The sequence below is a fragment of the Balaenoptera musculus genome, chromosome 10 (genome assembly GCF_009873245.2).
Source record: "Balaenoptera musculus isolate JJ_BM4_2016_0621 chromosome 10, mBalMus1.pri.v3, whole genome shotgun sequence".
Taxonomy (NCBI): domain Eukaryota; kingdom Metazoa; phylum Chordata; class Mammalia; order Artiodactyla; family Balaenopteridae; genus Balaenoptera; species Balaenoptera musculus.
Window position 1 is genome coordinate 18,189,454 of NC_045794.1, and position 288,358 is coordinate 18,477,811.

The 288,358-nt window shown below is 38.6% G+C and overlaps 1 protein-coding gene across 1 annotated transcript; it reads right to left on the minus strand.

Annotated features, from left to right (window-relative positions):
* Nucleotides 1–71,068: 71,068 nt before the first annotated feature.
* On the minus strand, nucleotides 71,069–224,866 carry ST8SIA1 (ST8 alpha-N-acetyl-neuraminide alpha-2,8-sialyltransferase 1). The gene is made up of 5 exons (XM_036867210.1): nucleotides 224,108–224,866; nucleotides 167,450–167,594; nucleotides 131,754–131,863; nucleotides 125,659–125,751; nucleotides 71,069–71,956 (listed from the first exon to the last, which is right to left on the minus strand). Exons 1-5 carry the CDS (start codon nucleotides 224,341–224,343, stop codon nucleotides 71,470–71,472), a joined length of 1,071 nt encoding a protein of 356 aa, XP_036723105.1. The 5' UTR covers nucleotides 224,344–224,866; the 3' UTR covers nucleotides 71,069–71,469.
* Nucleotides 224,867–288,358: the final 63,492 nt, after the last annotated feature.

Here is a 288,358-nt window from a genome sequence, read left to right on the forward strand (position 1 = left end):
CTGCATCAACCCTGCAGGTCTGCCCTTCTCACCTCCATAACGCACACTATGTCAAACCCCAATCCTTGACCTGGCCCGCCATGGTCCTTTACCACTTCTGGCCCCAGGCTTCATCCCTGGAGTCTAGTCTAGTGGAACTGGAGTCGATAATATTGGGCTGTAATATCAATACACCATTTTATCCCTCCATACAGACTGTCTTACCTTGTTCTCTATTATCTTTTCTTTCCAATTAGCTATAAACTCTTTCAAGTTAAGGACACTGATGTATTGTTCATGTGTAATCCAGTAGTACTGAATCAGGTACTGACCATATAGTGGGTGCTCAAAACCCATGACAATGTCACCTACAGCAAAGGAGTAGGCTACAACCTAAGAAATTTTGGTGTTGTTGATTCCTGGTTCAAAAGATTGAGTTTAAGAAGTAAAGTGGAGGAGCTTCAAGATGGAGGAAGAGTAAGAAGTGGAGATCACCTTCCTCCCCACAAATACAGCAGGAGTACATCTACATGTGGAACAACTCCTACAGAACACCTACTGAACGCTGGCAGAAGATCTCAGATCTCCCAAAAGGCAAGAAACTCCCCACGTACCTGGGTAGGGCAAAAGAAAAAAGAAAAAACAGAGACAAAAGAATAGGGAGGGGACCTGCACCAGTGGGAGGGAGCTGTGAAGGAGGAAAGGTGTCCACACACTAGGAAGCCCCTTCACGGGAGGAGACTGCGGGTGGCAGAGGTGGGGAGCTTCGGAGCCACGGAGGAGAGCGCAGCAACAGGGGTGCGGAGGGCAAAGCAGAGAGATTCCCACACAGAGGAGTGGTGCCGACCAGCACTCACCAGCCCGAGAGGCTTGTCTGCTCACCCGCTGGGGCGGGCAGGGGCTGGGAGCTGAGGCTCGGGCTTCGGAGGTCAGACCCCAGGGAGAGGACTGGGGTTGGCTGCGTGAACACAGCCTGAAGGGGTTAGCGCACCACAGCTAGCCAGGAGGGAGTCCTGGAAAAAGTCTGGAACTGCCGAAGAAGCAAGAGACTTTCTCTTGCCTCTTTGTTTCCTGGTGCGCGAGGAGAAGGGATTAAGAGCGCCGCTTAAAGGAGCTCCAGAGATGGGCGCAAGCCGCGGCTATCAGCGCGGGCCCCAGAGACGGGCATGAGACGCTAAGGCTGCTGCTGCCGCCACCAAGAAGCCTGCGTGCAAGCACAGGTCACTAGCCACACTGCCCCTCCCAGTAGCCTGTGCAGCCCGCCACTGCCAGGGTCCTGTGATCCAGGGACAACTTCCCCGGGAGAACGCACGGCGCGCCTCAGGCTGGTGCAATGTCACGCTGGCCTCTGCCGCCGCAGGCTCGCCCCGCATCCGTACCCCTCCCTTCCCCTGGCCTGAGTGAGCCAGAGCCCCCAGATCAGCTGCTACTTTAACCCCATCCTGTCTGGGCAGAGACAGACGCCCTCAGGTGACCTACATGCAGAGGCAGGTCCAAATCCAAAGCTGAACCCCGGGAGCTGTGCGAACAAAAAAGAGAAAGGGAAATCTCTCCCAGCAGCCTCAGGAGCAGCGGATTAAATCTCCACAATCAACTTGATGTGCCTGCATCTGTGGAATACCTGAATAGACAATGAATCATCCCAAATTGAGGCAGTGGACTTTGGGAGCAATGATATATATATATTTTTTCCTTTTTCTCTTTTTGTGAGTGTGTATGTGTATGCTTCTGTGTGTGATTTTGTCTGTATAGCTTTGCTTTTACCATTTGCCCTAGGGTTCAGTCTGTCCGTTTTTCTGTTTTTTTTTTTTTGGTTTTTTGTTTTTAGTATAGTTTTTAGTGCTTGTTATCATTGGTGGATTTGTTTTTTGGTTTGGTTGCTCTCTTCTTTCTTTCTTTTTTTTTTATTAACTTAAAAAGTTTTTTTTATTTTTAATAATTATTTTTTATTCTCTTAACTTTTATTTTTTCTTTCATTCTTTCTTTTTTTCTCCCTTTTATTCTCAGCTGTGTGGATGACAGGGTCTTGGTGCTCCAGCGGGTGTCAGGCCTGTGCCTCTGAGGTGGGAGAACCGAGTTCAGGACATTGGTCCGCCAGAGATCTCCCAGATCCACGTAATATCAAATGGCGAAAATCTCCCAGAGATCTCCATCTCAACGCCAAGACCCAGCTCCACCCAATGACCAGCAAGCTACAGGGCTGGAAACCCTATGCTAAACAACTGGCAAGACAGGAACACAACCCCACCCATTAGCAGAGAGGCTGCCTAAAATCATAATAAGGTCACAGACACCCCAGAAAATACCACTGGACGCGGACCTGCCCACCAGAAAGACAAGATTCAGCTTCATCCACCAGAATACAGGCACTAGTCCACTCCACCAGGAAGCCTACACAACCCACTGAACCAACCTAAGTCACTGGGGGCAGACACCAAGACAACGGGAACTATGAACCTGCAGCCTGTAAAAAGGAGACCCCAAACACTGTAAGTTAAGCAAAATGAGAAGACAGAGAAACACACAGCAGATGAAGGAGCAAGGTAAAAACCCACTAGACCAAACAAATGAAGAGGAAATAGGCAGTCTACCTGAAAAAGAATTCAGAATAATGATGGTAAAGATGATCGAAAATCTTGGAAATAGAATGGAGAAAATACAAGAAACGTTTAACAAGGACCTAGAACTAATGAGCAAACAAACAATGATGAACAACACAATAAATGAAATTAAAAATTCTCTAGAAGGAATCAATAGCAGAATAACTGAGGCAGAAGAACGGATAAGTGATGGGGAAGATAAAATACTGGAAATAACTACTGCAGAGCAGAATAAAGAAAAAAGAATGAAAAGAATTGATGACAGTCTCAGAGACCTTTGGGACAACATTAAACACACCAACATTCGAATTATAGGGGTCCCAGAAGAAGAAGAGGAAAAGAAAGGGACTGAGAAAATTTTTGAAGAGATTATAGTTGAAAATTTCCCTAATATGGGAAACGAAATAGTCAAGTCCAGGAAGCGCAGAGAGTTCCACACAGGATAAATCCAAAGAGAAACATGCCAAAACACATACTAATCAAACTATCTAAAATTAAATACAAAGAAAAAATATTAAAAGCAGCAAGGGAAAAACAATAAATAACACACAAGGGAATCCCCATAAGGTTAACAGCTGATCTTTCAGCAGAAACTCTGCAAGCTAGAAGGGAGTGCCAGGACATATTTAAAGTGATGAAAAGGAAAAACCTACAACCAAGATTCTTTATCCAGCAAGGATCTCATTCTGATTTGATGGAGAAATTAAAACCTTTACAGGCAAGCAAAAGCTAAGAGAATTCAGCACCACCAAACCAGCTTTACAACAAATGTTAAAGGAACTTCCCTAGGCAGAAAACACAAGAGAAGGAAAAGACCTACAATAACAAACCCAAAACAATTAAGAAAATGGGAATAGGAACATACATATCGATAACTACCATAAATGTAAATGGATTAAATGCTCCAACTAGAAGACATAGACTGGCTGAATAGATATAAAAACAAGACCTGTATATATGCAGTCTACAAGAGACCCACTTCAGACCTAGGGACACATACAGACTGAAAGTGAGGGGATAGAAAAGATATTCCATGCAAATGGAAATCAAAAGAAAGCTGGAGTAGCAATTCTCATATCAGACAAAATAGACTTTAAAACAAAGACTATTACAAGAGACAAAGAAGGACACTACATAATGATCAAGGGATCAATCCAAGAAGAAGATATAACGACTGTAAATATTTATGCACCCAACATAGAAGCACCTCAATACATAAGGCAAATACTAACAGCCATAAAAGGGGAAATTGGCAGTAACACAATCATAGTAGGGGACTTTCACACCCCACTTTCACCAATGGACAGATCATCCAAAATGAAAATAAATAAGGAAACACAAGCTTTAAATGATACATTAAACAAGATGGACTTAATTGATATTTATAAGACATTCCATCCAAAATCAACAAAATTCACTTTTTCTCAAGTGCTCATGGAACATTCTCCAGGATAGATCATATCTTGGGTCACAAATCAAGCCCTGGTAAAGTTAAGAAAATTGAAATCATATCAAGTATCTTTTCTGACTACAACGCTATGAGACTAGATATCAATTACAGGAAAAAATCTGTAAAAAATACAAACACATGGAAGTTAAACAATACACTACTTAATAACCAAGAGATCACTGAAGAGATCAAAAAGGAAATCAAAAAATACCTAAAAACAAATGACAATGAAAACACGATGACCCAAAACCTATGGGATGCAGCAAAAGCAGTTCTAAGAGGAAAGTTTATAGCAATAAAATCCTACCTCAAGAAACAAGAATCATCTCAAATAAACAACCTAACCTTACATCTAAAGCAATGAGAGAAAGAAGAACAAAAAAACCCCAAAGTTAGCAGAAGGAAAGAAATCATAAACATCCGATCAGAAATAAATGAAAAAGAAATGAAGGAAACAATAGCAAAGATCAATAAAAGTAAAAGCTGGTATTCTGAGAAGATAAACAAAATTGATAAACCATTAGCCAGACTTATCAAGAAAGAAAGGGAGAAGACTCAAATTAATAGAATTAGAAATGAAAAAGGAGAAGTAACAACTGGCACTGCAGAAATACAAAGGATCATGAGAGATTACTACAAGCAACTATATGCCAATACAATAGACAACCTGGAAGAAATGGACAAATTCTTAGAAAAGCACAACCTTCCGAGACTGAACCAGGAAGAAACAGACAATATAAACAGACCAATCACAAGCACTGAAATTGAAACTGTGATTAAAAACCTTCCAACAAACAAAAGCCCAGGACCAGATGGCTTCACAGGCAAATTCTATCAAACATTTAAGGAAGACATCTATCCTTCTCAAACTCTTCCAAAATATGGCAGAGGGAGGAAAACTCCCAAACTCATTTTACAAGGCCACCATCACCCTGATACCAAAACCAGACAAAGATGTCACAAAGAAAGAAAACTACAGGCCAGTATCACTGATGAACATAGATGCAAAAATCCTCAACGAAATACTAGCAAACAGAATCCAACAGCACGTTAAAAGGATCATACATCATGATCAAGTGGGGTTTATCCCAGGAAAGCAAGGATTCTTCAATATACGCAAATCAATCAATGTGATACACCATATTAAGAAATTGAAAAATGAAAACCATATGATCATCTCAATAGATGCAGAAAAAGCTTTCGACAAAATTCAACACCCATTTATGATAAAAACCCTCCAAATTAGGCATAGAGGGAACTTACCTCAACATAATAAAGGCCATATATAACAAACCCACAGCCAACATCATCCTCAATGGTGAAAGTCTGAAACCATTTCCACTAAGATCAGGAACAAGACAAGGTTGCCCACTCTCACCACTATTATTCAACATTGTTTTGGAAGTTTTAGCCACAGCAATCAGAGAAGAAAAAGAAATAAAAGGAATCCAAATCAGAAAAGAAGAAGTAAAACTGTCACTGTTTGCAGATGACATGATACAATGTATAGAGAATCCTAAAGATGCTACCAGGAAACTACTAGGGCTAATCAATGAATTTGGTAAAGTTGCAGGATACAAAACTAATGCACAGAAATCTCTTGCATTCCTATACACTAATGATGAAAAATCTGAAAGAGAAATTAAGGAAACACTCCCATTTACCATTGCAACAAAAAGAATAAAATACATAGGCATAAACCTACCTAAGGAGAAAAAACACCTGTATGCAGAAAACTCTAAGACACTGATGAAAGAAATTAAAAATGATACAAACAGATGGAGAGATATACCATGTTCTTGGATTGGAAGAATCAACATTGTGAAAATGACTCTACTACCCAAAGCAATCTACAGATTCAATGCAATCCCTATCAAATTACCATTGGCATTTTTCACAGAACTAGAACAAAAAATTTCACAATTTGTATGGAAACACAAAAGACCCCGAATAGCCAAAGCAATCTTGAGAAAGAAAAACGGAACTGGAGGAATCAGGCTCCCTGACTTCAGACTATGGTACAAAGCTACAGTAATCAAGATAGTATGGTACTGGCACAAAAACAGAAATATAGATCAATGGAACAGGATAGAAAGCCCAGAGATAAGCCCATGCATGTACGGTCACCTTATTTTTGATAAAGGAGGCAAGAATATACAATGGAGAAAAGACAGCCTGTTCAATAAGTGGTGCTGGGAAAACTGGACAGCTACATGTAAAAGAATGAAATTAGAACACTCCCTAACACCATACACAAAAATAAACTCAAAATGGATTAAAGACCTAAATGTAAGGCCAGACACTATCAAACTCTTAGAGGAAAACATAGGCAGAGCACTCTATGACATAAGTCACAACAAGATCCCTATTGACCCATGACCTAGAGAAATGGAAATAAAAAGAAAAATAAACAAATGGGACCTAATGAAACTTAAAAGCTTTTGCACAGCAAAGGAAACCATAAACAAGACGGCAAGACCACCCTCAGAATGGGAGAAAATATTTGCAAATGAAGCAACTGACAATGGATTAAGCTCCAAAATTTACAAGCAGCCCATGCAGCTCAATTTCAAAAAAACAAACAACCCAATCCAAAAATGGGCAGAAGACCTAAATAGACATTTCTCCAAAGAAGATATACAGATTGCCACAAACACATGAAAGAATGCTCAATATCATTAATCATTACAGAAATGCAAATCAAAACTACAATGAGATATCATCTCACACCGGTCAGAATGGCCATCATCAAAAAATCTACAAACAATAAATGCTGGAAAAGGTGTGGAGAAAAGGGAACCCTCTTGCACTGTTGGTGGGAATGTAAATTGATACAGCCACTATGGAGAACAGTATGGAAGTTCCTTAAAAAACTAAAAATAGAACTACCATGTGACCCAGCAATCCCACTACTGGGCATATACCCTGAGAAAACCATACTTCAAAAAGAGTCATTTACCACAATGTTCATTGCAGCTCTATTTACAGTAGCCAGGACATGGAAGCAACCTAAGTGTCCATCGACAGATGAATGGATAAAGAAGATGTGGCACATATATACAGTGGAATATTACTCAGCCATAAAAAGAAATGAAATTGAGTTATTTGTAGTGAGGTGGATGGACCTAGAGTCTGTCATACAGAGTGAAGTGAGTCAGAAAGAGAAAAACTAATACCATATGCTAACACATATATATGGAATCTAAAAAAAAAAAAAAAAAAAAAAGGTCATGAAGAACCTAGGGGCAGGATGGGAATAAAGATGCAGACCTACTAGAGAATGGACTTGAGGACACGGGGAGTTTTTTTGTTTTTGTTTTTTACAAAGCAAACTGTGATTTTATTGTGAAATTCTCATAGATGGAAAATTAAATTGAATATTTATTCTGTCCATTTCATTTTACAATAATCTTACCACTTTTTTTTGTACCGTGCATTTCAATTGCCTGTTTAGTGAAAATAAAGAAACCTATAGTTTTTGGCTTGTTTTAGCTTAAATTTTACCATTGAATTAAAGACCCCACCATGAAATGCATTGCCAACAGCCACATCCCAAGCCCCTAAGTAAAGAATGTTTTGGCTGCTAGTTCAACCCCAAGGAAATGATCTTTGTCTTCTATCACCTTAAAATGCCAGTGTTATTAGCAAAAGATTTTTGTTCCCCACAATAAAAACCAACCCTAGGATCTTTAAGGTCCTAGTTAACAAAATTTTCACGTGTGCAAAGCTCGACTGAAATAAATATGTTTCTCTCATTTATCATTCCCACCCAGCATTCCTGTTTTCAGCTAATTTTAAGGGATATAATTTCTAAAATTAGGGCAAAGAGTAAATTTCCTGCTTTCTACTTCAATGCTTTAACTCTCCTCCAACCTACACAGTTGTGGAGGATAAAAGAGCTGACATCTGACTCCAAGCATGGAAGAAACAATATTAGCACACGTTAGTCTAACCATCTGCCAATTAGGGAAGCGTAAGCTGGGACAAAGTGAGAGAGTGGCATGGACATATTTACACTACCAAATGTAAAACGGATAGCTAGTGGGAAGCAGCCGCATAGCACAGGGAGATCAGCTTGGTGCTTTGTGACCACCTAGAGGGGTGGGAGGGAGGGAGATGCAAAAGGGAAGAGATATGGGGATATATGTATATGTATAGCTGATTCACTTTGTTATAAAGCAGAAACCTACACACCATTGTAAAGCAATTATCCTCCAATAAAGATGTTTAATAAATAAATAAATAAAAAGAAGAAGTAAAGTGGAATTCTTCCACTTGGGGGAGAAGAAAAAGGAAAGAAAATAGTATCAGAGGGAAGATCCCAGAATCAGGAAATGGCATTGCTTCTAAAACACACCAACTGGGGCACAAGGTCAATTTCATGAGGTCAAAATGCCTGGCCCTTAGAAGGGCAATGTTAATGTTATTAATTTACTTAATATTTTTCCGTCCTTCTTAGTTCTCCCTTCCGGCCTCTTATATCAATTCGCCTGAACCACTGTTGTCTTCTTCCATTTGACCTGACTTTTGTTTGCTTGGCTTCTGATTTATTCTTTCACTCTAACTTTCTTTTACTTTTTTTAAGAAAAAAATATTTTAAAAATTATAGAGTATTTATATATGTAGGTTACAGAAAATACATACATAGATGCAAAAGAAGATAAAAATCAAGGAAATGTACCCAGCTCACATGGCTAATAAATTGGTTAGCATGCATTCTTCTAGATGTTCTTCTTTGTAAACATATATAAGCATATAAACTGCATTTAAAAGTCACACAATTATAACCTACTTTTTTCACTTTTTATACTTTGATCATCTTTCCATATTACTATTTATACATCTACAATGAAAATTACACTGAGTAAGATTGTTTGGATTCAAATCTTGACTATACCAGCTACTAGCTGTGTGATATTAGACAAGTTATTGCTTGGTGTCTCAGTAAAACCACATAAATAGCATCCTCAAAAGTCTGTTGCCAAGTTTTAGATAAATCAAGTAATGTGCCTGGCACAGAGTAAGCACTCAGTAAATGCTAGCTATTCTTCATCTATAGTTTTCATGACTCCATAGTAAACCCCTGTATGGATGTAACTTAATATGTTTAAATTTCTGATTAGTAGCCATTTAAGTGCATCTGAGGTTTTCATTGTTATAAGCAGTATTGCAACATGCATCTTGCCCATACATCTTTCCATACTCCTGTAATATTTCCCATAAATTTTAGCTTGTATGGGCCCTTGGACTTCTGACACGTACGTGGACTACTCTCTATCCTCCCTTGTCACCGTATCTCCATGGCCACCATAGTCACTTTCTAGAATATCAGCTCCATTTATGACTTTAAAGTAAGGACAACTGCAGGCACAAATTCTCTGAAAAGTGAGGAATAGCTCCGTGTGCCAAGGAGTCTGAATCACCAACTTCAGTCGTTTATTTGAAATGATTATTTTCAGAGGATGGATTCCCCACTCCCACTCCATCCAGCCAATGGAAGGAATGAAGTAAGTGGTCTCTATTGACCCTCCTTGTGTATAATTCCTCATACAGTCCTAATTTACCAACTGGCACTCATAGGAACTAGTATCAGAGAGGCTATTTCCACTGTTAACCTGTGTTTTGTTAGATCTAATATAAGGAAATCACTTTTAGGTAGAATTTAAATGCATTAGAATTAAGGTTGGTGGCTACAATTATGTTGACATGATTTCACCTGGTGCTATTTGCTAGGGCCACTAGTTGGCAGGTCAGAGATTAACTCTTCTCATTAGAGTGAAATTTCTCAAGTTTGTAGAATAAGCTGTATGAATACTGAGTATTGCTAATCATAACTCAAAGAGAGGTGGTAAAAGACATCAACAGAAGTATGGGACTCCACTAAGGATTAGAACTTCCTCATTTCTCAGCATCCTTTTTACCATGGTCCCTCCCAATATCTTCCTGTTTCTCTCCTCTTTGCTCATTTCTTTTCTTCATGCATCCTTTTCCACATTCTGTCTTCCCTTTATCATCCCTCCCCCACCCCTTCTAACCTTTCTCTTCACCCTGCCTTTCTCTAGCTCCCATACTGTTTCAATACTGCCCTCCATTCTCATGCTTCTTAAGAGTGGTCCTTCATTTCTACTCCTCTCCTTAACCTCTTATCTCTTTAACCCCCTCCTGCATGTGGCTTCCATCCCCAATACTATAGAAACTGCATTCCCAGAATTCACAAATGGTAAATAAATGGTCGTGTTTGACCCTAGTTTTCTTCCTAATTCTGGCTGATTTCTTTTCTTGGCTTGTCTTGGGCTGTTGATGTCAGGGTCCCGAGGGCTCTCCCTTCTATTCCTTTCTTCACTAGCCCTTCCCACTCACCCTGAACAATTTCACCTAATTCCACAGTCTGCTGATGCCTCCTAAGCTGACCTCTCAGCCGAGCTGCACCCAACAGTGGCTTGCTGCCCCTGCCCGAATTATGACCCTCAGTGTTCTTTACCTGTACTATTACAGCAACATTTTAACTGCACTTTTTGCCTCTGTTTTCACCCTCTTCTAATCAATTTTCCACTCTGCCCCTATTATTTTCTAGCACACAGGTCTGACCATGTCAGGTCCCTTCTTAAAACAGCAAACAGACCTCATGCTGTCCATCAAAGCTTTTGCTCTCTGTCCACAGTCTTTCTCTCTCTCATTCTGCTTCACATATCATATGAGAAGACCTGCTCCTTCTAGAAAATACCTCCTAATTCCATGGTGGTTCTGAGATTTTCTCCTTGCTGTAACATATTTCTTCCTTGTCATTTTCCTAGTAAAATGCTGCTCAGGTTTCCAGTCCCAGATCTGATCTCCTCACCTACTTTGCTCGGCAAATATTTTCTCTCCCTTATTCATGCTGCTATTCACATTTGCTCATCCTATTAGTATAGTTGTTATGACCTTGTATTACCATCTAGATTATGATCTTCTGAATGACAGGTCTATATTTTATTCAATTTTTGAAACTTAGTTTTTAGAAAATAGTTTATTAGTAAACATTTGGTAAATTGAATTCTCTCCTCTCTCTTAGCCCTGGGTTTCCAACTATAAGGAAATAAAAAATGAACCACAAAAAAGGACAAAAGTAATTGGCAAAGTTAAAATAATATCTGATTTACATGAGTTGGCCAGTATTTGCTTTGGGAGTAATTATATTCAGTTGAGGCAAAGAACGGAAATAAATGTGTGTTTTTAGTAAGAAACCTCAGTACATAAGTACAAAGAATTTTGTCTTTGTAAGTTACAAAAAATTTGAAAAATGTTAAAACATTTTCTCCCCAGACGTGGATTAAAATTCACATGGATTTCAAAACAATTCTATATCCAGATGTACCCAACCTGCTTCTAAGTAAAACGTCAGGAATTAGTGGAGAAGATTTATTTTCTTCTCTCTGTGTTTCCATGCAGAGGAACATCCTTAGATAACAATCCCAGGTCCTCTCTCCACCCCTTCCTTACTTCTGCAGGGTGAGTTATTTGACTGGTGAGGTTAGGAAAATGCACTGGTCACACTCATCAGCTCTTTTCTCTCTCCTGGAGAACACATGAGTCATGCACCACTCTGTGCCATGCTCTAAGTGTCCTGCCCCAGCGGGGGTCAGGACTGCATTTGAGCGGCTGTGACTAAGTGAGTATGTTTGTAAAATTCAGGGTTAGTTATGAGCAATCACACTAGGCTGCAGACCTGAGGCACATTCTTCACGTAGCTTTATCATTTCCATCTGTTTGACACCTGTGTCTATCTTTCAGTTGGTTCCTAACTGGGCCTGGGAATGTCAATGTCTGGAAAGAATGTAATTCAAAAATTTCACTTAATAAACTTAATAAACATTCACTGAGGGATGCCAATGTGCAATCCACTGTGCAAGGTATGGGGTGTACAAAGGTGAAGTGAGAGATTAAAAATGGTGAAATGCAACTACTTCCAGATGTAAGCCCAGACAAAGCATCACATCTCTCACTTACCTTTCCTAAATACCAGGTTCCTATTAGATGTGAGGGCACAGATGGTATGATTTGGATCACAGTTTTCTTTGGCTGTATTATTTTTCATTTCAGTGAATGATGTTTTCCAAGAAATCTGATTAATTTCACCATCACTCACGCTTAAACTAAGGAAAGCAGTTATTTTCTTTATGGTTTTAGAAAGATCCTGAGCAAAAAGCAAATATATATATATATATATATATATATATATAAAGTATATCTCATCAAAACACTAAAGTCATTCTCTGAAACCTGAAAATGGAATTCATTGATTGATTTCCTGTTTTAACTTAATTCTACTTAAATTTTCATTGTTGAAATGGTAGAAAGGACTTACTTTCTTCATTTCTTCATAGGATATAATTAGAATGTTCTTAGCATTTTTGTGTTCTTCCCAGCTTAAAACGTGATCAAACCAGGATCCATATACAACTAGAAGAAAAGTGAATTGTTGTGCTAATATTAAATGTTATAAAAAAGCTTTCATTAAACATTATCGCTTTGCATCCTTGGGTTCTTCCTACTTCAGTGAAGTAGTCAAAGTAAGGCACACACGCATTAGACTCTGGAGGGAAAGAGTTTTCCTTCAGAGAGCTCAATTTCACTATTTCAAGTAAATATAATATTGTGAAATGAAGCTGGATGGCCCCCTCTTTTAATTAGGCTGAGGTGTTTTTTCTTATTTTAAGTAAATATTCTTTTATCATCAGAAGTGACAGCAGAGGGGCTTCCCTGGTGGTCCGGTGGTTAGAACTCTGTGCTTCCACTGCAGGGGCACGGGTTCCATCTCTGGTCAGGGAACAAAGATCCCGCAAGACACGAGGCCAAAAAAAAAAAACAGTGATGGCAGAACTACAAAGATACATATTTTCCCAAGAATTGTGTTTTGATATCTACCTTGGATCTTGGGAGAAATAGGGCAACAATAAGAATTTATCATTTTCTTCCTGTAAAAGGACATGCTTTTCATAATGATAAGTTCTTAGTACAAAAAGTTTATAAACATCCTCAAAACAAATTCTGTTCACTCATCTTAGTTCAAGGCTGAAAAATACAGTCTTAGAGATTTCTCTGTAGTTGATATTATCCCTTTATTGTTTCATTAAATTGACAGCCTTAAAAATCTCCAGGGTTTAAAAGTAAAATATTAAAAACGGGACTTCCCTGGTGGTGCATTGGTTAGGAATCCACCTGCCAATGCAGGGGACACGGGTTCAATACCTGGTCCGGGAAGATCCCACATGCTGCAGAGCAACTAAGCCCGTGTGCCACAACTACTGAGCCTGCACTCTAGAGCCCGCGAGCCACAACCACTGACCCCACGCACTGCAACTAGTGAAGCCCAAGCGCCTACAGTCCGTGCTCCACAAGAGAAGCCACCACAGTGAGAAGTCCGCGCGTCACAACAAAGAGTAGTCCCAGCTCGCCACAATTAGAGAAAGCCCACTCACAACAACAAAGACCCAACACAGCCAAAAAAAAAAAAAAAAAAAAATGTTGCATGCCACAGCAATAACCAAGTTTCTTTGTCAATTGCATTGTAATCAGATCTTTAACCATGGCTTCTTAAATCTTTTGTCATTTACAGACAGTTATTGTTTGTACTCTGATGCTTTTGCAAAAATGCTTCATCTTCAAGATTCATCGGAGGAACTTTTTGACAAGTACAGGTCTCTGATAGCTTTCAGATTACACTGCTGAACTGGAGAAATTAAAGAAATCTAATGGAAAATCTGATAGCTTAATAAAACTGTTAACAGAAGATTAAGATCAAGGATTAGTCACATAGGACTGAACAAATTGATGAATATGGTTATAATTTTTTAGTTTTTGTCTGAAATATTACTGGTTTTTAATCTGTGTTTTGAGCTATAAGGAAACCCTTCCCTTCAAGCTAATTATGACTTACAGCAATTTGGTAAGTTGTACCTTTGTAAGTAGAGTTGAAGTATTTATCTTTTCTCTCTACATGACCCCTCCAGAAATTGGAAACTCTTAGGTTCCCAGCAGCTTTATCAGGTGAATGTGAAAGGCTGCCTCCTGGCAGGTGCAGGAATCTTGGGATATTTGGGGGACTTAGAGAAGAGAGGAGTCCATCCAAATCTATAGATATCATAGGTGGAATCTGACGTCAAGCCCTTGGTGTGGCTTTCCTGGCCTTGAGAGGCCTTTTGAAAGTTCAATTTGAGATTCTTTATAAAAAGTTCCAGCAGAGCCACCTTAAAAGAACCTGTATGATCAATTACACTTATGTAAATAATCAAGCCGAGTTTATTAAAACCAGACTTATTTTGCAAATAAATTAGTCTTAATTTGGCTACATTTGGTAGAAATGAGGGTAATTTTAGTAGACATAAAAAAAAATCATGTTGGGTTTCCCTGGTGGCACAGTGGTTAAGAATCTGCCTGCCAATGCAGGGGACACAGTTTCGAGGCCTGGTCCGGGAAGATCCCACATGCCGCGGAGCAACTAAGCCTGTGCGCTACAACTACTGAGCCTGCGCTCTAGAGATTGTGCGCCACAACTACTGAAGCCCGCATGCCTAGGGCCTGTGCTCTGCAACAAGAGAAGCCACCACAGTGAGAAGCCCACTCTCTGCAACTAGAGAAAGCCCGCTTGCAACAAACAAGACACAACACAGCCAAAAATAAAATAAATTTATTTAAAAAAAAAATCATGTTTTAGTGGACCATTAAGTTCTACGGTTGTTGTCTTTGAGGTTTTTTGTATTTACCACCTAAGACTCACTTCTCAGATGGCTCCTTCTTGCTATGTTACATTACCAGAAAGATTTTTTTCTGAAACTTACTATCACAGTAATCTATCTTTGGAAGAAGAATAGATGCCCCATGACCTGCAACCAGGACATTGTGCACACTGGAAAAGACGTCAGTTAAAGGAATCTTTACAGCCACGTTGGAAAGACCCTATCAGGCCTCCTCTCCTGAATGAACTGCAAATCCTGTTTCTAACACCTGACTAAGACCATCACTACCAGACCAGGATGAGAAGACAACATCTGAAGTAGACAGCTGACGCAAGATGCTGGACAAGGCTCATATAGCAATTACTTTGATAGCCATTCATACTTTTACTTATGAACCAAATGTACTTCTTCCCTGGACTCAGTATTTTCCAGTTTGAAAAAGTCAATCCAATTGCTGTGTTTGTGGCCAACTGCCTATGTCCAATACTCCTAGTTTACCTTGGTAGATGTCTCTTCTCCAGCATTCTAACTGGATGGCTCTTAGAAATTTTATTTTAGAAGAAAGAAATTCTAGTATCATGCAAGCTAATGCTACCACCAGTATCAATAAGTGAGACCCTCTTACCTGACCAACTAATGACACTTGTTCTGAACCTGGCCATAAATACTCCTTTACACTAAATGTTAAATATTGGGTAGCAGTGGACTTATGGAACAAGTTTATGGCCTTGGATTTCCCCAGGTTGGTTAGGAAGATGCACAGTTGATTTCCTTTGGGCTCAAGGTCACTTACAGGAAGGCTTGGAAACAGCCCCTGCCAATCTGCCTTTAATGCGAGCATGCTGGGTTTCGATGAGTTTTCCAATGGTATGACCATTTGGCTGTGACACTCTTTCCTTCACTAGGGATAGAAGATATCATTAATCCCATGTAGGCTTTAACAAAATTTACTCAGCAAGCTTTGAAGGATAATAATCAAGCCATTAGCTTGCTCAATTTGGAAGTCTCCATGATGAGAAAAGTGGTCCTACAGGATTGCATGGCCCTGGATATTCTAACGGCTTCTTGGGGGGGAACTTGTGCTATAATACATATTGAATGTTGGGTTTTTATACCTGATGGGTCTTCTAATGTGATCTGTATTATGACACATGAAGAATCAAATTTCCCCTATGAAAGATCCTCTTCCCAATCTAAGGGAAATACTAGGAAAATTGTTTGGTTTAGGAAGATCTTGGCGTCAGTCTTTACTAATGACATTGTTACTCCTATTGGCAATTTTGACTACAGTTTGTGTAATTTATAAAGTGATAGTTTCTTGCCTCTCAAGCTGTGCATCAACTTCTACTAAGATAATGATATCTAAACTTGAAACTATTTATCATATCTATAGTTCTCTATAAATTAATGAATGTGCACAATGCACATGCAAGGTAAAATTGGCATCAGTCCTACTGGACAACTTGGAATTGACTGTTAGTCTTTGCCATATATCTTACTAGTACAACCCCCTAAAAGGAAAGAAAGAACCGGGCTATTAAGACCTGACATCAAGGGACATGGTGGACTCAGGCTAGGTAAGCAACCACCCTGGCATCAAGGGACCAAATATATGATCACCTAATGCTTTCTATTAAAAGATTAATGATCAAAAGCAGGAAATTGATGAATTAAAATTCATATTTTATGGCAAGATGAGAAAAATTTAAACATAAAAGTTTTCTCTGCCTGTTTGGACCTCCTCCCTCCCCTTTAGAGTGTCTGCATTAACCAGACATCCTTAGGAGAAAACATTCCTTCTTAATCTTGTAAGAAGTCATGATGACTCATGACTCACTTTGTACATGTAGATCTGGATCGTGTAAACTATCAAATAATACGTCATTTGACATATAACCCCTTGTCTCAAAACTTATATAACTGTGCTTTGACCTCTAATGGATGGAACTGTCCTCAGAGCTTTCTGAAAGACTGTCTCCTGGGTTTTAATCCTCAGATTGGCTTAAACAAAATTTTCAATTTTTTCTTAGGCTATTGATTAATTTTTTGTAGACATCTCCTTATCATCCAAAGATTTAATACTAGCTAATGCTCACTCATAAAAGAGCTACTCTACTAGTGATTTCCTGAAGATCTGCTGACTGCTGATTCATTTTAATAAACATTTATTAAGCCATTAGTGTCTGCCAGACATTGTGCTATACATTTAGGACAGTAAATCTTTGAATAAATTGAAGTATAATTAACTCCAAACTAACAGCAGTTTTTCATGACTTCAGCTCCTGAGGAAGCAAAGGGCAAAAAAATAATGTATTTTTTTGGGCCGTATCATATGGTATGCAGGATCTTACTTCCCTGACCAGGGATTGAACATTTGTCCCTTGCACTTGGAGCACAGAGTCTTAACCACTGGACCACCAGGGAAGTCCCATAATGTATTTTTAAAACAAGAATTTCCAGGACTACAGTGGTATCATTATAGTGTTAACCCAATTTTCTGCTCCATGGGCCCAGAAGACTATGGAATAAGAATTGGTGCCAATAAGAGCTGCCCTGATACAATCTTCAGTTACTAGCAACCTCACTGCTATTTCAATGACTTACATAATACTTTATCTTAGAATTACCCAAATTACCATATCAGTGATAAGAAGTTTATCTTCTAAGAATGGCCAACCTTTTCCAAAGCACAAAACACATGGTAGGAGGAAGATTGATTTTCTCTCAAATTTAGGAAGTCTCTAGAACCCCAGACTATGCTCATAGTCTCAACCCGCCTCTCCACCTCCCCTCAGCAGCTACAGCCCAGCCCTGGTGATTAATGTCACTGCCTAGAGTTGCTGATGCTATGGAAGCTCCCAATACTGTCAGGGGAGCCCATGCTTCTATAGCCAGGAGGCTGAGGAGGGATAGAGACCCAGTGCCATACCCAGTGATTAGATGTAATTGACCTTGTCCATTATGGTTTTTCAGTAGGAAATATATTCCAACATACCCGAAATAGATTGAAGAATAAACTTTGCATAATAGCCTGATCATAATTTGAGACCCAGCTATTCTATTATTGACTAATTAATTCATTCTCCACCTTGTTCCAAAAGGACTTAAGCCAGCCAAAAGAATCTAAAGAAATTTGCTGCCTGTGGCTTCCTTACTAATATAGGAAATTACAGTTTTGGTTCATTTTTTAATCAGAATCCTCATTGTCTAGGTCATGAGTAGATCTATGGCTTTAAAGAAAATACAGCTTCCAAAACAGATTTGAAATATTCCTTTAATGGAAAATGTTTTTCTGCACATTCTTCACGAAATTATAGAATTATTCCACCACCTCCTGGCCTTAACAAATGCCTGGATGGCCCTTCTTCTGCTATCCAAAATTACTCATTCCTCTGAAATGCCCCTAAATAGAAGTTGCTCTTTCTCAACCAACCCGTGTGTCTTAGGGTCTGGAGAGTGAGTCAGAGATCTCACTGCTTCCTACCCACTTCTAGAATGCCTCCCTCCTAGAGAGTCCAGCCTCCTTTGGGAGTCATGTTTTTGAATATACTACTCTTTCCATCCTTGTCTCAGTCAGAAATCAACCTTGGGATCTCTCTCCCACAGTCACTGAAGATTCTGATTTTCGACCAAAATCTTAATGGGTAGCTTCTACAATCTCCTATTCTGACCATTTTTTTCACATTCTTCCTTTTATTCATCCCCTCAACAACTGACTTGCCAATACCTTCTTTTTTGCCCTCTAATTGTTTATTTCAATCACCAAAAAGCACCCAGTGTTAAACTAAAGCATTTCCTCGTCTCTTCCTCTCTCTCCTTGCTGCTGAGTTCTGCTGAAGAAATTTACACAACTCTATGTATTTATACCACTGCAAATTCATTTTTCCAACTTTAAGGGCTCCAGAGCTGCCTGGCAAACCTAGTTGTCCTGCATGAACACATTCTCTTATTCTTCACATCAGCTATTTCAAATCTCCCACATTTCCTGCAAACCCTCTGCCCTACTCTTATATCCAGTTATAATGAAGATCTTAGTTTCTAGTTTCTAGAAAGCACTCTGATGATAGATAACTGTGCAGAAAACAAAACTCGCCGGGATGAAGTGGCCTAGGAAATATAAAGTTCTAAAGTTGTCTCCAGTTCTAATATAAAACTGGACAGGGGGCTGTAGGGAAAAAAGTAAAATGCTAATATTGCATTGAGAGATTAATCTGTCAGGATATTGCCAGAATGCAATTTATAGTTATTATATAATTTGAAAACCTAAAGTGTATTTGTAAACTGAAAGAGAAAATTAAATGATTAGACAAATGTGTAGTTATGTATATCTTTACTGTCCTGCCTTGTCATATCATGTGTATTTATGTTTATGGTCTGGAATTGGGTACAGGGTATCATGATGCCTCAGCCATAAATTAATCTTTCTGGATAAATATCTACTTGTAACATTTCCACCCTAATGTGAAACTATGTAAGTCTGTGAGTGTTTAAATGTCTATGTTTAATAGAATAAGTGAGTAGATTTCTACAGGAAACTTTAGCCATCACGTAATTATAACCTCTAAATAATTCTACAAAATAGTTTTGTTAGTCCTATTCTACATTAGGAATGCGAACCTCAGAACAGCTAAGCTTCTTGTCCAAAGCCATACAGGGAATAAAGTAGAGTCAGGACTTCATCCCAGTTCTTCTGTCTCCGTAGCCTGTTCTTTCTAATAAATCATGTCATTTGCACATAATCCTCCCCTCAAAAAGTCACTGAAGAACACACCTGACACGCAGTCACATACATACAAACATCCCCTACCCCGCACACACAGGAAAACAAATACCCTATCTTATAAATAGTAAAAAGGGAAGCTACCACTCAAATAAATTTAACTAAAGCTTTAGCGGTTCAGTGACTATTTGTGTTGTGACACGGTTTGCCTAGGCTGGATTACTCGACTGTAGAATAATTACAAGTCAAATCCCTATGAATTCAGCTAAGAAGGTGTGAAAGAATCATCTGAAATATTTTTTCTGACTACACTCTGCCCTTCCCAGATATTCTGCCAGGACTCCTGACAATGGTAGCAAAGGTAGACGCTCCATGGTAGCTAGTTTGCTTCCCTGCCTGCGGCCTGGGTTGTGGCTGCCCTCATAGACAAACAATCTCTAGAACAGGAGCAGGCCCTAGTCAGACCATACCCAGAGGAGGCTTTGCCTTCCGGCACCACAAAATAATAGAGATATCGCCAAAGGAGAGCTCATGCAGTGCTGAGAGAGGGGTGGTGAACCACAGTCTGTAATAGTTGCAGATGAACACAGCTTTTCTTTTTTTGCGGAAAAGCAGACTCAAGATCTGTGTTTTAAAAAATAATTTAAGTACTTAAACTCTGCTTATTCCAAAAATGGAATTGAGGCAGAGTGAGGCATGCTAACTATCTTCAAATATTTAGAAGGCGATCAGGTGGAAGATGAATTAATGATCGGGGGACAGTTTTTTTTGCTGGACGAGTTAAGGCAGTGGTCAGAGCAAAGATTTTGGAGCTCACACTTGAATTAACTCTTGGCTCTCCTCCTTATTAGTTATGCATCTGTGGGTAAGATATTTGGCCTCCCAAGGCCTGCATTCCCCTCATCTGTAAAGTGAGGATAATAAGATCTACCTCATTTGTTCTAGTGAGGATGAAATGAGATCGTGTTTGCAGAGCACTTAGCTGAATGGCTGTATCACATGGTACGTGCACAATCTATATCACATGGTAAGATTTTTTAAAACATCTTAGCAGTACCAATATTGAATGTGTTGCTTTGGGGCAAGAGGGAGGGGTGTGAACTTGTTGTCAAGGGTAAGAAGTTCAAGCTTAGCATCTACAATTCCTGGGGATGTTGTAAAGGTGATTCAAACATCAGGTGGGTGTTTTAACCAGATGACCTTTAATATACCTGTCATTTCTGAAATTTGATGATTCTACCAAATATGTGCCATTAGATAGGGAGCAAAATAGAAAGAGGAGTTGAAACAGTGTGAGCATAGTATATTCTTCCTTAGGGATTACAGCAAAACAAAATATTAAACCCTGTTGCTGGGACTTCCCTGGTGGCGCAGTGGTTAAGAATCCGCCTGCCAATGCAGGCGACGGGTTTGAGCCCTGGTCCGGGAGGATCCCACATGCCACAGAGCAACTAAAGCCCGTGCGCCACAACTACTGAGCCTGCGCTCTAGAGCCCGCGAGCCACAACTACTGAGCCCACGTGCTGCAACTACTGACGCCCATGCACCTGGAGCTCGTGCTCCGCAACAAGAGAAGCCACTGCAATGAGAAGCCCGCGCACGGCAATGAAGAATAGCCCCTGCTCATCACAACTAAAGAAAGCCTGCACAGCAACAAAGACCGAACGCAGCCAAAAATAAAAACAAACAACAACAACAACAAAAAACCCTGTTGCTGGTGAGTTTCCAAGGTCCTCATGTTAAGGTTACGCTTGCTGTGGCCTCTCTTAAATTAACAAGTAAAAGCTTAACAATTTGCAAGTAAAATAGTGAAAGTAGCAATTAAGTCCAGTGAGAGATAAGATCCTCAGGGAACACACCATTTCTAAATCATGTCTCTTCTAGATTCTGCATCATCTTGGTATATTATTTTTGTTTAATGAAAGCCTTGGGAATTCAGAAGAGTTTTTGTTTTGTTTTGTTTTGTTTTCTTTAAGTGCTCCAGACACCACTGAGTCAGGGAAAAAAGAATAAATCCAAAGGTCACACATGGTGGCAGGCCCAGCATGTGCTGTGCAGCTCAATAAATGATGTATCATTGTGGTGTTTTCAGAATAAATTACTTTCTGCCAAGTGTCAAGATGGCAAATTCTTTGTTATAATTGGGGAATTGGGGGTTTGTGTGTGTGTGTGTGCACTGTTTGACTTGTTTTATTTTCTGTGCAGGTATATATAAGGCATGTTTCAAGCTTCCTGTCTAGCTTTCAGCTGTATCTCACTGTACTCTAATCAGTGAATAATTACTTCACTGAAAAGACTGATGGTATATGAAAAAAAGAAATGCTTGATCAGAATTAATCTGTTCTGAAGACATTAAAACCAGCTAATAAGTCATTGCTCTTATGTACTACCCATTGGTGATAAGAAAAACTGTGAGGAAGCAAAGTGAGAAAGAATTTGCTTAGAAGAAGCAAAAGAATAGTCTATTCAAATGTATTTCTGAAAGTAGGCAGTTAGGATTCATTTGAACTTTTGGAAAATGCTTTCATTTTGAGCAGAAATATTCCCCATATATTATGAATAAAAATCATTGCTGTATTTAGCATCTCCTCTTAGGAACAGCTCAAACAATTCATGCCAGGTTTCAATGCCAGGGAGATTAGGGTTCTCTCTGTAGTAGTGGAAGAGTGAAACAGCTGTATCTTTTGGATTCCTAATGATGTAGATAATCTGTTAAAAAAAAATCCATTTATTTTTGGAGGGAAGTAGCCCCAACACAAAACATTTCCTAAAAGAAAGTAGCAGCCAAACTTACCTGTGCAAGTCACAATTTTTTGGTAGCTTCAGCTGATTATTAAACACAGACTTAGACCAGCGTTTCTCAAAACTTAAGGTGCATAAGGTGCATAAAAATCATCAGGGGATCTTGTTAAAATGCAGATTCTCATTCAGAAGTTCCAGGATGGGGCCGGGCATTGTGCATTTCTAACAAGCTCCCAGGCGATGTTGATGCTGCCAGCCCACTGACCACACTTTTTGAATTTATGTGATAAAATTTGGTCGTAATATTTTAGGGGCAGACTTGAGAGACCCTACTCATTTGAAGGACAAGATTAATTTTTTAATATCCATGTATTATAAAACATGATTTCCATACAAGAAGATTTCTTACAAATTGTTCATACTTATAGGAAGAAGAATGCTTTGGAATTCCTTTTTGTACAATTTGATCCTCCAAAGAGCAGGGAATCTGAGATACCCTCCCACTTTATACAAATACTGCAACTGCAATTTAATTTGATTCAATAAATATTAATTTAGTACCTATTGTATACCAGGTAGTGTGCAATGTTCCAGAGCCAAGGAATAGAATAATGAGCAAGACAGAAATGATTCCAGCCCTCTCAAAACTTGCAGTCAAGTGAGGGAAGCAGACAATTAAACACACACTTGACAGTGCAGTGTTACGAAGGTTATAACAGCGAAGTACAGAGAGCTTTAGGAGCGTGTAAGAAACCTCTGGAAACCAGTGTGAGAAGTCTGGATGTAATAGGACTGTCCTCAGTCATGGTCAGCATTGCATGAGTACCAGATATTCTACTTGCTTTTTAATTGAAAATCAAGGTGGACACATGTTACTTAGATAAGGAAGTTTTTACTGAGTCATTTTTAATACAGAACTCTCTTTCCCTACTGTGTTCATGGCCCAGGTTGTGACCCTCATGCACAGCACCTGCTGCGCTTTACTTGAAAGATACACAAAGACCATGACACGCAGGAATGAAGAGCCACCTTTGCCCCCACCATTATCTTCTCTTCATCCCAAGAGATAATTGTGGAGTAACCCAGCACCTCAGGCTTCCTCTAAAGGCCCTAGGCCTCCTGAGCAGATTCACAAAACCCCAAGGCCCAGAGATGACAGTTTAAAAATCCACTGCCTTAACAAAAAATGAATAAATGGCCAAATTTTAAACCTTAGACATCCAGATGGAGACTTTTTTTTTTTTTGGTAGAGAGAAGAATTTTTTAGGGCCTTTGGAGAACCCTCCCTCAAAGTTGCATGTCAGTACGATCTAGTGGGAAGGGCAGTGCAACCCATTGACACATATTTTACCAAAAGAGGTTAAAAGAATGTGTTCTGTAACTATGCATGGTGACGAATGTTAAGTAGACAGTGTGGTGATACTTTCGCAATACACACGAATATGGAATCACTATGTCATACATCTGAAACTAATATACTGTTATATGCAATTACACTCAATAAACACACACAGATGTAGAGAACAACGTATGGACACCAAGGGATGGGGGGAAAGCGGTGGGGGGGGGTGATGGGATGAATTGAGAGATTGGGATTGACATATATACACTAATATGTATAAAATAGATAACTAATAAGAACCTGCTGTATAAAAAAATAAATTAAATTAAATTTTAAAAAAAACCACACACACACATTAAGGATGTATTCTAAGAAACTACAAGAAACATTAGGGGGAGGTTGAGGGATATGAAGGGAAGGCAGAATAGTACTTTGGAGAAAAAATTAAATATTAACTAAATATTTAAAAAATTAAATTTTTTAAAAATTAAAATGCTATTTAAAAAATTAAATATTAACTAAATATCATGAAATGAGCTGAAAACATAAATTTCACGTAAGAAAGTTGGGAAACATTATAAAAGGAGAGACAAAGGTTAGGAATAAAATATAGGAGGCCAAGTAGGGTGGAGAGCTGATAGGGAAAGATCAGAGGAGGAACTTAACTCTCTGACTGGCCCTCCTGGGGCATTTAAGGCTTGTCCATCCTCCAAGCTCTCAGGGCTCGGCCATCAGCAAGAGGGGACAGGTCATCCTCTAGGGAGACCACGGGCAACCAGACAGTCTCAGTCCCCATTAAGGGTCACACTGAAATGATTGTACCTTCAGGCTGTACTGTTAGTGTGGTGGTTTTAAGACGCACCCTAACCTATCCGAGTTTCAGTTTCTTTACTTATAAGAGGAAAAATACCTACTCTTGTCATTGTTGTAATGTTTATAAAGCACAGCTTAATCTCTGGTAGCATTTGTTATCAGTTTCACTGTATTGCCCTGAGTAAGGGTTATTGAGCTTACCAGACTCCTTTCCTCCCCAAATCTCTCTCTCCCTGTCTTACAGACAGTCTGTTTCAAATGAAGATGCTTGGTTGAGTCAAAATGTACTCAGGTTAGTATACTTTCACCTGTTCTGATCGATTTGCTTGGGATAAAAACAAAACTTCACGGCATTTGCCTCTCGTTGTGTTTACTTTTATTTGGGTGGAAGAGTAGATGATGTACGTGGAAACACTGTGGTCGCAGAGTTACAATCATTGGAATATCTGCTTCGATTTATGCACATTTGGTAGGTTTTTTAAGAATATGGCTGACATTGTTTAAAGAGGCTTCATTACTGGGAAATTGTTTACAGTGGACACATGTATCTTGCCTTTGCTTTACAAATATTATTCTTTTTTCTGATTATGCATTTCTCCATGAAAACAAATTTGAATAAGAAGTATATGAAGATAGAAGATATTCTTTAAAATTAGAAGTAACTTCTTCTTTTTTTTTTTTTTTGGCTCTGTTGGGTCTTCGTTGCTGCACGCAGGCTTTCTCTAGTTGCGGCGAGCGGGGGCTACTCTTCCTTGTGGTGCCTGGGCTTCTCATTGCAGTGGCTTCTCTTGTTGTGGAGCACAGGCTCTAGGCGCACGGGCTTCAGTAGTTGTAACACGTGGGCTCAGTAGTTGTGGTGCACTGGCTTAGCTGCTCCACGGCATGTGGGATCTTCCCGGACCAGGGATCGAACCCGTGTCCCCTGCAATGGCAGGCAGATTCTTAACCTCTGCACCACCAGGGAAGTCCCAGAAGTAACTTAAAATAATAATGTGGGGACTTTAAAAATGGCTTGAGGTAAATATTCTTCAGTGTTTTATATCATAATTTTTAATTCTTTTCCTATATAATCTTTTGCAAAAATTATAGATAAAATAATTAAAATAAAATTATTAAGGCAGTTTTTCTTTCTCTAGACATCAATATTTAAAGTAAAAAGACTCAAACCAGATTCAGAATAGAATAAGACATTGCCTAGCATAATTACAGCTGACATACTGATTCAGATTTCTTTCATTACTGAAAGATAATAATTTTTATGAGCCAGATACTGTGGTAACACCTATAAACTTATTATCTTGTTTCATCTTCATCACACTATATGAGATGAATATTATTATCCCTGTATTAAATGAGGAAACCAAAGCTCAGAGAGCATGAGCAATTTTCAAAGGTCACATAGCTTGAAAGTGACACAGCAAGAATCCAAGTCCAGGTTTGTGTACCTCCGAGCCCCTGCCCTTAACCATTGAACTTACCTTGCATTGTTTTTGTTTAATATTCATTGGTAGCATGTTGTAGTTCAAATGCGTTGGGATAACTCCTCTCACAGTACATTTTTAGCCGTTCAAATTTAGAAACGTCTCCCAATTCAATAGAGGTGTTAGGGTAAAATTCTAGCATTGGGAATGTTCTCAATGATTTTTGCAATCCAGTCAGTGCGTTCATAAGAAAATAAAATGAAATGCATTTTATAATTAAGTGATACTTGAAATGAATAGAGAAAATTAGTATGAGGTTATAAAAGCAATGAATGCATTAATTTTCTTATAAATAGGTATCACCTCTTGACACCAACTGAAACCTGTTGAAACCTTTGAGATGTTAATTCACTTTACAGGAGGAATCACATTTTAAAGAGCGTGAAGAGTTATGAAAATTGTATATGCTGTTTCCTCAGCTTGAAATACTCTTCTATGTTACCACTCACTTCTAGTACCTTCTCTAATTCACAAACACACAGATCTTTTCATTCACGATTCCTACTGGTCCTGCAAGCTCATGCATCTTGCTGTACTAAAAACTGTCTTCTGAGTCCCCACTCCCCTCTCATAATTGCTCTCCTCTTTCTGTCCCTCGGAAGCACACACACCAGAATAGAGTTGCCACTGCTTGCATTCATGTCTGTCTCCCTATTTCCCCTTGAATATAGACACAGAATCTTATTTTTGTTTGTATGCAAATACAGAGTAGTGTGCAAACAAAGCATTTGAACAATGAACGAATGCCATATTCAAATGTCATGGAGATGCAAACCTACTACCGGTGAAGTTCTGGAAGAAATACCACTTTATGTTTACCTAAAGCAAGTGAAGATTGCTCAAGTGCTGTAGACTACAGTAAATTGGAGCAAAGAGGTAGAAGTTTGGGTGCGGAGGGTGTTTCCCTAATTTGAAAGCAATGCCCATAAAGGGTTTAAATGAGGTCTAGTTTCCATTTATCTCATTGTAATTCCAATTAGATACAATATCAACAAATTTACAATTGACTAAATATTTAAAACAGTGCTCTCGTTACACTATATGTTTTAAATTTAAGACAATTTTAGATTATAATGTTAATAAGTCTTAAATATGTATAATTATAATGTCATATAAATGTGACGCGTAGAGTAGTGATATTGCATTATTTTAATTAAACATACTGATTTATTCTGATGAAGAAGAGAGAATACACAGCTTTGTGTTGCTGAAAGGGACCTCCTGGCAACTAGTGGAAGATGTCAATTTATAGGCACCAATATGTCCAGTGGAAGCCTTAAATATGGTTGTTTGTATATGGTATAAATTAGCCACCTGTTCTTATCAGCCCAGAAGAAAACAATTTTTTATTTATAAATTAATCATTAACTACAAATTGAACAAAAACTATTCATTTATCACTATGCCTGGCTCAAAGTATGAAGGGAATTCATAATGTTATAGATATTATGCTTATTATATATATTAACATCTGTATGCCTTCATGAATAAAATAGAAACGAAATTTCTAATTTCTCCAGTTGAATTTTCTCAAAGCACATCTTTTGGCTTTCTAAGGTCAAGCTTTTTCATTAAAATAAGCATTTAACGTACTCTAATTTCCTGTGGAAAAATTCTGAAAAATAAATGTTTGATAAAATTTACTATTATATGTATTATTATTATCGTATTTCTACATTATAAAATACATTAAAATAAACTTTACTAGATTTTAGATAGGAAACCAGAAACACATCATCTTCTCTTGCCTCAGAAGAATCCAGGGAATTTAAAAGTTCTTCTGAAGACTTAGTAGAAAAGAGGATTCCCTTGAATTTATGAAGAACACTCGATTGGCTCTCGGATGACATGTTTCATCAAATCAATCAAAAAGTATTTACTAAACACTAACTTTAAACAAGGCACAGAGCAAGTGTTGTCCTTGATTTTAATCCTAGCTCACTGGCAATGTAATCACTGAGCTGACATTCCAATCAGAGGAACATATATATACCTTTTGCAATTCTTCACAACAGTAATTTTTAAATGATAACTGAGCCAAAGGCTACTGTGAAAATGATGTTATCTGAATTATGCTGACAGCACATGTTACAAAATATTCCCTCCAACTTGACTCAGATAGTTTACATACACAGCTATCAAGTTATCAGAGTGTAATCATTATATTAAGGGACTAAGGTTCCTTAAATCCTTTGTCTTAAATAAGGAGTGACTTTTAGTGGCTATAATGGATTATATCATTGTGGAAGTGACTGGAAAAACTGAGCTTCTTCTGGTCAATATTAACACACAGTAGAGGAAGCAGCTAGTATTGCATTTCAGGAAGAAAAGAGGAATGGAGTAAGAAAATACAAATTTTTCTAGGAATTGGCAGATAAATCTGTGACTAAACATAAACCCCACAGGAAATACTTTAAATAAAAAGTACAAAAGATAACATGGGAATCAGGAAACCCAAGCAAAAAAAAAAAAAAACAAATCTTGAGCTTTGATGTACACAGGAAGTTTTTTGGTTGAACTAATAAACTCTTGTTTGAGTCATTCTTAGCTTCTGTCACCAATATTGTTATATTCTGGATTGAATTAGATATGGCAATGAAGTGCCCAGTTACTTCAATGAACCACATTTGAATCTTTTTTGTTTGCTCGTCTAAACATTAAAAAGAAATGTACACCAACAAGGAAATAATCAGCATTTTAGTTGAGCACAAAAAAGTAGAGGTCAATTGTCGAAGAACTAATTGAAGACGATACAAATGATGGTAGCAGAAATAAAATTTTAAACGATTATACACCAAAAAACCCCTCAAAGAATCTACAATTAAAATGAATATGTAAATTGATCATGGTTGCTGGATTATGAGGGCAATACACGGAAGTAAATTGTATTTATGTATTCTAGCAACAACCAATTGAAAATTAAAATTTGAAAAACAATACTATTTATAAAAATATGAAAAAATTAAATCTCTAGAAATAAATCTAATAAAATATGTGAAAGACACTGAAAACTACAAAGCATGAATGAGATGGGTTAAAGAAGACCTAAGTAAATAAAGAACAATATCATGTCCATGGACTGGATGACTCAATATTATTAAAATGTCAAGGGACTTCCATGGCAGCCCAGTGGTTAAAGCTCTGTGCTTCCAATACAAGGGGCACCAGTTCAATCCCTGGTCAGGGAACTAAGATCCCACATGCCGTGGGATGAAGCCAAATAAAAACCCCCAAAACACCAAAAAATAATCAAACAAAAAAATAAAATGTCAAAATTCTCCTTATTGGTCTATGAAGTCCATTTAGTTAGGTCAAAATCCTAACAGGCGTGTGTATGTGTGTTTGTGTCTGTGTGTGTATGCATGTGTATAGATTGACAAGCATTTGTATGGAAGTGCAAAGGTCCCAGAATGGTCTCTTAGAGAAGAACAAAGCTATAAGACTTAGATGATCAGATTTCAAGATTTACCATAAAACAGCACTAATTAAGATACTGTGGTCTGAGCCCAATGCTGCACATGTAGATCAATGGAACAAAGTAAAGAGTACAGAAAAAGATCCACACATAAATGTTCACTTGATTCATGACAAAGGTGCAATTCAGTAAGGGGAAAAAAACATGGTCTTTTTTAGTGAATGGTGCTTATTCAATGGGATCCATATTGGGCAAAAGAACGAATCTTAGCTCTTATTATACACAAAGAAAAATTCAAGATGGATCATAGAATTAAACTAAAAAAAAAGTTTCTAGAAGAAAATGTAGGAGAATATCTTCATGATCTTTGGGAAGGCAAAGATTTCTTAAATATGATTCACAAAAGAACTATCCATTAAAGAAAAAAATTATACCTTGACTTCATTAAATTAAGAACCTTTGTTGATTAAAAGTCGCCATTAAGTGAGTAAAAAAGGCAAGCCACAGACGGGAAGAAAGTGTTGTGATACATATATTCAACACTGTACTCAGTTTTAGACACTTTAAAGAACTCCTACTAATCAATTTTTTAAAAAATCAAACAACTCAACAACAAAACAAAGAGCAAAAGACCTGAATAAGCCTTTGAAAAATTTTCAACATCATTAGTTGTTGAGGAAATGCTAATTAAAATGAACCTCGTGGGACTTCCCTGGTGGTCCAATGGTTAAGAATCCGCCTTCCAATGCAGGGGACATGGGTTCAATCCCTAGTCGGGGAACTAAGATCCCACATGCTGTGGGGCAAACTAAGCCCAGGCACCGCAACTACTGAGCCCGTGCACTCTACAGCCCGCACACCACAGCTAGAGAGAAGCTCGCACGCTGCAATAAAAGATGCTGCATGCTGCAGCGAAGATCCTGTGTGCCAAAACTAAGACTCAACGCAGCCAAATAAATAAATAAATAAATAAATAAATAAATATTTTTTAAAAAAATGAACCTCGTAAGGGGATCCACTTCCAGAATGTTGGCATGAGGAGCTCTGTGGATCCACTCCCTGAAAAAACAACCATGAATGGTGACAGTTATTTTTAAAATAAAATAAATAGGGACTTCCCTGGCGGTCCAGTGGTTAAGACTCCGAGCTTCCAACGCAGGGGGCGTCAGTTCGATCCCTGGTTGGGTAACTAAGACCCCACATGCCATGCAATGTGGCCAAAAAATAAATAAATAAATAAATAAATATTTAAAATCTCTAGAAATTGTCCTAAAAGCACACAGCAAATGAAGAAAGAGTTATTCAAGAAAAATGCACTGAATATTTATAAGAACGGCCAGACTCTATCACACTTGAGCAACAGTTGGTTCCCTACCTCCATTGCCCCTGCCAGCTAAGCATCAAAGCTCCACTCCAAGAAATTATGGTCAAGAAGATGGGGCTTCTTCTTCCCCTGGCTTCCAGGCAATAATCTGAAAAAAATAAAATCCCTAAAAATACCTCCCCAGTACTTCCCTGGGAGGAGCAAGCCACCAACATTTCTCATCCCTTCCCACTCTGTCTAAATTCCAGGTGACTGCAGGCAAGAGGTTTAGGGCTTCCTTCCTCCATCCAGTTCCCACTCATAGGGTGGAGGCTCTACTGCTGGTGTGTCAGGCTGAAAACACTGGGGACCTGATTGCCTTTGGCCCAGCTTGTTTATAGGTCAGAGGTTCCATATCAGGAGAGGAAAGCCAAGAAGACCAGGGGCTTTCATCATTTACCAAATCCCTGCACAAAAAAAAGGTGTGTCACTCCAAGAGAAATGGACCACTGTCCTCACACCCAACTCCACAGTAAATGGTTCAGAGATTTTTTTTCCCCAGAGCATGAAGCTGGGCATAAGAACAAAGAGCTCTGAAGCTCTTCCTAAAGAAACTGACTTTATTTAGAAAAGAATGAGGGGGAATTCAAGGATAAAAATGCTCTAGAAAACAACGGAGATTTTTGTAGTAAGCAATTAGCTCCACGAAAGCAATAAAATAAATTGTACACTAACTTGTTTATCATAGAGAACCGTGGAAAGAGGTTAAAAAAAAAAAAAATCTCCTGGGATAGAAAAACTACCTGCACAAGTGGCCCAAATTTAATTGGGTTAGACTGTGGATCAATTTATATACTGAGGCATTGCTGAAAACAATAGAGCAATCAGCCAGCAGTTATTGGAGTCAAATAGCTGGGTGTGATGCCAACAGAGGTAGACAGCTTAACAGAAAGATCAAGGAAAGAGACAGTCAAAAAGAGCCCTGCTAAAACCATTGTCATCCCAGAGTGACTGTGTACATGCCCAAGGATGCACCCTCTGAGGAGTGACATCATAGAAGGTTTGAACAACACTATATACCAACTAGACTTAATGCACATCTATACAACACTTTACCCAATAACAGCAGAATACACATTCTTCTCAAGTACACCTGGAACACTCTTCAGTATAGACCATATGCTATGCTATACAACAAGTATTGTTGTAAAATAAATTTTTAAATTTTCAAGTATTAAATTCATACATAAATTTTCAAGTATTAAAATCATACAAAGTATGTTCTCTGACCACAGTGGTATTAAATTAAAAATCAGTAATAGTAGGAAAGCTGGAAAATTAACACATATTGGAAATTAAACAACACACTCCTAAATAAGCAATGGGGCAAAGAAAGTTGGGTCAAAAAAGAAATTAAAAGAACATTAGAAAATAATTTTTTTAAATACCAAATTTATGGGACTCAGTTAAGGCAGTGCTTACAGGGAAATTTATTGCCATAAATTCATATTGATAAAAGAAACAAGATCTCAAATCAGTAGTCTAAACTTCTACCTTAAGGTGCTAAATAAAAGAAGGCAAACTAAACCTAAAAGAAGCAGAAGGAAAAAATTGTAAAGATTAGAGTGAAAATTAATGAAATAGAGAATAACAAAAAAATGCAGAAAATCAATAAAAACAAAACTTGCATCTTTTAGCTGAACTGATGGGGGGAGGGGTGGGCAATGGCAGGAACAGAACGTTACAACTGACTTTAAAGGAATACAAAGGATTCTAGGGAAATACTATGAAATTGTTTTCAATCAAATTAGTTAACTTAGATAAAATGGACCAATTCCTAGAAAGACATAAACTACCAAAACTGACTCAAGAAGAAATAGAAAATCTGAGTAGACTATAAGTTTATAGATTGAATTTGTTTTCAAAAATTTTCTACCAATAAAATTCCAGATGGCTGCAGTAATAAACTCTACCAAACATTTAAAGAAGACTTAACACCAATTCTTCACAAACTCTTCCAAAGAATAGAAGAGGAGGGAATACTTCCCAACTATTCTATGAGACCAGCATCACCCTGATACCAAAATCAGATAAAGATCACAAGAAAACTACATACCAATGCCCCTTAGTAAAAGTTCTCAATGGAATATTATCAAATCAAATCCAGCAAAAGAATTGTACACTGTGACAAAATTCTTGGTAGCTATCCCAAGAATGCAAAATTGATTTAACAACTGAAAATCAATTAGCTTAATACCCCATTTAAATAGAATAAAAACAAAAACTACACGATCCTCTCAACAGATGCAGAGATACATTTGACAAAATCCAACATCCCTTTATGATAAAAAAAGAAAAAAAAAAAAAACCTAGGAATAGAAGGGAACTTAATCTGGCAAAGGTCATCTACAAGAAAATGAGCAGCTAACATCATGTATAGTAGTGAAAGACTTAATGCTTTCCCACAGAAACAAGAAAAAGATGTCTGCTCTTATCACTTCTATTCAATATTGTACTGAGGTTTTTGCCAGGGCAATTAGGCAAGAAAATTGAAAAAAAAAAAAACTTTCCAGATGGAAAGGAAAGAACTAAAACTATCTCTATTTAGAGATGGCATGATCCTGTATCTAGAAAATCCTAAGGATGTGAGAGCCAATGCAATCTGGAAATATTGATCATGTCCTAAGATTCTCGAGTGTTGCTAGTGAGTCTGTGTCCAAGGACTATAGATTAAGTATAAATATTGAACATATTTATACATTTAATATAGATGAATATTAAAATAGCCCTGCTGGTTTCAGCTTACAGAGGCAGTTCATCAGCTGAGTGGGAATAGATCTCTTCAGAGTTTTGGTAATTGGGTTCTAAGAATGAAATCCCAGGGAAAACTACAGTGATTAGATATCATTAGAGCTATGCAAAGTTTTCCTTATTGTAATGACAACAAAGCAGAGTTTTCAAGTGGTCTTTTACATTTGGCGGTAGACTGGGTAAATGACTATTGAAGAAAATCTAGATGGTAGAACAGTTTGTAATTCTGATGGTTTTTTGTTGTTTTCTCTCTGGACTGATGGGATATATCTGAGACCAGAATTTCTTTGTGCACTTGAGTTTAGATTTCAGTTTTATATTTGTTGGGACTATCATGCTTTGAAAATATGAAGAATTTGGGAACCTAGTTATACACAGAGGGCAAATTTTTAATTACTTAGAGAAATATTTTTAAAGAAAGCTAACATAGGAAAAATCTATTTTTAATTTTATAATGCATCCTACATGTTTAAAAACACAGAATATGCTTGAAAGAAAAACAACCCTTTTCTTTTCTAAATACAAGTAATATGTGTTTATCAGAGAAATTAAAAAATGCTAAAAAAAAAACCCAGAAAATTATCTCATAATTTTATCATCCAAAGGTAACAGCTACAAGTTGATATACACCTTTGAGACTTTTTTCCCTATGGATATTTGTAATATGTGTGTGTTTACAAAAATGTTACCATTCTTTTTTGCAACTTGTTTGACAAAACTATAAATATAATTATATCACTATAAATATGGAAATACAAGTAACACACTATAAATATGGTAAGCACAATCTTTAGTGGAGCCTTAGTATTCTGTTGTATTTAATTAACGTATTTAATCAATTCTCACTGTAGAAACTTTGTTTCTAATTTTTTGTCATAATAAATTAAAAAACTCTGAATAGACATTTCACCAAAGATATACAGATGAATAATAACTACGTGAAAATTTGCTCAACATCATTAACCATCAGTGAAATACAAATCAAAACCACAGTAAGATGACTGACTACACACCACCAGGATGGCTATAATAAACAAGGCAGATAATAACAAATGTTGACAATTTTGGAGAGCATGAAACCCTCAGTCACTGCTGGCGGGAATATAAAATGCTACAAAGCTTCGGGAAACAGTCTGGCAGTTTCTTAAAATGGTAAACATAGAGTTATCATATAATGCAACAATTCCACTCCTAACTATATACCCCCAAATGAAAACATGTCCAAACAAAAATTTGTAAACAAATGTTCACAGCAGCATTATTCACAGTAGCCATAAAGTGAAAACTACTCAGATGTCCATCAACTAATGAATATATATATATATGAATATAAACGTGTGTGTATAGAGATAGATGTATACATGCACATATATGTATGATGTTGTATATCTGTATGTATTAATTTCCTGTTGCTGCTGTAACACTGTAAACTTAGTGTCTTAAAGCAACACAAGTTTATTATATTTTAATTCTGGAGGTCAGAGGTCCTAAAATGATGTTCGCAAGGCTGTACTCCTTTTCGGGGCTGTGGGGAGGAATTCCATTTCCTTGTCTTTCCAACTTCTAAAGACTTCCCTTGTTCCTTAGCTCATGGCCTTGCATCTCAAACCTTTTCGCCCTCTGCTTCTATAGTCACATCACTTACTCTCTAACTTTGACCCTGTAGCCTCCCTCTTACAATGTCCCTGTGATTCTAGCGGGTGCACCCAGATACTTCAGGATAATTTCCTCATCTCAAGATCCATAACTTAATTATTTCTTCAAACTCTCTTGTGCCACATAAGGCAACATATGCATAGGTTCTGGGGATTAGGATATGGACATCTTTGGGGGGCCATTATTCCATCTATCACACTATAAAATTGAATATTATTCAGCAATGAAAGGGAATTAAATACTGACACATGCTTCACCGTGGCTAAATGTTGAAAACATGTTAACTGAAAGAAAGCATTTGCAAAAGACTACATATTTTATGATTCCATTTATATGAAATGCCCAGAACATGCAAATCTACAAAGACAAAAGTAGGTTAGTGGTTGCCTTCAGCTGGAGAAGCTGGAGGGAAATGGGGCGTGACTACTAATACATATGGGATTTCTTTTTTTGAAATGATAAAAATGTTCCAAATTTGACTGTGATATGCTTGCACAACTCTGTGAATATACTATAAACCACTGAATTGTGCACTTTAAATGGGTGGATTCTGGGGTATGTGATTTTATATAAATAAATCTGTCATATTACGAAAAACAACTAGGACTATACATCCCCTAGAATCTCTTGCCAGCAAAGTATAAGAATCCTAGTTGATTCATATCCTTGCCAGCCTGTGATATTGTCACACTTTATTGGCAGGAGTATATAAATTGGCTACAAACATATTGGAAAAGTGTTTGGTAGTATTCTATTTGCCTATTTCTGGTAACAAACCACTATGAATTGTAATGAGTTAAAAGCAACAATTTGTTCTTTACTAGTTTTGTTGGTTGACCATGTTCAGCTGGGTAGTTCTTGCTTCAGGCCTCTGGTGTAGTCGCTGTCAGATGGTAGTAAGCACTGGATTTTTCTGAAGACTTAACGGGGCTTGACATAGAAGACAGCTTGCTCGCATGGCTGGCAGTTGATTCTGGCTGTTTGCTGTAGTTTAGCTGGGGCTCTCTATCAGAGTGCTTATATGTGCTTTTCGATGTGGTTCAGGCTTTTTACAGCATGGCAGCTGGATTATAAGAGAGAGCATTCCAAGAATGAGTGTTCCAAGAGACCAAAGCAGAAACTACAAGGCTTCTTATGACAGACTCTTGGGGGTCATGTGGCATCACTTCACCTACATTCTATGAGCTACATAGGGCCAGCCCAGATTCAGTGGGGAGAGAACTACACAGAACTTGAATACTGGGAAGTGTAGTTCACGGGGGCCGTCATGGGAAACTGGTTCTTACCGTCTTCCTCTAACCTCCATGATTCATTTCCCATCTAGCAACAAAATGCTCTCACAACCTTCCTAAGACCTCCAAATCCTCACTCTATTAAGTCATCAGGGTGAGGCTTGAAGTCTGTGATCTCATTACCTAAATCAGGTCTAAATATAAATGGAACTCCTTGGGGACAGCTCCCTCTACTGAAGGTCCTCGGGTGCAGCTCCTAGAGCATGATTCTCTTAATGTGAAGACCCGTGAATTAAAGAGACAGGTTATCTTCTGATACACACCCAGTGTACAATGCTAAGACAGGGAGAAGATAACTGTAGGAGACATTTCTACGTGAAAAGGAGAAGAATAGGAAGCACATAAGTGTTAGTGAGCTAGAGAAATTTTGTTGTGTCCAATCTTCCTCCTCCCTATAAGTGATTCTCTGAAGTTCTAGGCTCTGCCTTCTGGGCTCTCGGTTCTGCACTCTGAGTCATCTTTCCTCCCTAAGAAATAGCACTCTTCACAGCTGAGCATATTTCTCAGACTGACTCGTGCCTGTAGAAGGTCAGGGGTTATAAGGGCTCTTTTACTTTTGAACTGTCTCTGTCCCTGAAGTCTGAGTAGGTGGTTGTTTTTGTTTGGTTTTGATTTTTTTTTTGCCAACGTAATGCTCTTAAAAAATGGTGTAAGCTTTCTGTGATTATTATTTTTTTTTTTTTCTGTGATTATTATTGTTGCTCCGTCTATGTGACAAAAAGCCACACCCCCAAATATCTCCGGGATAGGCCCCATTCTTCTTTGGAATGAGGAACAGGGTGCTTTGAGATGATGTCTTTGAGATTCTTAGAAGCCTTTTTGTCTAGCAGATAAGAGAGTCATGCCCTTAAGATTCTTAAAAGCGTATTGTCTACCTATGAGGTCTATGGGGCACATACACATTTTATCTTCCTGAGGTATCAAGAAAAGATCTTACAACTAAGTCCTTGACTTCATCTTTACCCTGAGACCGTGTTTTGTTCGTAGTGCCAAGGATGTGATCTTGTTCTGAGGTCATTTCTTACTGCGAGAACCTTTTGCTAGCTAGAAACATTGTCATGGATCTTATTTCATACATTCTAGTAAAAAACTGGACTGTTTCTTCTTTAATTCAACTTTCTCTTCTTATGCTTTTATTACAGGCACTAGAAGAACCCAGTTATCGCTTTCAACGTTCTGCCTGAAAGTCTCCTGAGCAAAGTCACAAGTTTGTTAAGACTCAGGGGATAGTGTTGCTAATTGTTCTGCCATAATCCTCTCTCATCCAGACTCCAATAGTAACTTCCTCACGGTCCTTCAAAAGTTTGGTAACAGTTTCCTCATGCCCTGTCAAGCTTCTTCTCACTATCTAGTCCCAAAATCAATGTTACATGTTTTAGGTTTTTGTTACAAAAACACCTCATATGCAAGTATCAATCTCTGTTTCCTTATATATTTGCTGAATAACAAACAATTCCCCAAATGTAGCATTTTAAAGTAACAGTATATTATCTCTCATGGTTTTATGATTTTTCTGGGCTCAGCTGGGCAATTTTGATCTGGAGTCTTTCACAGCAGCTGGGACTAGAGTTATGTGAAGACTGAGCTGGTCATCCAAGATGGCTCCCTTACATGGATAAGAATTGATGCTGGCTGTTGGCTGGGAACTAGTCTCGGGCTGTCTACCAGATAAATTTTCATCCTCTCCCCCTTTGCCTTCCTTCCTACTCTTGCCTCTCTTTTTTTTTCTTCTCTCCCTTTCTTTCTCTCTTTCCTTCCTTCTCCTGCCTCTCTTTTCTTTCTCTCTCTCCTTCTTCTTTTAAATTTAATTTTATTTATTTATTTTTTATACAGCAGGTTCTTATTAGTTATCCATTTTATCCACATCAGTGTATACATGTCAATCCCAATCTCCCAATTCATCCCACCACCACCCCCCACCCCTCATCCCCGCTTTCCCCCCTTGGTGTCCATATATTTATTCTCTACATCTGTGTCTCTATTTCTGCCTTGCAAACCAGTTCATCTGTACCATTTTTCTAGATTCCATATATATGTGTTAATATACAATATTTGTTTTTCTCTTTCTGACTTACTTCACTCTGTATGACAGTCTCTACGTCCATCCCCGTCGCTACAAATGACCCAATTTCGTTCCTTTTTATAGCTGAGTAATATTCCATTGTATATATGTACCACATCTTCTTTATCCATTTGTCTGTTGATGGGCATTTAGGTTGATTCCATGACCTGGCTATTGTAAATAGTGCTGCAATGAACATTGGGGTTCATGTGTCTTTTTGAATTATGGTTTTCTCTGGGTATATCCTCAGTAGTGGGATTGCTGGGTTTGCCTTCCTTTCATTTCTTTCTTTCTTCCTCCTTCCCTCCCTCCCTCCTTCCTTCCTTCCTTTCTTTCCCTTCCTTTCCTTTCTTTCTTTCTTTCCTTCTTTCTTCTCTTTCTTTCTTTCCTTCCTTCCTTCCTTTTCTCCCTTCCACCTTCTTTCCTTTCTTTCTCTCTCTTTGATACTTTGAGACTTTAGTCTTTGCAGTGAGGAAACTTGGGAGGAGAGAAGCCTCATCCTGGTGTCTTGATCAGATGTTGACAATTTGTCAGCAGGTGTGTTTCTGGCCCACAGGAGCAGAGCATGCTGCATCTCCCACCACTGGTAGGTTTATGCGACATGGGGTCCCTAAAGCTTGGTTTGAGCCCTAAGGCTATAAAACCATGAATAAGTGATGGATAATTACAATCCATCAGCCAGCAGCCAGAAAGAAGAATAACAAACAGAACTCCCAGACTTGGAAGAATTTCATGGATTAGAATTGCTGGTAGAGGTAAGTGACAACTTAAATTTAGAAAATAAATAATAAGAGCATTTAGGAAGATTCTATTAAAACCTTTTTAAAAAGACCTTTAGGGGCTTCCCTGGTGGCGCAGTGGCTGAGAGTCTGCCTGCCAATGCAGGGGACACGGGTTCGAGCCCTGGTCTGGGAAGATCCCACATGCCGCGGAGCGACTGGGCCCATGAGCCACAATTACTGAGCCTGCGCGTCTGGAGCCTGTGCTCCCAACAAGAGAGGCCGCGATAGTGAGAGGCCCGCGCACCGCGATGAAGAGTGGCCCCCGCTCGCCACAACTGGAGAGGGCCCTCGCACAGAAACGAAGACCCAACACAGCCAAAAATAAATAAATAAATAAATAAATAAAATTATTTTTTAAAAAAAGACCTTTAAAAATGATTTACAATTACAAAGTCAGCAAGTGAATCAAAGGAGAGATTGGTTCCTGATGAATACCCAATAGGTGACCTATAAGAGCCACTCAAAGAAAAATCACAAAATGCAGAGCAAAAATTAAAAGAAATAAAACATTAATAATAAAAATGGAGGGCAGATCCAGGAGGCTTAATAGTTTACTATAAGATGTGAAAGAAAAAGTAGACATATTTGACTAGATAGAAAATGTTTAATGGGAAAAGACATTATAAATTACAAGATAAATTAAGATAGTGAAAAATATTTCCAAACACTATGGCAGATAGCATTTTTATCTATAATAAAAAGATTTTAAATTGATTTTAAAAGAAGAAAAATTGACAGAAAGCATGAGACAAACTACAGATCCAAATCAAAGTAAATATATAATAGAAGCCTTACTTCCATCAAAAAGGAAATGGTTGTATAAATTTGGATACAGTCATACTGTGAAATATGATGTTACCTTAAAAAGATACATTAAAGGCATAAGCAGCATAAAAAGAAATGTACATATTATGATCCCATTTTTATAAAGCAAGCAATTTCCCCAAAGCCTTACATTTCTACACATGTATGTATGGGTACACATATGTATTTGTCTGTATATGATAATATGAGCCAGAGACAGATATGAAAATGTATGACACATGGATGTTATGACTGCATAAGAAGAAAGAGGGAGGAAGAAGTAATTAAAAAAAACAAGAAGATTGTTTCTGAGAAAAACAGCAAACATGACATGATATAAATTATGTAAAATTATATAGACATATAATATATGTGTGTCTATATGCAGAAAGAGATATATGAAAGGAGAAGCATTAAATTTCAATTGTAGTTATCTCAGTCTGGAGGAATTTCAAGTATCAGTTTCTTACTTACATACATGTTAATGATTGCTTGAATTTTCTTTTTTTTTACAGACAACATCCTCATATCCCCAAAATTGAGGAGATGAAGGCTAAATTTTGAAAGAACACATCTTGAGATAGAAAAGGTCTGAAAGGTTGCCTGGTTGACCATCAGCAAGAAATGTGCTTGGATGCAGTACTGAGTGGTCCTGCAAGAGAGCCTTGATAGCTCAAGAACTGGAAGTTGGCCAAAATAGCTCTAATTGTATGGGAAGGAAAACCCCTTCCAGCATTGTACTACAGGAATGCTTTCCTCTTGCCTGAGAGAGGGTTGGGAACCCTTGTGGGTGTGATGGCTGAGCCAATAGCAGTATTGGAATGAGGGGAGGGAGAGTATCAGTGTGTGTGACAGTGATGACTGAGAAATGACAACTGCCAACAGCAACACATGTCAAACCCTGAACTCCTCCCTCACTCCCTCTCCTTCCTCCCATAACCCCTTGGGGCCAGAAAGGGGCAGACCCTCTTCCTTAGTCTTCTTGTCTAGATCCCCTTAAGGAAGACCCTAACCTGGAAGGCTTGGTTAGGAAGATAAAGAAGCTAGCCTTGGGAATTCCCTGGCGGTCCAGTGGTTAGGACTCTGCGCTTTCACTGCCGAGGGCATGGGGTTCGATCCCTGGTTGGGGAACTGAGACACCGCAAGCTGCATGGCGCAGCTGAAAAAAAGTGGGGAGGGAAGAATATTAAGGAAACGTTTAAGCCTTCTTTCAAAATGATAATCTGGTTCCCTAGGTTATGTCTTAATGCATAATTCTATTTTCAATGTCGAATGTGGAAAATGATCTTTTATTTGCTTTCTTTTGTAACATTGCATAATTCTCTTTTCCTACCTCTGAGAGTACTGCGGTAAAGTTCATGTGCGTGGAAAGTCAAAAGAGGAAAGTATAGAAATTATTTTTTAAAATGTCACCCCTGTCACAACAAGTACCATTTACAGTGTACTTATTACATGCCAGGCACAGTACTGCATTCTATGTGCACACCCTTACAACAACACTATAAAAGAACTATTATTAAATTCATTTATTTTAGTGAAAAGAAACAGACTCAATGGGATTAAGTAAGAATACACTTAGTTAGAATAGCACTGTCAGTGGTAAATATGATTAACTTGAAAGCACATGTTCTGAATCATTGTGTGATAGTCCTCCTAGTCGTATCCATGGGAGAGAGAGAGAGAGAGAGTGTGTGTGTGTGTGTGTGCACGTGTGTGCTCACATATGAGTAAAATGTCCTCAGTAGTCTGTAAATATCAGAACTTTGATCTGCTATTTAATGTACTAAGAAGTAAATTCTCTTCATTCCCTCCATTTCTAAAAGCAAGATTTGCATCTTTGGGGCCTTCCAGAAGCCTAGACATAATCCCCAGTGGGGAACTAAAACCAAGAGCAGATCCAGGCTCCAGAAGTGAGGGAGAAACACGGTGCTCTGTCAGCTGAGTTAAGGGAGGGCACATCTGAGGAACAGTCAGTAATGGCTCCTGGAGAGGTTGGCCTTTGACCAGGGACTCGAAGATTTTCACAGACAAAGGGTAGGTGGACCAGGATTTTGGAAAGGAGGTGGGGTGGGGGGTACCAGGGACCATAAGAGGGAGATTTAGGCCTAGAGGACAGCGGCTGAGAAGTGCAGCTACAACAACTTGGGCTGGAGATAGAATAGGAGCAGCAGAAGATGAGGTTAAAAGTCAGACTGTCCGGGTCTCTGCCCTGGACAGTCCTGGATGCCCAAGTGAGCAGTCTGTTCTCAATCTGAAATATAACAGGAAAGGGTCACAAGTTCTCACCCTCACAGAGGCCAGGTAAGTAAAGTATGTGGGCAAAGAGGGCCAAGTATAAGACACAGACATATGCTTAATTTATACTAAACACTTAGAAATTATCTTCACTTCCCTAAGCAAATACGTTGCCTTTCAATTATAATTTAAACATGTAGCTTCTCAGATTATCTTTCATTTTCTTATGTTTGAAATAGAGATGAGGAAGGAGAAGTATTTCTCCACTCTAAGAAAAACAACAGCACAAACACAACCATACATAACAAACTACACTTGGTCCCAGCATCAGGAATAGACAGGGAGAGCTGAGGACTCAGACAAACTGGAGTGGATTTGCTTTGTCTCTGGAGGTACTCAACACTCAGCTCTTTATTGCCTCATGAGAGACTGGGCCCAGTACTTGCGGATCTTTTAGGTTTTCATGAAAAATTAGAAATTCTGATTTTGATATAAAATCCTTCGATTATTTAACAATGGCTAAAAAATGTGTTTTAAAAACTGAGTAAGCCAAACAAACAAAACATACATCCCATCTAAATTAGAACCGTAAGCTCCTAATTTGCACCCTTGCTTAGGAAATAATTAATGTTTTTTGAATAGAAGGATAACACATTTAGAATTTACTTTAGGAACACTATCTGGGGGTCATATATGAAATGAACTAAAGCAAAAGGAGAACTCGAAGCAGATAGACCAATTAAGGCATCTTCAAAAAGCTTGGCTTGAACTGAGCAGGAAGCTGAGGAAATGGAAAGGTGTTTTCAGGTATGGGACTGTGAAAGAGAGAAGGTCTGGAATTTGGTAGCAGGATATGGGGGAGTAAAAAAACCAAAAAACAAAAAAACACAACATGAAGTGCAGTGGTTGTTTACAGTAATAAAAAACTCAAGGAAAAAGATTTCTTTTTCTTTCTCCCATGATGTTGATACCAAGGGAGGGTATGACAGTGACTTCAAGTGCCAGGATAAAACAAACCCAGAACAGGAAATGTGAAGCAACAGGAAGAGTAACAGACAGAAAGATATCAGATAAGAAGGAGATTTCAGGAAAGGTTCACAGGTAACACAAACAATGAAGTCACAAGGAACGGTGGATGTCAGTGAATACGGAGCTGCCCTGTGATATTAATTTTTTTTAATGTTTCCTTTTCTTTTAGAACACTTTCTTTTAAAGCAACAGTTGCTCCAAGGTCAGAGTCAGAAAATACTCCTCTGACATATTTTATCAAGCACTTCTAATGCACCAGATATTATTCTGGCTACAGGAAATAGAATCTGAATATGATTGTAAAGTATATACTTTCATGGAGAGAATTCTAGTTCAGAAGACAGATAATTTCTTAAAAAATAGACAATGAGAAAATATCAAATTATGATAAGTAAAATACAAATAACAAAACCACAGTGATACAATATAGAATAACTAGGGGGTTACTTTAATTTGGGTGGTCAGGAAAGGTTTCTCTATGAGGGGCCAGTTTCCATTTTCCACATTCAAGAGGAGGTCCTCATCTAGAGTCTAAACCCATACTGTTGTCTAAGTGAAAAGAAAATTACCTTGGGCCGAGGAGTACAGATACTGAGGAATTTGCTGAGAGAGTTCTGACACTGTTAAACTGTCCTCACTGGTAGGGCAAATTCTCAGCTGATCTCAGATTATTACAGTGCAGTATTAGCACGTGAATATTTGTTTTTATTTGTTTACTTCATTGTTTTATTTTTCTCTCATGGAGAATTTTCTTGCCTTTAATATAAGTTGAAGGAGGCTTCTGGCAAAGATGGAGTTAATGGGAGCTGGCTTACTTTCCAACTTGAAACAAAAGAACAAAATATGACTTCCCTGGCAGTGGTTAAGAATCTGCCTGCCAATGCAGGGGTCACAGGTTCAATCCCTGGTCCGGGAAGATCCCACATGCTGCAGAGCAACTTAGCCCATGCACCACAACTACTGAGCCTGCACTCTAGAGCCTGTGAGCCACAACTACTGAAGCCCGTTTGCACTAGAGCTTGCGCGCCACAACTACTGAAGCCCGTTTGCACTAGAGCTTGCGCACCGCAACTACTGAGCCCATGTGCCGCAACTACTGAGCCCACGTGCTGCAACTACTGAAGCCCGTGCACCCTAGGGCCAGTGTTCTGCAACAAGAGAAGCCACCACAATGAGAAGCCCGTGCACTACAACGAAGAGTAGCCCCTGCTCACCGCAACTAGAGAAAGCTCGCACGCAGCAGTGAAGACCCAACACAGCCATAAATAAATAAATAAACAAATAAATATTCTTTTCCATTATGAAAAAAAAAAAGAACAAAATAGAAGATCTAAGAAGCAATGGGGATGTAAAACAGTTTGGTAGTTTCTTAAAAAGTTGAACATATTCCTGCTGCATGACCCAGACATTCCACATGTAGGTATGAGAAATGAAAACAAACATCCATACAGACATATACATAAAGCTCATAGCGATTTGATTTGTAATAGCCGAAACTGAAAAACAAAACAAAACAAAACAACACATGTCCATCAGGAGTCAAATGGATAAACTATGGTATAGCCATATGACAGACTATTATTCACCAATAAAAAGGAACAATTGATACATGCAACTACATGGATGAATCTCAAAATAGTTTTGCTAGATAAAAAGTCAGAAAACAAAGGGTATATACTGTGTGATTTTATTTATAGAAAATTCTAAAAAATGTAAATTTGTCTATAATGACAGAATATAGATCAGTGTTTGCCTGGGGTTGGGAAGGAGGTGGGGAGAGGCAGGAAGCAGAGATAGAAATAGGTACAAGGAAACTTTTGGGTGTGATTAATATGCTTGTTATGTTGATTATGGTGATGTTTTTCACAGGTGTGTACATATGCCAACTGTATGCTTTAAATATGTGCAATTTACTGTATACCAATTGTACCTCAATGAAGCTGTTAAAATTATCGAGGAAAATATTTCAATATCCAGAATCTGACAATCAAAGATTACTGCAAACTCTTTCCTATTTAATGTGAGTGTGTGTTCAATATGAAGTGGGTCTTGACCCAATGCTACTGAAATTATTTGATAAATCACTTATCTTTATAAATTGTTTAAAAGTTTTTTTTATTTAGAAATTTAATTAGCAGTTTTAAAATTAATAAGGCCATACTATTGGAATATCATGTAATTATGTTGGTGTCTTTCTTGCTAAAGTTATTATTATTTGCACAGTTAAAAGCTTTTTAAATAAATGATGAACATGCAGTACAGTATTTATGGGGTATGAAAGTGCATCTGAAAATAAAATACAACAAATTGTTCACAGTGGTTCTCTCTGGGGTAGAATTACAAGCTCCATGGCTGATTTAATACATGACCCTACTGTTTTGATTTTTAAAAATTAACATGCTTTATAATCACCAAAAACGGATCTTTCCATTTTAAGAGAAAACAAAGAACTTCAGGTAAAGTTCCTGACACAGTGACTGGCACAAGACACTCATTGAACTGTAGCTATTACCTTAAACCTCAGGTAACTGGCAGCCTTCCTGGGAACGCTGGAGCATCTTCAAAGAAACCCTATTCTAGTTCTCTACACAGACCCAGAGGCAAGACAACATGGAGAGTCTATTTATTCAACGGCCGCTTTGAAGACAAATGTATTTCCCCTATTTCTACTTCAGTCCTTTTCCACAAATTTCTGTCCTTTGCAGGCTAGAGCCTGATGCAAAAAAAGGCAGTTGTCCTAGATACACACAATCTTTGAGGGCACAGTTTGGAGATGCACAGGACACTTGTAAAAGTGGGACAGCAGAGTGTCACCGTAGCCCACAAGGAAGGAGAACCTGTGCGCAGGCAGCTGCCTCAGGACCAGGGCACAGATCTCCACCTGGTTAGCCTGGCGCTTTAGAATAAGCTGGTCGGGAGCTTCCCTGGTGGCGCAGTGATTGAGAATCTGCCTGCTACTGCAGGGGACACGGGTTCAGGCCCTGGTCTGGGAAGATCCCACATGCTGCGGAGCAACTGGGTCCGTGAGCCACAACTACTGAGCCTGCGCATCGGAGCCTGTGCTCCGCAACAAGAGAGGCCGCGATAGTGAGAGGCCCGCGCGCCGCGACGAAGAGTGGCCCCCGCTTGCCGCAACCAGAGAAAGCCCTCGCACAGAAACGAAGACCCAACATAGCAATCAATCAATCAATCAATCTTTAAAAAAAAAAAAAAAAAAAAAAGAATAAGCTGGTCGGGGAGGCAGCCGGGGAAGATGCCCAACAGAAACTGGTGAAGGAAAACATCTTCCACCGCTCGCTCTGTAGCCTGGTCCTCCCCATCCAGGTTACCTGTGTGCAGTGACAGCCAGTCCTTGCGGTGGGTGATGTGGTGAGGCGCGTGCGCCTCCTCGCAGGTCACTAGCTTATCCCCCTTGCCCAGTCCGACTCGGGCCGCCCGGTTCTTGGCGCCGACCTCGCGAGAGGTGGGAGAGGGAGGAGAGGTGTTAAGGCTCGCGAGACTCCCGGCAGCTTCCGGTTCTAGAGTGCATATGGGCGCCGCCACACTGGGCCCCGAAGTTATCGATTATTTAATGTTTGTCTTTTCAGGGGCTAAATATGCCCTTATTTTCCCCACTTTCCCGGCCTGCCACTCTCCTCTCCTCCCCGTGTCCTTTCCGTGTGTCATTTTCTATCAATCAAAAAAAAAAAAAAAAGTACCATCTAAAAAGCAAACTGAACCAAAGCATCACTGACTTTAAATATCAGGGCTTTATTTCCTCATTTAGCTATTGAATCAGAGATAACACTTTATGCAGATGAGATTCAGTTTTGGAAAGTGTTTTATACCGGAACAGTGAATATTTCTCTCTAGTACTGATGATTAATTGCTGTTCTTCTTTTGAATCTCTCACATGTATTGATTCATAGCAACCAAGAAGCTTAGCTTTGAATACAAGTGTGGTAGGGATTGATTTGTGCGAGGGTTATTAGATGTTTCAATCAAGTGGGTCTTCCTTTATTTCATCAGCTCGGTTTGTACACCGGGCTCACACACAGAGTCTCAAAGGTTGCTAAAAGCAGCCCTAACACGGAGTGAAATCAGTGCTAAATTAAGTATCAAAGATGCAGTTACTTTTTTTTCTCCTAAACCTTGGAAGAGACACCTATGACACAGTGAAAAGTTAAGACGGTATGGGATCAACTCTTTAATAAAATCATTGGCGCGATGTGCCCCCTGACAAATCAAGAACCCAGAGAGAAAAGACAATTTAATAAATGACAGCATTTATACCCCTCCCCTATAGAACATTTACAACACTTGTTCAGAATACATTTATTTGGAAAGGTAGAGTTAAACTTTGTACTCAGAGTTCTTTTCTTTTTAAGAACTAACCACTGATCCCAATATAGCTTCCCAAGGGAGAAAGACACTTACTCTAAAATGGAGAGTAATTTCTTTGGAAGGTACAGAATCCTTGTCACAGAAGGTTTACAAAAAGTTATTTGGCAGTAAGGATAGAACTTATAAAAATGATGTCTTGAGATTCCTACAGATGCTATAATTCTGCCATTCTTTGGGAATTAGTACATTGGCATAGTAAGAAGACCAATTTTAAAAGTCAGACTAGAAATTGCATTTTATTTAAAATTAGAGGAATTCAGTTTTACTTATAATCTATATATATTCAGGCCATTTAGCCTAAATTGGACCATATTAAAAATGAGAAATCTCTAATTTACCATAGGGATACTACCAGTATTTTCTTCCTTCCAGACACAAATGTGTACATACCATATGATTCCATTTGTGTGAAATTCTAGAGTACAGAAACCTAACCTATAGTGTCAGAAAGCAAACAGTGGTTTTCTGGGGCCAGGATTGGGGGAATTTACTGAGAAGGAGAACAAGAAACTTTTTAGAGTGATGGACATAGTCTATACCTTACATCATGTGTCAAAAACTCATCACACTGTGCACGTAAAAGGTATTCATGTCATTGCTTTTAAATTCTATTTCAATAAAGATTTTTAAAACTATATTAAGATACCATTTTTTACCTATCACACTGGCAATAAATTCAAAAGCTTGACAACACACTTTTTTGTTGAGTTTGTGGGGTAATGAACACTCTCACATTGCTTAGGGAAGAAAAAAAACATTTCAAGCCCTAAGGAGGGGAAGCGTATGCCTCTTGATACAATAGTCGCAGAATTTGTAGCATTCCTGCCAAAAAATGCATTAACAGAATCTATTCATGTGAGGCTATCAGACAAACCCAAATTCAGAGACATTCAATTGATCTGAACTCTTAAAATTTTTCAATGCTAAAGACAGAAGAATAGTTTCAGATTGAAGGAGACTAAAGAGTTATGACAACTAAATGCACTATGTGTCCTAGACTGGATCTTAAAACAGAAAAAAAAAAAATAGTTATAAAGGACACAAATGGGACAATTGATAAAATATGAATAGAAACTTATGTAAGATAATACTGTTATATCAACATTAAATTTCTGAAATTATCTTTATACTATGGTTATGCAGGAAAATGTCTTTGTTGTTAGGAGATATACACTGAAGAATTTGGGATTAAAGGATCATTGTGTCTGCAATTTACTCTCAAATATTTCATCAATAATAATAGTGGCAATGATTAGAGAGATAAATAAAGCAGATACGGGCGAAACATTAATGACTGTTGTCTCTGAGTAAAAGTTATATGGGAGTAGGATTTTTACAACTTTTTAAGTTCGATGGTTCTTTTAAATTTGGATTTTTAAATAAATAATTAAAATGAATCTTCAAATAGCAGTTTCTCAATTGAGAAGGAAAGCCAAAAGAGAAAGGAGAGAATTTTTTTTTGCCTTGGGCTCTTAGAATTGAGTAGACCTCTTGGATTCTCGGGAAAGACTTCAAAATGTCCCAAAGACTATAGCTTTGGGGTGTGTCTAGGAGCTCAGAAAGTAAGGCCAGAAAATAGCCTGGGTAGAAAGTGGGCAAAAATGCATATGCATGGTGGTAATGGAAGGAGGTCAGTATTTCCGCAGGCTTATTTCTGCTCCTGCTCTGCCAGTTTGCTTCTCTAATTCAGGGGGCTATGAACATTTCATTGCAATTTTGGCAACACTGGAAAATGCACATACAGTAATATTAGTAAGAGGCCAACACCATTATTGTGGCCAACACCACAATAATGGTCACAATAATTCCCTGGGAAGGCCAGGGAATTGATGGCCACAATAATTCCCTGGGAAGAAAAACATGTTCCAGAATTTACCTTGAAACTGGGGTGGACAACTTCTTTAGTCCACAATGCAACCCTTAAGATTAAGACTGTATATCAGAGTCACTGCCAGGTCATTATGGTTTGGAATATCCCAAGAAAAAAGAAAAAGATAGAAGGGAATTCTGTGAAAAACAGGGAAGAAGGGAGAGAAAGACAAGAATAAGCATGTGCTGCCAGCACTACCTCAGCTGCCCCTCGAAGGCACTAGCAAGAGGTGGTTGCTTCTGCTCTTACCCCTCCCACAAACCTCAGAGAGGACGATTGCCTGAAACACAGGGGCTGGCCACTGCATTAGGGAGATGACACTTTTCAAGTCAAAGAAATTTAAACTGGGCAAGGGCTCACTACTCCTTTGAATTTTTATAATTCTTTGTTCTAGTTTGCCAACACTTGTCTCATGCCTCCCTTTATTTTAATTTTTATACATGTTTTATCTCCCTTACCAAATTGTAGATCTCCTACAGGCTGAGTACAGAATATAGTAATTTTTATGCTCCTCAAAAAGTTCAGTATAATGCCTAACAACTCATGCTCAATAAATATTTATTGAGGGAACATGACATTAAAAAAACAAAAAACAAAAAAAACTAGGCTATCAATATTTCACTTGACGTGTTGTTGTGTGTGAGAGCCCCCTAGTGTGCAAAAAGAGCTGTGTGAAGGAGCCCAGATTAACAGGAATTTAAGCAAGTTTTCAAGGGAATGATCTTGGACTCACTTCTTTAATTCAAGATGCTTTTCTTTTCTCATCTCTCTGATTTATTCTTCTGAGGGGAAAGATCAGTTTTAGAATATTAAAACTCATTAATTCTCCAAGACAGCAGCACCGACTATGCTTCAGCCTCCTTCCCAAAGGCCTTTTCATTCAACCCATTAATGGAAGATAAAGTGTGTCATTGATTCTAAGATACATCTTTTCACATTTTAACATTTCTGACAAACAGCTGCCAAACAGCATCTTATCGATGCCTTTCAAGGTCACTCTTGGCTAAGCAGTAATCATGGCATTGTTGCCATTGCTTACACGTGTGCACACTTGGTTATGGCACTTCTCACATCAGTTATGAGCATTGTTTCTATCAAGTTTGTTAAATTTAACTGTCGTTTGAATATATTTTAAAAGATATATACTAAGATACACTAACTGCATATCTATATCTATATTTATACATGCACACACATACACATACACATAGAGAGACAGAGCCATACTTGGCTTTAAAACATAAAGCTATTGTGTATGCAAAAAAGGCAAGAAAATTATGCAGTGGGATATAAATCAATTAGTGTAAATTGATTATTTTTTGAAAGAATTCCAGATTGTGCTGCAAAACAACAACAAGTTTCCTACAAGACCTAAGAGGGGAAGAGACCCAGAAATCGATAGAGCTGTGTTGCATTCTATTACTGAGATGCATGCAAAAAGATTGCTTATTATGTGCCAAGCAATGCAGCCAGAAGTGGGAAAATTTGCAACTCTCCCTCTGAATAGATAAAAGAAACTTCAAAGTAATGAGTGACTGATGTGACCTATTTGCGCATTGCACAGACTATCAGTAAGATGTTAACTTGTCAGCACCTTCCTGACTTTTTGGAACAGAAGTGGTTTACTTGTAATGATACAGGATTCATTTGAGGTAAAACTGGAAACAGTAATAATGGTAAATTGAAAATCCTGGTGAATCTCAAGGTAGAAACACTTCTCAAAATCATATTGACAATGTTAGAAGTATTAAAGAGATCAAGACAGTAAACACAAGTAATAAAAATCAGCATATCTACAGCCACTATGGAAAACAGCATGGAGGATCCTCAAAGAATTAAAAATAGAACTACCATATGATCCAGCAATTCTGCTTCTGGGAATATACCCAGAGGTGACAAAAGCACTAACTGGAAAAGATATTTGCACCCCCGTGTTCATAGCAGCATTATTTACAATAGCCAAGACATGGAAACAACCTAAATGTCCATCAATGGATGAATGTATAAAGAAGTTGTGAGATATATATATATATATATGATGGACTGTTATATATATAACGTTATATATATGTAATGTTTTATATATATATATATATATATATATATATATGATGGAATGTTATTCAGTCATAAAAACAACAACAAAAACGAGGAAACCTACCATTTGCAAGAACACGGATGGACCTTGAAGGCATTATGCTAAGTGAAATAAGTCAGATAGAGAAAAACAAATACTATATGATCTCACTTACATGTGGAATCTAAAAACCCCCCATAAAAACCTAGAAAACTAAACTCTTAGAAAAAGAGATCAGATTTGTGGTTACCAAAGGTGGAAGGGAGGGGGAGGGGGAATTGGAGGAAGGTGGTCAGAAGCTACAAACTTCCAGTTATAAGATAAATAAGTACTAAGTATGTAACATACAACATATGACTATGGCTAACACCATTGTATGATATACAGGAAAATTAAGAGAGTAAATCCTAAGAGTTCTCATCACAAGGAGAAAAATTATATTCCTTTCTTCTTTTCTTCTTTTCTTTTTATTGTGTCTATATAAGAAGATGGATGTTAGCTGAACTTATTTTAATTATTTCACAATATATGCAAATCAAACCATCATGCTGTATGCTATATACTTATACAGTGGTTTATATCAATTATTTCTCAATAAACTGAAAAAATCAACATGTCACTATGATAATATGCATATTTACTGATGACTGAACAATTATCTCCATATATTTAAGCCACAACATGAAATCTAACAATGAGATCTTCTCCAAAAGTGCATTATGTATAAATGGCAAAATAATTGGATGGATAATGGTTGAGTTAATGGTGGGCTATCTAAAGTTACTTGGAATTGGTGTCAACATCTACCCACAACTCACACAGTAGTTTGATTTCTGATGCATTTCATGCCCATGTATCTTAATGGTTAAAGGAGAAGCTCATTGAAAACTAACTTGAGTTGCCTTGGCTATTCTTGATTCTTTCTTTTTCCATATAAATTACAAGTTAAATTACACAACAAACTCTCTAGGTCTAGATCAATTTTAGGAGCAATGACATCTTTAAGATATTGAATCTTTTTGTTCATGAATATAGTACATCTCTCAATTAATGTAGATCTTCTTTACTGTCAATAAATTTTATAATTACTTTGTAAAAGACCTCTGAAATTTTTGTTGTATTTGTCATGGATTGACATTTCATTATTTTTGTTGTTATGAAATAAAGTAATTTTATTTTTCAAATTGCATTTTCTAGCTGTTAGTAGTAGTGATAAAAAAATAAAATTGACTTTCATATGTTGATCTTATATCTGGTAACCTTGCTAGATTTCTGCATTAATTTTTAAATTTGTCAAATATTGGTAGATGAATTTGGTAATTTTGTGTTTCCTGTCATTTTTTAAAAGAAGAGTTTTGTTTTTCCTTTCAAATTATTTTATTTGTATTTATTTATTTATCTATTTATTTATTTTAAACTAATTTTTATTGGAGTATAGTTGATTTACATGTTGTGTTAGTTTCTGCTGTACAGCAAAGTGAATCAGTTATATATATAGCCACTGTTTTTTAGATTCTTTTTCCATATAGGTCATTACAGAGTATTGAGTAGGGTTCCTTATTAGTTATTAAGTTCTTATTAGTTATCTATTTTATATATAGCAGTGTGTATATGTCAATCCCAATCTCCCAATTTATCCCTCCCCATCCCTTTCCCCCTTGGTAACCATAAGTTTGTTTTCTACATTTGTGACTCTATTTCTCTTTTGTAAATAAGTTCATTTGTACCATTTTTTTAGATTCCACATATAAGTGATATCATATATTTGTCATTCTCTGTCTGATTTATACATCACTCAGTCTGACAGTCTCTAGGTCCATCCATGTCACTGAAAATGGCATTATTTCTTTTTTTTTTTTTTTTTATGGCTGAGTAACGTTCCATTGTATATATGTACCACATCTTCTATATCCATTCATCTGTCAATGGACATTTAGGTTGCTTCCATGTCCTGGCTCTTGTAAATAGTGCTGCAATGAACATTGGGGTGCATGTATCTTTTCGAATTATGGTTTTCTCCAGATATATGCCCAGGAGTGGGATTGCTGGATCATATGGTAGCTCTATTTTTAGTTTTTTAAAGAACCTCCGTACTGTTTTCCATAGTTGCTGTACCACTCTGCTTTCAGAAAGCAGAGGTAGAAACACATCCTAACTTATTTTATGAAGTCAGTTTTACCCTAATATCAAAGCCAGACAAAGATATCACAAGGAAGCAAACATCCCAATGAACGCGTTCCTCATGAACATGGAAACAAAATTCTTACTAAAATATTAGCAAACCAAATCCTGAAACACATAAAAACTTTAAATGACATGAGAAAGTGGAATTTATCACAGTTATGCAAGGTTGGTTTAATATCTTAAACTTGATTAATTTAATACACCACATTAATAAAATAAAGAAAATAAAGATGTTCATCTCAATAGGTACACAATAATGCATTTGTAAGTAGCAATAGTCATCCATGGTAACAACTCTCAAAAAACTAGGAATAGAATTCAAATTTTTCATTCTGATAAGTAGCATATACAAAAAACACTAGAACTAGTATTGTATTAATGCTGAAAGATGAAATGCTTTTATTTAAGATCAGGAATAAGCCAAAGATGTCTATTCTCAGCATTTCTATTCAACATTGTGCTTTGGTTCTAGCCAGTTCAGTAAGGCAAGAATAAAATTAAAGACATACTTATTGAAAAAAAAGAAATACATGTGTCTTTACTTGCAGATGACATCAAAAGCACTATCTTTAAGGAAAAACATAAAATCAACTTCGTAAAAATGAAATTTTTTTTTATTTTCAAGAGACAACATTAATAAAATGAAGAAATAATTCAAACAAGGAAAAATATTTTCAAATATATCTGAAAAAGGATGTGCATACAAAATATACTTTTTAAATCTAAGAACTCAGTAATAAGAGGAAACACTCCCTCCTCCAAATGTACAATGTAAAGGATTTTAATAGACAGTTCACCAAAGAAGAAATATAAGTGGCTAATAAGCACTGAAAACATACTCAATTAGTCATTAGGGAAAAGAAAATTAAAACTCCATAGAGATACCATTACCCACTAAGAAGGATATTTTTATTTATTTTATTTTTTATCATTATAATTTTTTATTATGGTAAGAACCATAATAACATGATATATACCCTCTTCACAGAGGTTTAAGTATGCAGTATAATATTACAAACTAAAGGCACAATGTCATACAGAAGTTCTCTAGAACTTTTTCACTATATACCCATTGAGAAGAGGGATATTTTTTAAAAGACTAACAATACCAACTGTTATTGAGTACATGAAGAAACAATCATACATTTATGTTGGGTGTGTAAAATGTGTATAGCTACTTTGCAAAACAGTTTTAGTAGTTTCTTAAAAGGAAAATCTTACCATGTTGATCAGCAATATGCACACAAATGTTTATAGCAGCATTATTCAAAATAGCCAAGGGCCTAAACTGGCCCAAATGTACATCAACTGTTGAATTAATAAGCAAAATGTGTTAAATGAATGCAATGGAATGCTATTCAGCAATAAAAAGGAACAAACTATTGATACATGCAATGACAGGGATGGATCTCAAAAACATTCTACTAAATGAAAGAAGCCAGACATAAATGACTGAATACTGTAGTATTCCATTTATATAAAGTTTCCAGAAAAGGCAAAACTATAGAGGCTGAAAGCAGATCCACAGTTGTCTGGGGTTAGGGCTGAGAGCCAGGGTTGACTACTGGAATTAGGAAACTTTGGGGGATGATAGAAGGGTTATAAAATTGGACTCTGATAATGGTTTCACAACTATAAATTTTACTAAAAATCATCAAACTGTATATTTACAATGGGTTAATTGTGTGGTACATAAAATATCCCCAAATAAAATTGTTTTTATTAGCAACCTAATTTATTAGCAACCTAATTTTGTTTTAACTAAAGTGTAATGTTCATGTCCCACGCAGATCTTGGGTAGCTTGTTTATTAAATAATAATAATGATAACAGCAATAATAATAAACCTGTCAAGCTATTAGCAAGTGGAGCAGAGGGGACTGGAAAAATCCTCAGGTGCAACAATAATTTACTTGGCCTGACATCTCCCTGCTTACTAAACCACCATAAGAACCATTTTGATGTGAAAAGGTTAGTTAAGCTGGGCCTGAAAAACACAAGAACTTACATAGTTTTGCACATTCTAGTGATGCCTAGAACTGGAGACTGCTGCTGCTAAATCCAAAGGTAAAACCTCTGTCAAAGTGCTGAAACTCAAAGATAAAAAAATTCTGAAAGAACTAGAGGGTGAAAAAGAAGCTGAAATCACATATATGACAATAATTTTAGCAAAATCCTCATCAAACACAAGGCAAACCAGAAGACAATGGAATGACATAGTTTAAATATTAAAATAAAAACTGTCAAGCTATATTTCTATACCCAGTAAAACATCTTTCAAAAATGAAAATGAACTATAGACATTTTCAGATAAACAAAAGCTGTGAGAGGTTTTACTGCCAGCACTACCAGAAAAGCTAAAGGAATTTCATCAAGCTGTTGAGAAATGATATCAGTTCTACAGAAAGGATGATAAAGCATGAAATTAGTACATGGGGGTAAATAAGCGAAGTATATTTTAATATCCAAATTTCTTTGAAAGACTAAGCAAAACAACAATACTGTATCACAGGGTTTATAAAATACATGGTAATAATACACATGTTGTCTTCATGTCAGTTTGAGCCGCTATAACAAAGTACCATAGACTGGGTGGCTTATAAACAACAAAAAAATTACTTCTCACATTTCTGTAGGCTGGAAGTCTGAGATCAGTGTGCCACCATGGTCAAGTTCTGGTGAGGCCTCTCTTCCAGGTTTCAGATTTCTGATTTCTTGTTGTGTCTTCATATGATAGCAGAGAGAGGAAGCAAACCCTCTGGTGGCTCTTATAAGTGCACTAATCCCATTCATGAGGGCTCCACCCTCATGACCTCATTGAATCCTAATTACTATCAAAAGCCCCACGTCCTAATACCATCACATTGTAGGTAGAGTTTCAATGTATGAATTTTGGGGGAACGTAAACATTTACTTCACAACACACAATAGGGAAAAAAGGACAGGAGAGACAGAGTAAAGTGACTTATACTATTGCAAACTTCTAATATTATATATAAGGTGGTATATTAATTCAAGTTATACTGTGATTAAAGGTACATATTATAATTCCTAGAGCAACAACTAAAATAAAAGCATAGATTGAAATCCAATAAGGGAGATAAATAAGACACTAAGAAAACACATGATTAATCTAAAAGAAAACAAGAAAACAACATGGAAGGAAAAAAGGAACAGAGCAAGCCAATAGAAAACAAATAGCAAGATGGCAGTCTTAAACCCAGCCATATCAACAATTACATTAAGTATAAAGGGGTTAAACATTCCAATTAAAGGATAGAATTGTCAAAATAGATACAAAGCTAAACAAGACCCAACTATAAGTTGTTTACAAGCGATGCATTTTAAAATAAATATAACAATAGAGAAAGTAAAAAAATGGAAAAAGATATACCATGAAAATAGTAATCATAAGGAATCTTGTGAGTCTTTATTAATGTCCGACAGAGTAGACTGCAAAACAAGGTTTATGACCAGAAGTAAAGAAAAACATTTTATTTATATATTTATCTTGATATTTATTTAGAGCATAATTTTTATATGGTTATAAATGTTAATACAGGTATCCCCCACTTTTCAAAAATTTGCTTTACACCATTTTACTTCTATGAAAGACATACATTAGTACCTGTTTTCGCTAATGGAAGGAATTCTGAAGAGAATTTTTGCTTTTACAAAAAAAAAAAAGGCAAAAACTAAAAATAACATTCAGCTTTTGTCTTTTTTTTTTAACATCTTTATTGGAGTATAATTGCTTTACAGTGTTGTGTTAGTTTCTGCTGTATAACAAAGTGAGTCAGCTACATGCATACATATATCCCCATATCCCCTACCTCTTGTGTCTCCCTCCCACCCTCCTTATCCCACCCCTCTAGGTGGTCGCAAGGCACCCAGCTGATCTCCCTGTGCCATGCAGCTGCTTCCTTTTGTTTTGCAGTGAACCGTTATAGAGGCTGCCCACACCCCGGGCACTGACAGTGGCACCTCCAAGATCCTTCTCCAGGAACTACACTCAACATCTCAGCATCAAGCTGCCATAGCTTTGAACTGTGTCTGTGAGCATCTGAGCTTTATCTCAAATTATTTTGTGCATCTGTTTTCAAGATGTGTCCTAAGGGAATTGCTTCTTCACTTCATGCCATTTCTGGTTACAAAAGGTTTCGTAAGAATGCTCTGCTTTTGGATAGCAGGGGAAACCTGTAATAAAGGGTCAATTCATGAAGAAAATATAACAGTCTTAAAAACTATTTCTCAAGCAATCAGCCACTGAGGTGATCAATTAGGACAGTGAGCCAACTTGAAAGTAGCAAGCAAGCCTTTATTCACTTATTGTGTCATCGCAAACAAGACGCAAAAACAAGTGCCAGTTCCTAAGGGTTTCATTTTTCCTCATGGGATGGCACTGGATGAGAGTCAGATGGACGCAGTGCAGATGGGGGAGTCATCTCACTACCAAGGAGCCCTAAACAAAAGGCTTCTGCCTCTTTATGTACCTATGGGCCAGGAGGAGGGAGAGAGAGAAGGGCTAGGAGTAGAAAGGCACTGAGTTAAAGTGGAGAAAAGTGCCTTAACCCAGACCCCTGATTAGGAGGATATGTATTGGGCTAGGAATGCAGACATGCATCTGAGAATGGTTGTCCCAGGAGGTCCTGAGCCCCTGACTGCAATTCACTCCAGAAAATCAATGCATCAGCTCTATACAAACCTGGTATGGCCGGGACAGCTTTCTCCCCACGAGGCCTGCCGGGCAAAGCCTTGGAATGACCTGTGGTCAGGGCATGAAGGATCAGACAGTCGTTTGACCTGGAGTCAGACTCCTCAGTGTATGTAGTTTACAAGAGAATTGCAAAGTACGTAAAGCTAAAATGCACAGAACTGAAAAAGGAATGGTCATACATTTGGAGACTTTAACATTTCTTTTTTCTGTAATTGAAAGAGCAAACGGAAAAAACTGTCAGTAAGGATACACTTGACCTAGTAAACATTTTTAGCACACTCCTGCCAACAACTGTGCTCATGGAAGCTGGGCCATAAAACAAGGCTCAATAAATTTCAAAACATTTAAATCATACGTAGTATATTTTCTGATCATGACAGAATTAAGTCAGAAAGAGATACCAAAAAGATACTAGTAAACACTACACATATTTGGAAATTAAAATACACACTTCTAAAAACCCATGGGTTAAAGAAGAATCACAAGGGAATTAGAAAATATTTTGAATTAAACAGTAATACAAGCACTACTATCACAATTTGCAGGGGGCCACTTCTACTTCCATTCCTTGGTTCCCCAGATCCAAATATTCTAAATACGATCCAAATATCTAAATATAAGAGAACTTGTTACTGTCCAAAACATACACCATGGCTCGTAAGATGGTACCACAACTTCCTAAGATACTGTCTCTCAGATGGTCCTTAAAGTGAATCTCTATTAGGCGCTGCCAGCTTTCTGTAAGGCAACTGCTTTTAGGTCAGTGTTCTCAAACGTTTTCATTATCCCCCCCTCCACCCTTATTCCGAGGAAATTTAAAAAATTTTTGCCCCTAATCATTGTAATATCTAAGATTTTTTTGCCCCTTAAAACAATCTTTTGGGCTTCCCTGGTGGCACAGTGGTTGAGAATCTGCCTGCTAATGCAGGGGACACAGGTTTGAGCCCTGGTCTGGGAAGATCCCACATACCGCGGAGCAACTGGGCCCGTGAGCCACAACTACTGTGCCTGAGCGTCTGGAGCCTGTGCTCCGCAACAAGAGAGGCCGCGATAGTGAGAGGCCAGCGCACCGCAGTGAAGAGTGGCCCCCGCTTGCCACAACTGGAGAAAGCCCTCGCACAGAAACGAAGACCCAACACAGCTAAAAATAAATAAATAAATAAAGTAGCTATTAATTTAAAAAAAAGAAACAAACAATCTTTTGCCTTTTGTGGAGGCAATATCACTCCCATTGAAAATGAATGTTCTCCATGGTATGGTAAAGAGCAATACTTGTTAATTCCATAGGCAAAAGCTCCTTTCTATACTTCTTTTGCTGTGAAATGTGTCCTTGGTCAAAAGGATGCTGCGTGTTGTATATGCCAATATGGTACATAAGTCCTTCTGTAGATGGTGGTGTACATAAGCCATGGTGGTGATGGCAGAAGCATTGAGGACAAGAAAGACAAATCCAGAATAAATGTCTATTTCAGTGAGAACAAATTGCTGCATCTCCATGATGGAAAGCACTGATAACCACTCTTGACCTCTCAAGGCATTAACCGTCCTATCTCAGTCTTAACCTTTATAAGAGATCGAGGCAAAACAGTATGTTGAATAGATACCAGTTAATCTCTTTTCTCAGTTACCCCACTACTTTCTCTATAGGCTTCTATACAGAGTTGTTTTGCTAGCAGGTATGGAGGTTATGCATGGAATCAATAATCTGGCTTCCACCACTGCTGAGTGCCCAAGCAGTAATAGCATGGACCAATATAAAGATATACAGATTGCCAACAAAAACATGAAAGGATGCTCAACATCACTAAATCATTAGAGAAATGCAAATCAAACTACAATGAGGTATACATCTCACACCGGTCAGAATGGCCATCATCAAAAATCTACAACAATAAATGCTGGAGAGGGTGTGGAGGAAAGGGGAACACTCTTGCACTGTTGGTGGGAATGTAAATTGATACAGCCACTATGGAGAACAGTATGGAGGTTCCTTAAAAAACTAAAATAGAACTACCATATGACCCAGCAATCCCACTACTGGGCATATACCCTGAGAAAACCATAATTCAAAAAGGGTCATGTACCAAAATGTTCATTGCAGCTCTATTACATAGCCAGGATATGGAAGCAACCTAAGTGTCCATCATCGGATGAATGATAAAGAAGATGTGGCACATATACAATGGAATATTACTCAGCCATAAAAGAAATGAAGTGGAGGTATTGTAATGAGGTGGATGGAGTTAGAGTCCTGTCATACAGAGTGAAGTAAGTCAGAAAGAGAAAAACAAATACAGTATGCTAACACATATATATGGAATCTAAGGAAAAAAAAAAAAAGGGCATAAAGAACCTAGTGGCAAGACGGGAATAAAGACACAGACCTACTAGAGAATGGACTTGAGGATATAGGGAGGGGGAGGGGTGAGGTGTGACAGGGTGAGAGAGTGTCATGGACATATATACACTACCAAATGTAAAACAGATAGCTAGTGGGAAGCAGCCGCATAGCACAGGGAGATCAGCTCGGTGCTTTGTGACCACCTAGAGGGGTGGGATAGAGAGGGTGGGAGGGAGGGAGACGCAAGAGGGAAGAGATATGGGAACATATGTATATGTATAACTGATTCACTTTGTTATAAAGCAGAAACTAACACACCATTGTAAAGCAATTATACTCCAATAAAGATGTTTAAAAAAAAAAAAAAAAAAGAGTCATGTACCACAATGTTCATTGCAGCTCTATAGCTAGGACATGGAAGCAACCTAAGTGTCCATCAACAGATGAATGGATAAAGACGATGTGGCACATATATACAATGGAATATTACTCAGCCATAAAAAGAAACGAAACTGAGTTATTTGTAGTGAGATGGATAGACCTAGAGTCTGTCATACAGAGTGAAGTAAGTCAGAAAGAGAAAAACAAATACTGTATGCTAACACATATATATGGAATCTAAAAAAAAAAAAAAAAAAAGGTCCTGAAGAACCTAGGGGCAGGACGGGAATAAAGACGCAGATGTAGAGAATGGACTTGAGGACACAGGGAGGGGGAAGGGTAAGCTGGGATGAAGTGAGAGAGTGGCACTGACATATATACACTACCAAATGTAAAATAGATAGCTAGTGGGAAGCAGCCGCATAGCACAGGGAGATCAGCTCGGTGCTTTGTGACCACCTAGAGGGGTGGGATAGGGAGGGTGGGAGGGAGACGCAAGAGGGAGGGGATATGGGGATATGTGTATATGTATATTGATTCACTTCGCTATAAAGCAGAAACTAACACACCATTGTAAAGCAATTATACTCCAATAAAGATGTTCAAAAAAAAAAAAGACTGTTTGGGGTTACTCTGAAATACATTTTGTATGAGAGACTACAAGTAAACTTACACTGTTATGTTCTTGATAAAAGATAATGAGTTTGAATCAGAATAAGAGGAATTGTGTTAAAAATAAACAAATAAATAAATAAAACCATTTCTGAATAGATCAGTAATCCACCTGGTGGCGTGTTGATTACAGCTGACCGACCAAATGAACTCTCATGCTCCATTCTTACTGTCCCCTTTTCCTCTACACACAAAGGTCAGAATCTTCTTAATCGAAGTGTATCTTGAGATCAATAAACTCTTGATTGTTTTGTAATGTAACTTTTGATTGCATTGTTTATGATGAAAAAGTTCCCAAATATTGAGGTTGATTTTTGGATTCATGCCTGGAAACCATGACTCTTGTGGAGGAAAGAAATAATTTTCTATCCATATAAAGGAAGTAAAGGATTTGTTTTCCTGTACTTTCAAAATCCTAGAAACTAGTTAGTATGTCTCAGAATTACACATGTCAAGCATAAACAGCTATGGCCCCAGTTTCATCCCATGGTTTCCTGATCACTCACAATAAACTTCACAAGATTCAATTCAATCATCCTACATCTTTACTCCTTCATACCATCAAGAATCTAACTGTATGTCCAAATAATAAGTTTTCAAGCAAAAATATAGACTGTGACTCGTAATTACACTTTTTAGGTTTAGGAATTCTTGAGTAATTAATGCCTTTGGATTCTTAATATCTGTTTTTGAATGCTTAAACCAAAATAAAGTAGAACAGCAGGACTCAGTAATATCTAGATTTTTTTACTTAATGATAGTTGGTGAAAACAAGTGAGATCTGTTTTCCTCATGTGATCTGAGAATAGACTAGAGCAACCCACATTTATGCTGGAGCTCTGCCCTTTTCCCCCAAATGATTCAGCTAAACCTCATGAAGATTTAACATTAGGTAATAGAATGTCCTTTCCTAAAATAGCTTTAGTCCAAAAAAGCTGTTATATGAGAATGAAGTCAGAGAATTAATAAGGAGATCTGCACAAAGCACCTTGACCAATTTCTGAGGAGAAATGTATGGTAAAGGATGGACCAAGGTGACTTTTTCTGGTATCTCTCCCTCTTGAGAAAGTGGCAGAATGGGGCCACGAGAGTTCAAGGTAAATGGGAGTTTGAAGCAATTATCTAAATAATTCAGACAAGAAGGCACACTTAGGCTTGTCAAAGTCACTGAACCTAAATATTTTGAATCCTGTTAGAAATTTATTAAAGTATCTCTAGGGCACGCAAAGCGATAATGACTCATTGTGTGAAGGAAAAATGTTATCCCTGGAAAAAGTAGGCTCATGTACATATACCGTGTTAAATAAAGGTTCAATATTCTTTCTACTTTGCTTTGCCCAGTAGATAGTGCCTTTCACCTGCATAAAAAGTACAAATAATGTCCTTATATCCTATTCATAGCATTTATAATTCTGTATTTCTAAAATAATTTTCTTAGTAGCATGAGTTTTCACCCAGAAGAAAAAATCAGTGTAGCTGATATGAATACAAAATAAAGGAAGAAATGAAAAGGAAATAGAATTACCCACACGCTTCTGGGAAATAAAAAGACTTCACAAGCTATAAAAAAAATCATTTTATTCACAGGGTACATTTCCAAAATTTCTCCAAGTAAGGGAGGTAGAGAAATTGAGACTTACTGAACCTTCCCAGTACCAGCCATAATTACAATGAACACAGCAAAGGAAAAGACATGTTTTTACAGCAAACCTCCTCCTATGACATTGCATTTAAATTCTGTGGAAAGAACAACTCAGCAGAACCAACAGAGATACTGTTTTTCTCAAGTCATACTATAAAAAGTACCAATTAAAGTTTTTTCTTACCTGCTACATATTCTATGAAACTAAAAAGAGAAGAAATGAAGAGCACAGATTTTCCCCACACCTACTGCCAGTGGAGTTTGGTTTTATTAGGAAGAAGTAATTCCAGGTACACTTCAAAAGTGATTTCAATTTTATGGTCTAATCTAACGTCTTTTCCAGAATTACTGCATCTATGGACTTTTAGACTACTGTACATGGAAGAACATTTGAATTTTTCTATTTTTTTCTTAGCCCCAGTCTCTGCAAATTTGCTCTTGAAAAACAGCTTGCATACATGTGGAATACTATATAATGTGCAACCATTGAGTTAAAGAGAAACTTCCTTCTTCAAAGCTTTTCAGACTAACTATGTTGTATGGTTAACTGGAGTTCTAATCATGTTCCAGACTTTTAAAAATTTAGGCAAGTTTTCAATGGAGCTCTCCTTGTCTGTTCTCGCCCCCTTCCTTCCTTCTAGTGTCTCTGACTTTGATGTACCCCAGTGGCCATCAGTCATCACAAATTGTGAATCCTATATATTATGAAAGAGTTGTCTCTAGCAACCTACCAACAAGAAAGCCCAAAGGATTGGTGCTAAAGAATGAATGAGAAACAGAAAAAAAAATTGTTTCCTTGATTCCACGAATGCTACAATTTGCTGGAAAAACAAACATTTTTAGTCTATGTGTCCTCCTGTGGCTATCACCTAAGGCGTTCCCTATGAGAAGGTTCTACTACTTCAACAAAGGATATTTACATACTATTATCAGACGTCTCCAAGGCCTATATACTATTGTGCATTTATATAAAATAGTCACATTCACTACACTTATAAGAGTTCTTGCTGATGATAAAGATACAACTTGGAACAAACATGGTTACACCTCTAGAGTGATGGGGTACATGAAGGAAATACACAAGGAAGTGGGAGCCAAGCCAGAAAAAGTTAAGGCACCCTCTGCCACCCCCCACAAGGTCAGCCATCTTTTTCTTTTCAATGGGCATAACTAATGCAAGGGGTGTGTGTGTGTGTTTACACTAGAACACAGGGGAGAAAATACATCTATGTCTGCCTAAATAATCATGAATATAAAAGCCTTTTACTGAGGTAAAATTTTGGGAGCAGTGGACTAAAGCTAACTCTGCAGAGCATAGGGTGATCATGTTTCAAAGGGTCAAGTTCAAGGTAACACTTCCTACTATCACTGCTGCATCATGATAAAAGATCTAAATAATCTTATTTTGGGAGTACGCATCAAAGTGGAGATGGAAGAGGGGTGTGAGAATGGGAGTGTTTACATATTCAGGCTCAGACACCAAGGAAAGCCCAACTTGCAGAGGGCAGAAAGGGGGGTAGCATTTAGACCGTGAGGGTCCAAGTAGGTAAATAAGTGCCACTTCTGCTTTTCTCCCTAAGCATCTCACAGTCTCACGCTGCTTTCTCTACTGTCTTTCCATCATTAGCCATAACAACTGCATGACAATGTATTTCCTTTAAAATGTTTTGAAAAGGTTCTTGAGGCTGACACAAGGACAGCAGCCTCTGTGCTCTCTCTTTGCTGCACACTAAGATCCTTCCCAGTGGTCCCTCTCCATTAAAGCCCTGATTTTTATCTGTATCTTTTTCATTTTGGTTAAACCTCTTTTTTAAGATTACAATTCTCCATTTCTCTTACTATGTAGAGAAAAACAGACATACCTATCTCCTGACTTTCTCTGCCCTGGATAAAAATCACATCTCTTAGATGTTTATTGGTATCATGTGAAACATAAGCTTTTAAAATGACAAATAACTGGAGAAAATCTAATTACATAGAAGCAGAAAGAGACATGATCAATATATTTAGATACTATTCTATAAAACTCCCAGATAGCTTCGCATCATTGATTCTATCCCACAGCTTCAATAGGAAAGCAAGTCAGAAAGAATTTTAGCACAATGTAGAGATCAATACAAACACAGGAGGTAGGTAAATTAGTGACCATAACCAAAATATAATTCCTCTTTTGTGCTTTAAAAAGTTATAGTTATGGGCTTTGGCTATCATACAAATGCTCACAGGTATTGTAAGTCAATTTATAGTAAGTTATTTACTCCTTATTAGTTAGAGATGGAAGAAATCAGAAATGCTGGCACCAGAAAATCAGAAGAAGGAGACAGAAGCGTATTTTCTTTATTGCAATGACAAGCAGAATTTTTGTGTTATGTTTGAATGAATTTTCCATTTATGTATTTATTTCAATCTCTCACCCCTAGGATGTAGGTAAAAACTTCAGAGAAGCCTAGGCTGGGGGTAAAGCCAGTAGTATCCATTTTCTTATGCTAGGAAGAAAAAAGGTTATAGCAATTGCAGACTCACACAAATCTCCTTTTACTTACAAAATAGGAATTTTATGGTGCTCAACCTAAACACTGCGGCTTCATATTTAGGATTTTATAAACAGATAGTCTAGGCTTCAGGATGCCTTTGGATGAGTCTCCAGGGTTTTCAAAGAGGCTATAGAACTTTCTCTAGGCTACTAGAGAACTAGTAGAATATGTGCTATCTTCCCAGCTTCAAGAACTCAGAAAATGCATCACAGTAGAGAAAAAAAGCTCTGTTTTTAATAAACACTGGCAAGGCCATAATCAGGTCAGGATGACCAGAAATCTGTCACAAGACACCCAAATTTAGAGAGCACAAGTTTAAGCATCTCAGCAAATTTCCACACCAACTCTCTAGTCACAAGGCTACTAGCTTGACCCCGGAGCCAGGCCAGCTTCCTTGATAGTGGACAGAGATAGAGAGTGCTGGAAAGCCAAGGCCAAGGGCAGAGACTTCTCTGACCCTTTGTATCCGGAGAGCGCGGGGACTGCATTTTTCCTCCTTTCGACTTGCCTCTTCCTTGTCCCAGCACTCAATTCACGGAAGTTGCCAAAATTGCTACTTGTATTTAGTTGTTGTTACTGCTCACTTTGTAAGAGGCTTGACCTGTGTTGCAGGTGCCTCGGAGTTGTCTGCACACTTCCATCCCTGCTGTGTGCCCACTAAAATCAGATCATCTCAGAGGAGACCTCTACACTGGGAAGATGAAGAAATAAAAAGCACAGTATTGTTCTCAAGACATTCCTCCACATGCTCATCCTCAAGTTCCCACAAATGTCCTTATAGCTCTTGATCTTTGAAACTCTACAGACAGAGAGCAGTTATTACCTGGTTCTGGTGGGAAAGTTTTTATATAACACAGTAAGCATTTCCTGAAGTTTTCAGGGGACTGTGACTTTTTTTCCTCTTAGGTCCCTCCTAACAAGGATTTATCAGTTAAAAATTTCACAAAGTCACAAAGTATTTTTAAACACAGAAATGAAAACTCTAGGTGGCTGATTTTCAAAACAGAGAAATAGGAGGTGGTATATAATAAAATCACAACCTACCGTAGTTGCCGACAAGAAGAAATGTTATTGATATCATTTCTATTTGAAATTATCTGTAACATTCCTGTAAATCTTTTGACTAATCTCAGAATATTTTTGGAAAATTCAGAGTCCTAGGATTTTCCCAGTTATTTTCCAGGTAGATTTTTAAGCCATGTTGCCCATTGCTTCAGGTACAAGTTATATTTAACCTAAACAAGGTTTTTACCCCAGAAAAGGGCATAAAACATCACAAAGCCAAACACAGAGTACTGTTTGAACATGTCACTTTGGATCATTGGATCATTTTGGATCATTTGCCCTTGTTAAAATAGCTAAAAGTGAATTATACAGAAACAAAATCCAGGAAACACTCCTTAACTTCCTGTGTTACTTACAGTTTAGATGCACAATGTTGTATAAACTTGGTCAAATACTCTATATAAAGCATATGTGTCCAGTGTCCTCTTCCATATAGAAATCTTTCATATAAAAAATTACTTTTCTTTGTTATGGAGTGACTTAATCCTTTAGGCATCTTCATTTGACCAAAGTCTAATTAAAATCAAACAGAGGTTATCCTTACTCATGATCCTTAACACCAGTGCAATTCTCCAGTTGGAGCTAATAAAAATAAAAATTCGCATCAGGTACTCATTTTCAGTCTCTTCAACCCCTCTTTTATCCCCATGGACATTTAGTGACATTTTTGTCACTAAAAAGCAATTTAAAAATTACACTGATGTCAGAGGGTGACATCTTCTCTTGGCAGATGCATCAAAAATGATGAAATACTTTTGTATTAAATGTGTCTGCCATAACTTGAATCTCTTCTGAGCTGCATCTTAAGGGTCAGTAATATTAAAATGTAATCAACCAAATTTGACAAAGAGGTCCAATTCTGAAGGTCTCAATTTCAAATAAACAAAATAAAATAATGGGAGTTTAGAATTCAACTTCTTGATGTGGCACATATATACAATGGAATATTACTCGGCCATGAAAAGGGACGAAATTGAGTTATTTGTAGTGAGGTGGATGGAGTTAGAGTCTGTCATACAGAGTGAAGTAAGTCAGAGAGAGAAAAACAAATACAGTATGCTAATGCATATATATGGAATCTAAAAAAATGGTACTGATGAACCTAGTGGCAGGGCAGGAATAAAGACGCAGACATAGAGAACAGACCTGAGGACACGGAGGTGGGGGGTGGGAGGGGAAGCTGGGACGAAGTGAGAGAGTAGCATTGACATATATACACTACCAAATGTAAAATGGATAGCTAGTGGGAAGCAGCTGCATAGCACAGGGAGATCAGCTCGGTGCTTTGTGATGACCTAGAGGGGTGGGATAGGGAGGATGGGAGGGAGACGCAAGAGGGAGGAGATGTGGGGATATATGTATACGTATAACTGATTCATTTTGTACAGCAGAAACTAACACAACATTGTAAAGCAATTATACTCCAATAAAGATGAAAAAAATAAAAAAGAATTCAACTTCTTAAGAGTAATAGAGTATGCCAGAGTACTCTGAAAGATAATTCTAGAAAGATCCTCACTTAGGAAAACACATATTTCAATAAGGATGGATATATATAAGTTTATGCTACACACACGTACACACACACAGACACTCAAAACTCCTAGGTTTAGACACATCTATCTAACCACAGAAAAGGGAATATGTATGGCATACTTAAGAATTACCACTATAAAATAATGCCAAACTGTAACCTACTCTAAGAAAACATTCTCATTAAATTGTAGTCCTACTTTGAATGATGAGAGCATGTATGTGTATCCTTAACTGAAGACAATATGGAACAATCAAAATATCACTTTGGTCTAATCCAGGGTTTCTCAACCTTGGCACTATTGGCATTTTCAAGTGGGGAATTCTTTGTTGGGGGGGCAGGGGACGCTGCTTTGTGCATTGTAGGATGTTTAGCAGGATCCTGGGCCTCTATCCACTAGATGCTGGCAGCACCCTCCAAATCATGACAATCAAAAATGTCTCCAGACATTGCCAAGTGTCACCAGATGGGGGAGGGGAATCACCCCGTTAAGAAGCCCTGATCTAATTACACTTTATCGATTTGGGCCATTTCTGTTTTGCCTTTCAGAAACCCCAAATGTATAGACTAACCACTGTACAAATCTATCGCATAAACCTAGCCCAGGAATCATAAGATGTAAAATTTCCAGAAGGCATCTCCAGTGGAACTGTGACACATGGGTTCTATGGAGCTCATTAGTTACATCTGAACAATTTTAATAATTAAAGCACTAATCTGAGTGATACATATTTTATTAACTTTTATGTATGTTTTTTGTTAGGCCTTTTATATTTTGATGAAACATATAGCTAAAAATATATTCCTTTTTAAGGTAGTTATTAAGTAATAACAATAGCTCAAAAGAGGAAATATATTCAGGGTTGTACACATAGCGAATATTTAATGCAACTCCCTCACAGTACATTCTCATTACATTTTTGTTGCCAAATAGGATCAAAAGAGCAAATGAGATCTGCAGAGAATCAATACTCTCAAATTCTTAACTTTCTAAATATCAACAGAATCTGTGTTATGTCAACCAGCCGTATTTTAACTGCTGATCTCTATAATAACCTCAATATTCAATCATATTTAGAAATTGGCTATTCCAATGATGTAGAATTTTTCCAAGGGCTTTTTTTATCTTGGTATCTTTTAAATTAACCCACCAAAAACTGCCACCTGTTTAACTGTTTTAGTCTATATTGTATACTAAGTTTCTACCATTAAAAATGAAGCAGGACTTTTGGGTACAGTTTACCTACATTTTGGTGACACTTAAAAATATAGTTAGTGATTTCTACTGTCTCCTTTTAGATTAAGGCATCCCAAAGCACAAAGACCATGTGAGGTTTCTTTTACCTTTCTCTTATATGTAAACACATGTGGCTTGTAATCTGTCAACGGAGTTTGTGTGCAGTTGTGTCGAAGCTGAGGTAACAAGCCTTCTAAGCAGTCCTACCTGTTACTAAGGAAATAAACAGCTACTAATTCACATCCCTTTACTGGTGTGAACCATGCTTGATGACCATGCTTAACACAGGACTTACTCATGAGATGTTGGGAAGAGTCACATTGACTAAACCAATTCTGCTCATTTGGAGTGATTTGGGGGTAAGGCTTGCATCTCATATTGGTTTGAGCATTACAGCAGCATGCAGTAAGCTGGCTTCTCTCATATCAAGGTGTAGTAGGTAGTACATAATGCATTTGTAGCTCTCCAACACCAGTTACAGATTTTTGCCATCCCAGGTCATGTGGGTTCAGCTTTCATAATCACACAGGAATGAGCTTTGTTTAACAGTGTGTGTGTGAGAGTCTATGTAAGAGGGTACACAAATATATGCATTCTTTTATGTGTGCATGCATATTCTTTATCTTGGAGGGAACATACCATGGTAGATAGAAAAGGATATGCCTTCCAATCTATCTTCCAGAGACTAAGCTTTACGTCATTGTGCTTTACTTCATCTCCAAACATTAAATTATGAAGACAATTCTGCCAATTTGCAAATAAATAATGCACTCACATTTGCAGTTTTTTGCACTAAAAGAATAATAATGCAAACAGGTTACATAATGCACACCTAAAATTGAGTTTATGCCCTAAATTCTGAGGAGGGAAAGTGGCTCTTCATCCTGACAATGAATCAACCCAGACTAAATTCAACAACGCTTCACATTGTCTAAGTAGACCTGACAAAAGGGGAGGAGGTCATTCTTATTTAACATTTTTTAAATGGAAGGGAAGGGAACTCTAGTTAACATAGACTTGGTTCAACAAATCACAATAATCAGCTGTGGCATTTTGGATCCATATTATTCAGTAAGGGATTTTTAAAATCTACCCCATCACCTACTCACTGCCTTTAAATAAGGCAAAAATAAATAATAATTTTTTAAAAACCTATAGAGTTCTAATGTTAGTCTTAATAAGATAGTTTTTTTTTTTTTTAAATTAAGCCAGTTCATGTTGATAATCACTAACACTTTTACCCTGGCATTTCATTTACTACACCTTGATTAATTCCTCAGCTTCAACAACTAGAGTTTTGTCTTGTTTGTGAACTGTACCATCGCTATTTGAACCATGAAAATGTGGTTTACCAACATCATTTCATCAGCATGTTACTAGTTGCACATCCACCAATGTGCTATAAAAGATTTCATAGGACATTTCACTTCTTTTTTTGTCCTTCCAGCCAACAGTAAAAGTAGAGTTCTCCTTGAGTTTTTGTTGTCGTTTTTTCCAAGTGGCCCACGCAAATCCATGAAACGACCTGACCATTCCCTTTTGGAATCACGTAGAAAACCTAACAAAAATACCCTGGCTCAGTCCTTTCTTTTTCCACAGTCCCTAGGAAGTGGGTGGGAGTGAGGTGTCCTCACATGGGTCTAACTGCATTCTCAGTGCACCAATTTTATGAAGATACCAGAGTTGGAGAAATTCCTCCGGCATGGCATGGAAGCCAGAAAAGGGCAGGACATTGTCATAGTAGTGGTGGCTGATGGGTTGTTCGTGCATATTCACAGAGAAGGGCCAGAAGCCGTAGATGGCCACCTCTTCACAGAGGCCCAGGGCCGCGCTCACCAGAAACAGTCCTGTGGACAGGCGCTTGGCATGAATTCCCCTACTTTTCCAGAACTTCCCAATGCTACGCAGAAAGTTGGGGTTGGCAAAGAGCACTGTTTGATTGGCACCAACATCTGACAGTGTGTAATAAACCCGGAGGGATGGCTCTGTTCCCGTCTTCATAGAAAAGGCAGGCATGTAGATGTAACTGTGGTTATACACTTTCATGTGGTCCACAAACGTCTTTCTGGACCACAGCAGGTTCTGAAACCTATCAAAAAGAAGAAGCTCAATTAAACCTGGAGAAAAGAAACTCATCAATACCCACTCTACCATTCTTCTGATGGCCCTGATAGCTCATATCATCTCAGCAAAAAACAAGACAAACACTTCTCTTGTATTTAAAATCCACCTTGAACTTACCAGTTATCTCTCATCAAGTAGCCTGACTTTTCCCCACCGCAACATCTTAAACTCCAGTTAAGATTCTTTAATGAGATGCCCTCTGAACTAAAATGCATTGTACATTTTGTTCTCTTTTAGAATCTACTTGCCTGGAATGTAAAAATGATTTAATACTCATGAATTCACAAAGATTGTTGGTTGTTGGATAGGCTTTTGATAAAAGCTACTTGTGTGGTAGACATAAGCACAGGACTGGTTTTCTCATCTGCAAATCAAAGGAATCACTTCTAAGATACTTCTTACCATTGAAATTCTATAAGTATGCAGCTTAATCAGTGAATGCTATATTATAATATTACATGGAAAAAGAAAGACTTGTCTCTATTATAAAATGCCACTAAGAGTTGCCCATATTGCTTGCTCCAAAGAACTCCACTTTCCTATGTTCTTTCAGTTTGGATTACATAGAAAGAGGATCTCTGATTCAAATGTATTCAGCTAAAATTAATGGTACACGTCCTATGCATCAGGCATTGGGGAAGTAAAATTTTAATGACCCGATTTTTAATCTCAGGAAATTCCAGTGCAATTGTGAAACAAAAATATAAGTGAGCACAATATAATGTTCTAAGTGCGACCGTTGATATTTGTCTAAATTACTATGAAATACAGATGAAAAAATAATTCTGCCTTGGGAGAGAGAGGGTGGGTTCCAAGAAAGCTACAGAGAGGGGATGACATTTAAATACATCTCCTTAGGGGAACAACAGGAAGAACAACCACTAAACTATAAAGGACACTTTGGTCATAGGCAAGGGTGCAGTGTCCTGAAGCAATGATGAGGATTCTGTGTCCCTGGAACAAGCGAGACAGGGATTGTGGAGGCAGTGATGGGAGATGAGGTGTGTTGCCAAAACCCTTGCATCTCTAATTTGTTTGGGCTGCACTCTGTGATGACTGAGAACCTTCACAGCAGTGAGTACTTAGAGCACTTACTGTCTGGATTACAAATATTTCATAATTTGTTTAGTTGTCAATCATCTGTGTCAAAAAAAGTGACTCTGGTGATCTGGGGAAGGAAGAGGCTGGTGGCCTGGAGACCAGTTAAGAGGTTGCTGATGTAGCTCAAGTGAAAAAAGACAAAAAGACAGTGAGTGCCTTGTAACTTCTTGTTCTTTCACAAACAGAAGTCACCTATCTTGGGTTATGTGCAGGTGAAGAAGCAGCATTTGAGAATGGAATTGAGCCACTACCAGCAGAGGGAAGTCTGGCCTGACAGGTTGGCAGGGCTCATCAGAAATATGTGAAACTGAAATTCTGAATACACAAATCCACAGGATTTTATGTCGCAATCAATGTTATGAACTCTGCCTGCCAAGAAAGATGTGCTTCTAAAGCCCAAAGGAAGGGAAATTGCTCAAGTTTTCTTCATGTCCTTGATTCAGCAGCCTGTCTTAGCAATTTTCCCTGGGCTCTGACAGAGAAGTGACAACAGAGTTTTTAGGTGCAATAACTTTACCCTAAAAGAAGGCAGGGAAGACACTGATCCATACTCTGGAGCTGGGCCAGCCTCTCCAACACAAACTCCTGCTTCCCAACTTCAATAGGCTCTGCTTAATAATTCTTTTATTCTCTCCATTGCCCGCCCATATTTGCTGCTCGCTAACACTTTCCTAATCGTGTAGATACACCCTGCAGATAACTTCCTACTTCATTTGAACTATGGTTCTCAAACTTTAGTTAGAATAACCTGTATCACAGATTCCTAGATTCTGATGAGAGTGATACAGGGAGTTGAATTTTTACCCAGCATTCCCTGCTGATGCTGATGCAGGTGTCCGGGGGCTATACTTATTTAGAAGATAGACACCATCAATGTAAGCTATCTAACTCTCTGCATCTTTCCCTCAGCATCTCTTTCTTTACATCTTCTAATTTTTCAATTGTGATTAATAAAATGTTAAAATGTTCGCTTCAGGTTGCCAGTCAAGATGCAAACTGAATAGAATCAGGGAAGGTAAGGGCCCAGCTCTCCCTCCTAGAGCAAATCTCTAGAAATAAGAGAAAAGATGTTTTTTTTTTTTAAAAAATCTACATTTATCCTAAAAAAAGAAAAGAAGGAAAACCTTCAGTCAATCCCCACATCTGGAATACTTCTGAAAACAGAAAGCTTATAGAAGGAAAGCAAAACATAAACTAATTTACCAAGCATTGCTCTAAAAGGTAGTTGTGCCCTATTCCTTAAGGCAGGAGATACTGGAGAAGGTGGGTGTCTTGGAACAATCAACAAGGTTATTGTTCAGATTATAGGGCAGCAGGAACATGCAGGTGGGTTGAACTCTAAAATCCTGCACTGGCCAATTATCGCTGTGTATAGTGGAGAGGGAGTGTCAGCCTCTAGGGAGGAACAGTGGCTGTGTGCCCAGATGATACCTGGCCCAACCCACAGGAAACTGGGGATTCTTTTCAACTCATACAGTATTGGCAGCCAGGCCAATGGAGGGCCAAGAGAGAGACCTGTAGATTATGACACTTGGGAGTCACCCAAGAGAAAGCCAGCTTGCTACCTTCTCTTCAACTGAGAGTGAAGCTCACCTGTCAACAGGTCCAGTCTCTGCACAGAGCTTCCAGTCTCCAAACAAGAACAGATAGTCAAGATCAGAAGACAATGAAGGAAAGCCTCCAACACGAAAGTCAGAGAACAGAATGGAAGAACGAAAGAACTCGGAAAAAACCAAGATCATTAAAGAGGCAGAAGAAAACTCTTAAAAGTCTATAATTAGTTTGTTTAGAAATATTAATTATTAATTAATATTTGCACCCATGAACTAAGACTTAGATGCTATAAAATGAAAAAAAATAATTTAGGTAATAAGAAAGAGCTGTTAGTAATTAGAACATATAACAACAGATGGATTCAGGTAAAGGAAATCTCCAGGAAGACAGTTTACACAGCAGGCTGAGAAAGCCATCAATCAGATTCTATGAGAGAAAAAGATAGTTTCTAAAAGGATGTCTATACATAGAGAATCCTAAAGATGCTACCAGAAAACTACTAGAGCTAATCAATGAATTTGGTAAAGTAGCAGGATACAAAATTAATGCACAGAAATCTCTTGCATTCCTACACACTAATGATGAAAATCTGAAACAGAAATTAAGGAAACACTCCCATTTACCACTGCAACAAAAAGAATAAAATACCTAGGAATAAACCTACCCAAGTAGACAAAAGACCTGTATGCAGAAAACTATAAGACACTGATGAAAGAAATTAAAGATGATACCAACAGATGGAGAGATATACCATGTTCTTGAATTGGAAGAATCAACATTGTGAAAATGACTCTAATACCCAAAGCAATCTACAGATTCAATGCAATCCCTATCAAACCACCAATGACATTTTTCACAGAACTAGAACAAAAAATTTCACAATTTGTATGGAAACACAAAAGACCCCGAACAGCCAAAGCAATCTTGAGAAAGAAAAATGGAGCTGTAGGAATCAGGCTTCTGGACTTCAGACTATACTACAAAGCTACAGTAATCAAGACAGTATGGTACTGGCACAAAAACAGAAATATAGATCAATGGAACAGGATAGAAAGCCCAGAGATAAACCCAGGCACATATGGTCACCTTATTTTGACAAAGGAGGCAGAACATACAATGGAGAAAAGACAGCCTCTTCAATAAGTTGTGCTGGGAAAACTGGACAGCTACATGTAAAAGAATGAAATTAGAACACTTCCTAACACCATACACAAAAATAAACTCAAAATGGATTAAAGACCTAAATGTAAGGTTAGACACTATAAAACTCTTAGAGGAAAACATAGGCAGAGCACTCTATGACATAAATCACAGCAAGATCCTTTTTGACCCACCTCCTAGAGAAATGGAAATAAAAACAAAAATAAACAAATGGGACCTAATGAAACTTAAAAGCTGTTGCACAGCAAAGGAAACCACGAACAAGATGAAAAGACAACTCTCAGAATGGGAGAAAATATTTGCAATTGAAGCAACTGACAAAGGATTAATCTCCAAAATTTACAAACAGCTCATGCAGCTCAATGTTAAAAATACAAACAACCCAATCCCCAAATGGGCAGAAGACCTAAATAGACATTTCTCCAAAGAAGATATACAGATTGCGAGCAAACACATGAAAGGATGCTCAACATCACTAATCATTAGAGAAATGCAAATAAAAACTACAATGAGGTATCACCTCACACCAGTCAGAACAGCCATCATCAAAAAATCTACAAACAATAAATGCTGGAGAGGGTGTGGAGAAAAGGGAACCCTCTTGCACTGTTGGTGGGAATGTAACTTGATACAGCCACTATGGAGAACAGTATGGAGGTTCCTTTAAAAACTAAAAATAGAACTACCAAATGACCCAGCAATCCCACTACTGGTCGTATACCCTGAGAAAACCATAACTGAAAAAGAGTCATGTACCACAATGTTCAGTGCAGCTCTATTTACAATAGCCAGGACATGGAAGCAACCTAAGTGTCCATCGACAGATGAATGGATAAAGAAGATGTGGCACATGTATACAATGGAATATTACTCAGCCATAAAAAGAAATTGAGTTATTTGTAGTGAGGTGGATGGATCTAGAGTCTGTCATACATAGTGAAGTAAGTCAGAAAGAGAAAAACAAATACCACATGCTAACAAAAAAATAAATGAATAAATAAAAGGATGTCTCAACAACAAAAAAGTGACCCTGACAGACTAGCATGTTGGCAGTAATGAAAGAAGATTTGCAGCTCTAATGGGAGTCTGGAGATGAATTAGTGACTGTTGCATGGAAAGCCTTTATTTACTCTGGGGAAAAATTAAAAGTTGAACTGGATATTAAATACTTGTAATAGACTTTTTGTCTCAGATGTGAACAGTACTTAGATAGACACTAAGGTAAGCACTGACTATTGATTTGATTGTGATATATCTGTATTGAGAGATCAAGAAAGTGTAAGTGTGTATGGGGGAGTGGTGCTGTGAGGAGCACTTTAAGAGAGAAAAATCTTAATTTTTCCATAAGAAATCTATAGATAAATGGAAAAAAATATTTTAATTGCAATTAAGCATGCTGCTTTAAAATGTAACTAGAGAAAAATCAGCTAGAGAAGTTGAAGGCCTTGGAACATTTCTTGGGGGAGTGTATGACAGGAGATTGCTGCTTTCTATTTGAAAGCAGTTGTATTATTTGATCTTGAAAACTATGTATTATACACATAATATTTTGGTAAAATAGATATTAAATTTTTTAAATCATAAAAATAGAAAATAAAGAATATATATGTATAACTGAATCACTTTGCTGTACAGCAAAAATTAACAAAACATTGTAAATCAACTATACTTCAATAAAATAAATTAAAAATATAAACTAATGTATATTGATCCAATGAACAATACCACCCAAAAGTGTAACAGTCAAGAAACTTTATGCACCTAACAAGATAGTTTCAAAATATATTTAGCAAAACGGATTAAAATTCAGATGGATAGGTATTCACAAACCCACAATCATAATTAAGTCTTTAATTTTAAAATGTCTATTGTTTTAAAACATGATTGAAAGTTTCTAAAATGACCACATGTTATGTCACAAAAGAAAATATATAGTATGATATATATACATAAATATATTAAAACAATTATTATCATAAAGTCCAGATCATCAACCACATAAAAATATACATACTGCACTGGAAAACATATTTCAAGTATGTTTACAAGGGGAAATCAATATTTACAGATGATATAATTACCTATCTGAATATATAAGAGAACCAACTGAAAAATTATTTATTAAAACCAATAAAGTCTAGATCAACTTCTAAAAATCCATAGTTAAACTAGGAGAGAACTTCCTCAGCTTGATAAAAATATCTATAAAAAACCTACACCTAACATAATACTTTATGGTGAGAAACTTGAAGCTCTCCCACTAACACTGGGAACAAGTCAAGGATGTCTCCAAGTCAAGGATCTCACCACTACTTTCAACATTATACTGGAAGTCATTGTTAATACAATTAGATATGAAAAGGAAGTGAAAGGTATACAGATTGAGAAGGAATAAATAAAACTGTCTTTTCAGATGACACGTAGAAAATCTGAAAGAATTGAAAATGCTCCTGGAACTAATAAGGTTGCAGGATACAGGGTTAATATACAAAAGTCAATTGCTTTCGTATATATCAGTAATAACAAATGGAATTTGAAATAAAAAACACAATACAATTTATACTAGCAACCCCCAAAATGAAATACTTAGGCATAAATCTAACAAAATATGTACAAGATCTATGTGAGGAAAACTACAAAACTCTAATGAACTAAATAAAAATCAAGGAACTAAATAAATGGAGAGACATCACATGTTTACAAATAAGAAGACTCAATATTCTCAAGATGTCAGTTCTTCCCAACTTGATTTATAGATTCAGTACAACCCCAATCAAAATCCCAGCAAGTTCTTTTGTGGATATCAACAAATTGATTCTAAAATTTATATGGAGAAGCAAAAGACTGAGAGTAGCCAATACAATATTGAAGGAGAAGAATGAAGTTGGAGGACTGACACTACCCAACTTCAACACTTACTATAAAGGTACAGAAATCAAGACAGTATGGAATTGGTAAAAGAATAAATAGATCAATGTAACAGAATGGGGAGCCCAGAAATAGACCCACATAAATACAGTGGGTCTTTGACAAAGGAGCAAAGTGATCTTTGGCAAAGGAGCAAAGGCAATACAGTGGAACAAAGACAGTCATTTTAACAAATGGTGCTGGAGCAAGTGGACATCCACATGCCAAAAAATGAATCTAGACACAGACTTTACACCCTTCACAAAAATTAACTCAAAATGGAACATAAACCTAAATGTAAAATGCAAAACTATAAAACTCCTAGAAGACAATGCAAGAGAAAATCTAGACGACCTTGAGTATGGCGATAACTTTTTAGATAAAACACCAAAGGCACAATCCATGAAAGAAATAATTGATAAGCTGGACTTCATTAAAATTAAGAACTTCTGCTCTGTGAAAGACAATGTCAGGAGAATGAGAAGACAAGCCACAGCCTGGGAGAAAATATATGCAAAAGATGCAGCTGATAAAGAGCTGTTATCTAAAATATACAAAGAACTGCTAAAACTCAACAATAAGAAAACAAACAACTCAATTAAAAAATGGGCCAAAGACTCTGACATCTCACCAGATGGCAAATAAGCATATGAAAAGATGTTCCACATCATACATTATCAGCGATATTCAAATGAAAGCAACGATGAGATACCACTACCCATCTATGAGGATGGCCAAAATCCAGAACACTGACAACACCAAATACTTGTGAGGATGTGAAGTAACAGGGATTCTCATTCACTGCTGTTGGGAATACAAAATGGTACAGCCACTTTGGAAGACAGTTTGGTGGTTTCTTACAAAATTAAGCATACTCTTACCACACCATCCAGCAATCATGCTCCTTCAACTCAAAGATGTTGAAAACTTATGTCCACATAAAAACTTGTACACGTGTACGTATAGCAGCTTTATTCATAATTGTCAAAACTTGGAAGCAACCAAGATGTCCATCAGTAGGTGAATGGATAAAGAAACTGTATTATTTCAATCCAACAGAATATGATCAACACTAAAATGAAATGAGCTATGAAGCCATTAAAAGACAGGGAGAACACTTAAAGGCAGATTATTAAGTGAAATAAGCCAATCTGAAAAGGCTGCACACTGTATGATTGCAACTATATGACATTTTGGAAAAGGCAAAGCTACAGATATAGTATAACTTAAAGATCAGTGGTTGCCAGGGGTTGGAGGGGGAGAGAGGGATGAATAGGTAGAGCATAGCGGATTTTTAGGGCACTGAAAATATTCTGTATGAAACTGTAATGATGGATACATGTCACTATACATTTGTCCAAACCCATAGAATGTACAATATCAAGACTGAACCGCAATGCAAACTATGGACTTTGGGTGATTATAATGTATTAATGTAGGTTCATCAATGGTAACAAAAGTACCTCTAGTGGGAGATGTTGATAATGGGGGAGGCTAGGCATGTGTGGGGTTGGGGACATATGGGAAATCTTTGTACTTTCCTCTCAATTTTGCTGCAAACCTAAAACTGCTCTGAAAAAATAAAGTCTTTTAAAATTCCATGGTTTCCCTACACAAGAGCAAGCACATATTAAAAAAAAATAGTATCAAAGGTTTTATTTGTAATAGCAACATGTCCTCAAACACCTTGAAAGAAACCTAAAAATAAATATATAACATTTTTACGGAGACAATAATGAATACTGAAAGATGTCTCCCCAAATAAATTTATAGGTTCAATGCAATCTCAACCAAAATTCCAATATTATTTTAAAATAAAATTTTATATGATCAATCTAAAATTCACATGAAAGGTAAATCAAGTATACATACTCAAGGCAATTTTAGATAAAAGAAGAATACAGGAAGGACTTAACTTACCAAATATCAAAACTGATTATAAAACTATAGTAATAAAAACACAACAGAATCCATGAAAGAGCAGACAATCTATAAAGAGTCTAAAAATGGAACTAGGCATATTTAGGGATTTCCTATATGATGAAAGTGACATTTCAAACCAATTCATAAAAACTGACCCCCATAAATTGTACAGGGACAACTGGCAAGCCAAATAATAGAAACTAAGATAAATTCCTCTCTCATAGTGTTCAGAAAATTAAGTTCCAGATGAAATAAAAATATATTCTAAAATTAGAAGAAAATATAAGAAAATACTTTTAAGACCTTGGGATACAAACGGCCTTGTTAAATAAGGCACTAAAAGCAAAATCCATAAAGGAAAAGATGGATAAACATGACTGCTTCAAAATTAAATATTTCTATAAGATAAAGGTTATGTAATTAATAAGACAAGCAACAGATTGAGAGAAAATGTTTACAACATGCATAACAAAGGATTAACCGCATGCTAACACATATTTATGGAATCTAAGAAAAAAAAATTGTTCTGAAGAACGTACAGGCAGGACAAGAATAAAGACGCAGACATAGAGAATGGACTTGAGAACACGGGGAGGGGGAAGGGTAAGCTGGGACGAAGTGAGAGAGTGGCATGGACATATACACACTACCAAATGTAAAACTGATAGCTAGTGGGAAGCAGCCACATAGCACAGGGAGATCAGCTCGGTGCTTTGTGACCACCTAGAGGGGTGGGATAGGGAGGGTGGGAGGGAGATGCAAGAGGGAGGAGATATGCGGATATATGTATATGTATAGCTGATTCACTTTGTTATAAAGCGGAAACTAATACACCATTGTAAAGCAATTATACTCCAATAAAGATGTTTAAAAAAAGCAAAAAAAATACCCCAAAGGATTAGTATCAGGATACAAACAATAAAAATCAATAATATACAAATAACACAATAGACAAATGGACAATGAGCTGTCGAGTCTGAGATGAGGAAATTCAAAGGGTCAGCATACATATTAACACATGCACAACCTCACTAGCATTCAAATTATACATTTATATCAATTTTTAAAAACTGTAACAATTAAAACTACAGTGAAATAACAGTTTTCTACATATCCAATCGGTAAAAGTTAAGGAATATGATAATAACAAGTATTAGAAAGAGTATGAAAAAGGGGTACTTTATGCTTCAAATGGAAGCATGAATTGTTACAGTTTGGAAGGTGATTTGGCATCTTCAACATGCACACCTACTGACCCAGCACTTCCGTTTCTCTGACGGTGCTTCTGATATTTATAGAACCTCCCTCACTTCTCTTTTAAGTCTTGGCTCAAATGAAAGCACATCAAATAAATCTTTCCTGACCACCCCCATCTCTCTCACATTTGTTGCATTTGTTCATTATACCTACCACTACATGACATTTTACTACATATATATAGTAAACAAAGATATATATATCTTTGTTTATTGTTTGTATCCTCTTGAATATATATAAAGAGGACTTTATTTTGTTTACCCCTAAATCTAGAGCACTAAGAAGGGTGCCTGGCACATGGAACCAAGTTAATATTCATGAATGTTTGCTGAAGTATGCAGAAAATCAGAAACAACCTAAGTGTCCATCACTCAGGGAATGGCAAAACAGTGGTATGTCCATTCTATGAATACAAGGCAATTCTTTAATAACACGACTCTATTTATAAGGAAGCAGAAATATTTCCAAGACAAAATGTTACATGAAAAAGATGAAGATGCAGAATTACTACAGCAATTTGTATAGTGGATTATCATACAGGATAAAGATATATATTTTCACATATGTATATAAATGCATGGGAAAACGTTGGAAGGATACACAATAAACTCAAAACAATGGTTACCTCTGGGGACAGCAGTGGGTATAGGGCAGTAAAAGAGGGTCCAGCCTTATCTGAAATGCTTCTGTTCTTTAGAAGCTGAATATATTTATGTGTTACTTGTGTTATTAGATATTTCCTTTTGAAAGGTCAGGCAGCTTAATAGTCATATAAATGTAAAGTAAGACAATTGTGAGTTTTTAGTTTACTCTTTTCAACACACCAATAAATTAGGCCTAGGGTGTAATTTTATTCTTTTTAAGTTTTTAATATTATGATAATGTTGTCTGTACCATATAAAGCACATTTACAAAAAGAGTCACAAGGTTTCAAGTTAATTTATCTTTTAAGCATATTTCATTTTAAAAGTTCACTTCTTTTACACAGAATATTTGTTCTAATTTTCTTCTCTATAACTTTTATTTGAACACTTTTCTTATTAGTTACTTCCTGTTCAAATGTTTCAGCAATTTTCCAGTAGGTTAACTCATTTCCTCCTGTTATTTACTTGCTTTTTTAATATTTTGGACTATCTGCCATGTTCATGGTTGCTGTCATTTTTCTGTCTCTTTGTGCAGCTGTTTGTTTACCCAGCTGTTGCTTCCTCTTCCTCTGTCAATGAACATTGATTTTTGTGTTGATTTACAATATTTTCCTCCTCTGGACCTTCTCATGCTACGGGGGTGCCTCTTCCACAAGAAAATATTTTACCAGATTGCAAAGAACACTTCATACCAAGCTATTGTCTTCATATATAGTACATATTAAAACATGCCCTAAGAATGCAAACTTTAAAACATATTTGCAAGGTGAAGCTTCCAAACCTAAACTGGGGATGTGGCTAAGAGGAGAGAGATTTAGGACAGGCCTTTCAGAGATGGATATATCTGAACTGAATTTTGAAGACTGAGCAGAAGTTGGCTATGTACATGGAACTGAGGAGAATGAGCATTCCTGCCTGAGAGAGCGGCGTGGGCAAAGGCACAGAGGGGAGAGAGGGGGACTCCTGGAAAATGCAAATAATTTAATATGGTAGAGCTTTAGCATCTTGGGAGTAGCTAGCGATGAGGCTAGCTTGGTGCACAGGGCAGTATAAAAGATTGACCTACTGCCAATCAAGGTTGAGATTTTACTCATAAGGAAAAATGGAGAGCATTTTTCCTCGGTGAGGGAGATGACGAGGGTGTCCCCCCAGGGGCTGTAGGAGAGGAGAGAGAAGCTGACTTTGGTGACTGGGAGGGGCAGGGCTTAACGTCACTAGAAAGCAGTGGTGAGGTCTAGGCGCAGTGTCCGTGCTGATTTAGTATGAATGCTGCACCGGTTGTTAGATCTGTGTCCCTCCTAGGTGTGAGGGTGTTTTCAGTTCTGGTGGCTCCTCTCACCATGATACACAACACAAGAGAAGGTGGTTTGAGGGGAAAGATGATTACCCAATTTTGGACCTTCTGAGCTCTGGACGTAAGATCACCCAGAAGAGCAATGGGCCAACATATAAAACACTGACAAATTATAGCATTTAAATGGTGGGCAAAGGGGGTAGAATTCTAGCAAAAGGTAGATGGGCGAGGTGAGGGGACACCAGGGGAGTGTTCAATAACAGAAGAGAAAAGAGTTTCAGAAGTTTGTCAACAGTGCTAGATGCTGAGAAGAGATCTAGTGAAACAAAGATAGAAAATGCCACCTGGAGATTCAGTAACACACTTGTTTTCAGTGGCATCAGCTATTTTAGTAGAAATCAATCTAGATCATGGGTTGAAAACTCAAGTGTGTCCAGGAGCTAAGCTGATTAGGAAAATATATGCAGGGGCCAAGGACAGGACAAGAGGGAGTGTATCTAGAAATGGAATGTACATGTCCCATCTAAAGGATTTCAAATTGAAAAGAAAAAGAAAAAGAATGGCTAAGTAAAACAGTCATGCAGACCAGGTCTGGCCCAATGGCAACAAGTCAACCCTCAAAACTTAATCAAAATTCCAAATGACAACGAGACCATGAAACCACAAAATCCCTTTGAAGCAGATGAAAAAACAAATGTAGTAGATTTGGTCTCTTGTTTATGAAATTAGTGATAGTCTCAGATGAGAAATTGGAAGACCTATAATCAAATTACGGAAATAATCAACAAATTCTATTATAATGTTCTTGCTTAACACGTGTTATCTTACTTAAGCCTTGTAGTAACTCTATGAAGAGGGCATTATCTCTTTTCTGCTGTGGAGGAAATTGAGGAACAGAGCAGTTAAGTATTCTAGAGAAGCTTCATAGCTGGAATGCATATAGTAGACTCCAGATTCCAACTCAGCTCAATCTGACTGGTGATTCAATGCTCTTTAAACCACACTGTGTAGCTTTTCCTTAAGGGGAAGATGTATGCCTCCTGCCCTGTATGAATTCATTCACCTGTGATCTGGGATACACTCCTTCTCACCTTCTCAAAGATCTGGTCCATGTTACCCTCTTTATTGCCTTTATCTTCTTCCATTCCCTTCCACTGGCCCATTTCCCCCATGTGAGCTCTTGGCCAAGTCTCCCTCACTGAAAACAAACTAACAACAAACAAAAATTTTCTCAAAAGTACATCTCTCTCTAGCTGCTTCCTGATCTCTTTCTTTCCATCCATAGCTGATTTCTTCTTATCTCAAGTCACCCATACTCTCTGGGAGATTTCATTCACTTTCATTTCCCAAACTAGGACCCAAACTGGTAATGGGTGGAAAACACTATTTTAACAACTGATGCCAGAGTCCTTTTTGGAAACAGAATTCCCTTTGTTTAAGTGTAGAGGGTGCTTTGGGTGTTGAAGGTGAAATTCTAAGAGTATGTCCCGGGAGTAGAAAGGGAAATAAGTGATAACTAACCTCTCCTGCATATGTAATTAATGGGAATTTGGGGGCGGGGAGAGCCAAAGGGTGAGATGAAGGGAGAAAGAAAAGAAATGAGGAGTAACAACATCCCAGGAGACCAGAGAGTAGCTGTAACACACCAAGTGAGACCTTCCCAGTGACAGGGTGGTCAGATACTTTTAAGCACAGAAATGTCAGATGTTCCATCTTTATATTCTTTGCTTGATAGTTTTTCAGTGTCTCCACTCTCTTACCTCAAACCTTCTATAAATTTTGCTACATATGCATAATGCCTTTGGGAACAGTATTCTGGAAAAGTTAAGGAAAGAAAGCTTTAATCCATGTGTACATTGATGTGGAGCAGGAAGAGACCAGTCACAGGAGATGAGATGAGGAGACAAGTAAACTGAAGGTAATTGAAGGAAACAGGTAATTGGAATAAACAATGATCATGTAAATTTAAGCTTATGGAAATTCCCAAAATATTGGGGAGAGCATTGAACTCTCTGGCTGATACAGGATAGGAGTTGCAGGTCAGTCTGAAAAAAATCTCAAGGGTAGGTTGACCTCTACTCACATCTAAATTCATGTTGATGATTTCCTGATCTCTGGCTCCAGCCCAGTTCTCAAACATTCCAAAATTATGTGGCAGAATAGCAAATGGTTAAGAGCGTAAACTCTGAAGCCCTAACACCTACATTTGAATCTCCTCTCTAACTAACATTGTGAGCATGGTTAAGTTTCTTCAGCTGTATGTACTTCAGTTTCTTCATCTGTAAAACAGAGATGTTAGTTGTATCTAGCTTATAGGGATGCTTTATTACATGAATTAATACTTGCAAAGTATTTAGAACCATATCTGTCCCATTGTCAACACTCAATAAATATTAGCATTTATTATTACAACCAATAGACTGCTGGTCATTTCCACTTTGATTCATTTACACACTCAACAATTATTTATTGAGTACCTGTTATGTGCCAGGCATTGTTCTATGCAATATAGGATAGAGCAGTGAACAACATAAAGTCTCTGCTCCCTAGGAGCCTTCATTAGAGTGATGAGAGGAGATACCCAATAAACAAAAATGAACACGATGTGGGGAGTTCCATGAAGAAAATAAAGTAGGATGATAGGAAAGAGAGGGTGGGGTGTTGCTATTTTATTTAGAGTGACATTTTAGCAGAGGTCTAAAGAAAATGAGGCAGCAAGTCCTGTGGAGATCTGCAGGAAGCATCTCAAACTCAGCATCTTCCCTCCATTATCTTTTGCAACAACCATATTCCTTAACTGAACAAATGGTACAACCATCCACCAGTGACTGAACCCAGCCTTAAAACATGTATTCTTCCCCTTCTCACAGCTTCTGTACCCAACTGGTCACTAAGTTTCCTTTTTATAACATCTTTTGAGTGTACTTTCTTGTCTCTCTCTATTACTTACAGGTTGAGCCACATGAAACGGACATTCTACAGATCAAAAACAGTTGAACAGGGGCATGTGCTCACCAAACCCATCTTGTTTTCCTCCAGAGCATGCAAAAGGACTACTTACCAGAATTCCTTGTGGCTGGGCAAAGCCATGTGATGCGTTCTGGACAGAACTGCTGTATGACACTTCAGCCTGGACCCTAAAATCTCTCTCCCCAATATCCGCCTGCCCTAGTCCTTCCTCTATCAGTAACACAGAATAAAGCAGACACAGTCAAGGATTCTATGGCCCCAGGGGAATGGTGGAACCACTGGATAGAAGTTTAGGTTCATAAATGACAGCATGGAGCAGAACCTTTCCTCTTCCTCAGGTGCCCTCAAATTATATGTGAGTGAGAAAGGATACGTTATTGTATTAAGCCATGAAGATTTGCAGTAGGTTTTTATAGCAATTAGCCCACCCTAACTAATGCATATCCTCAATGCCACAGTTTTATTTCAGATCATCATCAGTCTTCCTCTGTATCATAGCAACAACATCCAAATTGATCTCTGTCTCCAACACATCCTTCTCAAGGCTCCCCAAGTCATTGTCCCAAGCCCCAACTTGACCATGTCAATCCCCCGTCAAGGAGGTGCTCTTCAATGGCTTGCCCTCAACTTGTCCAGGCAATTCTGGATAATCCCTGCCTACCTCTGCAGCCTCTCTTTTTTGCTATCGCTCATCAGCACTCTCTGCCTTTGCCCGGCCTGGCCCAATTACCTGCTGTTCCTCAAATGGGCCATGCCCACTCACGCCTCCAAGCCATTGTACATGTTATACCTTCTGTCTGAAGTGAACACCCCCATTGCCCTGTTAATTCTTAGTAATCTTTCAGGAATCAACTCATGGCATCTGCTAGAGAGTTTTCCATGACCCCAAGCCTGGATTAGGTAGCTAACTTTGTGCCTTTTAGTACTTTAGTTTTATCAAGGTACTTACTACCTTGTCATGTAATTTTCTCTTTATGGCTCCTTTACTGATTTCTTCAAAAAAGGCTAATTCCTTTATCTTTGTATTCCCTAAGCCAAATACTGTGCCTGACACAGTGTAGGCACTCATTGTGTATAAATGCATACAGGAATGAGCGAATTTTTAAGCATTTTTGCATTTTTGTCACAAAATGCATTTAATTCATTCCAAAATATGCTACAGGACAAAACACAAAATTTTTCCCAGGAAAATTTTTTTTTCCCAGGAATACTAAGAAAATACAAGAGATACTTTTGATTGCCTTCACATTTGTCAAGCAACATTGTCTTTCACTGGTTTTTATGCAAACCATTCCTTCCCCCTCCCCCACCCCGCCCCCGTCTTAAACCGGAAAATGGGTAATTAGAAACTGAATAGCACTCTTAAATACAAATCTCTCATTAGAAGCTAGTTCATTTTCTTGTAAACAGAATATGATCATTTTTGACAAACATCAAACCCTCTAAGAATCATATAATCATTTTTCAATCTCACGAAGCATTTAGAAAAATTTCATTGTTTTCCGAGACAAATAAAACTGTGCTTGTTTTTCTGACCATAGGTGTTCTTCTTTTGTGGTTCTTCTTTTGTAGTTCTCAGAATAGCAATTATATTTATTTCTTTAAAATTCCATATGAAATTAAAGCCACAGTAAACTTTAAAACAGATATAGAGGGCTTCCCTGGTGGCGCAGTGGTTGAGAATCTGCCTGCCAATGCAGGGGACACGGGTTCGAGCCCTGGTCTGGGAAGATCCCACATGCCACGGAGCAACTGGGCCCGTGAGCCACAATTACTGAGCCTGCGCGTCTGGAGCCTGTGCTCTGCAACAAGAGAGGCCGCGATGGTGAGAGGCCCGCGCACCGCGATGAAGAGTGGTCCCCACTTGCCGCAACTAGAGAAAGCCCTCGCACAGAAACGAAGACTCAACACAGTCATAAATAAATAAATAAATAAATAAAAAGAAAATGAATTTCTAAAAAAAAAAAGTATGTCCCATGCAGTATTTGAGACATACTTATAAAAAAATATATATATAGATTTATTTTAAGACATATAAAATTAGGTGAGGTATATTCTAATCTGTGGAATGTCACCTTTTAGGTAAAAAAAATATGGCAATGTTGGCACAAAGCAATAATCTTATATTTTAAAAAACAGATCCCATTTTAGAAGTCAATAGATATTGCCATATTCGTATCTCACAAAAAATTTTAATATAGATGGTTGTCTCAAATGTGGCTTCCAATGGTAGAGAGGGTACTTGGAGAAGACTGAACATTCAGCCTCTTCCACAGGCAAACTACGCAACCTTAAGCAAGTTACTTCATCTCTTTATGCCTCAATTTTTCTCCTCTGGAAAAAATGGAGATAACAAGAGCACCTAGTTATATGGTTGCTGTGAGATCTAGGTGAGTTCATACGTGTGATGCACTTTGAATAGTGCCCGGCACATAAGAATTCTTATAATTTTTGCTTTATCATCATCATCACCACCATCATCGCCATGATCGCCATCACCATCATCATCATAATCACCATTACCATCATCATCACTATCAACACCATCATCATCATCACCATCATCATCGTTCTTCCTCTCCTCTCTGCAAGAACAAGCAATGAGAACCCGATTCTTACAGAACTCTAGAGAAGTAAACATTACTGCCAGGAAACAAGTTATAAATGAACAGAAAAGCCATTTCCTAGGCAGGATATGGCTAGCACGTGTTTATCCAGGCATTGCTAGAATACTGAAATGAGTATAACTGTACATTTGTCATTTTTCTTTATTTTGTGAAAAAAAAATTAAATATGTGACTGATATTCCAAACTATCAGTGAACACTTAGAAATAACAAGGAAAGAATAAGTATAAGGGGCAGTGAAAATGGTCAATTTCACGTAGTTTGCCAGAGATTTATTGAGAGCAGAAAGGGAATATCAATGAATCGTTTCTATAATCAAAAAGAAAAAAGCTAAATATAATCAAAGTTTTATAAGAGAATGATATCTCTCCAAAGTACTGTAAAATTATTTTATCACAAAGAATTTATCTGTGCCCTCCATAATGTAATTTAAAACAATTAATGGAATCATTTGCATTTGCATGACCATTTTTAATGTACTGCACATTTATTCTAGGTATCACATTTATTTAATGATATATTCCATTATTCAATTATTATTCAGTTTAAAATTTTGCCAATAAAATCATTATCATACATCTAAATTATATGTTTTAATGTTATTAGAGTCTCTATTTCTTTGATTACTTCATAATTGAAAAGCTAGAAAATAACTTGCATTTCTCTTCTGTGGCATAAACTCAACTCAAACTGAAAATCTGGGAAGGGTGTGAAGGAAGGGATCCTTTTCCCCTAGGTTCTGGGAAGGGGGTGGTGAGAGGGATGATCAGTTGCACTTAAGAGCCAGGAAAGAGCTGAGGGCAAGGGCACTTGCTATCACTGTGCAGCCCACTGACTGATCTGAGGAAATGGAAGAATAAATGTTCCACCTGCCTTTGGCTGGATGACTAGGCAGGTTGAATGCTTGATATTGCCTCAAAAATATGACTAATTTGGGGAGACTTCTTGATGAGAATTTTTAAAAATGAAGTCATTATTAACTAATCATTTACAAATCCCAAAAGCCACTAGAGAGTGTATTTGATAATCATGGGAAAGCAAATGGAAATATCTCACTAGATGTGCCACCTGTAACTTGCAAAGGCTACTTTTGCAGGCTGCCACAAGACATGTCAGGGTGTCCATGACTCATCTGCAAAGAACACCCATTGCATTTGGTGTGGTCATTACATAGAGAGGTCATTATCTCAAAAACGTAATCAACTATCAGATTTGACTTTCACTGAACCTTTCTAATCCATTTTTGGGTACGATCATTTGAGCATGCTACTTGGCAAACTTGCTCTGCTTCTGAAGATCAAGACAGAACGCTAGATTGTATATAATTGCAACATGGTAGGTCTTAAATTGTAAATGAAAAGGTCTGCTTGAGAATTAAGCTCTATATAAACTCTACAAAATGATTCCTGAGAAGCTTGGAATTTACAACTAACCAACCTCAAAAGCATATACTTAAGGAACAGAAGAATCAACTCCAAGGCCTTATTTACAACTCACATGGTGGCACATGGATCATTCAAATACCACAATGAGTAAACCGGACAGACTTATTTTTAAATAGCATTGAATTATGGTTTCCTCTTTACAAAACCAATACATAGTCATTGTATAATTGTAGAGAAATTAAGAAATGAAGATAAGCACAAAGAAGTGTGTTTGGCATATAGTAAATGTTCAGTAAATATACGCTGAATGATAGAGAGAAGGAAAAATAAAATAATAATCACACAATTCCACCAAAGTTGACCTCTATTAACATACTGATTTCCACCTTTCAACACACACATACACACACATCCCTAAGAGCAGGATTGAAATTTACACACAGCTCAGAAGTCTCCCTTTTTTTCCCCTCTACACTTGCCTTCATCTTGTTCTGGTGTTCCCATTCTTACTAATGGCCGGAGAAAACCTTCCATTTGTCAGTTTAAAGTCATTCAGTGTCTTTTGAAGTAAAACAGTCTTTGGACTAAATGTTTCATCCATTTAAAATGCAAAACTCCTTCAGAGCTGTTTTTCCTCTTTCAGGAGGTCTCTTCTCCTACTCTCCCCTCTGGATCCTCATAAAATTGGTGGATCCTTTGGCCATCTCTTTGGTTTATCTTGTCTGGTCCTTGGGGTCTAGCTCTGGTGTCTCTGAGATGTGGTCAGTATCTCTGGTTTTTTTGGACACCAAGCTGGCCACTAGTACTCAAGTCTGTGGTCCCCTCTGCTGTCCCGGTAATCCATGGTTGCCCTTCCCCAACCTTGGGCCTCTTCTTCTCTATTGGTACTCTTTTTTTTTTTGGCTGGGTCACACGGCATGCGGGATCTTAGTTCCCCAACCAGGGATCGAACCCATGCCCCCCTGCAGTGGAAGCATGGAGTCCTAACCACTGGACTGCCAGGGAATTCCCCCTCCATCGGTGCTTTTAATGTTTTTGTATCTTCCTACTGGAAATATGGAAATGTCGTGATTCTGAAAATATCACATGCAGGCTATGGAGAACTGGAGACATCATCTCAAGCCCACCCCTGGGCACTCTCTTTTAGCCATTTTTTATTTACCTCCCAGCAACAAGATGGACTCCACTTGGGCTCCCAGTCTCCTTGGAGAGACACATAGTCCTTTGAGACACACACCCTGCTCATCCACACTATTAATACCCTAACTCTCTAATTTATACCATCACCTGGAATAAAGAAGAGGAGGCGTGAGGACAGATGGGGAAGAAAGGAAAAAGAGAGAGAAAACAGAAGAATAGGAAACAAAGGGCCACGAGGAAGAGGAGGTAAATAAAAAATACTGCCAAAAACAAATGGAAAGATAAAATCAGGGGATCAAAAACTTGTGTGGTACAGAGTTAGAGAAACAAATAGAGAAAAGGAACAAAAATCACTTCACTTCTTTCCCTGTCACTGACTCCATTCTCCATCTGCCACAGTGAACCAAGTTGCAGAGGGAAATAGCAAAGTGAAGAAAGTAACTAAGAAGAGGAGGTGAGGTGTGTCTCACTTGCTCTGTTCAACTTCAAGGACTAATTATACACCCATTTCCTCTCACCTCCAATTCTTTCAAATCATGAACTGCAAACAGCCCCAGACAAACCTCGGTAGGCTGCAAAACAGTTGATTCTGTGGCTAGATAAAAACAGAGGCTAAGAGTTAATTATATTACAGTTGTTGAAAACAGAACATCTATTTTCATTTCATGTTGTGATTCAAGTGTTAGTGGATTACATCAGTTTTTAAAGTAAACCGTCTTCCCCACTTACACTTATATTAGATGTGCGGGCAAATAGCGACTCCTTCCACTTCTATCTGTCCTCAGTCACTGCCTGTCTGCTCTAGAAAGTATTTGGATAACAAATTTTATATGTTATATATACCCAGCAGCCATTCTCCTATCTCTCTAGAACATGGTTAATACCAACCTTCTTCTCCCACTGTTCAAAAATGGAAAAGAAAGTTTATAAAAACCAGAACAGCACATATATTGGAATCTTTTTTTTTAATAATAATTCTTTTTTATAAATTTATTTATTTATTTTTGGCTGTGTTGGGTCCTCGTTTCTGTGCAAGGGCTTTCTCTAGTTGCGGCGAGCGGGGGCCACTCTTCATCGCGGTGCATGGGCCTCTCACTATCGCGGCCTCTTCCGTTGCGGAGCACAGGCTCCAGACGCGCAGGCTCAGTAGCTGTGGCTCACGGGCCCAGTTGCTCCACGGCATGTGGGATCTTCCCAGACCAGGGCTCGAACCCGTGTTCCCTAGCATTGGCAGGCAGATTCTCAATCACTGCACCACCAGGGAAGCCCTGGAATCTTCTTAGTACCATGCTCTATAATCACAGTGTGTTAGGATAACAGACCAAATATATTTATAGGAAGGATGAATTTGGGGAAAAAGTTCATTGATTTATTATATCTGTTATTGGATTAATTTATTTTTAACATGAGAGTCTCTATCTTTCAGCATCATCCTGTAGGGGTTTCCTGTAACTAGGTGGGGCAGTTAAGTTGCTCCTTAGAATCTCTGAGAAAAGCCTTCTGCTAGGTCATACACTAAGTTGGAAAAGCATGGTCCAGACAGATGTTCAGCAAAAGAAGGTGCCTCTCAAGAAGGAACTGTAGGAAAAAAAAAAACAAACTTTTTGCTCTTCTCGAGTAGTTTTATTTCAGGAATCGATTTACATGAGAAAATCCTTAATTTTCCAAAAAGAAAATCTCTAATATTTAAGGAAGAGAGAAATGATACTGAAGAGTTTGTTTTTGTCACAGTTGGTAAAAATTATTCATTCAAAATACCAAAGGAATTTTAATTAAAAGTAGAGCACTCTGTGTGAAAGAAAAGTAAGTAATATTATTGCTAGTTAACTAGGAAAAGACCATATACATACTGTCTTTCTGGGTTTTATTTTTCTTTGCAAGCAATTATTACAGCTCATTGATTTATTTAAGACTGAGAAATAAAATTAGCTTCTTTATATATTAATAGTAAATAAGTCTATATAGTAGTGATGGTTCATTTTATGTGTCAACTTGATTGGGTCACGGGGTGCCCAGATGTCTGCTTAAATATTATTTCTGGGTGTGTCCGAGAGGGTGCTTCCAGAGGAGATTAGGATTTGAATCCACCTGAGTAAAGCAGGTAGCTCTCCCCATCATCCAAGCCATTGAGGGCGCGAATAGAACAAAAAGTCAGAGGATGGGAGAATTCATTCTCTCTGCCTGATTACTTTAGCTGGACATTGGTCTTCTGCTTTTGGATTGGGACTTAACACCATTGGTTTTGAGGCCTTTGTACAGGACTAGAACCTAACTATGTATTCTTGGTTCTCAGTCCTTCAAACTTGCGCTGGAACTAAACCACCAGTTTTCCAGTCTCCAAGCTTGCAGACAGCAGAGGATGGGACTTCTCAGCCTCCACAGTTGCATGAATCAATTCCCTATAATAAGTCTCTTCATCTATCTATCTATCTATCTATCTATCTATCTATCTATCTATCTATCTATCTATCTATCTATCCTATTGGTTCTGTTTCTCTGTAGAATCTTAACTAATACAATAGTCATATACTTTAACATAAATAACGCTAAGACAAAGACATGCACACGTACCTAAATTTATATCTAAATGGCTAAACTGTGCTACCCACACTATTGTATCAGCAGCCAGAACTCACGGCTGCTCTGAAAAAGCCAAGTTTTGAGGGAAATTAACAAGCCCTTTCTTATTTCTTTAAATCCTAGAAGAGCAAAACAAATAGTCTGTTCATTCATGTCACTCATTCCAGCATTTATTTAACAAATGTTTGTTGACTTGTTGTGATGGGGAATGAGGATTATAAAATTAATTTATGGTCATTGTAGAAAAGGTAAAAGGTATACTTAAGAAAAAGAAATCCCTCATAGACTCATGCAAGTGCTGAATGCATTGGCATATTTCTCCAGAGTGCTTTGTCCCCTATATATTTTTCACAAGTTGAGATCTTACATATATCTTCTATGCCATGCTTTTAAAAAAAATGTTAAAGCAAAAGTATTTCCAAAATCATTTAAAGCCACTGAATGGGGACTTCCCTGGTGGCTCAGTGGTTAAGAATCCGCCTGCCAATGCAGGGGACACGGGTTCGAGCCCTGGTCCAGGAAGATCTCACATGCCGCGGAGCAACTAAGCCCGCGCTCTAGAGCCTGCGAGCCACAACTACTGAGCCTGAGTGCCACAACTACTGAAGCCCGTGCGCCTAGAACCCGTGCTCCGCAACAAGAGAAGCCACCGCAATGAGAAACCCGTGCACTGCAACGAAGAGTAGCCCCTGCTCACCACAACTAGAGAAAGCCCGCGCGCAGCAACGAAGACCCAACGCAGCCAAAAATAAATAAATAAAATAAATAAATTTATTTTTAAAAAGCTACTGAATGCATTTCTTACATTTTGGATGTTTAGGGCGTGGCAATTATATCAACGTCCTCACATAGTATCCATTCCAACCTCTTTCTGTGCCTTCTGATCAGAAGCTGGGATACTAAAAACTGCATTTCCCAGACTTCTTTACAGCTAGGGTTCCAGCTGCAATGTAGGTTCAGCCAATGAAATTCACCTGTGTGTCCTGAATTCTGAACTGAGTTGAATGAATTTTTTTTGAAATTTTTGTTATAAAACATTTAATATTAACCTACAATACAATGTAAACTTTTATGAAAAAAATTTAAAGTACACTAGATTTCTTCAGTAAATGATCACATAACTATCCAGGTGCGGTACAAGTTGGGGCACTGCATCCTTTGTGGATGGATTTCCTGTGGCTGCATCCCTCACAGGTCTTAAAAAATAAACTGCTGTTAAGTGGAGCTCCTTGTTCGAGCACCAGATAACACTCCTCTGATTTTGCATTCTGGGGGTGATCACTCCTTCCCACACTCATTTTCTGTGACTTTTTCCTTGGCCTTGGCACCATTAGCAATTTTCATAATGACTGTTCAGTTGAAGATTCTAGGTTCTTTTTAGCTTGTTTAGTTTTTGTTTTTGTTTTTGTTTTTCTTTTAAGAGACAAATATTCTCCACTGGCCATCTCTTATGCAAACATCATAGTGGAGGCAAGCAAGGAGGAAGAAGTATTTGCTGCAGGAAATTCTGCAGAAGTGGAAGAAAAGACTGGAAGGGCCCCCACTGAGGCTGCAGAAACTCAACTGACTCCAATTGGGTGTCTTTGCTTGATCATTTCCTGTGGAAATGCAGCCAAATCTATAACTTCAGTCTTCAGAGTGCAGAATGAAACCGGAAACAAGTGTTTTTGTTTTAAAGTCAGATTCTGACTCAAGTAGCATGAGTCTGGAGCTAGCAGCTGATGTGTAGTTTCTCATTGTGGCAGGTGGCTCCCTGCTCTGCCCTCTACTGATCACAGTAAGTTCTGCAGTGCGGCCTTTGGAGTCGTTCTCCGTTTCTTCAATGTTTCATCAGCCTCCCAACGATTTTAAAATCCATTTAAATCAATCCCTTTATGCTTAAACTACCTAGTATGGATTACATTCTCTACAATAAATCTTCAACAATAGAGTGTTTGTAATTGTTCAAGATAATACTTAATTCTTTGATACCCCCCCTTTTTTTTTTCTTTCTACTTTATGCTATACAGATTTCAAGATTACCACTGTAAGATTGACTTCCAGAAGTGTTATTCCTAATTCAAAAGGCAGGAACATTTTTAAGGTTCTTGATACATGTCAATTCTTTGGTTTTTCTAGAAGAAAAGATTGCACTAATTTAGTCCCCCATTATTCTCCCATGAGAATGTACATAGTCATTGTTATCTTTTCTCTTTATTTTTGCTACTTCGATGGCTAAAAATAGCTTGCTATTTTAATGTAATTGTATTTAATTATTAATATTGTTGAATACTTACTCATTTCATGAGCCATCTGCATTTACTTCTTTGTGACTTTTCCACCTTTATATCCAATTATCTCCTGGGCTGTAATATTTTTCACATCTATTTACATACTATCTTTATATATGAAAGAGATTTATCATTTTTCTTTTCATAGCTGATGTAATTTTCCCCTAAATTATTGTCGGATTTTCAACTTTATTCATGTTTTGGGCAAGAAGAAATTAAAAATTTTTGGAGTCAAATAATCATCCTCCTGTGATTTCTGCCAGCACAAAGTATTCCATCCTCAGAACAAATAGGTATTCACATCAATGTTATTTTTTGTGTGGTTTGTTTCTTATGTTTTGTGTTCATTCTTATACTGGGTTGAATAGTGTTCCTCCCAAAATCCTTGTCCACCCAGAAACTCAGAATGCAACCTTATTTGGAAATAGGGTCTTTGTGATGCAATTAGTTACTCTGAAATTAGGTCATAGCAGATTAGGATGGGCCCTAATCCAATGACTGATATCCTTGTAAGAAGAGAAAACAGACATGACCACACAGAAACACACAGGGAGAATGCCATGTGATGATGAAGGAAGAGATTGGAATGATGAGTCTACCAGCCAAAGATTGCTGGCGCCACCAGAAGCTAGGAAGAGGCATGGAAGGATCCTCCCCTAGAGACATAAAGAGAGCATGACCTTGCCAATACCTGGATTTCAGATTGCCAGCCTCCAGAGCTGTGAGACGGTAAACCTCTGTTGGTTTAGGCCACCCAGTTTATGGTCATTTGTTACTGCAGCCCAAAGAAACTAATACGAGGAGTATACAGTTGGTTTTCGTATATGGTCTCAGATAAAATGTTTATTTTTTTCTCAAATTGCGAATAATTGGTCCAGCTGAAGCCAGCTCCTAAAGGCATGTGAGAGTCAATTGCACTTCTCAATTCCACACTGACATCACACTGGTAGCTTGAAATTGGACACAGTAGCCATTCTTACACCATGAAAGTTGGCAAACTCTACAAATCAGGTTGTTCTTCCACACCCCTACAGGTGGCTTTAAAACACTGACCAGCATACCACTGTTCAGTCCCTACATTTTTAACAGCTTTTGGATTTTACTATTAGTATCTTATACTGTAAATTTCCTTGAGTATTTGGCACTTAGCTCTGGTATGTGTGTGTGTGTATATATATATATATAAAAATATATATATATATATTTTTATATATATATATATACACACACACACACACACACACACAGAACATATTATATAATCACGTAATTCAAGAAAGATATTTGAGAAATATATTTTCTGAGCCCTTGTATTTTATATGAATAGACAACTTGGCTGGAGAAGGAATTCTGCTGTTCAAATCTCTGTACCTACTGTGACACTGCTTCTGAAATTCAGTGATATGGAGAAGTCTGAAGCCACACTGATTCTTACTCCTTTGTAAGTAAACCATGTTTCTCTGACTCGGTGCTTGTATAATTTTTCTCTTTATCCTTGAAATGTAAAAATGTTGTCAGAATATGTCAGTGGGGGTCTTTTCCCATTAATGTGACCTTGGAATGTGACAAGTGCCTTTAATCCATGGACCAGGTCCTGTTTCAGAAAAGATTTTTTAACATTTTTTTTCTGATTGGGTCTAATGATTGCTTATTTTTTGTTCTCTCTTGATTCTTCTTCAGAAAACCTGTAACTTACATGGCTCTCCTGTCTTTTTCCTCCATCTTATTTCTTTTTTAAAATTTCTTTTAATTTTTAAATTTTTATATTGAAGTATATATTTTTTTATTGAAGTATATATATATATTATTTTCAGATCCCTTTCCATTAAGTTTATTACAAGATATTGAATATAGTTCCCTGTACTATACAGTAGGACCTTGTTGTTTATCTATTTTATACATAGTAGTTTGTATCTGCTAATCCCAAACTCCTGATTTTTCCCTTCCCCCCTCCATTTCCCCTTTGGTAACCATAAGTTTGTTTTCTATGTCTATGAGTCTGTTTCTGTTTTATAAATAAGTTCATTTGTATCATTTTTTAGATTCCACATATGTGTTATCATATAATTGTCTTTGTCTGACTTACTTCACTTAGTATGATAATCTCTAGGTCCAACCATGTTGCTGCAAATGACATTATTTCACTCTTTTTTATGGCTGAGTAGTATTCCACTGTATATATGTACCACATCTTCTTTATCTATTCACCTGTCAATGGACATTTAGGTTGTGTCCATGTCTTGGCTATTGTAAATAGTGCTGCTATAAACATTGGGTTGTCCTCAGTCTTATTACTTGCCACGTACATCTCTTTTTTTCCCCTCTACATTCAAGTTTAAATATTACAGACTTTACTGTCTGCACTCTAACTCTGCTCTTTGCTGCATCCAATGTGAAATGTATTGCTTTCTTTGCAATTCCACCTGCTCTTAGCCATCTCCATTTTCATCTGTACTTTCAGCTCATTCTCTGTTCTCCTAAATACCCCCTTGTACCCAGTGGGTCAATTCCTGTTAAGTACATCAAGCTAAGCCTTTGAAAGTTTTTTTCTTATTTCCTCTGGAAAAATTTTTTTCTGTTTTTTTTCTTCTGAGCCTTTAAGTCACTTTTCTTTGTGCTGCAGAATATTTGGGGGGATCTACACCAAATATTTTAAAATTATTTTCCATAAACAGTAAACACACATGCACGTACACGTGCACACAACCACTAACCTGATCCAGAACAATATTTGGCTGCAGAATGGGTGCATGATGTCCTCTTACCCTCTTACTGGTCATTTAGGTGTTTGTACATTGTCTTTTTTGGATCTATTCCTAGAGAGAATGCTGGAGTGCTGAACCCTGGGCCTGGTTTCCACTGTCTTGTAAACATTCATCTCTTGTTTCTACTGGACTGAGGGAGGATGTTCTACTCCAACTGGCCAGTTGACTGACTGCTAGGAAGTCATATGCAAGCTTTAGTTCTCCTTCAGTCAATGACAGAAGTAAAAATTGTGCTTCTAGCTGCACTATTCTTAAGGCTCTTCCTCTCTTCTTCATCTTCCCTCTGTAAACATTTTCCTGAAGCGTTTACACATCTCAGCCTGCAAAGTGCTACTGTCTCTACCCATGGCAGCAAATGTATTGTGAAGTATGGTTTCCAAGTGGACGAAAAAGAGAACTGACAGGGAGAAGGAAGGGCATGACAATATCAGTCTAAAAAGAGTTCACATGGTTTTGGAATTTTTCTGTTTCTTGGCTAGTGGATAGAATGGAGTTGAGTCATAGTGTTTTCCCATCTTCTTCCCAGATTTCTGTGCTCTTCTGGTTCAGTAGGCTTAGTTTAGGATTATGACTCTCAACTCAACGTTCTCCTCGCTACAGTTAGTGGAAATTCCATAAAGATGTTAGCATTTGATTTCCTCTTATCCTTATTTTTCAGTTATCTTGTAGATTTTTTGGTTCATTTATTTATTTATGGTGATTTAATTTAAAATTTGGAATAAAGTATTTCACCAGAATGGCACATATTAACCCAGTTACTTGCTGAAGATTCACTCTCTGTGTGTCAAACACTCTGTTTATAAAAAGATGAAAGAGACAGTGCCCAACCTTTGGAGAGCTAAGCCTTGTAAGGGACAATGAGGAGAAGGACCATCTAGGCAGAGGGCGCTCCATGAGTGCAGTGGTACTGGTGAGTGCAGCCTTTGGAGAGTGATGAATGATGCTGGAGTTTGAGGCAAATGGGAGAGGTGGTGAGGGATGGATGATGAGCTGAGACTTCCTTGAGAAAGTGATGGGGAGCCAGTCAAGAATTTTCATTTTGGATTTCAGAAGATGTATCTGTACTGTAGGGGAAAACAGATTGAAGGAAGATCTTAGGACACTATTTGAGCTCTGACAAGGGATGTTATCCTTTGAACAAGGGCAATGGCATGAGAAATAATGAGACGGTACAAAGTTAATGAATAATGTGAAAGTAATATTGTCAGGGCTTTGCAGGTAGATGATGAAGCCAGGAGGTGCAAGGAAGACTTAAAGGTTAGTCACCTCAGTGACTGGCTGGATGGGGCTAATAACTGTAATAGGGATACAGGGACAAGGAAGATGTGACGGAAAGATCATTCCTTCACCTTGGGGATATACTAAATGTGAGATACCTATGAGACTTCTCAATGGAGGCAAGGTTTTGAACTGAACAACTGGAAAAATAGAGTTTCCATTTTTTTCAGATGGAGAAGATGGCAGCCAGTAGACACATAGCTGTCTGAAGCCAAGAAGAGAATCACGGTCTGGGACGGATCTACACTAGTGGTGGTTATGGCTGACGGTGAAGGCTGTGGATGTTTTCCCCAAGAGAAGGCAAATCCAGTGAGGAAAAAAAAAAGAGAGAGAGCTAAGAGGTAACACTGGGAAGCACCAACATCAAGGGGGGAGGGTAGATGAAAGAAAAGCCAGCAAAGGAAGCTAACAAGAAACAGGAAGAAGAGATGTGTTGGGACTCAAGGGAGCAAAGAATTTCAAGGGTGGGGAGAGGGATAAATTAGGAGTTTGGGATTAACATATACACACTACTATATATAAAATAGATAACCAACAAGGACCTACTGTGTAGCACAAGGAACTATACCCAACATTTTGTAATAACCTATAAGGGAAAAGAATCTGAAATATATATATATATATATATATATACACACACACATATATTTATATATTCATATATAACTGAGTCACTGTGCTGTACACCTGAAAGTAACACATTGCAACACTGTAAATCAATTATACTTCAATTTTTTAAAAAAAGAAAAAAATTTCAAGGAAGCAGAAAAACAAATGTTCAAACAAATAATAACTGAAAGCGCTTGTACAATAACACAAGTGCTTCTAATCAGAAAACTTGTCCATCTAATGAGAATTTGTATTAGGAAGCCTCTGCCTTCTGGGTTTCTTAGCTATATCAGGCATAGGTTATTATCTAGCAAAGATGTGAGAAATGTAGCCTTTTTGTTTCACAGAATTTGTTGCAGTGATGAGCTGAGAGGTAACCCAAGAAGGATACAACTTTCCAAGAGCCTCTGGTCTTAGAAGACAGCAGTAGAGTTTGAATCCTGCCCTCTACGGGGCTTTGTGATACAGAAAAGTACAGTCTGTTTCCCATTAGTTCTCCGAACGCCATCATTAATCTTGTGGGCAGCAGGGTCAGTTCTAAGAATAACTAGCCAAATACATGGTGTGACATAAACAATACTAAAGATTCCTTTCCAATCAATCACTGAAAATACCTCCCCAGCCCCTACCCCTAAGACAGCCAAGGTGTCTGCAATTTCTCTAGTTAGAGAATTATTCTAATTTGCTAAAGCACTTAGATTCCTCTGGTGGTTCCATAAAAACACTGAGAGGAGTAAAACATTAACTCATTATCAGCCATTAATATGTCAACAGAGAAACCTGTTCATCAAATGACTTGTTACTGTCTTAGGAAAAAAAGAGTTGCGACAGGGCATTGAGAAGATTTGAGTCATAGGGCCCTGCCTCTAGGACAGGGCTCTTGTAAAGAAGGAATACCATGTCACTGGGAATGGGAGATAGGATGCTGAAATGAGGGAAAGGGACAATGTAAAGCAGAGTTTCTCAGACTTCTTTTAACGCAAATTTCTCTTTAATAAATATTAAGATCTCTTATGTCGCTGTCCCTCCAGAACCCAAATTTCTCTTTAATAAATGTTAAGATCTCTTATCTTGTCGCTGTTCCTCCAGATTCTGATGTACTTCCCAAGGTGGCTGTGACCTCCCCTAAGAATCACAAATCTGTAAATCCCAAACAACCAAAAGAAAATGTTGCTGAACATGATTTCCTGTAATTTGTGAAAACTATAAGGAAGTTTCTTAAAATTTCCAAATATAAATATTTCAATATATAATTATATTATAATACTGCATATGTTTTTCCAAAGACCCATGTCCTGCCGGAGATCCTGACTTAACGTACCGTCTGCGCTACCACCACTACCCCTGTCACTAACACGTGCACTCCAAGACAGGCAAGAGGCAAGCAATTGGTCAAATTAACTAATATTGGCCATTTTTCCTCCCTGAGCTGAAAAGCATCATAGAAAATAATTGTTATAGGCTGAAGCAAAAATTTAAACCAGAAAAGCCATCCCATGTGGTAAGAAAATGCCTGAAAAGAGAATAAGGAAACAAGAATTTGGGATTGCCAAATACAGACTAATTCTTCTATTTTATGCTAATATTTACAACAGGCTTTATTGCTTAGATTGGGTTGTTGTGGTTTTACAAATGCCAAATTACTAGAAGACAAGAATAAGAATTTCTCATCTGTGTGTTGACTGTTTTAAATGTGTTGGAAAAAACTGCCAGTTGGATTGAGCTACTGCTATGGAAAGGGACTGCTGCTAGGGTGATGCCGTAAGAACCATAAAGAGACAGGAAACCCACAGGATGTAGACAGGAAATCCACAGGATGCCAATAGGAGGCAGAAAGGCTCCCTTCCTCTTCCACCAGTCTCTGTCTAATGCTCCCTATTGGAAAGCCTCACAGGGAACCAGGTGGCAAAGGAAAAATGTGATTTGTAGAGTCCTGGTTCCAACATCACAAAACACTGTAAAGGAAAGTATGTTTGTAGCTGAGAGACAACAACCTACTAAATAGCACAAGTGGTAATAGCGGAAGCATAAAAATTTGTTGGAAGACTATTGCAGTAATTCAGGAGAGAGATGATGATAGCTTGGACCAGGGTAGTGGCTGTGGAGAAGGTGAGAAATGGTTATAATGTTTGAGCGAAGGTTCATCAGAATTGGCAGTGGATTTAATCTGGAAAAACAGAGTTTCCATTTTTTCACATGAAGATGGCAGAACCCATGGGTTTTACAGGGGAAAAAAACAGGAGTTCTGTACAGATTATTTTAAGTTTGAAATTCATATTTGATATCCTAATAGATTAGCCAAGCTGAGAGTTGGGTATATGAGCATGGACATAAAGAATTATGTCCTGGCTGCAGTACAAATTCAGGAGTCATCAGAGTATACATAGTATTTAAAGCCATGAGACTGCAAGAAATCCTGTAGGGAATGAACAAATAGAGAAAAAGAAAAGATAGAGGGTAGATTCCTGGACCACTCCAACGCTCATGGGTTTAGGAGTTGAGATGCCAGGAAAAGCTACTAAGAAGTAGTGGCTTCTGAAACAGCAAGAGAATCAAGAGTGTGAATTTGGAAGCTAATGGAGAAATGCATTAAGAGGGAGAAGGATCAAATGTGTCACATGGTACTAATAGGTCAAGTAAGATAAGAACTGACAATTAACAATGTGGAGTTAAAGAAATAACCCAAGAAAATTTCCCAAAGTGGGAGGACATGCGCTTGCAGATTAAAAAGGTCCACTGAGTTCTAACATGATAAATGAAAGTAGGCCAATAATAAGGAACATCATTGTGAAATTTCAAAATACTGGGGGTGCAGGAAGAGAAGGAGGTAAAGATAAGACCAGTTTGGAATGCTGGGGGAAACAGAAATCCAGGTCACATACAAAGATCAGGAATCAGAATGACATCACTTTTCTCAAAAGCAACTTTGGAATCTAGAAAACACTGGAGAAATGTCTTCAAAATGCTAAAAGAAAAGGATTTCCAAACAAGAAGTAAAATCCTACCAAAAATATCAATCAAGTTTGAGGGTAGAATAAAGATAATTTCAGACACACAAGATCTCAAAACTTTTAATTCCCTTGTACCTTTTCTTGGGAAGCTTTTGGAGGATGTGCACCAGTAAAATGAAAAAAAAAAAAAAATCCAAGGAAGAAGATGATACAGGTTATGTGAATTCAGAGATCAATACAGGTGAAAGGGGAAGGGAATCTCTAGGATGATGGTGAGGGAAGATTCCAGGACACCAGTCTTGCACCTAGTAGGTATTAGAACGCGTGAGAAGATTCTGAGACTCATTCTTTAAAAAGCTGAAATTGACTGTTTATACAGCTGAGTGTCATTTAAACAACTGGTTAAGATTTGGGAAGTTGTATTACAAACAGGTACATTAAAAAAAAAAAAAAAAGAAGGAATAAGACATGAATTAACTCCAGGCAGGAGGGATTGGGGTTGTGGAGTGAGAGCAGGGATGTTTCCTTGTCCTCACTTCTATTTTCTCTAGAAAGTGGAAAGCAAGGTTATCACCTCAGAGAAGAGGAATGAGAAGGCGATGCTGGAAGTTTGAGAGAGGAGAAGACAGCATATAACCATCTAGAAGTGGGAGAATAAATGGACTTGAAAAATGCTGTGCAACTGTCTACCAGTTCTTAGCGGCACATGAGAGAGCTGGTTTCTTTGGACTGATAAACTCAGCTAATGGAAGGTGAGAGCAGCCAGAAAGAACAGAAACTACTCCAATAGGAGAAAAAAAGACACCAAGCAGAGAGGGTGGCTCACAAGCCTGAGTGGTCATGAAGAAGAGCAGAGGTCAACTCCAGCGGAGAACTGGCAGGAGTGGTCTAGAGCAGGCGGTGCCCAGTGTAAGGGTATTCCCAAAACGCACACTGCAGAAGTGGCTTGAAATAGAAGGTGACGATGCCGCCTCATTTGAAGGAAAGCAATTTGAAGAATTGAAAGAAGGTGTCACAGTTAAAATATCACATGGTAATTTGGCTGTGAGAATTGATCGTAAAAAGGTGGAAGATAATAGAAGCAGAGAACCCGGTAAGGGGTAATCACAGTTTATCCTGAAAATGAGTAATCAATTACCTTTTACCCAGATGGGAAATATTATACTAAGGGGTGAGTTTAAAGCTACTACCACAAGCAAGTATTTAGTGATGGGATGCTTCTCTTTTAAACGGCTCCAAAAAAACAACTGGAAATAGGAGCGATGGTAAATTCAACTTTAATAAAAAGGTTTTCTGTATTAACTTGCAGTGGCCTGGGTCTTTTTCCTGCTGACTCTTCGTGTTTCAGTAGAATCTTGTGGCTTCCTCTGTTTTTTGGTTTTGTTTTGTTTTTGTTTCTCTCTTCCATTTCCTCCTGCTGTCAGAATCTTGGTAATATAGTATTACAAAGTCATAAATCACTTTTTTTTGTCTCCGCAGGAGTTTCACCCAATTGTCTCTTCATCAAAAATTCTCCCTTTCCCTTTTAAATGGTAAACTCATTATTGGCCTCTTGGAGTTTTCTCTTCTCTTCTCTCCCAGAGATAACAACTAAATATAAGCTGTGATAGCAACTATAAACCCCTAGGTGATAGTTCTCCAACTACTTCCCAGGAAAAGAAAAGAGAGTCTAAAGTCCTAGGTTCAAGCCAATTCTGACACAATATCTGATTGAAGCAAATGACTTAACTTGTCACAAAGACTGTCACAGAAAAATCAGGATAATACTAATACCTGCATTACTAGCCTCTCCATGTGTCGCTCCTGTGTACATAATGGTTACACAATGCTTAGTGTTTCTTTCTTTTATGTGTCACACTGCCTCCAAACATTCACTCATTTTTTCTACCTAATTATTTTTATTTCTGGGTAATTGGCAGGTATTATTTATTTAAAAGAAATTATATTCCATCAGATCTAAGATGCTATCATACAATTTATCAATAATACAGAAAAAAAGAATACTGCCAATGAAACTATGACTCAATGATTTTACAGTAGTGCTATGGACAGTCCTGCACTAGCCTCTTCTTGCTTTGACATTTCTTTCATCCATTCCAAGGAACTGATCAATTTTTCCTACTTTCACATGCACTGTTTGACTTTTGATATGGAGACAATCATTCTGCACACATTTCAGAAACTATTTATAATACTGCTTCATCTACTTGTGGGTATTTTCTTCCTTCATATTTATTTTGCTGCCTTACAAGAAAATATAGAGTTGCTTCCATCATTTCTCTGATATAATTTGTTTATAAATCAAATTGGCACCCCATTGCTGTTTCCGTGCCTTTCTTTATACACAATAGATATTCCATCATTATGGTTATATTTTAAATGTCAATCAAATTTAACATGTGCAGTACCCACAATGCACAAACCCTGCTCAGGCAGTGTCAACTATGCCTCAGCTTCTAACTGGTCACCAGAGGCTGTAAAAGGCAGCTCAGTCTCATAAATGCTATAATATGAAACTACTCCCTTGATCAAAAGAATATGTTATTTTTATCTTGTAAGCATCTCTTCCTTCTGCCTTTCCCATCATTAGTACTTGCAATTGTATTTATCAAATATGTTATCTGACCACCAATTTATATTCTTCCCATGCCAATAATTTACATCCTGACCCTGATCATTAAGATGCCTGTCCTCCTGGGTTGTTGTTGTGTGGGCAGGTGTGTGTCATATAGAGATCTAGATATGAGAGCATATCCAGATATGCATTTAAGTTAAAATGCATATCACGATTTATACATCCAATCAAACAGTAGAGCTCTTATTTTTTTTAAAAAAGTTCTAGTAAACAAATTAAAGCAATTTAGTAATAGAAACTTAATAGAGACATGTTCTTATTGTTTTTTTAACATCTTTATTGGAGTATAATTGCTTTACAATGGTGTGTTAGTTTCTGCTTTATAACAAAGTGAATCAGTTATACATATACATATGTTCCCATATCTCTTCCCTCTTGTGTCTCTCTCCCTCCCACCCTCCCTATCCCACCCCTCTAGATGGTCACAAAGCCCCAAGCTGATCTCCTTGTGCTATGCGGCTGCTTCCCACTGGCTATCTATTTTACGTTTGGTAGTGTGTATGTGTCCATGCCACTCTCTCACTTTGTCACAGCTTACCCTTCCCCCTCCCCCTATCCTCAAGTCCATTCTCTAGTAGGTCTGTGTCTTTATTCCTGTCTTGTCCCTAGGTTCTTCAGGACCTTTTTTTTTTTTTTTCCTAGGTTCCACATATATGTGTTAGCATACGGTATTTGTTTTTCTCTTTCTGACTTACTTCACTCTGTATGACAGACTCTAGGTCCATCCACCTCACTACAAATAACTCAATTTCGTTTCTTTTTATGGCTGAGTAATATTCCATTGTATATATGTACCACAACGTCTTTATCAATTCATCTGTTGATGGACACATAGGTTGCTTTCATGTCCTGGCTATTATAAATAGAGCTGCAATGAACAATTTACTACATGACTCTTTTTGAATTATGGTTTTCTCAGGGTATATGCCCAATAGTGGGATTGCTGGGTCATATGGTAGTTCTATTTTTAGTTTTTTAAGGAACCTCCATACTGTTCTCCATAGTGCCTGTATCAATTTACATTCCCACCAACAGAGCAAGAGGGTTCCCTTTTCTCCACACCCTCTCCAGCATTTATTGTTTGTAGATTTTTTGATGATGGCCGTTCTGACCGGTGTGAGGTGATATCTCATTGTAGTTTTGATCTGCATTTCTCTAATGATTAATGATGTCGAGCATTCTTTCATGTGTTTGTTGGCAATCTGTATATCTTCTTTGGAGAAATGTCTGTTTAGGTCTTCTGCCCATTTTGGGATTGGGTTGTTTGTTTTTTTGATATTGAGCTGCATGAGCTGCTTGTAAATTTTGGAGATTAATCCTTTGTCAGTTGCTTCATTTGCAAACATTTTCTCCCATTCTGAGGGTTGTCTATTTCTCTAGGAGGTGGGTCAAAAGGATCTTGCTGTGATTTATGTCATAGAGTGTTCTGCCTATGTTTTCCTCTAAGAGTTTGACAGTGTCTGGCCTTACATTTAGGTCTTTAATCCACTTTGAGTTTATTTTTGTGTATGGTGTTAGGGAGTGTTCTAATTTCATACTTTTACGTGTACCTGTCCAGTTTTCCCAGCACCACATATTGAAGAGGCTGTCTTTTCTTCACTGTATATTCTTGCCTCCTTTATCAAAGATAAGGTGACCATATGTGCATGGCTTTATCTCTGGGCTTTCTATCCTGTTCCATTGATCTATATTTCTGTTTTTGTGCCAGTACCATACTGTCTTGATGACTGTAGCTTTGTAGTATAGTCTGAAGTCAGAGAGCCTGATTCCTCCAGCTCCATTTTTCTTTCTCAAGATTGCTTTGGCTGCTCAGGGTCTTTTGTGTTTCCATACAAATTGTGAAATTTTTTGTTCTAGTTCTGTGAAAAATGCCAGTGGTAGTTTGATAGGGATTGCATTGAATCTGTAGATTGCTTTGGGTAGTAAAGTCAATTTCACAATGTTGATTATTCCAATCCAAGAACATGGTATATCTCTCTATCTATTTGTATCATCTTTAAGTTCTTTCATCAGTGTCTTATAGTTTTCTGCATACAGGTCTTTTGTCTCCTTCGGTAGGTTTATTCCTAGATATTTTATTCTTTTTGTTGCAATGGTAAATGGGAGTGTTTTCTTAATTTCACTTTCAGATTTTTCATCATTGGTGTATAGGAATGCTAGAGATTTCTGTGCATTAATTTTGTATCCTGCTACTTTACCAAATTCATTGATTAGCTCTAGTAGTTTTCTGGTAGCATCTTCAGGATTCTCTATGTATAGAATCATGTCATCTGCAAACAGTGACAGCTTTACTTCTTCCTTTCCGATTTGGATTCCTTTTATTTCTTTTTCTTCTCTGATTGCTGTGGCTAAAACTTCCAAAACTATGTTGAATTATAGTGGTGAGAGTGGGCAACCTTGTCTTGTTCCTGATCTTAGTGGAAAGGGTTTCAGTTTTTCACCATTGAGGACGATGTTGGCTGTGGGTTTGTCATATATGGCCTTTATTATGTTGACATAGGTTCCCTCTATGCCTACTTCCTGCAGGGTTTTTATCATAAATGGGTGTTGAATTTTGTTGAAAGCTTTCTCTGCATCTATTGAGATGACCATATGGTTTTTCTCCTTCAGTTTGTTAATATGGTGTATCATATTGATTGATTTGCGTATATTGAAGAATCCTTTCATTCCTGGGATAAACCCCACTTGATCATGGTGTATGATCCTTTTAATGTGCTGTTGGATTCTGTTTGCTAGTATTCTGTTGAGAATTTTTGCATCTATGTTCATCAGTGATATTGGCCTGTAGTTTTCTTTCTTTGTGACATCTGTGTCTGGTTTTGGTATCAGGGTGATGGTGGCCTCGTAGAATGAGTTTAGGAGTGTTCCTCCCTCTGCTATATTTTGGAAGAGTTTGAGAAGGATAGGTGTTAGCTCTTCTCTAAATGTTTGATAGATTCGCCTGTGAAGCCATCTGGTCCTGGGCTTTTGTTTGTTGGAAGATTTTTAATCACAGTTTTAATTTCAGTGCTTGTGATTGCTCTGTTCATATTTTCTATTTCTTCCTGGTTCAGTCTCGGAAGGTTGTGCATTTCTAAGAATTTGTCCATTTCTTCCAGGTTGTCCATTTTATTGGCAGAGAGTTGCTTGTAGTAATCTCTCATGATACTTTGTATTTGTGCAGTGTCAGTTTTTACTTCTCGTTTTTCATTTCTAATTCTATTGATTTGAGTCTTCCCCCTGTTTTTCTTGATGAGTCTGGCTAATGGTTTATCAACTTTGTTTATCTTCTCAAAGAAGCAGCTTTTAGTTTTATTGATCTTTGCTATAATTTCCTTCATTTCTTTTTGATTTATTTCTGATCTGATCTTTTTGATTTCTTTACTTCTGCTAACTTTGGGGTTATTTTGTTCTTCTTTTTCTAATTGCTTTAGGTGTAAGGTTAGGTTGTTTATTTGAGATGTTTCTTGTTTCTTAAGGTAGGATTGTATTGCTATAAACTTCCCTCTTAGAACTGCTTTTGCTGCATCCCATAGGTTTTGGGTCATCGTGTTTTCATTGTCGTTTGTTTCTAGGTATTTTTTGATGTCCTCTTTGATTTCTTAAGTGATCTCTTGGTTATTAAGTAGTGCATTGTTTAGCCTCCATGTGTTTGTATTTTTTACAGATTTTTTCCTGTAATTGATATCTAGTCTCATAGCGTTGTGGTTGGAAAAGATACTTGATATGATTTCAATTTTCTTAAATTTACCAAGGCTTGATTTGTGACCCAAGATGTGATCTATCCTGGAGAATGTTCCATGAGCACGTGAGAAGAATGTGTATTCTGTTGTTTTTGGATGGAATGTCCTATAAATATCAATTAAGTCCATCTTGTTTAATGTATCATTTAAAGATTGTGTTTCCTTATTTATTTTCATTTTGGATGATCTGTCCATTGGTGAAAGTGGGGTGTTAAAGTCCCCTACTATGATTGTGTTACTGTTGATCTCTCCTTTTATGGCTGTTAGTATTTGCCTTATGTATTGAGGTGCTCCTATGTTGGATGCATTAATATTTACAATTGTTATACCTTTTCTTGGATCGATCCCGTGATCATTATTTAGTGTCCTTCTTTGTCTCTTGTAATAGTCTTTATTTTGAAGTCTATTTTGTCTTTTATGAGAATTGCTACTCCAGTTTTCTTTTGATTTCCATTTGCATGGAATAAAAAGAACTGAGGACAGTCTCAGAGACCTCTGGGATAACATTAAATGCACCAACATTCAAATTATATGGGTCCCAGAAGAAGAGAAAAAGAAAGGGACTGAGAAAATATTTGAAGAGATTATGGTTGAAAACTTCCCCAATATGGGAAAGTAAATAGTTAATCAAGTCCAGGAAGCACAGAGAGTCCCATACAGGATAAATCCAAGGAGAAACACACCAAGACACATATTAATCAAACTATCAAAAATTAGATACAAAGAAAAAATATTAAAAGCAGCAAGGGAAAAACAACAAATAACACAGAAGCGAATCCCCATAAGGTTAACAGCTGATCTTTCAGCAGAAACTGCAAGCTAGAAGGGAGTGGCAAGACATATTTAAAGTGATGAAGGAGAAAAACCTAAAACCAAGATTACTCTACCCAGCAAGGATCTCATTCAAATTTGATGGAGAAATTAAAACCTTTACAGACAAGCAAAAGCTAAGAAAATTCAGCACCACAAAACCAGCTTTACAGCAAATGCTAAAGGAACTTCTCTAGGCAGGAAACACAAGAGAAGGAAAAGACCTACAATAACAAACCCAAAACAATTAAGAGAATGGGAATAGGAACATACATATTGATAATTACCTTAAACATAAATGGATTAAATGCTCCAACCAAAAGACATAGACTAGCTGAATGGATACAAAAACAAGACCCATATATAAGCTCTCTACAAGAGACCCACTTCAGACCTAGGGACACATACAGACTAAAAGTGAGGGGATGGAAAAAGAGACATGTTCTTATAATTCAACGTGTTGAAAGTCAATATAAATCCTGTGTAAAAATTCTTAACCTGGTACTCCTTCTGGGTCAACCCCTTAATGTTTTATCACTGGAGTGCAACCTATTCTCAATGGATCTGCATGAAAGTATCATGAGAAATTAGGCTATTCCAATATTTATTTACTAATTATGTACTAATTATTCTTTTAAAGTAACATTTGATCTGACCTGCTACTTCATGCTGAGGATTAGAACTTCAGAGAGGGAAAGAGAAAGGGAAGAAACAAATGGACATTGATGTGATAACTACTCCATGTCAGGAGGTGGGTCCTTGTTGCCAGGCTCACTTCCACTGCTCCCAGGACAATGTTCCTGAAAAGATGCACAGAATGTTCTGACTTTCTGAGTTCAGTACATAAAATGTGGGTTCTAAGCCAATCTTACTTAGATCTGGAAAGGCAGGAACACACACACACAAAATCAGGGCTTCATTCTATTGTCTGCTCTTCTAACTCATAGGGCTACTGTATCATCAAAAGGAGTTAATATTAGGAGAAAATGTAAAATAACAAGGCTTGCTTTTAATGATTTTTTTCCTATTATAAAACTTTGCAGCCAATTTGGAAAATGTTGATTTATTTCCTTAGGGATTTTCTATGCATATAGTTTTACATAGTTGAGGCATACGCATTTATATACTTATTTTTTCACTTACTATGTGGGCATTTTACCATTTGTTAAAATTATTCATGAATACTATTCCATAATATCATTGCATAATATTCCATCAATATGGACACTAGTTACAAAACCACTGATATATTTTTGTATGTCTAAAGAGTGCAAATGTTTTCAAATTATTTACAACATGATATGTGTGCTTGTACACACTAGGGTTTTTTTCCCTTTATTTTTAGGATAGATTTGTAGAAAAATTATAATAGGTCTATTTTAAGTAATTTTATTTAGCAACTTTTCAAAGAATCAACTTTAGCTTTTTAGATCCCCTCTGCTGTACTTTTGTTTTCAGGTTATTCTTTTCTGGGTTTCTGTTGTTGTTGCTGTTCCTTCTTTCAATTCTTTGGAGATCCTGGGACTTGAAGTTGATGCTGTGACGGAGTAAGTCTTGAGGGTCTTCAGGGAAAGACTAATGTTATTTTGAATGGGCAAGGGATATGAATTGTTGTGATCCGAGGCAGATTATATTTTCCAAAGATGACCACAATAACATCTCCTATCATACATATTCTTTTAACAATGTGACACTGACACTTCTCCTAACAACAGGCAGATCTGTGCTAGGACTCTTTCCTCTCGAAGCTGGGTGGGCCTTTGTGATTGCCTCAACCTATAGAATGTGATGGAACTGACCTATATGTCATTTCCATTGTGAGGTTATACAAATGTCACGACTTCTGCCATGTTCTCTTTGGACACTAGCTTTGGTGGAAGCCAGCTACCATACAAACAATCCAACTGTACTGAGGCTGGCATGCTGTGAGGGAGCCCAAACAAGCTCACAAGGAGAGACCACATGGAGATCCCTGAGACTAGATGGAGAAAGAGAGATGCCCAGCCAACCCCAGCTGCTCCAATCCTTCACCATTTCAACTCCAGTCACCGGATGAGAGATCATAAGCCAGATCTTCTGAGCCTGGTTCTTCCTGAATTCCTGACCCACAGAAACTGTGAAAGACACTAAAATGACTGTTGTTGTTTAAGGCATTGCGAATGATTTGCTATTGAGCAATAAATAACTGAAACAAGAGCTTTAAAACACTTCACTCTCTCCCTCCCAATTTAAGTGATGTTATTTTCCAGTACAGTCATCCCTTGCTATCTGCAGGGAATTGGTTCCAGGACCCAGTCCATGGATACTCACATCCCTTAAAGCAGGCTCTCCGTATCTGTGGCTTCTACAAATCATACGTAAAGATAATGTATAATTATTATTTCATATGGGTGACATTCGTTTAGATTTGTTTATATGTTTACCAATTTCTTTGCCATCGCAGATTTTCCTTCTAAAGTAACATTCTTTTTTCCTGAAATACATTCTTTAGAATTTCTTTCTGTGAAGGTCTGCTGATGGTAAATAATCTGTCTGTTTTTACAGAAAATGTTTTTCTTACTTGAAAGACAATTTGTACACACTCCTATGTGGATAGTTTCTTCTCTCAGCATTTTGAAGATATTTTCCCACTGATTTCTTTTTTTTTTTTAATTTTTATTGGAGTATAGCTGATTTACAATGTTGTGTTAGTTTCAGGCATACAGCAAAGTGAATCAGTTATACATATACATATATCCACTCTTTTTTTTTTTTAGATTCTTTTCCCATACAGGCCATTACAGAGTATTGAGCAGAGTTCCCTGTGCTATACAGCAGGTTCTTACTAGTTATATGTTTTATATATAGTAGTATGTATATGTCACTCCCAATCTCCCAATGTATCCTCCCCCCCCAATCCCCTGCTAACCATAAGTTTTAACATCTGTGACTCTACTTCTGTTTTGTAAATAAATTCATTTGTACCTTTTTTTCTTAGATTACACGTATAAGTGATATCATATGATATTTGTCTTTCTGTGTCTGACTTACTTCACTATGACAATCTCTAGGTCCATCCATGTTACTGCAAATGGCATTATTTTGTTCTTTTTTACGGCTGAGTAATATTCCATTGTATATATGTACCACATCTTCTTTATCCATTCCTCTGTTGATGGACATTTAGGTCCTGGCTATTGTAAATAGTGCTGCAATGAACACTGGGGTGCATGTATCTTTTTGAATTATGGTTTTCTCCAGGTATATGCCCAGGCGTGGGATTGCTGGGTCATATGGTGGTTCTATTTTTAGTTTTTTAAGGACCTTCCATACTGTCCTCTATGGTGGCTGCACCAATTGACATTCCCACCAAAAGTGTAGGAGGGTTCCCTTTTCTCCACACCCTCTCCAGCATTTATTGTTTGTAGATTTTTTGATGATCACCATTCTGACTGGTGTGAGGCAATACCTAGTTGTAGTTTTGATTTGCATTTCTCTAATAATTAGTGAAGTTGAGCATCTTTTCACGTGCTATTTGGCAATCTGTATATCTTCTTTGGAGAAATGTCTGTTTAGGTCTTCTGCCCATTTTTGGATTGGTTTGTTTTTTTGATATTGAGCTGAATGAGCTGTTTGTATATTTTGGAGATTAATCCCTTGTCAGTTGCTTCATTTGCAAATATTTTCTCCCATTCTGAGGGCTGTCTTTTCGTTTTGTTTATGGTTTCCTTTGCTGTGCAAAAGCTTTTAAGTTTAATTAGATTCCATTTGTTTTTTCCCATTGATTTCTGACTTCCATTTTTACTGTTGGAAGAACTCTGCTTTTAGTGTAATGATCATTCTTTTGCAGGTAATGTCTTTTTTCTCCAGCTGCTTTTAAAAGCTTCTTATTATCTTTAGTTCAATTTTACTAAAATGGTCTAGGTTTGCATTTTTTAAAAATTTAATTCATGTTTGATACTTTGTTTTTTGTATTTATGGATTACATTATTCTTTAACTCTGAAGAAGTCTCAACTTTTACCTCTATTTTAAAATTCCACAATTCCATTTAAAGAAAGACTGGACTGGTAGTCACTCTTATTCCAGTCTCCAAGTTTCCTTGTCTTGTCTTCATATTTTCTACATCTTTGTATCTAAAAAATTATTTGCTCTATTTTCCAGTTCACTGATTCTCTCTTCAGTTATGTCTAATCTGATGTCTGTCCATTTCAACAATTATATTTTCATTTCTAAATTTCTTATTTGGGGGACTTCCCTGGTGGTCCAGTGGTTAAGAATCTGCCTTCCAATGCAGGGGAGGCAGGTTCAATCCCTGGTCGGAGAACTAAGATCCCACATGCCATGGGGCAACTAAGCCCACACACTCTAGAGCCCACACACCACAACTAGAGAGTCCCCATGCCGCAACGAAAGATCCCACATGCTGCAACTAAGACCCAATGCAGCCAAATAAATAAATAAATAAATACATATTTTTTTAAAAATAAAATAAAATTCCTATTTGGTTCTTTTTTTACAGCTATCTAGGTAATTTTGATATTTTCTTGCTGACTTTTGATTCATATTTATTTTTTCTATAAGAATTTCATACTTAGTAATACATTGCATCTGACAATTTCAGTAAATTCTCAGGCATGTCTATCCACAATTTTTGTTTACTTTTTATCTCTGAGGACTTTTAATACTGTGAATTTCAGTGTTTCCTTATGAGCTTATATCTGTTTGAAAGTGGTATTCTGAGAGCTTTCCTCTAGAAGAAATTTGTGTTTGCTTCTATTAGAAGCCATAGACTGCTAATATGACTTGGGACCACATTGTCCCTTATCAAAGCTTAATATGGGGCACACATTAACATGGTAAATCCAGGGCTTGGTCTCCTGTTCTCAGCTTTGGTTTCAGAATTTTATAGTTCACAATGCTTGGTCTGGTTTTAGGTTCATGATTTTCTGTTTTGTGTTTTGGGGTTTTTTGTTTGTTTGGGGAAGAAGTATGCAGATACTCTTGGAGATTCCCTAAATTTGATGAGCCCAATAATGCATTAAAAATATGTGTTAACCAAGAACAAAATGTATTCCAACAGGAGAGTCCTCCTGAGTAGCTATTCTGGGTATTAATCAGAATAGCTTCTACTGGCCACAGTTACATTATTTCATCTACATCTCTCAACAATCCTCAAGGTAAATAATTTTATTCCCAACTGACAGGGGGGAGGTTAAGCAACTAACTTTACATAGCTAGCAAGTACGAAGCACTTACTAGCAGTGGCACTAGAATTTGAACACAAAGTCTGTTTAAAACCAAAACTTGGATAACTATTTCATCCAGACACAAACTCCATACAGATCTACACCCTTTTAGAGGCATCTCTTCTCTGTCTTCTCCTTGCTCTCTCTAGTTCCAGTTTTAGCATCTGCCTTTTAATTCCCTTATATCACAGCAGATGTTAGACAGAATGGCTATCAGTGACTGCCAAACCTTGGTGCAAACACTGATAAACTGCTCTAAGTTTGGAGAGAAAAGAAAAAAGAAGTCAGCGGGCAGAAGAGATGGAGATGTTTAGGAACACAGTCTGAGGCATGAGTCATGTAGAATGTTAAAAAGAAGTTGCTATAAACCCTCTTTGGATCCAAGTCATTCTCCTCAAAGCTCAAATTATTTTTTAAAAAGTACATCAATAAAATAAGCAATTGTTCTCCCAGATAATACCTCTACACTCCCAAGTGCCTTTAGTAAAATTAGAGGTGATAACCATTGGATAGTCTCTTTCACTTGTACGAAAAGAGATTACCCAGTTTCTACCTGATATTAGAAACCTCAAAATAAATATTTGGGTCTTATATCAAGTCCTTCCAGTCAACTAAAAGCTACACACTTACAAATTTTAAAAGGCTAACTCCACCATGATTTGTACTCTATTTGTTCTGATAGCTTTTTTGTTCCTTAATTTATGTCAACTTTTTAATAAAAGAGGAACCAAGTTTTCCCTGCTAAGCATTTCATTAATACTGTTTTGAAATATCTGTTACTAAAAAATTTATCTCCTTAGTTTAAGAGCATAGAAACATTTTAACTGACACCAAAAAATTCATTAAATTTCCTTTTTAAAGACAGTTTAAACGAGAAATTCAGTTTGAAGGATATTTAAAATATATTTATTCACTTATTCATTCATTCCCTAAACATTTACTGTGCATGTCCTGTATGCCAAAAAACATGCTGGGGTCTCAAGAGCACAGATAAAAGATTCTTGACCCCAAGCTGTTCACACTGATACTACTGCCTCTAATATGCCCACATGGAAGCACACAGAACACTGACGCTCTTTTTTGTGGCTGCAAATAATAATCACTGCCCAAGCTGGATCCTCAAAGCTCAAAAGTAATATCATAACAGGACAATCAAGTAAGTTCCAGTTTTTATGTTTTAACCATCATTTGCCCAAATATGGTACTGAACTCCTGATATGGGCAAAATGGCTAATTGAGTTTTCAATTCTACTGAAAAATTAAGAAACAAGCTTTGAGAACTGTAATCTCTAATTTTACTTGATAGAATGACTCAGTTTGGGCCAGTGAATTTTAAACTTATTGTAAGTAATGGAAGCCTTGGAAAATCGGATTTAAAAAATACATAATACACATACATAAAATTTTAAAAATAAATTTCAGAAGGGATTCAGAGGTCCCCTGGACCCCCTTTATGGATTCCAAGACCACAGAATGTCTGTTGACTGGGAGCAACTTCAGGGTACGAGTTGTATTTTCTTCAACTTTGTATTCTCTGTCTCAGAGTAGATTTCAAAATATATTTGTTGAATGAGCACCTCTGCAACTTTGTTCTTGTGAAGCTCCCATTTTAATCTCCCTCTTCCCCCATTAATTTCCAAATTCTCAAATTCCACATATGCACTTTTCTAAAACATTTACTCAAGACTAATCTGATAGCCTAAACAACTATTTTCCAACCTCTACTTTCATAATTTTCCCTTTCCCACTTCACAAAAGGCATACCTCCTATTATCCCAAATATTATAATGATGCAGTGCCCCAGAGTGTAAAAGCCACCAGGCAACCAAACAAAGAAACATTTGTAAGGTACATAGTTTCTGAAGACGTGTCCCCTGAGAAAAAGCAAAAAGATCTTTATAAGAAATAGATGGAGGCTGTGCCTTATTTTATTCAGGGGACAAACTCTTGGCAACTCCTATACCTTACTTATATGTTGAATAATTAGAACTCAGAAGTGAGATGATTATATGGGGTTACATTTTAGCACTTAAGTGAATAAAATGTAGTCTGCCTTTTTCTGACAGAAAGTCAACTCAACTTAATGAACTAATTTGACAAAGCACACTGGCTTTGCTATGAGGACACGGAACATCCAAAAGGCTAAATCTGCACTTCTGAGACTTTGACAATATGTATTTAAATATGCACAATGTAGAAAGCTCTGAAAGTGCATGCTTGGCAACAATTTAACTTCATGCCAAAAAAAATTAGGTAACTTTTAAAAGATCAAGGAAATAATGACGGATTTTAAAAATTCTTTTAAAGGGTATTTGAACAAAAATGTTTGTGGACCAATGGGTTAGAGCTGGTGTATGTTAATGAAGGGCAACCCTGTGAAGGGATCCTTGTTGCCATCCACCTACAAAACCCAGCAAAGGAAGGAAGAGGACAACAGCAGTGGGTCTGAAGATCCAACAGACTCTGCTGTCACATTAGAATAACTTCTCTTCTCTAACCCATAAAAATGCAATCAGAAGTTGAATGTGACTGCAAAGCCTTTTCTAATCTGTGTCCCGGGCACCCTAACTAATCCTTTTGTTCTAGGTGCTGTCAAAAAGAGTTCACTGTATACCCATTGAACAACAATCTGTTAAGAGAATAGAACTCATCTTAAGTGTTCTTATTATCACACACTCAAAAAAACAGGGGCACAAGGAAACTTTTGGTGGCGATGGTTATGTTTATTACCTTGATGATGGTGATAGTATCATGGGTGTATGCGTATGCCCAGACTCATCAAACTGTACACATTAAACATGTGCAGTTTTTTTTTGTATATCAATTATACCTCAATAAAGCTGTTTTTAAAAACTGAGAATGTACTCTAGACAAGATATCCTAACAAAGGCTATAGCAGAGCCCCTTCTTACTGAGAATTTCTACTAACTACATCAACGGATATTACCTTCTCTAACCTTATTTTTGCTACAGGCAGAATAATGTGTACATTATAAATATATATACATTAATTATACATATATAATGTGTGAATCATCATCATGGGTGCCTCTCGTATATACTGAATTTTCTCACGCCTGTTTTATCTTGATACCGCTATCTTTTCTACGAGAATTTTGTAGTGAAAACTCATAGTGCTTGTAACTCTCAGTGGAATATTTTTATAAGAATCAAGGATCTGGAGGACAGCCATGAAAATTAGTGGTACTTAGGCATTTCCACTGCACATCTTTGCCCAATGAATTTGATTTTTAGTCACATGAAAGTGCAAGATACTGCCAGCATCTTGGGTGGGCAAAGCTTTGGAAGGAGACTACAAGATCTGAATAAAAAACTTCCTGAATCCAACACTCTCCTCCCCTGAGAAGGAACCACTTGTTGGTCCTCAGAATTGTTATGGACGTGTCCCTAAACCATCCTGTTAATTAGTTTTATTTTTACCTTTATATGGACATCCTACTGTATTTTTTATGACTCCCTTCTTTTTGTCAATATCAGGTTTTTGAAGTTCACCCACTTTATTGTGGGTAGTCATAGTTCGTGGCGGTAAAGCATTCCACAATGTGAACATACCTGAATTCATTGATTCATTCCACCATGAATTCACAATCAATTATTTTAATTTTTAGCTACTATAAACGTTATTATACATTTCTCTCTTATAAATACTGTTTTTCTCTAGGGTATATACCTAGGAGTGGAACTGCTAGGGCATGGAGCATGTGTATCTTCAACCCTACTACATAACGTCAAAACACACTCCAGAGTGGTTGGAACCATATTCCCTCCAAATAGCATATATGGTACTTTCGGGTCCACATCCTCACTAACAGTTGGAATAAGTTCTGCCAACCTGATGGACGTGTAATGATATCTCCTAGGGATTTTTATTTGCATTTTTTCTGATTACTAATGCAGTAGAGCATCTATTCATTCATTTATTGGCTATTTGGAGTTGTTCTATGAAGTCTGGTTCAACTCTTTGACTTATTTTCCTACTGGTTTTCTGTTTTTCATATTCAATTAATTTATTTCTAAATTACACGTAAAAGTTATTTGTATACTCTGGATCCAAGTCCTTTGTTAGTTGTCTTCCTCTAAAATGTGGTTGCATTTGCCCTACTTCTACCATGTCTTTTTATGAATAAAAGTTCCCAATTTTAATAAATCAAACTTATCAGTCTTTTCCCTTCTATTTAGTGCTATGTGATTCTTATATAAGAAATCACAAGACCTATGTTATTTTCTACAAGCTTTCTTGTTTTGCTTTTCAAAGTTAGGTCTTAACCATCTGGAAATGATATTTGGTATAAGGTATGAGGTAGAGGTATAATTTCATAGACACCTGTCTTCACATCATTTTGAAAAATTTGTCCTTTTCTCTCTGATCTACAATATTACCTCTGTCATATATTAAGGGTCTATATATATGTGAATCTGATAACTACAGAAGGAGAAAGGAAAGGGTCAAAAATTAAATGTTTACGAGGCAAAGTAAACCTGTTGGTTAAGATTAAGTTCAATATAAAGAATTAACACAAGGTTAAGCAAGAATCATTAGGAGTAATATTATTTGACATTTAGGTTGTCCCAAATGTCCCGCAATAAAATTCCGTAATTTTTCTATAGAGGGTTTGCTTTTTTGTCTAATTTTTGTTTGCTTCTTTGGCCGAGCCACATGGCTTGCGGGATCTTAGTTCCCTGACCATGGATTGAACCCAGGCCAGAACAGTGAAAGCGCCGAGTCCTAACCACTGGACCACCAGGGAATTCCCATTGTCTAACTGTTAAGTATATAAAAGTATCTGATGTTACTGGGATATACTTTTCCATATTTCACAAAATGGAACTGCTATATGCATTTTGATTTTGTATTCAAAAACCTTGCATCATTGAATATACTTTGTTAAGTGAAAAAACTTTCACTCCCTTTTCCAAAATGACTTATGACTTGTGGAAACTCAATTGTCTCCTTGTGCAACATATGGATCACCTGGAAAGATGGGGTGTGCGATGGTCACTGGTTAAGAGTATGGGTTTTGGATTGAGACAAGTCTGGGTGAAGTCCCAGACTGATGACCAGCAGCTGTGAATATGAGCAGATGACAAAACTTATGTCACGTTTGTTTTTCTGTAAAAACACACATTAAAATACTTCCATATTAGGATTATTTTGAGATTAAATGAGGCAATGCATATAAAGAGCACAGAACCTGGCACATAGAAACACTGACTAAATGTTGACCCAGCATTAATCATAATGACTCTTGCTTGCCTTGCATTAATTCGTTATATTGAACTTTTTTCCCTTCAAACAATTATTGATCCTTTCCTTTCTCCTTCTGTAGTTATAATTTTTCTCAAAATCACAATCTCATTTCTCTTTCATCTTGCTCTGTCTTGTTCTAAATAAATACTCGTTTTCACGAGCTTTTTAAAATCTTACCACCAATTCCACATATTCAGGTAGAAAAATAGACTCTTTTGTCCTTCAGTGTAATGTACTGAATGTTTCATTCCCCTCCAGGCACGGAAAAGTATTATACTATGGTTATGCAAGACATTACCATTGGGGTAAACTGGATGAAGAGTACAAAGGACCTTCCTGTACTTTTTTTTGTTTTGCAACTTCTTGTGAATCTGAAATTATCTAAAAAAATTTAAATAATCAAAGAAAAATATTTCTGTAAGTGTTCTCTTGACCTTTTGCTCATTCTCTTGAATCTGATATGAACCCTTCCCAATTTTAAAAATTGCACATATTTATGATTTCCAGAATCCCAATCCACTTAATTGAATTAAAGAGAAATCATAATCATTGTTGATTTTCTGACATCTTCCTGATCAGACCCCCAAGCCCTCTCACAAAAACCCACAAAAAACCCAAGACTGAGTGTGAGTCAATAACTAAACTGTAAAAGAGAAATGTTTTGTTTTCTTATTCTTCCCAACTCCTTGCTATGCTACATTAGTTTATGTCAGCAAACAAATCACACTAAAAATTAAATATAGAGCACTGAGTTTTGGTCATTCATTTAAGTTATTCAATACTAACTCACAAATTTGACTGGCATGTTTGGTTTTCAGTGACATTTTTTAAACTAACTGTTTATTATGAAAGTATATACCTATAAAGCTATATTCACTGACAGCAAAAAGGCTTACCATACAAAATTGAACAGAAGACTATAGTACAAATTTTGGAAAATGTCAAATCATATATGTAGCATTAAGTCCAAAAAATAGGAAGAATAATCTGAATATAGAAAGGACAAAAACACAAAACTTCTAAGTCCATTTATACAGTCTTGATGAAACCTAAGAGGACATTATATCCATAAAAAATATGCTGCTTTGAGAAAAATAATTTAGCTCACAAAAAATAAAAATACAATTAAAAAGTGGAAATGGTAGACTACATAGCCGAATGAACACAACTAAAATACGATTTACTGAGCTGAAAGGGGTTATTCTTGGGACACAACACACACATATACACACACAAAGCTACATGGTACAAGGAAAGAGTTAGAAATCATGGTTAATATATCTAGAAGTTCTAATATCCACTTAATAGGAGGACTAGAAAGAGAGAGCAAATATAATGAAGAAGAGAAAATAATCAGGCATATAAGAGAGAGAATGTTCACAAAGATGAAAAGCAATACTAATGATAGCTAACATTTATATAGTGCTTACAATATACCAGGCACTGTTCTAAGCATATATATAATTACAATATACATATATACACACACATATTTACACATATATACATCTATATATATATGTAGTTTAATTCATTGTAAGTATGAATTAAACTAAGTATTATTACCCCTGCTTTATAGATGAGGAAACTGAAGGAGGAAGTGTTACGTAACTCAGTCAAGCTCACACAGCTGTGAGTGGGCGAGCAGGAAGTGAAACCCAAGTCATCTTGCTTTAGAGGACAGACTCATAACCACTACACCTCCACATCTTCCAACTCAAAAGACCTCTCATTAATGTGCCAAGCAACATTAATGAAAAAAGAGACCCACTCTGAGATATATCTTGGTAAACTTTCTGAATTTAAATGGTAAAAAGAAATGTATACGTTTTAGTGGAGGAAGGAAAGAAAGATTTCCCTCAAACAAAAAAATGAATAAATTTCCATTAGATTTTTGGTTGGCAACTCTGGGTGCCAGAAGATAATGAAACAATATCTTCAAAGTTCTGAAGAATATATGAAATATCTGAAAAAAGTGTACCTCGTGTTAGTTATAGTTATTTACAAATGGTGAGGTTTGGGGTGATTCTTTTTGTTACCATCTTCTTTGTATTTTTCTCTCTTAATTTCTTATAACGAACATATATTTTTGTGGAAAAACATTAAGATCAGTGTTATAAAAATAAAGATAGTCACATGGATTAAATTTCTTAAGTATAAAAAATGAAACTATAAATGCAGTAAAAAAATACAGGATAATATTTTCTCATTGGAGGGAATGTGGGTAAGGAAGACTGTCTAAAGATAGTTTTTTTTTAAAAAAAGGAAAAGACTAACAAGTTTCATTGTATAAAAAATGTTGAATTCTGATAGGACAGAAGTTAAACAGATTAGAAGAAAATATTTGCTCCATATATAGCAAACAAAGACTTAATATCTATACAGTTCTTATAAATCAACAGGAAAATAGTTTGTAAAAAGAAAAAAAGTACGAAACGGGCAAAAAATGCAAACAGGCAATTCACAGAAGAAAAAATACTAATAGTCAATACCCACTCAGCCCTTCTCATATTCAAAAAAAAAACACATATTAAGTAAAAAATAATGTATCATTTTTAACTCAGCAAACTGACAAAAATTTAAAAGATGAACAGCACATAATGTTTTCAGTACTGGAAAACAGGCAGTCTGATCCATGACCAAAGAGGAAGTAAATGGTACATTTTGGAAGTGTAATTTCACAGTATCTGTCAAATTAAAAATTGGTTGTGTTTCCCAACATCTATTTTATGGGAATACTTACTTATGAACCAAAACAAGTAGCGTAGCATTGTTTATCAAGTGACACACAAGTGCTATTCACTTGGATAAGACTTCCTTAGGTGGCAAATGCCTGAGCTTAGAATATCTGGGTATTTCACTATTATCTGCTAGTGTACATGGGAGAGCATAAAGGCGATGTTCGACTCTTCTTTTCACAGAGATTGAGTCATTCTCTACGATGAACAGTCCTTGGATAAACAGCTCACAGCTTACCGCTGGGCTTCATCAACTAGAGACCGACGACCCCCAGAAGCTCCCACAGCAGCTGCCAAGATTTCTGGAATCGATACTAGAGTAAGAATTTTCCATCTGCTTTCCCAAATCTGACTGAATATCATGTGATGTACTATATTGTAACATCATATAATCACACATTCCTGTACATTCCCACAATATTGCTACTTTCATGCATTCATATGCAGTAAAGTGGTCACTTCTCTGTTTTTACTCTTTAATAAAGTTGATATGACTTCAGTTCACCAATCAGTGCCAATCAATGAGTTGGGACTGAAGGCAACAAATTGGAAAGTAGTAGTAATGAGTAAGCATGATATTATATTACTTCTTTGAGCAAAACGATGGATTGACATGTTATTTTTACCATCTCTAAAGGCAAGAAACGGAATCCCAGAGGAAGCATGAAATAGTGTTTGGATTCCCACAATCCTGTCTAGTTTATTTACAATTCCCTCCTTCATCCTTCCTGCCTATCCAGATGGTTTTCTTCTTTGTTTCCCAAACTGAATTATGTTCACTGCCTTTAAGATGTTAAATACTTCGAAAGCCTTCCTTTTAATTCCTCACAAACAGAAGTCATAAACTCTTACCTTTGCCGAATTATGCTGGGGTTAGCCGTCACTAAATGACTTTTGGATCCAACATCCTTAGTGTATTCACTTGACAAAGGAGGAAGATTGCATCTAGAGAAACAAGAACAAGCACTTCAGAATGATTTACATACTTTTAAATCAGGTCAATTATCATGGCAAATAGGAATTTTACTAAGTCTAGCTCAATTCACAAATAACTGTTTTTATCACCTCTCCCTTTTAATAGACATTAGATGACTAACTCTTAGCATCTTCAAAACGCTGTCATAAAAACTATTTCTGTTTTAGAAGAAAGAAAATGTCAGCTAGAGAGGTAAAGGATTTACTAAAGGAAAGAGATATAACTAAAATGAATTTATTCCATTCAAAATATTTTTGAGGTGATAAGTCAGGGTATATTAGACTTGAAATTAGTGTTCAGGAGGGTGTAGTCCCCTAGAAGACACAGGACCTACAGTGTTCTCTGTGGATACCAACAAACTTCAAGAGAAAAGGAAGAATTGTATTTGCTTGTGTTTTTCATTCTTTTCCCAAATTCTAAATTATAATAGTACATTCAAGGCAAACTCTGCCACCTAAATCGATGCATGTGCGACTTTGGGATACATGACCAACGTATGGTTGCCTACTGGTGAAGACAAAATAATCTGTCATTTAAAGAAATGCAATGATTCTCCACCATCCCAGTCTAGGCAAGGGAAGAGCACAGGTGACAGAAATAGCTCCTCCTCCCTCATACACACACACACACACACACACACAACACAGCCCTGGGTGCTCTCCTCGACCGCAACGTCTTATGAATGCTTACAACGGAAAATATTGCAACTGCAAATCCAAATCCCATGGCTTTCTGCCAGTGAGACATTAACCAAGTTGTCAACTGCCTCAGTTTCCCCATTACACAAAATGAGGATAACGACATTTCCTCTCCAATAAGGTGGCTGCAAGGATTAAAGTAAGAAATGTATAAAAAGTCCCTACCTTGATGCCTCATAGTAAAAGCTCAAATATATCACATATCAGAAATATCATATAAATATAACTAAATATATATCTATTACTTCTGACCATCCCAAATGAGTCTATAGCCTCCAGTAGATTTTCTTTTATTACTGAGTCCTAAGTGCTCCTCTCCACCCATGTCTCTAAGTTGACTCCACAGCAGGGCACCTCTAACTTTTTCTTACTTCAGCAAACCAAAGCATCGTTTATTTGCCGGTAGACATCTTACAAATATTAAGGTCTTGGCCATTCCCCAACTATTAAAATTTCCCTACAAATTTCCCCCAGGACGTGGACTTGTCTGAGCACCGACTCAGCTGATCAGCACAAGTTCCTTGATGTCGTCTCATATTTACCCTGTATTTGACTCCTACCACATCAGGGTATCCCAGGCAGAAACTTGTCTCAGTTGATTTGGAATCTTCCTTTCACCTGCTCTTTGGTAACAAGATCCTGGTTCTTCTGGCAGCTCCCCACAGATTAATGTCAGCCAGTTGAGTGCCCACTGAGAACAAACACAACAGGCATGGTGGGAAGCCTGGGGGAAGCCAAGTCACAGAGCCTACTTAAGGCATCTCTAGTCTAGTGGTTGCACCATATCCCAAGAGGTTTCCGAAGACCATGTCGGGGAGTGAGTTTATTCACCGCCAGGCTCATCCGGCCATGGTGCTGACTGTGGTCTTGTGATTTAACTGATCTTTGCAAAGATGAAAAGGACTCCCAGGATAAAACACAGCCTAGAATTTGGGCATTTGTCTCTCTTTTTTTTTGATGAATGTAATTTTTTTTTTTTTTTTTTTTAGTTTTTATCGGAGTCTAGTTGATTTACAATGTTGTGTTAGTTTCAGGTGTACAGCAAAGTGAATCAGTTATACACACACACACACACACATATATATATATATCCATATATATATATCCATTCTTTTTCAGATTCTTTTCCCATATAGGTTATTACAGAATATTGAGTAGAGTTCCCTGTGCTATACAGTAGGTCCTTGTTAGTTATCTATTTTATATATAGCAGTGTGTATATGTTAATCCCAATCTCCTAATTTATCACTTCCCCTTTGATCTTGATGGCCCTTCATAACATTTGAGAATCAACCACATTATATTAAACCTGTAAACTCTGAATATTGCCGGAAAGTGCGGTTAACCTGTTTTGTCATCATTAAATGAAACTAGTTGGTATTCCTGAAAAACTACTTTGTTTTTCTGTGCATTCCTCATAGATTGATCCATGGCTCATATGTCTGGGTCCACTTCACACCTCTTACCACAAAGCAAAAGCTCAGAAAAACACTTCCAGACACTAACTGCCAAATCCTGCAATAGAGGGAAATGCTGAAAACAATAAAGATAATATCTTATACATTCACTTCTGGAAAATAATGACATTGTGTTCTGGTGTAAATATCTGTTCTTCTGGGTAAACTTTCTCTTCAAGTACAAATTTCTATGATACTTCCCTGTAGCTCTTCTCTTAGAAAAAAAGCACACTATAATTTTAGCTCCTCAACTCCTAAATTGATAATTACATAGATTTACATAAAAGGCATGTTTAATACAGTCAAATTGTTTCTAATAAGGCATAATTGTGTAAAAGTGTTTCAAACTCTGCATTATCGCTTGTGGGCTCAATGAATGGATATTAATGGCTGAAGTGTCTTAGTAACTGTACTCGTGATCCTAGAAGATATGATCACAGAATTGATGAGGAATGAATATTCTTTGAAGTGGAGAGTGGAGACGGGTGGGTGATGGGTCTGGAGAGGAATCTTTAAATAGAATAAATTCTAAAACTCCTTTTTAAGTTGCATGTACACTTAAATATGTCAAACACATATAATTGAGCATAATTCAAAGGCACCAAAATTATGTTGTCCTCACTCATATTCCTGAGCCACCCAATTCCTCTCCAGGACACAATCACTGTTATCTCTGTCTTGCACAACTTCCAGATACATTTTATTCAACAATTTTACTTTTTAAAGTATTGCTTTTGGTTACAGAGCAAATGTTTACTTTGAAAAACGGGGAGTTGACTTCTAGCATTAGAAGACGTATTTGAAAATGTCCAAGCAAAGGAAATTATGACATTGTTATATCGTAATTCTGGAAAACATCTTGAACTGTCACTGGGTATACCACTGTGTACAGGTAAGGCTGTTTTTGGATCTCATCTTTCAATGTAACTGTCCATGTACCCTATAGTCCAGGAACATACTATGTGCTTTCTAATCACACATTTACTCACTAAATGTTTAATTTTGAACATATGATATTACCTCAATTTCCTCAGGGTGCCCCCAAAATGTGTATTAAGCAACCGTGCATAAACAGATCCATAAATGGTCAAATAAGAATACTTTATAAACAATTTATCAACATTTAATTACTCCCACATTGTAAACTATTAATAAGGCTTTTTAAAGATTCAAAGGTGTTATGATAATGGCGCCATTCTTGAAACTGAATCAAAGGCACGTGCACATCTAGTTTTGATGCTACCTTCTTTGAATTTTTTTCAATCCTCACCTCCCTCATCATTCCATGAACATCTGTTTAATCCTGTGCTGTGCACCCTAATCACAAGCACTCATTAATTCTGAACTTGAATATATCAATATTGATTGCATACAACGCAAATGTAGTCTTGCTTATTTGTAATAAATAATATAGGTAACTCCCTAAGATGCTTAGGCCTGATCTTGTGCACGTTAAGTTTAAAATATCCATCTTCCTAAATGTAGTGACAAACACACGCCCACTCAGGAATACTAAAAAAATACATTTATTGTACTAATGCCTCCTTCCACATTGCACTCAGACCTCTTGAAATCACTTAACTTTCCTGAATCTGTGAGTATAATATTTCCACTCTTTCTTCCTTACACAGTTTCTGGAAAAAGCAAATCAACTTATACTCGAGAGCAATATGAAAATGGAAACTAGACTACGTGAATGTGTTACAGTGGTGTGATAGTCACATCATCACAGAATCAGAGTTTCCACAATGGAAAGGCTTGGGGTATCGTCTGCAGCCACCTCCTCACGTAGATTAGAAAGCTGAGCTGCAGCAAAGGTACAGTGGTGCACCGCGGGTCACAGAGTGAGTTTGCAGCAAGGGGTGGTCCTCCAACCCCTCTGTTTTCTTTGCTGGCCCTCCAGCCTCCACCTAACACCAATGTATTAGCGGGGGTACCTCTGCTCTTCAGGTAACTGTCCCCACTTCTACAGCTTAAATCCCATCTCACCACGCTCTCCCCATGGCTCACAACCCTGTGGCAGCACTTGGCATCCTTCCTACCTTAGAGCTTGGACACGGTGGCCTATGTCCAGAGTGGAATGGAGAGAGGGCTCTGCCCAGATGCCACTTCCCCTCAGAGGGTCCCCACTCACTCCTCATCTGCTTCTGAATCACCCCAGTCACAGCACTGGCACATCTCCAGGTTTTAAGTCCATGAGGGAATTGTTCAACATACCATTCCCAACCCCAGTGAAGACCCAATGCAAAGTAGGTGCTCACCAAACTGACATCGACTTGAATTTAGAGAACTACATTTTTATTGTCTCCATGTTTCCACGGTTTGTATGTATCACAAAAAATAAGAATGGCAATGGAGAGGAAAACAGAGTCTTACACTGGAAAAACTAGGGCAGGGTACCTCCATAAAGGAAGAGAGATAGAAGAGGACCCCACTCCCACTCTACAGCAGGCTTCACCAGCGAGATAAAGTCTTTCAAGGAGCCCAACCCTTGCTGTCTGAGAGGGAACTTTACCCTCCCCTGAGTACACAGCTTCCTTGAAACACTCTCAGACAGGCTTTACTCTCCCCTACTCCACTTAGCTCAGAGCCCAGGGGTGGTTCAGTGTTCTCTCAGCGAACTTTTGTTACTTCTAGACCATTATCTATTTATCCTTAAAAATGAACACAAAACACAACCGCCACCCCCCTTCAGCTTTCTGCCCTCTGTGTTGCTGGAGACCTCAGCCTTCCTGGCCCCGGAGCTTTTTGGCCCCTGGTTCACAGTCATTTCCACTTCACTGAGACTTCGGGGCCCACCTGAAAGACCCTCCCCAGAATAGCCTCCAGGTGCCTACACTTCTTCAGTAACAAATGTCTTTTTTTTCTACAACACATCTGCACATCCCCCAGAGAAGGTGAAGTCACATTCTCCAGTGGGCCATTCTTTGACATTAGCTCTCTTATTTCCACCTTCTCTCATCTTTCCCACCACCGCCCCCTCCAGCTCTGAAGAACCCCATCATTTGGTCCCATTGGCCCCCTTCCTTTCTCCTTCACGCCTCTCAGGGCCCATTTCCCATCCAGCCGAGACTTCAAAGTGTGTCACTTCATGCTGTCTCTAGCCAAGACCCTCCATGCTGTCCCTTCCCACCCTTCTCTCCTCTCCACCAGACAATCCCAAGCCTGTGTCCATCCAATCACTCGCTACCTTCCCTTCTGGTCAAAATTACCCAACGGCGCAGGTTGGTGCCATTTCAGTGTCATGGTCTCTACTCTTGGCTGGATGTGTCCTAGCATTTCCTTTACACACCCCTGCAGGATCGTGTCACCACTCTGCTCAGTCCCCTTACCAAGCTTCCTCTTTGCTCGAAATGTAATCCCCCTCCTTCCTTCCAGTTTTCCTTAGTCCTGCCCAGATCCAACCCCTCTTCGAATCCTACTCACTACTTCCAAATGCTTTTGTGAAAAACAAAGCAGCAGAGTGTGTAGAATGAAATGAATTAATGAAAATGTTTATTCATAGAGAGATTGTCTTAAGAACAAGTCTTAAAGTTGGAGTCACCCAACTGTATCGTCTAAAATTAAATGAGTGTTTCCACTCTGGGGGTCTCCCCACGACCTCTGAAGCTCTCTCAGCTTTGCACTTTCTTGGGGCCCGTTCCCTGGCTCCCCTGGCCTGTCTCCTCAACTCACTTATATGGGAACTTGAAGGGACGCTGAAGAGCAGCTACCGCTGATTAATCACCAGCGACTGGTTTCCAAAGGCCCCAGGGCTGGCAGGAGGGGTGGGGGAGAAGAGAGGAGGCAGAAGCCGCGCTGTGGGAGCTCTCTTACCGCATGACAAAATTTGCTTCATCTATTTGACGGCCACAGTCACTCTTCTTCAGAATCCCACCATTTCCCACCACCGCGCATTTCTTCAAGGGCAGCTGGAATGGGGTTGCCTAGCAACAGAAAACAAGGCGGGTTTTCACTGCAGAGAACACACAACCACTCACAAAATCATTGTTTACAGCAGACCCGGCCAGAGAATTTGGCTGAAGACTGGGCAGAGGGAAAAGAGCATGTAGAAAGAAAGATGCCAGGAAGTTTGCAAGGAACAAACGAGCCTATTCCTTTGAAATAAAAGGGTTTTTTTTTTAACTCCCTGAAGTGTATTTCAATATAACATTTTTTGGTATCAAACTGGCCATGCACATAGTAGGGAGTGACTGCTAAAGAAAATGGAAAAATCCCCACTAAACATTCTTAGGATTCTTTTTAAAGGCATTAAGCTGGGAACAAACTCAAATGAATTCTATTCCCCTATTTGGAGGCAATTCCATTCATTCATACAATCAGTCATTCAATCAACGTTGCTGGTGTTTCCTATGCTAACTGTTGGGGATAAACGCGAAGACAGGGAAATCACAGGTCTCAGAATTCACAGTTTGGGATGTGAGGAGAGTGTGAACACAGAAACTTATGTAACAGACCCTATTGTAATGCTGAACTTGCTGTAGAAGAGGTATGTTTCACATGCTGTGGAGAATCCAGAGAGGGGCAAGAAGGCACGTCTGTCAAGCTGATTCAGGGAATGCTTTCTCACTCGAGATGAATCTTTAAGGATGAGTAAGATTTTGCCAGGCAGAGAGAGCAGCATAAACAGAGGCACAGAAGTATGCTGAGAGCAAACGCTGTGTTTATGAGCACATGAACACTCTGGGTGGGTCTGTCTAGAACTTAGGAGGCACTAAGGCACAAGTGACTTGTGTCCATCCAGACAGCATATAACTTTCTGCAGACATTGAACTGGACTGCAAAGAAAATGTTCCGTGTACCTGAATGTTCCCTGGGGTGCTATTTATAGTACCAGGGAATATCAAAACCCAGCACTAGCCCCTGGAAGTGAAATGTGACATTCGGTCTCTTTTAGCTGGGTCAGCAAGAACCACGAGGCACAGCATTTTCTGCTTGCTGAAACCAGGCACAGTAGTTGGTGTTCTCTGGGGGAACACCTTACATCTGCATAACTGGGACATAAAATAACCATGCCGATATTAAGTCAGCCATCCTTGATGAATCTGAAGGGCATAATATGGATTACACCAAAAGAATAAATGAATACCCGAATATATGCACATAAAGTAATTAAAGCAGAAAAATGAAATTCCAGGGGTGTGAGTGATCACTGGTAGGTGAGGGGCACTGACTGTAGCACAAGAAGGGGATTTCACTTCCTTGATTTCTATTTTGTAAAAGGAATAGCCAGAGCTATGACAATATAGCTGATGAAGATACAGTACTGAAACTGTAGCGTCTAAGCATTTGCAGATGGTAAAGACTTCCCTTCGTAACACTACAGCAGAGACTGTCCAGTGACCTCCAGATCAGGATACAGAGAGGAGTGTCAAGCAAAGGCCAGCACTCCAACATGCCGAGGATAAGCCAGGATGACACGTGGTATTTTTCTCAGTCACTCCTGGGAGGAAGGTTTGAAATCAACAAACACATGGGCTAGATCTGTAATTTTTTAGACGTAGATTTAAGTCTTTATGCTCAAATTAACTGTTTTTTTTATTCCACGAGTATTTATTAAACACCTACTATGTCCAAGGCACTGTCCTGGGTGACAGGGACATAATAATCCCTGTTCACAAGGAGCTTACATCCTAGCGGGGAAATGGATGATAAATAAGACAAATGAGTAAATAAACAGAATATCAGATGGTGACATGGGCTGTGGAGAGAAAGAAAATCATTGGCATGAGAAGATGAGGAAATACTTTTGAAGAGGACTTGCCATTGAAATAGGGTGGTCAGGAGACATGGAAGCAAATCCCTGAAGGACAGGGGGTAGTGAACCTTACAGGTACCTGTGGGAACCACTGGGAGGGGACACTCCTGGGGTGTGAAATGAAGAGGAAAGAGCCCACTGTGTCTGGAGATGAGTAAGCAAGGGACAGAGAAGGAGGAGAGATTAGAGACTTATCTGGTAGGAAGGTTGGGGAACAAATTCTGTAGAGCTTTGGAGGGTACTGTAAAGACTTTGGGCTTTATTATGAGATGAGAATCAAGTCAAAGTAAGGGTGAGCAAAGGAGTGACGCTATAACATATTTTGGAACAATCACTCTGCTGCTGTGTGAATAGGCTGTAAGATGTCATGCACAGAAAGAAAGAGACCAGTCTCCTGAAACAGCAGACTAGAGATTTTGGTGGCCTGGGCTAGAGTGAGAGCAGTGGGGGTAGTCAGAAGTAACCAGATTCTGGAGATGTTTTGGAGGAAGAGCTGACCGGATTTGCTGATGCAATGGAAATAGGATAAGAGAAAAAGAGAGGAATCAAGAACGGTGCCACAGTCTGGGGCTTGGACAACTGTGAAGACAGACTTGCCATTTACTGAGACATGGAAGATGACAGAGAAGCAGGTTTTGGAGGGGGGATAATTTGGAGTTCAATTTTAAATATGTCAAGTGTGAGATCCCCATTAGACATTTAAGTGGCAATGTCAAGTAGGCAGTTGAATATATGAGAATACAGTCGGGGAACTGGTCTCTCCTGGAGATAGAAAGATGGAGGTGATCAGCATATAGGGGGTATTTAAAATCAGGGGACAAGCTGGTGAATGAGTGTAGACAGGAAAGAGAGGACGTCTAAGAACTGAATCCTGGGAGGCTCCAACAAGAAGTCAGGAGACTGAGGAGAAATCGGTAAAGGAGACAGAAGGAGTGGCCAATGGAATGGGAGAGAAAAACAGGAAAGTAGGGTGTCTTGCAAGCTAAGTTTAAAAAAAAATATCTCAAGATACTCAAGAAGGATGGGGAAAAATTGCAGCAAATGCTACTGATAGATTGCGTAAGATAAGTGCGGAAAATTGCCACGGGATTTTGCAACATGGAGGTCACTGGTAAACTTCCTCAGGACAGACCTGTTTCAGGAGTGAGGATGGAAGCCTGATCTGAGTTCAGTGAGTTATACAACTATCTGTATATAGTTTATGTCAAAAGTGTGGGCTCACTCATGCTCTACTAATATTTAGTTTGCTTTGTAAAAGCCAACTTAACCGCCGCTCATTGTTGTTAAAGGAAAGTCCCTGGACCAGATCGACCGACAATACCAGTTTTCCAAGCAAGAATCTGGGCACAGAACAAGCAGAGCTGGGAAGCGGCAGCAGCAGTAGCAGCGTAAACCTGGGTACAAATACTACCTCCTAACTTCCAGATTGTGGGACCCGTGGGCGTTCCACTTCCGGTCTCTAAAGAGGGATAATGCTGCACAGGACTGACTATATGAGCTTATATGAGATGATGTACATAAAGCATCTCACTGAGCCACTAGCATGGTGGTCCTCCCATTATCCTTCCCCTCTTCTTTCATCTCTTTCCTCCTTCTAGCAGAGTCCGCTGACTTGTTCAAGCCACAAAATACTTAGATTCCATGGGTTTGGGAGAAACATGGTAAAATAGTGATTTATCACACTCTATCTTAACAACTGGAATAATTTTATTAGCAGAAAATTTACCTACTTTATATGGTGTTTACCTGTTCTTACATTATATATACGTATATGTCATATACAGCATATATGTATATATATGTTTTATACACACACACACACACACACCATTACACTTTTTTAAGCCTTTGAACAAAAGCCCAGTTGACGAGGAAGCCAATTCTGACTTTGTGCTGGTAATATTTGCTTACTTCCTCTTCATTTGGTCAATGCTAGCCCTCACACAAGAAATTTCATTTCAATAACTGTTTCTCTGGTATCTGGGTGCATTCTTCTGGGCATTGGTAATATGCCAGTGAACAAAGGAGCTCACCAAAGTTTTACAGAGAAAAAACTTAATTGAGAAAATACTGCGGAATTTTGTTTTTAACTAATTGAGATAATACTATCATTATTCTATTTTACACACAAAATATTTTAACTTGGCAATGGTCGATGTTTACCAGAATGATCCGTGAACAAGGTGTCCTCCTTTTGGTGTATATTACATAGAAAGAATTTTGGTCATCCACTTCCACAAAAATATTATGATTCTGTCAAGGACTATTTTTATTAAGGCGCTAACTGCATCCTTTCTTTTCAAAGGTATCTCCTTGCACCCATGTAAGAAAATATCTACTGGGTCTGAGAACATAGTAATATACTATAACACTCTTCCTGCTAACCTTAAAAAATACTACTCCAAATGAAAGGATGGATTAGGCAGACTGACTACAGCAATGGTCTCAAAATATTGCTTGACCACCAATTCACCTTATAAATCTTTGGCCAAGTTTTTTCACCTATCACTGTTCCATCTATTAATGGCCATCTTCTTAATGACTCTATTATATTAACCATCTGGATTCAGATTATGGTTTACCAGGCCCTGCAAACTCTCAGTGCCTCACTGGAAGTCAGGCATGATAATAACTATCCCATCTGTCTCCCAGTATGATTATGAGAATTAAAATCAGCTGAGGTGTTGAACATCATCAGAAAACTCTGAAGTCCCATATAAAATATATGAGACTAGTACATTATTAAATACTAAAAGAATTAAATTACCTGGGGAAAAATTATCATTACATTGCTAAAGCACTACTATTACATATAGTTTACCTTTGTGTGAGATACTTGCAATTTCAAAGGTTTACATAGATTTTGAACAAAATATTTTCTAATTATTGGCCCTTGGAGGGTATATCTACTACTCTGATCAATCAATGAGTTTTTAAATGCACATTTTTGTATGAATCAATCCAAGTATCATATCTTTTTTGCTCACTGTTCTATATGCAAACTAAGAACAGATCAGATGATCAACAATTTGTTCAAGAATTATTTAATTTGCAGATTTCTACTGAGCATCCAATCTATTTTAAGCAGTGTCTGACCTAAAGGCATTTTCTTAATGTCATAATGGATATATTATTCGTTTATTTATTTTTAAAATTTATTGACATATAGTTGGTTTACAATGTTGTGTTAATTTCTGCTGTACAGCAAAGTGATTCAGTTATACACATATATACATTCTTTTTTTATATTCATTTCCATTATGGTTTACCATGGGATACTGAATATAGTTCCCTATGTTATACAGTAGGGCTTTGTTCTTTATCCATTCTGTATATAATAGTTTGCATCTGCTAATCTCAAACTCCCAATCCATCCTTTCCCCACCCCCCTCCCCCTTGGCAACCACAAGTCTGTTCTCTATGTCTGTGAGTCTGTTTCTGCTTTTGTTTTGAATTTTATTTTTTTATAAGCAGGCTCCTATTAGTTATCCATTTTATACATATTAGTGTATGTATGTCAATCCCAATCTCCCAATTCATCACACCACCATCCCCCGCCCCGCTTTCCCCCCTTGGTGTCCATACGTTTGTTCTCTACATCTGTGTCTCTATTTCTGCCCTGCAAACTGGTTCATCTGTACCAGTTTTCTAGATTCCACATATATGTGTTAATATGTTATTTGTTTTTCTCTTTGACTTACTTCACTCTGTATGACAGTCTCTAGATCCATCCACGTCTCTACAAATGACCCATTCATTCCTTCTTATGGCTGAGCAATATTCCATTGTATATATGTACCACATCTTCTTTATCCATTTATCTGTCGATGGGCATTTAGGTTGCTTCCATCACCTGGCTGTTGTCAACAGTGCTGCAATGAACATTCGGGTGCATGTGTCTTTTTGAATTATGGTTTTCTCTGGGTATATGCCCAGTAGTGGGACTGCTGGGTCATATGGTAATTCTATTTTTAGTTTTTTAAGGAACCTCCATACTGTTCTCCATAGTGGCTGTATCAATTTACATTCCCACCAGTAGTGCCAGAAGGTTCCCTTTTCTCCACACCCTCTCCAGCATTTGTTGTTTGTAGATTTTCTGATGATGCCCATGAGTCTGTTTCTGTTTTGTAGATAAGTTCATTTGTGTCATATTTTAGATTCCACATAAAGTGATATCATATATTTGTCTTTGTCTGACTTACTTCACTCAGTATGATAATCTCTAGGTCCATCCATGTTGCTGCAAATGGCATTATTTCCTTCTTTTTTTATGGCTGAGTGGTATTCCATTGTATATATACACCACATCTTCTTTACCCATTCATCTGTTAATGGACATTTAGGTTGTTTCCATATCTTGGCTATTGTGAATAGTGCTGCTGTGAATATAGGGCTGCATGTATCTTTTTTAAGTTTTGTCCAGATATATGCCCAAGAGTGGGATTGCTGGATCATATGGCAACTCTATTTTTAGTTTTTTGAGGAACGTCCATACTGTTTTCCATAGTGGCTGCACCAATTTACATTCCCACCAACAGTGTAGGAGGGTTCCCTTTTCTCCACACCCTCTCCAGCATTTGTTATTTGTAGATTTTTTTATGATGGCCATTCTGACTGGTGTGAGGTGATACCTCACTGTAGTTTTGATTTGCCTTTCTCTAATACAGTAAGTTCCCTACATACGAACCTTCAAGTTGCGAACTTTCAAAGATGTGAACATGCATTTGCACGTCCAATCACATAAGTTAGTTCACGTGTCTGGTGTACATTGTCACATATGTGCATCCTTTACAAGTGGTTGTGCTTTTGTGTACTTTACTGTACTGTACTGTATAGAGTACAATAGTACAGTATCTTTATTTCAAGCCCAGGATGCTGGCAGCAAGCGTAAAAGCAGCGGTGATGTAGCTGGTGCTGCTAAGAAGCACCAAAAGATAACGATGGAAACAAAAGTGAAAATAATTGAGAGAGTGGAGTGACAAGAGGAAGAAGAAGTAACTGAAGAACTGAAGAGATTCACAACGCAGGAGATGGCAAGGGGATTTTCTTTATTTGAGGAGGCACTGTTAGTATTTGAAGCACAGGACTGGAACGTAGAATGGTACACGAAGGTTGCAGCAGCCGTTCAGAATGCAATCCAGTGCTACTGTGTCATCCATGATGAGAAAAAAACAGCTACTACCCAGACATCACTAGATCGTTTTTTCAAGAGGGTAGATAGCATTGAATAAAGCAAGGAACCAGAACCTCTGTCATCAACGTCAGGCGTGAGTGAAATTGCAGCTTGGCCTATGTCTCCTGTTGCTGACGATCCTTCAGCTCTACCATCTCCCACCTCCTCCCCCTCCTCCAGTCAGTAACTCTTCTTGCCTGTTCACTCGATGCCAGCCCCTGTATGCCAGCTGTTGTACTGAACTACTGTACTTTTCAAGGTATGGTACTGTAAGATTAAAAATGTTTTCTTTATTTTTCGTGTTTGTTTATGTATTATTTGTGTGAAAAGTATTATAAACCTATTATAGTACAGTACTACATAGCCGATTGTGTTAGTTGGGTACCTAGGCTAACTTTATTGGACTTACGAACAAGCTCTCAGAATGGAACTCGTTCGTAGGGGACTTACTGTAATTAGCGATGTTGAACATCTTTTCATGTGCCTCTTGGCCATCTGTATGTCTTCTCTGGAGAAATGTCTATTTAGGTCTTCTGCCATAATGGATATATAATCTCCAAACTTCAAGAACAAACATGAGACCCACCACTCTCTAAACATAAGCTGATTAATGAAGCCATTCAGAATCTTGCTTCTGAGACACCCTTACCCTTATTACGGTCCACAGCCTGCACTGCCTGTGCCTCTTCTTAAATAGCCCTGATGCCTGACTTCCCTTTTCATTCAACAATTATTTGTTGAGCCCTAAGATGCGCCAGGAGCTGTTATGGATGCTGGAAACATACTGGTGAACAAAATAGACACATACCCTGCTCCTGGAAACAGGAAAAACAGAATTTAACAAATAGGAAAGTACAGAATGCTATAAGGTTAGGGAAAATCTCTCTGAGGAACTGACACTGGGACCTGAGATCTGAAGTTTTCAGGCATAAGAAAGGTAGTTGAGATTTCGGCCTATTAGATCATCTTAGGAAGATTGGGGAAAAAAAGACAAAAATTAGAGTCTTTGATGTTTTATGGCATGAATGAAAGTGAAAAGACTTGTTACAGGTTGGAAGACTTTTTCAGAAACAAACTACAAACGCCAACTGTGAAAATATTCCTGGCTGAGAATATGCCTTGAAGGAAGCTATTAAAAACTGAAGAACTTAAACCCTGTTCTTTGTGCCTTATGTAAATAGCTCCAAAGTGTCCCAGAAAGACTTTTATAATTAAGTGAATAAAGCCTTATTTACCAAGTCATTTCCAAAGCCAAACACGTCACTTCCTCTTCCTCTTCATGGGCAATCCACACAAGACAACAAAGTAGTAAGACCCAGTGACCTTGATCACCTACTCATCTTCCATCACATAGACATAACTAGATGTCCTCAATGATAATTACACTACCTCTATGAGCGACTGAGTTAACCACCATCAATCTCTAATTCTTAGAGTTTGGGCTGGATTTGCAGGGAGGGGAGGAAGGACAGGTGTGGGAAAAAAGAAACGTGCAAACCATTTAGTAAATAAAGAACTGGATTAAACAAAGTTGTGGTAACTATATTCACAGGAATACACAACATTTTAGTAACAGCGCCTCTGATCACAAATTAGAAGTGCAGAAGTCAGCAAGGGACTGCTACACCTCTGGCCAGGGTCTGCGGCCCCTGTCCAGCAGGAGGAAGTTTCAGAAGAAGAGATCTTTGGCCCTTTACCCCTTAAGAATAAGGGTGTAGAGTCTCTCAGGGGGGAATGAGACAGGCTGGGACCTGGGACCCTTTGCTGCAGTGCTGCAGAGCTTGTACCTGGACACACCTCTCCTCCAGCAACAAAATACAAAGAAACTGTATGGGACTAAAAATAACTGTGTACATGCCCAGCTGGGGCAAAATTATGCGCAAAAAAGAGACCAAAAAACCCAACTGCCACTCCTGAAGAACCTGGAGCAAAAGCAGGGTAGTGTGCATGCGCCCTGAACAAAACACCACAAAGGGGTGGGCAAATCACTGAAGCCACCCCTCCGGCCCTAGCCCTGGACACACCCCTACCCTCACCCCCATATAAGGAACAAGCTCGCCCCCCCTTGGGGAAGCAAGCAAGCAAGGGAACCTGTTGTTTGTTCTCACTCCCCACCCCTGCTGCAGCAGGGGCCCCAATAAAGCCTTGCCTGAAAAAAAAAAGTTACAATATTCTTGGAGAGAGAGGGTATCTTTTAGGCATGTCTAACAATGTAAAAAATTAGCATCAGGGCTTCCCTGGTGGCGCAGTGGTTGAGAAACTGCCTGCCAATGCAGGGGACACGGGTTCGAGCCCTGGTCTGGGAAGATCCCACATGCCGCGGAGCAAATAGGCCCGTGAGCCACAATTACTGAGCCTGCGCGTCTGGAGCCTGTGCTCCGCAACAAGAGAGGCCGCGATAGTGAGAGGCCCGCGCACCGCGATGAAGAGTGGCCCCCGCTCGCCGCAACTAGAGAAAGCCCTCGCACAGAAACGAAGACCCAACACAGCCAAAATAAATAAATAAATAAATTAATTAAAAAAAAATTAGCATCAGAATCAAAGAATAAAAAATGTTCTGCAGAATCACTGTAGGACAAAACTGGAGATTAGGGAGAAGGCTGTAATGTCCCTACATCCAGGTCATAAAAATAACTAACCTTAAATCTAGGCTTCTTGGGAGCACCAGGAAGCCAAAAAGTTTGAAATCCTGGAAGCGACCCACTTGGATTCTATCCACGGTGAAGCTCGACCAGATACAACCTAAGCCCTAAACAGATGAGAGGAGGCTCTAAGGTGTCCAGAATTAGGAGAACTGAGTAACAGACTGAATCAGATTAAGCAGACTAGTGGCCAGTGAAATAACTTTAATATCAAGAATTTCTGTAAGCAATGAATTTGTATTTTAAAATGCTCTCTTGCTTTTGAAGATGGTAACAAAAGACTCCATTGTTTTAAATTTAATACAGGATATATCAGATTATTATAACTCCCACCATACTTCACTAATTCAATATAAGTTTCTCAGATGCACTGGGTGATTTTTGGACCTAACTTGTTCTAGATTCTTCTTCCTCTAGCTTCTTTCTATCATTCTGTTTCTATTGTACCGTAACCTACATTCCTCGCCTTCCTAATTTTATACTTGGGAGGAAGGGGAGAAATGCCATAAATATTGCTGAATAAACATGGTTTCATAAACTAAAAAACAAATGAGGCTGTCAAGCTAAATTTTGCTGGTTTTGTTACACGTGTAACTTTATGCTGATACTTTAAGCTGGAAGAGTTGGCACTTCTATTTTCACGCTTCACAATCCAAAGGAAAAATCTTTGTTTTGCTCTGCTACTCCCTCCAGACTTCTCTTTTATAGGAAGGAGGAGTAAGTCTTCCTTGTCATGCAGTTTTCAAGCTAGAAAAATTACCAAGCCTTTCAGTACTTAGAACACCACCAAGTACCATGATTAAGAAGAGGAATCAATGTCAATGTTAGATGTGGGTCTCAAGTCCTAATAGAAAAGCAGGGATTTTGATTTGCAACCCTTTAGATAGGCCGGAAAGGCTGTCACTATATGCCAGCTGCTATTAGTGATTAAGTCAACACATATGCTTGCCCCTATTGATGAAAATATCAAGTTTTTGTCCATAAGAACATGAGCTCACACATCTAACTGCATCTAACCCATTCATTTCTATGTACCCTCACCCATGTATCCGCATGGACTCCCACACGTAATTATGCTTCACCCACACACATAATTTAATTTCTCGCCCATATGTTAATTATATCCTCAACCTAGGCATCTAAATACACCCCCCCCGCCTCACATCTAATTACAGCCCCCCTCTTCTGAATGTAATTACACCATTCAGCCACCCATCTAATTATGCCCTCCTAGACTATTTAATTGCACTGCCCTGCTCAAGGACCTAATTACATTCTAACCAGTGCATCAATGAAGCCCCCAGCCCTCCAACCATATTCTTCAGATGCACATCTCTTTATCTCTGTATCCCACTTTATTATTTCAACTAAAGACTGGCAAGTTCCCACAAGCAAATTCCTAGTAAGTATGGCGCCCAACAAAACAGGCAAAATAATGACAAGATGCAGCTGAATCAAAAGCAGCTTTGGTCCTTTCCAGTAAATAAGCTTTTTCCAATATTTGCTTTTTTGGTTATTTAACCAGCCCCCTTGGAAGTCCAAATTAAAATTTCAGATGTTTTCTTATTTTGCATGTTTAAGCATTTTTATGATGAAAATTTCTAGCAATTAATTTATTTCAGAGACAAATGCTTCTCATTACAGATATTTAATTACTGAACCCTTTAAAAAGATATTACCCAAAACTTCACCTGGGGATATATATTTATAAATACTAATTACAGAATATTTGCACATCCCTGCCACTCAAAAAAGTTTAACTGTTCTTCAATTATACAAAATGAATTTCCAGAAAGTTGTTGTTAAGATCCGTATTCCCCATTCCACTAATAAAATTATGATTTTAAAAAAGATTAGTTCAGTATTAATAGTCTTTCTACATAGGAGGCATCTCTGGAAATTGAATGATGTGAATATTTATATATTGGGTACTGTTTCCCTGTTAAACTTTCTGACTCAATCCATCATAAAAAAAAATAACACTTAAGCATTCCAAGGAATATTATGTATTTTTCACATATCTATTATTCTGGACATAGCTTTTGGAAGCTAAAAATAAAACATCAGTTCAGATTGTAAGAACAAATCTGACTCCTTATTAGATCTGTTCCTTTTCCTGTGCTTAGTCATGCTGACTCTGCACCTTTTGTAAAAGAATGTTGCCTATAGCCTGAAATATATAGGATGGCCTATTCTCAGGGCTCTGACCTTTAAGAGTCCATTCATATAGAGATAAAAAGATGCAGAACAGAGAATAATTTTTGTCTTGTTGGAAGTTGGCAAGAACATCATGACCTACGTGGACAGCTGCAAGAACAAAGGATTCCGACCCCAAGAAGTCTGCAACAACTAACCAAGCCTCTCACTCACCTCAGCCATAAAAAGAAACGGAATCGAGTTATTTGTAGTGAGGTGGATGGACCTAGAGTCTGTCATACAGAATGAAGTAAGTCAGAAAGAGAAAAACAAATACCGTATGCTAACACATATATATGGAATCTAAAAAAAAAAAAAAGGTCATGAAGAACCTAGGACGGGAATAAAGACACAGACCTACTAGAGAATGGACTTGAGGATGGGCGGCGGGGGGGAAGGGTAAGCTGGGACAAAGTGAGAAAGTGGCATGGACATATATACACTACCAAATGTAAAATAGATAGCTAGTGGGAAGCAACCGCATAGCACAGGGAGATCAGCTCGGTGCTTTGTGACCACCTGGAGGGGTGGGATAGGGAGGGTGGGAGGGATGGAGACGCAAGAGGGAAGAGATATTGGGATATGTGTATATGTATAGCTGATTCATTTTGTTATACAGCAGAAACTAACACGTCATTGTAAAGCAATTATACTCCAATAGAGATGTTAAAAAAAAAAAGTGCTTTGCTGAAACCCTTTGAGGAGTTCACGTTTTTTGGGCACGAGCCACCCGTCTCCTTGCATGGCCCTGCAATAAACCTTTTTCTGCTCCAAACGCCAACGTTTCAGTTTGTTTGGCCTCACTGTGTGTCAGGCACACAAACTTGCTGTCAGTAACAAGATGACCATTCATCAGATTTATTGAACATTTCATATTCAATTCCTGGTTAACTGAAGTTTGTTACTGATCTTGTTTCTGACCCATGGACGCTAAAGCCGTAAGGGGAACTGACTTCCCTGGTGGTCCAGTGGGTAAGACTCCGAGCTCCCAATGCAGGGGGCCTGGCGTCGATCCCTTGTCGGGGAGCTAGATCCTGCATGCTGCAACTAAGACCTGGCGCAGCCTAAATAAATAAATAATAAATAAAATATTTTTTAAAATAAATAAATAAAGCCGTAGGAAGGCTGCGCCTGTGCTTTAAGCCAGAGGTTGGCCACATTTCAAAAATTCTCAAAACTGGGGGGCTTTTTATGGTGGAAAAGAAAGGAAATATGAAGGGCATGCACATTGCAAAGGTAGTGACCAGTGATTCTTAGTAGTGAAGCAGAAAGTGGCAGCCGCAGCAGCAGAAACTATACCGCATGTCATGGCGAGACTTTGTCTTCTCAGCTCCCAAGGTGGAAATACCACTGAAGGATTCTTTTTCTGCAAATATGCGCAGTTCCTCTTCCTGCTGATGAGCCTTACCCTAGAGCCTGCCTGCCTGCACCCAAGTCCTGGCTTAACATTTCTTCTGTAACCGCTGGCAAGTTACTTAACCTCAGTGCCTTACTCTTCTCATTCGTAATAATGGTATCCACCTTGTACAGTTGTTGTGAGGATTAAATGAGTTCTGTCTGGCACAAGGTAAGTGATCAATAACTGTTATTTTTATTTTTAATGGACCCAGATTTTCTCAGCAACAAGCCTAGAAACCTTGGAGTCATGTTTGCTCATCTCTCAATATCACCCTCACACCTACCTCTTCAAAAGCTCTTCTATGCTTTTTCTCTTTCCACTTTCATTGGAAATATTTTTACAACGGCTGGTTACTATTAGTCGGCTTCTAGTTCTTATCCCCCATCCCCCCTTCACTCTCATATACTAGTTATTCTTCTAAGACAAAGGTGATGGTATCACAGGTGTTTGCAGTATGTCCAAATGCGTCAAATAATGCTCATTAAATACATGTATCAATTATCCCTCAATAAATCATTAAATAAACAAACAAATACTAATGCAAATCACTCCCCTACCAAAAAAGTACAAAACGTACTATGTTGTCTGCCGACCAAAACGTTGGAGATCTTCACAGAGGCACTCAGGACCCACCAACACCCCAAACTCCCTGCTCATCCTTTTCTCAAACCACATCATCTATGCTCACACCCAATATTCTCTCCACACCATTTTATTTATGATGGTTGGCCTCCAATACAGCCCAAATTTCTTGTCTCCCTATATTTTTGTTGAGGCTGCTACAGTGACTCTTCCCCTCCCCCCTTTACCACTCTATTATCCACCAACCAAAGTATTTTTCACCCTTAAGATTTATGAAGTGTCTGCAGGTATTGTGTCCAATAAGATCCTGTACAAATTCAAGGAAATGTTCAAAAACTGAAGCAGATCAGAGGAACGTTAGGATTCATTTATGCTCAATGAGTCATGAGAATTAGGTATTAAAGCTGTGCACGGTGGCTTGTAAGTATATGTGGAATTGAATCAAATCATTTCTTCAATACGTCAGAGACTTTTAAACTTATTACTGTTGATGTCATTATTCTGTTTGCTTGGAAATGGAAGTCTCTTGTTTTTTGAACAAGGCTGTATGCAGAAAAACCCCGTCAACAGAAACAAAAATAGAAAAACAAAAGAGAAGATGTTGTTTGAGGTCAAGGTGGGCGCCCTCCCCTCCCCGACCTCTTGGTCTCTCTCATTTCTGAAAGTGACACTGAGACACCCCAAGGAATTTGATGGTGCAGAAAACTGCTAACCTAATCAAATTCCTTTTTTTTTTTTCCCCAGAAATGAAGAACCACAAACATCAAACACATTTCAGCTAAGGACATTTGGCAAGTATTTACTGAGTGACAACCAATCATATACCAGTCACTACACAACATATTGGGGCAAAAAACCTGACCCCCCGGCTCTATGTTTATCCCACTAAAATGTGGTGGGAATTAAGACATCTGTTTTGTTTTCAATTATAAATAGTGTGCAATTACTCAGTAATGGAGCAGATTGTTAAACTGTTAATCCAATTTAACTGACTAAGTATCTGAACTAGCAGAACCGGATCAATTGCCTGCTAATTAACTATTAAATTAATTATTAGGTTTAAAAAAAGCAAACCCAGTACTGTCCCATATATAACTATTCCATTAAAAAGTGAAGAAATCATGCGGGAGGGATAAATTGGGAGATTGGGATTGACATATACACACTACTATATATAAAATAGATAACTAAAAAGAACCTACTGTATAGCACAGGGAACTCTACTCAGTACTGTGTAATGACCTATATGGGAATAGAATCTAAAAAAGAGTGGATGTATGTATATGTATAACAGATTCACTCTGCTGTACAGCAGAAACTAACACAACATTGTAAATCAACTATACTCCAATTTAAAAAATTAATAAAAATTTTTTTTAAAATGCAGAAATCAGACAGAGAATATTCTCTTCAAGAATAACTGGCTCCTGAGGCTTCCCACCTCCCCCCAACTTTATAAAAAATTATCTGTCATCCTTTCTTGTGAGAAAAAAAAGGAAAAGAAGTTGTTTCCAGAGCATCCCGTTCTTCCCAGCATTGCTCCCTTAATCATCTCCCAGGGCACCGCCATACAACCTCCAATCAGCTAAATTTTATAGCCTCTAAAGTCCCCACTCACACTCCTACCTCTACTTATTTCACCCTACCATCTTCTCCCCTTTTTTCAGTGTGACCCACGTATATCAGAATCACCCTGATATGCATATTAAAGATGAGTATTCTTGGTCCCACTTCTGCCCTCTTGAATCACAATCTCTGAGTAGAGCATGAAAAGCTAAAGTTCTCCTACACAATTCATGTGCACAATAAAGTTTGTGACCCACCAGATCCTACCAACCCTCAAATACAACCTAAGGTCTTCCTTCCTTAGAACTTTCCCTGACCAATCTCATCTTCTGGGATCGTCATCCACAATCCTGCCCACTGCCACCAAAGAGCTACAGTGCCGACTGTCACTCCCTCTAACCAAACACTCTAGACACTTAGCATTTGGCACCAATTGCCAGCCTCCATTTTGTGTATATACCCATCCTCCACAAATAGAAAATACGCTGCCCAAGAGTATAAAGCATGTCTTGTAACTTCTAATGTCCTCAGACATTATATACTGACCACAATAAGTATGTAAAAGTTTTCATTCATTCATTGATTGACCTACCCAGAGATGCTAGGAATATAAGCAAATAAAGCAAATCTGTTAACTTTTCCAGACTACTGGTATAGAGGTTAAGGATACACAGCTGAGCTAAAAGAGTCTAGCACACAAGAGTTACAAAATCAAATGCCTACAGAATCCAGGCAGGAAGCACAAGCAGAGTGGAGGGAAGACAATAGGGAGTGCTAAGAACTATGGTAAACAAAAGACACCTGACCAAACCAAAAAGAGCAGGAAGCGATCCCTACCCTGTTATGGTACCCAGTGCTGCCAGATATACTGATTTTTTTTTTCTAAGCAATACTAAAAATCCAGATTTTTATATGAGATCTAGTTTTTAATGTTGGCAATATAGTACAGATGACTTTTTTATTTAAACAGTAAAAGCCAAACAAAAGACATTTGAGGGCCAGGTTTGGCTTGCTGATAGCATTTTCTCCTCTAGAACCCAGGCAGGGCCCTAGCAGACTTATATTTATTCAAAGGGTAGGAGGTTAGGGACTTCCCTGGTGGTGCAGTGGTTGGGAATCCGTCTGCCAATGCAGGGGACACAGGTTCGAGCCCTGGTCTGGGAGGATCCCACATGCCGCAGAGCAACTAAGCCCGTGTGCCACAACTTCTGAGCCCGCGTGCCACAACTACTGAAGCCCATGCACTAGAGCCCATGCTCTGCAACAAGAGAAGCCACTACAATGAGAAGCCCACGCACTGCAATGAAGAGTAGACCCCGTTTGCCGCAACTAGAGAGAGCCCGTGCGCAGGAACGAAGACCCACCGCAGCCAAAATTAATAAATACATAAATTTAAAAAATATATCTATATAATCTTAAAAAAACCCCAAAGAGTAGGAGTTAAGAGATGAGTGTGAATCTTCAATTATTCAGAAAGATATAGGAAAATGCATGTTTTAGGGAAGTTTTAGCCAAAGACTGGGGAAGACTCTCTTCCCCTTTCCAGGACCCAAAGAAGGAGGTCCTTTTAGAAGGCAGTTTGTGAAAAATTCAGGATTCAAAGAGACAAAGAACAGATCAAAGGTTTTTTGAAAAGTCTCCCTAATATCAGTTTAAAATAATATTAAGTCATATTCAGATAGTCTCATCCTAAACAGTTGTTTGTTTTCTAACCAAAATGCGATCATCTTATCCTTGCTGTTGCAACATGCATGTTTATTTAACATGATATGATGCACATCTTTCCACCATTGTTTTAATACCCTCATTCTATTTGACGGGATAGGTGGCTCATAATTTAACCGATTCCTTACTGTGAATATTTTAGGTGCTTCGCAATTCTTCACTATGATAAACAACACTGCTATAAACATCTTTGGATTGTGGCAAATCCAGGAAGGTGGATGGGGAGGGAGGGATGAGCTCACTCTATTTTCTCCTTTGGTATAAACAATCAGGTTGGCTTAATTTTATGTAAAGCTCCATGCAAGAGCCTCTTCAAGACCGCTTTTCAGCAAGATTGCCATCCCTAATCCATTCCACGCAGAATTCCTCATGCTGTTACTGACCTGATACATACAACCTTGAGAACTTGATCAGTTATTTTAAGGTAAATCCTTAGATGTGGAATCGCTGGGTCAGATAAGAAGCACATATTTAAGGCTTTTGATATGCACTGCGAAATTTCTCACCAGAAAAACTGTACCAGGTTCACTGACCCCAGTGCGCCCTAACAACTTGGGTCATATCAATAAAAGTTAGCAACTGAGTAAGTATTCATCCATTTCCATAAGAAAAACAGAGTGGAAATCTCCTTATATACTCTCACAGCTATTTCAGACATACCAAGGGAGAGACTTTATTGTGTTATAATCATTCTGTGGTGGATTACTTAATCTGAGAGGAAAGGCAGTTCAGTTTAACTGGTTATATTCACACAGTTTGGCATCAGTGGGCCTGAGTTCGAATCAGGGCTCAGCTTGGACTCACATCTTGGAACCAGTTTCTAGCTGGGAGATCTGGGCAAGTCACGTAACATCTCTCAGCCTCAATTTCTACAAGTAAAATGGAGACAGTAGAACCAGCTGTATATGCTGGAATTATCAGACGATACGTGCAAAACATTTAGCAAAAAGCCTAGCACATAGTAAGTTCTCAGCCAACGACAGCTCTAGAGTATATCCACAAAACCTAATCAAATTACAAAAATATAATTAACCCACTCTTTAGTAGATTTTATTTAATATATTTGATTTTCATGAATATTTCTTAGATGTTTTACTTAAAGTGTAACAGTTTTAGAAATTGAGTTTATTTAAATAAATGTATCTATTATTTCTGCTTTAAAATAAGAACACTGAATTAAAACAAAAATATGTTCAATATAATTTTTCTTCTAAATAGAAATATTTCAATTAAGGAACTTATAGAGGAGTTATAAGCAGTTTATACTCATTGCTTTATTTGCATAGGTGCTTGTTGCAGAGTCATAATTCATAACTTGAAACATATTTGAAACTCCATTAAAATATGTCTTTTCCTATTTATTTGGCCATCTTCACTTGCATCCACTCTTCACTGCTACCGTGTCTCTCCTGAAATATGCCAGCCTTTCATGTGCTGTACGGTAGTTCCATGATGTCTTTCATTTCCCATAGATACATAGATTTCCTTTTCCTTCTCTGCAATTCCCAATAAGATTCTCAAATAAATGAAGCTTTCGTTGTTTTGTCAGCAGCAGCCTTGATGGACCATTTGGCTCACATAACACTTAGCTGACTCAGTGAGAAAAAATGTGCATTGACAGGGTGATTTTCAAGGCTAGAATGATTTCCTTTCAAGTGTACTAAACCTAATGCCAACCCTAAAGCAGCACTGGCAATAGAAAGTTCGGCGTTGGCCAATTTAAACCTCAGCACTTCTCAAACACATCTTAACTGAAGAAAACTTTGCAGACAGATAGAACAATAACATATACAGACTCTATATTTATACATGTAATATAATATACCTAAATTATTTGTCAGTCATTGTCTAAGTGTCCAGGTCATGCAAAGGACTCAAAAGTCACGGAGAATATAACGGTTAAACACACAAATGACAGAGTCAGAGATTCTTGCCACTTACTGACCATGTTACCTTGAGATGATTACTGAACCTCTCTAAGCCTCAGCTTTCTCTTCTATAAAATGGGGGCAAATAAAAGAAACTACCTTCCTAGAGATATTGCCAATTAAATAAGGTGATTATTATAAAAAGTGCCAAGACTGGCACTTAGAAATCACTCAGGAAATATTAGCAATTACTAACCTTAATTAACCAGTAACTTAAGAAACCAATAACCACATTGCTTTGATCTCCTCCCTGTTTTCGATCATTTTTCCAATGCCCACTTTCCCACACCTGCCTTGCCTGTCCCCATATGCCACATTCCATGCATCCCTCCACTGTTCTGCTTAAAACTACTCTCAACTATCTGGAAACGTGATTCACCAAGATCCCAGTGGTTTTTACAAACTAAAACATAAAATCTGTGTTGCCGCCCGCGCACCACGATGAAGCGTGGCCCCCGCTTGCCACAACTAGAGAAAGCCCTCGCACAGAAACGAAGACCCAACACAGCCATAAATAAATAAATTAAAAAAAAAAAATCTCTCTCTCTCTCTCAACAAAAAAAAAAAAAAAAAAAATATCTGTGTTGCCTTCAGGCACTGTTTTTTAAAAGCCATGACATTATCTATAACATTTTATTGCCAGTATTTTTATTAATATGATAACAGTTTGCCTTTTCCCCCCAAGTTTTCCTAGCCCTCACTTCATCCACCCCACATCTTATAAAACCTCACCACGATTTATTTCCCTGAACCTAAATCTTCATGTTCGAAATCCTTCCTTGCCTCTATCTGTTCATTATGGAAACGAACAAACGAATGATAAATGATAAAATGCCATGAAATGATAATATGCACTGAGAACTTAATGCCGCTCACTGACTTTTAAATTTTGACCTGTTCTATATTCTTCCTTCTGAATATTACAGAGCACTCTGCTACTTCTGTTATAAGGCCTTTTCCATGAAAGGTGATCATAATCTGAAAAAGAAGTCTTAAAGGATTACTTAATTTATGGCCTTTACTAATTTCCAGAAAAGTCACAAAGTTTTCAAGTCAAAGATGATTGCTCTAACTGCCCAGACTACACATTGGTGTAGTGTCTATAATTTGGCTGAAATCTTTTTCCTTGTTAGAGTTCCAAGGGGTTAAAAAATTATTACTGTCTCTGGCCAGTGGCTGTTTGGGAGCTATATTGATTGGTTTGTTTCCTAAACATATTGGCTCCGCAGTACTACAAAGACTAAAAAATGTTTCCCTCCAGCAGCTGAGCCAAGATAACTTAAAAACAAGCAGGGAAGCAGTATGTTAATTGAAAATATGGTGGTATTATAAGAGCAGTCCTTTCAAAATGCAAATCCCACACATTCATTTTGCAGGAAAATTGGTTCAGGGATATCTGACGGCTGGAAGATTGAAGAAAAGAGACAGCACGATGGCCTCAATACAAGAGCCTAGAGCCTGGGGATGCCAGCTCATGGCAAGGAGGAGACCCAGGAGTCACCCCTCTTCTGGTTGCATCACTGCTTCTGCCCTTTAGTTCTGCTTGGACAGAGGGCAGAGACTGGCTAAGCTGACATCTCTGACGATGATTTTAAATCTTCAGAAATAGCAGCAATTTCTCCATTGTGGTGACTCATAAGATTGATTTCACTGCAACACCTGAGACCCTGTATTGATAAATAACCACAAAAGGGCAAAAATACAGTAACAGAAAGGGTTCACTGTCACCCTATTTGACCATCACCACAGGTTTCTCTTACAGGCTTCAATCTGAGGCAGTCATTCTGGGGTTTCCCAAGTGACTGCTTCCGATGTGGGGCTTTTCCCCTCTGGTCTGTGATAATGAACTCCAAGTTTCTTTATATATATATATATATATATATATATATATATATATATGTGTGTATATATATATATATATATATATATATATATACATATATATATATATACATACACACACATATACACACACCAAACCTAGGCTGTGCAGTCTACTGGTATTACAACTGGTGATTTTATACAGCAAAACCAAGCAGCTTCATTCATTCATTCATTCATTCTTTCATTCCACTAAAATTTACTGAACCTCTACCATGTCCCAGGCATTAAGCTAATATCTGAGACACTATAACACAGAAGAACAAACCTGAAATATACATGATAGCCCTTTCTCAAGGCTCTGCCTCCCAGGCTTGACCTTTAAAGCTATAACACTCTTCATTCATATAGAGGATAAAAAGTTGCAGAACAGAGAATAACATCTGTCTTCTTGGAGGTTTACAGGAAGTCATGACCTGACCTACAGAGACAGCTGCAGGAACAAAGGATTCCGGCACCAAGAAGCCTGCAACAGCCAGCCACACCTCTTCCCTTTTTAGTATAAAAGAAGCCTGAATTCTAACTCGGGTAAGATGGTTCTTTGGGACACTAGTCCGCCATCACCTCGGTCTGCAGGCTTTCCAAATAAAGTCGCTATTCCTTGTCCCAACAACTCGTCTCTCCATTGACTGGCCTGTCGTGTGGTGAGCAGTACAAGCTTGGACTCAGTAACAATACTATGGCTCCCTGTCCCCCCCAAATTAAATACTGTCTCTGGGAGCTTCCAGGAACAGTGGAAGCTGTCTCTAGTGAGAAAGAGAACCTTGAATCAAATACTTAAACAACTGAATTTTAAGTGACAAATGAGAGGTACCTGGAGGAAGGTCCCTCTGAGGAAATGATACTCAAACAGGATCCAAGGGATTAACATAAGTGAACTAGAAAAGAGGAGACAAGAGTCTCCCGGGGAAAGGGAGAGAGGGTCAAGAAGCTCTATAGAAAGACAGAACTTAGTGTTTATGAGGAGCTGAAAGCAGGCCAAGAAGGTGAAGTGTAAAGGGTGAGAGGGAACACTATGGAAACTGATGCTGGAGCCCCAGGCAGGGACCAGACCAGGCAGAACCTTGTGGGCCTAAGAAGGCTGTCTTATCCTGAAATCAATGGGAAGCTAATCAAGGATTTTAAGCAATGCGATGGCATAATCTGATCTGCATTCTAAAACAATAACTCAGGCTGCAATGTGGAAACAGACCAGTGAGGAGGCCAGATTAGATACAAGAAGGCCAATAAGAGACTACCATAAAATTCTAGGCAAGAGGCCACTGTCATCTGGAATAGGATGGTAGAGGCAATGGTGGAAAATAAGGAATAGAGATAAAGAGAGAGAAACGATCTTCACAAACATCAAAATGTCCTTCAGCACTACCCGGTAACAATTTCTCAAGAATAATGTGTTTGAAAAGTGATTAACAATAATAGCAAAACAAACAAAACCAAAATAACAACTACATACATGTCCGGCACCAATACTGTGGCTCACTTTAAAAACTGTATGATCATTTCATCTCAAGACTAGGATGAAATTCTGAACACTAAGAAGGTGATCTCAGACACACCATCCCACACCCTTTCCTTCTCCCAGGGCTGTTGCCTTCGTGGGAATGATCTTGGGTCCTTCTACCACAGGCAGCATCTCCTTCCGAAAGAGTGAGGCTGCTGTCATGTGGCTGCAAAGGCTTTGGAAGAATAGCTATCCATTCTATTGTTCATTCAGCTCGTTTTCATTTACCACCTGCTATGCTATGTGCCAGGCCCTGTCTAGGTGCTGCCTTCAAGGAGCTCACAGTCTGGCGCGCAGAAAGCACGTGAACAAATCACTGCTATTCAATAGCATAGTAACAGATACATACACAAATTTGGGTGGGGTGGGGGGGCGGAGGACAGATTTTTAATTGATATGGCAGGCAATGGAGATTTGGGAGAGGGAACTGGGAAGGTTATACAGACATGAAGATGCTTTAGCTGGATCTTGAAAAATAAGAATTCATCAGACAAGGAAAGGAAGAATATTCTGGGCAGACGGAATAAAAAAGCACAACTTTTTGGGGGAAATGCAAGTCATGTGGTAATTACAGAGTACCGCTGACCCTTGAACAGTGGGGGGATGAGGGACCCCGACTCTCTCCACAGTCAAAAATTCTCATGTTAACTTATAATCAGCCCTTCTTATACTCGTTCCTCTGTATTCATGGTTCTGAACCCGTGATTCAACCCACGGCAAATGGAACAGTACTTTAGTATTTACCTTTGGAAAAAATCTGCGTATAAGTGGACCCAGCCTTAAACCCGTGTTGTTTAAGGATCAACTGTATAAAGTAATGAGAAGCAGGGGAAAGAAGGTGGACGGCTATTACTAAGCTTATATTACTTTATGTCCTCCGAGAGTTCAGATATTGAAGGCCTGTGTGCCCCCGTATGAAGTTTGAACTTTATCCTGCAGGTGGTAATCAGGCAGGGTTAACTTGACCAAGACTGATCCCCCGCGGTCCAGAAAAGGAAGTGGCCTCTGATAAAGTTCCATGGAGACCAGCCGTGGTCAGGCGCTGAAGGCCCTCAATCCTGACCAATAGCAAGACAGGGATCCCAGCCCTCCCATCATGCCAGGGAAGAGGCTGGCTCTTGCCGAACCATGAGCTGATTGATAAATCCTTTTCTGGCAAGCTATGTCATTCACCTGTGTCTGCAAGGCTTGTCCTCTAGCTGCCAATCATGACTGCAGAGGGCTTTCCATCACCCACAAGCACTGAGCTGATAAACCAGACCAAAGCCAAGGCTCTGCCGTATCTTAATACTTTAATATCACACTCTTTGAATCACACACACCTAATTAGATGACTAATACGTCAGCCTAGTTTAAGGGTCCCTCTCCTGGAGTCCAGAAAGTCTAGGATCTCATCATCTGTAATTATGAAAAGGCAGCAGAGTATCTGCCAGCTGCTACTTGGCCTTCTCTGTAAGATTCCTCCACTGACACTGCTCCAGCAGACTTGGTGAGGGTGCCGTTTGGCCACTTGCTCTTGTGTGCATGGCGGGCAGAGAGGAGCGACCTAAGAGAAGTTACACAAACAGATTTACGTTTTATAATGACAGCCGTTGGCAGCAGGGTGGAGGGCATTGCAGGGAGGCAAGTTCATAAGAGTAAAACCTGTCAGAAGGTTCTTGAATGAGCCCATATAACAGATGATAAACCCTGAACTACCACAGTGGCAGAGAAGTCAGGGAAGAGGGGATGGAGTCAAGAGATATTTACAAAATAAAACTGCGTTGGGAAAGTGGTTAGTACAGAGGACAGAGTCAAACATAAGACCCAGGTGTCAGCTCTAGTGATTCGTGGGCTATAATATCATTACCTGAGGCAGGGAACAGAGAAGAGAAGGCAGATGCGGAGGGAGGGCATTTAATTCTGAACATGTGGAAGGTAAGGAACGTCTGGGACACTGAAGACAGTACCCGGTGGGGGGAGAGAATGGGTCTGTCTTTACTCACCACTACCTCCCCAGAACTAGCACTGTCCCTAGTACACAGCACAAAGTGCTTAACAAATGCTTGATGAACGAATGGGTGAACTCATTTTATACAGAGTCACCAAAATTTTAGGAAAGCATAGTTTTGCAGGCTGCAGGGCATATTCATTTTGGCGGCAAGTCCAACACATGTGAAAGGGAATTTCTGGTGCATCAGAGCCTTATTTTAAATTTTAACTCAACTCTGACTATATTTTGTTGATTCTTGATTTGTACTAAATTTTATGGATCATATAGAAGTACTATATTTTTTAGATAACCAACAAGGACCTACTGTATAGCAAAAGGAACTATACTCAATGTTTTGTAATAAGGGAAAAGAATCTGAAAAAGAATATGTGTATGTATGTATAACTGAATCTCTGTGCTATATACCTGTAACTAACATATTGTAAGTCAACTATACCTCAATTTAAAAAATCACATTTGAACAGGACCAATAGATACTTGTAAATAAACAAGTAAATACAAATAAAATTAAGATTACAGCTTATTTTATAAAAACAAAAAGAAGTACTATATTTTTTCCTGAGTCCATACATATCACTGGCCTTCGGGTTTGAAGAAGTCCTCCAATAATCCCCATCTCATCTGGAAGCACCTGCCAACCGTAGTTACTTCAGTTCTTAATGACCTGTGCGTTACAGTCAAAGTCTATGTCAGGCTTTAACAAGAAAAAGCAATTAGGAAATGTATACGTTTTATGGCTCCAAAATTAACAATACTTGTGAATGTGTTATCATCTGAATAATAGATAAGACCCAAAATGTATATAAAAGCAGAGTAGACCAAACCCTAGGGAGAGAAAAATTTAAGCAAAATAATCATATACTTATAAGGAGCTGCTAGCCAGTGCTTTATTAACAGCAGACCACCTCAAGTAGAGACACTACTGAATGAATTTAGTTTGCTATTGTCTTTTTCTCAGCACCTTTTTTTTTTCTCAGTAAAGAGTTAAAACTCTGAGTCTCGGTAGACAGGAAAAATAAAATTCGGCAAGAAAAATTTTATGAAAAATAGTTTTCAGAGTATAAAACGTTGGTTATCCTCAAAAAGCACTTCTGTTTCCATTACAGACAGCACACCCACGCCCTATCCTGAATTTATCCACCACACTTATCCCCTCACCTATTTTTCTGACAAGCTGCTAACATATTGCTTTAATTAACAATTTTCCCAGATTCCCTCCTTCACTTAGCTTCTGCGCCCTCTGTCCTGTCAGCCTCCATAGAGGTGACACAGGAAAGGATAAGAACCTAACATTTTTGTCTTAAAAATTCTTCTTTATCAGGCCTAATTCTCAGCCTGAACCCACATCGGGGCCACTGCCGATTCGGCCTGAGCCCTGGGAAATGTGGATCAGCTCTGGCTTTGGGGGATGATTTGAGGGAGTGGCCACCCAAAGCTGTGGGAATCACCATCAAGTTACACCAGCGGTCTTCTGACCCTGGCCTTCGGGTATGGCTCTGGTAACTTGGCTTCTGTCTGATTTTCAAAACACAGCCCCAGGTTGCCCTTCCAGGTTCCTGGTGCCCAGCTCAGACTCAGTTCCAGAAAGGTGCTTCCACCTTGTTCTCAAAAATGGTGCCTAATTTTGACCCCCAGGATGGAAACTTCCACCTTGTTCCCTTGAGTCCCTGCCTGGATTAAATGATCAGCTTTCCAAGCCTCTAGAAGGATGGAACCCTGCCTTCCTCTGGCCAGTACCTCCCCAAAGCTGCCAGTTGCCAAAACCTCCAGCCTAGTGGCTGGGAACTTGAAATCAATGACTGTTTAATCTGGCTCTCTGGGTATAGCTCCACCCTCCCCCAATCTCCATGTCTGAGTTTTGCACACTATTGGCACATCGGTTTTTTTTTCTTTTTTTTAATTGAAGGAGTTGATTTACAGTGTTTTGTTACTTTCAGGTGTACAGCAAATTGATGCAGTTATATACATACATATATATCTATTCTTTCTCAGATTCTTTTCATTATAGGCTATCATAAGATATTAAATATACTTCCCTATGCTGTACAATAGGTCCTTGTTGTTTATCTAATTTATATATAGTAGTGTGTATACGTTAATCCAAAACTCCTAACTTATCCCTCCCTCCCCCCTTTCCCCTTTGGTAACCATACGTTTTTTTTCTTTTCTTTTTAATTTATTTTATTGAAGTATAGTTGATTTACAACGTTGTGTTAATCTCTACTGTAGAGCAAAGTGATTCAGTTATACGTATATATACATTCTTTTTCATATTATTTTCCATTATGGTTTATCACAGGATATTGTATATAGTTCCCTGTGCTATCCATTAGCATCTTGTTGTTTATCTATCCTATATATAATAATAGTTTGCATCTTCTAATCCCAAACTCCCACTCCATCCCTCCCCCACTCCCCCCGCCTTTGACAACCACAAGTCTGTTCTCTATGTCTGTGAGTCTGTTTCTGTTTCGTAGATACGTTCATTTGTGTCATATTTTAGATTCCACACGTAAGTGATACCATATGGTAGTTATCTTTCTTTTACTCCCTATTATCTTCTGGTTACTGGAAACAGTTACCTAGGGTGAGAATCTTAATAACTCTTTCTGGCTACTAGCTGGACCGCCTTTTACTCTCCACAGCCAAATTAACTTCCCTATTCTATCCCCACCCCAACCCTTCTTCACCCAGAAGTTCTGACCCTGCAGATAAGAGGATATGTCAGGCCATGAGGGATGACAAGAATATTGTGCCAGCTCCCATGGGATCTAAAGATTACAGGCCAATTAGCAGAAGAAGGAGAGTAAATTGATTTGAACAAATACAAACATTAAGAAAATGTTCTCTGTACTCATTTTGTATCTTTTTATTCCCTGACCAAATTAATTAAGCCAGAGAAAATTCAGTGTTGATATGATCTAAGTTAATCAAATGTATCTCTTTTTTTTTGTAATTTATTTTTATAATGGGGTTTAGCTGATTTTCACTGCTGTGTTTATGCCACTTTACACCCACTTGATTCACTTACAGAGAGATACCAATACATAGGTTTTAAGATTCTTACTAGTCAGATATATTCTTCTGAGGTGAATAGGGGGTGTTGAGTCCAGTTCATTGAGCAAGGAGTAGCTCTTGTCTATTACACATTTGGTTTATGGAACGGTATCTGTGCTAATTTCAAACCCTTGTTTTATGCATCACCCCACCTCACCTTTTCCCCTTAAACAGCCATAGTGTGTTTTCTAAATGTGTGACTCTGTTCTGTTTTGTAATTCAGTTCATGTGTAGCGATTTTTTTTCCAATTTTAGAACATTTTCATCAACACAAGAGATAATCCCACCCCCCCACAAGCAGTCATTCCTCATTCCTGTCGCCCCAGTTCCTGGTCACCACTGCTAATCAAATGTATCTTTATGCAGTTAAGCGATCTCTAATAGACCTGAGGAGTGCAAATGAGCATATCAAGAGCAGAGGCCTCCTGGTATGAAAACAAAAGCTCAAAACGAAGTCAAAATCAGAGAGAAATGCCTGTCTACACTTGGACATTTGCCAGTAAGAAGGACCAAGATGAAGAAAGCAGCTGAGGTAAAACAAAGATATACCAGCTTTTTCTGCAGGAAAACACCCCGTCATGTCAACCGAATCTAAGAAGAAAACGTTCTGTGGGACATTAACACCTCCTGAAAAGAGTTATCACTCCCATCAGACCTATGGGATGAGATTTGACTCAGTGGTAATTGGCGTCATGCAACCTTTTCAGTTGTTCCCAGGAAGCTTTAAGCCTGAGCCATAATCAGTCTTTGTACTAAATTTTACACACTGTCACCTACTTTAGAAAGGTCCACACCGTGGCGAGGCACACCATTCCTTACAACTCATTTTCATTTTGTTCTCAACCATAGACAACCTGTGATAATTTTCATTAGAGAAAGGTCTTAATTTGTAATTATTTCTAAGTTTGAAAGACAAAGGCGTCTTATAGTTTACTTTCAACTACTCCGTGGGGCAACTAACTTCTAATCGTGTGCTTTCCTTTCCTCTGAGGATAACAGGTATTTGGAAGTCCTGTGATGACCCACTCTCCTCATCTGCTCAGTTACAGGACAATGAGAGGAACAGAGGCTACTAATCCATTGTTAAGATACACAATCTTAATTCACTAGAAATTAATAATGTATCTTACATTGCACTTTCAGTGTATCATAATTATTATCCAACTATAATGATACAAATGTCCAATTGGCACAGCCTGAGGCATCCTCCATAATTAATTTATATTTCCCTAAATCCCAGACTCAACAAATTTATCTCTTCTCGCCACTCATCAGAATGGAAAATTGATTTGACCACTTTTCTAGAGTTTTCCCCCCCATTGGTTCCCAAAATGCCTAAGAAATGCTTACATGCCATAAATGCTTAAGCAGATAATAAAAGTAACATTATTATATGTTTGCACAGTGCATTCATTACAAAGCACTTTTACACCCCTAATCTCATTTTAACTTGGTGTCTCATAATAACACTGAAATACAAACACCAGGTATTATTAGTCCCGAACTGAAAATTATAAATTCAGGCTGAGAATAGTTACATGACTTGCCTGGGATCACAAATGTCATCATAGAAAGCCAGGTCTAAAACCCAGATCTGTAGACTCCATTCCCTACATATTTCTCTAACGTTGCCATTTAACCAAGGATGATAGGAGTAAATGCTCTGAATTATTTAATGGTAGTGGGATCATGTTCTGGATTTCTATAATATAGAAGCAGTGTGCAAAGAACAATTTGCTTTCCTTTGAGAACCTGGATTTCTCTATCACAGATGCGATGCTGTGATTTACAAGGAACATTCAGATGACAAAAATATGTTTCCCAAATATATTTGGTCTTCATGCCCAGTTCCTGACTTACAGCTCCCAAAACCCTTGGAATTTCCTGAACAATAAGAGCAAAGGGAACATCTTTTATAATATTTAGTCTCTTGTCCTCAGTTCCTGAAAATCCTTCAGAGCCATAAAGGTGAAAATGGTGTCTTGTTATGGATAACAAGCCCCTTCACACCACATCTGGGTTGATGTTAATGAAAGTGACTTTTGGAAACCATCTAAGGATGGGGGCTGGTTGTCAGGGGAACCAATCATGAACAGAGGGTTGGACCTTTCAGTCCCACCCCCCTGATCTCCGGGGAGGGCAGAGGGGTTACAGGTTGAATCAAGCACCAATGGTCAAGGAGTTAATCAATCATGCTGACATAATGAAGCCTCCATAAAACACCCAAAGGATGGGGTTCAGAGAGCTTCAGGTTGGGGAAACAGGGCGCTTCCACTTGCCATGAAGCAAGGCCCCAAGGTCCAGGAGAACAGAAGCTCCTTTGTTGGCGGCCTCGCCCTATGTGTCTCTTCATCAGGCTGTTGATCTGTATCCTTTAATATCCTTTGTAATAAATCAGTCATCTAGTGAGTAAACGAGTTTCCTGAGTTCTATAAGCCATTCTAGCAAATTAATAGAACCCAAGAAGGACGTCGTGGGAACCTCTGATTTATAGCCAGTCGGTCAGAAGTACAGGTGACAACTCGGATTTGCGATTGGCGTCCTGAGGTGGGGGGAGTCACTGGAAGTTCCCATTTGTAGCCGGTCGGTCAAAAGTATAAGTAATAACCTGGGCTCATGACGGATGTCTGAAGTGGAGCGTGGTCTTGTGGGACTGAGTCCTTTACCTGTGGCATCTGATGCTAACTCCGGGTAGGTAGTGTCAGAATTGAGTTGAATGGTAAGACTCCCAGCTAGTGTCTGAGAATTGCTTGGTGGTATGGGAGAGTCTCTACATAGTCTCCACACACACACACACATTGGATTTGGGTCCAGGAACCCATTTAATAGAAGCCAAAATAGAAACCAGTTGGAACTGGTCTTATTTCTCCATCCAAAGTGGGCCACTAGGGCACTCAAAGTCAAAGGGCAACTACAGTGCTGTACAGGATCCTAGAGCCTGCATATCTGTACTCTATTTTTTTTCCTCTCAGATAGCTACGAAAGAATTTCTCCATTTCCTCTAAGAGTATTTATATAAGGGAAGCAAAAACCTTAAAATGGTTTCAAGGTGATTGCGTGATAAAAATTAACAATGAATCCACTAGAACCCATGACTTTTTAAGAAAAATATAGAAACAAGATAATAAACAATAACACTTTGGGGGACTTCCCTTGTGGCGCAGTGGTTAAGAATCCACCTGCCATTGCAGGGGACACAGGTTCAAGCCCTGGTCCAGGATGATCCCACATGTCGCGGAGCAACTAAGCCCATGCACCACAACTACTGAGCCCACGTGCCACAACTACTGAAGCCCACACGCTTAGAGCCCGTGCTCCGCAACAAAAGAAGCTACCACAATGAGAAGCCTGCACACTGCAACGAAGAGTAGCTCTCACTCGCCACAACTAGAGAAAGCCTGCACACAGCAACAAAGACCCAACGCAACCAAAAATTAATTAATTAATTAATTTAAAATAATAATAATACTTTGGAAATCAGACAGGCCAGGTTTTACATGCCAGCCCTCCACTTGCGAGCTCTAGAACCTTGAATAAGATATTTAACCCTCCTCAGTCTCAGTTTTACCCATGAAATGAAGACCAGAGTAACAACCACACAGCGTTGCTATAAGGACAGAGTGAGCTAACCTGTGAAGAAACTAAGGCAGGCAGTTGTCCAGTGGAGTGCATTTGCCTTACAGCTGAAATACTGAAATTTCCCAGCCTCTCTTGCAGCTAGACACACCCATGAGATTCAGTCCTGGCCACTGACACATCAGCAGGAGTCTGTCCAGATTTCCTCTTCTGTTTCCCCTCTGTCTTAATGGGATCCTGGATCAAAACTAGAAGGTTCCTTGGCCATCAGCTAAAGATGTTCAGGCAGGAGCCTGGGAACTTGATGGCGCTGTGTAGTCACCATCTAGCTCTAAGCTACTCACCTCCTAATCCCTAACTATTGCTTGAGATAAATAAATACCTATTTGGTTAAGCTCCTGTGTCAGGTCTCAGCCAAACACAAGTCTGACAACATGAACCAACACAGGCTTGGCAAAGATCTATGCCCACCAAACAGTCCCCTCAGTTTCCTTCTAGTTGAAAAGGTATATGTTTGGAAAATGATTACAATCATATTGGTAAGTAAAAAAGCAAGCTACCAAATGATGTAGATTATATAGTAGAATCTAAATTTCGTTAGAGAAAAAAATTGCTCTGAGACTCGGGAATACCCAGGAGCTCAGAGGATTCTATTAAGCACATTGCTGTGAAAAAAAAAAAATGTGTATTTTCATTCTAACAAAGTCATTTTGACAAAACTACTTCAAAATATCCTGCTGGGTTTCCCCTGGGCCAAGGGTATTGTGGGTCCAGGCCAAGTGGAAGATGTCAGGGAGTTTATGGTGATCAGAAGAGCTGGAAATGTCTGTCTGAGGTGCATTAATGATGTTTTGTGATTCTGTACATATGGCCTTGGGTGGATATTTTGAGGAAAATTGACTCGTCTAGTTTGTGATATATTTCATGTGACTATCCAGCACAATGTAAGTGAATGGTGGGCCGACCACATATTTATTACACCAAAGAAAATATTTATCAAATTATATCAACACAGTTGTGGTTTCTAACATTCCTGCTACTCCCTCACTCATTGCCAAGGAAATTTATGCTCTTTCTGGGTAAAAATATGTCTTAGGCCAAAATAGCATTTATTCGGTATTATCTACAAATGTGGGACCATGTAGGCTTCAAAGGGAGAGGCAGAGCAGGAAAGAGCTGATCCCAGCCTAGGGGATGGAGGTATCCTCAAGTATTCTCAAAGTGGGAACACTACTATCACACTGTCCCCTCCAAACACACACACACACACACTGCATATTCTAGAAAACCTACATGAGGATTAAAATTCGGCTCTTCGTGCCTAGTAATATTCAACAAATATTTCACCAAAATACATTTATAGAGCCATTTGAAAACAGCTGCATCAAACTGTCCTGCTTGGTTTCCTATAGTTCAAGCCAGGGCACAGCAGTGGTACAGCCCAGGCGGGACACACATAGGCAGGGAGAGCAGCTGGAAATGAGCATCTATATTAAGTGCGAAGCTTCACTGCACGAGGCACAAAAATGAGTTTCCTCAAAAGCTCACAAGATGGTATTGAGATCAGCAGATAAAGACTTTTAGAAAACTGTGATAGGTGATTAGGCAAATAACCGCATTGGAGGCAAAATTGAATAAATTTGATAATAAAGCCATGGGAAGTCATAGGAGGTCCAAATAAGAAGCAACTAACTGTAATTACAAAGTATACAGCATCTCACTAGGGCCCTTGTGGACCCTCCAGCCTTGATTCAGGACCTGTTAACTTTCCACATCACACAGAGAATCTTGGATTGCAGCTTGGCAACAACAACAAAAGCAGTGATTAAAATAGGCAAAGGAGTAATACCAATAATAATGACAGCTGACATATATGGAGCATTTAGGGGAGAAGTGTAATATATAATTAAACTAAATACATTAAAATATATAATTAAAAGTGTGATATAAATTAAATAAATAAATAATTTTTTTTAAAAAGCTGAAATTAAAAAAAAAAGTGTGATATAAAGTTATACATCTGAGTTAGCAAAGGAGTGATTTAGCATTATCTTGCTGAAACAGGGAGAGGAGGGATGCTTTGTTCAACTGACCACACAGAGCCCAGCTCACTCACCTGCATTTCTGCCTAATCAGCACACACCACTTTCTTCCCACAGGGAGCATGAATGAAGCCTAACAATTAACTGACAGCTTAGCTTCCTGATAACAAACTAGAAATCTTTCACTGAGAAATAAGAGGGCCCGGCGATAGACACCCTTTGTGTTGATGCAAACTGATTCTCCAGGATTTCTATAAATTAATTTAGTCATTTCAGAATCTCTGCAGAAAAATACACACGTGACCTTTTTTCAAGTCTACCCATTGAACTGGTTCAGCCCTTTGTAATGACTGTGCACACACACAGTGATATGATGACTTTCACTTTCTAAGAAAAAAGCATTTTTCCTTTATTATTCAGGGATGGTTCCTTGGTCTTGCAGCTGGCATACAGAGACACAAAATTCATGTGCACACACTTGAAAAAGAAAATGTTTCCTGCTATCTTACTGCTGCAACTTAACAGATAAGATGGGAAGTTAGTTTGTATTTCTTTAATCATTTCCTCTCTTCAAATCTATTTTCTAGCACAAAGTCAGTTAGCATGACTGAAGGCCCTCATCTATAAAATCCTATTTTGGGTTTCTTTAAAATCTTTTCTATTTGATGAGCTATTAAAGGAGATTGCTTCCTTATCTCTTCTTCATTTCATAGCGAGTTGATATCAGTGTTTGTACAAAGAAGATGCTGTGAATTGGCTTACTCAACCTCAATTCCACCCTTTTTCTAGCTTCCTGCTAAAGCTTGATTGCTTTATAAACTGCCTTTCCTGGACTTCTTTGCAACTAGTGTTCTGGATGCAAATTAACCTTACCCACTAGATGCACTTGAAGGAGATTTGGAGGGAGGAGGTGAGTTGAAACCCATCTTCCTGGCCCTGTGTCTGCTAATGGCAGTGGCCACTGCGGTTTTCTAATCCCTAAACCACAGTTATGGCAGTAAAGTTCTTGGACTAAGTAATTCCAGGAGCCACCTCTTGACTCCCACTCCTCTATTCGCCTAACGATTTTTTTAGTGCCTAATGCCCAACATGAAATATCTTTCTGCTAAAAACACCTAGGAAGATTTCTGACTAATGCAATTATATTCTTCATTCCTCAGTCTAAAGATGCGGTATATGAACCAGGACAACATTAATAAACCTCACATTTACATAATGCTTTGTAGTTTACAGAGCACCTGGACATGCATTGTATGACATGTCCTTGACCTCAACTCTGTGAGGTGGCTGGACAGGTACTGCTCTCGCCACTGTACAAGTGAGAAAGCTGAACCTCAGAAGAGTTAGGTGACTTAGCAAGGCATTTAGTTAGGAAGAGGTGGAGACAAAATTCAATCCTACATTTTACGACTGTTAATCATTTCCTTTGACATAAGGAAGGCTCCCAAGGGCAAATGAAGAAGAGAGAAAAAGCACAAGGATGCTGGCCATGAATTAAACCTTCTATTTCCTATTTTAAAATAAAATATTTTAACTGTATCATTATACATACTCTAAAACCGTTAAATTGGATGAAAACACCTAAGAATGAACTAGCAAATGGGAGCTATTTCATAGAGCATGTGACTTTGGATCTGGTACTGCATGTGCCTCAAACTTTATAAGATGCCTCCTCTGAAGAATCTTTGCTATTAATACAGATATATGTTTTCCACCTCTGACCATGAATTCTCTTTCTGCACAATCATCTGGCCAAACCAAGAGTAGCGTGAAGACTGGGGGAAGCCGAGATTCATTTCTTAATTTCTCCCTAATGGCAATTTCACCTAAGATCCACTTCCCATCTCCAACTAGGGCTCCCTAGAAACAAAGACTTCCTTTTCCCCCCCACTAGCTACATAGATATATTTTAGTAAAACATTTGATTTCAATGCTTAGGAAACCACAAAGAAAAACATTAAGGAAGCAAAGCTTGATTTAGACCACTTCAAAAGTGGTCAAATACTTTCTCTGCATCTCCACCACTCCTGCACTTCATAGCAGTAATCTAACCACAGGGTTAAGATTCACAAGCTCTAAGAAGCAACTTCTGACCATATGGTCCCCACTCCCTGAGAGCAGTCTCAGCCCTAAGAAAACATTCCACAATTGCAAATCTTCAAGATCATGCCACAGCCAACCTCAAAACACTGGAACTCCACAATTCCCTGACCTTGCTTCCTTCTCTGCTTGCTTTCTTCAGTCTCATATGACTCAAATCAGAAGGGCTAGGAAATCTGTTACTCTATAATATCCTACTGCTGCCCCTGCATCACAACATTATTTGATTTCTTCACGAAAAAACGACAGTATAAAGAGAAGCATTTATAACTCAGAAAAGTAAGAAGATGAAAAGAAGTAGATCTGATTAGTTAGGCAAAATCAATTATCCCTTTCCTATGATATCAAGACATATAAGAGACGACATTGAAAGGCAACAAACTCTGTACTAACCTGGGGGAAGAGAGAATAAGTTGAATTGTCAATAGTGAATGAGTATAAAAACTCCCCATCGTACCACATGCTCTTCCCCATGGGGGAATTCATTTTAGTCATAGCAAAGAGATGGGCGGGGTCACAGCAGTCTTCCATCTGTTTCCTAGGAGAGAAAACAAGAGAGAGAAAAGAACAGCAGGTTAAGTGAGCAGCAGACTCATTCACTTGTCATTCCCACAGAGATGTGCAGCCTTACCTCAGCGCCAGCTCACAAAAGCATCTGTGTCTCCAGGGTGATTAGACTACTATTAATTCATTCTTCCAGCCATCAGAATGCATGACCGGAACATTTCATAATTTTAAAAAAGTTAAAAAAAAATACATCAGCTGGTAGGACTGTAAATTGGTGCAGCCACTATGGAAAACAGTATGGAGACCCCCCCAAAAAATTAAGACTAGAACTACCATGTGACCCAGCTATTCCACTTCTGGGTATTTATCACAAGAACGCAAAAACACTAATTTGAAAAGGTATATGTACCTCTATGTTCACTGCAGCATTACATTTGCCCCTGGGTATCTGCAGGGAATTGGTTCCAGGACCTGCCTCAGATACCAAAATCCACAGATGCTCAAGTCCCATAGTCGACCCTCTGTATCTGAAGTTCTGCCTCCGTGGATTCAACCAACCTCAGATTGTGCAGTACTGTATGTATTTATTGAAAAAGTCCATGTATAAGTGAACCTGTGCAGTTCAAGCCCATGTTGTTCAAAGGTCAACTGTATTTACACTAGCCAAGATATGAAATCAACCTAAGTGTCCATTTATGAATGAATGGTAAAGAAGATGTGGTATATATACACCATGGAATACTACTCAGGCATAAAAAAGAATGAAATCCTGCCATTTTCGACAACATGGATGGCCCTTGAAGGTATTATGCTAAGTGACATAAATCAGATAGAGAAAGACTGTCTGGTTTCACTCATATGTGGAATCTAAGAAACAAAACAAAAAAACAAAACAAAACAAACTCATAGTTGCAGAGACCAGATTAGTGGTTACCAGAAGGGAAGGAGGTTGGGGGGTGGGAGAAATTGGGTGAAGGGGTCATCTGTCTGGTGATGGATGGTAAGTAGACACATGGTGGTGATCAATCTGTAGTGTATGCAGATGTTAAATTATAATGCTGTACTCCTGAAATTGATATAACTAAACAAAAAGAAAGAAAAACATCAGCTCTCACATGCAGTTGAAATACGTCCAAAGGCGAAAATAATCATTATAATTACAGATTGATGGATTTAAACATCCAGGTGCAGAAAAGGCTTGGATGGCTAATGCATCTTCATGGTGATTTAACAATCAGATGGTTACATTTGGGGACCAGGGACTTTACGTGACCTGTACAGAGTAGGGAATACACAGAGCAGCCCCAAAGAGGGTGCACATCCCCCCAAACTGAGGGCATGATCAAAGAACCACCCCTAGGAAATCCTTTTAAATAGAAACAGAATGAGATGAAGGATGTGATTTCAGGCACCGGTGAAGCAACCTGCCTTTCAACTGGTAAATTGTGGGACTTTCCTGTTCTCGTTTTGTCTGACTCTCAGTAGTGTGAGACACAGCTGAGCGCCGGGACTTGGCGAAGGTCTCCTCACTCTCTTTGTGTCTGAAACACCAGGGTCTCCTCCCCTTGTCCTGGGCTGGCTCGCTGGCACTCCTCTGCTTGCCCCTCACATGGTGGCCATATTACTATTCTACAGGCTAAGTTTCACATTCTCCTCGAATTCAAAGCCTGTCAGAAACCAATTCCATTTCCTCACTGAGCCTTCAGGAGTAAAAGAACTCATTCCCCAGTCCCACTTCTAGAAGGACCAATAAAACAAATCGCTGACATAAACCACTTCTGAATGGTGCCCCTAAATAGACCTGCTTGCTCAGATATCTTTGGCCACGAGTGGTACCCAAGCTTAGGGCTGATGGGGATGGGGAACTAGGGTACAGTCATCCTTGGTCTCCTCGAAGTTGGTTTCAGGACCCACCCCCCCCCATACCAAACCCCATGGATGCTCAAGTGCCTTATATAAAATGGCACAGTGTTTGCAAATAACCTACACAATTTCTCCCGTGTACCTTAATAAATCATCTCTAGATTACTTATTAGTGTACTCCCTAACGCAGTGTGTTATGTAAATAGCTATAAATACAATGTAAATGCCATGTAAATAGTGGCCAGTGTGAGGCAAATTCAAGTTTTGCTTTTTAGAAATTTCCAGAAGTTTTAATTTTTCCAAGTACTTTCCATCTACCCATTGGTTGAATCCTCAGAGGCAGAATATGAGGATGAGGATTTGGGGGCAACTGTACCTGGGTTCAAATATTGGCTCTGACACTTACTGACTCCATAACCCAGGAATGTTACTGGTCTTCAGAAACGGCCTCAGAGACTGTTCTTGAGAATTCCCTGAGAATGCACAGGTGAAGCATGTAGTACAAGTCTGACCTCATTGCACAGATGAATAAATCGAGTCAGTGCCTGGAACTCTTCCCAACACCTGGTGCTTTCTCTGGGGCTTTCTGGTTGGCTTCCCCTTCACAAAGGTTTCAACAGAAAGGACAGGGGAGAGGGGCTCGGGAAAATGGCCTTCATCTTTCAAAGTTGCTAGAATGTGCGTCACTCTTGCCTCTACATCATCATGCCATCAGCTGCTCTTTCCTTGCCTCCTCCATCTTTGGTAATTTTTATTGTGTTTCATTACCCAAAAGGCAGCCTGAACAGAGGCAGGAAAGTTTTATAGTGAATTGCCTACATTTTCTCAAAAAAGCATTCTAGGTACTATAGTCAGTCAACATAGAACTAGACATGGCTTAAGACTGTCTTTAAAAATGAGGAGAATTATCTTAAGCATGACTCTCAACTTTTTGGGGTAAATTTTTGAGCCCCTATTCCATTTCTGGTGATATCTTACCACTTTTAGTCCTTTACAGTAACCCTAAGAGATAATTAAGGGAATTCTTATCATTATTATTCCTAATTCACATCTGAGGAAATGTATTAGGGCCATCACGGGACATGCTTTTTCCTCTCTGCATGCTGCCTGTTCAGGACCATTGTGACTCACTCTTACCTTTCTCTTTCCTGAAGGAATGCTTTCCAAACACCAGCCAAACACCTGCAACACACCAGGTGCCTTCCTAGATTTTTTTCCCACTTAGTTCTCACACTGAGTGACCCTGGAGCTACATAGCTTTAGGATTCTTTTTTTCAGTAATTTAACTTGGGGCACATCACTAGTGAAGTGGTGGGGCATGATTTTGCTCCCAGGTCTTTTTACATCATATCTGGTGCTTACTTCCAGCCAGACCACAGCTCTCGCCTCTAAACCAAACTAAACTTGCTATTGAGCACGAAGTGCTACAGGAAATTCAGAAGAAAAATTTGTCCCAGCCATATAATAACACCCCATTTAATCTTATTAAGCTAGCAGCTTACATATCACTTTACACTGGCTTCCTCTATTCATCCCCCAAAAAACTAAGATAGAGCTGATTACATTACCTTAAACTTACAGACAATGAAACTGAAGCTCAGAGCAAGAGACTTGTTCAAGTCAAGTTCATGAGGTTCCTGCACTGTTGGTGGGAATGTAAACTGATACAGCCTCTATGTAGAACAATATGGAGGTCCCTTAAAAAACTAAAAATAGAATTACCATATGATCCAGCAATCCCACTACTGGGCATATACCCTGAGAAAACAATAATTAAAAAAGAGATATGTACCACAATGTTCATTGCAGCACTATTTACAATAGCCAGGACATGGAAGCAACCTAAATATCCATCGACAGATGAATGGATAAAGAAGATGTGGCACATATATACAATGGAATATTACTCAGCCATAAAAAGGAACGAAATTGAGTTACTTGTAGTGAGGTGGATGGACCTAGAGTCTGTCACACAGAGTGAAGTAAGTCACAAAGAGAAAAACAAATATCGTATGCTAATGCATATATATGGAATCTAAAAAAAACAGTACTGATGAACCTAGTGGCGGGGCAGGAATAAAGACGCAGACGTAGAGAACAGACTTGAGGACACAGCGGGGGAAGGGGAAGCTGGGACGAAGTGAGAGAGTAGCATTTACATATATATACTACCAAATGTGAAATGGATGGCTAGTGGGAAGCAGCCCCATAGCACAGGGAGATCAACTCGATGCTTTGTGATGACGTAGAGGGATGGGATGGGGGGGTGGGAGGGAGGCTCAAGAGGAAGGGGATATGGGGATATACGTATACATATAGCTGACTCACTTTGTTGTACAGCAGAAACTAATACAACATTGTAAAGCAATTATACTGCAATAAAGATGTGGAGAAAAAAGTTCATGAGGTTAATAAATGTTTGCTTAATTATTGATTAAACGTGTGTTAGATGGACTCAAATTCACATGTTTTCCTACAGCATCATCATGCTCAGGGCAATCATACCCTGAGTGGGAAAACCAAATACTCGACAGAAAATAGAAAGTGTCACATATGTACAAATACTTTTAAAAATCTAAGAGTTGGGCTTCCCTGGTGGCGCAGTGGTTGAGAATCTGCCTGCTAATGCAGGGGACACGGGTCCGAGCCCTGGTCTGGGAAGATCCCACATGCCGCGGAGCAACTAAGCCCGTGCGCCACAACTACTGAGCCTGCGCGTCTGGAGCCTGTGCTCCGCAACAAGAGAGGCCACGATAGTGAGAGGCCCGCGCACCGCGATGAAGAGTGGCCCCCACTTGCCGCAACTAGAGAAAGCCCTCACACAGAAACGAAGACCCAACACAGCCAAAAAAAAAAAAAAAAAAAAAAAAAATCTAAGAGTTATAGCAAATTCAAAATAATCATAGCACCATTTGCAATATGGGAGTGCTTTTCTTATAAACGTTTGAACTTTTCCCTCCATCCAGAGTGCCTTCCCATCTTCCTTCTGCCATGCGCATGTCTGGAGGGTGGCCTAAAAGGGACCACAATGTAGAAGTATGTTCACCCCCCATGCCTGAGAAGGGCCCACACGAGCCCACCAGCTATACGGGCTACAACCACAGAAGCAAAAGCAGTAGTGGAAATAGCACTCACAGCAGTAGGAGTGGTAATCATGGTAGTAGTAGTAGTAATGGTTTTTATAGAGTGCTTGCCTAACACTGTGCTAGGTTTGGGGGATATAAAATTGAATTTCACCTCTATCCAACTTGCAGGTGACCCTGGAGAGAAGACACATACCAGCTTTTAGAATGTTTAGAAAATTTGGTTCCCACCCCCTTTCTCATGCTTTGCATTAATACTGCCTATTATTTGTGGCAGGCAATAAAATCACAGAGTTAAAAAAGCAAAAGTAAACCCATTTTTATATTCAAGTTTAAATCTGCAGATTATTACATTTCAGTTAAGTGTGAGTTGAGTATTGGAGTTAAAATGTAAATGCTTTTTATTATTTGAATTTAAGCTGCAGCAGAGCTCCTGCTAAATGATGCTATAATTGCATGATGAAGGTAAGTATTTAGGAAGCCTGGGAGCCACTTGCTAAAAACTCACTCAGGTTCCCATCCTCTCCCAGTGAAAGCCATGCATATCAACTAAGCCAAGAAGACCTCACTGGCTTATTGTGCCAGGAAGACTGAGGTTCTGGTGAAACTAAACAGACAAATAAGGGTGAAAACCCAACGACTCAGTTAATAATGCCCAGTATCAGCGCGAACCTTGCTTAAACTCTCTTGGATGTCATGTTCATCACTTTGGTCACCAGACATGAAGGAGGTTGGGAGGCTGTCACTCCAATGACTGACACTATCGTGCCCCTTCTGAGGAAGAACTGAATTTGAGAAAGCAGAGGTGAAGGAGAGGTTCACTTTGGTCTCAGTATTTGCCAAACTCTGCTGTTACACTCCAGCTTTAGACTCAGCTAAACATCCAATTCAATGCCATTTCTGGCCTCCTTGTACACGTATGTGACAAACGCTTGTGTGATCATTTCCTTCACCATCGTATCTAAATAGGGTGTTGATGTTAGTAACATAAACAGGGAATGTGAGTAAAGTTTGCTGTTTACAACTGAATGTGCAATTTAAAATTCTGATAAGCAGCCTAGAAGTAGATGGAGTGAAAAATCTCCTTATATGCTTTCTATGTTGAATTTCTATCCATCAGGTGAAGTATAAATGTATCTTGAATACTTCAAAAGGAAAATGCTGCAATAATAAATTTATTGTGAAAGCTATTAATTTTATGTATAAAAATTATGAAGGATCATCAACTACAGAGGAGAATAAATTGTCAGTTAAAGGAAATATTAAGTGTGCTTAGCATAAAACCTTAGGAAAAATACTGCATCATTTTTTTACCAACAAATATTTATAAAATTTTAAGCAATAATATAAGGAAGAATAACAGAGTTGAGATTACATGAAAATTCTAATCTTTGTATAATTAGTTGATATACTAGCATTCAAAATATTAAACAAATATTAAACACATAACCCTTAAGAACTTTATTTAATTTTCAGTTATTTAATTCCATTTAGACAATGAGTTGTTCAGGGGAAAAAAAAGTCCTAGTTGGGAACCCTTCATATGTGGGATTAATAGTTAAATACCAAATCTGCCCCTAAAAATTTCATGAGAATAAAAAACCCTATAAACAACACCATGAAAAATCATCATGACCTGCCCAGTCATAATAGAAATTTCCTCATATCCGTAACTGCTTTGTTCTTCTTAACAGCACTTATGCTATTTATATGCTATATGTTTTATCTATACTTTTGTTTATTGTCTGCCTCCCCAAGTCCCAGAATTTAAACTCCATGAGGGCAAAGACTTTTGTCTTCTGTTCACTGCTCTGTCCCCATTCCCTTAAATGGTGGCTAAGACACTGAATTGGTGCTTAATAAATGTTGATCAACTGGATGAACAAATTACAAGTTGGAAGAAAGGAAGAAAATGTTACAGAACCTCAATGCACATTTTGTCCTCACTCATCAAAATTCAAAGTGAAGAAGTTAATTCCTTACACTTGCAGTCTATGGAGACCAAAAGACAAAAGCTTGTCAAAATAACTGCTATAGGTGGGTAAACATTTTCAGTAGTAGCAGATCCAGGATTTTTAAGATTTGCTGAGTGTTGAATCCCAAGTTCCTTACACTGTGCACTAAACATTAGTCTGATTAAAGTGAGCATCCCTTTTGGATTGCAGGCCTGCAGCACAGGCACCACAGGAGTGGCCCATCAGCGGATGGCACTGATAAATTCTGTTTCCTTCACCAGTGTCAAACTTTCAAAATTTGACTTATAAAATTTTAGACAAGTTTTCAGATTTAATCTTGCCTCCAAAAAATTCTTTCTACTCTAGCGATGTCTGACTTCAGTCAACTACTGATTTTAATATTTGGCTTTTGGCCAAAATGTGTATCTAATGCATTTCCTCCAGACAGTTCAATCGATAGCTCTTGTTGTAAACTGTCCTGAGTTGAGTTCCTAAAATTCCTGTTAGACTAGTATATGTTAACTCCTTGGTTAATGTAACTCCAGATTCACTGTTAAAAATGTGCCCACATACCACATCAGAGGATAATATATATAAAGTCCTTAGCACATTATATGGTTTCAATAAGTATTCATTTCATTCTCCTTCATATTCAGGCACCATTCGATTCTGCTTGCTTCCCACAATCCTAGGTTATGACTGCTTCCCAGATACAACTATTAGTAGTTACCTCCCCACTTCCATTCCCAAACATGTCCCTATTTGGATGATAAATTATATGTTCACTCCATTAAGAGTAGAAGATAAACAGCAGCATCCAATAAAAGAGGGCTCTTCTTTAAGTGAAGAATCTGGTGGCCTACAGAGAAATTTCTTATTCTAAATATGGAAACGGCAGATTTCACAGAGATTATGGCAGGTAGGGTTTGGACCATCCTGAAGTTGGTTTTCACCCTAACTTAAAGGAATCTTTGTCTTAAATTACCCATGTTGAAGCAAGTATAAAAGTCAAGAGTCACAGTTGACTGAGTGCCCAGGATCTAGAACAAGCATCAGCAGAAGCTGCTCCGAAGTGAATGAACAGCAGGGCCCTGCCTGTAGGAGACTTGGGAGCAGGTGGTGACAATACCATCTCTGCGGCAAAGGCCACACCTTCTGTCCACAGTATTGCCCCCTCAATGGCTTACATCCCTGACCTAAGAGATTCAAAATACACACTCGATACAGGGTAGATATTTGTATTCATCTTATTTCTCTGTAAAACTCTCTTGAATGGTATGGAGGAGAATTAGTTTCATGAGATTATCACTTAAAATAATGTTTTCTACAGATATAATAAAAAAGGCTTTTCAAAGATTAATCTCTGGATAATTTGCCAGGACTACAAAAACAGAGAAAAACAACTCTTGCATACTACTTAAGACAGCAAGTAATCTTTTATTTAGCGTCATTTTATTCTTCACATTTGAAATGACTGTATTATAAGGAAAATGTATCCCAAAGAGAGGTCGATCTGTGCCCTGTGTAATCTGCATTTCTCTACCACAGGCAGAGCAGACTTAAAGGAGAAACTTTTGGAAAACAAGTATTTCAAAGATGATCTGGTTTTCCCTAACACATATTTGTTTTGTAGTGTACTTAACAAGTACACATGATTATTTGAATTGAAGAACGTAAATTTTTCCAGGAAGGATCTCAATAAGCACTTACCTGCAGTCTTCCTACTTATGCTTATCTGTCTATACAACTAGAAAAGCTCTAGTGTTATCCTTTGAGAATCACCAGTTTGCTTTTTTGGTAACTGAAACTGACTAGGCTCCTTTGAACAGGGCTCATTATTTGATTCACTCAATAAACATTTATTGAGAACTTTCTATGTGCCCAGTGCTGTTCCAGGCACTAGGGACAGAATGGGGGCCAGGAGAAGGAGAGCTTGGAATACTTTGCCCTCTTAAATTCTAATGGAGAAGACAGACAAAAGATGAAGTATGTGAGTAAGGGGTGGGAGTATAATTTTCAACAGGAGGCTGGGTAAGTCCTCACGGGGTAGGTGACGTTTGAGCTTACTCAGAAGGAGGTAAGGAAGTAAGCAATATAGATATCCAGGATATCCCAGGGAAAAGCATTCAGGGAGAACAAACAAGTACAAAAGCCTTAAGGCAGGAGTGACCCTGGTATGTTCAAAGAACGTGGAGGAAACCAGCGAAGCTAGAGTAAGGAGAGTGTGGCATGGTGGGGGGCAGGCAGGTCGCAGGGAGAGGATCATGCAGGGCTGTGCACATGTGGTTTATACTCCAGTGAAAAGAGTAGAATCTGCCCTCACCATCAAACTTCTTGTGGCATCATCCATAGACCCTCAAGGATAAATCCAACTCCAAAATCACACAAAGACATTTGGATTTTCCTGAAATTGTAATGGAGGGGGTTGGGTCACCACACCACAAAAACTTCTTAAAGTCTCCGAGTGAATATCTGTCTTTTCCCTGGATACAATTCTATCATTTCCTCTAACCATCCCCAAAGCCAGCCTTTTCTCCATCATCTCTCTCTCTTATCCAGAGAAACTTCACTTGATTAAGCCCTCTAATTTTGACTCCCTTTCTAATCATTTAACATCAAACTTAGGTATGAAAAGACCTATTATACATACTCTTTTTGGATTTTTTTCCCCTCTTTTGGAGAATGGAAGGATTTGAAAGACAAAGAAAATTCTCCTGTTGTATATGTTTAATTTTATGAATAAAGATATTTCTCTCTTGGTCTCTTACCAGGATCATGACAAAACAGCTAAATGGATATACACCAAATTTGGATAATATATTTTTAGTGGTATGAAACTTAAAAACATGGGTTTGGAGGAATGCAACAAATTCACTTTTGGAGGCTTGGGTAGGAGCATAGGGAAGGGGCAAGTGCATCCCCTCAGAGAAATAAGTGGGCAGTCATCCATGAGAACATGAGGTTTTGAAAATGAGGTCTAGATCAGAAGCACCAGTATCCACATAAACCACCATACTCTACTGAGTTTTAAACTTGTGCCCAAGTGGCAGATGCTTCAAATCATGAGTTACACTGATTTACAATTGAGCTGTTTCTCCAATGCACAAGTTTACACAGTAAAGGGGGATGCAGCAGGAATTTCTTTATGTAATCATGGTTAATGGTGTTCCTGAATAGCACTAGGAGAAATTATGTTTTAAATATGGGAACTCTATTCAGCTGAACCACACATTAGGCCAGATGAACTTAACAGATATACATAGAACATTCCACCCAAAAGCAGCAGAATAAACATTGTTTTCAAGTGCAAATGGAACATTCTCCAGGATAGATCACATGCTATGCCACAAAACAAGTCTTAGTAAATTTAAGAAGATTGGGATTATATCATGTATCTTTCCCAACAACTATGAAACTAGAAATCAACTACAAGAAAAACACTGCAAAAAACACAAACACTTGGAGGTTAAACAATATACTATTAAACAAGCAATTGGTCACTGAAAAAATCAAAGAGGAAATAAAAAAGTGCCTGGAGACAAATGAAAACAAAAAAACAATGATTTTCAAAATCTATGGGACACAGAAAAAGCAGTTTTAAGAGGAAGTTTATAGCAATAAAGCCTACGTGAGAAAATGAGATAAACCTCAAATAAACAACTTACTCTTACACCTAAGGGAACAAGAAAAAGAAGAATAAACAAAATGCAAAGTTAGGAGAAGGAAATAAGTCATAAAGATCACAGCAGCAATAAATGAACTAGGGACTAAAAAATAAAAACAACAGAAAAGGTCAATGAAACTAAGAGCTGACTCTTGGAAAGATAAACAAAATTGATAAATATTTAGCCAGACTCATCAAGAAAAAAAGAAGGACCAAACAAATAAAATTAGAAATGAAAAAGGAGAAGTTACAACTGACACCACAGAAATACAAAGGATCATAAGAGATTACTATGAACAATTATAGGCCAGTAAAATGGACAACCTAGAAGAAATAGAAAAATGCCTAGAAATGTACAATCTCCCAAGACTAAACCTGGAAGAAATAGAAAATATGAACAGACCAATTAACAGTACTGAAACTGAGTCAGTAATTTTAAAACCCCCAACAAACAAAAGTCCAGGACCAGATGGTTTGTTGAATTCTACCAAACATTTAGAGAAGAGTTAACACCTATTCTTCTTAAACTATTCCCCCAAAATTACAGAAGAACACTTTCAAACTCATCCTATGAGGCAAGCATCACCCTGATACTGAAACCAAAGATATCACAAATAAAGAAATTGCAGATTTTTAATATCACTGATGAATGTAGGTGCAAAAATCTTCAACAAAATATTAGCAAACTGAATCCAACAATACATTAAAAGGATCATACCCCTTTTAATGTATCAATTGGGATTTATCCCAGGGATGCAAGGATGGTTCAATATCTACAAATCAATCAATGTGATACACCACACTAACAAACTGAAGAATAAAAATCATATGATCATCTCAATAGATGCTTTTGACAAAATTCAACAATTATTTATAATAAAAACTCTCTACAAAGTGGGTATGAAGGGAACATATCTCAAAATAATAAAGGCCATATATGACAAAACCACTGTTAACATCACACTCAATGGTGAACAGCTGAAAGCATTTCCTCTAAGATCAGGAACAAGACAAGAATGTCCACTCTTGCCACCTTTATTCAACACAGTATTGGAAGTCCTAGCCACAGCAATCAGACAAGAAAAAAAGAAAATCAAAGGAATCCAAGTTGAAAAGGAAGAAGTAAAACTGTCACTGTTTGCAGATGACATGATACTATACATAGAAAATCCTAAAGACATCACCAAAAAACTAATAGAACTCATCAAAGAATTCGGCAAAGCTGCAGGATACAAAAGTAATATACAAAAATCTGTTGGGTTTCTAAAAACTAACAATAAATTATCAGAAAGAGAACTTAAGAAAAAAATCCCATTTATAATCATATCAAAAAAGAATAAAATACCTGAGAATAAATCTAGCTAAGGAGATAAAAGATCTGTACTTGGAAAACTATAAGACACTGATGAAAGAAGTTGAAGATGACACAAATTAAGAGATATACCATGTTCATGGATTGGAAGAATTAATAATGTTAAAATGACCATAATCCCCAAGGCAATCTACAGACTCAATGTAACCCCTATCAAAACACCAATGGCATTTTTCACAGAACTAGAACAAATACCTCTAAAATTTGTATGGAAATACAAAAAATCCTGAACAGCCAACGCAATCTTGAGAAAAGAGAACAAAGCTGGAGGCATCACACGCCCTCATTTCAAACTATACTACAAAGCTGCAGTAATCAAAACTGTATTGCACTGACACAAAAACAGGCACATAGATCTATGGAACAGAACAGACAGCTCAAACATTAACCCACACTTATATCATCAATTAGTCATGACAAAGGAGGCAAGAATATACAATGGGGAAAAGACAGCCTCTTCATTAAATGGCGTTGGGAAAACTGGACAGTTACATGCAAAAGAATCAAACTGGACTATTTTCTCACACCATATATAAAAATAAAGTACAAATGGATTAAAGACTTAAATGTAAGACCCCAAACCGAAAAACAACTAGAAGAAAACAGGCAGTAAACACTTTGATACCAGTCTTAAGCAGTATTTCCTCACACAAGGAAAACAAAAGCCAAAATAAGCAAATGGAACTACAGCACACTAAAAAAAAAAAAGCTTTGCACAGCAAAGGAACCTATCAGTGAAACAAAAAGTCAGCCTATTGAATGGTAGAATATATTTGCAAACAATATATTTAATAAGGGGTTGATATCCAAAGTACACAAAGAACACATACAACTCAACATCAAAAAAAAAAACCAATTAAAAAATGGGCAAAGGACCCAAATAGACATTTTTCCAAAGAAGACAAAGAAGACATACATACAGATGGCCAACAGGCACATGTAAAGATGCTCAACATCACTAATTGTCAGGGAAATGCAAATCAAAACCACAATGAGATATCACCTCACACCCGTCAGGATGGCTATCATCAAAGAGACAACAAATAACAAGTGTTGGCAAGGATATGAAGAAAATGGAACCCTCGTGCACTGTTGATGGGGATATAAATTGGTGCAGCCACTATGGAAAACAGTATGGAGATTCCTCAAAAAATTAAAAATAGAACTACCATATGATCCAGCAATTCCACTCCTGGGCATTTATCTGAAACAAATGAAAACACTAATTCTAAAAGATATATGCACCCCTATGTTCACTGCAGCCTTATTTACAGTAGCCAAGATATGGAAGCAACTAAGTGCCCATTGATGGATAAATGGATGAAGAAGATATGCTGTATTTATACAATGGAATATTACTCGGCCATAAAAAAGAATGATATCTTGCCATTAGTGAGAACATGGATGAACCTAGAGGGTATTATACTAAGTGAAACCAGTCAGACAGAGAAAGACAAATACTGTATTATTTCAATTATATATGGAATATAAAAAACAAAACAAATGAACAAACATAACTAAATAGAAACAGACTCATAGATATGGAGAACAAACCGGTGGTTGCCAGAGGGGAAAGGGGGTCAGCAGAAGAGAGAAATAGGTGAGGGAGATTAAGATGTACACACTTTCAGTTACAAAATAAATGTCACAGGCATGAAATGTACAGTGTGGGGCTACTATATATAAAATAGATAACCAACAAGGACCTACTGTACAGCACAGGGAACTATACTCAATATTTTGTAATAACCTATGAGGGAAAAGAATTTGAAAAAGAATATAAATATATATCTGAATCAGTTTGCTGTACACCTGAAACTAAAACATTGTGAATCAACTATACTTCAATTTTAAAAATTTAAAAAATAATGTACAGTGTGGAGAATATAGTCAATAATTATGTAATATCTTTGTATAGTGACAGATGGTAGCAAGACTTACCATGGTGATCGTTTTTAAATGTATAGAAATATCACATCACTATGCTGTGTAACAGGAACTAACATAGCATTATAGGTCAATTATACTTCAAAAACAAGCAAACAAACAAATTCATAGAAGAAGAGATAAGATTTGTAGTTTCCACAGGTGACAGAGTAAGGGGAAGGGGAACTGGATGAAGGTTGTCAAAATTTACAAAGCTCCAGTTATAAGATAAATAAGTACTAGGGATGTAATGTACAACATGATAAAGATAATTAACACTGATGTATGTTATATATAAAAGCTATTAAGAGAGTAAATCCTGAGTTCTCATCACAAGGAAAAATAGTTTTTCTGTTTCTTTAATGTTGTGTCTCTGTGAGATGATGGATGCTCACTAAACTTCTTGTGATAATCATTTCATGATGTATGTAAGTCACTATGCTGAAAAAAATTAAGAAAAAAGAACTCTATTTAGAAGGATTTTTTCTTTTCTTGTTCTAATAACACCTAGGTCTGAGATTATTTCTGTGAAAGATGAGAAGTTAGTGGAAAGCAAAACAAACAAAAAGGAGACAAATGTGATAGAAACCACATGGGTTTTCCAAACTATACAGATTTCTCTAAACTAGGAAACTGAACCAACAAACGTAAGATGACCTAAGTGGTAAATTTTAGAGGTTCAAACCCAGGAGTCAAGTTTGCTGGATTCAACTCAGCTCTACTGCCCACTCAATGCAGGACTGGAGCATCAGTCCTGAAATTTTTTGTCTCTTCCATGATGTATGGCACACACTTCTGGTATTTATGTGAGTAACCATTCCAGTATTTGAACATACTCAAAATTATTTTCTGAGAAAAATTTTGGCTTTTCATTATGACCCATTTTCACAGGATAGAATTCTGTGCAACAAAACAAACCAGGGATTCTCAATTTTCTTACCAGAATATTAACTGTGCCACCTGCTTGTCTAAAACATATGGGTCTCTCTTTACTCAGCACAGAGTATCAGCCATTCAGGTTGTCAACAACCTTTAATTTACTGTCATCTAGTTCCCATTAAATGTGTGGTTAAAGGAACGGGTATTTGGGAGAGACAAAGGGATGTCTTAGCGGATTTTCTCCTAGGAGTTTGACTCTTTATTTTCTTTCTCTATATCAAATCAAACCACAAACAAGTCAGCTATTTGCATAACTAGTAGCTATTTTTAAATGTCCATCCTATAAACTTCCATAGATGAGAACACAGCTTATTCTCCAGGTCAAATGTGTCAACTCAGTTTACCCCCAACATGTTGTGAAAACAATCAGGCAGGTATTTTCAGTTCATCCATCTATCATCCCTCACCTTGTTTGTTATGTTCGCTACATTTGTACTTAATTTTGAATTGTTTTGTGAATATCATTGACCCCCATCGAGATAAAAAAGTATTGAGACAGTTGACAGCAACAGTTAAAGAGAAGAGTAGGCTTAAAAACGAAACAAAAGTGGAGATGAATTTTAAAAACTGAAAGCATTGAGAAAATAAAGGATATTACAAGTGTAGATGGAATGAGTCATTTGACAAAGAGTGAATAAAGAAACAACAATTGAAAAAAGAGAAGAAAATAATAGATGAAAGGGAATTTTTTTGTTTTTAGTTTGTCAGTAAAGGATAAACAAAAGCTGAAAACTAGAGACCAGATAAGCCTACTATGATGTCTTCAGTGCTTAGAGATAAACAAGACTGCATTCAACTGGGGGAAATACAAAAATGTATGTTTCCTTATGTTCAAGGCCACTCTGAATCTGCCCATTAAAGGGGACAAAGGCAACTGTTTATGGGTTACCTGCTAAGGAATCCCTCACAACATCAGAAGAGATCAAGGAAAATGCTTAGTTACCTCAAAACCCTTCAATGCAGACAAAACCTAACCATTTGGGGAAACTGTAACTTAATTGGCTATAAAACCAAAAAGCAGAATAACATATTTTCAAAGGACAGACTCACACTCTACTTGGTAGAAATGTATTGGGGAATGCAAGGTCAAAAATTCTCTTGGTCATTTTGGAGTTGAAAATAACTTTTGGAACAGTAACCTGTGAAAAGTAGAGAGGTCTCTGAATAAACTAACCATCCTGTAGAAACACCTTCAACCAAGTTACATTACAAAGCTATGCTTTTATTGAGGGTCAGTATAAGAATTTTAAAATATAGTACATTTTAAAAAACAACCATTAATATTTTAAAAACAACCACCAATAAGGAGAGCAGTTCATAGGCTTTGAGTCTTTGAATGTTGAAAACACTCTCACTTAGTTTGGCTGGGTATAAAATTCTAATTTAAAAATAATTTTTCTCTAAAAAAGATAAATTTTCTCAGATTTTGAAGGCATTATCCATTGTTTTCTAGCTGTCAGTATTTTGTTGAGAAATCTGGCATCATTCTTATTTCTAATCATTTGATTTTAATCATTTTTCATCTTCAAAGGTTTTTAAGATCTTAAATTAAGGATTCTGAAATTTCACAATGATATGGCTTGAATAGGTCTTTTGCATTCACTGTGCTAGACACTTGGTGGTCCCTTGCAACCAGGAAACAGGTCCTTCAGTTCTGGAAACCACCTTCTATTATTTCTTAATAACTTCCTTTTCTTCTATATTTCTTTTTCTGAAATTCTTATTATCCAAACTTCTCACCTTTTTTTCCATTTTTTCACTGTTTTATTTTTCTTTTCTATTTTGGGGGGAATGATTTCCTAAACATTATTTTACAAATCCACCTATTGAACTTTTAATTTCCACTACCATATTTTTAATATCAAAAAGTTCTTTCTGATCTTCAAAAAAATTTTTTTTATTAATTTTTATTGGAGTATAGTTGCTTTACAATTTTGTGTTAGTTTTTACTGCACAGCAGAGTGAGTCAGCTATACGTATACATATATCCCCTCTTTTTTTGGATTTCCTTCCCATTTGCCTGATTGTTTTCACAACATGTTGGGGGTAAACTGAGTTGACACATTTGACCTGGAGAATAAGCTGTGTTCTCATCTATGGAAGTTTATAGGATGGGCATTTAAAAATAGCTACTAGTTATGCAAATAGCTGACTTGCTCATGGTTTGATTTGATATAGAAAAAGAAAATAAAGAGTCCCATTTAGGTCACCACAGAGCACTGAGTAGAGTTCCCTGAGCTATACAGTAGGTTCTCATTAGTTATCTATTTTATACATAGTATCAATAGTGTATATATGTCGATCCCAATCTCCCAATTCATCCCACTCCCCCCTTCCCCCCTTGGTGTCCATACGTTTATTCTCTACGTCTGTGTCTCTATTTCTGATGATCTTATTTTCAAAAAGTTTTATGTTCATAGCTTCCTAACCTTTGTGAATGTAATACAATTTTTTGTGAGAATCGTAGTCATATAATTTGTTATATATTTTTCTGCTTCCTTATTGTCCATTTCATGTGTGTTTTTTCTATTGGTTTACTTTTATCTCTGTCTTTCATGTTAGAGGCTTTCTAAAAATAGTTTAGAAATATTTTTATTTCTAAATAAAGATCTATAGCTCTCTGTTTACGTTTAAGAATGAGGTACTAAACAGATGAATAAAAGCTCTATGCTTGGGTAGTAATTACCAACTGCTGGGCCTCATCAGAGTGTAATCCAAAAGCCATTTCATGAGAGGATCCCCAAATGTCACTATCCACATCTTCTTCTCTTGTACTAGTCAGTTTTCCCATTGAGGAATCTTCCAATTTCTTGATAAGGCATAAGCCTGGTTGATAACATTCTGGGAGCTAAGTGAAAAGAGAAGGCTGAGGTCTCACTCTTCAGAATATAACCTTTCTCTTAATTTCCCTGTTTTCAGCTGATGTCCCAAGTCCAGAGTCGCTCTGTGTCATCTCCAGTCTTCTAACACATGGACAAAGACAACTCCTTGTGTCTGTGGGTAAGGGGAGATGGGGAACACTTCCAACCAATCTTCCTGCTTTTAGTGTCATCAGAACTCACCTCTAATTGCTGAGTCTTTCAGAAATTCTGCAACATAAACTGGCTTCCTTCTTGCTGGCTTACCCTGTTGCAAACACTCAAGTTTCCAACTTCTGTACTCTACATGTTGTCAGACGTGACTGAGCCATCTGCTTTTCATCTCCTAAAGTTTTGTTGATGTCTTTTGTCTGCTATTGTTGCCTCTTCCATTTTCTTCATTCTTACAAGTTCATTCTTATTTATATTCCTCTATTATTATTTGTTAGTCTTTCAAGAGGGGTCAGAAAACCAGAAGCCGGGTGGTATTATCCTTTCCCAGTTTAACTTCTTTAGTGGTGATTTTCAATAATGTTTTCTGATTTGAAAACATATGTGTGTAAAACTAAAAGGCTGCCAGGAAAAACCATTCTGATGATGGCTGCTTTAAAGAAATGGAAATGGGGTATTAGGATATGTAGGGATTTTAATATTCACCTTATATGTTTCTATACCTTTTTAGTGCTGTGAAAGTTATCATTTTTATTATTTTATCAATTTATCACTTATTTGTCATATATATTTTTATTCATTCATTCATATTATATATCTATATTTACCATTTTATTACTTTATCATATTAAATTTGATTAATTTTTTAGAACTATTAAAAATTTAAATAAATGCTTGTTATAGAAAATCTGGTAAATATTTTAAAGGATAGAGAAGAAATTAAAAGTTAAAAAGCAATACAACCACACTGAGAAAAGTGCAATTAATATTTTTTTCTCCCAGTGATCTTAATGCCATATTCTCGGGCTTTCTTTAAAATTAATTTACACTTACTAAACACCCCTTCTCTCCAGCATCCCGAAAGTCTCCTTTTTATCTAAATCCTTAATTTCTGACCATAAAAATACTTATATTTATCCTAAGCTAAAGAAAAATTTCTTCAAAAATGCCACCTTCTTTAAGATATGCTAAAATCTCTCTGAGGACTTTTACAAACAAAACATCTCAAAGCACTTGTTGCTTCTATTTCCTTATTAACTCTTTCACTTGCCTCCAGTCCATCACCTTCACTGAAACAGCCCTCTCCAAGGGCTTCAAATACATCCAAATGACCAAATCAAATCAAATGGCCTTTCCTCATTTCTTACTCATCCAAATGACCACTCTAGCCTTTGGCATTGTTGACCAACTCTTTCCTTTTTATAAGCTTCTCTGCCCTGGATATCCATGGCAGTGTATCAACCCACCTAACCACCTCCTCTCTATTTGCTTTTTCTCTCTTTCCTGACAAAATAGCAGTTCTTCCTCCCATTACCTAAATGTGATTATGTCCCGAGGCTCAACTTTGGTTCCCAGTACTTTTTTCTTATGCTAATAATAATGAAAGATTGAGTCACAGTCACACTCCTTACGTTCAACCAAAAAAACTAATAATATCTCGTATAGAGATACAAAAGAGAAGAATCCTAGAACAGACCATCAGGAGATATCTAAAACTGAGTGGGCAGGGTTGGGCTAATGGAAAAAGGAGGGTACAGAGAAAAAAGAAGGAATTAAGAAAAGCACTCAGTTCTTACAATGCACAAGACACTATGCCAGGTCCTTTCAAATATATGCTACCCCATTTAGTTCTTGACACAATCCCGTGAGTCAGGTACTTTATTTCTCTTTACAAGAATTAAGCAGGGGCACAAAAACCACATAGCTATGATCCAGGTCGTCTGATGAGGAAAGAAGCACAGTGTAATGTAAAGAACAGAGACTCTGGGGTCACACGGCTTTAACTCCACCGCTTACTGCCATGTGGTTCTACCCAAACCACTTAACACTCTTGGCTTTCAGCTTTCTCATTTACAAAATGGGGACAAACTTAGTTGATGACTAATGAAAGGATTGTGAATAAGATGTATAAAGTACTTAGTGCATAGGAAGTGCTCATAAGTAGCTGTGGTTATTATTATTCTGACTCTATTATAAAGACGGGATATTTTTATAACAAAAGAGAATGCGATGGGAAGCAAAGCAAGAGAGTTTCAAGAAGAGGAGGTGATGTTTTTTCTAAAGCATAGACCCAAGCCCAGACGGAACTCTAGGTTTCTCGTGGCTGCACAGCTTTAGAGAAGAGATCTCAGCAATTCGCCATCAACAGAGAGCGTCTCTGTGAGCAGCGCCAAGAAGTGGGTCCCACTGCGACTGAGCAAGAGTCAGTGAAATAACACGAGTCAAAGTCATTTTGTGAGCTGGAAAAATGCTCGACCCAGGAGCTCCTACTGACTAGAGATCATATGTCCCCAAAAGAGAGTGCTCGCATCACTAATGAATCTTACGACAAGCTGTGGCTATCCTTTCTGGATAAATCGTTTTGACAAAATTTTTAAAAGGCAGAAGAAGGTATGTATTTTTTAAAGGAACAATAACAAAAAGGAAAAGCATCATAAGCCCCTGCGGATTTAGAAAGATCAGACTACAATAAATGCTGAATATTCTCCACACCTCCTTTATAGCATGCCTTAACATTCCTTTGCCATAAAAATACATAAAAATGTGATGATCAACCTGGTAAACCAAAAGTGAACAGACTACAAGAAAAAGACAAACTGACCAGAAAAGCTGAGAGAAGCATTATAGCCCATGGAAGTATTTCAGACAGCAGCTGCAGACTGTTCCCAGACACTCTGATAATGGAGAACATAATTAGTTTTCCTTGACAAAGAAAAATAGAAGAACCAATGAGGTCAAAAATCCATAAATTAATTCAATTCAATGAGCGCTTGTGTTTGTTTGAATAAATCCTCTGTGCTTGAAACTGCAGGTCACAGAAGATGAACAAGACACAAGCCAAGGTCATGAGGGGTACCCAGATATTTATTCATTCATACATTCATTCATCGATTAAATGCTTATTACACACCGTGCAAAAGACTATATGCTAAACCTTAGGAATTCGGGTGAATAAGATGGGGCTCTGTCTTCTAAAATCTCATGGTCTTGTGGTAAGAGAGAGCAGCAAATAAACAACCTCGGCACCATTTATCAGTGTCTGGAGGAAGACGCACAGAACGCCACCGAGGGGAGATAATTGGAGGGCTGGCTCGGGTGGGAGAGAACAGGTGGAGGGAGATGGGAAAAGATTTTCTAAAGTCAACATGTAAACTGAGAATGGAAGGACTAAGAGGGTTTAGCCAGACAGGCCAAAAGCTAGAGGCATGAGAAAAATAAAGAATTCCTGACCAAGAAAACAGCGTGTACAAAGGCACCAAGTTCCCAAATCCCACAGGCTGGGGCCAGTCCAGGACAATTTTTTTCAACCATCTCTGGTAAAATGAGGAGACTGCAGGCAATGAGTGAGGCTTTCAAATTTTATTTTAATTAGCAGCCTTTTTTCCTGAGATTATGTCCTTTCTACATTTGGATGGTAACGTGTAAAGTCTTTAATGAAATGGTGGTATCTTATAATTTCCTTTCTTGCCACAACACAAAATTATCCATTTATTAATGTCCATTTCTTAATTTCTTTGGTAATTTTCTAGCCCATTAAATCCTAAATTTGGGAAAGTCGGAACACGATGAACAGAGCCACAAGTACTTGGCATGATGAGGAGGCAAAACATACATGGCAAATAAGCATGCATTTGTTTACAGAGGAGATTTGAATTCAAAAAGTAGGCGAGGACCAGATTATGAAGGGCTTTATACAGCTGGTTAATAAGTTTAGACTTTATCCCATAGGCAAAAAGCAGGGGAGTGACATTCAAAAGGGAAAGGAATTAGCAAGTGTGATGCTGGACAAGTCGCTTACTTTCTTTCTCTGTTGCTTATTTGGAAAATGCTGTTGCTGGTAACCACACCACACCTACCAGATTCATGGGTGCTTAAATCAAAATAAGACAAGTTGATGAAATACTCCATAAATTCTAGGGTATATTCCAAAGGTAAAGGGTTAATATTAATAAGATCCTCCCTCTTCTCTAAGTAAATATTTAAACTAACCAGTTTTAAACTCCCACCCCTACCCCCATCACTTTTGGCCAAGATTTTGGACCAACAGGTCTTACTGATAGGACATGAAGTGCCAAAAACAGTAAGACACTACTTGAGTTCTAATTGATGAATGGCACGTCTCTGCACAGACTCTGATTTTTATGTGTGACAAAGGACCACCTCCTAACAATCTACCAAGTTAATTTTGAAGAGTTATGAAAAATTTAGTATTCAAATACTAGAATTACAACATTTTTAGAGTTTACCAAGAATTCCCACTCACCATTCTACAAAGAAGCCTGGCTGCTGTGTCACACTTGGCTACAGGACAATGCTTCCTTTGTGCCTGACACATGCAGTTTTGAAATTCCCACAATTGTTAGAAAAGACGTGTTGTATCAGCACATCATCAGTGTTACGGGGAACTGGTTGTGATTTTAAACCGCTACTGCTCTTGTTTGTAAATATAAATTACTTTAGTCATTGCTGGATTCACCAAAAGGCAGATATGTTTGTATACGGTGTGCCAACCAAGTAAGGGCATCACAGAAATGGAAAAAGAAATTTTTTAAATAACTTGATACTTGAATGCCTATAAAGCATTGAAATAATCATCATGGGCAAATTCACAAAACTTTGCTAAACCAAGCATCCCATATTCTTTTCAGTGGTTACGACCTCTAAAAGTTTTAAGCAGAACATTTGACTAATTTCACAAACAATTTTAGTTTCTTATGCATTATTAGACTAACTCTTTGGCAGGTAAGAGAAGAGTATTTACACTGAGAGCGTTGTATGTTATAATTTTCGAGTAACTTTAATTTGAGACATATCTGTATTATTTACAGTTCAAATATGAATCATCCATAAATGTGCTGGTATAGGCATAGCTCGTGGTTAGTAAGCTTTGGAAGCAAGCTAACCTGAATTTGAATTCTGGTCCTACCTCTTAATACATATGAGACCTTGGCTATGGTCCGTAAACTCTCTCAGCTTCATTTTTCTCAACTGGAAATAGGAGTAAAACAGTATCTACCTCATAGGTTAGTAGAGAAAATGAAATAAGATCAATCATAGAAATTCCTTTGCATGGAACCTATCACATTGCTCAAAGTTAGCCATTATTATTATTACTATTTTAATTCATTTTCAACATAAAGTAAAACTAGGTTACAAAGAAGGACAAGAAGACTTCATGCATTAAAGCCACCAAATAAACACACTTGAGTTTTGCCAACAAAGAAAACAGGAAAAATGCAGAACAAATGATGGAGGAGTTATTTCCACACAGAAACCATCAGGAACAGAAAATGGGATAACATCCAAGGGAGGAGAAAATGAGAAGCAAGAGAATTCCAGCCTGTGCCAAAGGGCTTGGGTAAACACTTGTCCACAAATGTCACTCTATTCCAGTGAATATAGACAACTAAGCCAGATACCCCTGATGATCAAAAACAAAATAGAATTATTGAAATGTACACTAAATTGTACCAAAATTGATGAATGTATATCTAAGTTCAATTTCCCAATTTTTATGGAAAATACTTTAAACTTCTCACACAGGTGCTTTTATATCCAGAATATGCTAGGAATGTCCATGAAGCCAAGGGCATGTGTTGCCAGCAGGAAGGTCCTAGGCCATATGGGCTGACCAATTAGTGGTCAGATACCTGGCACCAGCAGACATGCTCTATTTATGCCTTGGTATTTGCTCACAATGCAAATCTAGAGGTTTTCATTTTTATCAAATGTTTGTCTAGTGAAAAGATATTTTTGCTGTATTTGCTTCGGTGTGTGCACAACCACCTATGTTTGGGTATGCTGCAAGGCAAGGAGTGCATTTGGAATAAGTGCTTTGTGATCCTTCAAGCACTGAGTTGGTTTATCTGAAGATAGATAAAAGAAGGGAATAAGTATGTCAGGATGTCTGCCTCTGCCATCCATCCAGACCCCTGCTAGCTCGGTCCCACCTGGTGCACAAACATCTGCTGCACATGGACCAGAAGCAAGCAACTGACCAAGTGACTAATGTGGAACTGGTCTAGCCTTACACTCTTCCCTTCCCTCCTCCGTGATCACTGAGGTATCAGAATTCATTGTAGATTTTCAGTCACCAAAGAGCTCTCAAACACAGTTACCCCATGGTATCAAAGAAGAAAAGGAAAAAAAAAAGAAGAAGAAGAAGAAAAGGAAACCAGCCCGTGCGTCTCCTAATAGAAGTTCCTAACTCCCCCTCTGTTATGCCATCATGGTGATAGCTTTGACTTTTCACTCCCTGGGGCATCTTCTGTAGGATCACTTGAGGACAAGTCAACACATAACCCATGAAAGATCTATGGGAATGCATTGAGAATCCCATCGAACAATGAATGGGGCAAAGATTTAAAGAAGAAAAATGAAATGATAACTGGCTCAACGGGCAGAAGAAAACTCGATTCCAGCACAGACTCCATGACTCAGGACAAGAGTGTGTAGCTAATGTCAAATTGGCCTGTCGGTCCAGTTTTAAACAGCAGCACCTGAGGCTCCAACCTGATTTATCGTGTATCTTCCCCCTCTTCCATTAGCTCTACTAAATCATTTTTTCACTGGGGGGTTTTCTGCTAGGTCTCTTAGATCTGCCTCTTCTACGCCAGCCCCATCCTCTGCACTCGACGTTGGGCTCTTGGCACGGCGGTCTCTTAACTCACATCCCCACCTCTGACAATCCGCCCCCACCCCTCTACCAGACGTCGCCTCCTAGTCACACTTACCGAGTTACTTCCACACCCAGGAGCTTACAGTGGCCCTCAAACTCCTACTGAACCTCGTCCGAACTGCTTGAGATTTTCTTTCATTCTCACGCTCACATAATTCTGCTGAAACCAACCATTCAGCACTAGCTCACAACCAGAAACCATTTCTCAGCCTCAGAATGTGCCATTACTATTTCTCTGCCACTTCAAATCTCACTCATCCTTCAGGCATAAGTTCAGCACTCTTCTATTCTCCTAAATATCATTACTTAGTTGTCTGACCCATTGCCTACAAGCACCTGGAGGTCTGGGACTATGCCATTCCCTTTCTCTGTATCTCGCCTCAAAGCCATCATTACAGTAAGAGCTCAACAATGATTTGATGGATAAAAGAAGATGTACTAAGCAGAGTTGAAATTCTCTCACTTGCAAGCAAGAAGTATCTATTTTTGCCATTTTTCTTACTCCAGCCCCATCCTAACCACCCATGATAGACCTGTGCTCCATTAGCAAAATACTTGGTTTAGAGCAGCCAATCTGTCTCTGAAGTAAGATACAGGCAGAGAAAATATAGCAAAATTAACACACACCAATTTTTAAAGCCTATCATCAATTTCCTCTCTCCTGAACAGAACTTCTGTTTTGGCTCTTGCTTTCCATTTCCCCACAAAAATCTAAACTATTTTCCTGCCCTCCCTCCTATGTGCCCTCCTAAAATAATGACATTTCCAGAAACCAGATTCATTTAAGCCTCTCACAGTGAGCTGTGTTTCCCTCTCAAACTGAGGACCTTACTGTAGTGAAGGCTAAGAGGAGAATATGCAGCAAGAGTCCTTGAAGGAGTGAAGAAATAAGGACTTCGAATAATCTGGAAAAGATGAAAGTGGTTATGGCAAACAAACAAACCAACTCAGAACCCCCCTCCAAAAAGACCTTCACAGAGAGGCAATGTTATATGATGAAATCTGATGTTTCTTCAAGTCAGAGGTTCATCTTATCTTGTTTCCAGTCACCATAATGGTTTATCAAATGCAGATTTATTATATCAAATGCAGATTTCCACCACAATTATTCCAACAGAATGCAATCTGGGATGAGGTTTGGTGACTATACTTAGAGGATCTATAAGCAAATAAGCAGGGGGGAGGGAGGGACAGTGGAAGAGAGAGAGGGAGAAAGGGAGAGAGAGAGAGGAAGAGAGAGGGAGGAATGAGAGGAGGAGAAGGATGAGGAGGAAGGAAGGAAGGAGGAGGAGGAGAGGAAAAAAGAATGAAGAAGGAAGATGACAAGGAGGAGGGGGAGGGGTGCGGTGGGGGAGGGGAGAGGGAAGGGGAAAGGAGGGAGGGAAGAGGGAAGGAAAGGGAAGAGAAGAGACAGACAGGCAGCAAACAAGCTTCCAAAATCATTTTTGAGGCCATGTATAGGGATAGTCTTAGAGAGTAGTCCTGAAGTCAGAGATTCCTAAGTCTGAATCCTGGCTCAGACACTCACTACCCCTCTGAGCCCCACTGTCTTCACACATCATAAACTTGCCCAAGGTCACAGAGCTCGAAACTGATGAGGGGTAAGACTGAAATGAAGAGAGACAGAGAGAGAGAGAGGAACGATAAAGAAGTCCAGCCCTGAACTCATTAAATAAACACCGAAAGCAGGCCCATTAAAGAACACCAATCACAAGAAGTAAATATTAAAAATGAGAGCAAAATTATCATTATTTATAAGACATATAAAAATGCAAGTGCATATGTGGAAAACCCAAGAGGATAAACCAAAAAAAAAAAAAAAACACACTAAGAAACTTAAATAAGGTGGACTGTTATAAATAAAAATTAATAACTTTCCTATATATGAACAATAATCACAGAAATAATTATGAAAAGAAAATACTACTGGGTATAAAATAGAAGCATCAAAAACATAAAATAACTAGAAGCAATCTCAGTAAGAAATGTATAAAATCTAAGAGAAAACAACTAAATACTCCGTTTTGGGAAATAAAATAAAGATTGAATACATAAGTAAATATATCTTATTCTTGGATAGAAAATGTCAGTTTTGTAACAATATATCAATTAATGAAATTCAAATGAAAATATCAACAGGAATCACTTGAACGTGAAAAGCAATCTCAATTGCACCTAAGAGAAAAATATGAAAGAACCGCAAAGAAAATTCTGACAAAGAAATGGTGACTAGCTTTTCGAGATACTAAAATTTACTAAAAAGCTACAGTATTTGAGACAGTATGGCTGTATTACGGAACTACTGAGACAAAGCTATGCAAGGAAAGTAGAACTTCCAAAATAGACCCGACCATACAGAATTACCTAGCATGGATAAACTTGACATTTCAAATCAGTGCAGTGAGGTAAGTTTTTTGTTTTGTTTTTAAGAAATGATGCTAGAACATATGGGGAAAATACAGGCTCTCTACCTCATTATACTAAAATAAGTCACAGACAGATCTAAAATTTAAATGCAAAAAGTTAAATCAGAAAATACCAGATGAGGAGGAGGAACCAAGATGGCGGAGTAGAAGGATGTGCTCTCACTCCCTCTTGCGAGAACACCAGAATCACAACTAGCTGCTGGACAAACATCAACAGGAAGACACTGGAACTCACCAAAAAATACCCCACATCCAAAGACAAAGGAGAAGCCACAGTGAGACGGTAGGAGGGGCGCAATCACAGTAAAATCAAATCTCATCACCGGTGGGTGGGTGACTCACAGACCGGCGAACACTTATACCACAGAAGTCCACCCACTAGAGTGAAGGTTCTGAGCCCTACGTCAGGCTTCCCAACCTGGGGGTCCAGCAACGGGAGGAGTCTCTCTTCCTAGAGAATCAGACTTTGAAGCCTAGTGGGATTGACTGCAGGACTTTGACAGGACTGGGGGAAACGGAGACTCCACACTTGGAGGGCACACACAAAGTAGTGTGTGCATCGGAACCCAGGGGAAGGAGGGGTGACCCCAAAGGAGACTGAACCACACCTACCTGCTAGTGGTGGAGGGTCTCCTGCAGAGGTGGGGGGGGGTGGCTGTGTCTCACCATGAAGACAAGGACACTGGCAGCAGAAGTTCTGGGACGTACTCCTTGGCGTGAGCCCTCCCAGAGTTCGCCATTAAAGAGTCCCCACCAAAGAGCCCAGGTAGGCTCCAGTGTTGGGTCGCCTCAGGCCAAACAACCAACAGGGATGGAACTCAGCCCCACCCATCAGCAGACAGGCGGATTAAAGTTTTACTGAGCTCTGCCCACCAGAGCAACACCCAGCATTACCCACCACCAGTCCCTTCCATCAGGAAACTTGCACAAGCCTCTTAGATAGCCTCATCCACCAGAGGGCAGACAGTAGAAGCAAGAAGAACTACAATCCTGCAGCCTGTGGAACAAAAACTACATTCACAGAAAGATAGACAAGATGAAATGGCAGAGGGCTATGTACCAGATGAAGGAACAAGATAAAACTGCAGAAAAACAACTAAATGAAGTGGAGATAAGCAACCTTCCAGAAAAAGAATTCAGAATAATGATAGTGAAGATGATCCAGGACCTCAGAAAAAGAATGGAGGCAAAAATCGAGAAGATGCAAAAAATGTTTAACAAAGACCTAGAAGAATTAAAGGACAAACAAACAGAGATGAACAATACAATAATTGAAATGAAAACTACACTAGAAGGAATCAATAGCAGAATAACTGAGGCAGAAGAAAGAATAAGTGACCTGGAAGACAGAATGGTGGAATTCACTGCTGCGGAACAGAATAAAGAAAAAAGAATGAAAAGAAATGAAGACAGCTTCAGAGATCTCTGGGACAACATTAAACACAACAACATTCACATTATAGGGGTCCCAGAAGGAGAAGAGAGTGAGAAAGGACCAGAGGAAATATTTGAAGAGATTATAGTCGAAAACTTCCCTAACACAGGAAAGGAAATAGCCACCCAAGTCCAGGAAGCACAGTGAGTCCCCTACAGGATAAACCCAAGGAGAAACATGCCAAGACACAGAGTAATCAAATTGGCAAAAATTAAAGACAAAGAAAAATTATTGAAAGCAGCAAGGGAAAGACGACAAATAACATACAAGGGAACTCCCATAAGGTTAACAGCTGATTTCTCAGCAGAAACTCTACAAGCCAGAAGGGAGTGGCATGATATACTTAAAGTGATGAAAGGGAAGAACCTACAACCAAGATTACTCTACCCGGCAAGGATCTCATTCAGATTTGATGGAGAAATCAAAAGCTTTACAGCAAAGCAAAAGCTAAGAGAATTCAGAACCACCAAACCAGCTCTACAACAAATGCTAAAGGAACTTCTCTAAGTAGGAAACACAAGAGAAGAAAAGCACCTACAAAAACAAACCCAAAACAATTAAGAAAATGGTCATAGGAACATACATATCGATTATTACCTTAAACGTGAATGGATTAAATGCTCCAACCAAAAGACACAGGCTTGCAAAATGGATACAAAAACAAGACCCATATATATGCTGTCTACAAGAGACCCACTTCAGACCTAGGGACACATACAGACTGAGAGTGAGGGGATGGAAAAAGATATTCCATGCAAATGGAACTCAAAAGACAGCTGGAGTAGCTATACTCATATCAGATAAAATAGACTTTAAAATAAAGAATGTTACAAGAAACAAGGAAGGACACTACATAATGATCAAGGGATCAATCCAAGAAGAAGATATAACAATTATAAATATATATGCACCCAACATAGGAGCACCTCGATACATAAGGCAACTGCTCACAGCTCTAAAAGAGGAAATCGACAGTAACACAATAATAGTGGGGGACCTTAACACCTCACTTACACCAATGGACAGATCATCCAAAATGAAAATAAATAAGGAAACAGAAGCTTTAAATGACACGAGACCAGATAGATTTAATTGATATTTATAGGACATTCCATCCAAAACCAGCAGATTACACTTTCTTCGCAAGTGCGCACAGAACATTCTCCAGGATAGATGACAGCTTTGATCACAAATCAAGCCTCAGTAAATTTAAGAAAATTGAAATCATCTCAAGCATCTTTTCTGACCACAACGCTATGAGATTAGAAATGAATTACAGGGAAAAAAACGTAAAAAACACAAACACATGGAGGCTAAACAATACGTTACTAAATAACCAAGAGATCACTGAAGAAATCAAAGAGGAAATAAAAAAATACCTAGAGACAAATGACAATGAAAACACGACGATCCAAAACCTATGGGATGCAGCAAAAGCAGTTCTAAGAGGGAAGTTTATAGCTATACAATCCTACCTCAAGAAACAAGAAAAACCTCAAGTAAACAATCTAACCTTACACCTAAAGGAACTAGAGAAAGAAGAACAAAATTACCCCAAAGTTAGCAGAAGGAAAGAAATCATAAAGATCAGAGCAGAAATAAATGAAATAGAAACAAAGAAAACAATAGCAAAGATCAATAAAACTAAAAGCTGGTTCTTTGAGAAGATAAACAAAATTGATAAACCATTAGCCAGACTCATCAAGAGACAGAGGGACAGGACTCGAATCAATAAAATTAGAAATGAAAAAGGAGAAGTTATAACAGACACGCAGAAATACAGAGCATCCTAAGAGACTACTACAAGCAACTCTATGCCAATAAAATGGACAACCTGGAAGAAATGGACAAATTCTTACAAAGGTATAACCTTCCAAGACTGAACCAGGAAGAAAAGAAAATAAGAGCAGACCAATCACAAGTAATGAAATTGAAACTGTGATTAAAAATTATCCAGCAAACAAAACTCCAGGACCAGATGGCTTCACAGGTGAATGCTATCAAACATTTAGAGAAGAGCTAACACCCATCCCTCTCAAACTCTTCCAAAACATTGCAGACAAAGGAACACTCCCAAACTCATTCTATGAGGCCACCATCACCCTGATCCCAAAACCAGACAAAGATACTACAAAAAAAGAAAATTATAGACCAATATCACTGATGAATATACATGCAAAAATCCTCAACAAAATACTAGCAAACAGAATCTAACAACACATTAAAAGGATCATACACCATGATCAAGTGGGATTTATCCCAGGGATGCAAGGATTCTTCAATATATGCAAATCAATCAATGTGATACACCATATTAACAAATTGAAGAAGAAAAACCATATGATCATCTCAATAGATGCAGAAAAAACTTTTGAAAAATTCAACACCCATTTATGATAAAAACTCTCCAGAAAGTGGGCATAGAGGGAACCTACCTCAACATAATAAAGGCCATGTACGACAAACCCACAGCAAACATCATTCTCAATGGTGAAAAACTGAAAGCATTTCCTCTAAGATCAGGAATGAGACAAGGATGTCCACTCTCACCGCTATTATTCAACATAGTTTTGGAAGTCCTAGCCACGGCAATCAGAGAAGAAAAAGAAATAAAAGGAATCCAAATCGGAAAAGAAGAAGTAAAACTGTCACTGTTTGCAGATGACATGATACTATACATAGAGAATCCTAAAAATGCCACCAGAAAACTACTAGAGCTAATGAATGAATTTGGTAAAGTTGCAGGGTACAAAATTAATGCACAGAAATCTCTTGCATTCCTATACACTAACGATGAAAAACCTGAAAGAGAAATTATGGAAACACTCCCATGTACCACTGCAACAAAAAGAATAAAATACCTAGGAATAAACCTACCTAGGGAGACAAAAGACCTGTATGCAGAAAACTATAAGACACTGATGAAAGAAATTAAAGATGATACCAACAGATGGAGAGATATACCATGTTCTTGGATTGGAAGAATCAATATTGTGAAAATGACTATACTATCCAAAGCAATCTACAGATTCAATGCAATCCCTATCAAATTACCAAAGGCATTTTTTACGGAACTAGAACAAATCATCTTAAAATTTGTATGGAGACACAAAAGACCCCGAATAGCCAAAGAAGTCTTGAGGGAAAAAAAAAGGAGCTGGAGGAATCAGACTCCCTGACTCCAGACTATACTACAAAGCTACAGTAATCAAGACAATATGGTACCGGCACAAAAACAGACACATAGATCAATAGATAAAGATAGAAAGCCCAGAGATAAACCCACGCACCTATGGTCAACTAATCTATGACAAAGGAGGCAAAGATATACAATGGAGAAAAGACATTCTCTTCAATAAGTGGTGCTGGGAAAACTGGACAGCTACATGTAAAACAATGAAATTAGAACACTCCCTAACACCATACACAAAAATAAACTCAAAATGGATTAGAGACCTAAACGTAAGACAGGACACTATAAAACTCTTAGAGGAAAACATAGGAAGAACACTCTTTGACATAAATCACAGCAAGATCTTTTTTGCTCCACCTCCTACAGTAATGGAAATAAAAACAAAAGTGAACAAATGGGACCTAATGAAACTTCAAAGCTTTTGCTCAGCAAAGGAAACCATAAACAAGACAAAAAGACAACCCTCAGAATGGGAGAAAATATTTGCAAACCAATCAACGGGCAAAGGATTAATCTCCAAAATATATAAACAGCTCATGCAGCTCAATATTAAAGAAACAAACAACCCAATCCAAAAATGGGCAGAAGACCTAAATAGACATTTCTCCAAAGAAGATATACAGATTGCCAACAAACACATGAAAGAATGCTCAACATCACTAATCATTAGAGAAATGCAAATCAAAACTACAAAATTCACACCAGTCAGAATGGCCATCATCAAAAAATCTACAACAATAAATGCTGGAGAGGGTGTGGAGAAAAGGGAACCCTCTTGCACTGTTGGTGGGAATGTAAATTGATACAGCCACTATGGAGAACAGTATGGAGGTTCCTTAAAAAACTAAAAATAGAATTACCATATGATCCAGCAATCCCACTACTGGGCATATACCCTGAGAAAACCATAATTCAAAAACATACATGTACCACAATGTTCATTGCAGCACTGTTTACAATAGCCAGGTCATGGAAGCAACCTAAATGCCCATCGACAGACAAATGGATAAAGAAGATGTGGTACATATATACAATGGAATATTACTCAGCCATAAAAAGGAATGAAATTGAGTCATTTGTTGAGATGTGGATGGATCTAGAGACTGTCATACAGAATGTAGTAAGTCAGAAAGAGAAAAACAAATATCGTTTATTAATGCACGTATGTGGAACCTAGAAAAATGGTACAGATGAACTGGTTTGCAGGGCAGAAGTTGAGACACAGATGTAGAGAACAAACGTAGGGACACCAAGGGGGGAAAACCGCGGTGGGGTGGGGATGGTGGTGTGCTGAATTAGGCAATTGGCATTGACATGTAGACACTGATGTGTATAAAATTGATGACTAATAAGAACTTGCAGTATAAAAAAACAAACAAACAAACAAAAAAAAAAAACAACTAATACTAAACTTTCCTTGGGTTATTTGTATGGAAATATGTTAATATAAATGTTTCAGACATTACATGAAATTTCTAAAAATCTCATATGTTCTGGTATAATGTTATAAGTCATAATCCTAGTTATTACTTTAAAATATATATCTCAGAAATAACTAAAGAAAAAAAAAAAGAAAATACCAAATGAAAATATCTTGGGCTGCAGGAATCATGACACAAAGGTTCAAAAGCCATAAAAGAAAAAACTGATGAAGTTGATTGCCTGATTATTCTTTAAGTCTTTACAGAAAAAAAAAACTTTTTCCTATTTCCTTTTTTGCAAAAAATAGACTTTTATTACAGCAGACTTTAAAAACTTTTTAAAACATTAACATAAGCAAAGTCAAAAGACAAATTGGGAAAAATATTTGCCATAGATATGACAAAGTCAAAAAAGAAAAAAATGGCCACCTCAAGAATAAAGTAGGCAAAATACATGAAGTACCCTTCCCTGGAAAGGAAATCCTCAGGAATCAATTTTAAAAATTTTTAAAAAAACAGTAAAATGAAGCTCAGTCTCACTAGTCATTAAAATTATAATTTTTCACCTACATATTGCAAAATGTTTTAAAGTTAATACTATTCAGTTTTGGACAGACCAACAGTCTCCTTTTAGTCACAAAACAGATGACTTCCATTGGAAGATAATTTATAAATATCAATCTATCTAAAATCAAATGTGTTGCTTCATGACCCTGAAATTTTCAGTTTACGAAGCTATCCTGTGGAGATAATTGCAGAAGCAGAAACATCTATTTCCAGGATGTTTGTTAAGCCAGTTTTGGTTTAAAAAACAAAGGAAAAAACTCACCATGGTCAATTCTAAAATGCAATTTTATATTCTCTCCGTCTTTTTTTATTTAATGAGATAGTATTGCTTTGTGCTACACACACTAAATGAGGTATCTACTGACAGATATGTTGTGAGTGGGAAAAGACACGTTGTTAAGAATACTTTTTATGTGATTTGATAATTACTTGATAAATGTTAGCTATTTATTACTACATTAACAAATTACTCCAAAACTCAGCAGCTTCAAACGACAAAGACATACTTCTCACACAGTTTCTGAGGGTCAGGAGTGTCTGAACTGGATGGGTCTGGCTCAGGGTCTCAGATGAACTTGCAGTCAAGCTGTCGGCTACTGTCACCTAAAGCTGGAGGATCCACTTCCCAGCTCACTTCCATGGTTGTCAGGGACCTTGGTTCCTCACTGGCTGTTGACGAGGCACCTCGGTTCCTTGCCATGTGTCCTTTACCACTTTCTTACCTCAGTTCCATGAACTGCCCAAGTTCCTTACAACATGGCATGTGGTTTCTCCCAGAGCAAGTGACCCAGTGGAGAGAGAAAAAGAACACCCAAAATGGAAGCCATGGTCTTTATAACTTAATCTCTGAAATGATATACCATCACTCCTGCAGTAATCGCTTCTATTCTAGAAGTGAGTCACTAAACCCAGCCTACACTCAAACGGAGGGGATGGCACATGAATACCAGGAGGTGGGGATCACTGGGAGCCATCTTAGAAGCCATCACTATACTATATATATATATATATATATATATATATATATATATATATATATATATATATATATATATATATATGGAGTATATCTAGATGTTTATATAGATATGGATAAAAACACTTATATAAAGTAGGGGGATTGTAGCAGTACATCCCAGTTTGTTTGAAATAGTCCTGTTTTATTGCTGCTGCCTTGGAGTAATGATAGTATTTTACCTCAAGTAACCCAGTTTGAATACTAAATTATACTCTGAATAGAAGAAACATCTGAAAGGATACATATCAAAACATTAACACTGTTTACCTCTTAGAGGGAATGAAATTGAGAAGACTTCTATGTTTGCTTAATACACACTTGTAAGTTTTAACTTTTACACCAAAAATGCATTACCTCTATGAAGAATTTTCAAGAAACAGAAATTACACATTAGATCTCTATATTATCGTTTGGAATAACTCAAAATATTATCACATGGCTTCCATTTCAGGCACAGAGACTGACGCCGAAAGAAAAGCCTCTGGGGATTTCAGCTATGGAGAGAAGAGAGAGAATAACTTCCCTTTTCAGGTGACACAGGAAAGGTCACCACGCAGTTAGCTGTTCCACTCTGGTTTCTCGCAGTTTTACAGACTTCGGTCCCCTGATACCCCATAGTTGGTATCATTTCTTAGCATCCATCTCGCAGGTATAAATGAGAATTAAGAACGTGTGCTACGACAGCTAGATAGGAGAGGAAAAAAAAAACAAACAACCCTAAAGCTAAGCCCCTGGGATGAATAAGAGATGTAAGGCAGAGACAGAAAGGATGGAGACACCTTCCCGCTGACTTGAACCTAAGATCTTTGCTTGATTTGCAGGATCCTTGAGGAGTGGGTGGTAAAAACAGCCTTGGATACTTGGATAACTAAAAATACAACAAGTGTTAATTCACCTTCACAGACTGAAATTTTACCATTTGAGATTCTTTCCTTTGTGTTAAAAAAGGTAGCAGGCTTTAACTTGAAGCCCTGAAAGTCAATGTTGGTCCTACAGCAAAGGGAGCAGTCCACCATAATAAGGAGGCTTAGAGCCCTAGATCCCATGAACCCTAGAGCTGGACAGATTTTTTACTAACTGCATAAGCCTGAGCGAGGTCCTTAAGCTCTCTTTGTTTCAGTTTCTCCATCAGTAAAACTGGACTATCTTAGTCTTTTCAACAAATGGTGCTGAAACAACTGGACAATACACCTGCAAAAAAATTAATCTAGACACAAACCTTATACCTTTCACAAAATATAACTCAAAATGGATCACAAACCTAAATGTAAAATGCGAAACTATAAAACTCCTAGAAGATAGCACAGGAGAAAACATAGATGACCCTGGATATGGCAATGATGTTTTACATACACCACCAAAGGCACAATCCATGAAAGAAATAACTGATAAATATTATCAACTAATTGACTGGACTCCATTAAAATTAAAAATTTCTGCTCTTTCAAAGACAATGTCAAGAGAATGAGAAGATAAGCCACAGACTGGGAGAAAATATCTGCAAAGACACAGTTGATAAAGGACTATTATCCAAAATATACCAAGAACTCTTAAAACTCAACAATAAGAAAATAATAACCCAATTTTTAAATGAAAAAAATAAAAAATAAAAATCAACTCATAGATACAGAGAACTGATTGGTGTTTGCCAAAGGCTGGGGGGTGGAGGTGGGTAAAATGGGTGAATGTGGTCAAAAGGTACAAACGCCCAGTTTTAAAATAAATAAGGCCTGGGGATGTAAGGTACAGCATGGTGACTACAGTTAGTAATACTGTATTGTACATCTGAAAGTTGCTAAGAGAGTAGAGCTTAAAAGTTCTCATCACAAGAAAAAAACTTTGTAACTATGTATGGTGATGGGTGTTAACTAGACTTACTGTGGTGATCATTTCCCAACAAACACAAATATTGAATCATTATTTTATATACCTAAAACTAATATAATGTTATATGTCAATCAGATTGCACATTAAAAACAATGGGCCAAAGACCTTAACAGACACCTCAGCAGATGGCAAGTAAGCATATGAAAAGATGCTCTAAATCATGTGTCATAGGGGAAATGCAAATCAAAACGACAATGAGATATCATTACACACCTATTAGAATGGCCAAAATCTGGAACACTGACAACACCAAATGCTGACGAGGATGTGGAGCAACGGGAACTCTCATTCATTGCTGATGGGAATGCAAAACGGTACAGCCGCCTTGTAAGGTAATGTGGCAGTTTCTTACAAAACTAAACATACTCTTACCATACAATCCAGCAATCAAACTCCTTAGTATTTAATCCCTGAAAGTTTAAAAACTATGTCCACATAAAAAACCTGCATGCACATGTTTACAGCAGTTTTACTCATAACTGCCAAAACTTAGAAGCAACCACGACGTCCTTCAATAGGTGAGTGGATGAACTGTGGTAGATTTTTACAACAGACTATTACTCAGTGCTAAAAAGAAATGACCTATCAAGCTGTGAAAAGACATGGAAGAACCTTAAATGCACATTACTAAGGGAAACAAGCCAATCTGAAAAGGCTATATACTGTATGATTCCACCTATAGGACATTCTGGGAAAGGCAAAACTATGGATTCAGTAAAGGATCAGCGGTTGCCAGGGTTAGGGGAAAGGGCAGGGATGAACAGGCAGAGGATTTTAAGGGCACTGAAAATACATTGTATAACACTATAATGATGGATATGCGTCATTATACATTTATTCAAACCCATAGGATGTACAACACCAGGAGTGAACCCTAATAAGATAAACTATGGACTTTGGGTAATTATGTCAATGTAGGTTCATCAATTGCAACAAATGTACCACTCTAGGGGGGGATGTTGATAATGAGGGAGGCTATGCATATGTGGGGGGCAGAGGGTATATAGGAAATCTCTGTAACCTTCCTCTCAGTTTTGCTGTGAACCTAAAACTGCTCTAAAAAATAAAGTCTTTAAAAAGGCATGGGGAGGCAGAGGTACAGTGAGGGGCCTAACCGGCCCTTGGGAGCTTTTTTTTTTTTTTTTTTAAAGAAATTCACGTTCTTTTTTATTTATTTATTTATTTATTTATTTTTGGCTGTGTTGGGTCTTCGTTTCTGTGCGAGGGCTTTCTCTAGTTGCGGCGAGCGGGGGCCACTCTTCATCGCGGTGCGCGGGCCTCTCACTATCACGGCCTCTCTTGTTGTGGAGCACAGGCTCCAGACGCGCAGGCTCAGTAATTGTGGCTCACGGGCCCAGTTGCTCCGTGGCATGTGGGATCTTCCCAGACCAGGGCTCGAACCCGTGTCCCCTGCATTGGCAGGCAGATTCTCAACCACTGCGCCACCAGGGAAGCCCCCCTTGGGAGCTTTTAAGAAGGAAGACGGAAAATATGAGCCAAGGAATGAGGGTGGCCTCTAGAAGCTGAGGACCGCCTTCAGTTGGCAGCCAGCAAAGAAACGGTGACCTCCATCCTTCAACCACACAGGACTGAATGCTGCCAGCAACACGGAGGAGGAAAGAAATGGACCCTCCTCTAGAACCTCCAGAAAGGGATGCAGTCCGCTGACACTGATTTTAGCCCACCGAGATGAAGCCCGCGTTAGACTTCTATTCTGCAGACACGTAAAATAATAAATTTGTGTTGTTTGGGGGTGGGGGAGGACTGTCTTACAACACTCCTATGATGATGGTAACATACATAAAAGTATTTAAAAGAGGATCTGACACAAAGTAAGCGTTCATTAAATGCTAGCTCTCAGCACCACCTACAATCTAAGAGGCCTTAGGCAAATAATTACTCACAGCCTGTTTCTTTATAAAATAAGGATAATAATATCTCCCTCACAGAGCATTTGTGAATGTTAAATGATAACACTTCGTAAAGTGCTTAAAACAGGGCTTGGCATATGGCAGACACAAAATAAATAAAAATATCATCATTATTGTTTGAAAAATGGAGCTGATTTTAAAATCCAGGGTTAGATGGATATATTGCACATGAGACCATCTAGCGCAGTGCTTGCATGTAACTGGTGCTCAATAAATGCTAATTAAATATAAACTTAATTTTCCATATTGCATCTCTATTTTAAAAATGTAAAGAGCATTTTTCAGAGTGCTTAAAAGTTATAAATCTTGAAATCTGATATGCCAGGAGCAATCTTCTGGCTTCTCTACAGGTTCTTTCCTTTGGTAACAGGATTTTCAGTGGGATTTTATGCTGGAATTATGGTTGAAGTCCAAAGTTGGAGACAAAGATGCTAAGTACATCATATTCTGAGTTGAGAGAGGCACTGGATATGTGGTCAGTCCCCCAGGAGGGTTTGAGGGGGGTTCATTAGCAATCAAGACCCCCCCACCACCACTACAATCCCCCAACCATGGTCATAAAAAGAGAAAAGTGGCAGGGTGGGGGAATAAATTAGGAGTTTGGGATTAACATATACACACTACTATATATAAAATAGATAACCAACAAGGACCTGTACTTGTTGTATACTGTGTACTGTATAGCACAGGGAACTCTATTCGATATTTTGTAATGACCTATAAGGGAAAAGAATGTGAAAAAAGAATATATATATGTATATATAACTGAATCACTTTGCTGTGCACCTGAAACTAACACAACATTGTAAATCAACCATACTTCAAGAAAAAAAAGAGAGAGAGAGAAAACTGGGAGCCAGAGAAGTCTGTTGAGGAGTGGGGATTCTCCCCCTTCCTTAAAGAAGAGGGAGCACCCAACAGAATTAAGACTGGGGGTACCTGGCCAGAGGGGTATACTTCCATAGGGTTGGCTTAAGCCAACACCCTCGTTGGTCTGTCCCCCAAGCTTCCTAAGTGGAAAGAAAAGGAAATGAGAATGAATCAGCAGTAGAAGAGTGACCCTAAATGATGAGGCAACAGTTGGACACACTCATGGTAAACCCCCAAAATGGGGGTGTGGAGAGCATGTATGACATTTTGGGATGTGAGACCTTGATCACCTGCTCAAGATGAAAGTGAACTTGGACTTCCCTGGTGGCACAGTGGTTAAGAATCCGCCGGCCAATGCAGGGGACATGGGTTCGAGCCCTGGGCCAGGAAGATCCCACATGCCGCGGAGCAACGAAGCCCGTGCGCCACAACTACTGAGCCTGTGCTCTAGAGCCCGCGAGCCACAACTACTGAGCCCGTGTGCCACAACTACTGAGCCCGTGCGCCACAACTACTGAGCCCGCATGCTGCAACTACTGAAGCCCACGCGCCTAGAGCCTGTGCTCGGCAACAAGAGAAACCACTGCAATGAGAAGCCCGTGCACCACAAGGAAGAGTAGCCCCCGCTCGCCGCAACTAGAGAAAGCCCACAGCAACAAAGACCCACCCAGCCAAAAATAAATAAATAAAATAAATTAATTAATTTTTGAAAAAAAAGTGAACTGACTCAGTTGAGCATTTCACTGTTCCTAGGGCCCATCGGGATCTTTTAAGAAACAGTGCACAATGACAGTCTTAGAAGGGTACAAAAAGTCTTCCAGGGGATAAGTATAACAAAATATGAGGGTTTTTTTCTTCTACCTGGGAATTATGGTCACAGCCCCAAAATGAGACCAACATATGCTAAGTACCCCATCTTTTAAGTTCAGAAAGCTGCCAGAAGTTGGAGCCAGCCACCTCTCTACAAGTCTTCTAAGTGGTGGTACCCGACCCGAGGAGCAGTCCCCCCACCGTAGAGCTGATCCACACTAAGAAGGCCTGGGAGGAATGAGCAGCCCTGGGAGTGCCCAGTTTTTGCCGGGATGCTATTGCTTCTCCATCCCGCGGAGAGAGGAGACAGTGCTCCCCACCCCTGCCAACTAGGGAAGAAGAGGGATGGGGGAAGTTCCAAAAGAACCACTTACAGAAGCGCTGAGGGTCTGCATTAAAGAGAAGCAGTTATTGCATCCTCGGGTGCTTTGCTGCGCTGGCCCTGCACTGTCTGGGAAGAAGAAACAGACATGGAAAGAGATGGTGAGGCTGAGGCGATGGGCAGTGAAATTCCCTTTGGTGAGGCAAGGACGGCGTCTTTCCTCCACCTTAGAAGGCTGCCCAGCAGGCAAAGGAACAAGGACAATTTGCTCTTTAAAAATGTGGGCAGGCTGTCAGGGTTCACCTGAGAAGCAGTAGTCACCAAGAGAAAGACTGTGAATAGTCTCCTTCCTCCCTGCCCAGTGGGGAAGGAGCAGCTTCCGGGCAGGGGAGGACCAGGGCTCTGCATCAGAGGGCACCCTTCACACTTCCAGCCCAGGTGCTGGAGATTCACGCGGGGTCACACACGAGGGTTTTCACTGGGCTTTAAAATCAACGCAACTGGGCTTCCCTGGTGGCGCAGTGGTTGAGAATCTGCCTGCCAATGCAGGGGACACGGGTTCGAGCCCTGGTCTGGGAAGATCCCACATGCCGCGGAGCGACTAGGCCCGTGAGCCACAATTACTGAGCCTGCGCGTCTGGAGCCTGTGCTCTGCAACAAGAGAGGCCGCGATAGTGAGAGGCCCACGCACCGTGATGAAGAGTGGCCCCCACTTGCCGCAACTAGAGAAAGCCCTCGCACAGAAACGAAGACCCAACACAGCCATAAATAAATAAATAAATAAAATTAAAAAAAAAAAATCAACGCAACTGAGCTAAGTACCAAGATAAGACTATCCCAATAATCAAGGTGGATGTAAATCGATAAAATCTGACCAAGTTGGTCACAGACCCATTAGTGTCAATAAAGGGGAGTAAGGGGTGAGGGTCAGGAGGTAGATTTGACAAGGTGTAGCTGGAGCAGTTACCAGGAAAAAATAAAATGACTGTATTTTTACCCCAAAATTGAGGCTCCCCAATCCCCGGTGGACACGTCCTATTTCCCGCCTCCCTGCTTCCTGTTGAGCTCCCTCTCACTATGGCAGCCTGGCTGGGGGAGTGCAGAGCAGTAGCTCACCAAGTGAGAGATCCCCCTCCAAACCGGGCTGGCTTCTCCGTCTCTTTTATTCCACTGGTAATTGAGTTTTGCTTTTGCCCAAGGACTCATGTATCTTTTAGCAATGCTTCAAAGGGCTTTTTCTCTCTGATATCTCACATATTGCACAGGTTACCCGGAGTCGAGAGATATTATACCACTGAGGTGCGTGGAGTCCCCGGGCAGGCCAAAACCTCAATGGACCAAAGGAGGGACTTGGGTCCTCTCTGGACTCCACCAAATACAGACACACACAGCTCAGTTCTGAAAGTGAAGGTCAACCTGTGCTTGGTTTTCCTCCATAAAAAGGAGCTGAGAGGCTTTTTGGAGAACATAACTGTTCCTATAAATACTGTGTGCTTCTAAGTTCTCTGCAGGAAGGCCCGTGTCCTCCTGGCTACCCGCTTTATTCCCAGGGCCTAGCAACAGTGTCTGGCACATAGAAGGCACTGAAGAGATATTTGCTGAATGAAGGAATGAGTGGAGAAGTGAATGAATGAATTGGGAGTGAATATTTATGGCATGGAGTCCTAATATTAGGCAACAAAAGAAACTACCCCTCAAAGGTATTCCAACAGCTGTGAACAGGCCTTTCAGATAATCCAGTGTCTATTCAGACAACAAATACTTCTTAGACACTTAGTAATAAGACTGTGATGAGGGATCTAAAACAGACAAAAACAAGACTGAATATTTGACCCTAAAGCACCAAAGCAACAGTATGTATAAGCTGCTTCAAACAGGTGCAAGGAGAGAAGGACATGAGCAGAAATGACATAGGCCAATGTCAACACAATCACCAACACTCAACCTCCAAAAACTCAACCCAACAAAATATCATCATGGGATTTTTGTGCCTTTTTACTGCACCTTCACCCTCCACTCAGTGGGTACGATCTGTTCCAGAGTCAAGCTCAAGAGTTTTAATTTCAGTAAACAGGAAAAAGACTCTTAACAGAGTCAGAAAACACAATTTTTAAATTTAAGACAGTTGTATTTTTCCTTGAAATCTCTACCTTATAGTGAAGCAAAGTTCATTTTCCCTTTTAAATTACAGTTTTATTTAATTGCTTAAGTCTTGGGAAAATGATGCAAATGGTTCCATAAAGGCACTGATTTTTTTTTAAAACTGAAGTATAGTTGATTTATGATCTTGTGTTAGTTTCAGGTGTACAGCAAAGTGATTCAGATATATATAGATATATAGATATATTCTTTTTCAGATTCTTTTCCATTATAGGTTATTACAAGATATTGAATATAGTTCCCTGTGCTGTACAGTAAGTTCTTGTTGGTTATCTATTTTACACACAGTAGCATGTATCTGTTAATCCCATACTCCTAATTTATCCCTCCTCCCACCTTCCCACTTTGGTAACCATAAGTTTGTTTTCTATGTCTGTGAGTCCATTTGCTTGAAAATACGAAAACTCTAATTGAAAAAGATACATGAACCCCAATGTTCACAGTAGCACTATTTACACTACCCAAGATGTGGAAGCAAAGTAAGGGCCCATCGACAGATGAACGGATAAAGAAGATGTGGCATATATATACAGGAATATTACTTAGCCATAAAAAGGATGAAATATTGCCATTTTCAGCAACATGGATGGACCCAGAGATTATCATACTAAGTGAAGTCACACAGAGAAAGACAAATATTATATTATATCACTTATCTAGGGAATCTGAAAAAAAAACACAAATGAACTTATTTACAAAATAAGGCACTGCCTTTTAAATGTAGATGACAGACCATGCTAATGGAGAGGATAACCGTGACAGATAAAGGTACACGTTACATAGCACTAAGTAAATCCCTCATAGCTAGGTCTCTGCAATTGAGGGAAGACTGCCACTGTACATATCCAGTTTTATGGGAATCTTAGTTGTTTTGGCTTCTTGACCAATTTCATCATATAATGCTAACAATCATTGTATGTCTGACTACTTACGCAATCGCTATCCACACTGAAATGGAGGAAACCTCAAATCTGCCCTCAGCCAAAGTCAAAGATTTTCTATGAACAGCCAAAGAAACCAGTTATAAAGAACTGATGGTGCAGGGAAAAAAAAACCATCAAGAAACTACTTTTGGAAATTTATACTAAGAAAATAAACGGACAAATGCTTAAGATGTATACACAAGTATGTTCATAAAAGCATTATTTCTAAAGGTAAGAAACTGCAACGTGAATATCCAATTACAGTGGATTACTTAAATAAATTATTAACTATCCTGTAAAAGGCAAATCTTATCGCCGTTAAAAAGCGATGATGTACAGCAAGATCCTTTTTGACCCACCTCCTAGAGAAATGGAAATAAAAACAAAAATAAACAAATGGGACCTAATGAAACTTAAAAGCTTTTGCACAGCAAAGGAAACCATAAACAAGATGAAAGGACAAGCCTCAGAATGGGAGAAAATATTTGCAAATGAAGCAACTGACAAAGGATTAATCTCCAAAATTTACAAACATTGAGCTCATGCAGCTCAATATCAAAAAACAAACAACCCAATCCCAAAATGGGCAGAAGACCTAAATAGACATTTCTCCAAAGAAGATATACAGATTGCCAACAAACACATGAAAGGATGCTCAACATCACTAATCATTAGAGAAATGCAAATCAAAACTACAATGAGGTATCACCTCACACCAGTCAGAATGGCCATCATCAAAAAACCTGCAAACAATAAATGCTGGAGAGGGTGTGGAGAAAAGGGAACCCTCTTGCACTGTTGGTGGGAATGTAACTTGATATAGCCACTATGGAGAACAGTATGGAGGTTCCTTAAAAAACTAAAAATAGAACTACCATACGACCCAGCAATCCCACTACTGGGCATATACCCTGAGAAAACCATAATTCAAAAAGAGTCATGTACCACAATGTTCATTGCAGCTCTATTTACAATAGCCAGGACATGGAAGCAACCTAAATGTCCATCGACAGATGAATGGATAAAGAAGATGTGGCACATACGTACAATGGAATATTACTCAGCCATAAAAAGAAATGAAATTGAGTTATTTGTAGTGAGGTGGATGGACCTAGAGTCTGTCATACAGAGTGAAGTAAGAGAAGAGAAAAACATATACCGTATGCTAACACATATATATGGAATCTAAAAAAAAAAAAAATAGTTATGAAGAACCTAGGGGCAGGACAGGAATAAAGACGCAGACGCAGAGAATGGACATGAGGACACAGGGAGGGGGAAGGGTAAGCTGGGACGAAGTGAGAGAGTGGCATGGACTTATATTTGGACTTATATATACTACCAAATGTAAAATAGCTAGTGGGAAGCAGCCGCATGGCACAGGGAGATCATCTCGGTGCTTTGTGACCACCTAGAGGGGTGGGATAGGGAGGGTGGGAGGCAGATGCAAGAGGGAAGAGACATGGGGATATATGTATATGTATAGCTGATTCACTTTGTTATAAAGCAGAAACTAACACACCATTGTAAAGCAATTATATTCCAATAAAGATGTTAAAAAAAAAAAGCGATGATGCAGATCTACATATATTGTTACTACAAAAATATTCACGACGTACTGTCAAATTCATTATATATACACATGGAGGCATTGAATGGTCTGGAAGAATATATACCAAAATATTAGCAATGTTTCTCTCTGGGTGAATAAATGTCAGTCACTTTTACAAATGAAAACAGTATTGGTCTTATATTAAATGCCAACTTTGAGAAAGAAGAACTTTTTAAAGAAGCTCTTTGATTTCTCATATTCAGTATTTGCCAAATATTGGGTTGGCCAAAAAGTGCCTTCGGTTTTTAAGTAAAACTAAAAGACACATTTTTCATTTTCACCAAGAACTTTATTGAACAACGTATTCACCCTTTTGTTCCACTACCTTCTGCCATTTTTTAGGCAACTTCATAATTCCATCTTCCCAAAACTTTTTATCTTTTTGAGCAAAGAACTGTCCCAGGTGCCTTTTACAATCTTCCAGGGAATTGAAATTTGTTCCATTAAGGGAATTTTGTAAAGACTGAAATAAATGGAAATCCGAAGGTGCAATGTCTGGTGAATACAGTGGGTAAATCAGCACTTCCCAGCCAAGCTGTAACATTTTTTGCCTGGTCATCAAAGAAACATGCAGTCTTGCATTATCCTGATGGAAGATTATGCGTTTTCTGTTGACTAATTCTGGACGCTTTTCATTGAGTGCTGCTTTCAGTTGGTCTAATTGGAAGCAGTACTTGTTGGAATGAATCATTTGGTTTTCCAGAAGGAGCTCATAATAGAGGACTCCCTTCCAATCCTACCATATACACATCACCACCTTCTTTGGATGAAGACCGGCCTTCGGTGTGGTTGGTGGTGGTTCATATCGCTTGCCCCACGATCTCTTCCCTTTCAGATTATTGTATGGTATCCATTTTTCATTGCCCGTCACAATATGTTTTAAAAACGGAATGTATTCATTGCATTCAAGTAGAGAATCGCAGGCAGAAATACAGTCAAGAAGGTTTCTTTTGCTTAACTTATGTGGAACCCAAACATCAAAGCAATGAACATAACCAAGCTGGTGCAAATGATTTTCAACGCTTGATCTGGATATTTTGAGTATGCCAGCTATCTACCATGTGGTATAACGTTGACTGTTCTCAATTAATGTCTCGATTTGATCACTATCAACTTCAACTGGTCTACCCGATCGTGGAGCACTGTCCAGTGAGAAATCTCCAGCACGAAACCTCGCAAACCACTTTCGACACATTCAATCAGTCACAGCACCTTCTCCATACACTGCACAAATCTTTTTTTGCGTTTCGGTTGGATTTTTACCTTTCTTGAAATAATAAAGCATAATATGCCGAAAATGTTGCTTTTTTCTTCCATCTTCAATATTAAAATGGCTACACAAAAATTCACCAATTTTTATAAGTCTTTTTTTAAATGCACGCTGATATGACAGCTGTCATATACAATCTAACAAAATTGTTTTGAATGAAGTTAAAGACAACTAAGTGCTACTAGAGCCATCTTATGGAAAAAAACGAATGAACCTTTTGGCCAACATATCTTTTCAATATCCTTTTTAAGGATTCTTTTGAAGAAAGTAATTTGTTCCAATGTGGTAACATATTTTTTAAAAAGAAACTCATGGTAAATAATTTTTTTCCAAAATGAAAATCATAAATCTATTTTATCACAAGCTTGTAAGTTAAAAATTATATGAGAAAATGTTAAAGCTATAATGTTGAATAATTAAAAAGGATATAAAACTAAAAATACGTAAAATTTAGTAATAATACACATGCAAACAAATACACAAAAAAGAAACAGTTATGGGCTTCCCTGGTGGCGCAGTGGTTGAGAGTCTGCCTGCCAATGCAGGGGACACGGGTTCGAGCCCTGGTCTGGGAAGATCCCACATGCCGCGGAGCAACTAGGCCCGTGGGCCACAACTACTGAGCCTGCGCGTCTGGAGTCTGTGCTCCGCAACAAGAGAGGCCGCGGTAGTGAGAGGCCCGCGCGCCGCGATGAAGAGTGGCCCCCGCTCGCTGCAACTCGAGAAAGCCCTCGCACAGAAACGAAGACCCAACACAGCCAAAAATAAATATAAAAATAAATAAGTAAATAAAAATTTTTCAAAAACTATATGTTCCCTCTCTTTGTCTATTCTTTGGGAGAATTTGTAAGATTGAAGGATTGAAGTTACTTCTTAAATAAAAAAAAAAAAAAAGAAACAGGTACAATGAGCACTTCTGAGGAACGGAATTATGAGTGATTTTTTTTCTCCTTTTTCCTACATTTAAAATTTTCCTATAGTAGGTAACTATTACTTCCAAAATCAGACAAATAATAAACACTATAAATTTTTTAAATAAGCGTGAGGGACATAAAATCATGTACATATTTGTTTTATCAATAATTGAAACAAGCACTTTGTTCAAAACAAGCCCTTTCTCATTACACTCACTTGGAAATAAATCTCTGGTTTGTAGTCTGTTACTCAAGCCCTGAATAATGGAGACCGTGTAACTCTGAATTCATTTCAGCTTCCTTCTGGCACCTAATTAAAGGAGTGGCACAGCTCTTATGGCTTCGGCAGCTTCCCTCTCATGCAGTGCCATTGCTAGAAGACCGTCCAACAGAAAGGGGGAAAATGGGTTGCTTTGAAACTCAGCATGGGCTTCCCTGGTGGTGCAGTGGTTGAGAATCCGCCTGCCAATGCAGGGGACATGGGTTCGAGCCCTGGTCTGGGAAGATCCCACATGCCGTGGAGCAACTAGGCCCATGAGCCACAACTACTGAGCCTGCGCGTCTGGAGCCTGTGCTCTGCAACAAGAGAGGCCGCGACAGTGAGAGGCCCGCGCACCGTGATGAAGAGTGGCCCCCGCTCGCCACAACTAGAGAAAGCCCTCGCACAGAAACGAAGACCCAACACAGCCAAAAATAAATAAATAAATAAATTTATTTATTTTAAAAAAAACAAAAAAACTCAGCATGATTATCTAAAACAAACTCTCACCCTTGGAACACAGCACTCAGTTTCTTACTGACTTAACTAATGACACTAGACTCGACAATAAATTCTATAAAATCATGAACCATGTCTAACTTTCATCACTGTATCCCAGTACCTAACTGGCACACAAGAGGCATTTACTAAATGTAGATAAATGAATGATTGAATGAATGAATGAATGGGTGATTTATGACTGGGGTCTGCTCTCTTCCTTAAAATTCTGCTGGCCATTTTACAGCAACCTTAGTACTAACACTATGGAGGAAGAAGTGTGTCATAAGGTCACATTTCATTGTCATACATTCCATTACTAAAAGTGCAATAATAGGCATAGGATGTGTCCCAGGAAGCAGCCTTTCTCATCATTATGGCTTAATAATTAGCAATTATTCAGCACCTAATCCTCCCAAGGTAAGAAGTGCCACCCACAGCTAAGGCTCAGAAAAGCCAGGTAAATTTTTCAAGGTCACAAAGTTAATAAATGACAGAACCAGTATTAAAACCTGATTCTATGGGGCTCTGAAGTCCAGGCTCTTCCTAGATGGGAACAATCATCTTGTCATTTCACCAAACCAGCTTGAGAATGACTATGGCTTGCACACAACTGCACACGATTATCTCCCTTAATTATCATCATAAACCTAGGAAGTGAGTTGGCATATTACACCATGTTTCAGATGACAGAACAAAGGAACAGAGAGGTCAAGCAGCTTGCCCAAGGTCACAGAGCTCCCAAAAGAGCCAAAATACAATGAAAAGCTAGAAAGTATTTGACTAGAAATCAACTTCATCATAAGGGACTGCATTAATGATACACAGCCAGCATCACTTCCGAAACGATTCACAACTATGATGAGAAAAACAAGTTTTGAGAAAAAAGCTTGTTTTACTGCGTTGCTGCCTAGGCATTTTACAGTATGATAACCCTGCTCACACTCAGAGTCTGGACATTTTGAAGAGGACTCGCGTTTAGGATGCCCGCCATACGTTCCCTCTTTGCTTTTCCCCAGGCACCTTTTAAAATAACCACTGAAGAGTTAAGCCGACAAAAAGTTCCAGACCTCTGCCCCAACCACCTTATAAGTAATAGGTGCTTGTTACCTTGCTTTCTGTCTCCCACTCTTGAGCTCCTGGGCCTGGGATGGGGGGGCTGCCCCTCCCCAAGTTCACTGTGCCCCCTTGCTTCTGGGATCTGTAAGAAACAAATCCTGGACTCCACTTCCTTTGTATGAGTGTATTAAAACCGTGTCTTCAGTCAATACGACCACGGGTTTCACCTCCCCAAAGTGGATGCTGGACGCTGAGGGAGGAACCTATCCCCACAGTGGGCAGCTTGTGTCTCCTGATTCAGCAAGTTTTTAGTTTGATATAACAGCTCTGGCTTCCTAACAGAACTTTGTCAAAAGACAAACTGGCCATACTCTACAGTAACATCTATAATTATTCAGTTGATCCAACTAGCTGCCTAAACACTCCTCTACAAAACGAAGACAAATAGGCTCCCACATTGCAAAAAAAAAAAATACCCCTACTTGCAAGGCAGAAGACAAAAGTGAAAATTAACAAACAGATAAAATATATGTTCTCTCCTCCTATACTTTTCCCTGGACAAATATACCTGTATAACAATCTGGAATGCCAGATTCAAACTGAGGCTTCTCAAACGCCAGCAAGTTTGGTACTGGAACATGGCAACACAGAAAAAGCCACCCCCTCCCCATGTGTACACGTGAAATCCCCCCAATCCCATATCCAATTTCCTCTCACAGCCTCCCATACTCGCAAAGAGCTGTTCCTTGGCCAACCCTTGGGCCTAGGAGTGCACACAGCAGTGGGACAAGCCACCCCCAGGATGAGGAATGGGGGAAACACTACATAAAGGCAGGCACGCTACGGAGTGGGCTTGAGTCATCTGGGCTGGGAATTCCAGGGTCTACAAAGGCCCCATTGAGCCTTGCCTGATTGAGAAGGGGTGAGACCAGAGGAGAAGCGAAGTGAGCTCCCCCTAAAACACAGGACACGAAGCATGGGTTCCTCTTGCCAAGGTCTAAGGCGGGGCACTGATCAGCTCACACACAAGCTTTCAATAGAAACTCATCATAAATCTCCCCAAATGCATCCCCTCTCCCTACCCTTCCCTAACCAAGACCTGGCCATCTATCAAACTAAATTCATTCACTCCTCCTCCAGTCATCAAAGCATTTACAGCCTGTCGTTTCCAAATACAGCTGTTAATTGCATGATATTTTCTGGGTGTTTTAAATCCTGTCAATTGGATTGATTTTGTTTCTCTAAAGCAGTGATTCTCAACCAGCAGCCACTTTGCCCCCCGGGAGACATATCTGGGGACATATATGGTTGTTTCATTCCGTGGATGGTCAGTGGACAGAGGCCATGGGTATTGCTGAATATTCTACAATGTACAGGACAACCCTCCACAACAAAGAATTATCCAGCCCAGGATGTCAGTGGTGCTGAGGTGAGGAAACTCTGTTCTAGAGTAGGAACTCTTTGACAGGATGCCATTTACTCCTTCGGTCCCCAAACAGCCAAGCAGAGTGCTGGACCTCGATAAATCCTTTCTGGCTGACTGGCTAACTGGTCCCACTCCATTCTAAAACGTTCAGTCACGCAGTAACTCAACAAAAATGAGCGTGCCAGGAACCACCTCTCAGCTCCGGGGATGCAAATATGGATGAGTCGGCATAAAAGGCAGACAAGTAAACCGGTACTTTTAACACAGCTTGAGAAATGCACCTGTCATTACCAGCTATTTCTATATTTACCTGTTTATTATGTCTCCCCTCGTTAGCCTATAAATTTCAAGAAAGTAAGGGTTTTGTTAAGTTCACCGTTATGGTTCCAGCCCCTTTTATGATAATAGTGGTAGATACAGTAGTAGATATTTTGGATCAATGAAAAAATGCAAATATGCACAAGGCTTTTTTTTTTTTTTTTTTCCTCTCTCTGAAGGAGGAGATTCTAACACATCCTGGGGAGGAAGGAAGGAAAGCTGCCTTGAGGAAAGCTAATGCGGATTAAGCACTAATTACACTGGGCCCTCGGTATCCGTGAGGGACCGGTTGCAGGACTCCACCCCATCTCCCCACCCTCCCACCCCGCACAGATACCAAAATTCCCGGATGCTCAAGTCCCTTATATAAAACGGCTAGTGCAGGATGCCCTCCATATCCGTGGGTTCTGCCTCCGAGGAGTCAACCAACTGCGGGTCTCGAATTTCCATCCTAAGCTAGTTGAATCCGCGGATGTGGAAACCACGGATTTGGAGGGCCGACTCTATGGGCCAGAAACAGTTCTCAGCACTTTCAACGTATTACCTATTCTAACGCTCATAACACTCCTATAAGAAGCCACATTTTATTATATGAGGAAATGAAGTCTGATTTGCTCCAGAGCACAACAAATAGTGGCAGCAGGGTTTGAGGACAGCTAACTTTGGAACCTTTGTTCTTAACCACTGCAACGCACTGTGGAGAGATGAGTAAGAATTGACCCCGTGAAGGGTGGGCCCTGTGGCCTTGAAGGAAAAGCATTCCAGGCAGAGGGAATGGCACAAGCAAAGCCAACACAGCCTGGCTTATTTCAGGGGCTATAACTTTTACCAGTATTACTAAAGCATAAGGAGGAACACTGATGAAAGATGATGGTGGAAAAGTAATCATGGCCAGATCATAAGAGACATCAGCAGTGCCTCATTTCCCCGAGATTATCAGAGAATGAGCATAAGGCTTAGAGTCTAATAGCTGTGGGTGGAAACTCAACCCAATCACGTTGCTAGTGGTTCTCTCTGAACCTCCATTTCCTCAACTGTAAGACAAAGAACATACAAATATCTACTTTATAAAATAGCAATGGGAACAAACATAACTAATACAAGCACTAAGAACTGGACCTGGTACATGTCATGAGTCCAAGCAATGTTAATGACTTACTTTTGTCATTGCATTATCGCTGATGGAGTTTTTTCACATGTGTAAATCTGCAGCATAATGGCAGCTTATTTTCATAAGCACCACATTAAACCAGCTTTCTCCTAAACTACTTTTACAGTGAATTCCACAAATTCCCCACTTAACAAACATAAAACTTACATCCCATATACACAGATGGCTGCACCCCCCTCCCATCCCGTCACTCCCCCCCCCCCCAGTGCCCTTCTGCAGCCACCAGGGCAGCTGTGGAAACACCCGAAGCTTCTGGTAACCGTAGATTTAAAATAGGGACAGAAAGGAAGCTACATAAAGCTAGAACTGCTTACAGGAGTGTTTTTCGTTCAGAATTTAGAAAGGGAAAGAGGAACAGGACTACTTAGACTGATGGCCCCCAGCCAGTGAACAGACAGGATGCCCGCAGCACTCTGGTGTCATCCCCTTTCCCCAGATCCACCAGGAACAGTGACGTGCCTCCTCTGCTGATGTCGGCACATGGCCAGTGCCCTTGGATACTTGATGTCTGTTCATTCCTCACGAGCCGCGCCTTAAGCCCATTCAGAGCTTGGGACCTGGCTCCCACCTGCCTCCCAGTCTGCTTACTACTGTGCTCGCTGTGGGCGACTTAAGAACTTTCCACACAGGAAGCACATCAGACACTTGCCCACCTCCCCGTCTTGGCGGTTGCTGTCCTGTCTGCTCAGAACATCCTTTGCCCTCCCCTCTCACTACTCCCCCATCTCACCATCCTTCAAGGCTGAGTACAAATCCCACCTCCTCTCCAACTCCCCTCCTTCCCTGGAATCAAGTGCCATGTTCTGTGAATCTCCCCAGCCCTTTGCTTGTGGTTCAATTGTTTAAGGGCCACGTATTAAACAGAGGTACGAAGCAAGCATCCTTTTAAATGCTATCTGTATGCTACCGTATGATTTTCACTATAAACCGGTAAAAAATGATTACAAACCCCATTTTACAAATGGGGAAGGTGAAGCTCTGAGAGTCGAACTTGCCAATGATCATACAACCAGAAAGGGAGCTCCAACCATGTACTGACAGTTCCCCAATTCCTAACTTTTTCACTCTGTTATGCTGCCTCTCTTTAATGGCCCTATTGCCAGGTGGTTAGTTGATTACATACATATACACCTGTCACAGGGACCAGGGCATAGTCATCTTTGTAAACGCGGATAACAAGGTACCCATACAATGTTCTTAGAAGAATTAAATCAGACAGTACATTTAAAACACTTAGCATAGTGCCACACACATAACAAGAGCCCAATAATTTGTTGGTTTTGTTGTTGTTGCTACCATGTCAGGTGCCTTGCACATAAACCGTGAACAGGAGTTTATTTCTGAGAAACAACCAAAATGGGGAAGGACCTGATGAATGAGACAAATGCTACTTTGGTTTGGCATTTCCTTGCACTACTTGATTACTCAGTCAGAAGCAGCAAGAGTTGTATAATAACTTTAAGTTTCTATGATAGGGTGAATTGACTTCCTTATCTTCCTTAGACTACGTGGGTGATAGGGAAACTTCCTATTTAGCAAAACTCTTGCAGCTTTGTTATTTTCGTGCTGCCCACCACCACCCCCCCAAACAATCTGTCAAAACTCCCCTCTGAGAAGTCAGCACTTAAGTTCTAAGCTTGGAGAAGAAGAAAATCACAAAAGTAAATGGAAGCACAGAGGGCAAAATGGAATCTGAAACTCTGATGCTTATAAACCTAGTGAAACACTTTCTTTTGTCCTCACAGGATTTTACAAGACTTTAAACCATCACATTTCCTTACTCATAGGTTTTTGTCAGTCGCGCCCTAGGAGGAGGTAAGCTGTCTCAGAGGAAGCAATTCATGCATCCTGTTTACTGCTATCCCCCAGGGCCTAACTCGTACCTGGTGCATTGTAGTCACTCATTAAATATGGGTTGACTGACTGGCTGAAATTATTTGTATGTATGTATATATGAATATACATATATTTATACATATACATACATCATTCCGTGGTTTATGGATAAATGTGTATACATCCCCACACGTAAGTGCATATTGTACATTTATGTATGTGTGTTTGTATTTGTGCAGAAGATATTTCAGACTGGCAAACACAGATAACTGTTTGCCAAAGTTGTGTCTCCTTAACACAATAGAGGCCTCTGGCTGACCTAATAGTTAACAATCATACTCTGTTACCCACATACTAACAATCCAGATGTTAAAAAACAATTAAACATGCAGAGTAAAAAAAATTTTTTGACTTAACAAACCATGATACTTTGACTATCTTTTAAAATCCTCGTCCCTGTTCATTAGGTTCAGTGGGGAGGCGTGCGGACGGGCGAATTTGAAACACTAATGATTCTCTGCAAATCTGGCAAGTGAAACATTCCAAATTCCTATGGCCTGGCCAAATGTCCTTATTAAAGTTGTAACGTATATAACTTACCATTTACACTTTCTAACAATTAGAATGACATCACTGACTAGTTATATGTGCCAGACACTTGGCATCAGTTTTTTTACTTAAACTTTACACCAACCCTGCAAGGTAGATGCTATTATCTCCATCTATACATAAGGAAACTCGGACTCAAAGAGATAGAGTAACTTGCCAAAGGTCCTCTGCTGTTTCCCTAGTCATGGCACGATCAGTCTAAAAATTCAGGATTCTCCTCCAAAGCCCAAACTCTTTTCCATGCGCGATGGTGCCGCTTACACAGTCTTACAGACACTAACTTTGAGGGGTATGTGTTTAGGCAGTTTTGGGATTTTCATAAGTATTTCTCTGCACAGAGAGACTAAACCAAGTGCCAGCCAAGCACACTGAAGACTACCCCGAGGCTATAGACAGCAAGAGGCAAGTGTGTCTGAGAAACAACGAGCCTGGGCTTCTCAGAATGTGAAGCATTTTCCACTCAATTATGTCCTCCAAAAGAAATCTATTCTCTAAAAGAGCTTCATTATTGCTCCGCCTATAAAAAACAAAAAAAAAAAATGGACTCTTTCATTGCAAACCAATGGGAAGCTCTTAACTCATTTCCTTACATTACTTGAAATGAAAGTGCCTTCTGTCTCTAGAGAAAAGAATGGCTGCATGCTATGCCTTTTGAGTAGAACAATCAATACCATGAAGGCAAGAGAAAATCAGCTCTTATATACTTTTAAGGGGAGTGGGGTTATTTTTAAACTTAATGATAGCAGAATTCTAAACAGAGAGACAGAAGGAACGTCTTCCCTCGCAGTTTAAAGGCAAATTCAGCTGCCTTTCCCTGCAAGGTTTGGCTATTATCTCTTTGACCTTTCCAGGAGCAGGCCTGAGAAAAGGAAGGAAACCATATGTTTTAAAAGTTTGTTTTTTTAATTTACAGATATTTCTGAACATTTGTAACTAACAGTAGTGAAGTTGGCTCTCACCTGGCCATATACGGCTTGGAAAGATCCTATGCAGAGCAAAGGAAAGCACTCTGTACCCCCTCTGCACCTCCAGACCACAACCATCACAGGAAGAGCCAACTGCAGCACCTTCAGCTGAAGGGACTGAAGGTGAAAGGGGCTCCTGACAGTGGGAGAAGCACCTGGGAAGCACGATCAGGAAGGCAGAGAAGAAGCAGAAGCAGCTTTGCCTCACCTCCAATCTTACCACACAACCCCTGCTGCCAAGAACTCATCTTTAGACCCTTAAACTGAAATTCCCAGGAAAGAAGGGAAACTACAACCTCTGAGTGATGCTCTGAGGTTGATTTCCAACCTGGTTTTGGTTTTTTTGTTTGTTTTCTGATTTCAAGTCCCCACCTAAAGTACATCTCCCAGCCTCCAGAAGGCATCCACAGTAAGCCAAGCAAAAGAGCTGGGAGCTTTAGAGCTTTATGTGACCAAAATCCCAGCTCCGACCCTGCAAAGGTACGTGACCTTGGGGAAGTAACTTCTCCTCTGAAGATTCAGTTTGTGGTTGGTAAGATGGGGATATAATATCTGTTATTAGAAAGTCGGTGAAACTCCAATAAAAATCACTCAGTCCCCGGCTCTTTAGTAGGGCATCAGTAAGTGCCTTGTGTTTGTTATGGGCATACTGCACAAAGCAGCGGGAGCCAGGCTGGATGCCCATGTTTTCACTGCCCATGACTCCCTCATTAGTGACTTACGTTACCAACCATGCACCAAACCCCAGGAAGACGCCTGGTACCTGCATCTAGTTCTCTACAGCTTCGAATGTCTGCAGAGCCTGAGATAAATTCTCATTAAGTTCAAGGGACAAAGTTAGCCTAGATTCTTCTTCCCACCGGTTATCAGCAAATCGCTGAATACAACTCAGGCTTGGGAAAAAATGCGTACAGACTTTCCAGGGCCAAAGCAGGTGTCTGCACATCTCCCGGGGTAAGGGCTGGGGAAGGGCCCCTGACTAATGTCTCCAGGTTGGGAACGACAAAGAAAGGGAATAGGACAAGAAGGACGGGATGAAAGGGCCTCTGCAAGGCGGTCCTCGCCGGTGACCCTGTCCTCAGCGTCCCGGGAGGAAAGGACACGAGCAGGGTGGAGCCGCGAAAGCAGGAGTACCTGAAGACTCTGGCCGCCGTCTGGTTCCTCCTCCACGCCGTGCCCTGTTGCAGCACCCCCTGCACAATCTCCTTCTCGTTGGGCAGTCGGTAGACGGGGAAGATGTAGAGCCAACAGAGGACCACGACGCAGAGGGCACTGGCTCCCACGGGCAGCCGGGTCCGCGGGAACTTCCACGCCAGGACGGCCATGGCCCCTCTGGACGTGTGTCGCCGGGCCTGCCCGCAGGGGCTCATCGCAGCCCCCGGGTCCCAGGGTGGCGGTCGAGGGCCGGAGCCTCAGCACTAGGCTAGGCGCAGTGGCAGCGGAGGATCCCCCCACCGCCGGCCCCCCATGCACACACACCTTTCGCTTTCGTGCTCGCACTCGCACGCACGGTCGTTCGGCGCCCACAGCCCCAAAGGTCAGCGCAAGGATTTTTTCCAATGCAACTTTTTCGAGGATTTCTTCCTAGGGGAAGTGCCCCGGGAGCAAGTCACGAGCTACGGCCATGGTCGCTCCCCCTGCAGAAGGCGGGCGCCGGGGTCTCCGAGAGCGCGGGGAGCGGCGGCGGCGAGTCGCTCTCGCCGGTTCTGCAGCGTTACCGTCGCCCTCGGCGTGGGGCCGGGGAGAGTCTCGGCTCCCTCGCAGACATCTGGTCCGCGGCGTCCGCTTCTCAGCGATGCTCCTGCGCCCTTCGCCGCCTCTCCCCGCCTCCCGCGCTACTGCGCTGCCAGGCACCCCCCAGACGCGCTCCCCGCGCCGCGCCAAGTCCTTGGAAATTTCCACCGCGGCCCGGGACCGCTAGCCCGCCCCGGGCTTCTCCGCCTGCCCCGCCAGGACCCCTGCTTCCCACCCCTCCCGGAGAAGAAAAGAACTCGCTTTCATCAGTTAATTCAGCGGCGCGCCGCAGCCTTCCGCGGCGCCCGGGACTTCGCAGACAAACGCCCGGGGATTGGTGGAAATCAAGGTCTCCCCTCCCTCCCCCACCCGCGAAATTGCCTCCTTCGACCCGTTCAGATGCGCGACGCTCGGCTGGAGAGCGCGCCCCTCTCTCCCGCCCTGGTCCCCCGGAGACAGAGGCAAACAATACAATAATGATAATAACCCTGCCCCAAAATGTGTATACACAAATCCCTGAGTGTGGCCGAGACTGGCTGAAAGCCTGACCCTCCGACACGCAGCCGGCGCGCCGGGGCTGTCACCCTGCCGCCGTCACCCTCGGCTCTCTCTAACTGGTTGGTTATTAACCCGCAGTGAGGCGCGAGGAGGCCGGCGGAGATTGATTCCTTCCTGGGCCCCCACCCCCATTCCCCGGTCCCGGAGCCGCAGCTCCAGCGACACCCGTGCGCGCGCGCGCTCGCGGGCACACACGCTCGCGGGCCCGCACGCGCGCGCACGAGGAGGTGCGTGCACACCGGGGTCCTCCGCCTCGCCTCCGCCCTGCAGGGAAAGGCGCTGCTGCATCCAGATGTGCAGGCAGCTGGTGGCCCAGCAAACAGACCTCGGGACGTGACAATGCCTTGGAGGCGCTGTCGCCTCCTCTGCCTTTTAGATGCAAGGGCCGTTTGTTCTTCGACGTCCTTCTCTCTCCACCGACCAGCTTATCGCAACCCCGACCTTGGAAAAGCGCCGCCCGCCTGGACCGGCAGAGCCCAGGGACACACAGTTAGCCATTTCTGCTACCCCGGCGGCCGGCGAATAGCTCGGCTACCTCCTAGCGGTTGCCTACTCTATTTGCTTAAGCGTCTCGTCAAGCATGATGTGTGCAGGGACAAAGAAATCCAGCAGCCTACTAACCAGGTCGCCTTCGTCGTCACGAAACCAAAATTTAGGGCCATAACTTCAGTTGCTCAGCCGACCAAGCTGCAGCGTCCCTCGGACCTACACTGAGTTTTACGTGGCCTGGTGCATCTTTCTCCACTGAGAGATGGGACTTGAGAAGTTGATGGAAAGTTATTTACCAAAAAAGACCACCAAAGTCTCATTCCTCCCTCTTAGGAGAATGGCCCACTGCCCTCTGGCCTGCAAGCATGCCCCAGGAATCCCTCCTACTTAGGTGAATCAGGAGAGATGAGAAAGCGTAAAATCCCAAAGTTACATCCTACACAGTGGAGCTTAATCGAGATTCTTTGAAATCATGATTACCTGCAAAGTAGTCCTGCAAAGTACTCAGCCCACCTTCTTCTGTTCTGGGAAGAGGATTGTTGGGGGCGGGGAGGGGAGGGGTGCAAGGGGCCAGGGAAATAGTTTCCCATAGTTGCCAGGCTGTGGATAAATCATCTGCCTCCTTTGTTCCAGTCATTTAAATAGAACACAAACGATCCAATTTCTCTTTTCTTCCCCTAGTCCAAGGGGTACTCCTGTCCCAGTCCAAGGGATACAAATAAATAAGACAACAACCAAAAATATTGCAGTTAGGAAGGGGTTATATAAATGTTTCCCCATTTAACTTCATAAAAAAATGCAGCAAAGTTGTGCCTTAAACCGAGGGATTTCTGTGATGCAATGTGCTGTTTCTCCTTCTTCTGAAAACTAAGATTCTCTTACCCTTGTTGACTCCTGCCCTACCCTACAATCCGACTTCATTCCCTGCTTCTCTGGAGCATGAACACCGAATCCAGTCAGACCATTGCCCTTCCCCTTCCAGGTCACACAGGCATCACTTTTGTCACTGTGTTTTCTGGTCCATGTTCTTCTTTCATAAGATACCTTTTTTCTCCCTCCATACAAATCCAGCACATGATTCAAGGCCAAACCAAGTGGCTAGGAATTTCTCCCTCCATGTGTTCCCAGACCACCTAAAACATAGACTTCGTAGGTAGGAACTCAGTAAATGTTTCTGGTTTCTGCTTCTATTCCCTTTGACCTCCTGATCTGAATGTCTATAGTATTTGCTGGCTCTGACAGATGGTTAAACGTTTAGATGTGTAGTGTTATGTTGCTAGCATTTTTCATATGTAGCTTTGCCTCAGCAACGGGACAGTAAGAGTATTTGGTCTCATATGTCAAATGACAAGCCTGTGCTTTTGATCCAAAGGAGGATTCCACATGACATGCCTCCATGTCTGGGGAAAGAGCAGGAACAATATTTTATGTTTTTTTCATATTCCTCCAGGTACAATCTCAGGCTTGAGTACATATGTACTCAACAAACAATTGTTGCTTGGTTGTTTGCTTGAGAATTTGAGCTTCTCAAATTTATTTGGGCTGTTGCTCAGGCAGCACTGCTAAGGAAATGTATAAACCCCCATGTTTAATGTTTTAAATAAAATATTTTACCTGATATTTAGCTCTCTGGTTTATACGACTTTTAGTAGGTAGTTTAGGTATTGTTTTATAGTTCTGCATCTGAGTACACAAGCAGGGTTTGCTCTATAAATGTCTTTTACCGGACCAGTCAACATGATGTGCAAAACTACTGGATACCATAAGTAAATTCGATGGGCAGCGCTTTTGTGACATCAGACTTGTAGTGAAAGCTCATCTAAGAGATGAAGCCACCACAGAACTGAAGCTTTGGAGAAGAAAGGAAAAGGAGCCCCTCACACTGAAAAGTTTAGAGAGACCAAGATGCAGGAAGATGATCAGAGTGAATGGGTCACACACAATTTACAAGCTAGCTTGGATGCTAACAGCGTGTAGACAAATATTAACAGTCACGTAGAAGTTTCTCATTAGAAGACTAAAGAGAATTGTCAATGAGTTGAGATTACAAAATTGAAAAATGTCATCCTTTCTTCAGTCTCCTCTCAAGTTCTTGTTGTCAGAATGATTTGGAATTGAGAGACGAAAGCAAAAACCATGCCCTTTTCACAAACAGTTACAATACTAAAGCAAAAAACATGCCCTTTTCACAACCAGTTACAATACTAAAGCAAATAGGGGTGTAAAATGAGAAAGTCTCTGAATATAGATTATCTGAATAAATGCATTTGCTTATCTCCACTCCCTCTTATGACCCCACTTAAAGGACAGTAAAGGAAAAAAAGAGGCATAAACTCAAAAGAACAAGAGAAAAGGAAAGCATGCATAAGAAGGCAAATTATGTCAAAAATTTCACAAGCAGGTAAGTAATTGAAGAGTGATAACTGATTTATCAGAATGGAGAAACCCCTGGGCCTTCAAGTGATATTGTGTGTTTGTACGTGTGTGTGTGTGTGCGCGCATTCGAACAGGATGGGGGAGTATAAATTGAAGCCAACAAGAATCAAGCTAATTTGCATTATGGAGCTCTCGAAAGGCTCAGAATTTAGAAGCATCTGGTACCTCTGAAGATGGAGGTGATGGATGAAAGAAAATAAGAGGTTTGTTTGAAAGTCTTTAGAAGGAACAGTGATATCTCTAGGAACAGTGTTATCCTCTAGCCTGGCTTAACATATGAGATTACCTCTCTAGAGAGACTGACCAGCACAAAGGAGAACACCTACAGATTGTGATATATACAAGAGGTATCCATCCAAACAGCCATATCCCTGCTTCACACCCTATGATGAAGCCCATCAGTGATAAGTTCTACTCACACAGACCCACTGGCCTCTTTTATAGGCCTCAATCTTAAATGAGAGTGGGGAGTCAAGGATCACAGACATTTGAAGAGTCTTCAACACGAAAGCAAAGAAAAAACAAGCCAACAAAAAACTGCAAAAAAAATAAACCCAGACAGGGAAAGAATAATGCAGAAAACATAAGGTATCTTCAATAAAAATTATAATGAGGAGATTGGTTCAACATGGCAGAGTAGAAGGACGGGCTCTCACTCCCTCTTGCAAGAGCACCACAATCACAACTAACTGCTGAACAATCATCGACAGGAAGACACTGCAACTCACCATAGAAAATATCCCACATCCAAAGACAAAGGAGAAGCCACAGTGAGATGGTAGGAGGGGCACAATCACAATAAAATCAAATCCCATAACTGCTGGGTGGGTGACTCACAAACTGGAGAACACTTATACCACAGAAGTCCACCCACTGCAGTGAAGGTTCTGAGCCCCACGTCAGGCTTCCCAACCTGGGGGTCCGGCAATGGGAGGAGGAAATCCTAGAGAATCAGACTTTGAAGGCTAGTGGGATTTGACTGCAGGACTTCGACAGGACTGGGGGAAACAGAGACTCCACTCTTGGAGGGCACACACAAAGTAGTGTGTGCGTCGGAACCCAGGGGAAGGAACGGTGACCCCAAAGGAGACTGAACCAGACCTACCAGCTAGTGTTGGAGGGTCTCCTGCAGAGATGGGGGGGGGGCTGTGTCTCACCATGAGGACAAGGACACTGGCAGCAGAAGTTCTGGGAAGTACTCCTTGGCGTCAGCCCTCCCAGAGTCCGCCATTAAAGAGTCCCCACCAAAGAGCCCGGGTAGGCTCCAGTGTTGGGTTGCCTCAGGCCAAACAACCAACAGGGATGGAACTCAGCCCCACCCATCAGCAGACAAGCAGATTAAAGTTTTACTGAGCTCTGCCCACCAGAGCAACACCCAGCATTACCCACCACCAGTCCCTCCCATCAGGAAACTTGCACAAACCTCTTAGATAGCCTCAACCACCAGAAGGCAGACAGCAGAAGCAAGAAGAACTACAATCCTGCAGCCTGTGGAACAAAAACTACATTCACAGAAAGATAGACAAGATGAAATGGCAGAGGGCTATGTACCAGATGAAGGAACAAGATAAAACTGCAGAAAAACAACTAAATGAAGTGGAGATAGGCAACCTTCCAGAAAAAGAATTCAGAATAATGATAGTGAAGATGATCCAGGACCTCGGAAAAAGAATGGAGGCAAATATCGAGAAGATGCAAAAAATGTTTAACAAAGACCTAGAAGAATTAAAGAACAGACAAACAGAGATGAACAATACAATAACTGAAATGAAAAATACACTAGAAGCAATCAATAGCAGAATAACTGAGACAGAAGAACGGATAAGTGACCTTGAAGACAGAACGGTAGAATTCACTGCTGCAGAACAGAAAAAAGAAAAAAGAATGAAAAGAAATGAAGACAGCCTAAGAGACCTCTGGGACAACATTAAATGCAACAACGTTTGCATTATAGGGGTCCCAGAAGGAGAAGAGAGAGAGAAAGGACCCGAGAAAATATATGAAGAGATTATAGCTGAAAACTTCCCTAGCATAGGAAAGGAAATAGCCACCCAAATCCAGGAAGGGCAGAGAGTCCCACACAGGATAAACCCAAGGAGGAACACACTGAGACACATAGTAATCAAACTGGCAAAAATTAAAGACAAAGAAAAATTATTGAAAGCAGCAAGGGAAAAATGACAAATAACATACAAGGGAACTCCCATAAGGTTAGCAGCTAATTTCTCAGTAGAAACTCTACAAGCCAGAAGGGAGTGGCATGACATATTTAAAGTGATGAAAGGGAAGAACCTACAACCAAGATTACTCTACCCGGCAAGGATCTCATTTAGATTTGATGGAGAAATCAAAAGCTTTACAGACAAGCAAAAGCTAAGAGAATTCAGCACCACCAAACCAGCTCTACAACAAATGCTAAAGGAACTTCTCTAAGTGGGAAACACAAGAGAAGAAAAGCACCTACAAAACAATTAAGAAAATGGTCATAGGAACATACATATCGATAATTACCTTAAACGTGAATGGATTAAATGCTCCAACCAAAAGACACAGGTTCGCTGAATAGATACAAAAACAAGACCCATATATGTGCTGTCTACGAGAGACCCACTTGAGACCTAGGGAAAAATAAAGACTGAATATGAGGGGATGGAAAAAGATATTCCATGCAAATGGAACTCAAAAGACAGCTGGAGTAACAATACCCATATCAGATAAAATAGACTTTAAAATAAAGAATGCTACAAGAGACGAGGAAGGACACTACATAATGATCAAGGGATCAATCCAAGAAGAAGATATAATAATTGTAAATATATATGCACCCAACATAGGAGCACCTCAGTACATGAGGCAACGGCTAACAGCTCTAAAAGAGGAAATCGACAGTAACACAATAATAGTGGGGGACTTTAACACCTCACTTACACCAGTGGACAGATCATCCAAACAGAAAATTAATAAGGAAACACAAGCTTTAAATGACACAATAGACCAGATAGATTTAATTGATATTTACAGGATATTCCATCCAAACACAGCAGACTACAATTTCTTCTCAAGTGTGCACAGAACATTCTACAGGATAGATCATGTCTTGGGTCACAAATCAAGCCTCAGTAAATTTAAGAAAATTGAAATCATATCAAGCACCTTTTCTGACCACAACGCTAAGAGATTAGAAATCAATTACAGGGGAAAAAATGTAAAAAATACAAACACATGGAGGTTAAACATTACATTACTAAATAACCAAGAAATCACTGAAGGAATCAAAGAGGAAATCAAAAAAACCTAAAGAAAAATGACAACGAAAACACAATGATCCAAAACCTATGGAATGCAGCAAAAGCAGTTCCAAGAGGGAAGTTTATAGCAATACAAGCCTACCTCAAGAAACAAGAAAAATCTCAAATAAACAATCTAACCTTACACCTAAAGGAACTAGAGAAAGAAGAACAAAATAACCCCAAAGTTAGCAGAAGGAAAGAAAACATAAAGATCAGAGGAGAAATAAATGAAATAGAAACAAAGAAAACAAGAGCAAAGATCAATAAAACTAAAAGCCGGTTCTTTGAGAAGATAAACAAAATTGATAAACAATTAGCCAGACTCATCAAGAAAAAGAGGGAGAGGACTCAAATCAATAAAATTAGAAATGAAAACAGGAGAAGTTACAACAGACATCGCAGATACAAAGCATCCTAAGAGACTACTACAAGCCAATACTACTATGCCAATAAAATGGACAACCTGGAAGTTATGGACAAATTCTTAGAAAGGTATAACCTTCCAAGACTGAACCAGGAAGAAATAGAAAATATGAGCAGACAAACCACAAGTAATGAAATTGAAACTATGATTAAAAATCTTCCAACAAACGAAAGTCCAGGACCAGATGACTTCACAGGTGAATTATATCAAACATTTAGAGAAGAGCTAACACCCATCCTTCTCAAACTCTTCCAAAAAAGTACAGAGGAAGGAACACTCCTAAACTCATTCTATGAGGCCACCATCACCCTGATACCAAAACCAGACAAAGATACTACAAAAAAAAGAAAATTAAAGACCAATGTCACTGATGAATATAGATGCAAAAATCCTCAACAAAATACTAGCAAACAGAATCCAACAACACATTAAAATGATCATACACCATGATCAAGTGGCATTTATCCCAGGGATGCAAGGATTCTTCAATATACACAAGTCAATCAATGTGATACACCATATTAACAAATTGAAGAAGAAAAACCATATGATCATCTCAATAAATGCAGAAAAACTTTTGACAAACTTCAACACCCATTTATGATAAAAATTCTCCAGAAAGTGGGCATAGAGGGAACCTACCTCAACAAAATAAAGTCCATATACAACAAACCCACAGCAAACACCATTTTCAAATAGTGAAAAACTGAAAGCAATTTCTCTAAGATCAGGAACAAGACAAGGTTACCCACTCTCACCACTATTATTCAACCTAGGGTTGGAAGTCCTAGCCTCGGCAATCAGAGAAGAAAAAGAAAGAAAAGGAATACAAATTGGAAAAGAAGAAGTAAAGCTGTCACTGTTTGCAGATGACATGATACTATATAGAGAGAATCCTAAAGATGCCACCAGAAAACTACTGGAGCTAATCAATGAATTTGGTTAAGTTGCAGGATACAAAATTAATGCACAGAAATCTCTTGCATTCCTATACACTAAAGATGAAAAATCTGAAAGAGAAATTAAGGAAACACTCCCATTTACCATTGCAACAAAAAGAATAAAACACCTAGGAATAAACCTACCTAGGGAGACAAAAGATCTGTATGCAGAAAACCATAAGACACTGATGAAAGAAATTAAAGATGATACCAACAGATGGAGAAATATACCATGTTCTTGGATTGGAAGAATCAATATTGTGAAAATGACTATACTACCCAAAGCAATCTACAGATTCAATGCAATCCCTATCAAATTACCAATGGCATTTTTTACAGAACTAGAACAAAAAATCTTAAAATTTGTATGGAGACACAAAAGACCCCGAATAGCCAAAGTAATCTTGAGGGAAAAAAACGAAGCTGGAGGAATCAGACTCCCTGACTTCAGACTATACTACAAAGCTACAGTCATCAAGACAGTATGGTACTGGCACAAAAATGGAAATATAGATCAATGGAACAGGACAGAAAGCCCAGAGATAAACCCAAGCACCTGTGGTCAACTAATCTATGACAAAAGAGGCAAGGATATACAATGGAGAAAAGACAGTCTCTTCACTAAGTGGTGCTGGGAAAGCTGGACAGCTATATGTAAAAGAATGAAATTAGAACACTCCCTGACACCATACACAAAAATAAACTCAAAATGGATTAGAGACCTAAATGTAAGACTGGACACTATAAAACTCTTAGAGGAAAACATAGGAAGAACACTCTTTGACATAAATCACAGCAAGATCTTTACTGATCCACCTCCTACACTAATGGAAATAAAAACAAAAATAAACAAATGGGACCTAATGAAACTTAAAAGCTTTTGCACAGCAAAGGAAAGCATAAACAAGACGAAAAGACAACCCTCAGAATGGGAGAAAATATTTGCAAACGAATCAATGGACAAAGGATTAATCTCCAAAATATATAAACAGCTCATGCAGCTCAATATTAAAAAAACAAACAACCCAATCCAAAAATGGGCAGAAGACCTAAATAGACATTTCTCCAAAGAAGTTATACAGATTGCCAACAAACACATGAAAGGATGCTCAACATCACTAATCATTAGAGAAATGCAAATCAGAACTACAATGAGGTATCACCTCACACCTGTCAGAACAGCCATCATCAAAAAATCTACAAACAATAAATGCTGGAGAGGATGTGGAGAAGAGGGAACCCTCTTGCACTGTTGGTAGGAATGTAACTTGATACAGCCACTATGGAGAACAGTATGGAGGTTCCTTAAAAAACTAAAAATAGAACTACCATACGACCCAGCCATCCCACTACTGGGCATATACCCTGAGAAAACCATAATTCAAAAAGAGTCATGTACCACAATGATCATTGCAACTCTATTTACAATAGCCAGGACATGGAAGCAACCTAAGTTTCCATCAACAGATGAATGGATAAAGAAGATGTGGCACATATATACAATGGAATATTACTCAGCCATAAAAAGAAATGAAATTGAGTTATTTGTAGTGAGGCCAATGGACCTAGAGGCTGTCATACAGAGTGAAGTTAGTCAGAAAGAGAAAAACAAATACCATATGCTAACACATGTATATGGAATCTTAAAAAGAAAAGAAAAAAGGTATGAAGAACCTAGGGGCAGGACAGGAATAAAGACACAGACGTAGAAATGGACTTGAGGACACAAGGAGGGGGAAGGGTAAGCTGGGATGAAGTGAGAGAGTGGCATGGACTTATATATACTACCAAATGTAAAATAGATAGCTAGTGGGAAGGAGCTGCACAGCACAGGGAGATCAGCTATGTGCTTTGTGACCACCTAGAGGGGTGGGATAAGGACGGTGGGAGGGAGATACAAGAGGGAGAAGATATGGGGATATATGTATACGTATAGCTAATTCACTTTGTTATAAAGCAGAAACTAACATACCATTGTAAAGCAATTATACTCCAATAAAGACGTTAAAAAAAAAAATTCTATGTCCAGTCAAAACATGACTGAAAACTTAAAGTAGAATAGGTATTTCAAAAGCAAAGTCTTAAAAACTTTACTCCCATGCACTTTTTCCTGGGAAAATACTGGAAAGACTTCACTAAAATAAGAAATTTACCAAGAAAAAATGAATTAAGGATGCAGAAATCCAAGGCTCTCATGCAGGAGAGGGGCAAAGGGAATTCCTAGGGAAACAGCTTAGACTCAGATCAAAAGAATAATCAGTAACTTCTGGTTTTAGCTCAAAAGTAATTGGAAATCGTAACTCCCATCCTTCCAAGAAAACTGAGCAAGCTGTAAATCAACAACTTTTTTTGCACCATCAGAGAACTGAGGTCACAAGGTAAACCACCAATCTTGAAACATAGGCCGATCCAGAGCCAGAGCTGAGATCTGTTTATTTGGAGCAGAAGATGTGGAGCCATAAACTGGTAGGAACAGTTCAGAGTAATTTGGAATCCCACCAGGTACTCAGGGTGAAAAACTGAGAAAGATCCTCTTAGGGCTCTGGTTAGGGTAGAGAAGAGTATAGTCATTGTAAAATACGCTCAGAAGATTCTCCATAGCAAAGTCCTACTTTCTAAGGAAAAAGACCTTATAATAGCCTTATCCCATCTGGAGGAAGGGCATTTCTCCTATTTTAACCCACAGGTGTCTTCCTGCCTCAATTAATTTGAGAAAATAAAACTATGAAACACTTATGAAGTTCACAGCCCAGGGACACAGGCCTTCTAAAAGACTGAAATTTAATCATAGTATCATGGAACAATTCCCTTCTTACGCACATTACCTCCAGGCTAATAAGTTTCCAATGTAATAACAGAGGATTACAGCTGAAAAGTTACAAGATGCATATTCTCTCTGAGGAAAGCTTTTAGGAAGCCCAAAGTCAATAGATGAGTCAAAATAAGTGATATTAGAGAAATTTGAAGCCTATGGAACTTTGGAGCTACTACAAGCACTAAACACAGGTAAACACCCAGCCAAATTAACATAAAACTTTACACTGAAGGCCTAATTACCTTTATTTCTATTACTCAATACATCATGTCTGGCTTTCAACAAAAAATTGTAAGGCATCCTACAAGACAAGAAAAAAAAAATCTGTGTGAATTGACAAAGCAAGGATCAGAACCAGACACAGCAAAGAACATATGACCCAAGTGTAGGAATTATCAGACAGAATTTAAAATCACTGTGATTAATATGTTAAAGGCTTTAATGAAAAAGGTAGACAGCACGCAAGAACAGACTGCAATGTAAGAAGAGCAATAGAAACTCTAATAAAGAATCAAATGGAAATGTTGGAAAACAGAAACCATAATGAAAATAAAGAATGTATTTGATGAGCTCATTAGTACTGCATATGGCTGAGGAGAGAATCAGCAAGCTGGAAGACAGGTCAATAGAAAATTCCCAAACTAAAATGTGGGGCAGTAAATAGTTAATCCAAAAGGTGTTAAAGGAGCTTCCTGGAGGATGGCCAAGACAGGAGTAGGAAGACTGAGCTCGCCTCCTCCCATAGGCATAATAAATTTACAACTATATACAATATTATATACATATATATACATATATTAAAACTATACACAATATTCTATTGATAATAAAGACTAGAAGACAAGCAGAAAAGATCTTCTATAACTAAAGGTATAATGAGGGAATCACAACAAGATGGGTAGAAGGAGTAGAGACACGATATAGTCAAGACACATACCGCAGATGGGTGACCCACAAACAGGAGGATGATTACAATTGCAGAGGTTCTTCCCAAGGAAAGAGGAGCCCAAGCCCCACATCAGGCTCCCTAGCCTGTGGGTCGTGCACTGGGAAGATGATCCACCAGCACATTTGGCTTTGAAAGTTAGTAGTTCTTACTCCTGGGAGGGGAGACCCAGAGGGCTGTGGGAAATACAGACTCCAATCTTAAAAAGCACACACAAAATCTCACATGGTCCAGGACCCAAGTCAGAAGTAGTCATTTGAAAGAAGCCTGGGTCAGACCCACATGCTGATTTTGGAGAGCCTCCCAGAGAGGCAAGAAGATACTGAAGCTCACCCTGGGGACAAGGACACTGGTGACAGCAATTTTGGGAAGTTTGTTCTACCATGAGAAAAATGTTGCTGGAAACCACCATTTTGGAATCTTCCCTCTAGCTTTTTTCTGCCAAGACATGGTCCCACCCACTGCCCTATTGGCACCAGCACTGGACCTCCTATGGCCAAGCAACTAGGTAGGTGGGGACATAGCCCCACCACCAACAGGCAGACATCAGCCCCAGGACTATGGCAGCCCTGCAGCCTGCCATGTTAGGATCCAGCCCACCTACTAATAGGCCAACACCAGCTCTGGGATACCTTGGGCCCCTCAACCACCCACCTTGGGATCTGACCCCAACCACCAGGAGAGGAACACAAGCTTTGGGACACCCCAGACGCCACATGTATATATTTTTATATATCATGAGCTTGACCCATCCACCAGCAGGACAAAATTAAATCCAGAACCCCTGACCCCACAGCTACCTACTGCAGAACCTGGCTCCAACCACCAGTGGGCCAGCACTAGCCCTGAGATGCTATAGGGCTCTGCAGCAAGCCACCTTGTGACCCAGCACCACCCACCAGAGTCCAGCAGCCTCTGCACAAGATGGGGCCTGGCAATCAACTGAACCAGAGCCAGCCACACCTATCAGACAGCCCATGGTAGTCAGCCCACCACAAAAGAGGGACACACACACAGACCACACAGAGAGCACCTCTAGAGCATATACTTTTGATGACCAGAGGGGAGTACACTGCTGGGATGCATAGGATGTCTCCCACAAAAAGCCACTTCTCCAAGGTTGGGAAACATAGCCAACCTACCAGATACATAAAAATAAAAACAGCAAATTAGGCAAAATGAGGCAACAGAAGAATATATTCCAAAATAAGGAACAAGATAAAATCCCAGAAGAACTAAGTGAAGTGGAGATAAGCAATCTACCCGATAAAGAGTTCAAGGTAATTATCATAAAGATGTTCAAAGAACTCAGAAGAAGATTAGATGAACAGAGTGAGAAGTTAAAAGTTTTTAACAAAGAGTTAGAAAATATAAAGAGGAAACAAAAAGAGATAAAGTATATAATAACTGAAATAAAAAGATACACTAGAAGGAATCAACAGTAGATTATATGATACAGAGGAATGGATCAACAAAATGGAAGAGAGAATAGTGGAAATTACTGAAGCTGAACAGAAAAAAGAAAAAAGAAATGAGGATAGTTTAATAGATCTCAAAGACAACATCAAGCAGGATAACATTCATATTATAGGAGTACCAGAAGGAAAAGATGGGAGAAAGGGGCTGAGAATATATTTGAAGAAGTAGTAACTGAAAATTTCCTTAACCTGGGAAAGAAATATCCAGGTCCAATAAGCACAGAGAGTCCCAAACAGGATCAACCCAAAGAGGACTGCACCAAGACACAATGTAATTAAAATGGCAAATGTTAAAGATAAGAGAGAATATTAAAAGCAACCAGGTAAAAACAATAAGTAATATACAAAGGAACTCCCATAAGGCTATCAGCGGACTTCTCAGCAGAACCCTGCAGGCAAGAAGGGAGTGGCAGGATATATCTTAAATGATGAAAGGGGAAAGCCTACAACTAAGAATACTTGGCAAGGCTTTCATTCAGATTTGATGGAGAAATCACAAGTTTTACAGACAGGCAAAAGTTAAAAGAGGACAGCACCACCAAACCAGCTTTACAAGAAATGTTAAAAGGGACTTCTCTAAGCAAAAAAAAAAGAAAAGGCCAAAATTAGAAATATGAATATTACAAGAAGAAAAATTCACTGGTAAAGGCAAATATACAGAAAAGGTAGTAAGTCAACCACCTATATAGCTGGTAGGAAGGTCAAAAGACAAAAGTAGTAAAAGCATCTATATCCACAACAAGTAGGTAAGGAATACACAAAACAACAGGATGTAAAATATGATGTCAAAAACAGTAAACGTGGGGGAGGAAGTAAAAATACAGAATTTTTAAAATGCATTTGAACTTAAAAGATCAAGAACTTAAAATAATCACGCATATGTAGAGATTGCTATATATAAACCTCATGGTAACCACAAACCAAAAATCTATATTAGATAACACACAAAAAAAGAGAACAGAAATTGAACATAACTCTAAGGATAGTCATCAAGTCACAAAGGAAGAGAGCAAAAGAACAATAAAGGAATAAAAAAGAGCTACAAAAACAAGCCAAAAACAATTAACAAAAATGGGGGCTTCCCTGGTGGCGCAGTGGTTGAGAATCTGCCTGCTAATGCAGGGGACACGGGTTCGAGCCCTGGTCTGGGAAGATCCCACATGCCGCGGAGCAACTAGGCCCATGAGCCACAACTACTGAGCCTGCGCGTCTGGAGCCTGTGCTCCGCAACAAGAGAGGCCACGATAGTGAGAGGCCGGCGCACCGCGATGAAGAGTGGCCCCTGCTTGCCACAATTAGAGAAAGCCCTCGCACAGAAACGAAGACCCAACACAGCCATAAATAAATAAAAAAATAAAAGATGAGAACATTAGTATCCTCAGATTCCTAGCCATCTCTTTATCCTCCTCCAGTTCAAGACATTTACCTTCTATCTTATAATCATAATTCTCACAATTAAAAAAAAAAATGGCAATAAGTACATACCTTTCAATAATTACTCTAAGTTTAAATAGATTCGATGTTCCAATCAAAAGACATAGAATGGCTGAATGGATACCAAGACAAGACCCATAAAAGAGACTCTCTTCAGATCTAAAGACACAGCACAGACTGAAAGTGAGGGGATGGGAAAAGTTTCCATGCAAGTGGAAATCAAAAGAAACTTAGGGTAGCTATACTTACATAAGACAAAATAGACTATAAAACAAAGACTGTAATAAGAGACAAAGAAGGACATTGTGTAATGATCAAAGGATCAATCCAAGAAGATATAAGAATTATAAATATATAGGCAACCAACATAGGAGTACCTAAATATATAAAGCAAATATTAACAAGCATAAAAGGAGAAATTAACAGTAACACAACAATAATAGGGGACTTTAACATCCCATTAATGGACAGATCATTCAAACAGAAAATCAACAAGGAAACATTGGCCTTAAATGACACATTAGACCAGAAGAACTTTATATATATATAATTTATATGATATATATGATATATGATATATATCATTTTATATATATATGATATATATATATCACATATATATATGATTCCATCCCAAAGTAGCAGAATACACAACATTTTCAAGGGCACATGGAACATTCTCCAGGATAGATCACATGCTAGGACACTGAACAAGTCTCAGTAAATTTAAGGAAATTGAAATCATATCAAGAATCTTGGGACTTCCCTAGTGGTCCAGTGGTTAAGATTCCATGCTTCCAATGCAGGGGGCACAGGTTCAATCCCTGGTCAGGGAACTAAGATCCCACATGCCACATGGCCAAAAAAAAAAGAAGAATCTTTTCTGACAACGTTATGGCACAAGAAATCACCTACAAGAAAAAAACTGTAAAAACCACAAGCATGTGGAGGCTAAACAGTACACAACTAAACAACAAATGGATCACTGAAGAAATCAAAGAAGAAATTTAAAAATTCCTGGAAGCAAATGAAAACAAAAACATAATGATACAAAATCTAAGGGATGCAGCAAAAGCAGTTCTTACAGGGAAGTTTATAGCAATACAAGCTTACCTCAGGAAACAAGAAAAATCTCAAATAAAAACCTAATCATATACCTAGAGGAACTAGAAAAGGAGGAACAAACAAAACCCAAAGTTAGTAAAGGGAAAGAAAGCATAAAGATCAGAGAAGAAATAAGTGAAACAGAGACAAAAAAATAGAAAAGATCAATGAAACTAAGAGCTCTTCTTTGAAAAGGTAAACAAAATTGATAAACTTTTAGCCAGACTCATCAAGAAAAAGAGAGAGAAGGCCTGAATCAATAAAATCAGAAATGAAAGAAGTTACAACCAACACCACAGAAATACAAAGGATCATAAGAGATTACTACAAACAATTATATGCCAATAAAATGGACAACCTAGAAGAAATGGACAAACAGATGGAAAGATATACTGTGTTTTTGGATTGGAAGAATTAATTTTGTTAAAATGATCATACTCCCTAAGGCAATCTACAGATTCAATGCAATCCCTATCAAAATACCAATGACATTTTTCACAGAACTAGAAGAAATAATTCTAAAATTTGTATGGAAGCACAAAGACCCCAAACAGTCAAAACAATCTTCAGAAAGCTGGAGGTATCGTGCTCCCTGATTTCAAACAGTCCTACAAAGCTACAGTACTCAAAACAGTATAATACTGGCACAAAACACACACACATAGACCAATGGAACAGAATAGAAAGCCCAGAAATGAACCTACACTTATATGGGCAACTAATCTGCGGCTAAGGAGGCAAAGACTATAAAATGAGGAAAAGACAGTATCTTCAATAAGTGGGACTAGGAAAACTGGACCACTACATGCAAAAGAATCAGACTGCACTACCTTCTCACACCATATACAAAAGTAAACTCAAAATGTATTAAAGACTTAAAATGTAAGACACAAACATAAAACTTCTAGAATAAAACATAAGCAGTACAGTCTTTGACATCAGTCTTAGGCAATATATTTTGGATATGTTTCCTCATGCAAGGGAAACAAAAGCAAAAATAAGCAAATGGACTACATCAAACTAAAAAGCTTTACAGAGCAAAGGAAACTATCAACAAAATGAAAAGGCAGTCTACTGAATGGGAGAAGATGTTTGCAAACAATGTATCTGACAATGGGTTAATATCCAAAATATACAAAGGACTCATACAACCCAACACCAAAAAAATAAACAACTCAGTTAAAAAATGGGCAGAGGATCTGAATAGACTTTCTTCCAAAGAAGACATAGAGATGGCCCACAAGTATATGAAAAGATGCTCAGCATCACTAATCATCAGGGAAATGCAAACCAAAACCACAATGAGATATCAACTCACACCTGTCAAAATGGCTATTATCAAAAAGTCTACAAATAACAAGTGTTGGCAAGGATGTGGAGAAAAGAGAACCCTCGTGCACCATTGGTGGAACTGTAAATTGATGCAGTCACAATGGAAAACACTATGGAGAGTCCTCAAAATATTAAAAATGTAACTACCATGTGATCCAGCAAATCCACATCTGGGTATATATCCAAAGAAAACCAAAACAGTAATTAGATAAGTTATATGCTTACCTATGTTCATTGCAACATTATTTACAAGAGCTAAGATATGGAAGCAACCGAAGTGTCTACTGATAGATGAATGGATAAAGAAGATGCCATATATATATATATATATATATATATATATATATATATATATATATATATATATATATATATATATATATATACAATGGAATACCACTTAGCCATAAAAAAGAAGGAAATCTTGCCATTTACAACAACATGGATGGACCTAGAGAGTATTATGCTAAGTGAAAACAATCAGAAAAGAAATACAAATACTGTATTATTTCACTTACATGTGGAATCTAAAAAACGAAACAAATGAACAAATGTAACAAAACAGAAACAGACTTATAGATAAGGAGAACAAACAGGTCGTTGCCAGAGGGGAGGTGGGTGGGGGAGGAAAGAAATAGGTGAGGGAGATTAAGAGGTATAAACTTCCAGTTGCAAAATATATGAGTCACCAGTATGAAATGTACAGTGTGGCAATTATAGTCAATAATTATGTTATCTTCGTTTGGAGACATATTGTAACTAGATTTATCAAGGTGATCATTTTGTATAGAAATGTATAGAAATATCAAACCACTATGTTGTATAACAGGAACTAACATAGTGTTGTAGGTCAACTATACCTCAAAAACAAACAAACTCATAGAAAAAGAGATCAGATTTGTGGTTACCAGATGCGGGGGTAGGGGGGAGAAAAATTAGATGAAGGTGGTCAAAAATGTACAAACTTCTAGTTATAAGATGAGTAAGTATACTAGGGATATAATGTACAACATGATAAATATAGTTAACACTTCTGTAAGTTATATATGAAAGTTGTTTAAAGAGTAAATCCTGAGTTCTTATCACAAGGAAAAATTTTTTTTCTATATCTTTAATTTTGTTTCTGTACCAGATGATGGATGTTCGCTAAGCTTACTGTGATAATCATTTCATGATGCATGTAAGTCAAATCATTATGCTGTACACCTTAAACTTATACAGTGCTGTATGTCAATTATATCTCAATAAAAACAGAAGAAAAAACAAACAACCAAAAACAACTTTTAAAAAGATGTTAAATATGTTTAATTGGAATACCAAAAAAAAAATTAAGAGAGAAAGGAACAGGAGAGATATTTGCAGTAATAATAGCTTAGAATTTTCCAAAGTAATAATAGACACCAAACCACAGATCCAGAAAGCTCAGCGAACACCAAGCAAGATAAATACAAAAAAAAACTACACATAAGCTTATCATAATCAAACTACAGAAATCAAAGACATTTTCTTGTAAAATCTTGAAAGAAGCCAGTGAGGGGAAAAATCACCTTATCCAAAGAGGAAAAAGGATAAGAATTACAACCAATTCCTCATCAGAAACTATGCAAGCAAGAAGATAATGTAGTGAAATATTTAAAGTGTTGAGAGGGAAAAAAAATCACTCACCTAGGATTGCATATCCAGTGAAAGTATTCTTGAAAAGTAAAAAAAAAAAAAAAAAGAGAGAGATTTTCCCAGACAAAATCTGAGGAAATTCATAATATTTTTGGCAGATCTACCCTGCAAAAATTATTAAAAGGAGTTCTTTGAGAGAAGGACATGGCATAGGTCAGAAACTCAGAGCTACATAAAGAAAGGAAGAGCATCAGAGAAGGAATAAATGAAGGTACAGTAAAAATCTTTTATTTTTCTTATTCTTAATTTATCTAAAAGATAATGGTAAAAGTAAGACCAGTAACAATACATAAGGTAATTATAGCCAATAGATATGCAAAATGAATGACAGCAATGTCATAAGGAGGATCAGGAGGGAGGAATTGGAAATACTCTGGTATAGGGTACCTGCACTACACATGAAGCATCATAGCATTATTTAAAGGTGGACTGAGACTAACCAAAAACGTATATTGTGTCTCTGGGGTAACAACTAAAGAAATTTTAGAAAGAAATATAACTGACATGCTAAGAGAGGAGAGAAAATGCTCAATTATAACCACAGAGGGCTGGAAAACAGAAGGAAAGAGAGCAGTCAATCTATACTGGAGTAGGAAGACAGAGGGCCTGAGAAAGGAGTTCTCAAAAAAAAAGAAAGAAAGAAAGAAAAAAAGAAACTGAGAGGCCTCCTGTTATGTTTGAATGTGTTGAGATTAGACACTTGTGTTAACTAGTTTGGGGCTGAAATACTAATAGGTATGTAAAAAACTAAATCAATGTGAAAACAAGGCAATAACTAACTCCTGATCAAAACAAAAAGTTACACAGGAAAAGAAACATTTTGATACATTCAATCCATAATCTTAATAAAATAAATACTAATTTAACCCAAAAAGTGGTACAATGATATTAAGGTTGAGGTAAAATGGGGGATGTAAGATAACAAAATCCTCATCTTTCTTAGAGAGAATACAATATATACCATTTTTTTTCAGATCAAGAAAAGGCAACATAAGTATGTTATTTAGAATTATGGAGTAACTATCTAAGGAAACAACCAAAAAAAGTTGAAAGTGATTTACTCTGTGGAGTAAGGAATAACAGATGGAGCACGGAGCACTATTTATTTATTTGCTTGTTTATTTGTTTTTTAAATTTATTTACTGTTTTAAGCTACTACCTGATGTTTTAAAGTACGTTTTTCTTCACTTTGTAAAGTGGAAAATAAATTTTTAAAAGAATGAAGATAAATAGCAGGGGAGCCAAAGGATGTTCAAGGAGATCATTGAGTCTGGGATGCATGCAGCAGAGATTAAGAAAAGAGAGCTGATTAGAGAAACATGTAGGAGATAAAATTGATGGCAGTTGGCGATGAATTTGAAAACAGACATGAAAGCGATGTAAGTGTTGAGGGCAGCTCATAGGTTTCTGGCTAAATAATAAAAGGTGCTATTTTTAAAGACAGCAGATACTAGAAGAGGAGCAAGTTGAGTCTGAGGACATGTTTTGTTTTGGACATGTGGATTTGTGGTGCCTTTGAGAAATCCAAGGAGAAATATCATCTAGGCAGGGACCCATTTGTATCTGGAACTCAGAGGAGAGGTTTGGGCATGATATATACTTGGGAATCATGGACCTGTAGACATTGACATAGATGAAACTGTTTAGTGAAGGAAAACACATGAAGGAGAGAACTGTGTCCAGGATTGAGTGATGAATACTCTGCATTCAGGCGGCCAGAGAGAAGAGAGTGAGTGTGTAAAAGAGTTAGAAAAGGGTTGGCCAGAGAGGTGGAATGAAACCCCAGAGAGTCTGGTATAGGAGAATAAAGTACGCGAATAGAGGAAGACCTGATCAGTAGTGTATAAAAAAAAGAATACATTTTCCTTCACGTGGTAAATCCTTTCGAGGTGGTCCAAGGAATCTGGTCATGGAATATCAATATTTTGTGTATTGATAGTTAATCCTTTTGAAACTATACAATTTTAGCAAATTATATTTGGGAGGAAATGGTCACTTTGGTGTACAGCAACAGTTGTGTGGTTTCAAAAATGGCTGTTTCAGATGCATTAAACATAAGAAGGAGGAAGAGCATGGGAGGGGAGCTAAGACTTCCTGAGACACTTTGTGTGACACGTCGCATGTTTTAACTCATTTAATACTCGACAGCCCCTGTGTGTTGTTATCCCCATTTTTCAAAGGAGCAATCTGACGCATGTAGAGGGTCAACGATTTACAACATTTTATTCTTTTTCAAGGTCTGCCTAGAAATATCTTGAGAAAAACTTTTAAAGAATGGGTCGTTCCCATGGTCAACTAATCTATGACAAAGGAGGCAAAGATATACAATGGAGAAAAGACAGTCTCTTCACTAAGTGGTGCTGGGAAAACTGGACAGCTATATGTAAAAGAATGAAATTAGATTACTCCCTAACACCATACACAAAAATAAACTCAAAATGGATTAGAGACCTAAATATAAGACTGGACACTATAAAACTCTTAGAGGAAAACATAGGAAGAACACTCTTTGACATAAATCACAGCAAGATCTTTTTTGATCCACCTCCTAGAGTAATGGAAATAAAAACAAGAATAAACAAATGGGACCTAATGAAACTTCAAAGCTTTTGCACAGCAAAGGAAACCATAAACAAGACGAAAAGACAACCCTCAGAATGGGAGAAAATATTTGCAAATGAATCAATGGACAAAGGATTAATCTCCAAAATATATAAACAGCTCATTCAGTTCAATATTAAAGAAACAAACACCCCAATCCAAAAATGGGCAGAAGACCTAAATAGACATTTCTCCAAAGAAGACATACAGACGGCCACGAAGCACATGAAAAGCTGCTCAACATCACTAATTATTAGAGAAATGCAAATCAAAACTACAATGAGGTATCACCTCACTCCTGTTAGAATGGGCATCATCAGAAAATCTACAATCAACAAATGCTGGAGAGGGTGTGGAGAAAAGGGAACCCTCTTGCACTGTTGGTGGGAATGTAAATTGATAACAGCCACTATGGAGAACAATATGGAGGTTCCTTAAAAAACTAAAAATAGAATTACCATATGACCCAGCAATCCCACTACTGGGCATATACCCAGAGAAAACCGTAATTCAAGAAGACACATGCACCCAAATGTTCATTGCAGCACTATTTACAATAGCCAGGTCATGGAAGCAACCTAAATGCCCATCAACAGACGAATGGATAAAGAAATTGTGGTACATATATACAATGGAATATTACTCTGCCATAAAAAGGAACGAAATTGAGTCATTTGTTGAGAAGTGGATGGATCTAGAGACTGTCATACAGAGTGAAGTAAGTCAGAAAGAGAAAAACAAATATCATATATTAACGCATGTATGTGGAACCTAGAAAAATGGTACAGATGAGCCGGTTTGCAGGGCAGAAGTTGAGACACAGATGTAGAGAATGGACATATGGACACCAAAGGGGGAAAACTGCGGTGGGGTGGGGATGGTGGTGTGCTGAATTGGGCGATTGGGATTGACATGTATACACTGATGTGTATAAAATTGATGCCTAATAAGAACCTGCAGTATAAAACAAACAAACAAACAAAACAACTAATACTAAACTTTCATTGGGTTATTTGTATGGAAATATGTTAATATAAATGTTTCAGACATTACATGAAATTTCTAAAAATCTTATATTTGTATTTGTATGGAAATATGTATGGAAATATGTTAATATAAATGTTTCAGACATTAAAAAAAAAAAAAAAAGAATGGGTCGTTCCCTCATGGAGTAACCCTAAGCACCAGAACTGAAGGGTCTTGGGGTATTATTCTTCCTACATATATTCAGAGATTGCTTAATAAAACGTGTTAATCTGTTCACACTGAAAAGACTATATTATTGTTTAACTTTATGTATGGTAAATATCCATCTTTACTTTAAATTAAGAAAATCCTAAGTCCATAGGTTATGGGTAGAAAGCATGAAGCATTAGTGAATGTATCCCATCTAATGAGTGCTAAGTTCAGCCAATTCTTTGTGTGCCTTTAGAATGCAATCTTCCTGTGTTGCTGCCATCTCAAGTCTGCTCCTGATTTTCTTTTATCTCTGAACATACTCCTTGCCTGCAATCCTTTTGCTCATCCATTTTGTGTACCACTAACATATTTACCTTTCTAAGAAACTCTTTTAATTGCATCATCTTGCAGTTAAACAAGGACTCCCAGTTTCCCACATATGTGTGACTAAATCCATAGTCTATCAGGCAGGATGTACCACAGTCTCACCAATCCTTCTCAAGCTTATATCCCCATACAAGCCATGCTTCCAACCAAGTCATTCTAGTTCATGGCCCTACCTTTCTTGTGCTTGCTTCATTTATATAAGCCTTCGCTTGACATTCTGCCTGTACTGATCTCACCCATCTTCAAATCCCATCCTTTTCATGAATGCTTATTTTTCCCCACAACATTCCAAGCCATGGTCATATCTCCCCTGGTTGATTTTATGCCAGTATCTATAGACCTCTTTTAGCAGAGCTTATAGAATGATTGCAACAGGGTTTGAACTTTTACTTTGTTTTCCTCTCTGTATATTGAATTTACATGATTTGTCTTCTAAGTTAGATTTTAAACTACTTAGAGCAGGCACCAACAAATACAACTAAAAGGCCATCTTTTAAAGCCAAACCACTATGTAGTTATAAAAACACAACTATGAGCAAGACAGACACAGTCCCAGCTCACACATTGCTTAAAGCCCATCCTTTTTGCACTAATCGTCTTTTGTGTATTAATGGAGATAAAACTGTATTTAATAACTATGCCTACCCATAATGCCTCTAGCGTATCACAAAACAGACTTTTATGTTGTACAAAGTGCCCATGGAACATGAAAAAAAAAGCTTATCAAGACAAGTCTGTATTCCCAAGTTCACAGCCTAGAGCAAAGAAATTTCCTGTCTTTCACAGTCAAATACCTTACAGCGTTGGTGGTATAGTAGTGAGCATAGCTGCCTTCCACAGTCAAACATCTTTGCTCCTGTCAGTAAAAATATCCAGAAGCAAGCAAACTTGTATTGAATCCTGTTTCCGTGGCCCAGGGTGATTTTTATCATAGAGCCATGTTCAAATAAATTCTTTGTGTACTTTGTAAGATAATCTATTTTATGAGACCCAGTGGAGACTAAATGCCCACTCCATCTAGCATAATATATTTATTTTTCCCAAATGTCAATATGTATACTGTACAAAATTCCACCCACAGTAGACTACAAAGTCACTTAATTTTTCTAGGCCACATATTTCTCTCTCCTAAAATTAGAGAGTTATGCTTGATAATCTTGAAGTTCCCTCCAATTATAAAATTCTACAATTATTCTTACATACACACCACCTAGAGTTAGAATCAGAGTGATGAACATAAAAAAGGATGGGAAACAAAAAAATTTCTTTAGTTGTGTGATGGTTAATTTTCCTTGTCAACCTGACTGTTGCCAACAGGGTGCCCAGGTTAAACTTTATTTCTGAGTGTGTCTGTGAGGGGTTTTCTCCATGAGATTAGCATTTGAATCAGTGGACTCAGTAAAGTGTATATATTGCCCTCCCCAGTATGGGTAAGCATCGTGCAATCCACTGAGGGCCTGAATAGAACAAGAAGCAGAAAAAAGAGGAATTTGTCCCTTTTTTCTTCCTGCCTACTTGCTCGAACTGAAACATTCGTCTTCTCCTGCCCTTGCAGTGGTATTTATACCATCAACTCCTCTGGTTCTCAAGCCTTCAGATTTGAACTGGAATTACACCACCAACTTTCCTGGATCCCCACCTTGCAGATGGCAGATCGCGGGACGTCTCGGCTTCCATAATCATGTGAGCCAATTCCTCATTTTATATATGTTTATATATGTAGGCATGTATTTCCTACTGGTTCCGTGTCTCTGGAGAACTCTGACTAATACAAGTTGTAAAATGAAAATGAGATGCGGGAAGATGAGGTCAAAGGGGCCAAGAGGGGGATTTAGATGTAGCTCCTATTATCCTTACTAGAGCTGCCCCCGGCCACCTACTGATAGAAATGGTTGGGTGCAAATGAAGCAACAAAATCTTAACCTGGGGGTTGTGGGTAAACATTTGGCATTTGACAAATGTCTTTTATGCAAGATAATATATTTGTAAATATCAAAACCAGGCGAAGTCCCTAGTTATTCTTTCAGATCTACTGACAGAAATAGAGGCAATCCTGCATCATGAGAAGGATAAAGAAATCCTATTCCAGGGTTTCCCAAACTTTAACGTACGTACGACTCACTTGGCAATCTTGTTAAAATGCAGATTCTGATTCAGAAGATTTGAAGTCAGGGCCTGCTGTTCGGTATGACAAGCAATGATCCTTAACTTGTCAAAAGCTAACCAATTTGTGCCAGAGGGAATATAAATACCTTTTTAATTTATGGCACTGTGGGTGTTATGGAACCAAAACAAAGAACCCACTTACCAGTGACATTTTGCCATAGTCTGGCTTCAGCCACATTTTAGGCTGGCTTCAGTTTTTCCACAAATGCACCTTCTAGCCTGAGCCTCCATTGTACCTGGGTACTGCCTTTAAGTATATCAGATTCTGTTGCAAGCAATATGTCAAGGCTCATGCCTTTCCCCAGAGATGTTAGCAAGCCCAATCCTCTATCAGTTTAGTAATAGGTGAAGTCCATTCTCCTATTGCTTCATCATCGTTCCAGACACACCAACAAGTGTGCAGCTATCTCACTAGTTGTCCTTTTCTGGCTTAACAGGTCTTTTCCACCATGATGGTGAGACTCCAAAAAAGCTATCTATCTCCGCTTGTCTTCATATACCAAGTCCAACTCCCCAAACGCGCAAGTCCCTCTCAGTATATTGTGGCCAATATTGATCAAGGCACAACAGATGTTCTCACTGTGTATTTGTGGTTTGAGTGAAATTCAGAAGTTGTGCTAGTTGAGCCTATGAAACTCCTAGATGCAGTTCATTTTGAGTAAGCCATAAAACTTCCCATAATTTTTCTTTTTGAAGTTCCAGACATGAATTACCAATCATATATGATAATCATATCAAACGAGTATTCAACCTCTGGAGCACCATCCTGATTCCATCAAGATGGGCTTGTAAAGCACTTTATCTGCATTCACATCTGGCATTGTCAAAAGAGCAAAGTAGATCCTGACATCCAACGCAGGCAGCATTGCAGCAAATCATCTCCCATCATACCCAGTTGCCTTAGCAGGCTGTCATCTTGGTTCACAGCAAGGCACGGTATCAGCTACAGATGCCAAATCTGCAACCTCTCCTCCAGTTCAAAGATAGGATTCTTCTAGAAACTGCAAAAGAATCAATACGATAAACACAACCAACAAAACATGACCCAAATGGCAATTGCAACCTGCTCTTATTCAAGCGAGTCATCATGAAATGCTGTTGATTAATACCTTTTCTCTAAGTTTCCCAAGTACATTCTTCAGATGAATCTTATAGTAGGGCTTCAATCCAGTTCTCCTTCTCAGGGGAAAACAAATCTGGGGGCTTTGCCTAGCATTGGCCATAACTCTACATCACATCTGAAACAGCTAAAAGTATTGATTCTCTTGTTCTGAGATGTTCTCTCAGGAAAATGTGATGGTGCCCTTTCCTAGCGTCATCACCCAGTTATATACTCCCTTCCCATCTCCTACAGTTTCCACTTGCTTCCATTTATTACCTTGTTTCAGACTTCCAGGCTGAGAGTCTCTGCCTAAACACAGAGCAATCTTCAGGCCCAGCTTTGTCAGAGTTTCCTCTTCTGTCCCTGCCCAGGAGACAAGACTCGCATTTTGAAAGGTTAAGGACAATGAGACTGTTTCCACCACGAGGCAGTGAGACAGCCCTGACCGTCAAACCTAGTTTAGGCACATGACATGCCATCCAACTCACTGTTCCCTTAAGAATACACTGAGTCAAGTTCAGAAGAATTAAAATAGTGTTCTGAACACTATTTTCCTCTTCCGGACACACAAGGGCAGCCCCAGAACCAGCACATCTGAACATGGGAAAACAAAAGAAAAATTGGGGGAGACAGGAAGAATACAGAATTGCTGTGATTGCATCGAACCCCACTCCTTTCTTCGCAATCCCCATTCCAGAAACCTGTTCAAAGGTGTGTCCCCTTTACTACCTATATAATCAGATGAAACATACATTCACCCAAGTGAGTCAGCCATCATCTCCTGCCTTATCATCCCCCAGGTTTATTGTTAGGTGCTTTAATTGCTCATTGTAGCTGGCAACCAAACTTCTACTCCGTGTGTGGTCAGGGATATATGTCCATATGTTATTACTCTCTTTAGTCCAGTTTTGTACATAACCAGCAGCTAAATGCATACCTTGGTCCAGTGAAATCTGGGGGACCAATTAATGCACAACTGGTGCCCCATACCTTAAATGATCTTCTCAGCCATTGTTGAGGTCACTGGGGAAGCACAGACCAAAGTAAATTACTTGTCTACTCCAGGCAGGACTCACTGGAAACCAGCTAGAGCTACTCAGGAGTCCTATTATCCACTTGCCAGCTACATACTGGCCCTTAAACTTGAAGACTCTTATCCAAAGCCATCTTTAGGTGATTCTTTTCTTCTTGACATTTTCTACAGTCTTTTACCTCATTAGCAGCTTCAGCAGGAGGCAAAGGAATCTGTCATTTTTTCACCAGCGTTTCGTAACTTGAGCATCTTCGTGCAGCTCAGTTCATGTACCTGGGTAGCTATTTCCAGTGGCTGGACAAGGACAGTCTCTACATTCTCAGTCCCCTTCTGAGCCACCCACTGGGCTTTTCTGGTTGGCATTACATAGCTCACTCCAATTCATCCTTGGAATTCCTACAGGTTTTTCCATAATTGCATTCTCTGTGAAGCATTGCCTGACTATGCATTAAGATCTTAGTAGGGCTTCCCTGGTGGCGCAGTGGTTGAGAATCTGCCTGCCAATGCAGGGGACACGGGTTCGAGCCCTGGTCTGGGAGGATCCCACATGCCGCAGAGCAAATGGGCCCGTGAGCCACAATTGCTGAGCCTGCGTGTCTGGAGCCTGTGCTCCACAACAAGAGAGGCCGCGATGGTGAGAGGCCCGCGCACCGCGATGAAGAGTGGCCCCCGCTTGCCGCAACTAGAGGAAGCCCTCGCACAGAAACGAAGATTCAACACAGCCATAACTAACTAACTAACTAAATAAATAAAATTAAAAAAAAAAATGTTTGAATCAAAAAAAAAAAAAAGATCTTAGTAAGGTCAAGTTCTTGCTGTACTATAGATACACTGCCCTCAATATTGACCACTGTTCAAACTCACCCTTGCTTCTTCAGCCAAGGTTTTATGACCCACTGATCAAATGGGGTAAACTTCTAGACTGCAAAGCATTCTCAGTTTGGAAACTTCTATCAGTAAACCAGGAAACTTACTTTGCTTTAATAAGGAGAGAAATCTATGATTCAAACCATTTAGCACTAAGAGCTGCCAGTTTGGGGGGTTCCTGTGGTTGGCCCTAAGGGCAGGGTGGTGCTATAACTATGGATACAATATACATCTCCAGGGCCACAGCCTGTGGTATATTCATATATATATATAATTTCCACTTTTACACTGAGGTCTTCTGAGCTACTCCTTCCTTATGGGAATGAATCTGACATTGCCCAAGACATAAAGGTATTATGGATCTCAGAATTATTTTAAATCCCTGAGCGGTGGGAGCAATATCTACTAAAGCCCAGTAAAAGGCCAGTAATTGTCTTTCAAAGGGGTCATATCTCTTCTCAACATCAGGGAACTTTGAATCCAATATTCCAACAGCTGCTACTTGGGGAGGGAAGAATAGTGTTAAACACTTCTGCAAGAGATTCCAGTCTGTGTGTCCAGATAGTAAAAGCCTTCACAATAATTTGTGCATTAGGCCAACCCAAATGGTACTATTTGAAGCTACAGCCCTCTGCAAGTCTCTCAAAGCCCGTTTTTGTTTTGGATCTCATTCAAATTCAGATTTTCTTCTTCTCATTCAATATATTAGTGCTTGCAAGATGCCCAGGAACAGTGTATGGTGTCTCCTAAACCCAAAATGCCCCACAAGTTGTATCTCTCTTATTAACAGGGCATGGCAAATACATCAGTTTATTCCCTGCCTTGGGTGGCCTGTCTCTCATGTTCTCCAACCCAAGTAATTCCCAAGCATTTAGCTGACTGAACTCAGCTCTTTGTCTTAGCCATACATATAAACCATCTTCAACTAGTCATATGGACCAGTGCTGTTTTCAAATCTTGGGGGCTTCCCCCTCTGAGAGGGAAACTTTCATACTATCATTAATGCATATGTGAACTTTGCATTTGACTGTGATCCGGTCTAAACCTCACCAGGTTGTCAAAAGACACTGGAAAATTCAACTACCCTTAGGAGAGGATGGTGAATGTTTATCAGTCATTCCTACAAAAAGGAAAACTTTGCCTGACTTGCTTCTAAGATTGGGACAGTAAACAAAGTATTAGCCAAGACTATCACAGCATCCCGGTCATCTTAGCTTACTGGATTTTCTGAGCAGCTTTCCCCACATGTGACATGGTAGGAGTGATCAGTGGAACTACTTGATTTAGGCACAAGAAATAGCATTTCATTTCCACGAATCACCTACTTTTCCCCCACAGGCCAGAGAGGACGGTTGCAGAGCAAGCTGCTGGGAATTAGTATCCTTCTAAATATTTAAATTAAATTTTAAAACATGAAAAATTAAAACTAAAATTTCTTGTTATTTTCTTGGGACTTGGTACTGTTTAGTATTCGGTAGGGAGGAGGGTGCAGGCAATTCTAAAAATTCCTAATTAATATGACCAATTAAAATCAAGCAAAAGGTATTGCCCACAATGGCAAAGCGCTCCATTCACAATCACATTTATTCCAACTATGCACTCAGGTATATAGGTAATGCCACTACAAGTTTTTTGCATTTGGGAGGCTTTACTGGGGTTTTTTGGATATTGTTATTTACTTTCTCACTTTCCAAATAATGGTTTTGCCATAACGCTAGTACTTCACATCATAACATCACCATACCCCTAAAGATTTGCTTTTGGTCTCCTGATTTTTCCTACCACTATATAGCAGGTGTTGCAGTACATTGTTCACCAGTATGCTATAACTCCATCACCCCAAGGCTATTCAGTTTAGACATAGCATATAGCCTTCAATCCTCCCACCCATGGGATTCAAGTCAATCATCTTTTCTTTCACCACCTTAACAGATGGAGTAAACTCAGCACCCTCCTCACACACCCTTCTTCTACTCCCCATCAGTACTACTGGATTTAAATTCATCCAAGCTGGAATAAATAAAGTAAAATTTGACAAGACCGTTTAGGCAAGGTGGTCACCTGTACTGAAGGAGTTTTTCTTCCTCCCAGCTAGCAATAATGTGCAATCTGGTAATGTGCAAAGTCGACACATTTTTCTTTTGTTTCCAAATACCTACTTCAACTTTATGTAGTCTGATATTATTTTTCCTTAGCCTCATCAGTGATTTAATTTTTACGAAAGCAGTTTGCTGTAACCAGAGGATTGTATTTCTGGCCACATCTTCCTCATTTTACCTCCTTTCTCAATGCATTTTGCCAATTCCTCAAAAGTCAAAGTTTTAGCATCCAAATTCCATTGATAACATTTGTCCCTGGTAATTTGTCACAGATCTTTCACAACTTCAAACCTAGGGTGGGTTGACTAATGCCCTAGCTTCAAAATGTTGTTAGATTTCCATTCTGGCCAGGATGGTATAAGTCTACTTTAGCCTAATCACAACTCTGGACAAGATACAAAAGCACCTGAGAGCTTTGAAAATTAAAAAGTAGCAGGGAGATTGGGAAGAGAAATCAAATAATCAGTATGGCAGTGAATTTTCTGATTTTTTCCTCTCCTTTATCACCATACTTTGACCCAAGGCTGGCCCACAGCACAGCAGGGAAGATAACAGAAACTCAAAGAGAAATCCTCTTTTTCTTGCCAGAAGAGCAGAAAAATAGACCTTTACTTATACCACCTATTTCTTTCTCAGACTTTCTGTTTTTTCATTTATTTCAAACACGTTTGTAATTGTTTGTTGAAGACTTTGTATGATGGCTGCTTCAAGTTCCTTGTCAGATGATCCCAATATCTGTATCAGCTCGGTATTGGCATTGGTTAATTGTCTTTTCTCACTCAAGTTAAGATTTTCCTGATTCTCAGGATGATGGGTGATTCTGATAGTATCCTGGACATTTTGAGTATTGTCATGAGACTCTTATTTAAATCTGATTTAGCAGACGTTATCTGACACCATGTCGGTTGGAGAGAGGGGAACTTTCCCATTACTCCCAGGTGGGCATTGAAGTCCACGTTCCCCATGTTCTCTACTGATACAACTGGGAGTGGAGGGAAGAGGGGGTGTCATTACATCTGGATAAGGGTGAAGACTAGCCTCCTCAGGCTTTGAGGAAGGGGATATGGCCACTATTTATTATGAGTTCTAGTGGTTGCATTAGGGTGGTTAGTGTCTAAAAGACTTCTTTCTTGCTAGTCTTCCACTTTCCTGGTCCTTTAGCTAGAAAGAGTCAGTTTTTCTTGGGATGTTTTTGGCTATGCCAATTGATGCTTCCAGGTTGCCTCTTTCAGCACCCAGTCGAGGGTGTATAAATCAACAATGACAATAACAATAACAAAAGGGGACTCTGCCAACTCCCTAGTTTTTCTTCTTTCTCTCTATCTTTCAAAGTCTTCTATGTTTGATTTAGATATGCTGTCTAGGATTTTTAGCTGTACTTATTAGAAAGACTAGGGTAAAGTTTGTCTACTCCATATTATCTTACGACCAGAGGAAACCTAGTTGTCTTTTAAAACAAAACAATCAAGTTTCTCTGGAGAATTTTAACAGGACTCAGGATTCCATAACATAATTTTCAAAATGTCCAGGGTACAATCTATAATTACTCAAAGTACCAAAATCCAGAAAAATGTGCCTAATTACTGAGGGGAGAGACAATCAACATATGACAACCCTGAGATAACTTAGATATTGGAATTATCAGGAAAATACATTAATGTAACCATTATAACTATGCTCTATGAGGTAAAGGTAAAAATTCTTGAAATAAATGGAAAGACAAGTTTTCAGCAGAGAAATAGAAACTATAAGAACAAACCAAATAAAAATTTTGTAACCAAAAACCACAATATTGGGAATAAAAATATCAGTGGATGTGCTCAATAGCAGAATGGAGATGAAAGAAGAAGAGTGAATTAGAAGATAAATTTAGGGAAATTATCTAATTTGAAGAAAACAGAGGGAAAAAGAGATGGAAAGTACATTAACAGAGTCTTAGGGACTTGTGAAACAGTATTAAATGGTCTAATATTCATATCATTGGTGTCACAGAGGAAGACAAGAAACAATTATTAAAGGAAAAAATATCTAAATAAATGACACTGAAAACTTCCCAAATTTGAAGGCATGAATCTATATATTTAAGTACCTCAGCAAACAACACACAAGTAAACTCAAAGAAAAACCAAGCCCAAATGCATCGTAATAAAACTGCTGAAAACCAAAAATTAAGAAAAGCTTTAAAAGAAGCCATTAAAAAAATGACACAGTGCATATAAGGAAACAACAATTTGAATGACTATGGATTTCTCATCAGAAACTACAGAGGTCAGTAGACAGTGGAACAATATCTTTAAAGTCCTGAAAGAAAAGAACTGTCAATCCACAATTTGATGTCCAGTGAAAACATCTTCCAGAAATGATGGCAAAATAAATCTATTCTCAAATGAAGGAAAACTGAGAGAATCTGTTGTTAGCAGACTTGCTTAAAATAAATAGTAAAAGATGTTCTTCTGGATGAAGGAAAACAATACCAGAGAAATATTTGGAACTACTGGAATAAAGGAAGAGAAACATAAATGGGTATATATCTAGATAAATATTTTTAAAATATTTTCTCATCCTAAGTTTTTAAAATATATATAACCATTGAAAGCAAAAAAAAAAATTGTTACATTTTCTAGTGGTGGGGTTTCACTTAATTAAATGTAAAACATATGACAACTATAACATAAAAGGAAGAGAGAGTTTCTCTGTTTGAAGTGTTAAAATATTAACTCTAAGTAGACTGTGAAAGGGTAGGTAGGTATACTGTAATCCCTAGAGTGCACGCACACACACACACACACACACACACACACACACACGATATATATCCAATAACAATATGGTATCCAAGATATATATCAAATAATAATATAAAATTAATGGAATGTTAAAAAAATGAAACAATCCAAAAGAAGGCAGAAAATGGGAAACAGAGGAACAACAAATAAAACCCCAAGCATATTAATATTTACATCAAATGTAAATAATATAAGCATACCAGTTAAAATACAAAAAATTTCATATTGGATTAAGAAAATGAGGCCCAACTATAATGTTGTTTACAAGAAATTCACTTTAACCATAATGATATAGATACGTTAAAAGTGAAAGGATGAAAAATTATATACCATGCAAATATTAATCAACAGAAAACTGGAATTATTATATTAATATGAGACAAAGTATATTTCATATAAAGAAGGAAAGTGTGGATAAAGAGGGCTATTACATAATGATAAAAGGTCAATTCTTCAAAAATATATAACAATCCTAAATTGTTTTGCACCTATTAATAGAGCTTCAAAATATATGAACACTTATAAAACTTAAAGGAGAAGTAAACAAATCCACAATTATACTTGGAGACTTTAAAAGTCCTCTTTTAGTAATTGATATAACAAGAAGACAGACAAAGAGCAAGAATATAGAAGACTTAAACAAACTACCAACCAACTTGACTAATTTACATTTATAGCCATTTATAGACTATAGAATACTCTGCCTAACAAAAGAATATAGAATATTCTACACAACACATTCATTTCAAGTTTACATGAGCAATCACCAAGAAAGACCATATATTTGGTCATAAACCAAACCTTAACATACTTGAAAGAAGTTACATTATACAAAATATGTTCTCTGACATAACAGAATTAAATTGTAAGTCAATAATAGAAAGATATATGGAAAATTCCCACATATATTTGAAAATTAAACAACTTGCTTTTAAATGCCATATGGGTCAAACAAGAAGTTGTGGGAAAGTTTAAAAGTCATTTAAACTGAATAAAAATGAAAATGCAACATATGAAAATCTGTAGCAGACTGCTAAATCAGGGATTAGGGGAAAATATATACATACGAAATTTGTTTAGATTATTTACATTTGATGTATATATAATTAATTAATTAATTTAAAGTTTGTATTAGAAAAGAAGAAAGGACTCAGATCAGTCATTTAAGATTCCACTTTAGGAAACTAAAAAAAGAAGAGCAAACTGAATTCAAAACAAAGAAAATAACAGCAACAACAACAAAAAGCAGAAATTGATGACATAGTTGTTTTAAGAGAAAATAAATGAAACCAAAGCCAGTTACTTGAATACAATAATAAAATTGATAGACTTCTCACTAGTCTGGTCAGGAAAAAAAGAGAGAAGATACACATTGCTAACATAAGGAAAGAAAAAGGGATATCACTACAGACCATGTAGACACTAAAAAGGTAATAAGAAAACACTACCAAGGAGACCTTCAAGATGGCGTAGGAGGAAGATGTGGAGATCACCTTCCTCCCCACAAATATATCAGAAATACATCTACATGTGGAACAACTCTTACAGAACACGTACTGAATGCTGGCAGAAGACCTCAGATTTCCCAAAAGGCAAGAGACTCCACATGTACATGGGTAGGGCAAAAGAAAAAGGAAAAAGCAGAGACAAAAGAACAGGGGCAGGACCCACACCTCTAGGAGGGAGCTGTGAAGGAGGAAAAGTTTCCACACACTAGGAAGCCACTTCACTGGTGGAGACGGCGGGTGGGCGGGGGGGAAGCTTCGGAGCCACGGAGGAGAGCACAGCAACAGGGGTGCGGAGGGCAAAGCGGAGAGATTCCCGCAGAGAGGCTCAGTGCCGACCAGCACTCACCAGCCCGAGAGGCTTGTCTGCTCACCCGCTGGGGTGGGCAGGGCTGGGAGCTGAGGCTCGGGCTTCGGAGGTCAGATCCCAGGGAAAGGAGTGGGGTTGGCTGCGTGAACACAGCCTGAAGGGGGCTAGTGCGCCACAGCTAGCTGGGAAGGAGTCCAGGAAAAAGTCGAACTGCCTAAGAGGCAAGAGACTGTTGTTTCGGGGTGCGCGAGGAGAGGGGATTTAGAGCACCGCCTAAACGAGCTGAAGAGACGGGCGCGAGCCGCGGCTATCAGCGCAGACACCAGAGATGGGCATGAAATGCTAAGGCTGCTGCTGCAGCCACCAAGAAGCCTGTGTGCAAGCACAGGTCACTATCCACACCTCCCCTCCAGGGAGGCTGTGCAGCCCGCCACTGCCAGGGTCCCGTGATCCAGGGACAACTTCCCCGGGAGAACACACGGCGCGCCTCAGGCTGCTGCAACGTCACGCCAGCCTCTGCCGCCACAGGCTTGCCCCGCATCCGTACCCCTCCCTCCCCCTGGCCTGAGTGAGCCAGAGCCCCCAATCAGCTGCTACTTTAACCCCGTCCTGTCTGGGTGGGGAACAGATGCCTTCAGGCGACCTACACACAGAGGCAGGGCCAAATCCAAAGCTGAACCCCAGGAGATTTGCGAACAAAGAAGAGAAAGGGAAATTTCTCCCAGCAGCCTCAGGAGCAGCAGATTAAGTCTCCACAATCAACTTGATGTACCTGCATCTGTGGAATACCTGAATAGACAACAAATCATCCCAAAATTGAGGCAGTGGACTTTGGGAGCAACTGTAGACTTGGAGTTTGCTTTCTACATCTAATTTTTTTCTGGTTTTATGTTTATCTTAGTTTAGTATTTAGAGTTTATTATCATTGGTAGATTTTTTCATTGATTTGGTTGCTCTCTTCTTTTTTTACATATATATAGATATATATATTTATTTCTTTTTCTCTTTTTGTGAGTGTGTATGTGTATGCTTCTTTGTGTGATTTTGTCTGTATAGCTTTGCTTTTACCATTTGTCCCAGGGTTCTGTCTGTCTTTTTTTTTTTTTTTTTTTTTTAGTAGAGATTTAGCACTTGTTCTCATTGGTGGATTTGTTTTTTGGTTTGGTTGCTCTCTTCTTTCTTTCTTTCTCTTTTTTTAATCCTTTTTAACTTTTTTATTTTTAATCATTTTTTCAATTTTTTATTTTAATAATGTTATTTTATTCTTTCTTTCAGTCTTTTTCTCTCCCTTTACTTCTGAGCCGTGTGGTTGACAGGGTCTTGGTGCTCCAGCCAGGTGTCAGCCCTGTACCTCTGAGGTGGGAGAGCCAAGTTCAGGACATTGGTTCACCAGAGACCTCCTGACTCCACATAATATCAAAAGGTGAAAGCTCTTCAGGAGATCTCCATCTCAACGCTAACACCCAGCTCCACTCAATGACCAGCAAGCTACAGTCCTGGACACCCTATGCCAAACAACTAGCAAGACAGGAACATAGCCCCACCCATTAGCAGAGAGGCTGCCTAAAATCATAATGAGGTCACAGACACCCCAAAACTAACCACCGGATGCGGTCCTACCCACCAGAAAGACAAAATACAGCCTCAACCACCATAACACAGGCACCAGTCCCCTGCACCACGAAGCCTACACAACCCACTGAACCAACCTTAGCCACTGGGGGCAGACACCAAAAACAACAGGAACTATGAACCTGCAGCCTGCAAAAAGGAGACCCCAAACACAGTAAGTTAAGCAAAATGAGAACACAGAGAAACACACAGCAGATGAAGGAGCAAGGCAAAAACCCACCAGACCAAACAAATGAAGAGGAAATAGGCAGTCTACCTGAAAAATAATTCAGAGTAATGATAGTAAAGATGATCCAAAATCTTGGAAATAGAATGGAGAAAATACAAGAAACGTTTAATAAGGACCTAGAAGAACTAAAGAGCAAACAAACAATGATGAACAACACCATAAATGAAATTAAAAATTCTCTAGGAGGAATCAATAGCAGAATAACTGAGGCAGAAGAACGGATAAGTGACCTGGAAGATAAAATACTGGAAATAACTGACACAGAGCAGAATAAAGAAAAAAGAATGAAAGAATTGAGGACAGTCTCAGAGACCTCTGGGACAACACTAAATGCACCAATATTCGAATTATAGGGGTCCCAGAAGAAGAAGAGAAAAAGAAAGTGACTGAGAAAATATTTGAAGAGATTATACTTGAAAACTTCCCCAACATGGGAAAGGAAATAATCAATCAAGTCAAGGAAGTGAAGATAGTCCCATACAGGATAACTCCAAGGAGAAACACGTCAAGACACATATTAATCAAACTATCAAAAATTAAATACAAAGAAAAAATATTAAAAGCAGCAAGGGAAAAACAACAAATACCATACAAGGGAATCCTCATAAGGTTAACAGCTTATCCTTCAGCAGAAACTCTGCAAGCCAGAAGGCAGTGGCAGGACATATTTAAAGTGATGAAAGGGAAAAAACTACAACCAAGATTACTCTACCCAGCAAGGATCTCATTCATATTCGACAGAGGAATTAAAAACTTTACAGAGAAGCAAAAGCTAAGAGAATTCAGCACCACCAAACCACCTTTACAACAAATGCTAAACGAACTTCTCTAGGCAGGAAACATAAAAGAAGGAAAAGACCTACAATAACAAACCCAAAACAATTAAGAAAAAGATAATAGGAACATACATATGGATAACTACCTTAAATGTAAATGGATTAAATGCTCCAACCAAAAGATAGACTGGCTGAATGGATACAAAAACAAGACCTGTATATATGCTGTCTACAAGAGACCCACTTCAGACCTAGGGACACATACAGACTGAAAGTGAGGAGATGAAAAAAGGTATTCCATGCAAATGGAAATCAAAAGAAAGCTGGAGTAGCAATTCTCATATCAGACAAAATAGACTTTAAAACAAAGACTATTACAAGAGACAAAGAAGGACACTACATAATGATCAAGGGATCAATACAAGAAGATATAATAATTGTAAATAATTATGCACCAGCATAGGAACACCTCAATACATAAGGCAAATGCTAAGAGCCATAAAAGGGGAAATCGACAGTAACACAATAATAGTAGGGGACTTTAACACCCCGCTTTCACCAATGGACAGATCATCCAAAATGAAAATAAATACGGAAACACAAGCTTTAAATGACACGTTAAACAAGATGGACTTAATTGATATTTATAGGACATTCCAACCAAAAATGACAGAATACACTTTCTTCTCAAGTGCTCATGGAACATTCTCCAGTATAGAGCATAGCTTGGGTCACAAATCAAGCCTTGGTAAATTTAAGAAAATTGAAATCATATCAAGTATCTTCTCCAACCACAATGCTCTGAGACTAGATATCAATTACAGGAAAAAAAACTGTAAAAAATACAATCACATGGAAGCTAAACAATACAATACTTAATAACCAAGACATCACTGAATAAATCAAAAGGGAAATAAAAAAATACCTAGAAACAAATAACAATGAAAACACGATGACCCAAAATCTATGGGATGCAACAAAAGCAGTTCTAAGAGGGAAGTTTATAGCACTACAATCCTACCTCAGGAAACAAGAAAAATCTCAAATAAACAATCTAATGTTACACCTAAAGAAACTAGAGAAAGAAGAACAAACAAAACCCAAAGCTAGCAGAAGGAAAGAAATCATAAAGATCAGATCAGAAATAAATGAAAGAGAAATGAAGGAAATGATAGCAAAGATCAATAAAACTAAAAACTGGTTCTTTGAGAAGATGAACAAAATTGATAAACCATTAGCCAGACCCATCAAGAAAAAAAGGGAGAAGACTCAAATCAAGAGAATTAGAAATGAAAAAGGAGAAGTAACAACGGACACTGCAGAAATACAAAGGATCATGAGAGATTACTACAAGCAACTATATGCCAATAAAATGGACAACCTGGAAGAAATGGACACATTCTTAGAAAAGCACAACCTTTCTAGACTGAACCAGGAAGAAATATAAAATATGAACAGACCAATCACAAGCACTGAAATTGAAACTGTGATTTAAAATCCTCCAACAGACAAAAGCCCAGGACCAGATGGCTTCACAGGCGAATTCTATCAAACATTTAGAGAAAAGCTAACACCTATCCTTCTCAAACTCTTCCAAAATATAGCGGAGGGAGGAACACCCCCAAACTCATTCTACGAGGCCACCATCACCCTGATACCAAAACCAGACAAAGATGTCACAAAAAAAGAAAACTACAGGCCAATATCTCTGATGAACATAGATGCAAAAATCCTCAACAAAATACTAGCAAACAGAATCCAACAGCACATTAAAAGGATCAGACAGCATGATCAAGTGGGGTTTATTCCAGGAATGCAAGGATTCTTCAATATATGCAAATCAATCAATGTGATAAACCATATTAACAAACTGAAGGAGAAAAACCATATGATCATCTCAATAGATGCAGAAAAAGCTTTTGACAAAATTCAACACCTATTTATGATAAAAAAAAAAAACTCTCCAGAAAGTAGGTATAGAGGGAACCTACCTCAACATAATAAAGGCCACATATGACAAACCCACAGCCAACTTCGTTCTCAATGGTGAAAAACTGAAAACATTTCCTCTAAGATCAGGAACAAGACAAGGTTGCCCACTCTCACCACTATTATTCAACATAGTTTTGGAAGTTTTGGCCATGGCAATCAGAGAAGAAAAAGAAATAAATGGAATCCAAATCAGAAAAGAAGAAGTAAAGCTGTCACTATTTGCAGATGACATGATACTATACACAGAGAATCCTAAAGATGCTACCAGAAAACTACTAGAGCTAATCAATGAATGTGGTAAAGTAGCAGGATACAAAATTAATGCACAGAAATCTCTTGCCTTCCTATACACTAATGATGAAAAATCTGAAAGAGAAATTAAGGAAACAGTCTCATTTACCATTGCAACAAAAAAGAATAAAACACCTAGGAATACACCTACCTAAGGAGACAAAAGACCTGTATGCAGAAAACTTTAAGACACTGATGAAACAAATTAAAGATGATACAAACAGATGGAGAGATATACCATGTTCTTGGATTGGAAGAATCAACATTGTGAAAATGACTATACTATCCAAAGCAATCTACAGATTCAATGCAATCCTTATCAAACTACCACTAGCATTTTTCACAGAACTAGAACAAAAAATTTCACAATTTGTATGGAAACACAAAAGACCCCGAATAGCCAAAGCAATCTTGAGAAAGAAAAACGGAGCTGGAGGAATCAGGCTCCCGTATTTCAGACTATACTACGAAGCTACAGTAATCAAGACAGTATAGTACTGGCACAAAAACAGAAACATAGATCAATGGAACAGGCTAGAAAGCCCAGAGATAAACCCATGCACATATGGTCACCTTATCTTTGATAAAGGAGGCAAGCATATACAATGGAGAAAAGACAGCCTCTTCAATAAGTGGTGCAGGGGAAAATGGACAGCTACATGTAAAAGAACGAAATTAGAACACTTCCTAACACCATACACAAAAATAAATTCAAAATGGATTAAAGACCTAAATGTAAGGCCAGACACTATAAAACTCTTAGAGGAAAACACAGGCAGAACACTCTATGACATAAGTCACAGCAAGATCCTTTTTGATCCACCTCCTACAGAAATGGAAATAAAAACAAAAATAAACAAATGGGACCTAATGAAACTTAAAAGCTTTTGCACAGCAAAGGAAACCATAAACAAGACGAAAAGACAATCCTCAGAATGGGAGAAAATATTTGCAAGCGAAGCAATGGAGAAAGGATTAATCTCCAAAATATACACGCAGCTCATACAGCACAATATGAAAAAAACAAACAACCCAATCCATAAATGGGCAGAAGACCTAAATAGACATTTCTCCAAAGAAGATATACAGATTGCCAACAAACACATGAAAAGATGCTCAACATCACTAATCATTAGAGAAGTGCAAATCAAAACCACAATGAGGTATCACCTCACACCAGTCAGAATGGCCATCATCAAAAAATCTACAAACAATAAATGCTGGAGAGGGTTTGGAGAAAAAAGAACCCTCCTGCGCTGTTGGTGGGATGTAAATTAATACAGCCACTATGGAGGACATTATGGAGGTTCCTTAAAAAACTAAAAATAGAACTACCATATGACCCAGCAATCCCACTACTGGGCATATAGCCTGAGAAAACCATAATTCTAAAGGAGACATGTACCACCACAATGTTCATTGCAGCACTATTTACAATAGCCAGGACATGGAAGCAACCTAAGTGTCCATCGACAGATGAATGGATAAAGAAGGTGTGGCACATATATACAATGGAATACTACTCAGCCGTGAAAAGAAATGAAATTGAGTTATTTGTAGTGAGGCCAATGGACCTAGAGTCTGTCATACAGAGTGAAGTAAGTCAGAAAGAGAAAAACAAATACTGTATGCTAACACATATATATGGAATCTAAAAAAAAAAAAAAAGCTTCTAACAAACCTAGGTTCAGGACAGGAATAAAGACGCAGACGTAGAGAATGGACTTGAGGACATGGAGAGGGGGGAGGGTAAGCTGGGACGAAGTGAGAGAGTGGCATGGACATATATACACTACCAAATGTAAAATAGATAGCTAGTGGGAAGCAGCTGCATGGCACAGGGAGATCAGCTCGATGCTTTGCGACCACCTAGTGGGGTGGGATAGGGAGGCTGGGAGGGAGACGCAAGAGGGAGGGGATATGGTGATATATGCATACGGATAGCTGATTCACTTTGTTATACAGCAGAAGTTAACACAACATTGTAAAGCAATGATACTCCAGCAAAATATTAAGAAGAAAAATAAATATACAAATGGACAATAAACACCTGAATAGATATGTCTGTCACCTATTATGAATAGTGAGTAATTATTTAAAACTATTGTAAATATCACTACACATCTATTTAAATATGTTGATTAATTAACTAATAAAATTTAATTAAAAGCCATTAACAATACTAAATGCTTTTGAGGATGCACAGCAATGAAAAGTTTCATACATGACTGATGGGAATGCAAAATGATACTGTTACTTGGGAAAACAGCTTGCAGTTTCTTATAATGCTAAATATATACTTACCATATGATTCAGCAATCCCATTCCTAGATATTTATCCAAGAAATATAAAAACTTATGTTCACTCAAAATCTGTACAGTATGTTTATAGCAGTTTAATTTATAACTGCCAAAAGCTGGAAAGAATCCAGAAGTCCTTTAACTGGTGAGTGATAAACTCTGTTACATCTATAAAAAGGAATATTACTCAGCAAATTTTTAAAAAGGGCTATTGATACACAAAAACAGGAATGAATCTCAAATGCATCATGCTAGGTTTAAAAAAACATACTCAAGAGGCTGCACAGGGGCTTCCCTGGTGGCGCAGTGGTTGAGAATCGGCCTGCCAATGCGGGGGACACGGGTTCGAGCCCTGGTCTGGGAAGATCCCACATGCCGTGGAGCAACTAGGCCCGTGAGCCACAGCTACTGAGCCTGCGCGTCTGGAGCTTGTGCTCCGCAACAAGAGAGGCCGCGACAGTGAGAGGCCCGCGCACCGTGATGAAGAGTGGCCCCCACTCGCCGCAACTAGAGAAAGCCCTCGCACAGAAACCCAACTCGCACAGAAGACCCAACACAGCCAAAAATAAATAAATAAATATTTTTTTTTAAAAAAAGGCTGCACACTGTACAATGCCAAATACATGATATTGTAGGAAAGACAGAGCCGTAGGGGTAGAGAACAAATCAGTGGTTGCAGGTTTGGGGACTGGAGAGTGCTTGATTACAAAGGGGTAGCATGAGAAACCTTTTTTTTAGATGATGAAACTGTTATGTTTCTTGATTGTGATGGTGGTGATTATACAACTTTATGCATGTTTCACAACACATAGAACTGTACACCAAGAAGTGTAAATTTTGCTGTATGTAAAATCAAAAAATTACAATAAAAATAAATTTTAAAATAAAACCTTGTTTGATCCCATCTCCAAGTATTTTTTATTATGCCTGGGTGCTTGTTTCTAGCAATAATTGTTATAAGGGGAGAACAGACTTCTGTGGACAATCAGTAGTGTTCACCATAGAAAGTTTAATTCTGCATGGAATTATTCGCTAATGAAAAACCTTTTTGTACAGACCCCTAAAAAGAAATGATGAGAGGATTAAAAATTTGCAGACAGTAGAACTGAACAATTGCTGCAATTCTCTCATCCATATAGAAACTCAGTAAGGCCATTGCAGGCTGTTCAATAAACTATTAAGAGATGAAGAAACTAAGCCAAAGGAAGTAGGCAGAAAGGAAATGAAAAGTACAGGCAGGGTAAAAGGAGAATACAGTGTAAAAAGGGAGAAGAGGTAGAGTTGGTAAGGGAAGACAGATAAGTGGGGAAAATAAAATGGAATAGGGAGTGTATGAGATCTTTATATCTTTCTTATGCAGAATACATTTCCCATAATGTAGATACAAAAGCAAAAACATCAATTGGGTGCAAAGTGTTACTGATTTTTGGCTTTGAATTAAGCTTCTCACACACTAAAAGAAATTGCTAAAAGTCTTCTTCTTTATAAAAATATTGTCAATTATTCTGCCTTAGAGTTGGTGTATAAAATATCACTGTGTTTCTGAGAAAATGAAATTGTCTTACTGTTCTCTTGTGAGTATCTCTGTTGCCGGTTCTCATTTTCTTTAAGCATAGGGAAACTGCTTTCTCCATAGATGTTAAGTTGAAAACAACATTAAAATCAACTTATAAGACTGCCAAAGTTATCGATAAACTACGTGGTGTCTTAACATTTACAGTAGTGCAATGTGGCATGGATATCTTCGTGGCATAAGGAAATAACCTCTTTCCTTAAAATAGAACACCAAGCCCTTACAAAACAATCAAATTGTATTCATTCATTAAAATGCCAATGAAAATATATACAGAGAGACTGCCAAGAGCACTATAAATTAAAGCTAAGAGAAGAAATGTATCAAATTCTGAGAAATTCTACTAAATACATTGTCTATCGGGATGAATTATTAAACGTCTTGAACCTTGGACCCAAACACGTCAGAACCTTCTTCCTGGCATTTCCAATGAGCACACTTAGAATGTACATCTTAGGTTTTTGGCCTTGCCAGCCTCTAATTCCCCTTCTTCTGGTCCTAGCACAGTGAGAACCGAACGTTCTTTAATATCTGTCCATGTAACTGCAGTGAAGCTGACTCTCCCAGTTTCAGGATTAGGCTTGTGAAGTAAGCATGGGCAATAGGAAGTCTGAGGCTCCCCTTACTACGGGGATTGGTTCAAGAATGGGCACCTGACCCAACCCGGGCCAACCAGAGCCAACAAGACTGTATTTTAGGACTTTTAAAAAAATTGTTGGGAAAGTGAAGCTCTTTTTCTACTGAAGTGGAACTAGTAGAGTACACATCTTAGGATATTGGTATCCATCTTACTACCAAGTGGAGAGGGTTGAGAGAGAAGCCAACACAGAGGAAGCAGAGATTCCAGATGTATAGTATGTGGAAACTGAGGCCCTGACGGTATCACGTATGGCTCTGGATCTATTTCTGTGCCTCTACCTTTGAACCTTTCAGTTGTTGAGAGAATAAATGTACTATGTTTATTAGACCATTTGAGTTAAGGATCTGCCAAGTCTCATGGAAAGCACCTAGGCTAATAAAGTTTATAAACTAGTTTTTCTCTCCATTTATCATTCAAATTCCTGAAAAAACAAACAAACAAAAACCAACGGGTAAAACCAGCAGGAAGAGTGAAGGGCCAGTAGATAGGGCAGCTAGTTGCAAAAGTGAGTAGAGAAAGAGACAAGAAGAGTATGGAGAGCCTCTGCCCCTCACCAATCAGCAATATCGAGTTGAGAGAAGATTTTTAAAAAGCATCTACTTGGATCTGATTCTCCCTTCAGCAGCCTACATTGGATTATGACATATGTATATCAGTAGTCTTCAACCAAGGAGATTCTATTCTCCAGGTGACACTGGGCAATGTCTGGATGGAGACATTTTTGGCTGTGATAATTGAGAGAAGGGGGCTACTAACATCTAGTGGTGGAGGCCAGGAACATAGATGCTGATAAATATTCTACAATTCACAAGACCATCTTCCACAATAAAAAATTATCCAGTCCAAAGTATCACGAGTTCCAAGTTTGGAAAACTCTCATCTATATCTATCAACATCTACATCCTTATCTGTATCTATTTTTAGATCGAGTACTTGTTTGGATTTCTGGTGGCTTTTGTAGCTTTGGATGTTTGGGGTTTTCTGATAAGCATCGCTTGTTCTGGATAAGAGACCACAGGATCCGTTAGCAGACTTTTCAGAGGCCTTAAGAAGAGATGTTTTCAGTAATATTGACCATTGGCAGTCAGTTTCTGACTCGAGCGGCAGAGCCCTGATTTATACAGCCACATAAATTCTGAAGAGGAACAGATCCTGTGGCTGGGAATGGAAACTCCCACAGTTCTGAAGACTGCACAGCTGGCCTCCACTAGGGAAGTAATAATATTCCTGTGGCACTTCTTGAAAATAATAGCAAAAGGGAGAAAAAATAGAAACTAGCTTTAGGGGTGAAATACCAGCATATTTTCAAATACTTGGAAAATGGGTACTTCTTTACCAGGAATGATAGTAAGTTAGCAAATTCAATTTACTCTTACATGGGTCTTCAGACTCAGGTAATACTGTTCATCTCTGAGAGGCACTGAAAGTACAAAACTTAGGTTCACCCTGATAAGTGGACAGATGATTTATATATGAAATAAATCAGAGAAAAATCGTCATTTTTTTAAACTGAGAAAGTCTAAACAAATAAAACTTATACTCTAACAAAAGAGTTAGAGTACGGGGGAGGGAGTTAAAGCTGAAAAATTCTCTAGTTTGCATGTAGCAAATCCTCTCTGTAAGAGTAAAAAGATAAAGCTACATTTTGAGCCACGATATTGATATTTAAAAACTGGTTTGGGTATGAAAACAAAGAAAAAAATTTGTAATCATTGTGTTGTTTTGAGTGCATTAGACTTACGAAAACATTACAATTACAATCTATGTTTAAGTATTTGGAAAATTTAATTGACTACATAAATAAATTTCTATTTTTGGTTGTAAAAAGAGTTTGTGAATATTTGGAAAATTTTGTGTTAAGGATTAAACAAACATTAAATGACATACAAATAAAAGTGGAGTTTCCTCTACATACACGAAAAGCCCTCCCGAAAACTGCTCACTTCCCAAATTATCACTTGGTATCTGTCTGCCCTTACTTTAGGTCTCTCTGATTATAATGTCATAAGAAGAGAAAACCCACTGAGAGAAAGCACCTGTCAGGAAAGATTAAATTACCCCATTATAAAATCCCTCTTCCAAATCGTAACAGTATGTTTAAGAGTCCATGTTTGAGAACCAGACTTCATGGATTCAACTCTTGTGGCTCAGCCATTTAACAGCGGTGTCACCTTGGACAAATTATTTAACTTATTCAACCATTCTCTGACTCAGTTTATTTATTTGTAAATGGGAATAACAATAGAAGCTACCCTATAGGGTTGCTATGAGGATAGAATGAGATAACATTTTTAAGGACTGGGCATAATACATGAAAGATGGATAGCATTATTATATTACTCCAAACACGGTAACCTTTCTCCCTGTCTCCTAGAATTGGCAGGGGTTTGTTGTTGCTGTTGTTGTTTGATTATTTTTACATTTGAGACCCAATCCCAAAAATCAGAAGGGAAACTGGCCAAAATATTTCCAAAATATTTATTTAACTTCACCAAACTGTAAAAGAAACATACTGTTACTTTTAGTAAAATGTTCTAATAGTGCATTTCACAAATACAAAAAAATGTACAGGGTTGAAAATAGAACATAAGATATATCAATGAGTTCTGTTTAATAATTGACTGGATCAGAATGGAATAAAATTTAGAATGAAAGGAGACATACGGACGTTCACAGTGATGGAGACAAAGATATGGGGATGGTTCTCATTTGTTGGATGCTTACTGTACACCACACAGTCTTCTGGATATTTGTTCACTCATGTTCACTCAACTGGTCCTCAGAACATCCTTGTAAGTGGGCACTAGTGTGATTTCCATTTTTTGAATGAAGAAGCTACACACTGAGAAGTTGAGGAGCTTTCCCAGGACAGTGACAGAGACGTCACCAAAAAGGCTGGGACCTGTGGCTCTGAGTGTATAACATATGTTTTTTATTAAAGTACAGTTAATTTACAATGTTGTGTTAGTTTCAAGTATACAGCAAAATGATTCAGTTATACATATATATATATTCTTTTTTCAGATTCATTTCCATTATAGTTTATTACAAGTTGTTGAATATAGTTCCCTGTGCTATACAGGAGGTCCTTGTTGGTTATCTGTTTTATGTATAGTAGTATGTATATGTTAATCCCAAACTCCTAATTTATCTCCTTGCCCCACCTCACTATCCCCTTTGGTAGCCATAGAATATAACATTTTTAAAATTACTTTTATTACAGTAATAATAACTTGCTTATAGGAAACAATAAGGTTAATAAAATGCTTTTTATGTTAATAATTGTAGCAGGTAACACAATGCTTACTATACCAAGAGCTGTTCCAAATGTTTTACATATGTTAGCTCTCTTAGCGTTCACAACACTAGGAAATGGATTACTGTTATTTAACCCAATTTGTAGATGAGGAAACCCAGGCACAAAGAAAGCTAAGTGACTTCCCAAGGTGTATACATGTCGGGGAGAGGAAAAGGGTCAGGTCACACCAGAAATCTGCATCCAAGAGGAATACTGCCTCTTACTATGAAAAAAGTAGTCTTTCTACTTTAAAATGTTAAATGATAAATACATAGTATATATCTGAAAATAATGAAAAAAGGCTAATTATGGGGAAAATAGCTTAGTTCAAATGCTGGTTCATAAATTCATATTTTCAACTAACTCCTTTCAAATGTGTACTAATATTGTTCTCCTTACTGACAATCCTGGCCTGAGTCACTAAGATTTATACAACCAAATTAGGTTCAAAGAAAAATCTGTTGCTTAAAGGCAGAGCCTTAGAAATATTTCTCTATTTGAACTAGATATTAAATAGATCCCTGAAACTTTCATTGCCAACATGTATAGAACATCATTTCCTTTTAATACTTTGTTTTTACATTATCTGGGCCAAGCAAAATAGTATATTATCTGGATTAAATGTCTTTGAGACATTTATAAGCTTCATCATTTGCAGGGAGATCCATCTTACTAAATTAAAAAATGATACCGAGACACTAAAGTGTTATAATTTTCTACTATTTTACTCTTTTATTATTTCAAATATTTCTATTTTATTGCTTTTCTATTTCAGGTATAAATCTGGTTATGTAAGGATGGTCTTCATAAACTGTAACAGAAACCATCTGAATGAACTTATTTACAGAACAAAAACAGACTCAGACTTTGAAAACAAATTTATGGTTACCAAAGGGGAAAGGTGAGGGGGGGGCACTAATTAGGAGTTTGGGATTAACATATACACACTACTATATATAAAATAGGTAATCCACAAGGATGTACCATATAGCACAGGGAACTCTACTCAATATTCTGTAATAACCTATATAGGAAAAGAATCTGAAAAAGAATGGATATATGTATATGTGTAACTGAATCCATTTGCTGTATACCTGAAACTAACACAACATTGTAAATCAACTATACTCCAATATAAAATAAAAATTAAATTAAAAATTAAAAAACAGAAATAATCTGGCATCATACCCAGACCTCACTGACATTTCAAGCAATGAGGAAAAATAATATGGCTCAGGTAGTTTGGCTTGAGGCCACAGCTTCTGTAGCTTCTGAATTGTTTAGCAAAAAAATTGAAGTTTGAATTCTCCTCTCCTACATTCTTTCATAAAAGAAGAGAGGGATATTAAATGAGTGATACTAATCAAAGAAAAATATATATTTTCAGAGTTAGTCAACATGCGTCAGAAGTTCAGATACCAGGAGTCTGGAAGAAGTGAGAGGTGAGAGAGTGATCTTCAAACTGAAAGTTGATGCATGATACCCAAACTCCAGCAAGACTGTGAGGTTCCCACATCCCTGCACATACAGAGCCTGTACACAGCCAAGCTGGCAGAACCAATTTAAAAAGAGAGCGTCAGAGAAAAACTGAAGAAACGAAGCAGTGCCCAAGAGTGAGAGAGGCAGATGCAGGCTAGAATGAGTAATTGTGATTAGCCTCATGGAAAAGCAGATCATCTCTCCTGCAGGTAGATGGACAGTAAGACCAGGGGTCTTCCTCATTCACCTAGAAAGACAAAGTGGCCCTTCCTGAAATTGATAGTATGAGGCTTAGAGATGAGATCACTTAAACCTTATGTAATGTTACCCTATCTGCAGACATGTGCTATTTAGACTTGCAAAACAAGAAACTAATAATTACTAGCTCCAAACAAATAATTTAGGATAGTTAAGCTCCTGGAAATCACATCCTTAGGGTTAGCCCTAAAAAGCCCAGGCAGTGGAAAATGCCCACATTCAAAGGGTCAATGGAAATGAAGAGGTTTGGGATATTCTTGTTGAGGCAAAAATAGAGATCTACAAAAGACCTGGTAACTGGGATTGCAACCACTGAAATGCCTGCATTCTTGAGATAGAACATAGTATACACAGGTGGATTTTTTTCCCCTCAGGTGCAAACACACAGCAGCATAATAAGCTCTGGTGACTTGACATTGACAAACCATGGAATGCAAACAACTTACTTGCATGGGCCGGCATCCTGAGGAGCCCGAAATCAAGGTTTTCTCTTTTCCATCTTTTCCGTTGATGTCTTTCATTCAGTTACCACAGAGTTCCCATCTTTGGAGTTTACCAAGTACTAGGTTTGGGGAACACCATTTTGCTTGGGATAGCTCTTCTCTATGAACTTGGGATTTTAAAAAAATGTTACGGTGGGGTAAGTGTGGGGGGCTGAAACTGTGATTATCTCGTGTAGCCTGTTATTTAAACATGAGGCATATGTAACTTTCTGAGATCCTGAAAGAACCACACCCATATCCGCTAAAGACAGTACCTGCTGAAGATTTTTCAGTGGTTCTCAGCCTTGGCTGGCATTAAAATCAACTCAGAGCTTTTAAAAACTGCCAGTTCCACAGCCCAGTGATTATCAGAGTGTGGTTCCCAGACCACTACCAGAATCATCAACATCACCTGGGAACTTGCTACAAAAGCAAACCAGGGTGTAGGGTCCAGCAATCTCTGTTTTACTAAGCCTTCCAGGGGATTCTAAGGCACACAAAGGTTTGAGAACCACTGCCCTAGCTTATCTCAAGCAAATGAAATTAGAAATTCTGAAGGAGAAGTCTGAACATCACATTAAGGACCACTGTATTAAAAAAAACAAAAAACACTAAATCTACTTAAGCAATTGGAGTGAGATTCACCTGGCTGAGACTAAGCAGAAAAACGACCGGGAAATTTGGGGGTTTAATTTAAGAAATTTGGATTATAATTTCTTTGGACTTTCAAAGATCAAGAAAATTTGATTAGGACTTAATATTTTTTTATTATTTAAAACTCACAAAAGCAAAATAATTTGGTTTCAGATTTTAAATCCCTTGGACTTAAGTAATTTGCAACAATTAAAAGAAAAACCTGTTAAGATGAAAGTTCTCAAGCATACACAAAAGTACAGATAATAGTATAACTGACCTGCATATTCCTCAGATTAAACAATTACCAACATTTTAAAAAATATTCTTTTCAACTGATCTTTCTTTTCTTCTTTCTTTCATTCCTCTTTGTTTTGTTTTGGTTTGGTCTGGTTTGGTTTGGTTTGGTTTGGCCAAACCAAACATTTTGTTTTGTTTTGGTTTGTCCAGGGGGCGGGGGGGATGGAGTTGGTGCTATAGTATTTTTGAGAAAATCCCTGGTATTATTTTATTTAAGATCACAGGTACTTCCATAGGTGTCACTTAAAAATAGGAGCATTGTCTTACATAACCACAATCCTATTTTCTTTTGTAACAGAATTAATAATAATTCTTTGGTATTATCTAATACCTTGTTTGTAATAATATTTCCTCAATTTTCTTAAAAATATCTTTTGCAGATTCATTTGAAACAGGAACAAAACAAGGTCTACACATGGCATTTGATGGTTACTTTACATTTCTTAGGTCTCTGTTAGTTTAGAACAGTCACCCCTCCCTTTTATATTCATGTCATTGACATATGGATGAAATAAGATGGTTCTTCTGTAGAATGCCCCCCTTCTAAATGTTCCTAATTGCTTCCCCCTGGTGCCATTTAACTTTTCCCCTATTCCTCTCCTCCCATTAAACCGGAAGTTAGATTGATAACCTCAGTTACAGTCAGGTTCAAGCTTTTTTGCAAGAATACTTCATATTTTGGGCTGTGTACAATACTTCATAAAGTCTGCTTGTTTAGCTGTGTTGCTGTTAAGACTAACAAGTAAATTCAAGAGTGGCTGTCTGATCCTTCTATTATAATCATCAACATTCCTCTTGATGTTTTGACATCTATTAATGATTACTGTTTGAATCAGTTATTACTTTAGAAGTCATAAAATGGTACATCTATTATGCTATCACCCTTCCTATGTTTTCATCTGGAATTCTTCTATAAAACCAACTACTTTTGTTACCGAGTCCAAACTCGTACTGCTCACTGCACAACAGGCCAATAAATCGAGAGACGAGTTGTTGGCGCAAGGAATAGCGACTTTATTTGGAAAGCCAGCAGACTGAGAAGATAATGGACTAGTGTCCCAAATACCCATCTTACCCAAGTTAGAATTCAGATGTCTTTTATACTAAAGAGGGAGCGGGTGTGGCTGGTTGCTGCGAACATTTTGGTGCTGTTCTTGCAGCTGTCCATGTAGGTCTGGTCACAATGTTCCTGTAAACCTCCAACAAGATAATTGTTATTTTCTGTTCTGCAACTTTTTATCACTATATGAATGGAAAAGTGTTTACATTTAAATGTCAGAGTCTTGAGAGTGGGCTATCATGTATATTTCAGGCTATAGGCAACATTCTTTTGCAGAGCCAGCATGACTAAGCGCAGGCAGCAGAGCTCAAAGAGATAAAGGAATAGATACAATATGAGTCAGGTTTGTTTTTCTCTGTTACACTCTCATCAACTAAGGCTCTTTAGTTAGCTTGAAATGGTGCACAGAACAAGATGAATAAATGCTTAACTCTTTCTCTCTTTGATAACATTTATCAAAAAGTTTAAGGAACATATCCTTCTACTCAGCAATTATGCCTCTAGAAATTTTTTCTACACATATACAAATCTGGAAAGAAATATGTACAAATATTTTTGATGCAGCATTTTTTTGTAATAGAAAAAATAAAATTCTGAAAATAACCCAAACGTTTCTCAATAAGAGATTGCTTAAATGGATTATGATGTATTTTTGCAAAAGAATAGTATGCAGCCATTAATAAGTGTGCTTCTCTTAGAAAACTAAGGAAAGGAACTTCCTTAAGTTAACAGAATCTGCCTACTGCAAGGCCACAGCAATCATATAATTTCATGAAGAAACTTTAGATACGTTCTGTTTAAAATTGTGACTAAGACACCATCTACTATCCCATCTATTTGTTAAAATGGTATTAGAAGTCCTGGCCAACATAATGAGACAAGAAAAAGAAATAGTAGGTATAAGAATTGGAAGGAAAGAGACAAAATAACCAATATTGATACAGAGAATCTTATTAGAATAAGGAAGCCAGTTTGCTCAATACAAGGTCAACAAATAAGAATCAACAACATTCCTCTACAGCAGCAATAAACAACTAGAAAATGTACAAGGAAATATGATACCCTAAACAATAACGATAAAACTATAAGATGTCTAGCAAAGAATAAATCTAACAAAGAATATATAGAATTACATGAAGAACAACTTTAAACTCTATTAAGGACTTAGAAAAGGAACAAAATAAATGAAGATATAACCAAGTTCGTCTTGAAAAACATGAGATTGAAAAGATATTTTTCCTTACACACAAGCACATAAAGAAAAATAATCCATAAATTCCTCATGGTCCCAAACAAAATCCAGGTGGACTTTGAGAAAATATGACAAACGAATTCTCAAATTTAAGTGAAGGAATAAACGTTTAAGGATAACTGACACAATTTTGAAAAAAGGAGGGTAAAATTATAACTGACATATTTAGTTGCCTACACAGCAACCATTTCGCCATTCTTTCTTATTAGCAGAGCTCCAACTGTGTTCACCTCCTTCTATGTGACTGAAGGAATGCCCCATTCTCATGTCATTCCTAGGGTACATTGTAAATGGTCTTAGGCAATCACTGTGGTCCCACTCTCTTTGCTTAGATGTGGGCATTCGGTGTGATCTGGCCAATGATGTATGAGGGGGAACCTACTACAGGCCTTGGGTGAAAAGTTTCTTCACTCTTTTTTTTTAACTGAAGTACAGGTAATTTCTTCACTCTTAAAGAGACAAGAAAAGACAGTCCCTCTTCTAATTCTCTGCTTTGCTATATCAGAATACGTTTCCAGCTACTACTACTGCCATTGTGTAACCTGGAGGGGAAAGCCAACTTGCCAATGATAGCTGAGTAAAGCCTTAGAGATTTCTTATCTCAGGATTTCTGGTTTGCATAACATAATAAATATCCCTCATTGTATAAAAATGGGGTAATATTTTACGTATTAATTCAGAAAGATCATGAAACATATTTTAAGTAGAGAAATAATCCAAAATAGTACATAGAGTATGATTCTGTTTGTAGAAAACAAAACACATATGTATTATTTACACTGTAATATGCATAGAAAATTTATCCAAGGAAACAAAAGAACCTATTATCGATATTTACCTCTTTTGCATAATATCAAGCTTTTGCTTTATAATACTTTTCTAATGTTTGCATGTTTTTTATCATGAGCATGTATTATTTCTGAAAAAAAAATGAGATGGAAAGAAGAAAATGGTGATTTGTCAGGTCAGGGAAGAGATAAAAGGAATAGAGCACAGAGCAATGGAAAGAGCTATGAATAAAGAACGAGAAAACAAAGGTACTACCAAATAACAATAAAGTCTGACGTCAACATCTGGATGATGACATAGGTTGGGCTGGGCTCATACTGCTGCTAAGTTTCAGTTTCAGTTTCAGTTATAGTCAAATTCTAGCTGTTGCCCCATGTTCCAGGACAATGAATGGAGAAGAATAAATTCCAGGTGGCAAGGGCTCTTCATATATCTGCTCTCAGCTGGCTGAGGAAGACTTTATGTTCAAAACCTTGGCTCATCTCATGGAATACCCACCTGCCTTGTCTGCCAAGCAATGGATTTTGTGCTAAAACAGGCAAGTTTCACAAGTCATTAATTATACCAGATGGTGGTGGAAGACTTAATAGACAACATAAATCTTCTGGGGAAACAAACATCAACCAATCACTTCAGGAAATAGCATCCATCCACACATCAGTACAGACAGTCACTAGTTTTGCCACAGCAGGTATCTATCATGGAAGTTGGTTAGATCATCATAAATTACGTCATCCAGAAATACAGGTAGGAAATTCCTATCTTCATAAAACATTAAATCCCAGAATGATCAATTCTAGGAGAAAAAAATATATATATTATGCCTCTATATTTGAACAGAAATATAACTCAGTGTGATAGAGTCATAGTGCAGCCTGCATGGAACCCTGTGGAAACAGAAAATTGATAAAGAACATACTTGTTACAGTGGCAAGGACCTTGAATCTGTGACAAGCGTTGCTCTTTTGAGTAGAAAATGGTGGTAATGTAACAGCATTGAGGCCAAAGTTCTGTGTTCAATCCCTGGTGGGCCAATTTTCTTTGTTTTCAGTCTACATTGTGCAATTTGCCCTTAAATAGGACCAAAAATGGGGGGCACTGGGAATGTAGGAATCTATCTCTATTACTGGAAAGCTATTCAAATGGCTTACTCTGTAGGTGGCAGGTCAGCAGACTCACTTTTACAACAAGAGAGAACCAATCATTATGAACACAGCAGATACTTGTAACTCATATCAGTGTTGGAAAATGTTAAATATTATTTCAAGAAATATAACTTTTACTTTTGATATGAGATAAGGTACTTTTATTGGGTTGGCCAAAAAGTTCCTTCAGTTTTTTGTATTTTGTTTTTTTAATTTATTTATTTTTGGCTGTGTTGGGTCTTCGTTTCTGCGCGAGGGCTTTCTCTAGTTGTGGCGAGCGGGGGCCACTCTTCATCGCGGTGCGTGGGCCTCTCACTATCGCGGCCTCTCTTGTTGTGGAGCACAGGCTCCAGACGCGCAGGCTCAGTAGTTGTGGCTCACGGGCCCAGTTGCTCCGCGGCATGTGGGATCTTCCCAGACCAGGGCTCAAACCCGTGTCCCCTGCATTGGCAGGCAGATTCTCAACCACTGCACCACCAGGGAAGCCCCCTTCAGTTTTTAAGTAAAAATAAAAGACACATTTTTCATTTTCACCAAGATCTTTATTGAACAACGTATTTACAGTTTTGTTCCACTACCTTCTGCCATCTTTCTGGCAACTTCATAATTCCATCTTCCCAAAACCTTTTATCTTTTTGAGCAAGAACTGTTCCAGGTGCATTTTACAGTCTTCCAGGGAATTGAAAATTTTTCCATTAAGATAATTTTGTCAAGACCGAAATCAATGGAAATCCGAAGGTACAATGTCTGGTGCATACAGTGGATGAATCAGAACTTCCCAGCCAAGCTGTAACATTTTTTGCCTGGTCATCAAAAAAACATGCAGTCTTGCATTTTCCCAATGGAAGATTATGCATTTTCAGTTGACTAATTCCAGATGCTTTTTGTCTAGTGCTGTTTCAGCTTTTTGTCTAGTGCTGTTTCTAATTGGGAGCAGTACTTGTTGGAATGAATCATTTGGTTTTCCAGAAGGAGCTCATAATAGAGGACTCCCTTCCAATCCCACCATTTACACAACATCACGTTCTTTGTATAAAGACTGGCTTTTTGTGTAGTTGGTGGTGGTTCATTTCACTTGTCCCATGATCTCTTTCATTCCACATTATTGTACAGTATCCACTTTTCATCGCCCGTCACAATTTGTTTTAAAAATGGAACGTTTTTGTTATGTTTAAGTAGAGAATCTCATGTGGAAACATGGTCAAGAAGGTTTTTTTTGCTTAACTTATGTGGAACCTAAACATCAGAGCGATTAACATAATCAAGCAGGTGCAAATGATTTTCAACACTTGATTTGGATATTTTGAGTATGTCGGCTATCTCTTGTGTGGTATAACATTGACTGTTCTCAGTTAATGTCTCAATTTGATCACTATCAACTTGAACTGGTCTACCCAATTGTGGAGCATTGTCCAGAGAGAAATCTCCACCACAAAACTTCACAATCCACTTTTGCCACGTTTGATCAGTCACAGCACCTTCTCCATACACTGAACAAATCTTTTGCGTTTCAGTTGGGTTTTTACCTTTCTTGAAATAATAAAGCATAATATGCTGAAAATGTTGCTTTTTTCTTCCATCTTCAATATTAAAATGGCTACACAAAAATTCACCAATTTTGATGTTTTTTTAAAATTCACACTGATATGACAACTGTCACAATACAATCTAACAAAATTGTTTCAAATGAGGTTAAAGACAACTAAGTGCTACTAGAGCCATGTTATGGAAAAAAAAAAAACGAATGAAGGCTTTGGCCAACCCAATATGTCATGTGGAAACTAGTAACAACTTAACTCACACAGAAAACTGTGTATTCTTTGGAATTTCCCTAGCTCAACATTAAACATTAAAAGAACTCACCATAGTAGCTCATGGAGAAGAAATATATTCTAATGACTTTGCCCTTGATATTACAAAATGTCATTCTGTCAGTACTTTTCCATAACACTTGTCATTACAATATTTTTAGCACTTGACTTTTCCTTTGTGAGTTAAAGAAATAACTATTAAAAAGTTAATAACAGGGCTTCCCTGGTGGTGCAGTGGTTGAGAATCTGCCTGCCAATGCAGGGGACATGGGTTCGAGCCCTGGTCTGGGAAGATCCCACATGCCGCGGAGCAACTGGGCCCGTGAGCCACAACTACTGAGCCTGCGCGTCTGGAGCCTGTGCTCCGCAACAAGACAGGCTGCGATAGTGAGAGGCCCGCACGCCACGATGAAGAGTGGCCCCCGCTTGCCGCAACTAGAGAAAGCCCTTGCACAGAAACGAGGACCCAATGCAGCCAAAAATAAATAAATTAATTAAAAAAAAAAAAGTTAATAACAAAAAAATTAATAATAATAGTAATAGTGTAAATACTATTACCACTAGTATATAAATATCAGTATAATAAAAGTAATAGAATTTATTTATTATCTTTTGTGATGGCTCATTAACTGCGATACCTTGAAAACCTTTGCCAATTTGTCCAAATTGCTACTAATCAAATTTTTCAAATGTAGATGTTTAAATAAAAAAATGAACACTGAATCTAATTAAACTGAAACCTTGATACTTGTATTCTAGTCATAATTTTTGAGAAAAAAAATTACCTTAGAAAAAATGGATACTTTCTTTAGTCTAAAAAATCTAGCCCCTGGCTGCTTATCAGATGTAGATAGAGAAAATGAAGCATATGGAAAGAGGCAGAAAAAGAGGAATTACTGCTAAATTTCTGGGATGAGCGAGGAAGGCTCTTTCCAGGTGAATCCATGTGCCAAGTAGAATAGGCTAACTGCAAGAGCAACCCCAGGCCTCAGTGGCTTAACCTTGCAGAAGTTTGTTTACTACCCAGTCCTGCCTGGATTGTGAGCATCATTGCAAGTTTCAGCTAGTCATGTCAAGACCCTGACATTCTTTACCAGGGCCGTTCCCAGGGTTATAGTTACTGTGATCAGCCTTGAAGGGTGAAGTAACATCTTCCCCATGGGCAAGGACAGGCTTGCTTCTGCTTACAATAAAAGTGGTGAATTCCCCAAGCTCAGTGGTCGTCTCCTGTAGTATAGCCCACTGCATGTAGAGACATCTCTCCTGTGTCCTGAGTTGACTGAATGGAACTTGGGAGACAAGACGAATAGATGCAAACCAACATGAAGCTCTGGCTACCACTTTTGTCAGGAATAATAAAGTCTTCTGTTTCTGACTCAGGAATTTTGTGTCTTCTTCCAAGATCCATGAAACAGTAACAGTAACTGATAACACTTGTTATCTTATGAGTAGAGTAAAATCCCAGATCCTTCATAATTCTTGACAGGTGGAAGTTGGGGCTCTGTTCCACACAATCATTCAGGGATCCAGGCATATACTAGCTATTAGCTCTTCCAGCCAGAGTCCTCACCCACCTATTCGGCATCTAACTGACAGGTGAGGGAAGGACCAAGAGGGACTGTATAGGAGGTTCTAGGGCCCAGGCCTGGAAGCAACATAAATCACTTCCATCCACATTCCATTGACTCAAGTGTAGTTGTATGACCCCACCTTACTAACAGGAAATTGAGAATTATTTAACTGTGTGCTCAGGAGAAAAAGGAAACAGGTCTTGAAAAGGATATAGGGATCTGCTTGTCAGGGTCCACCACCCTGGTGTGATAATGAAAAATACGAAATCATTTTTGGAATTTTAGAATTTACTCAATTGGAGTTAGTGCCTGGACCAAATAAGGTTAACAAGTACATCTAGAGCTTTGTTTTTGTGTGTGTGGAGGAATCAGCATTTCTACACTACTGTCAAATGAGGGGAAAAAACAAGAAAGGTATAGCATTCACTATTTTTCTAGAGAATGAAGAAGGCTTTCCCATCTTGATCTGCAAAGCCTTGAAACAAAAGGACAATTAAACTTGCCAATTAAAGATAACTTGGGCTCCCCTAATTTTTAAAAGTCTACTTGGGTTTAACTTCTTTTATTTCAGGTAATTGCTCAGGCATTCAGAGTGTCTCCGCTATCAGAGGATGCATGGGTGTGGAGGTGAGGAGAAAAGGATCCTGGGGTCTGAGAATGGGTCCTGCACTGTGCCCCTGGCCCTCCTTGACATCTCTGAGGCTGTTTCTCATCCTGCCTGGACACTGGGCATTTTTCTGGTATCTCCTGTTAAAAGTCACAGGGAGGAAATCTTGCAGTCTTTTCTCTTTCCTGACCAGATCCTTGTGCTGGTGCCTCCACAATGACTGAACTTGGCCTTGGTTGGACAGAAGAGAAGTCAACAGAGCTCCCCTGAACTGTTCTAACCTGTCACCTGGATGCACCTTTCTAGTTGCTCTCCTTCTGTAAGGGGACTTGAAATTCCAGCCTGTGCCCAGGAAAATGGAGAGAAAGCCTCCCTCCTCCCATATGCCCAAACCTTGTCTGGTTGTTTTTAACGCCTCACTCTCAGGCCTTGACGTGAAGCAGGAGGAAGAAGTTATAGATCTGACCATGTCCTCTTTGTTTCCTCTTCTCCGTTCACCCCTGGAGATCTCCCATTCTTCCCTATGCGATCAACATCCTTCCTATATCACAGTCTGTCTGCTCCCTCTTCCTGCGATCCCTAGTAAAAGCTGAAGTTCAGACGACCAAGCTTTAAGGAGTTTGCAAATGTAGAAAGGCTCTCTCTCTCTCTCTCTCTCTCTCTACAAAACTTGCTTCTAAGGAGCCTGCTTTTACAAGAGTCCTAAATGCATCTGAGCAATAAATAGTGTGTTCTGTCCTTTCTCCGAAGCACTGAAACCCACTGGTTCATTAGGTGGGAAGTCCCAAGACACCACAATTTAAAGGGAAGAAAAATACATCACTTTAGTGTTTCAAGCGTGTATCTGTTACACTCTCACTCTTGAAGGAAAACAGCTAAAAATATTGATAATGTTTCCTTCCAATACATATTCTTTCAGGACCACTTGTAACAAATATTACCTTGTGGTATTTGGGGCTATCATAACTTTCCATTCCAGGACAACACTCACATCTTGGATGATTTTCAAATCCAATATTACACAATCAACTTCTAGTAATTACTTCTCCAGCTCTTTTTCCCAGACGAGTGTTGAGTAGTATCCATTGTCATGGAGCCACACTGGGAACTTCAATGTGGCTATTTTATTTTTAAAAAGATAACTCTTGTTTCATTCGAGTTTTAACTTGTTCGTGTCAGTATATAATTAAAAGGGGAAGTTTTCTTGTTTACCAGTACAGTTTTTCAATGCAATTTTGAAACAACGTTGCCCTTTGTGCTAGAGGTCTGGCTCTTCAAGTCAGAAAAATTAAAAGCTGTTTCAAGTAGAAAATTAGGAAATAGAATCGCAGAGGTTTGTTATTCTAAACATTCTACTGGAAGAGTTGCTCTATGCCAGAACTCAGCCGGGTGGTGTCGCCGAGTACGGAACTGCAGTAAAACGTGTCCCTAGATTCAGGTCCCAGTTTGGGGTGAGCATGGAGAATGAGCACTAGCTTTCGGGGGCAACCACGGGGCCAGACACGGATTGGGGAGATAAGGAAGAGCTGAGGAGTCCTTTAAACTGGTAAAGACCCCAAACAACATTCTGACTACACCTCTGTCAGATGGACGTTTTCTCAGCCACAGACCATGAGGAATATTTTGTACTTACACATCATGAAAACATTTTCTGACAATTACCGATTGTCAATATCAATGTTCTCATACTTTGAGTTGTATTTCTTAAAATAGAATAAGCTGTCTTGTGAGTAGTACCACTCTTGTCACAGGAAGTATTTAAAAAGAGGCTGTTGAGGCTTATTATTGAAATGTGAAAATAGATTCCCCTTTTCCAAGATCTACAGTCCAAAGAGCAAAAAGACAAAATAAGTCTTTTGGATCTGAGGAAGAAAAGTCATGTCATTCAAAAAACAGTTTTGTCCATAAGAATGGGAATATGTTCCATATTAGGAAGTGGTCTTGTTGATTCACTTCTACAATTCTTCCACTTCTTTATTTTTATAACCTCAACAACATAAATATCAAAGCACCTCAGTCTCCACAAGGAGTATCAGCAAGACACGACTTTATATGTAGCCAGTAAAAGGCCATCGGAAGATTCTTTCCACATTTGCTGAGCATTTGCAGTTATTTCTATTTTAGCAGCTTCCAATAATCTAGAGTGGAATAGAAGAAGACGTGCATCTTTCTTTTTCTAAGGATTATAAATACCCAAAATACCGCTGACTTGGGAGAAGCCCTCAAAACACTCCGACCCTCTCACATGCCCCTCCCCTGGCTCCCAGGCCAGCCACCCCCCTGCCCTCCAGCACCTCCTTGATGCCCCTGGGGTAGCAGCAGTAGTTTCTTGTTTTTTGTCTTTGGAAATCATAAGAAGTACCCAGGGGAGAAGCACTTCCTTGTTCTAGAGTATCACTTGCCCTTTTTGTTCTTCTCTTGTGGCAAAAGAGGAAGTGATATAAAAAAGGTATTAAAAGAAAAACAGAAACAGCTGTCGTCGCTCATACTGGGGAAATGGATTCAGAGAGTTTTGTCCAGGTTTATTGCAATGTTGTGCTCAGAGAGTTTAAATTGAAATGAAAGTTTTGCCACTGTTAGCTGTGTGACTTTGGGGAAAAGAGTTCATTATTCTGTGTTTCATGGAGCCCACAAAATAAAAAATGAGGAGAGTACAATTTGTCCTTCACAGGATTGTTGCATGAAGATTAAAAAGTTAATAGATGTAAAGCTTTCGAAGTAGTATCTGTATATAAGAAGCATGATATAAATGTCAGCTGTTTTTACTGTGGTTTGTTCAAGTGGAAATGAAGAACAACACAGATGGAGCTGGTGTCCTACCTTCTCTTATGATTTCAGTGTATTTCTTCCTGTTTGGTCTTCAGGAAAACTACTGGCTCATCCTATTTACCTCGAGGCATTCACACCCCCTTTTGTTGATTGCATTTTCTTTACAGCTACCCATTAGCCAGTTGAGGCAGTGGTTATATAACCCCTTAGCTTCCTCTATACTTGATAGTTTGACATCCCTAAACTATCATATATTTTCATAGCAGATGGTGGATTACAAAATGTATCCCCTAAGCTTACAGCCCACAAATTTAACACCAATAACACTGTATAAGCCAGGAACTGTTGAAATCACAGTCAATAAATAATAACCAGAGGAGTTAATGCTAATAGAATTAGTTTGCCCCCCAAAATATATAAAATAACATAGATTTTATATGTCCAACCTACATGAAGTGACTAAATTCTGAGAAATATTTATATTTTCCTGTAATTGAAAAATAACTTCTACATGAAATGTGATGATGCCCAGTTAGGCAAGATTTTTTTTTTTAATTGGCCATATATAAGTTCCCAAGTTCTTTTATGTCTAGGTAAACCCACTTTTTCAACTAGGTCAGCATTTTCTTTGTTCACGGAAGAGAACTGAAGGTTCCACGTCTCATGGGTTTTCCACACTAACGCTGAGAGGCAGTGACAGACATAATAGCAGCTGAAAAACTGGTTTCCCAATGGGTTGATCAGAGTCTTTAGCTCTTTTTTCACCTGACACTTCATGGGACTGGCCCCTTTGGACTAAGTGCAGGTTCTTCCACATTTGATTGGAGAATATGAGAAAAATACACAAAGTCTTATTGATATGAGCAAATGGATGACTGAGCAATTATAAATATTAACGGGATATGTATTATAAGAAGAGTGCCATGGACGCCAAGAGAAGAGAGGCATTCAAGCAGAGTAGAGTGGTGAGCACTGTCTAAAGCTACAGAGATTTGAACAAGATTGCTGAAGATGCTTTCTAGTCATCTCTTGGATCCATGCTTTAGGTCATCAACCTTGTGAGTGCAGTTTCAGTGGAAAGGTTGAGGTAGAAGTCAGATTTTAGTGCATGGAAGAGTGAATGACAAGTGAGGATGTAAAAAGAGCAAATCATATGCCTTTCTCAAGAACTTTGAATTATAAGATGAATAATTTCTGGGGATCAAAGTACAACATAGTGATTATAGTCAATGCTGTATTAAATACTTGAAAGCTGCTAAGAGAGGAAATCTTAAATGTTCTCACTGGAAGAAAGAATAGTAATTAGGTAACATGATGAAAGTGTATGCTAACCCCTGGTGGTAATCATTTTGCAATGTATCAAATCAACATGTGTATACCTTAAACTTACCTAATGTTAATGTTATATGTCAGTTGTAGCTCAATAAAGCTGGGAGAAAAAAGAACTTTGTTTGACAAAGGAAGGCCCACTAGCTAAAGCCCGACGTAGGGAAGAGTAGGAACACGTTTATATTTTAAGATCAAGAACAAGCAGAGTGAAAAGCTTGAAAATAAGAGATGGACTAGAATTTGGAGAAGTTTTAGGGGGAAACTGCACAGATGTGACTTAAAACTGAGGTACAGAAACGAGCCTGAAAAAAAGAGACGGGATTTCCCTTCCTCTGACAAAGTAGAGAGGAGGAGACAAGGTTGGAAATAGCTACTGGGAGGAAGGGGAGAGAGAGCAGACCCGAGACTGGATGAGGCCTCCTACACATGGTTTACTGTCAGAGATTGTTCCAGCACCAATTTGCAAGAAAAGGGTAAA

Excerpts from the sequence above, each read along its gene's own strand:
- ST8SIA1 (XM_036867210.1), bottom strand. The coding sequence starts at position 224,343 with ATGAGCCCCTGCGGGCAGGCCCGGCGACACACGTCCAGAGGGGCCATG. Across the intron at positions 131,864-167,449 it reads CTTATTCTCTCTTCCCCCAG|GCAACCCCATTCCAGCTGCC; the intron begins GTTAGTACAGAG and ends TTCTGTTGCTAG. Across the intron at positions 125,752-131,753 it reads GAAGCAAATTTTGTCATGCG|ATGCAATCTTCCTCCTTTGT; the intron begins GTAAGAGAGCTC and ends TTGTTTCTCTAG.